Source organism: Cryptomeria japonica, chromosome 9 (assembly GCF_030272615.1).
Source record: "Cryptomeria japonica chromosome 9, Sugi_1.0, whole genome shotgun sequence".
NCBI classification, from domain to species: domain Eukaryota; kingdom Viridiplantae; phylum Streptophyta; class Pinopsida; order Cupressales; family Cupressaceae; genus Cryptomeria; species Cryptomeria japonica.
In genome coordinates this window covers 404,754,015-405,042,372 of record NC_081413.1, presented here as the reverse complement: position 1 = coordinate 405,042,372, position 288,358 = coordinate 404,754,015, and the positions used below count along the sequence as shown (strand labels likewise).

Sequence of the window (288,358 nt, the reverse complement as noted above, 5' to 3'; positions counted from 1 at the left end):
CTACTCCCCCTTTGCCAACAATGACAAAGTAATGCAATCACTCCATGTTTCCCCAAACTTTACCACAGTGATATTGCATAAAACAAAGTATATGTTCATGACAATAAAGAGTAAAACTTCTCAAAAAGAGATTTAAAGTTTTTCAAAAAATTGTTCATGTTTGAAGACCATGAATCAAGAAGTGAGGCAGCAATTTCACTCTCGGTCTTCATCTGGAAGGCTAATTCTTCCATTGCATCGATAGTTCTCATCTCCTATGTTATAGTAATAGCTTCCAAGTTCCAGAAGCACTTCTGAAGAACCTGCAATTTTGGTAATAGAAGCAATTGGAGCTCCTACAGATCTTGAGTCCGCTTGCAGATCTCTGATTCAATCTTTACAAACTGACGTTGGTGAGTGTGAACAGTCTGTCCTTACACTATGAATGAATCATATGGCAATTTTAAGTTATCGATATACTTCTTTAACTCCAATTGGAGTTGACTCTTCTGTTGCAGAGCATCTTCACAAAATAGGTGAGGTTGGAAGATTTTACTCAAGAGTAGGTTGCCTTCACCCATAGCTAAACTTATATCTTCCTTCTTCTTAAGTAGTTTTTCTCTGTCTACATCCATTTTCTTTACTAATGAATCTTTTAGATATTTTTCATGCTTCTTCTCATTAGAAACCTCAGCAACATCTTCTAAAGATTGCACTTGATCATTTACCACTATGCAAAGAAGTTTTAACTTGGCCAATGAGGAATCGGTACTAGGAAGGTTAGTACCGGGAATTACATTGGAAAGAGTGTCAACAACAAATTGAATGACATCCTATTCTTTCTTTTTCCTCAGTTCTTCCAATCTGACCTGTGCTAGTTAAATGCTCCTCAGTAGCTCACTTTCATCAACCGATTGAGTAAGATAGGCAAGAGTCAAATCAATGGGACCGGTGGGATTAACCTGCTTGGCTTGATCTCTAGTTTCCTTAGGAGTCTATCCTCCTTCCTTTGCCTTGATCTCCTCTTGTCTTTTCTTCTCCTCTTCTTCTTTTTCCTGGGCTACCTTGGCGGCCTTCTCTTTTTCCTCTTCCACTGTCTTCTTCTCTTCTTTTTTCTTCCACTCTTCTTCCCTCTTTTTCTCTTCCTTTTTCTTCTCATCTTCCTTTATCTTCTTCTCATCTTCTTTCTTCTTCTCCTCTTCCTCCTTCTTTTCTGCTTCCTTCTCTACTCTCTCTTTCTCTTGTCTTGCTTTCTCTGCTCGCTCTTTCTCTTGTTTTTCTTTCTCCACTTTCTCTTTTACCAGTTTCTCTTTCTCCTATTTCTCTTTTTCTAGTTTCTCTTTTTCACGTTTCTCTTTTTCTGCTTTCTCATCCATTTATTTCTCCACTCTCTCCTTTTCAGCTTTCTCTTTCTCTTGAGTGGTGTCCTCAACATCTAGTGCATCAACATCAATGGGTTCATTTTGATCTACTATTCTTTCACCCAGACTGTCAAAGATTTCATCCGATTTGGCTGTGGATAGGTCAGGCTCTTGCTCATCTAGTTGATTAGCTTCAGATACTTTCTGCATTTTGACAGTTGCTTCCTCCTGCAGATGAGTGTCTTTTTCCACTTCAGAGGTTTTGCCACTAAGTAGTTGAAGTCTTATTTTTTGCATGAAAAAGATGCATTTGTACCGATTAAGAATCTCAAACAATTCTGAATTAGAGGCACCAAGAAAATATTGGGAAAATATTTCTTCTTTTCTATGACAATGCGCCATTTATTATCCAAATAATTATACAAAGAATTAAGAACAACATGTTTAATATCAATCGGAGACGGATCATTATCACACAAATATTTAATGACCTCTAGCTCTACTTCTTCCTTTTCACTATTGCTAAGGTCATCAGAATAATCTTTTAGATCATCAAGTACTTTCCTTTTAACATTCTTCATAATTCTTTGAAAGTGTGTCATAGGCTGGTAAGAAGCAACATGTATATTTATCGATGCAGAGGTTGCTGGTACATTACCGATGGACTTTGTCTTCTTGCTTGATTGCCTTGTCTTCTTCATTTCTACCTTTGGTTCAGTGTCTTTTGAATCTGGTAAATTATTCCTATTTTTTATCTTCCTTTCAAATACCTTAGCCGGAATAGCCTCTGGTTTCTTTTTGGCTGATGACCTCTTGGTCACTCTAGGACTTGCAGCAGTTGTAACCGGTGTTGATGCCGATGACACTGCTTTACTCTTTTTCTGCTTAGGTACTTCAATAGATTTGATCCTCTTGGAGTAAGTACCGGTCCTCTTCTTCTTTGGATCTAGTGGTGAAGCAAGTAGGGTAGAGGCATACCCTGTGAGTATATCATTTACCACTTCATAGCCCATAGGCTCAACTTCATCTTCTCTGGGCTCAACTGCTTCCATTATGCAGTGATCCACTTTTATTGTGAAACAAATATCCTCTTCATACTTTTTAATTAGATCTCCTGATATTCTTATTCTCTGGTTCATCTTTAGTCTGAACTCATCAAAATACCTGTTTAGAGTCTCCAGATATGCAGTTCCCACTACTTGCAGACTCTCCTTTATTTGTCTAGAAATCGGTAGGTTACTCGACCATTGAACATCACCAAATCCTAGAAAATATCCATGAAAATAGAAAAACAAACCAACAAGCAGTTGACCAAACTTAACCTCAGAGTTTTGTCCACTTTGATGGACTTCAGGTTCTCCATGAGTTGTTTTTGCATGCAGGTACATAAGTCACATTCTGTATTCTCCTTGATCATCCTATAAGTGGCATGCACCACAGTTGTAGGAACAAAATTTATTCTGCTAGCATAGAATATTCTATACCTGATTACCATGCACGCATATTTCACCAAGTCATCTTTTATGGTGTTTACTATCATTTCTTGTTGGTCGCTCACAGAACCGATGAGCTCTATCACTTTGGTTTTGGTGATCTTGCGAAGAACGAGGACTTCTCCAACATTATAGAAATCGGTCACAATATAAATTTCCTCTAGTGTAATATCATGGGTTCTCTCAAGGTACATCTTATCACCATGAACCCTACTTATAATAATCCTAATGTGTTCTTCTATAAATTCCTTGAGAAAATATACTGCATTGTGAATTTTCTTCTTCTCGATTATGTTATACGCAGGTTTAATCTTCTTATCATTTCCATAGAACAAACTCAGTTGGGAGTGACTCACTAGAGACCCTAGATCTTCTAGTTTGCAATCAATATATCCTGAAACATCCCCTTCAACAATGACTCTGACGGGAATTTGAGATAGGGCATTGTACTTCACCTTCCTCCTAAGAAACTTAGATGATTCCTCAGGTTTGGTAGAACTAGAAGGGATTTCAGATCTAGAAGCCATATCAAGATAATTCCAAATGATGAGAGTGATTTGATAAAAAATACCTTATTATTCCAAACTAGGGTTCACCGATTTTGAACTAAGTTACACCGATGTCGAACACAACACACTTTTCCAAAAGCTTGTTTTACCACTCTGACCTCCACTCTGAATGACTGCAAAATCTTATGCAAGATATCTTCCTGAATTCTTTCGAATGCAAGATGAGTTGCTCTTGTTGCTCTGCTCAAGCTAGAAAAATTATTCTTTGAAAATAGGTAAGTAAAAATGATGATGAAAGTCACTTTTAAATATGCTCCTACCTACCATAATAAATGCATCATCGTTAGGGCACAAACCCTAAATTTTCCTTTTACCACTTCATTTCTTCTGTCGATCGACAGGTAATCAATACCAATAAAGGCACTTTACCAATATACTCTAGGGGTTTGAGATCGAAGCTCAGTGTGTCAGTTCAGGGATCTCCACACTAGGTGCGAATACTGGTACATCTTGTGGCTTCTCTTCAGATTTCTTTTTCCAAGTTTTATCCATATCTGCCTAAATAGTTTCAACATCAATCTTCCCTTTTGGGTTGACTGGTATGTCTCCCAATGAATTCTTTCTCAGTTTGCATGCTCTAGTAGTGTGTCCCAGTTTGTTTCAATGATAGCATACCATACCAGGTGTTCTCCATGGTCCGGTGTTCACATTTACATTCTTCCTTCTGCATGTTGCAGCAGTGTGACCGCTACCACGACAAATCAAATAGGTTTCTCTCCAATTGTTTGCTGCTCCATAACCATTTGACTAGTGGTCATAGGTTCTATACTGGTTTGGGTTCCAGTTCATAGGAGGTTTCAGGACAACTCATTTAGCTCTTGGTGCATAACTTCCAGAGTTGTTCATAACCGACCTTCACTCAAAATCTCTACACCCAAACTTTTTGCATGCATAATAGTGACAATTAAATCTACTAGTTCTAGCCACCTTTTTTTGTATGTAAGGAAAATTATTGTAAGCCTTGCTCCTACATACATTGGCAGTATGTCCTTCCTTATGACATTTGAAGCATACAAGTTTAAACTTTGGCTTACCTTTGCTCTTGTTGTTATTATTAGGTGTCGATTGCTCCTTTGGTGCATCACTCTTGGTTCCAGAGGTTTCACCTTCCTCATATGCAGAGAAACCATGTCCAGTGGTATCCTTTGACGGCTTCACTGATTCCACCTTTTGTTCCAATTTAGCAGCACTCTGGTTGAACTTTGCAAGTATCTCCTTTGATTCAACAAGTTCCTTGGAAAGAGCATCATTAGTTTTCATCAAGGTTTCATTTTGAGAGATAGCAGCATTGAGGTCTACTTGTATTTCTTCTTTCTCTTCATTACCCTCTTGCAGATGAGCGGTGATGGTACCAATCTCTTGTTTCAACTTAGAGATCTCACGCTCATTATCCTTCACTAAATCTTCAGCCTTTTTTCTGTTTTCTAGCTCTTGACTCATCCTGATAGTCAATCCTTCCAACTCCCTCCTTAGGTTAGTTTTGGATTCATTTATTTTCTCCACTTCTTTGACTAGGGCCTCCATATCTGCTTCATCGGAAGAGTTGTTTTCAATAAATTCCATCAATTTCTCATAAAGTTCTCTTCTCCTGGCTAAAGAGGCTTTATACTTGATTTTGAGTTCATCATAGGCTTTCTCAAACTCAGTCAGACGGTGAGTGAGTTCCCTCATGTTGTATTCCCCCATATCTCCTTCCAAGTGGTTAGACTTATAGAAAGGTTGTCTCTAATACCAATTGATGAATACTAAGAGGGGGGGTGAATTAGTATGCCTAAGAACTTAACCAAACTCTTAAACAATTTTCTAGCAGACCGATGTAGTATTTTAAACAACAAACTAGTTAAAAACTAAATAAGCCAAATAGAAAAATAGAGAATTCACCCACAGAAGCACAATCACCATAACACAAGATATTTTGATGTGGAAACCCAAATGGAAAAAACCACGGTGAGTAAAACTCACAAGTCAACTATCTGCAGAATAGTAACCAGACCAGTTAAGGTCGGACCGGTTAAGGCCTTACAATATTCTTCGCCAGAACAGATCCTATTAGGAATCCAGATCTCTGTTAGGAGATAAGTCCTGTTAAAGACTACCCTATTAAAGGATTTCAGATCCACGACTATGAACCACCTTGTTAGAGGATTTACAATAAGCTTGGTTGGGCCTACCCGATTAAGGGTTTTAGACTTGTCGAAGAGATTAGTAATCAACAAGTGAATGATCTAGAAGATAGCACCAAATACTTGATCAGATCCTTGATAGTTCTTCGTTAATGCATTACAACATTACTTCAGTCTTTTATCCTTTGCACTCACAAGCTCTACGGTGAGATGCCTATTTCACACAAACCTAATCTGCGCTACAATACTCGCACACATCAATCCTCCAAAACCCTAGACATGATGTCCTCATATAGGAATCAGATTTCATGTTGGTTCAATAAGATTAGACTACAATTTCCTACGTACAGTGCATCTAGACATATTTGGTAACACGACACAGAAACACCGCTAAAGTGTCAATGGATGATAACTCATCACACTTTACAATTATACCGGTTTTGTATAGTATATCGATTACTGGTTTAACAAATAAGACTGGAAAACTGGAACATGATATTTTGATCAAAAGATTAACTTCCACTAGGGGTCTTCATTCTGCTTGAGGTCTTCATACTGCTACGATTGGTAAGCTTCTTCTTCAAAACACCGATAGTCTTCAACAAATAAAGACTATACATACAATGGCATATAATACTGATGTGAATAAAACAGCACATATTACCGGTGGAGAATAACTCATACATAAAATAAGTGTGTGTCCATCAATGATAATCACAACTTAGACATTATCAAAATACCAACAAGGACTAGGTGTGGCTAGTTAATGAATAATTGTTAAGAAACATTTATTCATCCTCATTAAACATATTTAGGTATAAGTATATTAGACCTAGTGTAAAAATTTACAACCTTGAAAATTGATTTAACGCAAAGTAAAGAACTTAATTATTTAATTTAGTAATCAATTAGAACCCTTCTCAAATTTGGTTAGAAACATGGTTCCACATAATTGGGAACTATGGAGGCCTTTTTCACAAGCCTAGAGTACCAATCCACTTCACTCATGGTAGGTGATGAGTTAGGACTCTAAACATGGATGTAGGCCTACACAAATAGAACCCACATAGAAAATGGTATACACTTTTATCATCATTCTATTGAAATGTATTGAAGTCTACACTTAACATATATTAAACTTTCAAGAAAATGCACTGATGTTTGGCCTTTATTATGAGTATTTTGGATTGGGATTATATTATGTATACACAATGTGCAACATTTAAATATATGATCTTGAAACTAGGTCTTATGGCCTCTCACGTAGACTATATTTTCTTGGAAAACTAGTTATGGAGTTCACACACCTCTTGATCAAAATATTTTGGAAGACACATTACTAAGTGATAATAATACTCATAACAAGATTACTACATTTTAACCTACCTCGATCTCTATCAAAATGTCAATATACAAAATAAGTAATTAACATTAAAAAGCATTAGGAAATCAATTTTCAAGTCTACACACATATCTACCAATTATAAGTAAATATACCTTGTTGGGACCTTACTATTGTAGGTGCAAGTTGGGGTACTTAAGATTAGGTTTCTTATTTCAACAAGATTAGAATTCATGTTGCATCTTGGAATTGTTTTTCACATAACTCGATATGTTATATCTTTCCTTTGGCCAATTAGTGCTACCTTGTAGTGATAGACTTATTGTGGCCTACCTTTATGCATAACAAAAAGCTAAAACATTGGGATGCAAAAAATGTCTTTGTGATGGCTCTCGCTCCTACTTCAATAATTTTGAAATAGATTTGTGTTGCAACGACTCTTGTCCTTGACCCTATTACTATTAAGTCTTTTCTTGTACCAGTGAGCTCTAGATCAGGGTCCTTTCTTCCTATGCTTGTGGACTCTAGATGGGGGTCCTTTCCTCTTGTACCTATGGGTTATAGGGCTTTTGTGCCCTTTTGTGGTGTCATGGGGTCTACCTCATCACCTGTGGCATCTTTGGAAGGTTTGGTGGCTGTTGGTGGTGCTTCCACACCAACTCATTTTGCTACTTGTGGGGAGGTTATTCCCTTTATCCATTCTCCTATTATTGGTTGACCTCCTATGGCTAGTGTTGAGGGTGTTGGGTTCTTCCTTTCAAGGCCTTTTTCTACTACCAGTGGATGGAGCTTTGCTTGTGTCTCCAAGTCTATTATTGTCCTTCCTCCCAAGGTGAAATATTGTCCTCTTGCTTATGCCAAGACCTCCTTGGTTGTGGTTGGTGGCCAATATGTGGTGGAAAATGTTGATTTCTACCAACGCTGCAAGTTGGTGTGTAGATTTGTTGGCTTTTGTCTTTCTCTCCTTGATCTTCATCTCTAGTTGTTGGAGTCTTGGAATCACTTATTTGTTGGCAACATTGAGTTCTTCCCTTGAGCTAAGGGTTTTCATTTTTTCTTTTGTTTCTTCTGATGATCGCAACTTGGTGCTAAGAAAATTGTGAGCTTGGGGAGTGAACACTCTCTTGGTCAAACTTTGGACAACTTCATTTCACCCTCTTATTAAACCACTCAATGTGCATCTAGTGTTGCTTGGTCTTCCTAAAAATTCCACTTTATTTTTGGGAGAATTCTTGTTATGAGTCCATTGGCTATTCTATTGACCTCTTCTTCAAGGTTGATGATAACACTTCCTTCATGGGTCATTCTACATTTGTACACATTTTGATCAATATTGGGATCTCCATGCCTCTTCTTGGAGATGTAGTTCTCATGGTTATGGATAGATCATGGACTCAGTCACTGGATTATGAAGGCCTCCCCTTTTGATGTTAGTAATGCTTCTCACTCAGTCACTTGGCCACAATTTTTTCTCTCTCACATCATAAAGGAGTTGCTACTTAGTGGAAGGATGCTAATGGTGATCACTTGAGTGTCCAGGATTTTGATTCTTCTTCTAATTACTCTTCCTAGGATGTTGATGTGCCTCATACTAGTGGTGTGACCTCCTCATCCCCTTCAATCCCTATTGGGGAACCTACCACCTAATGCATGCTTCCTTCTCTACCTATTGACCCTATTCAACCCCAGATTTTTGTGGAGGATGCTTCTCCTCGTCCACCTTCTGCTTCATGTGTTAGCAGATTATTTGTGGGGTTTTTCCTCATGCTTCCCCTTGTTTCAGTGTTCCTAATGATGCTATTTCTTGGAATATTGTTATTTAATGAAGTAAAAGGTCCTTCCTCCCCAAAATTTTCCCTGAATTGTGGACTTGAGTCCCACGCACTCATGATGTGGTATGTTTGTTGCATGTGTATGGTTTGTTCATAGCCTAGTTTGTGTTGCAAGTGGTCTTTTAATGACCCGTGTAAAGCTGTAAGTGGCATGTTTTTGGCCTAAGTTTCATTTCCTTTTGGTCTTTTCTTGTAAAAGGGATGACACCCTAGTTTGTTGATTTCATTAATCAAAATAAAAAAGCTAATCTATATGTTATAACAATCTAAGATAGGACGACTTTGCATATATAACTAAATTGTGCTCAATTTTGATCAACTTGATCTTTTGTGTTATAATCATAATTGATACATTATGAACCACTCATATGTCATTTTATCCTATTGTTACATTGTTAGATTGCTTGTGAAAATGATTTATCTTGAAAAGTGATGAAAGCTCACAAATATTTTATAATCAAGTACCCGATATTTTTCATTCAAAAGTTATACCTACTAGTACATTTGGGGTTGAATTCTAATGGTAATTCATCAGATTTTCGACTGCATTTCATCGGACAACTGACCAAAAGCGTCATCAAAAACTTGTTGTCAGATGTTCCAACATTACTCGAGGTCATTGAAATTCTGACGGACACCAGGACACCTCCGACGGTGAATGTGACCACCATTCTGATGAGCCAATGTCGTCGGGCATATAACACACCCGTCAGATGTGTTACTCTTTCCCGTTGAAATTCCAATGGTATTCTACCATCCATCCAATGAGCCAATGTTGTCAAGCATTTAGCACGCCCATCGGACATGTTAGTCTTTACCGTCGGAATTCTGACGACGTTCAAATTATTTTTTTTAAAAAACAATGATGTTGATTTATAGAGATTGGGGTATCTTAACTCAACATCCTTGAGCAGTGAACTCATGAATGTGATTGGATGCTCATCCTTTCCTTCCATTCTCTATGTAAGAATGGCAGCACAAGTGTGTTTTGATGCAAATGTGTATAAGTAAAAGGGCCTCATATGGTTTGGATTTATGAGGACGAGAGCATTGACAATTGCCTATTTAATCTCTTCAAATTCTCTCTTGGTTGGTGGAGTCTATTCCATCTTCGCATGTTTCTTCAACATTTTGTTTAGTGGCCATATTATCTCAATAAAACTTGTAATTAACTTCCTGACGAAGTTGATCTTCCCAAAGAATAACTTCAATTCTTTCTTGCTAGTAGGCATGGTGATCTTGGATTAGCCTCTATCCTATCAGGATCAATATATATACCTTTCTCTAATATTACATGTCCGAACAATTTTCCATCTATAACCCCAAACATGCACTTCTTTGGGTTAGTTTTTAGAACAAATAAGATAAACTCCAATTCAGGGACATTAGACTTCTCATGCCTATAAAATCACCTATTCCATCTCTTTTATTTCTCATCTCTTACGCCTTTTCATTTATATAATTACTATTTGGGATGTTTCCCTTATAATATGCACCTAATACTAATGGACTTAAGTCAGCCTTGGGATTTGTATTCCATTTGTGGCACCTTGTGATGGCTTTTGCTTCCTCAACATTGTTATTTTGTCTTTTGGTATATTTTTTGCCAACATCACCCCCTTTCAAAATTGTGTCTTATCCACAAGACATGCAAAAAGACTTAATTTGTATACAAAATGTTCATTTAGATCTCTTTGAGTTAAATAGTACTATTATTTCATTGGCCTTTTTCTTGTTGGACTTGAGGTAGAAGCTGTTTGGCTTTTGGTATAGTGGATTTCATTTGTATTTTTTGTTCCATGCTTTGTGTATCACAAAGCATGCTATGCAAGCCTCAAACTCACTAAAATAGTCCATATGAGAAGAAGACCTACAAATATGGTATTTTTCAAGTCAATAGGTGATCAATAATAAAAAGTACACATTTTCTCACTATTTTGCACTTTGGCAACAAATTCCTTGCTTCGTCAATTAAATGTGTGCTTCAATTTGCCTCACATGCCTTCTTACAACACTTTGGTATCCATATGTCAAATAAAAAGCAAATAGGTAGCTAACATAGACAAGCAACCAGCTTAAGTTGACACCCAACCAATTTAGTTACACAGACAAGCATGTTCACTCAGATAGACAGGTAGCTGAAACACATAGACAAGCAGCTGAAGTAGACATCCAAACAGCTTAACCAAATATCTAGGCAACTCAACCAAGTTGGTAAGTAGCTCAAGTAATTAAATCACACAACTAGGTAGCTCAATTTAACAATTGATGAAAATCTAATGAATAATCAACAACGTGACAAGAACACATACGACCTTAGTCATAGATAGATAATATGCCATCTCATCCTCCATAAAAGAATGAGGCTCTCCATTATTTGATGTAAGTGCCCATGCTTATGAAGTCAATTTGTCCAAGTAATAGTTCCTCTACCCTTTCATGATAAGGACACTAACCTCTATTGAGTTTAGAGGCGTAAGGAGTATGTGGTAGAGTTTTTCATCCTTACAGGTAAACCTTATCATTGAAGATGTTGATTGTTTTTTTGTTGCTTCAACTAGAACTAGAGTAATATGCGAGATGTGATTAATGTGAGCTTATATAGGAAGGAAAAGGATGTCTATGTGACAAATGTTGTTGACTAAGATGAAAGGATAAAGTCTTCAAATTTCCCATAAATCATACGATTATTATTTTTTATATGTGATTAGAAAAAGGTCAACATACTTGTGATTAATACCATAAATAACAAGACTACTAATTCAGATACAAATATATGGGAAAACCAACTAATTTTTCACTAAATCACAAGTTGGATGTTTCCAAGAAATCCTTAAAGTAAAAGGAAACTTTAAAGTAGAGGAAATGCCAAAGGGATGAGGTGGTACACTCCTTGCACATTTAATATCACCCATCTTATTGTTGGTTTGATGAGGATGCTCTTGTTATATTTGAATGGCATGATAGAATGTGGTAGATATTTAAAGGAAGAATAGAATGATAGTGTGATTGGTGTATGAAGCCAATCATCAATAAGTTCTCGATAGATGATATCTCGCTCCTTTAATGTGTGGGGGTCTATTGGAGCTTTTTTATGCTAGAGGAACTTATGGAGCAATTTGGTGTACATAGATCCACATCATGTTCTTGATAAGGGAGATGATGGTGACCTTGGATGATATCTACAACATATTGAGAATATCCATATGGGGTCATATCATTACAATTAAGAAGTAGAGATCACTAATCATTGTATAGGAGGGGCAACAATATGCTCTCCATTGAGTGATAGAAAGTGGTACTATGGTCATATTTATGTGAGATGGCTTGACTAGGGGTCAATTCTCATGCCTTTGGTGAGACACATCATGATTGTGGCCATATCCATGTGAGTAGTAATGGATGGAATATGCACACACCTACATGGGGGCCTCATTCATTCCATCCTAGCTATGGAGGAGAGCTAGAGATTTTGAGTGGGGATGGGGCATGTTTATCCACTTGCATGTTGATCTTGGTTGCTTCATGTATCACAAAGACCATAGCCTAATGACTTGTACACTACTTAAAATGTGGATCTTTGAGCATATTATACGCACAAGAATTATTGGTTTTCTAGGCCACATCTCATTGGGTATGCCCTGACCTCACACTATCCATTATACCAGAGACTGGAGATTCAACATTTTACTTTTTTAGATAAAATTTGATAGGCTACATAGCACACAAATTATATGGAGGCCTTATATATAGATGTGATCATGGCCAAATGTTTTGAGATAACTTGCTAGGTTAAGAATAGATTAATTATTTTTTGATAGATATGATTACATTATGATGCCCTTCTTCTATGAGCAAGTGATGAGGTAGTTTGGGAAAGTGTAACAATTTCATATATCTATACCTACCTACACGTGCTCATAACATATAATTATGAGGGTAGGTAACTCACCTCATCCTAATGTCTCTAAAATCACATTTAATGACTTAGAAAACAAGGGAGATGACACTTTCTCAATTTCGGATGCAAATGATGTAGGGGTGACTCTAAGCTACATCACATGGTGTTATACTACTAGATATTTTTTCATGGATTATCCTAGATGAGATCCTAGTGCATAGGGGTTCAGTGAGGAGTAGAGCATCAACAACAAGGAGAATCTAGTAGAGGAGAGGCCTAGATTATAACCTAGATTAATAACACTATCTATATTGGCAAACATGCTAAGCTAGATGGAGAGGGGGGGGGTCAAGTGGTGCAACCATTATGAGATCCTCTACTCTATCATCTATGACTACCATTGTAGCTCTTTTGAGGCCACCTTTTACTCAAGATCCCAAACTCTTAGATCAAGGAACTATGTGATATACCATTTATGATGTTTTTGTTTATATACATGGTATGTTTTGAATATAATTTCTTTCATGCATTGTTCTTGTGATACATGATAATATACTGATACAAATATTTATTTACATTTTGTAATAAGGACATGAGACTGACTCAGGTTTATCAATTGACTCGTTGCTAAGATGGTCACCATTATATAGTTGAAGAGAGTAGTGCAACTTGAATATACATCACAACAAACTATTGGTCCACACCTAGATATTTTGGAGCCCATCTCACATATTTGAGTGACATATGAGGATTGTAGGGTGTGATAAAGTCAAAGGACTATAAATCTATCTACACTCATTTATAAAAAAGATCAAAGAGTATCAAATGTGTAGGCAATGACTACATACAAATATCATCTCATGGTGAAAGTTATTGCACTCAAGGGAGAGTGAGCCCAAGTCATGATGAGAGTAGAGATTGTTGAGATGACACATGAAATTCTATAGAGCCAGTTTGATTAGATGTGTGGATATTTTTAGAGATCATAGATTTCTATCCCCACTTACCTTGATCTTCCTAAAGTATAGGAGTTGATAGATCATGTTGCAACTTTTAGAGAGTAGGAGCTAGGCCTTAAAGAAAATATCAGAGAGTTGAGGGGTGATCTTAGAGGCCCATGAAGGGAATCATAGAGTGCATCTAGTGCATACTATTGATGTATATCCTCCATTAGAAAATTCCCAGTGCTAACATATGTAACAACAGTATTGGAGGGGTTAGCAAGCTACACACATTGATGTAGATTTTTGTACATGATATTATATTTATAGAAACTGAATTTTAATACACTGGTGTTGATTTTTGTATATATGAGACATTGTGTATATATATGATATTGATGCATTTGATCTACATGTAGGGATGTTTTATGGATTGTTATATAATTTTTTATTTTATTTTTTTAATAAAAGGGAAGAACCACTAAATTTTATTAATATTTATAATTTTTACAACCTGGTTCAAAGAGCACCAGTAGGAAAGAACCAGACAAAGAAAACCTCTGGTCTTGCTCATAAATAGTATAGCCAGATAAGAACAAGGATCAAAAGAGAAATATCCAACCAACCCTAGAAGGATTCCACAAAAACCATATGGGCCAAAAAAAAACCCATCCCCCCAGAGTATATGAATACAAAAACTCTCTGAGTGAGAGAATAAAACATCAAGAATGTAGAAACCAAGAACTGGCACTTTCCAACGGAGGAGAGAGAGGGTGGATAATGTCATCATTATGCACTGCTAGAGCCACAATCTAAAGAGGCATAACTATAGTTGGAGAAGACATAACCGCATTCAATGAATCCAGGAGAAAGTGTGTGAGGCCCTACCCCGAGCCGTCATAGCATTTCAGTTATATTCATGTTGGACCTACTATTGATACTATATTTTGAGGCATTATGGACATAGATTTTTATATGATCCAGTGTTTGGATAACATTGATATGATTATGTCATTTACTTTGATTTGCAGTACTTTGTTTTGATGCTAGAAATTATGGATGCATGCTCTATAAATGATTTAATTCCATGATGATTATGATGATGCCATTTAGTAGATTATTTTATGTGGATGTTATTAGATAATTGGAAACTTGATTATTATAATTGAAATTGTATGCAATGTCTGAATTGTATTCTTTTCATATGATAATATTATATGTGATTTTTGGAAATTACTAATGTGCAAAGTGAGACGTGCAGGAAAAGTATTCTATGTGACCATGGAAACTATTCGGAGAATCAAGCCTAGACCTATGTGCATTTGTGAAGCCAAGGGTTGTCTATTTGGAGAGACAACACCTCGTTTGTAAATGTGTTTTAATTTGTAAATGTTTATGCTTGGATGTGTGTTTAATTTAAAAAATTATTTAATTTATGAATTCCAAAAAGGGACATTGTCATGTGCATTTTAGTGATGTGTAATTCTTTTTGTGGTGTCACTTGACACGTGTTGAAAAGTGAGTTGGAAATGACATGTCCCTTGGAAGGAATTGGTTTTACCAATGCATTTTTTCAATTATCCTAGTATGGTCCCAAGAAAGTCTTGGATAGGGAGCCATTAGAAAGGTCAACTCAGGGTTGACCCGTAGGTAAACTTTGGGTGAGTTTCTAGAGGGTTAAACTAACTCCTAGGGTCAAGTTAGGGGCATTTTTAGTGTTCCATATGATGTACCTATGGATGAAGGTCAAATTTAGCCACATGTCCACTCCCTAGGGACTGTTTAGTCACCCCAAAAGTTGAGTTTTTCAAGTTGGCCGAATTTCAACTTTTGAGGAGCCTACCTAGGTTAGACAACCCTCCTCATGAGTGGCATTTCTCTTCCCCATTCCATTTACCTTTTTGAGGTGCCTTGGCTAGAGATTTTGTAAGGTGTTGGGAAGACCAACCTATGAACATCCTTCACCCTTCCCAAGAGGATTGGAAAGAGTGAGGAGTGTCTTCTTAGGAAATAGTTTGGGAGGGAGAAGTTTGATCACCCACTCTCCATTTTTGAAGACTTAGATTCTTGAGTAGTTTTTGTAAGTTTTTGGAAGATTTTTGGCTAAGTTTTGAGGGGAAAAGATAGTGGATTTTGGCAACTCTTCTACAAGATTCATCATCCTTTTAGCAGATTTAAGGTTGGTTGTTTTTCTAGCTCATGTATGTTGTTGTATTTTTGAATAGATTGCTTGTTATAGTTGTTTTCATTGTTGATATATTAGTGTGTTAGGAAGATGTTGAGTTCTTCCCTTTGTGTTCTTTCCTTTTGTTACTATGATTTTTGAGTTTTGTTTTGGGAGTTTTCAAGGCCAAACTCACCCTTGGAAGGGTAGAGTGTCCTTGGGGTGAAGTGTTGTTTGATAGCCTATGAGTGTAGAGGCTCTCTTTGGAAGAGAGTGATTTACAAGGGGTTATGGGACCCTTGCTGCATAGTGTTTTGTTTATGCAATGGGGGTCATAAGCGGAGTTTGTTGGCTTGTATGCCTTGGGGGACATAAGGAATTGTTGGGACAAGTTTGGAACTTGTGGTTACTCTTCTTGGAAGCCTAGCAAAGGAAATATGTTATTCTACTTGTAGATTTCTCCTCTAGATATTTGGTCCACCTTCACCCCACAAATTATAGTCACTAAGTGACTTTGTTCATCCTTGGGTTGGGAGTGTTGTGTTGTGTTTTTTGCTTGCTTATGTGTTTATGCTTGAGTGTAACCCATTTATCCTTGGTTATCCTAGCTCGGGGGTGGCTTCTTCTAAGCCTAGGTTGGGAGGTGAGCCTCCATGGTCACAACCTACAAGCTTTTGTTGTAGGTTTGCTTGGAAAAAGATTGGATGGAAAGCTATGGTTGATCTTGTTATTGTTAATTTGTATTTAGATGCAGATAAAGAAAGTAAATGTATTTGGTAAGCCCTCATTTGGTAGAAATGAGAGGCTTGACTTTGTAATCTCCCTATTTTTCGTGAAAGGGATCGTGATGTAATAAACATATTATTTGTTAGTTTCATTTCAAGAAATAAAATAAAAGAAGGATTGGAGTTATTTCATTATATCTATTTATTGCTTAAGAAAGATGGGAATAAATTTGCATCCTATTTTTATTAAATGAGTAAATTTGAATGCATGTTGAAAAGGGAAAAGGAAAAAACTAGATGTTCTTCATTTTTTTCTTTTGTATGTTATTCTACAAGAAAAAGAAATTAAATTATCTAAATGCTAGTAGTACAGTTTTTATTAAAAGAGAAGAAATAGTTATTTTGTCTATAATTAAACACAAAACAAATAAATAGACATTTTAGAGTTAATATTAATCTTCTTTTCATCTTGCTGCTATTGATAATAGAAAAAAATTAGATAAAATAGTTGCAGCTGTTAATAATTTCTATTACTATCATAAAATTCCTAATCTAAAAATACATGTATACTAGAAATTAAATAAATCTAGACATCGATATTTTAATTAAAAAAAGAGAGGTTAACTATATGATATTGATTGGAAAACAAATTTACTTCTATTTTGTTATTTAAAATCAGCTTGTTAAAGCTATTGAAATATAGATTAAATCATAGAAATATATTTATATATATATTCACATAATATAAAGTTTATGCCTAAAGCCTAAACTGTTGTATTCTTTAAAAAATACACACACACACACACACACACACACACACACACACACACACATATATATATAAAATTTTGGTTCATACCAAAGTTATGTTTGCCCTCACAATTAAAATATATACACATATATATAAACATTTTAAATGTTTTTTTGAAACTAAAAAAAAAATATTTAATTTAAAAAAAGTTTATTGGCAGCCTACCCTAGAGCCGAGCTCCTTGTGGGTGTGCCCACAAGGCGGCTCGGGCCCCTCTGTGGGCTGCGACCCACAAGGGCAGCCTCGGTCGCCGCCTCCACCTATACGTGGTCCTTTCAGCCTCCTTCATGAACCCTTCAGCCTCTCATGCAAGCAACCTTGATTCGACCCCCGTCATCTGCGCACACAAAAAAAAAAGAGATGAACAAGCAACCCTAACCCAATTTCAAGTTAGGGTTAGCTTGAAAATAAAGAAATGAAAAAGAATAGGGTTAAGGTATAAAGAAGAACAAATCAACCCTAGATAGGGTTTGTAATAAAATAATAATAAAATAAAATGAGGGGAAATTGTTTTTAAAATTTGAAAAAGAATTCCCTCCCATTTGTCTATAGCCAATATGTAGAATTAATTAACCCCTAATATTGGCTAGGGTAAAATTGGTTCTTAATATAGACTTTAGTTAGGAAAATGTGTGTAAGTATACACACACACAGACAAATATGTGTGTGTGTGTGTGTGTGACGTGTGTGTGTGTGTGTGTGTGTGTGTGTGTGTGTGTTCATATATTTAATTAATTATGTTATTTGGGATAAAAATCTTTTGGGTTCTTTTTATTAATGGAATTTATTAAGAGTATAAATGTAAAAATTTAACCTATGAGGTCATTGTTGGTCAATTATATAATAGTTGGAATTTAAATATCTAAGGGGATTTAAAATTTGACTATAATATAAATGAATTTGATTAACCGAATATTATAATTGATTTGGTTATCTTTATTAGTTAAATTTAAAAGTGTATTCGTGTACGTTCAATTATCTAATTTTAATATGAGATAACATTATTTTATTTAGCCCTCGAGTATTTAAATAGTATTGAGAAAATTAATATCTCTTGATTTATTATTGCAAAAATTTTAATAGGGGAAATTAATTAATTAAGTTAAATTAATTAATTAAGTTGTGATGACCCTTTTTAAGGAATAATTAGTCTACTCTAAATTTGGTCGCTATAATGATGGAGTTGATTAAACCAACTTTAGGAAACCAATCTATTTAATCTTGAGTTAACCTTTAGTTAAGACAAAAATTATTTATCCCATTTTAAATGTAGATTATTTAATGTATTTATGTTGTTTAAAAAAAAAATGTTTTGTTTTTGCCCAAACGTTTGGGCATGACAAAGTGAATACCTGAAAACACATTAGCAACCACTGCCAAGATATCTGGTGATACATGATCTAAAAAAGCTACAAGAGCAAACATAGTATCATCATAAAGATTAGAGATCAAGCCTCCTCTTATAACTAAAAGAAGTTCATTGTGCCAACCAGAAGATAGTAATTGAGAACGAGATAGGAAACCACCATAAGGAAAAACACCAAACTCAAAATGATAGAGAGACAAAACATTATCCATATTAGCAACAGAATAAATAAAGGGATGAATGTATGCATCCAATAGCACCCTAACCATAGAAGAATCCAAGAGCATGTCCATACAGATAGTAATAAAGCGAGATGCAACCTCGGCAAGAAAACTATCTACATTTTCCACCAACCATCATCTGCCCACCACTTTGCGAAAAGCTAGAGAGAAATCCAGAGAAAAAATTTTAAATAGGCGACCAATCTTTTCATTATCAAAACCATGAGAGTCTTGAAAATCACATTGCTTAACAGGCAGCAAGACTCTATAACCAGTAGCCTCCATCAAAAAAAGAAATAATGTGATGCAAGAAAACGAGTAGACTTATACAAAAACCAAAGGCCATCATAAATAAATATGCACATCCTCCAAAGGATGAGAAATATATCAAAAGAAAGATCAACACAAGCTAGTCCACGGTAAATCGTGCCAACAAACTACCGCAGACCGCCACCTCATAAATAATAATGAAAACATCCTCAAGAAAAGCATGACCATTACTCATATGAAATACCTTATGATAAATCAATATTTTCACATGAAGAAAATCTCCAAAGCCTTGTGAAAAAGAAACATATCCAAACTGCCACCTCAAAGAATATAATAAATCAATCATAATTATGCCTATGAGCAAGCCGCCATTGCAAATGAAGATATCTATGTATTCATCAACTTCAATCAGACAGTACAAAACTCAAAACAAAATAGTAAACAAGTTTAAACCAACGTGCGAGCTGCACTGCAAAAGCAGATGAAATCATTTTATGGACACCCAAAAATAAATATGTCATGAGAGCAAAACAACAGAAACAAAGTACCAATGGAGCATGATTACAAGATACCCCCCAAACCAAAAAACCACAACCCCTAAACTAGGCCACGACCAAGAAGGCCTCATACACCACCACACTAAACTGCATACCTGTTTATAATCACAAACAAGATACAAGGTCGAAGCTAAGCAAAAAGGTTGTATACAAATAATTAATATTTTACAGGATGAGGGGGTAAACAATTGACATCAACATCAACCAAAGACTGAATATCTTCATCTAAGGCTTTATTTGCCAAGAAATCCGCAACCCTGTTGGCTTCCCTGTAGCAATGAGCTATAGAGAAGGAATTAAAAAATTTGAATTGTGCAAGTATTTTATCCAACCAATATTTAAGATGCCAAGAATTTGAGGAACGATTTGTGATCATATAAAAAACAACTAGAGAGTCACCTTCTATAATGACATCCGAAAAGTGCAATGAAAGGAGTAAATCAAGCCCAATTGATAGAGCATGTAACTTAGCCACATTATTGGTCCCATTAGGAATACAGTGACGTTGTGCTTTAATAATTTGAGGCCTATTATCAGAAACCACAACACCAATGGAAGACTTTCCAGGATTACCACGAGATGCTTCGTCAAAATTCAATTTATACTTGGAAGAAGGGGGAGGCAACCAAACTACCTCTTTCCTATTAATTAAAGGAGACCTTGTTTTAGAAATAGCCCCAAGAATGGGGAGTGTCTGCAAAGCCGGCCAATAGTGTTGTTACATATGTTAGCGGTGGAAAATGTTCAATTAAATTCATAAAGATTTAATCAAACAAACTTGGATAAATTTTTCAAGAAAATAAAATAATGATCTAATTGACTAATAGATAGAAAATAAATTAATTGTGAAAATGGAACTAATTAATTATGACTATGCAAAATGATGACTAAAGAAAATGAACATGACATAAAACAACTTGAAGACAATGTTGACGTTAAATGTGATAAATGATATAACTTCTATAAAGCTTCTAAATTGATTAAAAATTTACCAAAATTATTTTAATGAATTAAAACTAATCAACATAGCATAAATTAACGAGCGATTTTAAAAAACAAAGAAAGCTACTAAGATAATTCAAGGCACTAAAATGTGTCGAGAATGGAAACAACAAGAATTGAAAGGATTGAGATTTTTTCATATTTTAGCATAGTAAAGTTGCTACATCCTCTAATGATACCATAGTTACTCTAATTTGTGTCAGTGAGATCTTCGTAGTGATCTAGTTCTTCAGTTTCAATTCTAGAAAGATAGATAGGATCTTGATTGTTTTTCCTTTCTTTTATCATAAGGTTCAAATCAAATTCTTGAAAGAGTGGCAACCATTTGCATATTCTTCTTTGTGTTTCTAGTTTATTTAAGCAATAATTCAATGGTTCACGTTGAGTATAAAATGTAAATGTAGAGAGTAAATAGTATTTAAATTTTGGTAGTGTATACACCAATACTAAGGCCTCTTTTTTTATTGTATAATTGTTATCCATTTGTGAGAGTTTCTTGTGTGTAATGGCTATGGGGCGGTATTTGTTTCCTCTAGGTTGTGCTAGAATTGCCCATATCTCTATTTTGGATCCATCTACATGGACATGGAAGGGATATGTCTAGTTTGGGAAGATAAAGATTTGGGGGGTTGGCGATATCATTTTGGGGGCTCCAATGTTAGATTTGTGAGCATTTTCATTTGACACCATTCCTACTAGAGGGGCGATTTTGTCTAAATTCATGTTTGATGCCATTGTTGGGTGATTTTGTGGCACCATTGAGGGGGCTATATTTCTAGTTTAGATTTGAAGTATCATTTCCAACACCCTAGACACAACATTAACTTGTTCTCAGTCCATATTTTCTAGTTGAACTTCATTCCCAGACACTAGAATTGTGTTCTTAGACCTAACAAAAGAGAAATCAAACTTGAGAATTTGTTTGGCCTTCAAAACTAGAGAAATCTTCAAGGCAGATAATAAGGTTCATATAATTTGATCATTGTCTTTCACAATCCCAAATAATTAATAAGAGTACTATTGTATACAAGAAATCATTAACAAGAAAAGATAAAATGGTGCCATGAGAAGATTTTGATAATGAAAAAAGAAATATTCTCAAACCTCCACAATGAAAAATTTAATCATGAGTCTTTTACCAATGAAGAGAAATCCCACACAAAAACTAAGCCCCTTCACAAGGAATGATTAGGACATATTGATAGGAACGCTTCACATAAACAGTGCCCAAAGAGAAGACTTGATGATAGCAATAGTGATAGCATAATCCATTCTCCATTTTGAGTACAATGATATAAATATACACAGTGAGAAACATCGAACATAGTAAGTCATAGGAAGATAAAGGTTCATAGTCCTAGGTCTAGACATGTTTGACTAGAGGCAGATTTGAAATTTTTTGCCAGTATTAGAGTAGAGGTTACAAGAATTTAAAGGCATAAAAAACTCAAAATGAAATAGTATTATTGCAACATCAAATGCAAATCTTCAAGGCTTCAAATATAGTGACAAGATCAAAGAAATAAGAGTTTGTTATCGACCATCAAAAGACTAGTGATCGACCATCAAAAGATTAGTGATCGACCATCAAAAGACTATTTTGTGGCTCTAGTACCAAGGAATTTTCTAGTAAAACAATCTTGACAGTGGTTCCTACTATGAAAGTATGGTTTCTTTTAACAACACCAAGCTTGGTGATTGGTGTACAAGCAAAGGTAGGTCAGTGGCTTTTACCAGCAATGATTGATAGCATATAGGACATCATCAAGAATTAGATTCAATAGGTAGAAATCGAGAATAACTATTATATACAAGAAAGAAACTTATCAGCAAGAGCTAGATTCAATAGGTAGCAATCATAAATGGTCATCAACAACACAATGATGTTTATCATTGTAGAGAATCATTATAAGGATCATTTATAGAGCTAGAGAGAAACAATCACATTGGATGGAAATGAAATGAACCATTAAACACAAGAAATAACTAATTAACACCATTTGTAGACAAACATAAGACAGTGATTGAGGTTATTTCAACATAAGAGAAACATAGTTTGCTAAAAGGTATTTAGAATAGTAATGAGGTGCCAAAGCTATTTGGAACAATCAATTGAAAGTAGTCCCTCATTGGTATCATTGAATATTATATTCAAAAGGACTATTAAGGTCATGTGAGTATAGAGAACAAATCAAATACAATTCCATAAAATGTAGTGGCAGAGAAAATGATAAGGAAAATTTAAAAATGCTAAAGAAAATGTCAACTAATAAAAAAACTTACAAGGATGAGGCATATTCACAACTTTTTTACTCGCGCCATGGCCGATATCAGCACTAGAAGAAACTCATAGTGTTAGTGTACATACAAGGCAATATGGGAGTTCATTATACCCAGCAACTTGTAGTGTTGTTGTTCGTATTAGCTCTGTTGGACCCTGCAATTAAGATTCAATATACATTTTTCAATAAGATTAACTATGCAACATAATGAAATATTGAAAATTGTGTTATCTTATTGAGCTTCACTTTGTTTCGAGAATAGTTTAATATTATCTACTTAACAGGGCCAACCACATGAAGGTGGAAGCTCATTTGGCCCCTCCCCCCCCCCTAACATCACTCTAAATTCCTCGTTAACATCTAACATTCATTGAATATTTTTACCATTAATAAAATATAACATTCATTCATTAATATCACATAATGTTCATTAACACATAACATTGAAGAACATTCATTAACACACAACATTCATCAATATTCATTAACACGTATCATTCACAACCATTCATTAGCACATAATTACATTCATTAACACATAAAAATAAATCATTATCAAATAAGGTAGATTACAATCATTTCTTTTTTATTTTTTCTTTGAAACTATGTAAAGAATAAGTGGAGCATTGTTTTCTTCATCATTTCCCCCCTCTTCAGTTATTCTTCCCTTTGCTCGTGATCTCGATGTATGCCTAGTCCTATACTAAGGATGAGGACACTGAAGCGAAGGGGGGTCCTCTACAATAACAAAGAAATGGGTTAAAGTCAAAACATTTTTTATTATTGTTACAAGTATTTCAATAATTTAAAGAACATAACCATGGTGCTCTTTACTTGATGGGGCCACATTATCTTCCACATCATTTTGTCCAGCCTCAACCTCAACATTCTAAACACCCTCTAGATCCTCTAGAGTTGAAATACTAAAGGTTACATTAATGTTGAACACCAATTACAATTAAATTTATTTAAAGGAATAACAATGGTCCTCTTTACTTTATTGGGGAGCATCACATTCCTGATGTTGTGTACCCGAATCATGCTCCACTTGGTCACCACTGACTACATGCTCTAAAATGTTAACAAAAAAGGTTACATTAATTACTACACTAATTACAAATAAACTTCTTAATTATATTAATAATTACATAAATAAATTTGAATAACAAATGAATACCCCCACTACTGGGATGCACATCCCGACCTTCATGTGCAGGTTGTGTTTCACGATTAGTAGGCTGCATTTCAATGTCATGTGCATTGGTATCATTGCTTGCTTATTTAAAACATATATAGTCACTTTATGTTGGAACTCAACATTAATTAGATTATTGGTAAAGTATTCAATTTGAAACAATTTTCATTTAGCTTATTTACCTATGTGATGGATGCACCAGAATCTTGTGTTTGCCCACTCAATTCTCATAGCTATTCAACCACGGCTATATAGCCTTGCTGGTAGGCAATTCTCTTGTCATCTTTTGTGGGCACTCTATTGAATTCAAAGCCCTGCATTTTTGCTTGGTGTAGTGAATTTTGCTTGCATTGTTTGATAAAAAAAAAATTGTTTGCAATTTATAAATGTTTTGAGCGATATTTCATTTACTGATACTTACAATTCATGCAGCAAGTTTCATATAACCACCAGAGCCGAGTTTGTGTTGCCTATTCTTTTCTTGTCTTGCCTTGGTTGCCTTTGACCTGTCACTCAATCTATGAAAAGTTTGCAATATGTTAGATTATATAAATATAAAGAGTAATTCATATATAATTACATTCTTAATAGTATCCCATACCTTCTTTTGGCATCTGGTGGTGTATTTCCTTTTTTCCTTTCAATTCTCTCCTTGGCATCCAAAATCAAGTCCTTCCAATCCCTCTCTGGAATCATGGGGGGACGCTCGTACTTGACTTTCTTCTCTAAATGTGTCATGTATTGGTCCCTCACATACTTTAGATATGTGCCAACTTTTTCAAGAAGCTTGGTTTTGTCGAATGTGTCATTTCCAAACAACTCAACCATACGGTTTGTCAGTTCATCTTTTAACCTTTTTTCTTGGTCATTCCACCTTTTAAAGAAAAAACAAACCTGTTAGATTCATAAATGAACTGAAGATACCTTTATTATAGTTCAAGAAATCGATCAAAGGAAAACTATACAAGCAATGATATGAAATCAAAATAGTGCATTAGGGTTAGTTCACATATGATGTTCCACCTTTTACGTATGGTGGGCCCAAATATCTGCAATGCAATGTCATTAAGATTTTTATAAAAAAATATCATTTCTTACAAAAATATTCATGGGGTCATTAGTCCAAAATGAGTGATCGGTAAATAAATTACAATTAGACTATATATAATAATAATTTTAAAGTACATGGAACCTTTTGTATCTTTAAGGGAATCAATTCTTCGTCGCTCACCACCAATGTGGCCTGCAACGTTCTCGTACTAGCAATATGGGAAGATCTAGGAAATGATGGTATGTTATCAGCAGTAGTCACCTTTGGTGCATCTTCATGTGCATCTCCTACTGCAGAAAATGAATCCACTATGAAATGCCCCCAAGAAAGAACGCTTCAAGGGAAATAAACACATAACAAAAGATAGAGCAAAAGAGGGATCTACCAACAGTGGACGGGCCAACATGATGTGCAATAGAGGATGTCTACATGTTGCGTGTTGTTGACATTGCAGTCGGAAATGCAGGTGGGGATAACCTCTGATGAGGCGGCATTTGTACAGGAACATTTACAACACCTGAAGAACAATACATTAAATATATAAAACATTGAATATATGAAAACCGCAAGAATTGAAAAACAAGGATGAACCTTTATTATGAACATTGACAAGATCAAGTATGATGTGTTTTGGGTACTCAAAGTGATAAGCCAAGCAAGTTTCAATCTACTTGTTCGATCATGACAGTCACAATGAATGGTAGTTTGGGTTCCTTATTTTGCAGTTTTGTGATTTGGGTTCCTTATTGTATGAGTATGTGCAGATTATGAGTACTTGGGCAGTTGGAGTAGACATTAATGAGATGAGGATAGTGAAAGAACACTCTTGGAGGACAGAGGTAAGTATATGTTAAGGTATGATGGTTGAAATAATTGGTATTTTCACAATGTTAAGGCAAACATGGAGTTGCTTGAAAATGTAACTTATCTTGATGGAAGTTGACATTATGAAGAAGGTTGTAGATTCTTAATAGATTTTGCATGTGTGAACATGTAAAAGAAGACTAAATTTGTGTCTTAGACTATCAAAACAGTGGAAGGAAGAGTTTGTTGAATTTGTGAGTGACCATCACAAAAAGGACAGCAGACTGAAACCTTTTCATTTTGTAGGATCAACTTGATTATTAGGAATGGTGTTATATTTGAATGTTATGGGAATGTTTGGGTGAGTTTATGTCTTTTCCAAGAATAGTTGAAGGGTTATAAAATAGTGAATGGATCAATGAAGTAAGACTATCCCATTGGTGTTTTTTTATTTTTGTGAACAGTGTGAAGAAAACAGAGGGTCAAGATGTTTCTTAGGGTGGTTGGGAGGGTTGAGAATTGTGTTTTATTTTCATGGGAAAGAAGTCCATTTCTGTGTCCTTGGGAACCACTAGTTTGGTACATGAAAAATGAACATTGGGAGATGCATCTTTAAACCATTAGTGGTCCTAATTAGAATTAGTACCGTATCGAAGTCAAATTGTGAGAGTTGGAGTGATTCAAAGAGTGAAAGTCCTCAAGATGGATTTTGGAAAGATGAGTATGCCAGTAGAATCACAGTAGGATAGTTACATTAGGGGCAGATAGTGATCTCATTGTTACTGTTGTCTTGGCACATAGTGGAGTCAAATGTCAGAGAAAGTGCAAGTGGCAATTTCTTTTGAGTCAAATAAATAGCCAAGGTCCTATGATTAAGGGGTTGATCCAAGTCAAGGATCTAGAAAAAGTATGTGCGGGAGGTTTGTTGAGAACAAGTGAATGGATGTGTAAGGGGGTTTGTTGCCCTAAGGTATGAATGATCAGTCATGAAGAGCATCAACTAGATCCCTCTATATCAACTACATAATAAATATATGAGCAATAACACTAACATTAAAAAAGAAAGATCACAAGTCCAAAGAAGGAGTAGTTTTAATGTATAGAAAGTCATCATCACCTGAACTACCTGCAATACCTGATCATGGCCACCAAGTTGATGAGGATGCATAAATTTCTATAAAAATAACACGTACACATTTTAGTTAATGACATAAAAGTGTATAAAATATAAACCATTATTGAACTTTTGTTATAATTAAAGCTAAATCATTACTACTTACTTGCAAGTTTTCTATTGTCCGCATCAATTTTTGCACCCTCTCTTGTATCTCATCTGTTTGAGGCTCCACGGATGCCAAAGAAACAATCTCTCCACTAAATTTTCTAATAGAATTTTTTATCAATTCTATAGGGTTTGTGGAATTTGCGATGCCATCATCACTTAATCTTGTTTAGTCCACATCCCTAGAGAGGTGCTCAAGTACTGCAACTCCCTTTCCCTTTCCCTGAACATCCATCTATGACAAGAATATCATTAACACTATCAAAATTACTCCAAAACACTCAAGAAAAGAACATAATAATGTTACAGTTTGCTTCTATCTAATTTGTACAATTACAATGAGGTTTACTCGCTTGGTAGAAGTGTGGTGACCTACATCCCTGTATGTTCTATGTGATGGATCCATGTCGCCCTATGACAAAGAAAAAATATAAAAATGTTAGTGAAGTGAAACCAATAGACTTAGCAAAAAATCTTAATAATAAAATGGTATATTGGAGTCATTAATTGGAGGTTGGTTAACTAAAATGGTATATAGTACGTACCACCCCCATGATAGTACCTTTGTTTGTATCTATACGATTCAAATTGTAATCGATTAGCAGCTCTTCCCCTGCACTTATTGATTTTATCACACATACGAATACATTATTTCCCTCGTGTGCGTCAAATATGCAATTGGGTTGCTTATTAGTTGACCCAGGTCGCGTACTATTTATAAAACCTGCAATATTCCTTGTTGTTTTTGGCATTCCATCAATGTATATAGCCACTTGTTTACTTTGATCATTATCTTTCTGTTGTATATAATTTGCTGACAGTGCATACCTACGCATACTTTTTTATATCGAACAATCTGCATCCAATCTTTGTAATTGCAACAAGGTTTGACAAACTCCATCAATTCAATAACTTTGTTGTAACAAACCTTTATGTCATCCATGGAAAATAGGCCCAAACCATGTAACGACGATGGTGCTATGCGATATATCCTATCGTTAACACAAAAAATAGTGTTTATTGGAGGAATTTCCTTGGGTACTCATTGTTTCTGTAGATGTGTGTACCTCAAGGGCACCTCTATGTTGCCTTTGGTCTCATCATCATAAGAACATGACCCCCCTTGAGGAACAAAAAATTCCATGCGTTTATTGAATTTTCTTCTAATCTTTTGACCTCTAGTTGATCTCCCTATTGTATACCTACTACATGTCTCACTTTCATTTTCTATTCCTGCATTTCCCTCACTCGAGGAAGACACATCTGACAAATACCTATTTTGTGGTACCTTCACTCCATCAAATGAGAGAGTTAGTTGGTAATGTGAGAGATATTTTGCAAATGAGGGTAATGTTGATGAATAAGTTGGCCCTAACGTTGATGTTGAGATTAAAATTTGAATAAGTCCAATTGGGGCCTCAAGTGTTGATAATTGTATTAGATTTGTTGCTAATGTCGAGGTTTAAAAAACTGAGGAAGTTTGTTTTCTAAGTAATTTTTAAAAAATACACTGTTTCTATAGGGTATATTGACTTATACCTGTCGATCCATGAGACTGTGCAGGATCCTCGTCAAAGGGGTTTAGGTTCTTGCAAATGTAATTCAATTATCTTATGCTAGCTAAAAATTACATGATACGTATACTAAAAATTACATAGTACACAACATGAAATTTTTAGACAAGAAGAGTATTCAAAAAAAATGATGTCATCATAATCATTGTAAATTTTTTAATTCTTTACCTTTACTTTATGTAGACTATGCAGGATCCTCAGCTAAAGGGTTGACGATGTCTATAGTCAATTACCTATTTCCACCAAGGGTGACAACATTACACAAATATATACATGAAATCAAAACCATCAATTGAGCATCATAAGCATTACATTTGTAAGTTGATAAACAATAAATACATATGTATCATAAGTATCATAAGCATCACATATGTATCATCATATATGTAATTGAGCATCATAAGCATCACATATGTGTCATCATAAACATGTAATCCATCACATATGTATCATAAATCACCATCCATCACACAAGTAATAAATAATCCACATTCTATAAATAAACACAAAGTTAAAAAAATATCACATGTATCATCATAAACATGTAATCCATCACATATGTATTTTAAATCAACATCCATCACATAGCTAATAAATAGTCCAAATTCCATAAATAAACACAAAATTTAAAACATGTCACATAAATAGTCACTCTCCCTATCTCCATCTCCTTGGGGTGGCATGGTTCTACTATTAGGACCTGCTAGAGGTGGAACATGAATTAAAAACATTAGAAGGTGCATCATGAATTAATTATGTGCTGGCATTAGAATTCAAAACATAATGAATTAATTATGTAACCATATAAGTCAAATAAATTTCTATCAAGAAATCAATATTAAATAGATAATACTAATCGCATACCTCATACATTTCATTCATGTCATTGATCATCTTCATCATCATCATCATCATCATCATCATCACCACCACCACCACCACCACCACCACCACTACCACCATCATCGTCTTCGTCATCATCATCACCACCATCACCATCACCATCACCATCACCATCATCAGCAGCTTCCTCTTCTTCATCATCATCAAGTAACTATCGATCGTGATCATCGTCTACATCATCTTCTACTTCTTCAGTATCTTCTTCTTCCATCACATTATACTTTATCGGCCTTCTTCTTGAATCATGTCTAACAACAAATGACCAACCCGGTTTATGTGGAACCTCTAAGTAAAATACCTGCTCACATTGGATTGGAAGAACATAGTGCTAATCCCCAACTAGCTCAAACGACCTTGTATTAACCATTGTAAATCCATTATCATGTTCAATAACAGTTCTATCAGGATCATTTTTATTCAGTCGTAGCCTGTACCATTTGACAATGAACAAAACTAATTTGAAAAAATTAAAGTCACACTCAAGTATATCATCCAAAATGCCATAGTATCAATTTTGAGACTCTTGAGGATGTATGTCGTTTCTTGATAAAATATTTGTCACCTCAAAGACTACAGTTATCCCACAATCAAAAATTTTCTTTGTGTCATTCAACTTTTTGATGTGAAATTTATGACCATTGCAGCACATAGCGTTGTGGTGTTTGACCTGCGTCAAACATGTAAAAATTATTGCATCGTGAGTTGATAAACATATGGGTGATTAATAAATTTATATTTTCCTGTTTATCTCTTAAACCATATGCTAAACCAATTTCCCTTTACATAACATTGGAATCTCCATTACGATCAGATTCTTTAACCAATGAAGCCACACCTTCCCATGTTAATATGTGATCAGAATGTTAACAATGTTTAATCCATACCGTCATCCAATCAAGATTGTTTGCAATATACAAATATAGTGCATCCCACTCTCGACCAACTGTACAAAAAATAAACAAATGACTTACAACCGATTTATTTTAAAGATTAAGAATTAATTAACTACAATAACATCTTATAATTACCTCTCACTTTCCTCAATCCATCTTTCCCCATCAATTACTCCCCTTTGAATTTGTTAATGGGGTTAGGATCCCAAATGCGATCCAAGTTGATCTTTGTTGCAATCTTAGGAAGATATTCAGAAATGTACACCATAGTCTGGTATACCATATATCCCTCCACCATATAACCCTCAGGATGTGCTCTTTGTCAAACCAAAGCCTTCAAAAATTTCAAGTTCCTCTCAACCATCCACATTGACCTAGTGTGTATAGGTCCACACAATTCAATCTCCTCAACTTGGTGTATGAGGTAGTGTTCTTGTGCATTGAAAAAGGGTGAAGGTGGACACTTTTGCATTTCACACATTAGATGAGGAAGTTTTCTCTTCCAATATTTTATATGTTCTTTATGGATTTATTTACATGACAACCACCTACAAGATATTCAAAACGCAAAAATATATATTACATAATAAGTAAAATAAATCGCAAAGATAATACCTATACAACGAATTGAACAAATATCACTACTTACCTCATTTATTTTCCAAGATCATATATGACTTTCTTGCCATTATTGTCAAAGTGGTCTTGGAGAGATAGATGTAGAATGTACTGCAACAATTATAAAACTATCTTTTCATTTTTTTCAAATATAATACAATGAAAAGTACATGCGCAATATACAAATATATAGTAAATACACAAGAACATGAATTACCTTAATTAAGGTACGCCAATCATGCATTTTCATCCTTGGCCCAAATTCACTTTTTTTTTATATGAGATTGTTTATGTTCGCAGCAAATCCTGTGGGAAATCGAATTTTTGGTATGACTTCTTTTATAGCATTGCTTTGTTGGTCCGTTAATAACCAAGGAAGGTCACTTATATTAATCTAGTCTCCATGGCTATTTGATTGAATGACATTTTTCATTGCATGATTGGATTTCTGAATGTCACACCTTCCATCCAATATTTTTCATAATGTCACTATTATATTCTTTCCAATATGCATAGTATCAAACAAATGCACAATTTGTAAATGCTCGTAGTAGGGCAACCTACTAAATTGTTAGGGATAAATTTTTAGTCCCTTAGGAAGGTGGTCATTAATGCCTTGACGACCTTCACAATCATCAATCACATCATCAGTAAATAAAACATGATAGAAAAGATGGTTTATGTCATAAATCATTAGATGGAATGGCATTACCTTGACGATTAATTCTATTATATTCCAACTTCCATAGGTGAGGTGTCATTCTTTGTGCTTTGATGTATTATCTTCTTTCCCATTGAAAATATGTTTATCGGTATTTCGATACTTATGATTTTTGTGGAGAAAGTGCCTATACTCATCAAACACCTTCTTTCCTAAACTTTTTGAATGACGAGATTTCATCTTTGGACCACAAACTGGACATGCAAATTTTCCCTTTGTTTGAAGACCTACAAGATAATGTATAATTGGATTAAATATGTTAATTTTTTTAATTATAATTATCATGCGCAACTTGAACACTATAACATAACACAAAAATGTGCTAGCCCTAGGGCATCGTGTATTGTCCATACAAGCATCGCATGGAATTGAAATTGTCTTTGTCCTATTGGTCTAGAGACTTCATACATAGTGACACCATTCCATAACTCCAACAACTCGTCGATAAGAGGCTCAATATATACATTCATACCTTTAACTTGGTACTTACCTAATCGAATGAACGAAAACATTACATAATTATTATGACCATTTTACTGCAATATTTATAATTAAATGTAGACAACTATTAAATGATAAAATGCCTGGAAAAATCATTGCCAACATTATGTACTCCCTCTTTATTGACATCCATGGAGGAATTTTATTGTTGATAACAAAAATAGGTCACACCATGTAAACAAATCTCAGCTCTCCAAATGGATTGACATCGTCCGCTGCCAATGAAATCCTGAGATTACGAGGTTCTTCTTTAAAGTGTGACCACTTTTCCTCTATGTCTATAAATGTTGAACCATCTATAGACATTGGAATAATGTCATCTCGACTTCTATTGCATGCATGGTAATCCATAAATTGTGCCAAGCTAGTGCACTTGAAGAATCGTTGGATACGTGGAATAATGAGAATATAACGAAGAACCTTGCGAGGCACCTTTTTTGTTATTTGATCTGTTTGATATCTACTGATATGTCATTCAAGGTAATCAGTTTGAAATTCATGTTGTTTGTGATATATAATATGATCATTGGGACAAGCATCTATTGTTTGATACTCCATTCCAATATCTTTCATAATGGCAGATAATTCTCAGTATGAGCGAGGTAGAATATTTGATGGTGGTAACAAAAACTCACCTATCAATCTACAACAAAAAAATATAATTTGTTAATATAAATAATATTAATGGTACACGATTCACCATTTAGTAACTATAATGACATATATGACATACCTTAACATACATGAGATTGTTATGTTGGATAAACCATTCATAACCTTCAAGTTCACCAACAATAATACAATGGAGAGAAGAGTTGTATGGGAGCCTTTGTAAAGGGCCTCATATGCCTTCTCAAGTAGAGGTAAATCATGAACAACATCAAGGTCATCTTGATCATCATGATCAGCTACGCCAGTACTAAATGTGTCATGGATCAATGTATTTGTACCATCATCTTCAATTGTGTTTTGTGGCTCATGATCATCATCTTCCATGAGATCATTATCTCCAGGTTCGATATTCACACCTCCATGTTCCTCCACTTTGAAAACCATATTCTCTGAGTTATGTTGATCCATATCATATGCTCTGGGGTGCTTGACCTATATAAAAATAATCAACATAAATAACCATGATCATGATCTCATCATCAAGTGATTTCTTATGTATATAAATTGTTAAAACGATATAATGAAAAACTTACTAATGGATGATAATCATGTCCCCCTTCAATGTGACCATGCAGCCTAAAATGTTTCTTAGTTGTTTTGATTAGAAGTCTTCTAGTCTTTAACCCCTTACAACTTTTGTAGGGACAATAAAATTTTCCATCACTTTTTCTTTTCAAGTTAGACCACAATCAGGAAATTGTCTCCTTATTTTGTTGTTCGCTAATATTATCTGACATGGTCTTTCTTCATAGGCAAAAAAATTGGGCTATAGAACTAGTTATATAGAAGTTGAAATGTTAGTTATGAAATGACGTTTCAGTATAATATACCAAATTAAATTACTTGAACATAGAAATAATGCAAATTGAACGAAAACCATTTAACTCTTCTTTTTCATCTCAAAACATATCTAATGGCTTTGTGGTGATTTAGAGCAGGTGATATGATAATGGCTTTGTGGTATGCAATCCTTATATCATATCTTAAGTTGACTAATGTCTAATTGGGGTAATCCATGAGTGTATTATGTGAATTCAATATCAATTTTGTGAAGTCATCGAGAGTATGGTGATAGTCATCCTTATAGGATCCTCTCAATACTGTTCAAATTAGTGACAAGTATGAAAATATTCGCAGTCACACCTTGGGTGCAAGTGAATGATATTACATATACTTCTGGGATGAACACCATTGAGAGTCATAGACCCAAGTTAGTCTAAAAGGAAAGTAACTATCCATTCCCATGCTCATGCATACTTACATGACTAATTTTTCCCTTGTGTATCCTAAATATTGGAGAGACCTTATTTGACTTGCCTAATCAATGTGGTTGCTCTCCTAATATGAAATATTAAGTTCTACCCTTGCTTCTACATCAAACTTCTCACATCATGTTTCTTCACCAAAACACACTATTCCTAATCTTCCTCAACACTCTCAATGGAGGGCATGTATAATGGTTTCAACATACAAAGTCAATGATCATACATCCATTCTTCTAGAAACCCTTGGATACATTACTTGGCTTCTAGGCTTGGGAAAACTAATATGAATTGAGCGAACACCATGAGGATAGGGTCAAGTATCATGGAAATTGATCATAATTTATGAAGACAAGGCTCACACCTAAGTGTTGACTCTCAACAATGCCACACTTCCAAAATTGTCAATCTCAAGACTTCTCCTATTGGGTCAACACTCATTGATGGCCACAAGGCCAAATCAATGTATCTAGGCTTGAAACTCCTTACTCTAGTCTTGGAGGACCCTACACAAGGTCTATTAACACTCACTTGGTATTACAATAGAAATAGCCTTCCTCTAAAACTTTGTTTGTAACACACACATCATTTGTAATCATTGTTATGATGGATGGTCTATTAGGACAGTAAATAAAAGGCTTATTCTTTTTCCACCCTTTGAAACTACAACAAGGTATTTGAATTGGCAAGGTCCCCACACATCACTTCAACACCAAACATTAGGCAATTCAACCTTTTTCCTTCTCAATGTATTTTTTTTTGTCTTTCACTGGTTTTCTCAGTTTGATACATAGGGATATCAGATCTTTCATGGCATCATCACACACGCAAACTTCCCCAGTAAGTCTAAGATATCAAATACATTTCACCTAGCACTATCTGGTACAGATTCTTGTGTCCTATCCATATAGGATGTTTGCACACCGCACTATCATCCTTGACTCATGTGTATGATGCATAGGTAGGGGCATGTATAATGGTTTCAACATACAAAGTCAATGATCATACACTCCATTCTTCTAGACACCCTTCGATACATTACTTGGCTTATAGGCTTGGGAAAAATAATATGAATTGAGCTGACACCATGAGGATAGGGTCAAGTATCATGGCAACTTATCATAATTTGTGAAGACAGGGTTCACACCTAAGTGTTAGCTCTCAACAATGCCACACTTCCAAAATTGTCAGTCTCAAGACTTTCCCTATTGGGTCAACACTCATTTATGGCCACAAGGCCAAATCAATGTATCTAGGCTTCAAACTCCTTAATCCTTGTAGGACCCTACACAAGGTCTATGAATTTTACTAGTTTAAAACAAAATTTATTGGATGAGGATCTATATTATCATTTCTGAAATAGTGTTATGCATATTCACAAAAAGAAAGGCAAGTGGAAAGAGTCACATCCCAAAGTCCAAACAAGATAATAGCTCAAAACAAAAAACAATTATAACAAGACAAATAAGAGGAGGAGGTTAGCCCTAGTCATTTGTTTTACCTCATACATTAGCAAGGTCCAAAGTATCCATTAGAGGCTCCCAACCATATTACCATTGTCATCTTTTTAATCTATAGCAACAACATGAACAAGAGAAAATACAAGATCCAATTGAGAAAAATCTCTAAAGTTTATCGACAAGCATAAGTTGTGGCATAGGTAAGGAATCAGTACTAAATTCTATATTATTAAATGTAAATATCAATCAAAATGCTACAAGTCTTACCCAAAAAAATTTTTCTATAACTAAACACCATATTTCCTAGTTCTTTACAGAAAAAATTAAATAGTAATAATAGAATCAAATCATGCAAAACTAGGTCAAATTGCTGAAATTAAATCTTGTACTATTGTATTTGAAAATCAAGCAATGTGCTAAGAGAACATAAGAAAATTCCTCTTGACCTCATGTTCCACAAAAACAAACACCTTATAAGTCGTCAAAATAAATAATAGCATCCATCAAAAAATATTACAACCTACTTCCTCTCCATCCACAATCAACACCTTATAAGCGAGTCTATACATATCACCGACAAACATTTAGGCTAAAAATAATCTGAATTGATTGGTCTTCAAGAAAGACCAGTGCATTATTTTTAAAAGAAAGGTAAAGAAAAGGGGTATTAATGGGCAATGATTAGACCAAATGATTAGTGAAGGGATGCACAAGAGGGGTGATTGTGGAGTAGTGAACTAAGAGGAGGTGGTGCGGCTTTGTGGTTTGTGGAAGCAGCCCAAGAGGAATAAAGTTGGAGTTGTTAGCACATTTTTTGCAAAATATTTCATGCTATTTGTTTGATGTTTTATATGTACATTTTCATCATAAGAGCATTTATTGTTGGATTAAATATTCAGGAAGTATGTTGCAATATCAGAAGGATCCTACTGTGACCTATTTTCAAAATTGAACAAGTATCGCTGGGGCATGATAAGGGTTGGCACTGAATAGGGACTACATGAGAAATTTTCATCATGATAGTATTGGGATCCTTATAAAGACATTCTTTGGGCCTATGTGATAGACTCTGTCATTTATTAGCACATATGAAGTTTCCATGGAAGGTTGGAAGTGTAAACAATATATGAAGATGAGCTTCATTAGCATGATTATCAAATTTGAGCTATCGGCATAAGTTACCCCAACAAGACCGAGTAGCCGAAACAATAAAAGAACCTATCAGCGTGACTTAGACCGACCATTTCGAAGAAGAACCAAAAGGAAGTTCAAAAGGAAGGTTTCATCGGCATAACATTCACTATCGGGGGTATGAGAAAAGTGTTGTTTTGATAGCCAATGAGGTTATCGGTCTAACTTACAATGATGAATGAGAATGCGAAGTAGAGGTTGACAATGTCATCGGGTCATCGGAAAGTGTCATCTCACACTACCCCAATACCCGATGGGTTAGGTGGCAAAGGCGGTGTCATCGACATGACTTACTACGATGAGGCGATACCAAAAGGAGGAAGATACTCAGTCATCAGGGTAACTTAAATTATCGGTGAGAGGCGTTTTAGGATATGCTTATACCCGATGAGGAAGACAAGTCAGGCATGAAGAAAGATACTTGATCGAGATGAGTTACATCAATCGAAGAAATAGTCATCAAGATATCATCGCCTCATCAGGAGGAGACATCTTTGTTACACCGATACCCAATGAGAAAGTGGAGGTAGGTACAAACAAGGAGATCTCATCAGGGAAACATATGTCAATACACTGGAGGAATAAAAGATACATAAGTGCAAAGGCGATGACATCAGGTCATCAGAGAAACATAAAGTGAGTTGTTTTGATGCCCGATAAGGTGACCCGATGTAACAAATGAGATGCAGACTATGAAGGAGGACTCATCAGATAACTTAAACCATTGAAGGAGCGTATTTGGAGTTATGCCGATACCCGATAGGAAGAATGCCACATAGGAATAGAAGGAGGGTATATCGGAATGGCCTACGCTGATGTGATATAAAGCTAAAGGTAAAGCCTAGCTAGAAGGCAGAGCCATCAGGGAAGTTATAACCATCAGGATGATAACAAATGAGCTATGTCGATACCCGACAGAGTGATCGGTGAGACCTATGTCGATCAAAAGGATAGGTGGTGCCAAATGATTGAATTATCAGAAGGAGATATGATGACTAGCCATTGCAAAATTTGATCTCAACGAATTCGCCTCCCATTATTAAATACAGCCAACGAATAGCTTTGTCCTTACACAAGGAGAATCACAACACCATTTCAATTGAGTAAATGCTTCTGGTGTATTAAATCTTTATATAGAAGCTGGTATAAGGAATTTGCATAGCAGACTTAAGCAAACAGAGAGATTGAAGAAGAATTAAACTACAAAAAAATTGAATTTCAAAAGGCTTGAAGGACTCAAATATGGAGGGTTCTAGTTCCAAGAGCAAGAGGAATGTCATTGAGGTCTCTGAGAGCACCTCAAAGAAGTCTAAAGGTGGAGAAGGTGCACAAAAATGAAAGTTAAACCATGATATGATTGACCAAATGAGCTCACCAGGAGCCAAATCCTGGAGATCTAAGACTAATTTTCCTATCTGTGACTAGCTAGAAGTTGATTTCAAAGAAACTGGTGATGTCTGGACCAGGGTTAGAGGTCACGAGTTATTCTTGTATCATTATTCATGAAGAAGAAAGCCGACCCCAATCTCAAACCTGTGGACAACTGGATTGGGTAAACTGGTGGTTCCTAAAGTCTTTGTGAATATTAAATTGATGAAAACATTTCCTAGGGCTTATAATTCCACAAAAAGATGTATTCAATTGCCAAATGGCGATGCATTCATCTGTATCTCAGTAGCCACCATTCAGGAGGTTTTTGATTTTGGATTTGTATCTGATGTGCCTTTGTCTTTTGAGAAATTGGAGGAAGAGTATACAAAGCTGGATACTGTATACAATGGGTGGAATTTGGCCATACATAAGGCTGAGAAAGGAAAGTTAACAGATGAAGACATGCCCCCATTTGATATCAACATTTCCATGTAGTATCTGCAATATAAATATATGGCAAGCAGTCAAGTGGGAGGAGTTGAGGTTCCAAATGTAGCTCGGATAGGACCACTAGTTCTTGCTACTGACACATAAATGCATGAGTCGAGACAGTTCGATTATGCTAAATACATTATTGAGAAGATGCATGAAGCTTTCTTAAGCCTTAATAATAACCCTGACAAATATTTTAAGTTTTATTCTTTGTTGATGCATATTATTTTTTTTTATGGATGACACAGGGGGTTGTGGCCTGACGAATTGAAGCTAAATGTTCATGGCAATGAAGGACAGGATTAGCCAGTACAACTATGGGTATCACTGTGGAATTCTCATTTCATGAGATCTCATTATGTCAAGTTTGAAGAGTTTTTTGTGCAACCATTGTACAAAGTTTTTGGGGTTACTTTTGATGGATCATTTTTAGAAGAAATCAAAAGATTTATTAGACCCCATGAACATGGGGATACCAGGGTTGATCATAATTGGGGTGACTGGTATGTATGTTGGGACTTCACATATGTTAGAGTGTTTGGATTCGAAGGTGCGCCTTATGTGCTACCAAATCTCGTGCCTGACAGAATTGCCTACCTGGAGATTGTGAGACAAATGAGTGTCTCTAAGGCACAACATTTTGGGGGTGTACACAAGCAAGTTTTTCTGCCCAGGACTCTACATTATGGTGACTTCACTATTATATCCACAAAGGCATATGAAGTCATTGACAAGAGGTTGATAGAAGATTATAACCTCTATGAGCACACAAGCTGAAAGAATTATGACCCTGAGGGCTACATCCACCAGAGCAGAAAAGAGCAAAATTTGGGTGACTATTTTCATGAACATGTTGAAGCCTTGGACATCTTCAGAAACAAGGAATCTGAGGATGCTGTGTAGATCTTTCAGGATTTGACCCAAAGACTGGAAGAAAAGTAACAAAGATTGCAAGAAATGGAAGAAGTAGAAGAAGAAGTTGAGAGTGAATCGGGTAAGAATGAGGTTGTTTTGAGATTCAGAATGCCTGAAAGGGAGGAGGAACCTGAAGCACAAGACCAAATTGTGGCTAGGATGAATGTCAATGTTGATGTTAGGTTAGAAGAGCACACTTCTTTTGTGTGTGATGATGAATTCATCAAATTGAAGGAATTTAAGTCTTTCTTGTATCATTTCAAAGGAAAGAGGCTAAGAGAAGCAATGCCTGATGTAACACTATAAAATGAGGCAAAGATGCTTAGAAAACTGAAGGTTGATATCGATTCAGAGTTAGAAGGCATGAATCCTCAAAGGGGAAGGTAGCTTCTAATAGAGGCAAGAATAATTCTTTTCCCGGGCTGGGACCTTAGTGCGTCCTTCATTTTTGATAGCCTAGTACATTCAAATAAAAAGGATTTCAAGTTAGATATCTTAGGTTTAAATGAAATTTTTATTGGATCAAGATATGATCCAGATGATGAGGCCATGCTTTTATGGGCTCTTTATCCTCCAAATAACAGGTCGAAGATCACAGATGTAGACAAAGCTTTTGGACACATGATGAAGTTAAAGGTCGGTGAAGTGGATCCTATGGTCATGATGGATATGGGAGATGATATTTTAAAATTAAATAAAGCACAGATGAAGATGTTGATAAAAGAAGTAGGAAAATACAAATCATTATATGAGGAACTCTTAAGAAGAAGGGACCAGCCTATACCCTAGATAGCGGATGAGTCAAACTAAAAAAGAAGTGCGAAGAATTGCACAAGGAAAATAAGAAGTTGAAGGAGAGAATGCAGAATATAAGGGAAGATACAACATGTGTCTTACTGTCTATAAGATTTGAGAATTTGCAGAAAATACTGGAGGAATTCTGGATTGTTTACCAAAGAAACATGGATAACACAGTTTTGCACAAGAGGATCTTTGATAGGTGAAACATGTTACTACAGGATTAGATGTTGAGTGACAAAATGATCAATAAGGACAAAAAATTGATTAACACTCATGAAAAATTCACAACAGAGCTAAAAATTGAATATGAGGAGTGTCGGGGATTGTTAATCATGGATTCCCAAGTGTGGTAGATGATACAGGGGTTATAAAGGATAAAGACCAGTGGATTGCCGAATGTAGATCTTTACTCAGTTCATCCATTAGTGTTGTACATGCAGATACTTTGGATATGAATGATACAGGGGAACAAGTTGAGAGTTTTGTTACAGCGGAGATAGCAGTTAGAGACATCATCTTCAACACCTGCAAATATAAAGATGAAGGATATCTTTGACATATCCAAAAGTGTGGTCAAAGGCTGGATGGGAATAATTGTTTGTGTAATTGTAATATGTTTTAGTTATAGCAATTAGAGGGGGTAGTTAGGTTTTTGTTAGTCTTAGTTTGTACAAATGAAAGGGTGTGTCCTTTCATTTATGTCTTTTGAGTTACGTATATATAGGGAATCATTTTGTATTCTAATTGGGGAATAACGTAAGAAGAGTTGCTACTTTTCAGATTGTCTATTGGAACCAGTGGTGTTATGTAAAACAGGTTTGTAGAAATTTAAATCCATTTTGTGCAAGCAAGTGTACCATGAAGTATCTGTGAGTTTGTAGTTTGTGTATACCCATTATTCCAAAAATCAATATACAAGATTTATTGTTTTTATCTTCAGATCATTTCATGTTATATGATATTGATGAGTTAAAATCCTTTAGATAAATCTGAATAAGGTTTGTTGTAGTGTTTTATCACCTGTTGTTGTAAAGATAATAGAATTGTTTTTGTTGTTCTTATAACATACATTGAAGTCATTGCAGTGATAGTCTTGCATATTTGTAATTTTTACGAACTGTCTCCAAAGTTGACCACAAATATTTGTCCATTAAGTAACATGTAAATTGTCCGATAAGGCACTGGTCTGTTATTAGTTTTTTGTGAGTAAATTTGGTGTGCACAAAGTCCTCACCAGAGAAAAATATTACTAGTTTCTACTAGCAAATGTTCTTTCATAATTACTCAAGGTTCCAATAGCATTATTTTATGAGTTTTGTTCATTATCAATTATACTCAAGTTTTCAGATTAAAGCAAGTTAAAAGCACATAATAAAGCATAGTTTCAAGAAACATCTTGCCATCCCTATAAATGACTACTTTGATAAATTTAAATTCACTATAAAGAAATCTCTTTGTGGTTTGGAGAATGAGGTATACCCACCTAGGTCTAGTGGAGCCTAAAGTGCAGAGGAATTTGGTCTTTGACTATTCATGTTCGTTGGCCAAGGCTAATTGAGAAATCAGTAGGAGTGTTGGCAAAGCTCTAGGATTTCCAATCTCTGGTTTTGGGAACCAATAGATTGGCCTCTGTTGGGGACTTGTCATAGGAAGTGTTCAGATTTTCTGATGGTTTTGTTTCAGACTCTGTTGGAGGAAGGAGCCCAGAAGATCAATAAAAGTATTATTCCTCTTAGGAGGTGGAAACTCTACATTTAACATATGAATAATAATTGGTATTTTGAGAAAGTAAGAGAAACCCCTCAGAATTTGTCAATAAGATTTATACAGGGAAGAAGGTATTTGCACAAGGGACAAGATAATCTTGTTCAGTTGAGTCCAAAGAGAAGAAACAAAGAAAAGAAATCAACACCAAATATGGCATTTGGGGGTTATAAGAAGTTTCCTCGTAGAGAGGATGGATCTTCATCTTGTGATAGATTTGAAAATATCGAGGAAAATCCTTTTTATAACTTAAATACAAAAGATAATAAAGGTGGCCATGATGAAACCTTGACTACTGAGCAACTAGAGGATAGGCAGTTGGATGAAATTATTCTTAGAATGGCTAACTTAAATGGAGATGAATTTAAAATGGAAAAGACTCTTAAAAGACAACCAGATTGGGTATTCCAGAAACTCGGATTAGAAAGAGATACCATTCAAAGCCCTAAGTCAAACAGGGTTGAAGAAGAGAAGGGAAGAGGTGAAGCAAATAGACTAACAAAAGCGAATAGACTAACAACCCCTAGGTATAGTCCCCCTCACATGAGAAACTTGGAACAACCATTTAGGGTCTATAATAATCCATTGTCTGATGTTTTGGGCAATAATTATGAAAAAGGGGATAAAGGGAAAAATATACCCTACCATGAAAATAAAAAAAAATATAATTATAGACAATGCAATAATCATAATGGTGAAAGAAGAACTAATAGTGGGGAAATTACTGGTAACTAGAATAGTGGAGATGGGACCAACAACATAAATAATAATAGAGGTAATTATGGTAATAATGGTAACAATGGAAACAATTGTAATAATGGAGGAAATGGAAATTATCAAACTAACAACTATGGTTGCAAACTGCCTATGGCCATTGAAAGGCATAAACAGTTAGATTTCAGTGGGATAGTTGGATATCCTAATCAGATTTCAAATGATTTAAGGTCAGCTATCCCTAAATTCACAGGAAACGGAACTAATCCTACATAACAACATGTAATAAATGTAAAAAATACCATTGAAGAGTTTGAAATCCCTTATGAAGATGTTTTTTATGAAACTATTTGTTCAACCTCTAACAAAGGATGCTGGAGAATGGTATAGGAATATTCCCGACATATGCATTGGTAGTTGGCAGGAGTTTGTGACAATATTCTTGGAAGAATTTGGAGAACATAATGATACTTCATTTGCATCTCATGAGTTCACTAGCATAAAGAAGATCAGAATGAATCAGTCTCCGAATTTAATAAGAGGTTTAATAAAGTACTTAATAGAATACCAAGAGATGTTAGACCTATTGATTCATTTTTTATTGATTTTTATTTGAGTGCATTTGATAGCAAGACTCACTATGAGATTCTATCTCACAAACCTACCACCTTGCAGCAAGCATTTAAGACAGCCACTACCATTCAAAATAACAAAAAAGCCGTTGGGAGAATTTGCAAGAGAGATGATCCAAAACTATATAATCCCAAAGCAACGAAAAAGGATGAGTTTAGTCAAATTATGAACATGCTGAAAGATATGAAGGGTAAGCAAAACCACAATGAGAAGTTGTCCCCATATAGATGACGTAAGCCAATGAATTACAATAGACGAAGATTGCATGACATGCAATATAATACAAACTAGAAAGATGGTAAACCAGTGAATACAAATTTAAGTAAAGAAACTCCTGATCCATTGAAGAAGGTAAACAATTTTGTGGAAGAATATCCATGGTGTGAAGTTTGCAATTTACCCCATGTTGCAGAACAATGTATGATTGCTCAGGGTTTTGCAGAAGAGAAGGACCATGAGAATGAATATGAGCCCACATTGAATGTACTTTTATCAAATCCATTTTGGGGTAGGGATGAGAAGTAATCTGAGGAGGAGCAATCATCAGATGTATAATGGAGAAGAGAGATCCAGCAGCATAGTGTACAACAATTTTTTATAGATGATGACGTGTACATGCCATCCCTGAGGAGATTGTTCCATAATGGAGAGCCAGTGCATTCCTTGAGAAACTTAACAGATGAAGAAAAGAAAGCCTATACTGTGGCAGCAGTAGCTCAGGCAAAGAGCAATTATCAGCTAAGGAACAAAATAGTGAACCCAGAGCAAGGTAAGCCATCCAGGATATTTGCAAAGGTTCCTAAAGCTAGTGGAAATGAAGATACCATCACTAACAAAGAAAAGGAAGGCGCAGTAGGAAAGGTCAAACAAACAGAACCTCTTAAATTTACAAAGCCAATTGAAAAGAGATAGATTATTAAGCCACTCTCAAATTATGGATCATTTATGTTCCAGGCTTTATCACAAGTGAAAATATCTGTGCCCTTGCTTGAAGCAATGAAATTTCCTGATGACAAACACGAAAAAATCAAGATTTTGTCTAACATTCGTGAAGTTAATAAAGAGGGGCATAAGCCAAAAGATGAAGATCCACCTGTTATCTATTTGGGAACTTATATCACTAAGAATTTTACCCAAGTTGATCCTTTTTATCTGAATTTGATGATTAACAATAAAATGGTTAAGAATTGTATGATAGATTCAGGTGTAGCCGTGAACATAATGCCAGAAGATGTCATAAAGAACTTGGGATGCATGTAGACACTTCCTATGGGAAATTATATGCTATGGATAATAGATCAGTCCCAGTTGTTGGAATCATGAAGGATGTGGAGTTTCGATTTCCAGCATGCCAAGATACGTCATATAAAACAGACATCACCGTTGTGCAAGTTTCACCAAATTATGGGATGTTGTTATCAAGGCAATGGTAAAATTTGGTGGGGGGACATATCCCACTAGATCTTTCATATGCGACCATCCCAGTAAAAGGGGCGAATGTAAGGATTGATAGAGAGCCAAGATCATTCTACCTGATAGAGGAAGTTGATCCGAACGAGACAACATATTTTCTCCAGACAAATATAGATAACTTTCAGGTAAGTATTTATAAAACCATTCAATGCAAAACTAATAAATCTGAAAATACTATTGAATCATGGGAGGATAAGATTTGGAAAATGTACTTTGATGGTGCTTGCAATAAGGAAGGAAATGGAGCTGGTGTGGTTTTTATTTCTCCTAATGGGAAATCATTCAAATATTCTTTTGTGTTAGCCTTTGAATGTACAAACAATGTTGTTGAATATGAAACACTCTTGTTGGGTCTTAGAATGGCAAGTAAATATGGCATCAAATTACTAATAGTTTATGGTGATTTAGAGTTAGTCATATCTCAAGTAAGGAAAAGGTTTGCCACTAAAAATGTAAGGCTTCAAAATTACAGAAATGAGGTGTGGGATTCAATTGAATTTTTTGATGCATTTTCTATAACATGGATTGAAAGATCTAACAATATTTTGGCTGATTTTATGGCTAACCTAGAAATTAAACATAATGATATTCCTTTTAATGACATCACCCAAGTTGAAATAAAAACTAGACCTGCAGTACTAGATAACATAAGAAATTGGCAGATATTTGATGATGGCAGGGATCTTCTAAAGTTCTTATTTTGTGATGATCAGTATGAAGGCCAACATATGTATTGGAATGCATATGTGGAAGAGGAGAGTGGTAAGGAATCTCTATTTGGAAAAAATATCCTGCAGCTTAAAACAAACAAGATTCCAAACAGTTGGTGGAACTAGAGAGGATGTTTGACAATAAGGATATGACAAATTTCAAGCCCAACACTGGAGGTTGTGAAGAACTGGAGAAAATAAACTTGGGAAGTGAAAACAATCGTAGAGAGGTTTACATTGGAAAGAAGCTTGCACCAGAAATTAGGACTGCATCGGTCAATCTGTTAAGAAAATACAGACATGTTTTGGCTTGGTCATATGATGACCTAAAGACATAGAGAGGATTTGTTCTAGCATGAAATCCCACTGAAATCAGATGCAAAACCATTTAGGAAAAAGCAAAGGCCTATAAATCCCACATTGGCTCCCAAAATGAAGGAAGAGTTGATGATGATGAGAAATGCAGGGATTATAGAGCCTATAAGGTATTCTACATGGGTGTCGAACTTGGTTCCTGTTAGAAATAAAAATGGTGATATCAAATTATGTGTGGGCTTTAGGAATTTGAATATATCATCTTTAAAAGATAATTATGCTCTGCCTAACATGGAAGCTTTGTTGCAAAAGGTAATAGGGAATGAATTACTTTCTATGATGGATGGGTTCTCTCGTTACAACAGAGTGAAGGTTAAGGAAGCAGATAAATACAAAACAACTTTCACTACACCATGGGGCACATATGTGTATATCAGGATGCCATTTGGACTTACCAATGTTGGGGGTACTTTTCAAAGGGCCATGGATGTAGCTTTTGAAGACCTCATTGATTACATTTTATTTGTATACCAGGATGATTTGACAGCATACTCCAAGAAAGCAGAGAACCACTGTAATGACCTAGAGAAGATTTTCATCAAAGCACTGGAGTATGGTATCTCTCTAAATCCAAAAAAGTGTCACTTTGGAGTCACTGAGGGTAAACTGTTGTGTCATATTGTATCAAAAGATGGAGTAAGGATTGACCTTGAGAGAATTGCAACTATTGACAAAATTCAGATTCCTAAAACAGTCAAAGCTATCCAATCGTTCTTTGGACAAATTAATTTTTTTAGGAGGTTTGTGTCAAATTTTTTTGAGATTGTAAAACCTATTGCAAAAATGTTGAAGAAGGGTGCAGAGATAAAATGGACTAATGAAGCAATTGAGTCCTTTGTAAACATTAAAAGGGCCATCAAGGAAGCACCTGTACTTAAATCTCTTGATTTCTCTAAACCTTTTCAAGTATTTTCTTTTGCTTCATTCCATACTATTGTTGCAGTTATGCTACAAAATAATGATGAAGGTCATGAACAACCAGTGGCATTTTTTAGCAAGACACTACAAGATTTTGAGTTAAATTATGATATAAATGAGAAACAAGCATATTCCCTAGTAAAAGCTTTAAAATATTTTAGACCATATTTAGTGGGAGCTAATGTCATTGCCTATGTTCCTAATGCAATAGTCAAGGATATTTTTAGGAAAACTGAAACTACTGGGAGAAGATGCAGACGGATCAATCAAATTCAGGAGTTCAACATTGATATCAATATTACTAAACTAGTAAGAGGTCAAGGATTAGCTAAAATAATGACAGAATCAAATTTGGAAGCAACATAGATAAATCAGGTAGAACTAGAGGAGGCTCAAATAAGCATTGAGATGTGTGTTTGGTACAAGAATATTGACTATTATTTGAAACACATGAAGTGTCCAGAGGATTTTGTGTAGGGGAAAAAGCGAGACTAGGCTAACATGTCCTAATCCTACCTTTTGACACACATTGTGGAATATGAAAGAGCCTAGAGGTATCACACAATTGGCTACTTCTTTTTGTGGAAGAGAGAGCCACGGGCTACCTATTAGGATTTCTATTCCTTTGTTGTAATTGAAAAGATAAAATGATGCAAGTTCAATTCCTAACCCCAAAGTGCAAGTATGAACTAATAATGAGATTGCAGAATTGAGATTACACAATGGAAAGCTGTAAACACAAGGACAAGATAAGAATACAGATGTGTACCCGGGGTTAAAATCTGAGTGGAAATGTTCGGGATGGGGGTGCGGGCACCACTGTCCTGATTCTGCCCCTGAAACTGCTCCTAAAACTGCTGTTTTACAACCTGGAAAACTATCAGCAATGCTAAAAATTGCTATCTGACAGAAGGACCAGGGCGCCCAGCGCCCCTATCCTAGGGACCAGGGTGCCTAGCGCCCCTGTCCTGGCAGGACCAGGGCACCCCATGCCCCTGTCCTGGTCTTTTGCTCTGAAATTTGGTGTGTTGTTCTGTCTCGGTCCGCTTCCATCGGATCTGCAACTTGCGGCGTCGTCCAAATCCCAAAACCTACACTTATATCTAAAAAGGTATGGTGGGCGGCTATATAGGATTTTGCCTTAGTCAAACTCCTGCTTTGGTGATTTCCACCTCCATGAATAGCCAAGTTGTATTGTAAAAGTAGTGTGTGTAGACCTTGTGTGTGTGCAAGATCCTAAAATGCAAGTAAGCAAACTAGAGCAACTTAGAAAGTAAACCCTAATTGCTTGTAAATGATAATGTAAATGCTCTAAATCAAGATCCAAAGTGATCTAAAGCATGAATACAAATGATATAATGAAGCTTATGCAAAGACATGAAAACAACATGAAATCATACCCAACCCCAAGGGAGGGGTACAAGCCAATCTTCAGTCAGTGATCCCTTATTGCTCTTCAATGCCTTCAAAGCCCTAAATGGATGAATGAAATTGATGAATGCTTGATGGATGGATGTTGAATGTTGTTGAACTCTTAAAGATCTTCTCTTTTTCTGCATAGAAGGTCCCTGAAACCAAAATTCGGATCCTTCCAAATGAAGAAAGAGAGCTCTTATATATGAAACCCTAGGTCTTAATTTCAACTTTTGGCCGACCTAGAGATTGAATCTCCTGCTAATTTATTGGGGTTAAGCTTTATTTTATGATTGGATTGCACTCCTAAAATTTTGGGAAAAATGTCCGGGACCGTGTGCACTCCGGGCGCCATGGTCCTGACAAATTTTCACCAAATTTTCAAGGCCGTCGGATATGATGATTTTAGATAGAATCCTGAAGTTACAGGTGATTTCGAGATGTTTTGACCCTCGAAATCAAGCCCCCAAGTTCAAAATAGGACCTAATTAGGGTTTTTGATTAAATGATGTATTAGAGGAATGAAAGGGACACACTTTAATGAAAGGGCCCAACTGGAAGATGATGAAATAGGACCTTAGACCTAATTAATTTGATTAATTAAGTGCTAAAGGGGAAATGCAATGCAAAATACAAAATGTGCCAAGGCGGGTGCTAAACTAGGTGTGAAATTGTACTGCTTTAGCAAGTGCGTACAATTTATGACGCTACATTTAGCCCCCACTTTAGCGGTCATATGAGTACTACGTGCATATGCAAGCTAAAGTACAGGAAAGTAAACATTATTTGAAAAAGGATATATCCATAAGTCTATCGAATGAAGCCCTCAGCGGTATCTACAGTATACAGTTAGGAACCGCACCCTACAAAACACACGTTAGATCACAAAATCACCTAATGCTTACTAAGGAAAGTGATGAAATTTGCGAGTAGCTATATGCCCCCCCTATTTCGGCTTGCTTATTAGGGAGGTGAAACAGGATAGCATGTTTACTTACGACAAATTGTGTGAGAGATTATTGATGAGAGATGTTCATTGAAGAGGCTTCATCAGAGCACATTTTGGAACATCCAAGGAGTAAGGGAACAGAAATACGATTCCTACGCAACAAACGGTTCGGAAATCGCATCTCCCAAACCCAAGTTATGATGAAATGAGTGATAGAGGAAAATTAGGGTTTTGAAACCAAAATAAAAATATATACCTTGAAAGTGACTATTGCATTTGTCACTTTGTTGATTTCTGAGTATTGTTTATTGTAACGGAGCCCACATAGCCATCATCATGCCTTCACGATGACCGGAGCATCCCATGAGGATGGAGATCATGCGATAGGCCGTGATCGGCAATGAGCCACTGGACGAGGTGAGTTGACTGAACTTTGACTTTGACTTTCTGCATTTATGTTGACTTTGAGTTTCTGTGATCGAATGCGGGCCCTAGAATCAGACCCTAGGTCCCACCCATGGCGCCATGGTCCTATCAGGGCACCATGGTCCCTGAAGGGCGCCATGGTCCCTATGGGGCGCCATGGTCCCTAAAGGGCACCATAGTCCTCTCAAGGTGCCATGGTCCCTGAAGGACGCCATGGTCCTCTCAGGGTGCCATGGTCCCTGAAGGGCTTGGCAAGGGGTGTCAGGGTTAGCTTTTGATGTTCGACAGTTTTCATTTTTCGTATAGATGATTTTGATGATTGAGTACTGATTATACTGATGTTTTTGTATCGCAGGGTCTCCCATACATGAGAGAGCACACTGCGGGGCAGATTCTTCGCAGTCTGCGAGATCAGATTCCTCGACTGACTCAGGCAGAGAGGGATACATTATCGATAGTAGGTTTGTGGTATGCGATCCTTATGCCGGCCATTCGATTCCATCCTGCGATGTTGATGGCACTTATGGAGCGATGGGATCCTGACGCATGTACATTCCATCTCCCAGTAGGAGAGATGACGGTTACACTTGAGGATGTGTACCGCATACTTTGCCTACCTATCAAAGGAGCTACCATGACATACGCGATTGATCGGTCAGTGGAGGACCATCAGAGGGAGCAGATATACTGCATAGGGAGAGTCATGCCAAGTGAGACGAAAGGTCGCATCATGGTCAGTTGGCTCTTACATCCTATAGGAGAGGTGCCCTTTGTGAGACGTCTTATGATTGCCATCATTGCACTAGCCGTCTGCCCCAATGGGTGAGGTACGCACATGCATGGGGGTCTCACATGGTGCATCAGGGCTATGGAGAGACATAGGAGAGTATATGCCTGGGGTCGGAGTATACTTGCACATCTCTATCATGACCTCGAGGAGTATGTGTTTGGACAGGGTTGTAGCTTGATGACATGCACACTTCTTCAGGTTTGGATATTTGAGCACTTCACATGCACTAGGCCTGTCGGCTATCCGATGAGTGCGGCTAGCGAGTGGCCTAGGGTGTTTGCCTATCCACTTACCGGCGAGTGGAGATTTGGGGATCTACTATATTGGAAAGTGACATTCGATAGATTGACAACTGAGGTGACAGTATGGAGACCATATCTGCAGATGCACAGATGGGATGGAATGGAGAGGCAGCTAGCATGCTTATAGAGGAATCGCCTACTGAGAGGACGATACTCACATATCATAGTCCCATTCTACTTTGACCGAGTATGGAGGCAGTTTGGGCTAGAGTAGTGTGTTCCAGCTGATGTACCTATCTATACTCGACACTCACGAGTCCTTCCCAGACCCAGAGCAGTAGCGAGACCTACGACAGATGATATCGAGATTACAGATATAGAGGGGTCCGATCAGGATGTGGTCACTGATTACGCCGCAGATCCCGGAGCATAGCGCAGGTATCTTTCATGGTTTGTGAGGACATACCCAGGGCCTATCTTTCCACCAGATTACCCGATAGGCCATCCAGGTCCATGGAGACATGGAGACCGAGATGAGGATCAGGGATCCAGATCGGAGGAGCCAAAGGAGGGAGAAGGTCATGAGGAGGCAAGAGATCCTGATCCACCCATAGGAGATCAGCCTAGTGCCGAGGAGGAGGAGGAAGGAGAGGCGGATGACATAGATAGAGATGATGATGAGGAGAACGAGGATGTGGGTGAGGATGCAGATGAGGACAAGGACGATGAGGAGGAGGAGGATAGAGATGATGAGGAGGAGTCAGACGCAGCTCCCCACCATTTAGGAGATGATACCATAGCCTTGGATCCTCCTCTTATTCCCCAAAAGGGGGAACACGAGGCGATACGGAGACCTGTACCCATCGTGCACAGATCATTTGAGTGTGGGGAGCCTAGTAGTTCCCAGTCACAAATGCTACCATATCACGATCCCTGCTAGCGCGAGGGAGATCCAGGTATAGTAGGTTTATATTGATTGATTAATGTTTTGATGATATAGAATGGTACTAATACAAAATCTGTTCTACTGCTACAGCTAATGTGCAGGAGTGGCGTTCCTTGATCTAGCAAGCAGTGACAGATATTTCCATGATGGCATAGATCCCTAGTTCCTCACAGGTTGCTTATAGGCCTCAGGGGAACGGGGGTCGGCATGAGGACTTGTTTTCCCCATTTCGAGTATAGGTGGAAATATGGAGAGAGAGAGAGAGAGAGAGTTCTATCAGAGGACCTTCAGCGGGCACAGCGTGACCTAGCAGCAGCTCAGGCCGAGGCTACTTCGTATCACGCGATCCTTATGGATAGGGATCGTAGGAGTTCCTCTCGGAGTCATTCATGGTCTATATCACGCTATACACCTATGGGTCCACCTTCACGGCCGGATCAGGAGGGAGCGTCTAGTCGTCACTCTCCAGCCACTAGCCCTAGGGATAGGAGATGATCTCATGATGTAGGATAGGTCACATTTTGGATGTATAGTGACCTACTTTTGTATATGAAAACATGATCCACATATATATATATACATGCTTCTCTTTGTCTCAAACGTGTTAACAATGTATATTTTGATTAAAGTTAATACATTTGGTAGATGTACATGTATGTTCTGAATTTAATTTCCATGTGATTGATTTTTCAATGCTCCATGATTAAATTGATACATGTGTGACTTAATTAAAATAAAATATTTAATCAAGTACTGCATTGATGATAGAGAAGAAATATGTGTTAAGCCTAAGAATCATATAACTAATGTGATTTAATTTGAACTTAAACACAACATGATACAATTCTACTTAACACATAAAGACATTGTATAATATGTCAACATAATGGAAATGTAAATCTTTTGCAATTTACATAAATGAATTCAAGACAAACTATAGAGTAAAGAAACATGCTTGTCAAGAACAAAGCAATATAGATTAAACAAAATATCACTTAATTCTATTTGCTCTAACAAAGATATGCTAACATATTATCCAATTTTGAAGAAGTGAAAAGAAGATAGATGAAATGAAAGATAAGGAATGAGGAATTAAGCATAGTATCTACGCAAGTGCATAGCATTTATAGGTTCTTTAAGAGGCGTACCGTCTACATCCGCTATTTTGTAAGCACCTGATCCATAATCTTCAATAACAATATACGGTCTAAGCCAATTAGGACTAAATTTTCCCTTTTTTTCAGGTAAGGCATTCACATTGCGCTGATTCTCATAGAGAACTAAGTCACCTACTGAGAAGGAACATTGAATAACCTTATCATTATAGCTTCGTTGTAGAGTTTTGTGATACGCTTGAATATGCTCAAGAGCATTTATACGCTGTTCATCAAGCATCTCAAGTTGTTGAAGTCTTTGTTCTCTATAAGAGTCATCATCTACTATACCTTTCAGAGAAACTCTAAGTGATGGAATCTCTAGCTCTAAAGGCATAATAGCATCAGCACCATAAACAAGATTATAAGGGGTAGTTCCTGTAGCAATTCATACGCTCGTTCGGTAGGCCCAAAGAGCATAGATTAGCTAAGTACTCCAATCCCTACCATGCTTATTCACAGTTTTGCGAAGAATTTGTTCAATTATCTTATTGGATGATTCGGCTTGACCATTTGATTGAGGATAGTATGGTGTAGAAAATCGATGTTTGAGATGATATTTCTCGAGGAATTTCTTCACGTCCTTGTTCTTAAATGATGTCCCATTATCTGAGATTATAGTGGAAGGTATCCCGAATCGAGAAATAATGTTTTCTAGAAGAAACCGACAAATCACTTCAGCAGTAGTAGAGCGAAGGGGAACAGCTTCTACCCACTTTGTAAAGTAATCTGTTGCAGTTATAATGAAAGTATGTCCTTGAGATGGAGGAGAGATTTTACCGATGAGATCCAACCCCCATGCAAAAAAAGGCCAAGAAGCTACATGAGAACGAAGTTCTTGGGCAGGAGCATGAATCAGATTATTGTGTTGTTGGCATTGATGACATTTCTTAACAAATGAAAAAGAATCCTTCTGCATAGTTTGCCAATAATATCCCATACGAAGTAACCTTTGAACCAAGGATTTGCCTCCAAAATGCCCCCCACAGGCACCTGAATGTGCCTCCTCAAGAGCAATAGGGATTTCCGATTTGTTAAGACAGCGAAGGAGAAGACCGTTATAACCCCTTCGGTAAAGAACATTAGAAAGAATGATATATCTAGCGGACAGCTTGCGAATTCTAGCCCTAGTGTTCCTATTGGCGGAATCAAGAAAGGTACCATCGGTCAAGTATCTTACGATATGCGAATACCATTCATCTGAGTCTATAAAGTCACAACATGTCACCAAGCTAGAATCATCTACAATAGCTGGAGAAATAAGGTTGTGAATAACAAATTTAAGATCAACCACAGGGTCCTCTAAAGATACAAGAGAAGCCACACATGCCATTGCGTCCGTATGTCGATTATCTTTTCGAGGAACAGGTTCCATGGTATAAGAATCAAATTTTTGTAACAAAGAGATAGCAAGGTCTTTATATTGTGATAATTTGTCTTGTTTTGCTTGATACAGTCCTGTTACTTGTCTTATAATCAATTGAGAATCTCCATAAATATGTATGTGCTTTACATTCAAAGCCAAGGCTGCCTTTATTCCTGCTATAAGAGCCTCATACTTAGCAATGTTATTGGTACATAGGAAATTGAGACGATAAGATAAGGGAATGGATTTCTTTGTAGGAGAAATTAGAACAACACCTGCCCCCGATCCCATACGACACTTAGAGCCATCAAAGTACAACTCCCAAGTTTCATCTTTCTCTGTACAAAGAATGAAGTTGTCAGGAAAAGACTCAGGGTTAGGGAAGGAGAAAGGTGAAGGGGCCTCGACTAAGTGATCGGTCAACGCTTGCCCTTTAATTGCTCTTTGTGAAACAAATTTAAGGTCAAATTTTGTTAACATCATAACCCACTTAGCTAGGCATCCTGATAAATCAGTTTTAGAGAAAAGATGCTTCAAAGGATCAAACTTTACCATGATGTGGACTTCTGAATTTAAAAGATAATGTCTCAATTTCTGAGTTGCAAACACCAAGGCCAAGCATTGTCTTTCTATCGCAGAATATCGGGTTTCATAATCGAGTAAGGTACGACTTATATAATAAACCGGACACTCCTTACCATCTTTATCATGTTGTGCCAATAATGTTGCGAGAGCATGAGGGGAAGCAGTTGTATAAAGAAGAAAGGTCTTAGAAGGTTTGGCGGGTTGAAGGATAGGAGGATTAGCCAAATATACTTTTAAATCTTCAAATGCTTGCTGACAATCTTCGTTCCATTGAAAAGTGATATTCTTTTTGAGAAGTTAAGTCAAAGGAAAAGTACGATCCGCAAGTTGAGATACGAACCTACGAATGGCTTGAATCTTTCCTTGTAAGCTTTTGAGTTGAGACACATTTCTAGGAGGTGACATGTTGACAATAGCATCTATTTTTTTAGTGTCCACCTCAATCCCATGATGCGAAACTATGAATCCTAATAGTTTTCCACTATCCACACCAAAAACACATTTTCGGGGATTCGAGCGGATGTTATATTTACGAATTCTTTCAAAGATTTGACGAAGGATCTTAATATGATCTATACGAAGAATGGATTTGGCTAAAATATCATCCACATAATCTTCTAAAATCTTATGCATGTAATCATGAAAGATAAGGGTCATCGCTCGTTGATAAGTTGCGCCGGCATTTTTAAGTCCAAAAGGCATCATCACCCAACAAAACGTACCCCAAGGAGTGGTGAAAACAGTTTTGAATTGATCTTGAGGATTAATGAAAATTTGATTGTATCCTAAAAAACCATCCATGAAGGATAACAAAGCATGTCCTGCTGTAGAATCAACTATCATGTCAATGTTTGGGAGAGGGAAATCATCTTTTAAAGAAGCCTTATTTAAATCCCGAAAGTCGGTACACATTCTTATTTTATTATCTGATTTAGCCACAGTGACAATATTTGAAATCCACGGGGAATAATCAATAGGGCGGATAAATCCAGCCTCCAATAATTTTTCAATCTCAGCCTTAACAAGCAAAGCTACCTTAGGATTCATTTTCCGAATCTTTTGTTTCACAGGCTTAGCATCGGGAACTAAGACAATATTATGAGTAACAATCTTAGGATCTATACCAGGCATGTCAGAATATGTCCAAGCAAAGATCTCAGGGAATTCATGCAATAAATCTGCATATTGTTTTTGTTCTTTTTCATCCAAACATTTTCCAATTTTAATAACTTTTTCTTCATTGCAAGGATCCATCTTAACATCAATGGTGTCACTTATGAGAAGATTACTTTGTTGAGGAGTATCCTTTAACTGAGGGAATTCTTCCACAATCTCATCATTATCAATCTCTTTTCCAAAATAGGCTTCAGCGTTCAAACAATAAGGAAGTCCCCTATTGTGATGATAACGAGGAAGAGTATCATATGCTCCTAAAAACTCAGCTAAAGCATCATCAGTAGGAAAGACATCCAAAGCATAGGCACATGAAGGATCCCCATCAATATACTCAGGGTGTCTCATTGGTAGAGATGTAGAAATAACATTAACACTAATACATGGTCTTTTAGAAGCTTTAGTGCGCTTGCAGGGATTATAACCAAGTCCAAAGGTCTCATCATAAAGATTATTCCCTACAGGAACCTTTATCCCTTGTTTGTGAGCGCCACAACCATTTCCATTATACCCATACTTAGCTAAAATATGAAAACCATGACCATAACGATTAGCCATTTCAGAAAGGGAAGGGGGTTTTTCATAAGACAAAGAATCAAATTCCTCAGAGTTAGAGGTGTGAGGAGAAGAAGTTTGAGAAGCGGCCACAAAATTATTGTTCATAGGTTCAGGTAAGATTGATTGATTTTTAGTTTCTTCCTTCTTTTCAACTTTAAGCGCTCTAGGAGGAACCCTATACTCACCTACAAAGGTGGGATTAAAATCAAGAGATCCCAAATCATCTTATGCGAGAACTGCTTCAGGATCAAAAGCCTTTTCATGTGTAGATTCAAGTTTAGAAGAATCTTCTTCAGGAACTTCAGGCTCATCCAAAGAATTTTGATCATCAGAGAGTGAGGATTCATCCATAGGTATCTTGTTTAAAGAGTCATCACTAGAAGAGGAAGGCTTAGAAGAACTCCCTTTGGAAGTAGATGTTTGCAAGCAAGCTTGAAAATTAGTATCACCTATCAAGGTATATGTCTTATTGTTATAAATAAATTTAACTTGTCTATGCAATGTCGAGGGGACAGCTTGCATACTGTGAATCCAAGGTCTCCCTAATAACAAGTTGTATGTTAGATTTCCTGACATAACATGGATAGGAGTAGGCAAAGTAACCGGCCCCACTGTGAGGGGTAAGGTGATAATACCTAATGAAGATATAGCCACATTATTAAAGCCTCGAATGGGACGAGAGTCAGGCTCAATAAGGGATGTATCCACATTCATCTTATGCAATAGATTAATGCTACACACATTAAGGCTAGAACCATTATCTACCAATGTTCGTCTTATAGCAGTGTCATTTATGATAACCACAATCATCAAGGGATCATATTGATGTTGAATTTCACTAGTAGGCAACTCATCTTGAGTAAACACAATTTGAGCTTTAGGATTTATCACAGAGTTAACCAAAGACATTATATTACTAGATGTATTAGGTGGAGGAACATTCAAATCTTTCAAGGCATCTTGTAACATTCCATGATGAGCGGAAGAAGTTTGGATCAAATCCCAAAGGGATATCTTAGCAGGGGTAGCCTTAAGTTGTTCTATGAGATCATATTCCTTGCCAAGAACTTGTGAAATACATGGAGCTTGCGGAAGAATTGGTTGAGGATTAGGAAGAGAAACTGGAGTAACAGGAGGAGGATTAGGTTGCCTATTATTTCTAGTATGATAAGTATGGGCAACCGCATGATAACTCTCTCTAGTTAATTGTTGGGCATAACTATAAGGACTCATAGGTTTTCTTCCTTGGACAGTGATGATAGGTTTATTCGGAGTAAGAAAGGAATCATGACCACACCCTCCTTGGACAGTAAGGAGAGGTGACTTAGGAACTTGAAAGGTGGGAGAAGGATAAGCACCTTGGACTTCAAAGAGAGGCTTATTATGCTCTTTTAGGTTTATCATGTTAACTAATTTAGAAGTTTTGTTTTTGTTTAAAGGTTTCGATAAAGCCACAAAGTCATCAAGAGCATCATCCAACAAAGCATGATCATATCTATTAAAAGGTTTACCTTTTGATTCAAAAGGAGACATCTCTTCATAGAGGGGATTATTGAAAACAACCATGTTACTAGATTTAGTGGAAGAGTTGATAGGAATGTATCCTTGAGAGGAATCATTCGACTTATCTTTCTCATCACAGCGAAATGGCATAGTAACAATGTTTGAGTTTTTGGTAAAATGAAGGTTTGGTATCTTTAGGGTTCAAAAACTCATCTAAGGCTTCATCTAATTCATCTTGGCTATACTCATAATCAACATAATTGCATACATCATCATAAATATGAACATCTTGCAAATAAAAATCCGACATTTTGAAATAAAAGTTGCAACACACAATATAAAGAAACAAAGAAACACACTCTTTCTCTCTTTTTTTTTTCGTTTTTTTTTTTTTTTTTTTCTTTGAAAAATGAAACTTAAATGAAACACACTAAATCTAGATCTAGATCTAACAAATGCAATGCAAGAGAAAGCAATAATAAGATTTCACGTCGGGTTCACCAAAATGTGTAGGGGAAAAAGCGAGACTAGGCTAACATGTCCTAATCCTACCTTTTGACACACATTGTGGAATACGAAAGAGCCTAGAGGTATCACACAATTGGCTACTTCTTTTTGTGGAAGAGAGAGCCACGGGCTACCTATTAGGATTTCTATTCCTTTGTTGTAATTGAAAAGATAAAATGATGCAAGTTCAATTCCTAACCCCAAAGTGCAAGTATGAACTAATAACGAGATTGCAGAATTGAGATTACACAATGGAAAGTTGTAAACACAAGGACAAGATAAGAATGCAGATGTGTACCCGGGGTTAAAATCTGAGTGGAAATGTTCGAGACGGGGGTGCGGGCGCCACTGTCCTGATTCTGCCCCTGAAATTGCTCTTGAAACTGTTGTTTTACAACCTGGAAAACTGTCAGCAATGCTGAAAATTGCTGTCTGACAGAAGGAGCAGGGCGCCCAGCGCCCCTGTCCCAGGGACTAGGGCACCTAGCGCCCCTGTCCTGGCAGGACCAGGGCGCCCCACGCCCCTGTCTTGGTCTTTTGCTCTGAAATTTGGTGTGTTGTTCTGTCTCGGTCCGCTTCCGTCGGATCTGCAACTTGCGGCATCGTCCAAATCCCGAAACCTGCACTTATATCTAAAAAGGTATGGTGGGCGGCTATATAGGGTTTTGCCTTAGTCAAACCCCCGCTTTGGTGATTTCCACCTCCACGAATAGCCAAGTTGTATTGTAAAAGTAGTGTGTGCAGACCTTGTGTGTGTGCAAGATCCTAAAATGCAAATAAGCAAACTAGAGCAACCTAGAAAGTAAACCCTAATTGCTTGTAAATGATAATGTAAATGCTCTAAATCAAGATCCAAAGTGATCTAAAGCATGAATACAAATGATATAATGAAGCTTATGCAAAGACATGAAAACAACATGAAATCATACCCAACCCCAAGGGAGGGGTACAAGCCAATCTTCAGTCGGTGATCCCTTATTGCTCTTCAATGCCTTCAAAGCCCTAAATGGATGAATGAAATTGATGAATGTTTGATGGATGGATGTTGAATGTTGTTGAAGTCTTAAAGATCTGCTCTTTCGCTGCATAGAAGGTCCCTGAAACCAAAATTCGGATCCTTTCAAATGAAGAAAGAGAGCTCTTATATATGAAACCCTAGGTCTTAATTTCAACTTTTGGCCGACCTAGAGATTGAATCTCCCACCAATTTCTTGGGGTTAAGCTTTATTTTATGATTGGATTGCGCTCCTAAAATTTTGGGAAAAATGTCCGGGACCGTGTGCACTCCGGGCGCCATGGTCCCGACAACTTTTCACCAAATTTTCAGGGCCGTCGGATATGATGATTTTAGATAGAATCCCGAAGTTAAAAGTGATTTCGAAATGTTTTGACCCCCGAAATCAAGCCCCCAAGTTCAAAATAGGACCTAATTAGGGTTTTTGATTAAATGATGTATTAGAGGAATGAAAGGGACACACTTTAATGAAAGGGCCCAACTGGAAGATGATGAAATAGGACCTTAGAGCTAATTAATTTGATTAATTAAGTGCTAAAGGGGAAATGCAATGCAAAATGCAAAATGCGCCAAGGCGGGTGCTAAACTAGGTGTGAAATTGTACTGCTTTAGCAAGTGCATACAATTTACGACACTACAAATTTAAATGATAGTCTGAAAAGAACACTTAAGCTTTAGGCATCTAAGTATGTATTGCTTAAAGGTGATTTATATTGTAAAAACAGGGATGGTGTCATCCTATTTTGTTTGGATGTTTATCAAGCACAATCTGTTTTAAAGGATTGCATGAAGGTGTATGCGGGGGTCATTTTTCAGCAAAAACTATTGCCCATAAAATACTCAATGATGGTTACTATTGACCACAAGTCTTTAAGGACTGTCATTCTTATATTAGAAAATGTGAGGCAAATATGATGGAGCTCTTCCACTTAGAGCCATGCAAACTGGAGAACCTTTTCAGATGTGAGGTGTTGATTTTATCAGAGAAATTGCAAATAGATCCAGTGGAGGACACAAATGGATTTTGGTAGCCATTGATTACTTTACCAAATGGGTGGAGGCAATTCCTACAAGGCAGGCTACAAGTAAGGTGGTAACAAATTTTCTTTTGGAAAATATATTGACAAGGTTTGGGGTACCCCACAAAATTGTTGTAGATAATGGGATGTGTTTTAGATACAAAGAATTTGCTCATTTTTATAAAAGTTATGGAATCACTTTGTCATATTCATCACCTTATCATCCCCAGGAAAATGGACAAGCAAAATCTAGTAACAAAAACTTATTAAAGATCATTAAGAGGATGTTAGGTGACAACAAAAGGGCATGGGATTCAAAGTTGAATTTGGCAGTATAGGTAGACAAAGTAACAATCAAGAAGTCCACAGGGTTTGCTCCTTATCAGCTTGTTTATGGTAAAGAAGCAAGGTTTCCTTTGAACAACATCCTCCCAGTGTATAAATTTATCTCAGAGGAATATTCAGAAGATGTTGATTTCATGGAAGACAGGTTGGTATAGTTGGTTGAATTGGATGAGTACATAAGAGAGGCTCGGGAACAAAATATACAGAAGTAGAAGATGGTAAAAGCATTACATGACAAGAAGGCTTCTAATAGGACTTTTGAAGAAGGGGAGTGGGTGCTCGAATGGAATGCAAAAGAAAAAGACAAGGGGAAGCATGGAAAATTCGAAGCACTTTGGCTAGGACCATACATCATTAGGAATAAAGGAGGAGAAAATTCATATTTTTTGCAGAAAACTGAGGGTGAAATTCAGGAATTTCCAGTACATGCTCAATATATCAAGCATTTTTTCTCTTAGGGAGCAGGGAGTATTCTTGTACTATAGTAATGTAGTTTTCCTTTGTTGTTTATTTCTATTTTCTTTTCGTCTGCTCTCCAGAGATAGCTGAGATCTTTCTATGTCCCTAAAAGGAACATACATCCCCACAAAGAGCCACTGTTACCACATATTTTTTCCAAATATTATGTGCTATTTGTTTGATGTTTTATATGTATATTTTCATCATAAGAGCATTTATTGTTGGATTGAATATGCAGGAAGTATGTTGTAGTATCAGAAGGATCCTACTATGACCTATTTTCAAAATTGAACAAGTACTGCTGGGGCATGCTCATGGTTGGCACTCAATAGGGACTACATGAGGAAGTTTCATCATGACAGTATTGGGATCCTTATAAAGACATTCTTTGGGCCTATGTGATAGAATCTGTCGTTTATTAGCACATATGAAGTTTCCATGGAAGGTTGGAAGTGTAAACAATATATGAAGAGGAGCTTAATTAGCATGATTATCAAATTTGAGCTGTCGGCGTAAGTTACCCCGACAAGACTGACTAGACAAAACAATGAAAGAACCTACCAGCATGACTTAGACCGACCATTATGAAGGAGAACCAAAAGGAAGTTCAAAAGGAGGGTTTCATCGGCATAACATTCACTATCAAGGACATGAGAAAACTATTGTGCCGATAGCCGATGAGGTTATTGGTATACCTTGCATTGATGAACGAGAATGCAAAGTAGAGGTCGGCAATGTCATTGGGTCATCGGAAAGTGTCATCTCAAGCTACCCCGATACCCGATGGGTTAGGTGGCAAAGGCGGTGTCATCGCCATGACTTACTACGATGAGGCGATACCAAAAGGAGGAAGATACTCAGTCATAGGGGTAACTTAAATTATCGGTGAGAGGTGTTTTAAGTTATGTCGATACCCAATGAGGAAGACAAGCCAGGCACGGAGAAAGAGACTTGATCGGGATGAGTTACACCGATCGAAGACATAGTCATCGGGATATCATCACCTCATTGGGAGGAGACATCTTTTGTTACACTGATACCCGATGAGAAAGCGGAGGTAGGCGCGAACAAGGAGATCTCATCGGGGAAATGCATGCCAATAGACCGGAGGAATAAAAGATACATAAGTGCAAAGGCGATGATATCGGGTCATCGGAGAAACACAAAGTGAGTTGTTCTAATGCCCGATAAGGTAACCCGATGTAACAAATGAGATGCAGACTATGAAGGAGGACTCATAGGAATAACTTAAACCATCGAAGGAGCGTATTTGGAGTTATGTCGATACACGATGCGCAGAATGCCATGGAGGAATAGAAGGAGGGTATATCGGAATGACCTACACCGATGTGATATAAAGGTAAAGGTAAAGCCTAGCCAGAAGGTCGAGCCTTCGAGGAAGTTATAACCATCGAGATGATAACAAATGAGCTACGCCGATACCCAACGGAGTGATTGGTGAGACCTATGCCATTCAAAAGGACGGGTGGTGCCAAATGATTGAATTATCGGGAGGAGTTATGATGACTAGCTGTTGCAAAATCTGATCTCAACGAATCTACCCGCCATTATTAAATACAGGCAACAGATAGCTCTATGCTTACACGAGGCAAATCATAGCACCATTTCAACTGAGTAAATGTTCCTCGTGTATTAAATCTTTATACAGAAGCTGGTATAAGGAATTTGCATAGCAGACTTAAGCAAATGGAGAGATTGAAGCAGAATTAAACTGCAAAAAAATTGAATTTCAAAAGGCTTGAAGGACTCAAATATGGAGGGTTCTAGTTCCAAGGGCAAGAGGAAGGTCACTGAGGTCTTTGAGAGCGCCTCGAAGAAGTCTAAAGGTGGCGAAGGTGCACAAAAATGAAAATTAAAAAAAGATATGATTGACCAAATGAGCTCACCGGGAGCCAAATCCTGCAGATCTAAGACTAATTTGCCTATCTGTGACCAGCTAGAAGATGATTTCAAGAAAATTGGTGATGTCTAGACCAGGGTTAGAGGTCACGAGTTGTTCTTGTATCATTATTCACGAAGAAACAAGTCGCGACCCCAATCTCAAACCCGTGGACAACTGGATTAGGTAAACTTGTGGTTCCTAACATCTTTGTGAATATTAAATTGATGAAAACATTGGCTAGGGCTTATAATGCCACAAAGAGATGTATTCAATTGCCAAATGGTGATGCATTCATCTATATCTCAGTAGCCACCATTCAAGAGGTTTTCGATCTTGGATTTGAATCCGACTTGCCTCTATCTTTTGGGAAACTAGAGGAAGAGTATACAAAGATGGATACTGTATACAATGGGTGGAATTTGGCAATACATAAGGTTGAGAAAGGAAAGTTAAAAGATGAAGACGGGCCCCTGTTTGATATCAATATTTTCAGGCAGTATCTGCAATATACATATATGGCATGCCGTCAAGTGGGAGGAGTCGAGGTTCCAGATGTAGCTCGGATAGGACCACTGGTTCTTGTTGCTGACATAGAAATGCATGAGTCGAGACAGTTCGATTATACTAATTACATTGTTGAGAAGATGCATGAGGGTTTCTTAAGCCTTAATAATAACCCTGACAAATCTTTTAAGTTTTATTCATTGTTGATGCATATTATTTTGTTTTATGGATGTCACAGGGGGTTGTGGCCTGAGGAATTGAAGCTAAATGTTCATGGCAAGGATGGACAGGAGTAGCTAGTACAACTATGTGTATCACTATTGGATTCTTAGTTTATGAGATCTCATTATGTCAAGTTTGAAGAGTTTTTTGTGCAACCATTGTACAAAGTTTTGGGGGTTACTTTTGATGGATCATTTTTAGAAGAAATCAAAAGATTTCTTAGACCCCATGAACGTGGGGATACTAGGGTTGATCATAATTGGGGTGACTAGTATGTATGCCAGAACTTCACATTTCTTTGAGTGTTTGGATTCGAAGGTGCACCTTATGTGCTACCAAAGCCCGTGCCTGACAGAATTGCCTACCTGGAGATTGTGAGACAAATGAGTGTCTCTTATGCAGAGCATTTTGGGGGTGCACACAAGCAAGTTTTTCTGCCCAGGACTCTACATTTTGGTGACTTCACTATTATATCCACAAAAGCATATGAAGTCATTGACAGGGGGTTGATAGAATATTATAACCTCTATGAGCACACAAGCTGAAAGAATTATGACCCTGAGGGCTACATCCACCAGAGCAGAAAAGGGCAAAATCTGGGTGACTATTTTCATGAACATGTTGAAGCCTTGGACATCTTTAGAGACAAGGAATCTGAGGAGGCTATGCAAATCTTTCAGGATTTGAACCAAAGACTGGAAGAAAAGAAACAAAGATTGCAAGAAATGGAAGAAGAAGAAGAAGAAGAAGAAGAAGAAGAAGCTGAGAGTGAATCGGGTGAGAATGAGGTTGTTTCGAGATTTAGAATGCCTGAAAGGGAGGAGGAACCAGATGCACAAGACCAAATTATGGCTAGGATGAATTTCGATGTTGATGTTAGGTTAGAAGAGCACACTTCTTTTGTGTGTGATGATGAATTCATCAATCGAAGGAATTTAAGTCTTTCTTGTATTATTCCAAAGGAAAGAGGCTAAGAGAAACAATGCCTGATGTAACACCATAAAATGAGGTAGAGATGCTGAGAAATTTGAAGGTTGATATCGATTTACAGTTAGAAGGCATGACTCCTCAAAGGGGAAGGCAACTTGTAATAGAGGCAGGAATAATTATTTTCTCGGGCTGGGACCTTAGTGCGTCCTTCATTTTTGATAGCCTATTACATTCAGATAAAAAAGATTTCAAGTTAGATATCCAAGGTGTAAATGACATTTTTATTGGATCAAGATATGATCCAGAGGATGAGGCCATGCTTTTATGGGCCCTTTATCGTCCAAATAAGAAGCTGAAGATCATAGATGTGGACAAATATTTTGGACACATGATGAAGTTAAAGGTCGGTGAAGTGGATCCCATGGTCACGGCAGATATGGGAGTTGATATTTCAAAATTAAATAAAGCACAGATGAAGATGTTGATAAAAGAAACAGGAAAATACAAATCATTATATGAGGAGCTCTTAAGAAGAAGGGGCCAGCCTGTACCCCAGATAGCGGATGAGTCAAAACTAAGAAAGAAGTGCAAAGAATTGCACAAGGAAAATAAGAAATTGAAGGAGAGAATGCAGAATATAAGGGCAGATACAGCATGTGTCTCGCTGTTTAAAAGATTTGAGAATCTGCAGAAAGTACTGGAGGAATTATCGATTGTTTACCAGAGAAACATGGATAACATAGTGTCGCACCAGAGGATCTTTGATAGGTTAAACATGTTACTGCAGGATCAAACATTGAGTGACAAAAGTATCAATAAGGTCAAAAAACTCATTGACACTCATGAAAAATTCACAACAGAGTTGAAAATTGAATATGAGGAATGTCAAGGGATTGTTAATCATGGATTCCCAAGTATGGTAGATGATACATGGGTTATAAAGGATAAAGACTAGTGGATTACCAAATGCAGATCTTTACTCAGTTCAACCCTTACCGTTGCACGTGTAGATACTTTGGATATGAATGAAACAGGGGAACAGGGTGAGATTTTTGTTATAGCGGAGGTAGTAGTTAGAGACATCATCTTCAACGCCTGCAAATATAAAGATGAAGGATATCTTCGACATATCCAAAAGTGTGGTCAAAGGCTGGATGGGAATAATTAGTTGTGTTATTGTAATGTGTTTTAGTTATAGCAATTAGGGGGGTAGTTAGGTTTTTGTTAGTCTTAGTTTGTACAAATGAAAGGGTGTGTCCTTTCATTTATGTCTTTTGAGTTACGTATATAGGGAATCATTTTGTGTTCTAACGGGGGAATAACGTAAGAAGAGTTGTTATTTTCCAAATTGTCTGTTGGAACCAGTGGTGTTATGTAAAACAGGTCTGTAGAAATAAAAATCCATTTTGTGCAAGCAAGTGTACCATGAAGTATCTTTGAGTCTGTAGTTTGTGTATACCCATTATTCCAAAAATTAATATACAAGATTTGTTGTTTTTATCTTTAGATCGTTTCATGTTATATGATGTTGATGAGTTAAAATCCTTTGGATAAATCTGAATAAGGTTTGTTGCGGTGTTTTATCACCTATTGTTGTAAAGATAGCAGAATTGTTTTTGTTGTTCTTATAACATACATTGAAGTCATTGCAGTGATAGTCTTGCATATTTGTAAGTTTTACAAACTGTCTCCAAAGTTGGCCACAAATATTTGTCCATTAGGTAACATGTAAATTGTCAGATAAGGCACTAGTTTTCTATTAGTTTTCTGTGAGTAGATTTGGTGTGCACAAAGTTCTCACTAGAGAAAAATATTACTAGTTTCTACTAGCAATTGTTCTTTCATAATTACTCAAGGTTCCAACCGCATTGTTTTATGAGTTTTATTCATTATCAATTATACTCAAGTTTTCAGATTAAAGCAAGTTAAAAGCACATAATAAAGCATAGTTGCAGGAAACATCTTGCCATCCCTGTAAACGGCTACTTTGATAAATTTAAATTCACTATAAAGAAATCTCTTTGTGCTTTAGAGATTGAGGTATACCCACCTAGGTCTAGTGGAGCCTAAAGTGTAGAGGAATTTGGTCTTTGACCATTCATGTTCATTGGCCAAGGCTGATTGAGAAATCAGTAGGAGAGTTGGCAAAGCTCTGGGATTTCCAATCTGTAGTTTTGGGAACCAACAGGAGGATCGACCAAGAAGGATAAGCGACGAAAGAGGTAGATTATGAAGAAATACATAAATTAGTGTGTGGAGGTTGTGCAGAGGGAAGAAGATAACACCATCAAGGTGGGTTGGTATTGTACCAAAAGAGAACCAAATGTTGGGATCCTTAGCCAGGGGAGCAAAGTGAAAGCATGCGTAGAATGTAGACTTTGTAAAGATTTGTATAGAATACAAAGAAACATTATGTTGTAAGGTAGACCAATGAAAAGGCTGAAGTTATAATTGCATGACTGCAAAGTTATTGAGAATAGAATTTTGTTTCTTTGCAGAGAATGATCTAGTATTTATTGTTGATACTACTATATACTCTAGCTAATGATAGCCTCTATCTTGCTAGTATAGATAGTAGCAGCCCTTTTCAATTTGCTAGAGCTTCTAGAATAGATACCATTCCTCTATCGAGGATCCCAACCTCCCCCGAGAGAGGGTAGCATAAAGAACCCCTTTGTTAATAATGCATTGCAACCACTATGATCATGACTTCCCATTTTGTGTAGTATACGTAAGAAATTGCCTTCATAGCATAAAGAACCCTTTGTTAATAATGTTGCTAACATTTAAGATCCTACCATCAAACTTTGCTCTAGTAAGCTTTTCGACCTTCATATTCTTCATGCCTTTATTAGGAGGTGGGATCCTTCTCCCATCAACCCAATGATCTCTTGACTATATTTCTTTGTGATCTTCTATGGTTTGTCTAGGTATAGGAATTTATCATGTAGGCGGCTTAAAAACGAGCAGAATCACTCATGTTCTTGGGTGAAGTCCAAGAAATACTTTTTGATATCAAGCTTCTTCTCTACAACCCTTGCATATTCTGGTATATACTCATTATTTATTGAAAGCCCCCGTTTATCAATTTGTTGATGGATGATATTTTGTATGTAAATGGATTGTCATTTGTACCGATCACCCCAATGCAAAATCTTCCAATTGGATTGGCCAATGGTGTCTAGGTATTAATGAACATGGCAATTCATTAAAAGGGGGGCGGTTCAATCCGAATAGTTCCAACGAGCTTCAAGAGCTCTCCTCGAAGTGGCTCAAAGCTATTGTGGTTGATTTCCTCCAATGGTGCATGTATATATCTCTCAATATTTTTGTGTAGATCATGTCTCCTGAGACCTTCGACAAAGATTCAACTAGGTTTGTTTGTAGGGCTTTACTAGGAAATTTGGAAAATATAAGTTGTGGTTTGGTGGAGGCATCTATTAAGGTGGTTCTATCAAAGGAAGCCATGGCAGGTGGATGTAGCTAGATTGAGCAAATTGGGCACCAGGGTTTGTATATTCAAGATAGAAAGCTTAAGGCATAAGAAGATTTAATTTGGTAGAAGGCTTGTGAGATAAAGGAGAGTAATTGAAGTGTGTATACTATATAAATGTTGTTGGCGATCATATATGTGCAACAGGTCCAAAATTACATATGCAAAATTCATATGCAAAAATGAATTCAATAATGTGCAACCCCAAAATGAAAATTCATATGCAAAATTCATATGAAGTAGAGCCTAACCTTTTAGGAGATCGCCCACAAGGTTGCCAAAGGTCAACACCAAGCTTGCGCGGGATTGCTTTGGGTTAAAATGAATTGCAGTGTTTTTTGTTTTTTTATGTAATGCTCTTGTTCGTCGGACTCTCGACGAACGTGGGCACTTTTTTTCAAAACAAATCAAATTTAATTACTAATGCCTTCTCCGTCGAAACCAAATGTGAAATTATCATCAAAATTCCAACAAATTCGGGCATTTTTTCAAAAAAAAATCAAATTTGGTCACAATATACCTTCTCCGTCGGAATTTTGGAGTTTGTTGATTTCATTAATCAAAATCAAAAAGGTAATCTATATGTTATAACAATCTAAGATAGGATGACTTTGCATATATAACTAAATTGTGCTCGATTTTGATCAACTTGATCTTCTGTGTTATAATCATAATTGATACATTATGAACCACTCATATGCCATTTTCTCCTATTGTTACATTGTTAGATTGCTTGTGAAATTGATTTATCTTGAAAAGTGATGAAAGCTCACAAATATTTTATAATCAAGTACTAGATATTTTACATTCAAAAGTTATACCTATATATGCTTCAAATGGTAGCAACAAGATAACATTATTGACTTATGATCACATTTTCACACCATAATGTTTGGACATATACATATAAAAAATCAACTGATTTTTATGACTACAAGAAAGAGAGAGTGTACGTTGCACAACATGTTATGTTTTGCACTTCATTAAAGAAGAGATATTTGGAATCTTCAAGCAATGCCACCAAATATGTTTTCTTTGATGTTTTACTCTTCGTATTTGAATTGGCACACTTGTCCTAGTTACTTGTCATTTAGGACAGCCATAGCCTTTACTAATCATTTTCCCCTTTCTATGTGGCAATAATTTTGGTAGACAAGGAAGCCCTGAGCAAAAGAAAACAAAATCAGTAAAGTCAAAGCTATTTTCATGGATTAAAATGTGATGGATATTTAAGATGATTTAAGTACAAATTTAACTTTTATTGATATATGATATTAGATTAACTCCTGAATAATGGTAGGTTAGCCATTGAAAATAATACAAATAAAATATGATACATGATTAATAAAATGTATTCAATAATTTTGATAAAAGTAAAAGATGATAAAATTAACTAAGAAGATTTAGAGTGCAATCAAGATAATATTATTATATTAATTATTTAAAATAACGTTGTCAGTATTTGATACAATCACATGTCATTTTGAAATAATATTATAGAAATAAATGTTTAGAATATAAACCATTAAATAATGGTAAAATAGAAATATTATATACCTATCTCAATATTAATTATAATGTAAGATCAAGTTTGGGACTAACTATGACCAGTTGGTGAAAAAGGCGGAGGACCTTCTGAAGACTATAACTGTGTAGTGTCTTCCTAGTTTCTTTGTTGTTTCTATCTTTTGTTGTCTTTTTGGAATGTTGGCTTTTCTGTCAGTCGTTTTGTACGCGATTTATATGCTCTAGATTTTTTTATGTCTTATCTTAATTTCATATGTTAAAGGTTTTGGGTCCTAAAAACCTGTTTTTCTTAATTAATCAGAACAAAGAGGTAAAGCTCTAATCACAAAAAATTAATTAAAATTGCTTTAAAAATAAGTAACAAAAATAAAAATAATTATGACTAGAATGCCATGGAAAGAAAAGAGATTCTTGACACACTTTATTTTTCAGTTACTAGCAAATAATTATGTTCGAAGCTATCAACCTGGTACGTTGCATGTTCATTGGAAGAATAACCCTTGATTCACTTTTATAATTGATAACGGATCTAGCCCTTTAAAATTATGTTGATAACCTTTGGTGACTATTAGCTTAGATGAGCACAAAACATCAACAAGAACATTTATAGTGAATGGTATTAATGAAGATTATAGTGCACTCCAAAGAAATGTAGCCATAGCAAAAAAATTTAAGGGAAAAAAATTAACTAAAAAATACATAAAATGATATGCAATTCAAATTTGAGTTTTCAATTAAAAAAACTTTAGATAAACTATCTTGGACCATCATGAATCACTTACAATAATAGGTGTGATTGAATGAAATAATTGAATGGGTATACAAGGGGTGAAATAATGATAGCGTACACATGAGCTTCATGAAGGAACATAAAGCAAGAGTCACAAGAAATATATGAGGCATATAAACATTATTATAAAACTAATACTAGGCATCAAGCATCTACTAAATCAAAATGAGCCAAGTCCTTAAGGATTGGTAGTTGTAGTAAATTGTATAATTATGGAAAAATCATGGAGTGAAAAAACTTGACGAACTACAAGAATATTGTATGTAGACTAATCTAGACTTTCTACATAATGCACCTAAATTTGGCATAATTTAAAAGTGAAAATTTTAATTAGCATTTGGAAATATAAACATTAAGTTCTTTTTTAAGGATTCTTTGTTGATGTACATTTCTTGTTTTGTACTAAATCCATAATGTCATCTAATGTTCTTTTGTATATTCAAGTACAAACCAATAAAATTTTCCTTGAGGTAGCCCACTTATAGGTATTGATTGATCATTAAAGTAGCATGACATATACAATCGCTTAAGTTTGACCAACCTTCACCTCAGTAGGGCTAGTCCTTGTCTAAAGAGTATTGATGATGATATAGTTACAATGCTTGCCATTAAAGGCATGGTTCCCATGTTTACCCTGCATCTTAATGTACGACTCATGGATGGTCTCAACAAACTCATACACCTTCTATCTCCTCACAACCTCATGATAGTCTCAATGAATTTGTTTGTTAGATTGGCAATTGCTCTTCTAAGGAATGATATTCCTCTAGATGAAAATAAAGATAATGATGATTTTCCATTATGGGTTGCAAGTTAATTCATGATGGCTAGGACCTCTCAAACGGTTAGGGAAAGCCCAAAGATTATGATCTAGCATGACTACCTAGTTTTATAGCTCTTACAACTTGTTTATTTATCAACATGTTTATGTTTAGTGTTGTGGTTAAAGATCGTACCTTATTTATACTTTTGGGTGTGATTTCAATCCACCCATCTTTTTTTTTAGTATGGTGTACAATATTTCTTTATTAAAAAGTGTAATAGATGCTTATTCATCAATAAAAAAAAATGTGCATGTTCATGTAAGGAGAACAAATATTGGCATTAACAACAAGAAATGACTTAATTTGATAGATGGTATCAAGGTTAATAACCAATTAAGTCCCTTTGCACATATCAATTGCTATAATATCTTGTCATGGTAGGTACTAATCAATTAATTAATTCTAGGGTTAATTAACCTATATTTGCTCACTCTTCCATAGGTGTACAACTTACTACTTGAGGTAGAACCTTGGTGGTTAGACTTAGGTGTGGCTAGTTAATGAATAAATGTTAGGAGGCACCTATTTACCTAGTTTTGAGTTGTTGATATGCTAGACCTAGTGTAATACTCTACAACTTTCAAAACTGTTTTAACACAAAGTAAATAACTTAATTATTGAATTTAGTAATTAATTATAAATTTTTCAATACTTGGTTAGAAACATGGTTCCACACAATTGGGAACTATGGAGGCCTTCTTCACAAGCCTAGAGTACCAATACAATTCAATCATTGTAGCTAATAAATTAATTTAATTGATCTTCTTGAGGACACTATACATGGATGTAGGTCTACACAAACAGAACCCATGTAGAGGTCATTAGCATACCTTGTTGGGATCCTATTGTTGTAAGTGCAACTTAGGGTGCATAGAGTTAAGTTTATTATCTCAAAAAGATTATAAGTCATCTTGCACCTTGAAATTTGTTGTGTTACATAACCCAATATGATATAGGTATATGTTACCTCTAGATCTACATACAATCACTCCTACCTTGGAGTGGTACACTCATTGTGGCCTACCTTTATGCATAACAAAAAACTAGTCTATATGTTATAACAATCCAAGGTAAGATGACTTGACATATATAACCAAGTAGTACTTGATTTAATCATTTTGATCTTCTACGTTATAATAATAAGAAATATATTATGAACCCAAGCATATATCATATTCTTCTCTTGTTACATTACTTAGAAAATTTAATTTATCTTAAAAAATGAAAAAACCTCACAAATATTTTGTAATCTAGAATAATAAAAAAAACTTACATTCAAATTTATACCTAAATAGTCTTCAATTAATAGCAACAAATTAACAATATTGACTTATTATCACATTTTTCACACCACAATGGTGTGAATATGTATATTAGAATTCAACTAAATTTTATGACTCGAAGAAAGTGTGTGAGTGTAGGACAATGTGTTATGTTTTGCACTTCCTTTAAGAAGAGATATTTGGAATCTTCAAGCAACGCCACCAAATGCGTTTTCTTTGATGTTTTACTCTTCGTATTTGAATTGGCACACTTGCCCTAGTTACTTGTCGTTTAGGATAGCCATAACCTTTACTAACTGTTTTCCCCTTTCTGCGTTGCAATAATTTTGGTAGACAAGGAAGCCCTGGGCAAAAGGAAAAAAATAAGTGAAGTCAAAGCTAATTTCATGGATTCAAATGTGATGGATATTTAAAAAGATTTAAGTCCAAAATTAGCTTTTATTGATTTATTAGATTACATTAACTCTTGAATAATGGTAGGTTAGACATTGAAAATAAGACAAGTAAAAGATGATACATGGTTAATAAAATGTATTTAACAATTTTGATAAAAGTATAAGGGGATTAAATTAATAAGAGGATTTAACGTGCAATCAAGATAATGTTATTATGTATATTTTTTTAAAATAACATTGTCTTTGATATAATTACATAAGTCATTTTGAAATAAGGATTTTGATATAAATGTTAAAATTTAAATCATAAATAATAGCAAAATAGAAAGGTTATAACCTATCTCAATATAAATTATAACATAAGATCAAGTTTCACAAAGAGATAAAACTCTAATTACAAAAAATAAATTAAAATTGTTTGTAAATAACTAACATAAACAAAAATAAGTATGACTAGAATGCCATTGGAAAAAAAAAGAAGAAATTTTTGACACGTTTTACTTTTCAATTACTGGTAAATAATTTTGTGAGGAGCTATTGACCCATTACATTACATGTTCAAGGGGAGGAATTGCCATTGATTCATTTTTGTAATTGATAAATGATTTAGCCCTTTTGAAATTATGTTGATAACCTTGCATGATGATAAAGATTAAATAAGCACAAAAACATCAATGAGAACATTTCTAGTGAATGTTATTAATGAAGGTTACAATGCACTCCAAAGAAATGTGGCCATAGCATTTTTTAGTAGGGGAAAACATTCAACAAAATTATATAAAATATGTTATGCAATTCAAATTTGAGTTTTTTTATTAAGAAAGTATATATCAACTATTTTGAACTATCATGGACACCTTCCAATAATAGGTGTGATTGAATGCAAGAATTGAATTGATATATAAGGGGTAAAATAATGGTAGCTTAAACAATAGATTTATGAACGAACGTGAAGCAAGAGTCACAAGGAATATATAAGAGGAAAAAACATTATTATAAAACTAATATTAAGTATCAAGCATCTAACAAATCAAAATGAGCCAAGTCCTTAAGGTTGATAGTTAAAGTAAATTGTATAATTATGAAAAAATCATGGAATGAAAAAAAACTAGTAAACTACAAGAATATCATATGTAGAGTCACCATCTAAAAATCTAAATACAAAAGTCCTCCATGATTCATAGACACAAATAATTATCTCAAACCAAGAAAAGCAACATATTTTAGATCACAACTTAGTCAACACTTAAACACACTAAACCATAAGAAAATCAATTCAATGAAAAATATTGATTGATAGTGTTAAAAAAGGTGTCTCATCCTTGGTCCTAATGTAACTAATATAGAAAAGTGCATTTTTTGGGCTCTAGAACATAAAAACTCAATTTCTAGGCTACAAAAGCCATTTTTAACCAAATAAATATTTAAAGTTTTTTGGCATCAATTCCTTGATGCCTAGTACATAGATTACTTTGCAATTTAAAAAGAAAGGGCCCCCACCTCATTGACCAAAATTAATGGAATTTGGAAGTTGGGTCTCCCACATTGAAAATGTAAAAGCATTTATAACATAAAAGAGTTATAGGAGGGAGATACACTTGTTGATCAAGTTATGATGCATGTTATGTCATGTCATATTTCCATTCCAAATAATTTAGTTAGTTGCAGATATCATAATGACTTAAGTCTTAAGGTTGAAGGTAGGTAATTTAGTTAGTTACATCTATAAGGGATTGATTAAATAGGTTAAGTGAGTCATCATTAATTGTTGTTGACAAATAAATTGCGATATACTTCTTGTATACTTATCCCAAAGTGATAATGTGTTGGTAAACAGATTTGTCTTTCGTACTTTATTTAATTTGGATACCCTTAAGACCAAGAAATGAAAGACAAATTTCACCAGACAGTTGGAAAATCATTATATTGATTAACCTCTGAATTAAGGTACTGCTCCCTCTAGCAAATATTCAATCAACTTCAAATTACATACAACCAATATTATACTTTTCACTAGAAAGCATAGAAAAGGTTATTGCATTCACAAGTCAACACCAAATGAATGCAAGCATTGATTTATATATAACTTTTTGTATAAAGCCGACAGACTTCACATGTACACTAAAAGAAAATGAAAAGGTTATAAGGTGAATCCCGTTGGTAATCTTCTGTGCACATGAAAGCTTTAACAGATCTTCACTTGAAATAGACCCACACAAAAATCAAATTTCAAGCGTCAAATACACAGATTTGAAGTCAAAGATAACTATTATACGACTTTCATTCATAGATGATTATCAACTTTCCATACACAGTCTTTCAACAAAAATTCAAGAAGTAGTTTTTCAAAAACTTAGTGAACCCGTTTAAAGTCATTACAAAACATATAAATAGGTCGCCAGACCAATAGTTTTTTCTTAACCATAAGTAAGATTAACTCGTAAGAGTTAATAGAAAACTACCCTAACTGCATAGCCAAAATTAAAAACAACTAGACTCGCTGGCAAACAACTGCCAGTAGTGCTAGTCATGTCGTTGATTTGGTCTCGGTCAGATTGCCTGGATTGGTGTTTTGGACAGACACCATCACTGCCTTCGCCGCACTCCACTCTCGATGCACCTTCGAAAATTCCTAAATTACAGTTACATGCGGCAGGCTGATGTGTATTACTCTTTGCTTCCAGAGCTCTTTCTTTCTCTTCACCATATGCACTTTGTCCCTGTGTGAGTCCAGGTGATCTAGACAAACTGTGAGCATTGATTCCACTTTGGAAATCCTTGTAAAATCCTCCACAGCCAAGGATTTCTCCACTTTGATTTGTTTAATGTGGCTGCTAAACTGATTAATCATTTCTGTAGTATCTTCCAGAGTTTGGCTATCTTCTTTAAGCAATTGGACATCCACACAACGCAAATCCTTCTGCATGGTCGTCCTCAAGGTTGTTAATTCACCACATAGACTAGCTGATTCACTATGGCCCTGTTCAATGATCTGGTTGCGCCACTCAATGCTTTCTTTGCAAATAAACATTACGTCTTCATTTAACCCTGGCACTTGCCTTTCGGCAAGAAAATTCATCAGGCCATAGCGTTGAATATCGCGCATTTGCTTCGAAATCACTGCCCATTTAGTCTTCTCTTTCTGCCACGAGATTAAGTCGGCATCCAATTCTTTGGTGACTTCATTAGCATCCTTGAAAATCTGAACCAAATCTGAAATGTAATTGGTCCCTTGATGCACAATTGAGGTGAGCCATTCAGAGAAAATCTTTGCGATCATTTTGATTCGTTGAACCTCATCAAAGAATTTCTGATTACCTAGTGATTTTGAACTAAATGGCACTGAGCTTTGAGACAACGATAATGGGCTGTTTTTTCAGAGCATGAATATAATGAGCCATTTGCATTAAATTCTGCTTCAATTCAGCCTTGTCTCTTTCGTCCTTCCAAGTACGAGAGATAATTCGTTTGGTTGAAGTCTCCAAATGCTTCACATCTACGGTTCTAGTTCTGACCCCCAAATCAACTCGTTCAATGGCATAATCTGCTTCTGAAGCAGTAACGACATCTTTATCAGGTGCAGGTTTGGCAATTTCTGCAGTCCAATGCTTTGTGCTTTCGTCAAAACCAATCATGGCCTCCATTTTTACCCTTTTGGGATTCGTGGATTTTCCCAGACATTTACTCACAACATCCTCCATTGATACTGAAATAGGAACCACGTTTCTTTTCCTCGTAATTGAGTCACTTAACCACTTAGGTGCTAGAGTCAGTTCCTTAGATGGCATGTGGGGAGATCCTTCTAAAGGTGGCAGTGTGACATTGTCTACATGAGGTCGGATATCAAGCATCCCTGAGTCCTGAAAGTGGCATTTGCGCCAGTTGAAACCTTGTCTGTATCAGAAACAGGGGATGTCATATCGCATAGTACTTCCTCTGCGTCCAAATCATGAATGAGATGGGAAGCCGGCAGTTGAAAAACTCTTCTTGGACCTAGACCTGGTAACCCGACCACCAATAGAAAATTCAGCCTCGGTGTCAAGTTTCTCTTCTTTAATCTTTGCCTGCCTTTTTCCTGCAACAGAAATAGGGATGTTAGTTAAAATAGAAGTTTTGCTTGCGATCTTCCTCTTCCCACTTTTGTTTCTTGAGTTGGTTGCCCTCGTCAGATGAAATCGGCAACTCCTAAGCCAATTTTATGTCTTGCGAATTACGTTGAAAGTGCGTGTCTGAATGCTATCTTCCATCTTTTTACTCCAATCCACCTCTGGGAGAGGTTCATTACGTACCCGCTTCATAAAATCTAAATCCAGTACATCTTCATTATCAATGGTGACACCTGAAGTATCCATTGGCAATTTCATGTCATGAATATGTTTCAAGGTTAACCTGGACCAACTCCTTTTCCTTACTTCAAATTCATCCAGGCAACCCTCCCAATAATCCTCCAACTGGGACACATGTTGGTAAGGCACCATCTTCTTCACATATTGAGCGATAAACCCTTTACTATCAAAGTTATCCCTTTTCACAAAGGTTTTCAAATGAAATCTCTTAAATTCTAGCTCAAGATTCAGTGCATCAGAGACAGACCTACAACTGTAATGGCCTAAATCAATGGGAAAAATTCCACTTGTGTCGGAATCCTTGCCATAATCCTTTGCGACATAGGCCAGTTCCCTGGAAACTTCAATCAAAATGCAGGAGTCTAAAACATACTTGGGTAGCCTAAACGGTTCACCTTTAAAACCTCCAACCCTTAGGTAAGTGAAGTGACTAAACTGTGTAAAGAAACTGCCATAGATGTTAACTAGTTCAACGGCCTCTGCAGACATCCTCCTATGCCAGTTACCTTGTAATTCAAAGGTCAACCTCCCAGCAAAAATATCATTCCAGCGGAGATAATCATCAACATGTCCTTTTAAAGTCAAATTGGGGTGATACTCATAAATTTTTATGCCTTGAACCCATTTTGCATGAGGCAATCCAGACCATTCCCTCACACAAGCAAGCATATATAACAGGTATGAAGACATATACAAGTTTGGCATCCCCGAGTAATTACTCAAACCCTCGTGTAACCTTTCCGCGATAACAGTTCCCCAGTCAATGAGCCGATTTTTGTCTAGAGTGACCTGGATGAAGAAATACATCCAATCCTCCCAATAGAAGGAATGTAAATTACCCTTTACTCTGCTCAACAATACTACCAAATATCGGATTGCAAGAGTTAAATTCTCACGGGTTAGGGGTCTCGGTAGCCTTGAGCCTCCTTTTTGGAACTTCAAAAGCCAATTTCGTGCAATGACAATTCTGTAATACTGCTTTTTCTCAGAGAAAATTCCATAAGATTTTCCAATTGTCGAATCTTCATAGGGTTCCCGATGTGGGATACCCATGGCAGTCATTACTGTTTGTCTATCAATGGATAACAAAACCTCACCATTGTTTTTCCTTATGCATCTATTACCTTTGTCATAGTGATTCATACATTCTAAAACCAATTCAGGGCAAGGAGAAGTTGTGGGAAATGTGGCTGCTTCCAATAATCCGCTCTGTGCAATATCTCTCATCATAGGATCAGTTGCAGGGTTCCGTACTCTTTCTAGGAAATCATCTAAATCCAGTTGGACTAATGTTGTATCACCCAGCTCTAGTAAAGAACCTACAAGGGAAGATGAGTTCACTAATTTGGGCAAAGTAGGCCTCATGTTTTGCTCGTGATTTCCTCCAATTTACCCAGACAAAAGAGAAAAGGGAAACAGAAACAAACAGCTAACAAAATATCCAGAGCTTTCCTAAAACAAACCGCAACAATTTAGAAAGTTGTCAAACATACCTTCCTCTGTCATTTGCAAGCCGCTATCGCAGTCTATTTCTCCCGCTCCAAAAACTTCTTCGTAAAACTTATCCAAAGAAAATGATAATCTTGACATGACAACTACTCAATTTTAAAGCTGAGAAAATCTTACCAATGATTACCATGAACTGTCCCCATTACTCTTCGTTCGTGTGACCTTACTCTGAAATGATTGCGCTCGAACATGCCTTAAATGCTAAGTCACTTCATATCTGACACTACAGATCCTTACACCATACTTGCTATAAATGTCAGATTTCAAATCATTAAAGAAATAATATCCCTCTCCTCTGCCGTCGTTTGTCATATCTTAAAATCCACGCCGCCACCTCATGCCAATTCACATGATCTCCAAGAAGCTTAGACATCGAACTCTGAACCTTGCGAAACAATCACGACACAAATCATAAACATGACAAATCTTGAACTTTGAACCTTGAACCAAAAAGGTTCAAGTTCAAGGTTCAAGGAATGTAAAATGCCGACAAGGACTATTGAAGACTTAAAACCGCGCGAGAGGAAAAAATTTTAAAACAACGCCCGTTGAACCTTGAACCTTGAACCAAAAAGGTTCAAGTTCAACGCAGTGAAACTTAAACAATATAACAATGACCGGATTTACATGAGGAATTTTAAACAAATGACTTGACCAACGGATCCGACGAGGCATTATTCTAGCAAGGAAACATATAGAATGGAAATTTTATATGTGCTGCCAACATAATGTACTCATCACCATTGGTGCCCAATTAATGAAAATATTGAATCTCTTCTACTTCTTTGTCTAATTCTGCTTTCACAATAGCATTATTCCTTTCTTTTACATAGGTCAAGCTCTTTTACTTATAAAAGATACCAATAAATTATTAATGTAGCATTTGCAAAACTAATATGCATGGCTTATAAGATTGTTGAATGTTTTATGAGCTTATGGCCCCAAAAAAGGCCAAATGTATATAAATGTTGGAATAGTGCAAAGAAGTTAATCATTAGCATAAATTAAAATGGGCAAGTGGTGTTAATCAAAGTAATTAAAGGAATGTTAATGAGATGACATAGAGTTGATAGTGAGGGGATTGAAGGTGGAAATATGATAAGGTTAGTTTCTCTCTCTATTGTAAGAATGTGCATAAAGCACGTGTGCCTAGATTTAACTAGAAAAACAAAGGAACAACATGTTGGAAGTACACCTATGTCAAGCAAAGAGGACACAAACATATGGCACTGAAATTCTAATTAGCAACTCGGAAGACATACAAATAATGTTAACTAGTGACTATGGCAAGGATGGCGAGTGATAGAAGCAAGAAATGCTAACAAATACAACTTATAAGTTGTGGGAGCTAAGAGGATATTTAATAGTTACTCACAAGAGGGAAGTTAAAAAACACTAAACATAAACTAACAAAGAATAATTAGCAATGATTAAGAGGATACATGAGTTGATGCATAAGGTTGGTTTAATGCAAAAATTAAAAGGGTGCTTGAAAGCTTGAAAACTTGGAAAAGTCATAACTTATATAAAACCAACAAAGAGCCATAGAAACTAGTGATAATAACTAGAGACTAACTTTTTGAGATGTTGCTCAACGTTGTCACTGCCACTACCCCAACGACCCTCCCTCATTTGTTTTCAAACCCGAATGCCACCTACTCAGCGACTCTGCTCACATCTAGCCTGCATTTTGTCGTAGATCCTTTGCATGCCCCTTATGCACCTTTGGGTGCTTCTCTTGCCTCGCAGGCTATGGGTTCTCTTGACCCTTGGGCTGTGGGTGGGTCTGCTACTCATGATGGTGGTTCGTCCAGGGCAGGGGTCCCCCCTCCCGAGCCTTTTTCTATTGTTGGTGGACGGAGCTTTGCTCGTCTTGCCAGATCTACTGTTATTGATCCTCCCAAGGGGAAGTCTCATCCTCTTCCTTGTGCTAAGACCTCTCCTATTGTGGTTTGTGGCCAAGATGTGGTAGAAAATGTTGGTTTCTACTAACGTTGTGCGTTGGTGTGTAGATTTGTTGGGTTCCAGTCTTCCCTCCTTGATCTACATCATTGGGTGAGTGATTCCTGGAAGCATTTTCTTGCTGGTAGCATTGAGCTTTACCCTTGTGCTAAGGGTTTTTTTATTGCTTCCTCTGATGATCGTGACTTGGTGCTGAGCAAGTTGTGGGAATGGGGAGTTAAATCTCTCTCGGTCAAACCCTGGATAGATTCTTTTAACCCTCTTACTAAACCACTCAATGTGCGTCCAGTGTGGGTTCATCTTCCTAATCTTTCTCTTCATTTTTGGGAGCATTCTTGTTATGAGACCATTGGCAACTCTATCAGATGCTTCTTGAAGGTGGATGATACCACATGCTTCATGGGCCATTCCACTTTTTCTCGCATTCTAATCGACATTGACATCTCTATTCCCCTCTTTGGGGATGTGGTTCTTATGGTTGGGGATAGGCCATGGACTCAATCGCTTGATTATGAGGGTCACCCCTTTCGCTGTCATAGATGCTTCTCAACTAGTCACTTAGCTATTGATTATTCTCTCTTGGGCCGTAAAGGTACTACGACTTGGTGGAACGATGCTAATGAAGATCATTTGACTGTCAATGCTCCCAATTCTGATGACTCATCACATGTCGATGATGACTCCTCCTAGGATGAGGTTGTGCCTCTTATTGTTGTTGTGGCATCTGTTGCCCCCTGGATCCTACTCCTACTAATGTGTCCTCCTCTAGCCTTTATTTTTTTACTCTTGTTTCTCTTGTTCTATAGCAACAATCTGCTCTTGGTGATCTATAGCGATAGTCTACTCCAGGTCTTGTTCTACAACAACAGTTTGCTCCAATTGTTGTTAGCCATTCTAAGGTGATTTCCCCACTTGATCCAACTTGTAATGATGCTCCTAATTATAGTATTGTTTTAAATGTTGTTTGTTGTAAGTGAAAAGGTAAGTCTTCCCACCCCCCACCCCCAAACTCTTATGATCAAGTTGTGGGTAATTCTTCCCACTCCTAAGTTGGGATCCTAGCTTTCTAATTTTGTGTTGTCATTGGTTTGTTAGGCCTTTTAACATCGGTCTTTTGACTTGTTGTTAACGGTTTGTTCAACTTGAGCTTGTATAGGGTCAACACCCTTGTTTTGTTGCCTTTTCTTTTATGCCGCCTACGGACAATTTGTATACAGGATCAACACCCTTGTTTTGTTGCTTTTAATAACAAAAAACAATGAGCCACAAATATTTTGACCAAGGAATGTAGATAGAAAGTTGATCATAAATGTTCATCAATGGTGCAAATATTTTCAACAAGCTAATTAACACTAATGTAGAGATAAAGATGTTAAGAAGGCATGCATAGAAGGTGAGGAGAAGTCAACAACTTCATTTGTCTCCACATCTCTATTTTGAGGAAATCACAGTGGTGTTCCCAACATCTAACTTGGAGGGCATTGAAACAAGCATGGTAAGAGTAAAATTCTTCACATGTTTTGAAGTGGTTGAACCTATAAAGATTGATGACTATCCTATTCTATAAGGAAACCTATGTTGTTATACAAATGATTCATTTATGTGATCCAAACATAGATACATGGCATTTGACAATGTGAAGTAGAAAATGAAAGTTCCACTAGATCCAAAGGATGAATATAAGTTATTGATTGTTGTGACCAAAAGTAAGAATTTTCATGTTGAGGCTGAAATGATGATAATGGTACTATTGTGTCTTGCATGCATGCCTATTTTTTCTTAGCAAAATGAAGAACCCCTTTTATTTTGTTTTCCTTTTTTTCTTGCCTTTTTGGTTTGTGTTGAGGGTCTAGTATTGGCTTTTCCCTTCCCTTATGCTTTATTTTAACTATTTTGTGTCTTGTCAAACTTTCAAAGTTTTTCATCCCAACATGATAGTAAAGGAATCTTTGAAAACATAACATTGCTTATATATCAAAGTTGTCAGGGGTTTTATGCATCACCTAATTAGACTTTTGAAGTTGGTCATCTTGGCATGACTATAAGGGAACATCTAAAACCCCAACAATTGGCGTGGGATCTGATGTCATCCCAACCCCCTCAGCTCTACATTAGTGGCATTTTTTCTCATACATGCATTTTAGGTTTTGTTTCCTTTTGTTTGCCGTATTATCACTTTGCATTCATGTGTTTTGGCATTGTTGGCGGTGCATGAGCATCCATGAGTGTAGAGTCTTGCATCACCCCAAAATATTGTTAATTTAATTTTTACTTAAGATTAGGTGAATAAATTTTAATGCAAGTTACTATAGGTCTCCACATACCTTGAAAATTATCCAAGGGGACATAGGAAGTTGAAATAATTTAATATTTGTAGCCTATAGCTAAAGGAAAATGTAATTTTCATGAGTGGACACAGTTTTCTCATTTACAAGGCAAAATAGGGAAAATACCCATCTTGGCATCCACATTTGGAGGTGAAGAGTCATGATAAGGTGGAGTGGAATGGGTACCTTTCTAAATGCCCATTTTGAGAATTTTTTAAAAGGATAATTCCTTAGGCACCCATTTGGGAAAGTTCTAGGGACATCTATGGGCTATGTGTTGCATTTCTTGATTGCCATGTATTTCTCTCCAAGGGAGGGCATGGGACACAAGAATGCAATAAAAGGGAGGTGTGGGCTAGTACTTAGGAATTCAGAGTTGAATCCTTCACTATAAAGCTTAAGAAACAAGGCTTGTAGCTCCAACTTGCAGATTTGTAAAGCCAATTTGACAAATATTTTGTAATCTTGGATATTGTATTTCCATTTTCATGTAAAGTAATAAAAAAGCAATTATTTTCTCCTTACATTTTTGGTGTCGTTGTTGTGTTATTGGGTAGAGTAGCCCTTCATCACTTGGCTCTAGGGACTTGCCTAGTTTCATGCTTCTTAACGAACAACTTGATTATAACTTGGTGAGAAAATTCTAGTGCTAGAGGGTGTTTTACTATGTGTATGTTTGTTATTTCTTGTCTCAAGGTGTTCATCACACGTTCGGATTTATTGTCCCTTGTATTGTTAACTATCTATGGGTTTTTCTTTCCAAGTGCATTAATGGAATTATTTGAATCTTGTGTGTCTTTATTTGTTCATTGGTTTGTTAGCCTATTTGTAGGTTCTGAATTTTTTCAAATACATTTTGGTTTGATTGTTTCGATCCTTAATCGTTTTCCTTTTCATTTGTTTGTCTTTTCATTAATTTTCTCATTTGTACATATACTTTAGTTTTCCTCCTTTAGTAGATCCAATTTTTGGATTTATTGGAATTTGATGTTGTTTTTATGCTCTACTAAGCCCTTTGTTAGCTTTGGATTTGTAGACCTTGTCTTGCCATCCTAGATTTCAAGATTAGTTCTTCAAGATCTTCGATGCCCAACTTCTATACTTGGAATTTAGTTAATCTTTTAGAACCAGGGTTTGAGCCACTCCTATGATTGAGTGCTTTTAAGTAAGATTTATAATGTAGCCCCAATCCCTGATCTCTAACATTTTACCTAATACATCCTCATAGAGTTAATAATGCATAGATGTATTTTAGTATGAGTTAGGTGATATCTAGATGACTTCTGATCTTTGACCATTTTACACTATGTTATCTTTGCAAGATCATTAGTTCAGGTATATCCTTGTTAGTTTTCCTTTTGGTAAGAGTTGAGTGTTATCATTGACCTTCGATCCTCAAAATTTTTATTATCTTAGAAAATTGCAAGTTCAAGCATACCTATATTTTCTTTCTTTTGGGCATGAGTTGACTATTATCCCCAATCCTCAACTTTTGATGTTTTACCTCATACATCGTTTTATAGTTGGAGATGCAAGTGTTCCCCTATTTATTTACTTTTGGGCATAGGTTATAAAATATCCCCAACCACACGTTGATGTTTTTGAGTGCTTTACCTTCTCAAGTACATGAGTCCATCTTCCATTAATATGTTATCCTTTTTGTAAATTGGAACAAAATATGTATCTAATAGACTATACCAAGTTATGCTATCAACACATCAAGATGTTGAGATCGTCGATATTTTAGGTATAAATCATGCCTTGTTCCCAAAACCTGATTCACCAACTATTTTGCACTAAGAACTTTTCACTTGGATAGTGGTACAATTTGTATAGCCTCGATTCAATTATTAAACCTTATCTATTTATCGTGTTATCTTAATCAAATCCTTTTGAATGTATAAATTGCACATATGATTATTGGATTTACAAATTAATTGTTTATACTAATAAGAAAGCTATAATTGATTATTATTGACTCATCTAATGCCTTTTGTATGCACTTGGTAGAACACGTAGAAAGAGAACCACCATAAAGAGAGATAAAGAGAGATGAGGTGCAATTATAAAAGGTATCATCCAACTTCAAAGATATTCAACCCTTAGAATGACATTGGGGACACTAAACTTGGTCATGTAAATGTTTAGGAGTTGCTATATAATGGGTACATGCAGAACAAGATAGAACTTTTGAGGCCAAATCCAAGCTAGTTTAAGTTATATAATTTCCGATTTCTATCTAATCTCCTAAGGTATTCTTGGCATGTGCTCAAATATAATGTTCTTCACACAATTTCAATCTTTTTCATTAGATTTTTATGCTTATTTTCCATTTGCAAATAATTAGCACATAATTGCAAGTTTAACAGTAAATGAAATAACCAGAAATAAGACTAGCAATATGCTTCAGAATTGGGGACTTCATTATATTCAATCACTAATAAATGCCATAATATCATCAAAATTTTGCAGAGAACAAATATTAACTTGCACCAACAATCAACCTGCACAACAGGAGGGGATGTTTACACAGTCGATATATATATCGATAAAGATTAATGTCTTCATTCGAAGTCGCAGGGTTCAATCTCCACCACACAAGAAGTACTTTGATACAAATGAAGATTCCACAGACAATATTGCTTCCTTCGATGAAATTGATACATCAACAATCTCCCAGGCTCACGCTAAAACCCAGACAAGCGACCAAGATACCAAAAAAGGGTGAAAGGAAAAGTCACGCTGATGATGTAGTTTTCTTTCCTTAGCCAGAGAACCCACGATGACCCAACCAACAACCACAACCTGTAAATAGGAAGAGACGACTCCAAATTGCAGAGGTTGTGCCGAACTGTAGAGTTAAACATAGCTCCCTCAAATATTAAGTGCAACGACAATGAAACATTAGAATTCATCATTTCTCAAATCTATTGAATTCTTGTAATGGCTCTCAATGGCTCTCCCGCCCACCCTTGTTCAAAATTCTCTGCAGGTTCTGCACCTACTACATTGGTCACTGGTTGTGGCTCCCTCACGACTGCTTCTGACCTGGAAGGGAGCCCCCATCCCCCCTTGTGGTTACCGATTCGGTCCCCCTCGACCTCTTTTTGGTTTGGGGGGTTCTGCAGATGACAAGTTGCCTATTGATGCCGCCGCTCAAAAGGGTGCGATGTTTGGTGCTAGGGACACTTTGGCCCACCAAAACCTTCTTGCTGGTAAACGCATCTTCGCTTGGGTTGCTAGATCTATTGCCCAACCCTTCAAGGGTATTTGTTCTCTTCCCTATGCTAAGTCCTCCCCTGTGGTGGTCTGTAGGCACGATGTTCTAGACAATATCAAGTTCTACCAGCGCTATTCCTTGGTGTGCAGATTTTCCAGGTTTTGGCCTTCACTACCGGACCTCCATCATTGGGTCAGTGACTCCTGGAAGCCTTTGGTTGCTCATAATATTGAGCTCTTTCCTTGTGCTAAAGGCTTTGTTTATGGCTTCATTTTCTTCTTCGAATGATAAGGATTTGGTTTTGGGTAAGTTGTGGGTTTGGGGAGCTCACTCCATCTCTCTTAAGCCTTGGACAACTTCCTTTAACCCCCTTACTAAACTGTTGAATGTGTGTCATGTCTGGGTTCATCTTCCAAACCTTCCACTCCATTTTTGGGAAGAATCTTGTTATGAGGCTATTGGTAATTCTATTGGTCGTTTCTTAAAGGTGGATGAGGCCACTACTTCTATGGGCCAATCCACTTTTGCTTGTATTATGGTTAACATTGACATCTCTTCTCCTCTTCCAGGAGATGTGGTTCTCATGGTTGGGGACAAGCCTTGGACACAACTGCTAGACTTCAAGGGCCTCCCATTTCGCTGCAGGAAACGCTTCTCTATGGGTCATCTTGCCTCATACTGTTCTATCTCATGTCATAGAGAAGCTTTTACATGGTGGACGGATGCTACTTCTGACCACTTGACTATCTTTGTGTCAAATTTGGACTTTATGGATTCCTCTCATGATGTAGAGGTGCCTCCTGATGTTGTCGATGCTACGGATAGGGCAGTTGAAGTTACTGCCCTTGTTTTACAACCCTGATCTACTATGTTAACTCTTGCTCCTGATGTTGTTTCGCTGCAGCAGCCTGTTGTTGTTCTACAGAAACCATTTGTTGCCCTACAACAACACACTACTAGCAATACTGATTGTAACCCCACGGGGTCCCTTCCAATTGATCCTTCTCTTGATGTTGTCTGGACGGTTGTTCGCCATAGGTGGAAGGGGAAGTCTTCCCCCCTAACCCAGTCCCCTCCTATTCAAGGCATGGGTACCTCTGCCCCTCCTTGAGTAGGGTATTGGGTCTAGGTTTGAAAGGTTGTTTTCTTTACCTATCATTTTGTTTGTGACAACATTTGTGTTGTTGTGGAAGTGTCGTTCTGGCTAGTCTTTGTATAGAGGGTTAGCACCCTTGTTTTGCTGCTTTAATATCAAAAATATTAGACTTATCAGCATATTATTCCTGATATATATGTTCAAGTTGAACGAACCTCAATCTAGCCACCAATAATATTATGCATGAAACATTATAGTAAATATCTTCGTCCTTTGCTTCTCATGACAAAACATCAAATTAAGATTTGAATGCCAAACTTTAGATAAATTAGGGACCTTTGATATAATAATGCCCTCACAACAATATTCATTTCACTATCTATCAACACATCAATGCCTTTGGGTTATTGTCTCCATGGCAATATGAGAGCTATTGATTTTATAATATTTGTCAATCGGTGCTAGCTCTTGCCCAAACCCACACCATATAAAATGTGACTATTATTTATTTTTATCGGCCCATATAATGTTCACAAAACTTCACCCAATCATGATTCAATTAAAACAAGTGCCATGTAGTGGTAAGTACTTGCCCTTTAGATTTGTAATAGTAATTGAGTATGCTTTTTTGCAAACAATTAGCAAATATAAGAGATTAATAATTTTGTAACCATAACTTTAATTAAACCCTAACCCTAATTAAGTTGTAATCTTTATTGAACCCTATTGTAATACTAATTGAATGTTAATTATAAATTTAATTGAATCCTAAATTTAACGCATAATAATTTCTAACCTAAATTGAACACTAATGTTAACCCTATATTAACCCTATTTTAACTCTAATCAAAGTCTTGTCTCTAATTCCAATCATAACTCTAATCATAATTCAATTGTATTCCTAACCTCTTTGAATCCTAACCATAATTTAACCCTAACCCTAAATCACAAGTTTTGCCTATAAGTCTAATTGATCCTTAACTCTAACTCCAATTTAACTTTATACCTAACCCTTAATCCTTACCCTAACCATATTTGAACTATAACCAAAATTTAACCCTAACTCAAAAAATTCTTTTAGAAAATTTAATTAAACACTAATTGAATCATAGTCCTAACCCTAATTGAACCCTACTCCTAATTAAACTCTAACACTAAGCTAATTGAACATAAATCTAACCCTAATTGAACTATAATCCTAACCCTAACTATAATTAAACCTTGAGATATAATTATAATAAAATTATGTGGTAATCTTTGTATTTTTTAAGTTAGTTCATTAATCTTAACAATATTATCTGTAAATATGTGCAATCTTAATTGAATATTAGAGAATACATTTTTTATTATTCAATAATGAAATATCAATAATGCTAGAGAATATATTTTTTATTATTAAATTAATATTAGTCCTTCACTCACTTGTCGTGGTAGTTACCTTGTAATGGTAACTACCAAGATTTTCACAATTAATTAATCAATTAATTAGTACCAAAATATTTTCACCTAGTTTCAATAATAAAGGCAAAATTCAATTGTCGTGGTAATTACCTTGTAACATATATCAAATCAAAAAAAGTGGATTTATATGACCAAAATTTTCATTATTCATCCAAGTAATCATAATCAAAACATCTCCACAATATTATTACTGTATTTTAATTATTATATTGTTTTTTATTAAAAAAGCACCGTTAACTAGGGCATTGACCCTTAACAAAAAGCAACATCAAGAGAGATGATGTTGGAAGAGAACCACAACCCAAAGGCGGAAAGGAACAAATACAGGAACCTAACCAACCAGGGAACAAACCCCACTCAATGGGGGATGGGCCACCCAAACCCCCACGAGGGGGGGTATGGGGCAGGGGAGAAAATTTCCCCTTGCGCTTGCGAGCAACCACTGACCAGGCAATGCTAAGATCCATCGGAAGGGCCCCCGCAAGGTCAACAACATAGGTGACAATAGAAGGCAGGAGGAGGGTCGTAGGGGGCTGCAAAACATCAACATCAGCAGGTTGTGACAGAACAGCAATAGCAGAAGCAAATCCAGCAGCAGGGGAGGGATGTAGGACAGGAGAAGCGGAAGTGGGGGCCTCCGGAGACGAGGCCACAAAAACATTAGTAGGAGCAACAGGAGTCGTGGGGGGCACGACATCATCCTCATGGGAGGAGCGAGCAGACGCGGAATACGTAGCATTTACTGTTAAGTGGAGAGTAGTAGCATTCTTCCACCACGTAGAAACCCCTTTGTGTTGTGGAGAAGAGCAACCCAAAGCAAGATGGCCAGTAGAGAAGCATCTTCTGCAGCGAAAGGGGAGGCCTTCAAAATCCAGCAGTTATGACCAAGGCCTTGTTGGTGCCCAAAACCACATATTGAAAAGCCCAAAGACTTGCCAAATCCTCAAGCAGTCCAATCAGCCTTGGCCAACGAACAAGGATAGTCAAAGACTAAATCCCTCTGCACTTTAGGCTCCAATAAACCTAGGCGGGTGTACCTCACACTCTCAAGCACAAAAGAGATTATTTAAAGTGGATTTAAGCCTTTTAGCAAATTACAAACTGACAAATTGTTGTCTACAATTATGCTTTATTATGTACTTTAACTGAATGCTTTGAAAAGAAATGATTGTGAATGTATATTGAAAATGAGATTGCTTTCAGAACCTAAAAGACATATGCATAGATTAGTTCATATAGGATTTGGGAAGAATGTTTTTCTGTCAAGGACCTTGAATGCATATAGATCAAAACCTTAAAAAATCAATAACAGACCAGTGCCTCTATCTAGGGATATATATGACACTTTGTGGATAGAATATCTTATCAACTCAAGAGACAATTTCTCATCAACTATGAAGGTTTAGTATGTGTTACACAAACAATAAGAACTCAATCTTTCACCTAATGCAACAACATGTGATTCACATCATAGCAAATCTATAAACAGATTTATCAACAGGACAAAGATAACTCATCAACACAAAAGTGTACACAATATTTGGAAAAAGAGACAGTGAACCTTGTATATTAATCTTCAGGAAATAATTGCATACATAAGCTGCACTTGTAAATACTTCATTACAGATTGCTTGCACAAAATGATACTTCTTCTTCCTATAGACTTCTCTAATACAAAATGATATTCAATCCTTACAGCATTATGTTTTTCTTATGACTCTCTCCCCCATATCTACATTTTTTAATTACTTATATATGTGGTTGAAAGGGCACCATACCCCTTTTGGGGTGAAAAGTCACCATTTTACATTAAAATTAAAAAAAACCCTTCGAAATTAATATGCAAACTAGTTAGTCAATAACCTTGCTTTAAGCTATCTTTCGAGTTTTTGTTTGGTTGGCTGCCTTAAACTTCAGATATGAATCTGAAATTTTTTGTGGTGGTAGGAAACATCCACTTCTAAAATGGGTCTTCATCAGATTTGATATTTGCATACATTTTCATTCCAAGTCAACATCTTCTTTCATGCAGGTCGAAATAACAGGTTTTTCAACCTTCTTACGGTCTTCTATATGGTCTATAGCCAAAAACACATTGTACAGATCTAATATTTTTACTGGAGCTTGGAAACTTGATTTTTTGAAATAGGTATTTCTTATATTTTCATGTTTCATTCATTTTAATTCTTTGTTCATATCATCTTTTCTACAGATTAAAAACACTAGTCTTTTATGGGGTCCATTGGAATTAATTTATTCATATCCTCCTCTACTCTAGTTGTTCAAATCATTAATCATCCACTATGTGTCATTTCCATGAAGTGACCACCATTTTTAATAGTAGGGTACTTGAAATTATTTCGAAATTTGAAGCCCCAACAAGCTTGTCCCCCACCATAAGAACCACATCACCTGGAAGAGGAGCAGAGATGTCAATATCAACAAAAATGCAGGCAAAGGTAGTGTGTTCCATTGAGGACATAGCATCATCAACCTTCAAGAAAAGGCCAATAGAGTTACCGATCGCCTCATAGCAAAAGTGCTCCCAGAAATGAAGAGGGAGATTGATGAGCCGAACCCAAACTGGACGCACATTAAGTGGTTCAGTGAGAGGGTTGAAAGAGGTTGTCCAAGGCTTGATGGAGAGGGAGTGCACTCCCCAAGCCCAAAGCTTGCTCAAAATCAAATCCCTATCAGCGGAAGAAGTGAAGGAAGCAACAAAAAATCCTTTAGCACAAGGAAAAAGCTTGATATTGAGAGCAACCAAAGGCCACTAGGAGTCACTTACCCAGCGGTGAAGGTCCGGTAGGGAAGGCCAGAGCCCAGAGAATCTGCACATCAAAGCACAACGCTGGTAAAACCCAATGTTGTCCACAACATCCTGTCCGAAAACCACCACAAGTGAGGATTTCGCACAAGGGAGAGGACAGATCCCATTAGAGGGTTGGGCGGAAGATCTAGCCACACGAGCAAAGCTATGCTTACTAACAGGTTTGGGCAAACGAACAGCGGCATCAACGGCAGGTGCAAAGGTCGTTTCCCCAAAAGCCAGGGAGTCGACAACAACACGATCTACAATCGAGGAACTGAGGGGTGGATGCAGCACCGAGTGCATCAACAACCGCTTAAGGGGTCATCAACCAAACAACAGTAGCATGGATCATAGGAGCCGAGGACCCCGCGCAAGGAAGGAGGGGGAAAGCAGAGCCCCAGACATCCGCAGCAGAACTAGGGGCATTCAATAATCCAATCTAATTCTTCCACTGGAAAGATTCACCCTGCCTCCAACATCTTGTGGGGGGTTCTATATTGCTCAAGGCTCCCTCTTGTTTAACCTATTCCTTGTAATGGGGGTTCATCCTATATGGCCTTTTCTTAATAGGTCGAGTGCCAGGCTTTAGCTCGATCTTCATATAACAAATATCACTAAAAGAGGGAGGCGAGAGAGCCATGTTCGTCCTCGTTCTCTTTGTTGATCTTCTTTGAGTATTAATTGTTAATTTATTATAATTATAGTATAATATTATTGTATAAATTTTTATATATAATAAACTATATTATTGATAATATTATTTTCCACTTTTAATATTGAATATAACTAAAATAATATTATTAATTCACATTTATTTATTTTTTAATAAGTAAATAGTTGTAGAGGGTCAACACCCTTGTATTAATCAAAATAAGAGAATACAAGGTCTGATTCAGTGAGAGCGGTAGGGGGAAAGAACCAGGAAGAAAACCCCCTACCTTAGCTCTATTCCTTAAACAAAGAAAACCAACAATGGAGGTTGGATGAGTACAAGACATCAGATACCAACCTCTAGAAGTAGATAACAGAGGCTTTAAAACAAAAAAGACAATAACAAAATCAAAGAAACCAAAGAGAGAGGTGACAACCGGAGTCAAAGGCAGTCTTCAGAGACATCATCCACAGGAGCATGAGCCGAATCCAAGACAATAGGGCATTCAATGTCATAGTTCGAGTGAGCCGCCGATTTTGCCTTCTCTCTAGGGAGTCAGTAGTCGTTTGGGAACCACTCCTCGCCAAGCCCAAACCCCTAGTCATTACCATCCACCAAATCTCCATTCTCCAGAATCCCAAAATCATCAGCACTCGCTAGCTCCTCGTCACGAAGAAATTTTGCCCTCCATTCCGACATGAAGCCATTATGGATGCCAGCCGCTTTAAGCATAAATTCAATGTTCCTTGTAATGACAGGCCAGGTTGCTTGAAGAGCATCAAAGTCCAGGGAGTTCACAATCACAAGCTTCCTCACCTTCGCCCCGTTGCCCAAGGACATATAGTAATTTTGGGGAAGCGGAATTCTCAGGTTGGCATCAATATTGTCCAATGCACATCAATTTCCCCCAACAGGCGATGTTTAAACATCATTTGAGTTAACAGCTTTGCTCTCTGCTTGCTAGTTCCCATGTAAATCACCATTGCAAGGAAAAAGGTTGGGATATCGGCATTGGCTCTGTACCTATGATAAGCCATAAGGAATTACTTCCCCAATATCCTCTTAAGGTTGTGGAGAATAAGAGGGTGTCAAGAGAAGAGGACCTCCTGCAGATGTTTGTCTGTGATTTCGCCCAGGAAAGCCATCTGTCGACAAGTAGCTTCAAGGAGAATTGGGGTCTCCATAGCAAGTCACCGAGTAGAGAAAGCAAATGTTTGATGGAAAAATGAGGGCATTCCATTGTTAAATAACAAGACATCAAACCAAAGGATACGACACCCGGCAAGTAGTTCATACCAATTGAATACACACACGTGTGAAATGCTAGTGTCCAAACAACTTCTGAGCCAAAGCTCATCAACTTAATGTCGACTGACTTTATCCATCAGGTGATTATAAGCAAATCTTGAAAGGATCTAGTCGTAACTAGATATTAATTAAAAGAACACTTATATCCAATTGCCACGAGGCCCAAACCGGCACAGACCAATGATGACAACAATGTGTCACATGTCGGTGACAAGAAGAAACCTTAATAGGATAGCAAGTCAATCGGTCGATCTATCCACCGGAAACCACGACCATTAGGTCAAGAAAGAATAAAATGGCAACCGGAGAGGCAATACACCAGTTTGCACCACAACCGGTGGTTTAAAACGGAGAGAAACTCAACCGAAAGGAGAAAGGAGAGCGCAACCGGCAAGAGACTCAATCGGAAAGCACCCCCCTCAATGAGATAGTTGGGATACCATGTCAACCGGTGGAGGCAATACTACCAGTTAACACCGTCACCAACTGGCCCAACAGAGAACCATCATCTGGAAGGAGAAGATAATCGGTAGAGACCACTACCGACAAACTCAACCGAAAAGCATCATTACTTGGCAGGATAAGCAGGCCATAACACCGATGGAAGATCAGGGGGGGCCACCAACGGCTATCGCCAATTTAGAGAGTCTATCAGCCTCTCCATTACCTTCCCTATAGATGTGGCTAATCTGAAATTCATCAAAGGTGGCTAACAGCACCAGAATCGGTTGAGGCCACTGGTTAAGGTACCAACTAGGGATGTTGTTACAACGGATCGCATTAACCACATTTAATGAATCTCCATCTAGATGAATTCTCTGTACCCCAATCTCCTTCCCTAACTAAAGACCTCTTAAAGACGCTCTGAATTCAGCTTCATTGTTAGTAGCAACTCCAATCTTTTCAGAGATTTCTTTTATACAGATACCATCGGAATCCCTCAAAATACAACCAATACCACTTTGACCCGGATTTCCTGCAGAAGCACCATCAAAGTTTACCTTGCTCCACCCAGACTCTAGTGCATCCCATTTCACACCCACCCTTGGATTGACCTGATCCACCGGGGTTCCCATGCCAAAAAGCGGTGGAATGAGTAGATTTGGAAGAGCCAGCTTAACCTTCCAATCCCAGTCCGTATACAAATTTTTCTTTAATGATTTGGATTGAGCAGCCTCATTCAGGAGCTCAGTATGGTGGTTCTCAAATTTCCCACATAGAGACATTAAGCTCATCTCTTTACCCTGGAAGATTCTACGATTCCTTTCTTTCCAAATTTCCCAAATCAGAAGCGATGGTAAGATATAAAGCAAATCAGCAAAAATAGCATTTCCTATCAGTTTAGGCCATTGCAAAAACCACTTATCCAGCCCTAATGGGAAGGGGCCGAAGATTCTCAATTTTCCCATGAAATGCCACCAACAATGGCTAGAAAATTTGCAGTGGAGTAGTAGATGATCCGCAGTCTCTTCATGCTCTTGACATAAAATGCATCTACTGGATCCATTGATACCCATTGAATAGAGCCTTCGTTTAGTTAGGATCTTTTTTTGACAAGCCAACCAGGCAAAGGAGCCTATTTGGGAAGGAGATGTTGTTGCCAAAAAAGATTAACAGGCCAATCTTTTTGTCTATAGTCGCTTCTTTCAATTTGTAACCAAAACATACTTTGTATTTACCATCAGAGGAACCGCACCACCTAATAATGTCCTTTTCAGGGGAAGGGAAAATAATCCTTTTGCTGAGAATGTCGGCAAACAAGTCTTTCTGATGATGATCCAAGTCCAAGGGATCCAAGGAGTTCCATTTCCACTTAGCAATACCATTTTCTTGGATAGGATAACCATAATCACAGATATTGTGCCCCTAGAGGCGACAAGTTTCTACCATAATAGGTTGCAGTGAAGGATTGAGACATAAGGCATCTTCACCAGCCCAAGAGTCAATCCAAAAGGAGGCATCCCTACCATTCCTAACATCCTAGGTAACCTGATCACTTATGATTTCCCTGCTATCCACATTAAAATTCCAGATGGCCGAACCTCTGGGGGGGTTGTTTATAGTGAGAATCTTTTTTGGCTCTAGGGAGTCCAGATATTTCTGTTTTAGAAGCCTTGCCCATTTTTGTTTACCACCACTGCAAATTTCTCAAACCAATTTTGCACTCATAGCTAAATTCATAATCGAGATTTGTCAAATGCCAGCACCCCCTGCCTTTTTTGGTTGGCAGATCTTTTTCCAAGCTACCAAAGGAAATTTCCCTTTGTCATCCAAACCATTCCAAAGGAAATTTCTCATTATAGAGATGAATTCATCTTCAATTGCCATCGGTAATCTCAAGCAAGCCATGGAAAAAACTGGTAGTGTAGAAAGGACCGATTTGATCATAGTGAGTTTCCCAGCAGAGGATAACCACTTGCCTTTCCAAATTGCAAGCTTGGATTTGCACTTATCAATAAGATGCTTCCAATAGTAAGTTCTGTTACTACCAATGAAGAGGGGGGTTCCAAGAAATTTCCCTGAAAAGTTTGCAACTCTGAGATTAAGAAACCTTGATAAGACACCTTGCAAGTTAATCGGAGTGTTGACAAAAAACACTTCAGATTTGTGGCAATTGATTTTCTACCCGGAAGCCATACAGTAAGCATCAAGGCATGATTTAATTGTTCTTGCCTCCCTCCTACAAGCCAAACCAAACAGAATGGTATCATCGGCGAACTGCAAGTGAGTCATTTTTTCAACCCCTGTTGCCACATTGACTCCAAACTAACGATCATTTTGTTGAAGAGCTCTTATTGATCGACCTAACGCTTCAACCATTATGATAAACAAGAATCGTGATATTGGATCACCTTGTTGTATTCCTCTTGTCGAGGAAAAGAAGCCATGAGATGAGCCATTAAGCAGAACGGAGAATTTGGGGGAAGATAGACAACTCGTGACCCATGCGATCCATTCCTTGCAAAAACCAAATTTATTTAGTACATCAAATAAGAAACCCCTGCCCACGATATCATAAGCTTTCAGAATATCCAGGTTTAAAATCATGCAGGAATCCTTGGTTTTCCTGGCCGTATGAAGCGTTTCATGGGCAATGATAATGCCTTCCACAATGGATCTTCCTGGGGCAAAACCACTTTGTTCATCTGATATGATGTGTTTAAGGAGGGTTTTCAATCTGTTGGCTATGATCTTTGTTACAATCTTATAGACCGTGTTGCATAAAGCAATGGGCCTAAAATCACTCATCTGTTGAGGGTTTTGCTTTTTCGAGATTAAAGTAAAAAAGGTATGATTAATAGCACCTAACATAGTCATTTTCTTTCTTGATTCTTCTACTACAAGATGTAGATCTCGAGCGATGATATCCCAAAAATGTTGGAAGAAAGCAGCAGGGAAGCCATCAGGGCCAGGAGTCTTATCAGGTTTCAGTTCGAAGGTAATTTTCCTTACTTCATCAATTGAAATAGGAACAAAGAGAGTTGTATTTTGACTATCAGATATTATGGATAGGATTGAGTTAAGAATTTTGGCTCTTGCTTCATGATCGATTTGGTGACCACCATTCAATAAAGAATCAAAGAATCTTACAGCTTCTTGCGCAATGTCCTCATAGTTCCTGACAGTGTTTCCATTCGGTCTCATAATCTCCAATATTTTGTTTCTATTCCGGATGGCAATGGCCGACCGGTGGAAGAATTTGGTGTTTTTGTCACCTTCCTTTAGCGATAACTCCCTTGATTTTTGACACCAATGGATTTCCTCACACCGAAGGATTTCATTTAGATAAGATTTGAGAGTATTTTCTTTGTTAAATAAGTCCTCATTCATTCCTGAAGTAATAACAGAATTGGTTATTTCTTCCAACTCAGCCTTAATTCTTAATTTCTCCATATGAATATTCTTGAAATGGCTCCTATTCCATTCTTTGATCTTAACCTTAATATACTTGAGCTTCTTATTGAGTATGAATAATCTCAAATGGTTCCCTAGAACCGGTTCATTCCACCAAACAGATATAAGATCATATAGCTCAGGCACTCTGAACCACATTTTCTCAAACTGGAATGGAGTGCCTCCCTCCGCTTGCCCCATGGTGACCTCCAAATAGATCGGGTAGTGACATGATCCAATAAGCGGGAGAATCGATGACTCTAATGCTAGATTTTGTCCTAGCTAATCACCAGAAACAAGAAACCGGTATAGCCGTTCAGCAATATTAGTAAAACCCGATCTCCTGTTCGTCCATGTGAAAACTCCATTTTTAGGAACAGTGTCTAGTAGGTGATTCTTCTCAACAAATTCCAAAAAGTCCTTCTGGGTCATACCAGTCCTCTGAATACCCCCACTTTTCTCAATGCTGGAAAGGATCGCATTGAAGTCCCCGGCTACCATAAAATTGATACTGTTAAGTTTGATGGTTAAGAGATCCCAGAGAGCACATTTATCACCAGCTGAAGATGGTCTGTACACATTAAAAAGATTGAAATTCTCATTCCGTCCAAGGATAGTTACTAGGCAATGTTGCCAATACTTATCTTCCCCAACAAGAGAGATCCTAACATTCATGGGATTCCAAATGAATTCCAAGCCACCAGAGGCTCCATCCGACTGCCTAAACAGACCATTCCATTGTTTCCAAACTCTCATTTTTGCATCAATCTCATCCTTACTCCATTTAGTTTCTTGTAGTAGCCAAATATCTCCTTTGGTGTCATCTATCTGGCGCTTAATCAAGCGCCATTTGTCAGGGGCATTGATGCCCCTCACATTCCAAGATAAGAGTTTCATTGCTCCTGGGGAAGGGCATTTCCCTTCCCTAAATTAAGTTTGGTTTGACCACTAGCAGCACCAGCCATTGCTAGCACAATTTTTTTTATTTGCGCCCATGCACACCTTTTGGCTTAAAATTTGGTTTGTCAATAGTTGAATCCGACCCAAAACCTTTTGTAGTATCCTCCAATTTAAGATCAGAGTCAGGTTCAAAGTCTTCATCCCCCTCCGAGGAGGAAGACTCAATTTCACCATCTTCCAATTCAATACCTAGCGAGGAGCAAATCTTACCTCCCATCTCCCCCAGAGTACTAGCCTCCATACCCTGAGTGTGAATTTTGCAATCTTCAATTACCAGTTGATTCCTAGGCACAAGAGGAGAGGGTGGTAGCGAATCCGCTAATTTGGATTCAATATCTGCCTATAAGGTTTTAGTCTTTTCCAAAAGCATGAGAAGATCTTGTTGGCTCTTGCTTTGACCAGAGGAGGGAGGAGCTATGTTCAAAAGAGTTGCCTCAGTCAATGGAATACTCTCATTATCATGAGTTTCGTTGCAAAAATTTTCCCCGGTATCAAAGGAGATAGGAGGTTCCGATTGCAGATTTTCTTCAATAGGAAATTGCATACAGGAATAACTTCTCTGAATCGTAGCCGAAACATCACAACCTATGCTGGTGTGATCCAAGGAGAAGCATTTAGGACAAATATGCAACTGATCTTTTGCATCAATCTTTTGGTTCCAGATCTTCCCAGCACCAATAATTTTGACTTCATCGAGGATCTTGGTGATTTGATTTGTGCTAATGCAAATTCTGAGGAAGCTTCCCCATAAATTATCCTCCAAAATGTCATCAACCAATACAAATGTGCCAAGGTTTTTTCATATATCCTTAATGACATCAATGTGCCAGTAATCCGAGGGACAGTTGTAGAATCCTATCCATACCTTGTTGTCCGGTAATACATGAGTTCGGGGATTGAAATTGGGCTGCCAATCAATGACGTGAACTTCAATGCCATCCAAGATACATGGACCTTTGTTTTTAGCTTGCCATTTCTCCTCATTGCTCATAAATTCAATCATAAAGAAATCATTTGGGAGAATATTGATGTTAATATCCTTTCCCCATTGTGCTCTACACCAGGATTCAAAGTTGTCCTTAACCCGTTTTCCACCACCCCACTTGATGAAAAGGCAAAACTCAAGCAAACTCGACTTAGTAGAATTAATTTTATTTTCATCCAAAAAGATGGTAGGTCTTGAAGTTTTTTTTACCAGTTTAGGATGACGAGGTCGATGAGGGAGGAAGGTCCGTCTTCGGAAGTCAGGGTTTCTCTCTCGGTCCGACCAAGGGTTCTGATTTTAAGGATGGGAGTTGGATCTCCAAAACCTGGCATGGTCCGCCCTTGAGTTATCTTGCCCGAAGCGCCCATTCCGCATTTGGAAGTTACCATGAGCTTTCGGAGGGACCAGATTAAGTTCAGAGTGAGGATTGTCTCTCTCAATTGTCACGTCGGGGATGCTAGATTCAGGCGATGGATGTCAGTTACAGGGGGCCTCAGAAGCAAGATGCTTGGCTTTGCGAAACCAACCTTTGTTATTCCAAATGAAACCATTTTCCTTCCATTTATGCGGGTCAATAGGGCACTGGTTGCCACTTGAATACGGATTTCCATAGTTCATCCACAATCTGGAATATCTATTACCCTGGAACATGTCTACTTTCCCAGAATTAACCGGTTTCTGAGCAGATTGCAATCTACCTGTTTCGATGGGAAAGGCAATATCCGCTTCATCGCTCCATGATCCAACCTTCGCGACCTAAGCGCCAGACCTTCGCACATCGGTAACGCTGCTCCTGTCGCCACTATCGATCCTGCTGCCTTCCAATGCCGCCATTTCGCCGTCAAAAAATTTGAGGTAAATAATGGTTTGAACCCATTAATTCATATTTTTTTTATTATATATGTTTATTTATTTATATAAAGCTTTAAAAGATACAAAATCTAAATAATTTGAAAATAAATTTAAACATTTTAAATATTATTTTAATGTACCTAAAAATTTTCCCAAAAAATCCATTTATTGAATTGTATTCCTAACCTCTTTGAATCCTAACCATAATTTAACCCTAACCCAAAATCAAAAGTTATGCCTAGAAGCCTAATTGATCCTTAACCCTAACTCCAATTTAACTTTATACCTAACCCTTACCCTAGTTAAACCCTTATGCTAGCTATGTTTGAACTATAATCACAATTTAACCCTAACTCAAAAATTTATCTGATAACTTTAATTAACACTAATTGAGTCATAGTCCTAACCCTAATTGAACGCTACTCCTAATTAAACTCTAACACTAAGCTAATTGAACATAAATCTAACCCTAACTGAACTATAATCCTAACCCTAATTGTAATTATAATTGAGCTATAATTATAATGAATGTACATTTGGTAATCTTTTTTATTTTTTAAGTTAGTTCATTCAATCTTAACAATGTTTGTAAATATGTGTAATTATAGTTGAGTATTGGAGAATACATTTTTTATTATTCAATAATGGAATATCAATAATGCTACAAAATATATTTTTTATTATTCAATTAATATTAGTCCTTCACTCACTTGTCATGGTAGTTACCTTATAACTATAACTACCAAAATTTTCACAATTAATTAGTAACAAAATATTTTCATCTAGTTTCAAAAATAAAGGCAAAATTTATTTGACATGGTAGTTACCTTGTAACATATATCAAATCAGAAAAAAGTTTAGATTTATAGGACCAAAATTTTAATTATTAAACGAAACATCTCCACAATATTATTATTATTGTATTTTAATTATTATATTGTTAATTTATTATAATTATAGTACAATATTATTGTATAATTTTTTATATATAATATACTATATTATTGATAATATTATTTTATTATCTAGTTTGTATATTATTAAGTTGCATTAAGATAACTAAAACAATATTATTAATTCATATTTTTTTATATTATATATCTGTTTATTTATTTATATAAAGCTTTAAAATGTGTAGATTCTAAATAATTTGAAAGGAAAATTTAAACATTCTAAATACTATTATGTACCAAAAAAATTGCCTACAAAAATTCATTTAGATAGTGGATCCGTGAAATCCAGTAATAAGATGCAAATTATTTGAGCCAATTTAGATTGGAGAAAAACAATTTCTATAATTTAGAAACTTATAGATCATGCATCTTAAGTATTGAAAAATTTAAAAAAAAACATCAAAAGAAAAAATTCATAGTTCTGAATGGTGGAAAAACAATTGAATAATAACGAGTTAATAGAAATTGATAGCAACTGATTGCAATAGTACTAGCCTAATGACGAGTACTAATAATCGCCAATATTGGAAAGAGCGGCAATGATAATAATATTCACAAATTAAATAACTATATCCAATATCTCCTTATTAAGCTCGATAAAGATTTCCCATATTCACTAAATTAATAGCAAATATATTATATTCCACATTTATATTGGATTTCTTAAAATCAACGACACTATAATAATATAGTCATAAGTTCCTGAAAGCCCCGATATTCACATATGTGGTTTTCTATTGAGACGACTTATTTAATATGAGAGCAAATATTACTCAAACCACACTGAACATAGATACCAACATAAATTCTCCACAAAGCAAATACTGCATTCTGAATATAACAAAAAAACATATACACACAACTTAATTTCCGAAATGATCATGAACCTTACAAATTTGTCTTCAAAGGAAGACTTCACAAATTTGGCTCAATGTAGACTTCGTCGTGAATCGACCCCCAAGAAGAAGAACTAGGGTTTCACCCAACCCTTTTGTCAATTTGTTGAAGGTTTGCATCCTCAGAGATTCAGCTAATGCAAAGCATCAGAAAAATTGATCAAATCAAATTCCATAAGCATCGGAACATCCAAACCCTCACCAAAACCTCCTTTTATCATAACTTGATGAGCCTTCTAGAATTTTCCATTTTCCACTTGAAGAATCTTCTAGAATGGGTGGTGCAGCCATGATCCGGTGAGTCCTCAAAGAGAACAGACCAGATCATGCAGCAAGAGTAACACAACAGAAGCAACAATAAAACATTGAAAGGTCACATAATCAAATCATATTATTGTCTTAGAACCTTTGGTAATCAACCGGTTATCATCATACATTCATCATAGAACATTCGGTAATCAACTGGTTACATGCAGGCTAACATGTCAGATTTCAATCCATCCGGATCTCTAATCATGAATCTAGAATCTCATACTGATCGCCTGCCCTACAAATGATCACATAATACCATATATATACCCTCCAGAACATATCTGGATCGGCCACAAAAGATTACATTTACCAAGACAAGAAAATGAAACCTGTAAATAGGTCAGCCCAGAGAATGAAAGGAAATTCTCCAGAAAAGAACCACCAAGAAGTGTGGATCAACATGGAGGTCAGCCAAGCACTTAGGAACATCTAGCAAGACCCAAAATACATCCACATGCCAAGAAACCGCTCTAGAAAAGAAGAAATCTCCAATCGATAAGCCCAAAACTTCTCCAGAACCCAGAAACAGTCAAATCGAAAGCAATATATGGTCGGAAAAGAATCCAAATGAGCTGAGAATCTGGAATTAAGCACAAGAACCAGCCTGGAAATCAAAAATATGATCTGCAACGAAAATAAAGCAACTACCAGAACATACCGACGAGAACACACAAAATTCCACACTGAACTAAACAAGAACTAAACAAAAGGAAATATGTTTGGTTGATGCAAGATTGCTCATAGACCGGGGATGCTCCTACATCAGACACCCCAGGTAGAAAGAGATGTTCCATGAGAGGCAACTCATGAACATCGAAAAGGATTCGGGATATAGATCCCATGCTAATTTATGATCCAAACATCTTCCTTATCTGCAAACCTCTTCCTTAAGTCCTCCGGAACCTCAACCGGATTCTCTAACTCCTGACTCTCTTTATTTCTCTTCCCTTGCTTCAGACCTGCACACTGTCTCTTCTTACTGCTCTCTTTTTGTTGTAACTCTGACTTATTTCTGCCACAAGATCTCATCCACTTCACTATCACAACCTTACTGCCATGCGGTTTCATCTGTCTAGCGGACTTATCTATCAAATCCTTCTGCAAATTCATGCCACTTTCGGTATAACCTCTGCAACCGGTTTCTCAGTACTGCAACTTCTCTCAAGACTCAGATTCTTCACCTCCTTCTCTTTCTCCTTCAAAGAAGCCAATGTGAACTTTTGCGCGTCCTTCTCAATAGTGATCAGGTTTCTTCTACAGTCATAGATAGATCCTCTATCAAATTGCTAAGGTCTTCCCAACAAGACATGACAAGCACTCATAGATACAACATCACACAAGACTTCATCCCTAAAAGGTCCAATATTAAAGCTCACCAAACACTACTCCTTTATTTCTAACTTTTGATCATCTTGTAACCAACTTACCTTGTAAGGACAAGGGTGCTTGAGCCTCTTCAATCCAAGCTTCACTACCAACTCCTCAGATACCAAATTGTCAGTACTTCCACTATCCACAATAACCTTGCAACACTTACCACCTAATTTGCACACAGTTCAGAAAAGACTCCTTCTCTGAATAGGTCGGGTATCTTCATTGTTCTGCTCCATCATGACTCTTCTAAACATAAGGGATTCTCCTTGCTCTGGTGCACATTCAGTTCCGGTAACTCCAGCTTCTTGATCTTCATTTGCCACACAACTTCTTGACATTCCCTCATTACATTCATAAAATCTATGTTTGGTTTCTCCACACTTGAAACATCTGCCCAGAAATTCTCTGCTGCTACTGTCACTCCCTTTCCTCTGTGTTTTTTTTATATGGTTCTTTATTCCACTTAGGTTTTGATTCTTCTTCAACATTCTGCTTCTTTGTACTCATCTGCCCCTTGAATCTCTCCTTTCCTCTAGGGTTATTTTGATGTCTTCTTCTCACCTTCTCCTCGGCCTTCAAACAATTCTGGTAAGCTTCCTCAACTATGGAAATCTTCAACATACTCATTTCATCCTGAATGTTAAATGCAAGTCCATTTATGTACCTTGCCACCTTTTCTCTATCCATCTCTCTATGTCCAGATTTGATCATTACTTTGTAGAACTCCTCGGTATACTCTTTCATAGTCATTTTTCTCTGCTTCAAGTTATGCAACTTCTTGAACAACTCCAACTCATAGTCTCCTAGAATGAACTTAGCCTTCAACCTCGCTCCCATCTGTCTCCACCGGGTGATCTTCATTTCACCATTCTCCACTCTATCTCTTTGCAACTCTTTCCACCATAAGGCAGCATGCCCTTTCAATTTAGTTTGTGCCAAACTTACCCTTCGCGAATCCTTAATATCCTCAAATTCAAAGTAGTCCTCCAACTCTCCGATCCAATCAATCAAATCCTTTGGATTGAGCGTCTCGGAAAAGTTTGAAATTTTATGTATTTTACTTGCTTTTGCCACTGTTCTCAGAAATCTTTCTTCTCTTCCGTCTTCCGGTACTTCAACCTCTTCTGCCTCAAGCTCTTCTCCAGCTTCTTCATATTCATCCTCAGACTCTGGATTCCTCCGCAAATGGTGCAGGAGCACCTATAACTTAGGCTTATAGTCTTTTCACAATTTTGGCTTGTACTGACCTTAGCCAAGTCACGTTCCTAATAAGGACTCTAGGAAAGTCCAAAGAGTGAGTGTGATGTTTGTTTTGAGTCAAGTGTAGGCCTACTTGAGTTAGTTTTCTTCCTAGGTTTGCATTTTGTGCATAGGTAGTAGTTTGAGTAGGAAATTGACCTTCTTGATGGTCAAAAATGGCATAACTTGGTGTGAGCATTAGAGAGGTTTAGAATACTCTTAGGAATGCTTAAAACGTCATGAGTAATGACTTGAAATAGGTTGCATAGGTTGGAAAAGCAAAAAGTGAAAAGTTGTAAAAGTTGTCATGACAACTTTTGAAAGTTGCCATGACAACTTTTGTCCTAAAAGTGATTAGCGATGGAGTTAGGGATAGCACAATGCCCTAGAATGCCTCCACACGTGGGGAAGACAATAAAAACCTCCTCTTGCACGGTTACCAAGGTTGGAAGTTTGTTTTTGTATGATCAACAATCTGAAACTACTTATTTTCCGACAGTTATCATTGTTTTTTGGCTTATTTTGCTTACAATGTGAATACAAATGGATTGAATCCATTGATCCAGTTATGGATTGAGTTTCTTTGGTGTGTTTCAGAGTCATTTGTTTCATTTCAAGCTTTGTAGTTAGTGTGTGTTGGTGTTTTCATAGTTTTATTTTCAATCAGCCAGTTTTGGCTTGTATATAGCAATTTCTTGTAAAATGGTTGCCCCATAAAATCCCTATGTGCTACCATCACGGCCTGTTGGGACATGGAAGGCAACCACTTGTACAGTGTACATATGCAGGGAGAAGTTCTGGAAGTGGTGTTTGATATGGCTACCACCTTGTTCTAGGCGAGTCCAGGAGCAACCCGACTAGAGAAGACAAGGTGAAATTTGAGTGCTTAGTGCAGAGGTGAACAAAAAACCACAACCAAATCATTTGGAGAGGTCCATGAAGTCCATAGAGAGTTGTCATTGCAAGGAGAAGCCTTGAAAAGACTTTTAGATGCCCATTTCACTAATTTGATCAGTTACTGCTGGTTAGGAGGCCTAGAAATCCTTCAAAACCCTCATTTTTGGGTTAGGGCATTGTACAGAGAGTTGGGAAACCAAAACCACCAAAATCACTTGGGGATAGGTGAGTGTTTGAAAAAAAACCAACCTTGTTGCAGGGTCTTTTGGACCGTTTTCTTCTAAACCCTAGAAAACCGGATTTTGGAGACCTAATAGGGGCTCATTCCTTGTAGCCCTTTTCTAGGTAAAATGGTGAAATCGGTAGGAAGAATTATGGATGCAAACCACAAATGGACCCAAATGGAATCCATTTCATGTTAAAAGCCAACTCCACATCTCTGCAACAACTCACAACAGTATGGGGGTGAATTGACAAGTTGAAGTCAAGACAGCAAGAAAGAGCATATGGGAAACACTTTGAATTGGTAGGGTTCCTAGTTAAACACTTGTTGCAAACACCTTGAGATTGGCAAGAAGCAAGCCCTAGAAGAGATTGAGAAGGACTTGAAGGTCTTGGAACATAGTTAGACCTGGAGAGGTTGGTGGAATTGAGCAACACCAACTAGGTGAAGTGTGAGCAAGCTAGGTGAACCCCATCAAATTGGTATTAGAGCCTATAAGATTTGGGCTAGGTGAGTAGATGTCCTCAATGGAATCTGTAGGAGACAACAGCATGGTGACCAATGCAGAGTTGGCAAAGAAAGTGGATGATCAGGAGGAAGAAAATAGACTCCTGAAGGAGAAATTGATTGAATTGGAAAGTAATCTTGGTGAAGTTGAAACCCAGGAAGATGAAGTGTTGGTAAAGGTTGAAGGAGCATAAGGGAAGGGTAAAGAGGTGTCAAAGATTGACAAAGTACCTGAACCTGATCCTGCCTTAGAACAAGAACCTTTCCTAAAGACATTGAAAGCCTGAAGTGGTAAATCACTACAAGGATTGTCATTGTTTACTGGTGAGATGGAAGCAGAAGTGGTTCTAGAATGGATAGAAGGCATGGAGAACCATTTTGAGTGTGAAGGCATAACTGAAGCCCAAAGAGTTAAAGTGGTTAAGTCTAGGATGAGAGGAGCTGCTCTCACATGGTGGAAATTTGTGCAAGATGAGAGAAATAAAATGGGCAAAGCACCCATCTCTTCTTGGAAAGTGATGTTAGTCAAAATCAAAGAAGTTTATCTCCCTGATGACTATGAAGTGCAGATTCATAGGAAAAGACAAAACCTAAGACAAAAAGACCTTGATGTGAGTGGTTATACGGAGGAGTTCCATAAACTTAGTCTTAGATCTCATGCGGTGGAAGAAGAAAGTCTCAAAGTTGCTAGGTGCCTAAATGGACTACGGTGGAACATCCAAGAGGAACTCAGTCTAATGAGCCCAAAGACAGTTCATCAAAGCTATCAACTTACCCTTAAAGTGGAAGAAAAACTAAAAAGAAAACATGATTCAAGTAGTAATAGGGGCAGAGGTAGAGGGAAAGAAAATAGAGGCCATAGGGGAGGCTTTGGAGGAAGGAGTTCAGAGCAAAGAACACAAGGTGAGTCTAAACTCACTGAGCAGCAAGAAAGTGGCACTGGTAAAGGAGGATTCAATAGAGGAAGGGGGTCAAACAGTGGTTTTAGAGGAAGGTCTAGTGGACAAGGTAGAGGTTCCTCATATTTTGCAACAATGAAGTGTTACCATTGCAACCAACTTGGTCATCCAGCATATAGGTGTCCAGAGAAGGGATCATCATCACAGAGTAGTGAAAGGAGAGTGAACTATCTTCAAGAGGAGACTTCAAGCAGCAAGACTTCAGAGGTTGCCTTAGAATCAAAGGTAGGTGATAACTTGATGATAAGGAGAACTTTGATAAAAGACCCTGTCAGAGAAGAGCCTAGCCAAAGGAGGTCATTGTTTAGGATCAAATGCAAAATAATGGACAAAGTTTGCAAAGTGATCATTGATTCAGGGTCAACAGACAACATTGTGTCAGAAGAGGCAGTGAGTAAGCTTAAGTTACAAAGGATACCTCACAACAACCCATATAGAGTCACTTGGTTGAACAAAGGCCAACATGTCCTAATCAATGAGCAAGCATGGGTGGATTTTACCATTGGGAGGTATAAGGACAAAGTGTTATGCGATGTCCTACACATGGATGCATGCCATCTTCTATTAGGAAGACCATGGCAATTTGATAGACAAGATATTCATGATGGAGCCAAGAATGCATACTCATTCAAGAAAGCTGGAGTCACATTTAAGATTCAATCTATCCATAAGGTGAAAATAGGGCAGCAGGTCCTAATGTTCTTTTGGTGAGTGAAAAACAATTCTTGAAGACACTTGAGGAAGGTGAAGGTATAGGATTTGCATTAGTAATGAAGCTTAAAGAGGAAGAAAAGAAAGAGCAGCCAGATTTGCCAATAGAGATTCAAGACCTATTGAAGAAGTTCAAGGGAATAGTGAGTGATGGACAGCCAGCCACCTTACCTCCTAAAAGAACCATAAGCCATCAAATAGACTTTATTCCCAGAGCATCCTTACCTAACAAAGTAGCTTACAAAATGACTCCCCAACAAAATGTTGAGATTGCCAAGCAAATCCAAGAGCTTTTAGACCAAGGCCTAATTAGGAAAAGCATTAGCCCTTGTGTTGTACCTATCGTTTTAGCCCCAAAGAAAGGTGGTACTTGGAGATTGTGTACTAGCTCTAGAGCTATAAATAGGATCACTATCAAATATAGGTTTCCAATTCCTAAAATAGAGGACCTAATGGATTGTTTAGGGGAAGCCAAATACTTTACCAAGATTGACCTTAAAAATGGATACCACCAAATTAGGATTAAGGAGGGTGATGAATGGAAAATTGCATTCAAGACAACAGAGGGTCAATTTGATAGACAAGATATTCATGATGGAGCCAAGAATGCATACTCATTCAAGAAAGCTGGAGTCACATTTAAGATTCAATCTATCCATGAGGAAGGTGAAAATAGGGCAGCAGGTCCTAATGTTCTTTTGGTGAGTGAGAAACAGTTCTTGAAGACACTTGAGGAAGGTGAAGGTATAGGATTTGCATTAGTAATGAAGCCTAAAGAGGAAGAAAAGAAAGAGCAGCCAGATTTGCCAATAGAGATTCAAGACCTATTGAAGAAGTTCAAGGGAATAGTGAGTGATGGACAGCCAGCCACCTTACCTCCTAAAAGAACCATAAGCCATCAAATAGACTTTATTCCCAGAGCATCCTTACCTAACAAAGTAGCTTACAAAATGACTCCCCAACAAAATGTTGAGATTGCCAAGCAAATCCAAGAGCTTTTAGACCAAGGCCTAATTAGGAAAAGCATTAGCCCTTGTGTTGTACCTATCGTTTTAGCCCCAAAGAAAGGTGGTACTTGGAGATTGTGTACTAGCTCTAGAGCTATAAATAGGATCACTATCAAATATAGGTTTCCAATTCCTAAAATAGAGGACCTAATGGATTGTTTAGGGGAAGCCAAATACTTTACCAAGATTGACCTTAAAAGTGGATACCACCAAATTAGGATTAAGGAGGGTGATGAATGGAAAATTGCATTCAAGACAACAAAGGGTCTTTATGAATGGCTTGTAATGTCATTTGGCTTATCCAATGCTCCAAGCACCTTCATGAGACTCATGAATGAGGTGATGAAGGACTTCATAGGTAAATTTGTGGTGGTATATCTAGATGATATTCTCATTTTCAATAAGGATAGGGCAGATCATATTAATCATTTGCAAAATGTGTTACAAAGATTGTATGAAGAGAAGCTAACCATGAACTTGGACAAGTGTGAATTTGTTAAACAGGAGTTGGTTTACCTTGGGTTTTTGTTGTCTCAAGGAAACCTGAAGATGGATCCCAACAAGGTTGAAGCCATAGTAAATTGGCCTACTCCTAAGTCAGCAACAGATGTAAGAAGCTTCGATGGACTAGCTCATTACTACAGGAAGTTCATTAGGCAATTCAGTGCTATCTGTGCACCAATGTTGGACACAATTAGAGGTGGAATGAAGGCAAAGTTTCAGTGGAATGAACAAGCACATAGAGGTTTTGAAACCTTGAAGGAGAAGATAGCTACTCAACCAGTGTTGGTGTTGCCTAGTTTTGAGAAACTCTTCACAGTGGAATGTGATGCAGGCAATGTTGCAGTAGGTGATGTCCTAAGCCAACAAGAGAGACTAGTAGCTTTCCATAGTGAGAAGCTAAGTGATGCGAAGAGGAAATACTCTTCTTATGACTTGGAATTATATGCTTTAGTGCAGGCTTTGAGGAAGAGGAGACACTATCTCCTTCCTAAGGAATTTGTAGTCTATACGAACAATCAAGCTCTAAGCTTTCTAAACTCACAAGACAAACTCAGTCATAAACACATGAAATGGGTGGAGTACATGCAAGCCTACACATTCACAATCAAGCACAAAAAAGACAGTTAAACCGGGTTGTTGATGCATTGAGCAGAAGACTCTTGACAAACCAAGAAATACAGTTAAGGAGCATAGGTGTTGACAGTTTTAGAGACCTATACACGGATGATGAAGACTTCTCAAATGCCTACAAGGTGTGTAAAGAGTATCAAAATCATTTCCATAGTGAGTATTCAGATTTTACTTTGCAAGATGGACTATTGTTTAGAGGTAGACAACTTTGTGTGCCTAGAGGGTCAATAAGAGAAAATCTCATACAAGAGAAGCATAATGGCAGCCTTAGTGGTCATTTTGGAGTCAATAAGACTCAAGAGTTGGTTCAGAGGTATTATTATTGGCCTAGGATGAATCAAGATGTGAAAAAGTATGTGGAGACATGTATTGTTTACCAAAAGGCCAAGGGCACTTCTTCAAATGCCGATTTATACCAACCTCTTCCCATACCAAATAGACCTTGGGAGTGCATTAGTATGGACTTTGTAGTAGGTTTACAAAGGACAAAGAAGGGATTTGACAGCATTTATGTCATTGTGGACAGATTTAGTTAGATGGCCCACTTTGTGCCTTGCAAGACTACTCATGATGCATGCCAAATAGCTCATTTGTTCTTCAAGGAAGTGATAAGGATACATGGTTTACCCATGAGCATTGTTTCAGATAGGGACTCAAAGTTCATGAGTCATTTTTGGAAAACACTTTGGCAAAAGCTTGGCACCAACCTATCTTTTGGATCAGCCTACCATCCACAAACAGATGGGCAGACCGAAGTGGTAAATAGGAGCATAGGGAACTTATTGAGGTGCCTTACCAAAGAGTATGGTCAGACATGGGATCAAGTGCTATCACAAGCTGAATATGCTTACAATGACACAATAAATAGGACCACCGGCAAGAGCCCTTTTGAAGTGGTCTATGGTGTTCACCCAAGGGGTATATTGGAGCTAAGAGACTTAGGTAATGCAGCAACAAGAAGTGGATATGCAAAAGACTTTGCTCAGTCAATGAAGGAGGTACATGAATCAGTCAAGCAAGCATTGATAAAGAACACAATTAAGATCAAGCAAAAAGTTGATGAGAGAAGGAAAAACTTGCAATTCCAAGTAGGAGATCTTGTCATGGTGCACCTAAACAAAGCAAGGCTACAGCAAGGAGTACCTAACAAGTTTCAAATGAGAAGGTTGGGTCCATGTGCCATTCTAGCTAAGTATGGAGAAAATGCATACAAGGTGGACCTACCTAATGACATAGGATTGTCACCGGTTTTCAACATAGTAGACTTAGTTGCCTACAAAGGACCAATTCAAGGTTCAGATTGCAGTCACTCAGAGGTATCAGATGATGCAAACAACCTTCAATTACTAGCAAAACCAAATCCAAAGGTTGAAAAGGTATTGAGTTCAAGGATCGCTAAGAAGACAAGGCATCAAATCTATTGGGAGCACCTAATCAGGTGGCAGGGTATGGATGATGTTGAAGCTACATGGGTGCTTGAAACAGAGTTTAAGAAGTTAGGCATTGATCAAAATCTGATTCCCAAAGAGGTGACTTAGTTTTCTTTTGTTTGGGAGAATGGTGCAGGAGCACCTAGGACTTAGGCTTATAGTCTTTTCACAATTTTGGCTTGTAGTGACCTTAGCCAAGTTAGGTTCCTAATAAGGACTCCAGGAGGGTCCAAAGAGTGAGTGTGATGTTTTTTTTGAGTCAAGTGTAGGAGTAGTTGAGTTAGTTTTCTTCCTAGGTTTGCATTTTGTGCATAGGTAGTAGTTTGAGTAGGAAATTGACCTTCTTGATGGTCAAAAGTGGGACAACTTGGTGTGAGCATTAGAGAGGTTTAGAATAGTCTTAGGAATGCTTAAAAAGTCATGAGTAATGACTTGAAATAGGTTGCATAGGTTGGAAAAGCAAAAAGTGAAAAGTTGTAAAAGTTGTCATGACAACTTTTATCCTAAAAGTGATTAGCGATGGACTTAGGGATAGCACAACGCCCTAGAATGCCTCCACATGTGGGGAAGACTATAAAAACCTCCTCTTGCACAGTTACCAAGGTTGGAAGTTTGTTTTTGTATCATCAACAATCTAAAACTACTCATTTTCGGACTATTTTCACTGTTTTTTGGCTTATTTTGCTTACAATGTAAATACAAATGGATTGAATCCATTGATCCAGTTATGGATTGAGTTTCTTTAGTGTGTTTCAAAGTCATTTGTTTCATTTCAAGCTTTGTAGTTAGTGTGTGTTGGTGTTTTCATAGTTTTATTTTCAATCAGCCAGTTTTGGCTTGTATATAGCAATTTCTTGTAAAATGGTTGCCCCATAAAATCCCTCTGTGCTACCATCACAGCCTATTGGGAAATGGAAGGCAACCACTTGTACAGTGTAAATATGCAGGGAGAAGTTCTGAACGTGGTGTTTGATATGGCTACCACCTTGTTCTAGGCGAGTCCAGGAGCAACCCGGCTAGAGAAGAGAGGGTGAAATTTGAGTGCTTAGTGCAGAGGTGAACACAAAACCACAAACAAATCATTTAGAGAGGTCCATGAAGTTCATATAGAGTTGCCATTGCAAGGAGAAGTCTTGAAAAGACTTTTAGATGCCCATTTCACTAATTTGATCAGTCACTGCCGGTTAGGAGGCCTAGAAACCCTTCAAAACCCTCATTTTTGGGTTAGAGAATTGTATGGAGAGTTGGGAAACCAAAACCACCAAAATCACTTGGGGATAGGTGAGTGTTTGAAGAAAAAACCAACCTTGTTGCAGGGTCTTTTGGACCGTTTTCTTCTAAACCCTAGAAAACCGGATTTTGGAGACCTAATAGGGGCTCATTCCTTGTAGCCCTTTTCTAGGCAAAATGGTGAAATCGGTAGGAAGAATTATGGATGCAAACCACAAATGGACCCAAATGGAATTCATTTCATGTTAAAAGCCACCTCCACACCTCTGCAACAACTCACAACAGTATGGGGGTGAATTGACAAGTTGAAGTCAAGACAACAAGAAAGAGCATATGGGAAACACTTTGAATTGGTAGGGTTCCTAGTTAAACACTTGTTGCAAACACCTTGAGATTGGCAAGAAGCAAGCCCTAGAAGAGATTGAGAAGGACTTGAAGGTCTTGGAGCATAGTTAGACTTGGAGAGGTTGATGGAATTGAACAACACCAACTAGGTGAAGTGTGAGCAAGCTAGGTGAACCCCATCAGCAAACCAACCAATGCATTCTGGATCTCGTTCCTCATCTCATTCTTGAAATCCTCCATCATCTGCTCTACCCTCCAGGGGTTCATCCTTCTAGGTGGCATCTCCTCCTGTACTCTGGTGAACTGCCTCAACTTGGCGATCTGACTACCGATTTCAATTGCCTCACACTCGACGATCTATTGAACACACTCACAGCTTGCCTCCACTCGGCAATCTGTTCACCCAAAGGAATGCCTTAAGGTTCGCAACTAGCTCTTCCACCAACCGATTCATAACCTGCTCTGATACCACTTGGTGCAACCATGATCCAGCGAGTCCTCAAAGAGAACAAACCAGATCATGCAGCAAGAGTAACACAACGGAAGCAACAATAAAACATTGAAAGGTCACAGAATCAGGTCATATTATTGTCTTATAACCTCTAGTAATCAACCGGTTATCATCATACATTCATCATAGAACATCTGGTGATCAACCGGTTACATGCAAGCTAACATGCCAGATTTCAAACCATACAAAACTCCCAGTCTCATCTGAATCTCTAATCATGAATCTAGAATCTCATACTGATCACCTTCCCTATAAATGATCACATAATACCATATATATACCCTCTGGAACATATCTGGGTCGGCCACAAAAGATTACACTTACCAAGACAAGAAAATGAAACGTGTAAATAGGTCGGCCCCAAGAATGAAAGGAAATTCTCCGGAAAAGAACCACCAAGAAGTGTGGATCAACAGGAAGGCCGACCAAGGACTTAGGAACATCTAGCAAGACGCAAAATAGATCCACATGCCAAGAAACCGCTCCGGAAAAGAAGAAATCTCTTGCCGGTAAGCCCAAAACTGCTTCAAAACCCAGAAATAGTCAAATTGGAACAAATATCTTGCTGGAAAAGAATCCAAATGAACTAAGAATCTGGAATTAAGCACAAGAACCGGCTTGGAAACCAAAACTATGATCTGCAACGAAAAGCAAGCAACTACCGGAACATACCAGCAGGAACACACAAAACTGCACACTAAACTGAACAAGAACTAAACAAAAGGAAATATTTTTGGTTGATGCAAGATTTCTCATAGACCGGGGATTCTCCTCCATCACTGGGTTGGAGAACTTTATTAAATACAGTGGCATTTAATATTATTTCATTTTACTTTTTAATCAAATTAATTTATAATGTCATCCTTTTAATTAATATATATATTTGTACAACAAACTAAAAATTAATTTAATTAATTGTCACTTTAAAAATTGGGGACATTACAACAAAGGTATAATCAAAAGCAAAGAAAGGTGGTTGGACCTATAGACCAAAGTATACTAGATATCAACACAAAAATGATTGAGAGGGTTGTTAGGACTACCCACCTACACCCAATATGATAAAATTAGCATGGGGGCATTACAATATCATGCAGGCAAGATCACGTCTATTACCAACTTCATCAATGATCATTTTCTTCAACAAGGAAGAAAATCAGCAACAATGATAGCAAAATTCCTACACAAAATTGAATTCAAGGAAGATGCTAAGGATGTCATCACCCTTCTAAGTAGAGTCATTGGCTTGATCGATGTCAAGGATTTTCATCCTTGAATGTGCTTCTACATCTTCTCCATTATAGATTCAAAGAGGATTGAGTGGGTTAGCCTCATTAGTGACACATTAAATGAGTAGTTGATAGATTTGTTGGAATTAACCAAATTCCATGATTTTTATTAGTTAGTATATTCATTGACCTTCCAAGCTAGTTTTTTAGGATTGAGACAAGTAAGCACATAGAAACTAGGAGAAACCAAGGCGTATGGCTATTATCCCCAACTAGAGATGCAAGAAAGTTGGAGGCACTACAATAGGGTAAATGAGGCATTTGTGTATGTAATCATCCAATGCCAAGAAATTTTTTATGCAAAGAGGTTGCCTTTGGAGGTAACATGAGAGATGCCTAAATTGGGGTACTAGTTCATCCATTTCAAGACCTTTTCTTATATCAAGGTTGGTGGCTTCCACAAAGAACCATGCAAATTACCGAGGTACCCCAATGATAAGATCATTTATTAGACATATGTAGACAAGTACCAGAGAACAAGAATTTAGTTGCAAATAAGCTAAAAGGTAGGGATTGCATTCCCCATCAAGGTGGGGTGTATTTTAGTTCTAACATATAGCATGCTAAGGTAGCTAAGAAAGAAATGGAAAATCTAACAATGGACTTACATGAAATAAGGGATGGAGGCACTACAATAGGGTAAATGAGGCATTTGTGTATGTAATCATCCAGTGCCAAGAAAATTTTTATGCAAAGAGGTTGCCTTTGGAGGTAACATGAGAGATGCCTAAATTGGGGTACTAGTTCATCCATTTCAAGACCTTTTCTTATATCAAGGTTGGTGGCTTCCACAAAGAACCATGCAAATTACCGAGGTACCCCAATGATAAGATCATTTTATTAGACATATGTAGACAAGTACCAGAGACAAGAATTTAGTTGCAAATAAGCTAAAAGGTAGGGATTGCATTTCCCATCAAGGTGGGGTGTATTTTACTTCTAACATATAGCATGCTAAGGTACCTAAGAAAGAAATGGAAAATCTAACAATGGACTTATATGAAATAAGGGATGGAGGCACTACAATAGGGTAAATGAGGCATTTGTGTATGTAATCATCCAGTGCCAAGAAAATTTTTATGCAAAGAGATTGCCTTTGGAGGTAACATGAGAGATGCCTAAATTGGGGTACTAGTTCATCCATTTCAAGACCTTTTCTTATATCAAGGTTGGTGGCTTCCACAAAGAACCATGCAAATTACCGAGGTACCCCAATGATAAGATCATTTTATTAGACATATGTAGACAAGTACCAGAGAACAAGAATTTAGTTGCAAATAAGCTAAAAGGTAGGGATTGCATTCCCCATCAAGGTGGGGTGTATTTTAGTTCTAAAATATAGCATGCTAAGGTAGCTAAGAAAGAAATGGAAAATCTAACAATGGACTTATATGAAATAAGGGATCAATTTGATCTCATTAGCAAGATTGGGCCATTAATTGGCTCCTTTATTCATGTGTCAACATTCAAAAACTTGTGGGTAGACTAACTAGATGAACATGAACTTAGAATAGGGATTATTTCCCCCTGACAATCCCTCTAATAAAAAGTTGCAACATTGAGAAGATCCTCAAGAGCATGCACAAGGATGGAAAGGTTGCAAGAACTTTCTAGAATAGGGATAAAATATTCAACCAACCCATGAATGAAATCAACTAGTCTATTCCAAAATATGCCTAAATTGAGGCTAGAGAAAAGGTGGTTCTTAACAAGGCAAAACAATGGTTGAGGCAACAATACTCAATAGATGATTCACATCCACAATAGAAGAAGCCTCCAAAATCCCCAATTGAAACAATCGAACAAGAGAATTCTTCAACTAAAACAAAGTGGAAGACCAAGAGAAAGAGAGAAAAGACTCTTTTCTTGTAAACAATCTTGGAGTGAGAGGAAGAAGAGGTTGAAGAAACAAAAACACTATAAATGAGGAGGAAAAGAGCATCTACAACTAAGGAGGCAACTCAAGACCATCACCCCCTTCAGTTTGATCCTTAGCTCCTTCACCTCATCATCATTTTGCTCCTCCGTATACTCCAACCTCTTCTTCCACATAGGCTAATATTTCATAACTAGCAAGTGCAAACAACAAGTGCCAACAAGTACCTACTACAACACAAGAGGAAGATGTAGTTCCTAACATTATATCATCTTTCGGGGACAGGCCCCAATCTCATGCCCTAGTTTAGATTTTGACCTCACTTCCTTCTTTTAGTGTCCACCTCAACACAATTTCCCCCTCCACCTCCAAGATCACCTCACTCTACTCCTCATCCATAGCCAAGTCACCCTAAAGTGCACGTAGAAGAAACATTGACAATGAGTATTTTAGGGTTGCCAACATGTTTAATCTCTACCATTGAGAAGGGGCAAAGAACATAGAAGCCAATCATAGAAGACTTGTCAAAAGTATTGAAAATGTTCAAGGCTCAACCAAAGACTAAGAAAGCGCACAAATTGTCTACTATCTCAATAGATGCTCAACATGTAGAAGCTCTAGTGGTAGACAAAGAAGAAGCCAACATGCAGCTAGGAAACTATCAATTGGTCATCAAACACCAAAGGGGGGAGAAGCAATCTCCCTAAACAACAATGTCTATCATCCTAGGTCACATGAGCAAAGGAAATGACAAAGGAAGAGATCAAGGGCAAAGTTGGTGAACTACCATCCTATATTTAATACATCATGGGTCTTGTGGACACAAATGCAGTACTGCCTACCTTCTCAACTACACTGGACAAGGGCAAGCAAATGAGAGATCATGAGTAGTGGATGCTACTTTGGGTTGAAGGAATTCCTTGGAGTCCTTACAAAGTAGATTGATTTATGAGGACATCTAGAGATATCATAAGGTGAATAGTGAACCCAATGCAATGGTTGAATTTGAACAAACTCTTGATGAATAGCTCATTACACTACATGACAATCCACCGATTGTATAAAAAACTTCCATGGTACCACTTGTAGACCTAGAGAGTAAGCAAATTATTCTCAGTGGTAAAATAGAACTACTCTTAGAATGGCTTAAAGCCACCAAGTGATTGATGAAAAATTTAGAAGAGTGTAAGAAGAAATTTACTATAGTTTGTTGATAGAATTTTAAAAAAATTATGGAAGGTTTATTGAATTTCATCAAATATTTCAAAGTCCAAGACTTGATATCCAAGTACAATGTTAGGCATTTATTTTTATTTTAAATTTTCAGGTGTTAGGCATTTATTTTTATTTTAAATTTTCAGGAGTATAACCCTCTTTAATTTTTTTCTTTTACAAACTATTAGAGTAGGATTAAATTAGGAATAATTCCATTTCAAAACTTATACAATGTCTACTATAAAGTAGATTTAATATATTCCGTGCATGAATTATCAAGTTTTGATCTTTTACCAGTACAAGCCACTTGAAGAAATAGGTCACATTATCCCCTTAGTTGCTCCAACACTGTCATGGCTTGGTAGACATGATCACGAAGGTGATTGATTTATGGATCAAATGTGCCTTCAAAAGAACTTGAGTTATCCTCTTTTCAATTATGTTGAGTGTGTCAAATCGACCATCAAAAGGTACCTACACCAATAGTAGGACAATGAAGCGCTCAAGTTATATGAAGGAAACAAATAGTATTTCAAGGGAAGTAAGTAAAAAATAAGGCAATGTACAATCATTTGGTTCAAAAAAATAGTAGCATTGACCAAGAATGTTCTTTGAATTGGTGAAGAGTGGAATGACAAGTTGACATGGTATGGCGACACCAAAAAAGTGGCAAAAATTGTCAACAATTTCAAAGAGGGTTTTCAAAAGATGGGTAGAGGAATGTGGTGAATCATGTCTTTAAAACCAATATCTACATGATGGTATACAAAACATAAAGAAATTTTACAAGATGTTTAATAAAATGAGGAACTTTTAAGATGTTTTGATATATTGATAAAAAAATGATAGATGAGGTAAATGAAAGGACATGATATCTCACATTTAGAGTTGTGAGGAGAAATGGTCTAGTAGCAACTAGGATATAGAATTAAAGAAGATTAAAGATCTCTAATAAAAATTCATTTTTTTAAGATGAGGATAGTGAAATACATGTCTTTAATGGAGGTATGCAAGATAGTCTTCGATAATGCCTTCAAAAAAGAAAAGAAATTACAATGAGTAAATATGATAGTTTAGACGAAATATGTGCTTACTAAATAAGGAAGTGAATGTTTTGAAGCAGCAATGGGCATGAAGAAACAAAAATGGAAAGTGTTGGGATCCTAAAATTGTTGCTTTACTTCCTCGAACTAAATCTCGCTCACAATGCCAAGGTTGTCATCTAGTGAGTGGAAAGAGTTTCATCAAGAAATCAATAGAGGGTTGATGACCAACTCAATGAGAGTGGGTTCTCTCTCTTACACTTCAATCTCAGTTTAAACTCGAGAGGGTATTCCCAGAGGCTTTTATAAAATACAATGAAAGAAAAATATTGAACCATTGATCTAAGCATAACAATGCATCATGTGATAGTTTTAAAAATAAAACATGCTTATGTATCCAACATCAAAATGCATAAATTCACATGTAATCATTGAATTATCATTACATTAGTATAATTCTATTAAAAGGATGCCACATTTTCAAATAGGATTGCATTCATAGTACCAAACATGCCAAGGAGAATTTCTAAAATATTAAAAAAAACTCTAAACCTATGCCTATGATTCTAGAGAGATTACATTTGCAACATAGTCTACCATAGTACCTTCAGATATCCTGTGACTTTTACATCCCTTTTGCAACTAACATTCAATAGTTGAAACCCTTAAACACTCTCACACTTTTGTTGTTCTTAGAATAATCATGCATTCAAATGAGTCAAAGAACACAAAATATACCTCAAGATTGAAAGCCTAATGCATAGCACTATAGCACCCACAAAATTCATGGTTGTGAATGAAACTTGTAAAAAATAAGCATTCCAAATTGATGGACACTTGCATTTACTTCTAGTATGTGGGCAGGAATCCAAAACATTGCTACCACATTCATGGCAAATAGGTGAAGAGTGAACACAACACTGCTCTAGCTAGTGCCAAAAAATTATTTGAAATGCCACCCTCCAAACAACATAGGCCTTCACATCATTTTGTCAACATAGGAGTTGACCAAAGTCATGAGGTAATAGCATTGAAGTTTTCATACCCTAATGAAATAAGGGTACACACTTTATACACTTGAGTAAGCATAATGATCTAGCAACTCCCAACAACAGTATGCCACACACACCCCGCAAGCTATTGGATCATCAAGGAGTCGCATACATGCATAGCAAGAGAGTTAAGGACACAAGAAGAACCACCCCTGAAACTGCAAGCAAAGAACAAAATAACTTTTTTTCTTGGGCTATCAGGTCATCAAGGAATTGGGTTCGTCCATACTTTCCTACCAATATCGCGGGAGTATATAAATCACTGAAACCTCAAAAAAAGCTTTATAGCCAAGTCTTGTTGAACCATCAAGTTTGACCATACTTGTTCATCAATGTTGAAAGACACCAAAAGTTCCTTTATCTTTACAATAATCAAAAAGCTTGCACCAAAATCAAAGAGAAACCAAGTGCATTTAGACTAACATTAAGAGAAACTCCATTGAGCACATGGAAATTATTAGGATATCAAACCAATGAGGAAATGGATGTAAACCAACAACAAGGACCAAAGTAAGAGTGTCCTCAAAAACTTAAAAACATAGCATGAGGTGTTCAGATTCTTCAAAATAATGATAAGAAAACACTTTGGAAAATTCAATTGTTGAACTTCAAGGATTGACAATACCAAAGAATGGTATTCGGGAATGCAAAACTTTGAAACTCTATCAAGGCAACACAAAGGCAAAATTTAACCTTCAAACTTCGAGGGTCAAGATGCTTAAAAGAGGTATGAGTGAAAGAGAAACCCCAAAACTCGAAAGTCCAACAAACATAAAACTTAGCAACTTTACAAAGGCATCAAGGAAGAGTTTCAAGAGCAATAGGAAAGGCACACAAGGATGAGAAACCTAAAAGCTTTGAAATCCCAAAAATTGCAACACCCAAAAATTTAGCATTTCTAACTTGGGTACATGACTAACATACGAAAAGGGAGAAAAATACAACATTTAGAGCCATTAAATTTAACAAAGATGGCTCGCTAAGAATTTATCATATTGGTTATGAACAATGGGTCAAAATATTAAAGACACATAAAATGGAAGAGACTCAAACAAAAAGGACAATGTAGATTGGAGTCCCAACAAAGGCTCTAGTTGGGGATGTGTGTTTCTTGCAAGCACAATAAAATCTAAAATCTCTTGGTAGACCAAACTTTTGAAAACAAAACACCATATTGAACTACAAGGGATAAGACTACTCAAAAAGATCAAGCAAAAATTTGAAAGATACAACATTGCACTCACCAGTCAAAATTTAAAGTTCATTAGTCAAGCAAAGTAACGCTTGAGATGTTGACCATGCACTGGAAACTCAAATAACTTCCATCCAAATCCATGAGATGGTACATGCGAAGTTTATGCCTCACAACTATTTCATAAGGCTTGGGCCACAAAAGATCAAATTTTCCATTCGTTCCCTTGTCCTTTGACTTGGTTTTCCACAAAAGGAATATATCACCAACCTAAAACTCTCTTGGTGATGTCTTTTTATCATGCAAATGCTTCATGATATGCTTGCTTTTCACATCTCTATATTGTGTTGTTCTTCATTAATCATCCAATTTAGTCAATGCCACGACCCTCAAGGATATTGCATCACACTAATTGTCATCCATATTCCACAACAACTGATACACTAGAAGCTCTAAGTTGATAGGCATCCTAGCTTCTACCCCATAAACCAGCTCACATGAGCTACATCTAGAACAATGCTTAAATGCGACTCTATTAACCCAAAGAGCATATAATTGAGCTTGGCATTTGATCTCTTTTTATTTTGGTCTAATGTCCTTTAAATGATCTTCATCAAGCTCTTAATACTTGACTCGACATGTCCATTACTCTATGGGTGGTTAGTGGATGAATGCTCTAAATTTATACCAAACATAGATCACATATTTTGCATGCCCAGAGACCTCAAACACTTAGCATTGTCTAAAACAATCATGGTAAGTACTCAAAATATTTTTATTATTTTATTGGTCAAGAAGTCTACTACCACCTTTGATGTTGCATTGCAGGTGCCTCAACCCACTTGGTGAAGTAGTTTGTGACCACAAAGATCCACTTGTATCCATTACTAGATTTATCATGTATCTCTCCAATAAGATCAATTAAAAAAAAATTATTTTTCCCAAATTACAATTAACACAACACTTGTTAAGGTTAGGAAATGAAAACCACATGCTGCTAAAAGTAACCCTTCCACTTTTTGATCACTGAGAGCCCAATCTGGGAGGGTGAGAGCATACAGTGTTGAGGGGATCGTTAGATGCCAATAACTGCAAAAGATTACAATACTCAGGCGGCAAACCAACCCCTCCACTTATACAGTGGGATATTGAGAACAATGCAATCACTTGGTGGTAAACCAGCCAAGGACAAGCCAAAGGACTCAAGAATGCAATCACTCAACCGCTTGCACAGCGGGAGGACTAGAAATGAAAATTAATATTAACTCCATCGTTTATTCAGCGGGAGGACAACATTACAATCAACTCAACTGCTTATGTAGCGGGAGGATAGTATTACAAACTCAAGATAGGCGGCTAAGCCAGCCTCTTCCACTTGTGCAGTGGGAACCAAATAAAAAATCTGAAAAGATAGTTGTTAATACTACTAGCCAGCTTTACAATTCATTACAGAGATCTCTGAATTTATGAAATATAGCTAATCTAAAGTAGGTGGCTAAGCCAACCTCTTCCACTTGTACAGTGGGACAGTAGAAAGCCAAAATGTTGCTGTTAGTACTACTAAATATAGAATTTGATAACCAAGTGCTGATTAAGAGATGACAGCTGCAACAAGACCTCCAAACATCATCTAACAACCCAATCTACCCACACACTCAAAATCACACCCAAAATCCAACTTTCAAAAATCTGATATATATGACAGCAAGCTGGAAATGCATAACCAGCAACACTAATCCACACCAAAATGCTCCTAACTCACTCAAAACCCACTCAAATCACCCAACAACACACCCAAACCGACCATACGCATTAAACAACCAAGTACGAACTAGAAAACAGCAACAATATGAACCCAAACACTCAGCATGCATCCCTATGCACCTCCCTAACAAGTACGTTTAGGTTGGAAAGTACAATTTGCATTTAAAATTTGAAAAACTCAACACTAGGGGCTGAAAATTTACAAATCTCATTGTTGGATGCATAGAAATCATTAGAGCCAGAGCCAATACCCAAAATCAACAGGAGCCCGCACAAAAAACTAGGAGTGAAAATATGCTTTAGCCATGATGCCAACCAACAACCAAGAAGCACACAAAACAGAAAACCAACTGATGCAAACCATTCTTAATATGCTCTATCTATTCCTCTGAGTGAGAAATAGTCTCTCCACAACTAGGTGCTATATCTCAAGCACGAAATTGACATAGGCTAGAAAGCTCGCAACTTCGAAGCACAAATCTGGCACCATTCCGACAACACTTCATTATACAAATTTTCATGGATGGATCCCAAATGAAGGCCAAGGCACTTATTTATAACCTTCTCCCCAAATCGAACTTCTTCTCCTTCCAATATGGAATTAAACAATGGCATTCAAATTTCCTTTAATTTACATTTCATTTCAATACCTCACCAAACCGCCCAAGTCACATCCACCCTTAATCGCCACTTTGATAAATATAATGCTTATAAAATAATATTGATGAAATTGCACTTTGGCGTCTCAATATGAAGGTGGAATATTTCGCCAAATAGACTTGGGATAAAAATAATATTTCCCTTCTCTAAGTCGTCCAAGATCATAGCAGAGTCACCTTATTAAAATTGTCAATAATGTGTAAAGTGAGCGCTCAACAATGACTTATAGATAATAATATAACTTAGGCAATCTTACTTAGAAAATCGTCCAACTTGCCTTTAAGTTAAAATTTAATTAAAAACACCATCACGACCCCTTGAAGTCACAATGCAAATTACGCCTAGGCCATGGGGAATAATAAAGTATTAAAAAATACTTTTTTCTTCCAAAAACAGAATACTGCCAAAATGAGCTAAGGCCAAGGTACTGAACTGCATTGCAGAAAATAGTCATCTGAGTTCGAACACAGGACCCTGCAAAAAAATAACACTGTCAGACATAGCCACTGAGCTAAGCTGCAGAACCTCTGCTAAAATTAGCACTGCTAAAAATAGTACTTACTATAAATAGCATACTGCTAAAAATAGTGTGTCAAAAGTCATTTTCATCACATTCTAAGCAGCAATCATGACTTACTAAAAATAGTAAGTTCGGAAATCATCTCCGAAGAATTTGCATGTCAAACCATGCTAGAGGTCTCAAAAAACCCAGAAAAACCTTATAAAGCAAACAATCGTCAGCCTATCGCAATTTACTAAAAATAGTAAATTCAGAAATCTTCTCTGACTGGAATGCATGTTATACCATCCTGAAGCTCACGAAAAACTCAGAAAGAATCTAGAGAGCAAACTGTAGAACTCCTGCAAAAACCTCTCCGTAAACCTTCCTGAAGACAGAAACCCTAATTTAGTCTCTAGTTAGCCTACGGTTTTCCAAAATAGGCTAAGACTCCATCCATCAGTCTAGAACTGAGAAGGGGACATTACAAAGTGCAAAGGAAAAGCAAGACATGTGGGTCACATAAGCATGAATACTATTCATTTAAAAGCAATGAAACCATAACCACATAAACTAGCTAGACTAACATTGGCCTAATGATTTTTCATTTAATGATTTGTTGAGACAAGCTATGCTAGATTAGTGTCTATTTATGGCTAACAGAGTCAAGTTGATAGAAGGAGATGCAATGAAAGGAAAATGTTGAACTCTTGATCTAAGCATAATAATGCATCGCATGAGCAAGACCTTTTTTCCAATCTTCTTTATATAAATTTTTGAAGGAAAAATAATATAATATTATGTTCTTTTATTTTATCATTCTCGTCATTTTAAACACTCACTTTCAGGACTTTGAGCCTAGCAACACTTTTTAAACTCACTTATAACAACATTTTTTAATAATTAAATATAAATTATTATTTTTAAATATAACATAAAGTTGTTTTCAACAATTTAAATTTAATTATTAATTATTTCTCTCTTTACCACCTAGGTAGACTACAAGAAAATTTGAAGAAATTGGGTCTTCATGAACTTTACGCTAGAGAAGGGGACATAACAGCTACTAAGAGACAAAATGTGCAAGAAAACCAAAAGCCATAATAAGAGAGAAATCCAAGAAATTGCTGACGATTTTTGAAAATGTCTATGGTTACTGCATCATCTTTAGAGACTAAAGTCGTCAATTAAAACTGAAATTCTGAAAAAAAAAAAAATACAGTTTGCATAACAATGCAAATTCTTATTTCTCTGCATCATCTCTTGCCTCCCTTAATTCTTCAAAATAGTTTTTTCTGGAATAAAATTAAATGATGTTTTGTCAAAGATTGGGCTTCATCACCATTTTTTGTTTTAAGGTAAATAAGCTCCAAATTAATCTTGCCTTGAATTGCATTTATATTTGTGTAACCTTTGCTACTACAGTTTTAAATGGATTATTCTGTGTGAATGGTCTCTTCTATTCATGAAGAGAGATTGTTTCTCTTGCACCATTACTGTTTCTGAGCTGGTATTTTAATCTTTACTAATCTGAATATACATGACACTAACTCAATGTCCAAATGAAAGTGCCATAAAGAAGATAGCATGTTGATCAATTGGACATCACAATAAAAATTCCAAGAAGGATTGTTTCTGGAAAAATCTGTGCCTTTAAATGTAGTGATTGAAGCTACTGAATTTTTTATTTTTTTGGAGCCTCAATATTCGTCCCACAGAAAAATGAGGCAAACGCCAAAGCTTTTTATCATGATAACAAGAAGAGTACCTATGATCAATGTGTGTATCACATTGTGCTGTAATATGAAGATGCTTTTATCATAAAAACAAGAAGAGCACTTGTAGTCAATGTGCAGAAACAGATTGAAGGACAAACCTGGTGTTTTCAATTTCTTTTTATCTTTCTCCACATGGACTTTTGCTTGGTTCAGTGCCTGCCAAATACATTAAGTATACTGAGATTGCACCAAATTCACATTCAATATTTGCAAAATAAAGAATTGGCAGTCACCTGAATCAAATTATCCACACGCCGCCTCATTAGCATGTGCATAAATCCTTTCGAACGCTGCAGATGAGAACATTTATTATTTATAACGATTTATTGTTATCACAATTGTCAGGCATACCATATTGCTCCAATTCAAATATGTTAAGTAACGACCGGTAAAATTGTGTGCACTTAGACTACTTTAATGCACAATAGGCTTCACAGTCCAATGATGTGTGGTAATTTAAGAGTTACTTGGAAAAAGCAGAAATTTACAAAAGTATAGTAAAGGAATGCTTGAAGAAGTGCTTTTTTAAAAGAAACAGATGCAGAGGGAACATGTTATTTGGATATGCACTCTATAGTAAATCCTAGCAGATTCTGTACCCCTAGTGAACTTTGTTTTGATTGGGATATTATTTGGCCACCAGACTGATTTTCAAACTACAGGGTTCTTTGTAAACCTAGGAAATTCAGTTGTAAAAACCAAAAAAGAAGAAATGCTTCTTTTAAAAACCTATAGAAACAAAGTTGGAAAACTCGGACTAGCCGCGTACTCGGCAGCCCAAAGATTCGACTCAGACTCAGACTTGCCAAAAACTCGGGAAACGACTCGGCAAGGACTCGGCAGAAAAGAAAACTGTAGTTTTACAAAAAACCAAAAATAAATTAATGCATTTAGAGAACATAAGAGCCATAATTGAAACATTACACATGTCATGTGATCTCCAAACACTGAGCCATAATTGAAACATTACACATGTCATATGATCTCCAAACACTCAATATTTGAAATTTCATCATTCATACTCATAGTTTAAAACTTTAAAATGTATAAGAACAGCATAAGTTTATAAATGTTTATACTGAGCAAAAAAAGTTTATAAATGTTTACAAAATTACATATACTGATATGTCCAAATGTGAAAAACAACAAACTACAAACCTATTTTGAGCAATGGCAAATGTCAAAAGTGAGGAAAAGTTAAAAAAAAATCAAGTTTTATCCTTGACTGGGCGTTCTCAGCTAGCTTCAAGAGTCCTTCATTAGGACTCACGAGTCCTGACGCTAGACTTGGGAGTCTTTGGCTCAGACTCTCCCAGACTTGGCTCCATAGAAACGGGACTCGGACTTGGCGCGGACTCGGCAAGGGTGGCTCGACTCAGGACTCAAATCGGCCAAGACTCGGCAAAGTGAAAAACCCAAGAAATTTAGCGATTTATAAGGATTTAAAACTTGTTTCATGCACCCTTTATTAAACAAACCTTAAATACACAATAACATCATCAAATAGAAGTTAATTTGATCACATACACAAGTATACATCGATCACATTAGTATAAACGCAAATTGTAGCTGAAGGAAATAGCAACCAATAACCATAGATATATAAATAGTGTCAAATGTAAAAATATTACAAAACTCATGGAATATGAAATCCATGACATCAAAATTCAAATGTTCCAGTTCCACACATATATCAAAAGTAAAACAACTACAAGTCTATGGCTCAGAGGAGCCTGGGTCCTTCCTACAAAGGCGTCTAATCCATGACTCGCCATGACTTGGCCAAAACTCGCCATGACTCGCCGAGGGTCACTCGGCCCGTGACTCGCCGATTTTTGGCGAGTCACGGAACTCTGCTTGGCTCACAAGTCCGTGGCAAGTCAACTCGGCCCGCCAACGAACTCGCGAGTCTTGGCGAGTCCAAGGCGAGTCCTCAAACTATGGCAACAAACATGAATATCATAATCAAATAACTTTCATTCTTCATATAAAAGACTAAAACAAGTAAGTTCAACAATAATGATTTATAGTATCTACCTGATTTTCAACGTACAATATGTAATGTTCCCTTCCACTGAGTAGAGAAAGTGTCTTTTTTAGCCTATTTAATTCCCATAGGCTAATTTTAGGCTTTATTAGGGAATGATTTAATTAATTAAATAAACTTGTCCAATAAAGTAAATTTTTGGATGACTTAATTTGAATTAATTTAAAAAGATGAGTTAAGTGATTTAAAAGATAAATATTCTAAAGTCACTTTATAAAGTGCTTTAATGAATTATTTTATGGTAGGAATTTAAAAATAGTACCTTAAGGAAGGGTATTTGGGAAATTAAAAAAGGTGAATTGAAAGCTCATTTGCATATGCTGGATTTTTTTATTTTCTTGTGGAGACATTAAGCTTTTAGTGAGAGCAGACCTGTTGTGACGTTTTCACACATCGCCCCATTGCAAATGGGGACCCTTGCTTTTTTTGCTTTTTTTAGGGTTTGTTCTTTAGTTTTTTTTTAGGGTTTTTGTTAGTTAGCCTTTGCATTTTTGAGTGCTGTCGGGGAGATCAATAGGATAGCAAGTCCTGCTTGAGTGAGGTCCTGATCCTGAAATTTGGCTAAGTTTGGAATGTCCTGATCCTGAAATTTGACTAAGTCTGGAAACTGAAAAAACCTCCAAAAACTAGATTTTGCAATATAACTCCTGGAGGTCTGAAACCACTCTCAAACATCCTGAAAGTATATATGGAATATAACTTACACTTATACTTAAATGTTATATTCCATTAAAATTTATCCTGATAGAGAGTTCGAAAAGTCAAATTTCGCTCCTGTCCTTCACTGAGGATCCAGAGCGAATTTCGCTCCTGTCCCTCCCAGGAGGACCAAGGCGAAGCGCTCCTGTCCCTCACCAAGGGACCAGAGCGAAAATACTTATTTGAGCCATTCCTGACCTTGTTTGGACGAATTGAGACATCAAAGGCATGGTGAAGGATGAAATGAGCATGATAGAGCATCCAGACTTGATCAAAAACGATGAAATGATAAAGTTTTTGCCTAGAAGGTCAAATTCGCTCCTGTCCCTCACTGAAGGACCAGAGCGAAATTCTTCATAAGGTACGATCTGGGCAAAGATCAAGCAAGTTTTATGTTTGAAGGCAAGAAAGGAGATGAATTGAACCCATTGAAGACAAATTGAAGATTATCAAACGTCAACAAGGGACCCAAATGCCCAAGTTCGCTCTTGTCCCTCAGGTAGGGACCAGAGCGATTTTTGTCTTAGACAAATTTCTTGCCAAGTTACAATGAATTCCAAGGCATGGATGAATGAAAGGGAACATTACGAGACCGTTGAAGATAAATTTGGAAGTTGGCGAAGTGTGATGGAGACTACAAGTACAAATTCGCTCCTGTCCCTCTCCAAGGGACCAGGGCGATATCTTAGTTATGTTGCCTTTTCCTCAAATTCAAACAACTCCAAGTCAAGGTGAGAGGTGGCAAGGGCATTTCGAAGCGTCTCAATCAAGCACAAAGTTACAAGGATCGCCAAAATGAAGGATTTGCACTTAAAAACCTAGGTTCGCTCCTGTCCCTCTCCAAGGGACCAGAGCGAAATCCTCATGAGGCTCTAAATTTTGAAAGTTTATCAAACATCAAGTATCCAAGGGGATCAAAGGGACTTCATTCTACGCGATGAAAGTGATGGCAAGTTGATGGAAGCAAGGACAAGCTCAAAAACTTGAAGTTCGCTCCTGTCCCTCAGGAAGGGACCAGAGCGATATTGATCATATTGGCCAATTCATGCAAAAATCACGTTAAGTCAATGTTTTGCAAGGTCATACAGGGTCTAAGGTGTCTTTTGAAGATGATATACAAGGGTTTTGAACGTCAAAAGGTTATTATTTGAGCTAAAGAGATTATATCGCTCCTGTCCTTTGGACAAGGACCAAAGCGATTTTCATCAAAACACTCATGTCCCGTCAAAACCAAGACAAGGCAAGGATAGGCAAGGTCAAGGACGTCCTTTGGAAGGCAATGAACGAAGAACGAAGATCAAAAGTTTGCAAATTTGAGCCAGGACACTAGGATTGCTCCTGTCCCTCAGGAAGGGACCAGGGCGATAATAGTCATGAGATGCATTCATTCGTACAAACAAGTCAATTAAGCTCAAAGATCCTAGCAAAAATGTCTAATTCAACGTGGAAATAAATACTTTGGACGTCGAAATTGCAAGAATCAAGACCCAGTTGATGGATCGCTCCTGTCCCTCTCCAAGGGACCAGGGCGATGAGGTACGTATCTTTCCATCTTCAAAATATTTTGGCGCTCAAACACATTTTTGAATTTATTTAAATGCTAGAAAATTCGATGAGATTGAAAATTTAATTAAAAATAGCATTTAAATATTGCATTTAAATATTAATTAATTTTTGCCTTGTAAAAAAAATCGAAGTTTATTAATTAAAAACGATGGCAAATTAATTAATTATTATAGAGCGCTTGGTATTTTATTGTTTTATGAGGGTCAGCCTTTCTTATTTATTAAAAAATCGTTTATAATTGCTTTATTTTTACAAAAGTCGGCCTAAATAATGATGAGAGGTAAGCACTTATAAAGGAGGGTGGTGAAGATCATTATTTTCACATTGTTATTTTATCATCTCAAGTGTGATTTAAGGAAGACAAAGAGGTGCGAATTATATTCAAAAGGGGTGCGAACTTGAAAATTCTATTGGTGCGAACTTGTCAAAGGCTTGAAGATCACGTCAAAAACTTGAAAGGTGGCGAAATTGCTATTTTGAAGGGAGATCACGTTGAAGACCATCTTATTTCAAATTTTGCCTAGGCGAATTCCTTTATTTTTAGAGTTAAGCTCTCCAGTAAGGTATGGCAAGATCTCTTGTTTTAATTTCGAATTTTGATCATCATTGCCTTAATTTTGAATTTTGAAAATTTGTTTTCCCTTAGCTCAGTCGTTTTTAGGAAATGATTAATAAAGGACTTATCATTAAGTTTCCTAAAATTTGCTCTCTAATTTATATTATGTATTGCAAAATCATGTTACTAATTTTGAAATGTTGTGTAGGCATCAAATGGAGATCTCATCAAGGAAAATCAAGTCGGATCAAGGACGGTCTCCTCAAGGACGATCAAGCCAGGACAGGGGCGACCTCTTTCAATCCAGCGTTTCAAGGCGAGGTACATCATCATCCTGCACATCAAGGACACACGGAGTTAGAACAAGGGCTCGTTGAAGAAGTAAATAGTTCCAGATGAATTAATTAAAGCAAGCTTCTCAACAACATCAAGTTGAATATCTACCAAGTTACAAGTGTCAAATGAGGTGGTGTCCTAGTCATCATTTCTCCAATCAGTGAGGTCCACCTCAGCATGTCCAGATTCAATGTACTTAACTCATGGAAGGTGGCACAAACTCCGATGTACCTACCCCGGCTATCCATTGGTCGATTTTTCTAGAAGGGACATGTGTCCAAGCAATACAATTTTGTCATTGGTCAAGCATTAAATGTTATGTAATGGTTGTAACAAACCCTAATTAGGGTTTTCATTGTTGAATCTTGGCCATTGATCTCGAATTGATCTAAGCCATCAAATTGTATTGTGGGCACTATATAAGCCCAGGCATTTCATTTGTAAAGGCTAATTAGAAATAATTAGCAATAAGTTAGAGATAGCATGTAAATAGTTGGAAGAGTTAGAATATAGTTGATAGAATAGTAATTAGAGTAGAATAGGAGGACAAGGCAAGAAATTGTTGCCATTGATTGTAAACAAACTCCATTTTCATTGAAGTAATGGTGAAGTGTGTCGTTTCTTGCAATTTGCATGGTTTCTTGTTGAGTCTTCAATCTTAGATGGTAGATGATTAGATGAATGGAGGAAATGTGATTGATTGATGATGGAATTCGTATATCCATACTACTAGCAGTTTGTTGATTGCAGACTTGCCTTGTGTAGTCAACTGGAATCGTTCAGCTTAAGCTCAATTTCAATTTGTCGCTTCTTCATTGATATGCATCAACTTGATGGTGTCTATGCCTGCGGTGATGATTTGAACATCATAAAGCTTCCCTTAGAAGATCGCACTAGCCTTGTGTAGATGTTCCATTGATGTCAAAACAAGACCTAGTTAGAGTTTCATCAAAAAATCAATCATTGCTCCTACATTCTTAGTATTAGGATTAGATCCTCCCTTCGCACTCATCTTTTTTCATTTTGTTTCAAATCTAAGCTAGTAAGAGCCTGTGTTCCAGCAAAGTAGATCGGAAGTTCAATCATCAAATGTAAGTCCCCTTGTGATTCCAGCAAATCACATCATACCACTGGAGCTTATCCACACGTAGAGACCCTACATACAGGAACCTTGAAGTCATCCCGATTGATCCTTTTCGCGACATCTTCAGCATTCGGAGGCTTTATTCAAGAGAGGATAAGATGCCTTTAGGTATTTTATTCTGTGTATGATGGTGTACAAAATACACGTCAACAAGACCCTAGGATAAAAACCCTAAAGGAATTGGTTCAGGTGGTGAGACATCTACCCTAGCGAATTTGCAAGTGGAATCACAAAGGTTTCACGCAAGAGCTAAAAGATTGAAAATTGGATAATTTTTCGAAGGTTTGCAGGCAAACGAAAAATTATTGATTTTCTGATATTTTGATTAAAGTTTATCATTTTGCTTGCATCTCAGAAATCATCCAATGTGAATGCCAAGAAATGGTTAGGGACACCATGATATGAAAAATGACTACTAGGCGTGAGCTTTATGGTTGGGCGTGGGGCTGGTTCTTGCTGGATGCCATGTACACACTGCTAGGCATGGATGTTTAAGACAGATTCAAAACGATTTAACTCTCCCTTGTTGGGTGACTTACTCTTCACAATCAAGGTGCCATACTAATCAAGGAGATTGTGGGATTGAATGACCTCTTTGGTTGGCCGTAAGGTGGTCTTTTGCTGTGCAAGTGATTGCCTTGTTGCTGGGCATGGAAATCTTATATTGCTGGAAATTACCTTCTTCATTGTTGTGAAAGTTTCATTCAGTGGTGAGGTGGCTCAGATTGCTAGGAGTTTGTAGGCAGTACGTGAGGATTGTGGGTTTCCATAAGTCAGGTGCAGACCATCTTGAGTCTATTGCTCCACAAAAAGGTGAAAAGTTGGGCTTGGGTACAGTTTCCAGCCTTAATTCAAAGGGTGATTCCTGCTGTTATTAAGGTCAGATTATTGTATTTGTTTAACTCTGTAAATCTGCTTTTCAATACAGTAAACTGACATATAAATTCTTGATATACTCTAATGGAAACTTTTGCTATATTGCTTCATTACATTACTAGATAACAAGTTTTATGATTGTTCATGCAATGCAAACCCATTTGACCAAGCATCATAAAATGCAATGTCCCCTTTTTGCTCGTTCTTGTTTTTGATGGTTTAGCCTAATATTTGGCTAAAATAGATGGTTAGAGAGTCCTGGTGGGCAGTTGGCAGAGTGTTCTCTTCTCTGGAACTTAGTCTGGTTTAGAATTGGCCTTCGTTAGACTCAGTTTCACACACTATTTATAGTAAGTGGTTGATTGAGATGGACCCTTACTATTTTTAGTAAGGCAGATGGATGCGTAGCGGATGCAGTGGTCGACTCCTTGGTTCAGACGGAATTGGGAAATAATGAGTATTTATGGAGTAATGTTATTTTAATTATTAATAAAGTAATACTTTATTACTTTATTAATAATTAATCATTAAAGGGATATTATAAAGTTAAAAAGTCACTTTATATTCAATGGGGCCATGACCCACCATTTAAGTGACTTAAAGTGCAATTAATGGATTATTTTTTGGAGGCCAAAATATTAAAGTATTTCATCAAGTTAATGTGCACACAAGTTATATTATTTTAAATGATATCAAAGTGCATTTATTATTCATGAATATGAGAGCCCAAGTTTGAAGACTTATTATAAAGTTCTATGAAAAACCTAAAAGTGGATTTCAAAAGAGGATTAAATCATTAAAGGCACTTAAGAGTAGAGATGATATAAAAGGTTTCAAAAAGCAAATCAAACTGAATATTGATGATCATTTGTCTTTGCTTTTGGGATTTGTAAGAGACCAAGGGTTTCTTCAGATTTTCAATCTTTTCCATACTTTGGAGAACGTTCACTCTCCATTGTCAGCATACTGAGGTTGTGAATATCAGCTGAAGATTACTTTAAGGGTTGGCTACATCCAATAGTCATAATTGAGCTGTATTGGTGAAAGATTTCAAAAGTTTACAAGGGTTTTAAGTGCAGATCAGAATTATTGAAGATAAATATCATTGAATAAATTTATTGCTGGTTGTGCCTACTCTCTTTGGCACATGGGAAATATATTGTGCAGATCGGAGGTGAAAGTCTTCAAGAAATCTCAAGGGTTTGTGAGCAGTCTTCAAAATATTAAAGAAGCATCCACTGAAGGCTATCTTTTGTGCTGTTATACTGCTGCAAACTTTATACTTCATTCTGGAATCCATTTCAGAGGGTTTCAAGGCATATCTTATCTGCGAGTTCATAATTTGTAACCTCCAAAGTTTTTGGGTATTGTTGTTTTAGATAATAGGGGATATTTTATGAACTGGGTTGTCAATATTTTGTGAAAATACTAAGTATCTAAGCTGATATAAAAAATATGGAATTTTCAGCTGTGTATTCCCTATGTAATGTTCGGTTTTAAGTTAAAAATTATTATTGCAATATCTTCTATTTTGTTGCATTATATTGTTGTATCAAGTGTTAGAATATTTAATCTTTACTTAGCTTAGGTTTATTTTTATTTAGTTTAGGATATTCCTTTGGAATTCCTACATGTAATTTGTCCTCTAGTACATGTGTGAGGACAAGTCATTTCTTTTATTTTCCTTTATTAAGGAATATTAGATTTCCTCCATAAGAGGATGTGGACACATGGCACACACATTTTATGAATGGTGGCATTCATAGATTTGGGAGTTACTTTGTAACTCCTCTCCTCATCTCTATTTAAGAGATGCCTCCTCTCTCATTTCTTCTTAATGACAATATATTGTAAAGAGCTTCTTGCTCTCTCTCTCTCTCTCTCATTTTTAGGCATTGCCTCATTCATAATATCACAAGGGGTTTTTCTTTGCTTTTCCCCTTTCAAAAGTTCTTGTGCCTCCTTCTTCACATTTGGGTGATGCTCTAAGGTCTTTGCTTTTCTCATGGTAACAATTACTTCATCATAAACTTTCTTGGATTAATTTTCCTTTCCTTGCTCTTTTATTTCCTTTCATGGTATCAGAGCAGGTTTCTAATCCTTGTTTTAAGTTAACATTGATGAAGGTTACCATTCTGTGGAGTTCACCTTATTGGAGGCATTCTTGAGAGGAGAAGAAGTTCTTTTCTAATATTTTCTATTGTGCAGGTTTTAGTTTCAGATTTCAAATTTTAACTTTTTTTCAAACTTGTTAACAAGTTTGCCTGCAGGTTTAATCTTCTATTCTAGTTTTTTTATTAAAAAAGGGCTTTGGAAGGCTTGCCGCCAAAGTTCTTTCTTTATAGTTTAAATTTAATTATTTTTAAAGTTTTGGAAGGCTTGTCGCCAAAACTCCGGTGCTAACTTCTTTTCCTGCATACTTTAGATTTCATATTCATTTGTTTTGGAAGGCTTGCCGCCAAAACAGTTTCATCATAAAGTTGTTTCTTTGATTCATATTGCAGGTTCTCATTTTGTTTACTTGCAAGCTTTTTTGATTAAAAAAAAAAAAGGGAAATTTAAGCTTCCTTGCAGGATTTTGTTATCAAATTTTCTCATTTTCTAACCTCATTCACAGAATACTAACTCTTTTTTAATATCTATTGATCTATTTCAATCTTTGTTTGTGCTTATTTCAGCCTGGTTTACTTTACATAATAAATCTTACATTTTTTGTGTATCTAGAAACCATTTCGTTTTCAGTAGCTCTTGAGTGCGTCTATAAGTCCTGTCTGCAATTCTGGGTAAGCTTGGCTTGCATTCTTGTGTGGGTTAAGTTTGGGTTAAATTTCTGTCCCCGGTTCACGTTCTTTGTCACCAGTCTTATTTTCATTAGTTTCTTCCCCATTTATCAAAACATCCCAATCATTGTCTCCCTCATAGGCCATATCACCAAATTTTCGTTTCTTAACCTGCCTTGAAGCTTGCTGTGAATCCAATTGTTTGTTGCCTTTGTCCGTATCTGATACTTTAACTGGAGCATCTTTCTGCAAACCTTTGAGATTTTTGCCCCACAACCACAAGATTGAATTTCTGCAATCCAGGTATTCTTGTAGCCCTCCCCTGCGCTTCAAGACTTCTTTGAATCTTATCTTTTCTGCTGGGCCAGCTTGACGCATTTTTAAATCCAGCAGCAACAGCTGTTTCCTCACCTTGGGCGTCGTCAACTTTTGGCCCATCTTGGGCTTCCTTTCGGCCGCCCCTTGCTGGTTTTCGAGCCGGCTTTTGGCACTTTGTGCCCTTTGCATTTCGTGCCTCCTGCACGCCTTGCGATCCTCGCTCCCCACAGTCCCCGTTCGGGTGTGATCCTCGCTGCACGCCGTGGGTTTTCTGCTCACCACGTGGCTCTTCTTCCGCCCCCCGCAGGTTGTGGTCGCCTTGCCTTGGACGCCCTCCACACTCGACGTTAGGTCTTTGGCCCCTTCGGACGCCGCCACCTGCTTCTGCAGGTCGCCGCCTCCTGCGGCTTCTCTTTGAGATCCGCCTCCCGTGCCTGGTTCTCTCTCAGACCGTACCCTAACTTCTTTCCTGCGTTTTTTAGAGCCTTTGAAGAGCGTTTGTATTCTTTGCACCTCTGTCATAACAGTTTTCTTTGCACCTCTGTCATAACGTCTCTGCACTGTAAGTTAGTTGGGGTAGGATTTCTCAGGGCACTATAAATTCCCTGCAAGAAATCATTTGTTTAAACGACTCTGTTTTCTTTGTTTTTAAACTGCTTTCTCTCTTATACGTTTCTATAGGTTGATTTAACTCATTTGTAGTCTAAGTTTATAACGTCTTTTTTTACCAATAATATTCATATTCTTTATCGGTTTCCTTGCAGATATTTTGATAACTTATTCCTGCTCTATATAACAGTTTATGCCGGTTTCATGCAAGCTTTATAACTTTACTCATTCAAATTTGACTAAAACGTCAAGTTTAGCCTTTTAATTTATAAAGTTTTAAAACGTTTCTTTATAAAGTTTAAAATAAAGTTTTAATATATATAAAAATATATAAAAGTTTATATTTTGTTTACGTGTTAATATATATATTTTTTTATAAAAAGTTTTTAATATAAAATTGCTTTATTATTAATATTTAAAGTTTTTAATATAAAGTTTTTTTAGGATTTGAAAATAATATTTTTTGTTAAATAGTTTTTTTTTTATTGTTATTTTAAAAAAAAGAAAAGTTATTATTGAATTTTAATCAAGGAGGTTAAATTTTTTTTTATTTTTTATCCAAGAGGGCATTTTTTTTTTTTTCAATATTAAGCATAATTTGTTCATTATTTTGCTATCATGTCTACATTAATTCCAGAAATTAAATTAAATAGTTCCAATTATCACTCTTGGAAAACATATATCTCGTTTATTTTTCGTTTCAAACACCTTTTGGATGTTGCGACTGATAAAACTTTTGAACCCGCTACATCTGCTCCTCAAGCCGACCTAGATAGATGGAAGGCTCAAAATGAGGAAGCACTTGGTTTAATTGGTATTTCAATGGTTCCTGATTTGTATGTTTTAATTGGAAATTGTACAAAAGCGCATGAAGCTTGGGAAATTTTGAAAACTACTTATGATAGCTCAAATGAATCCCGAAAAATTCAACTTCAAGATCAACTTGAAGATCTAAGGTATACGAATTTTAAAACTATGGATGAATTCTTATTAAAGTTTGATTCTGTTAATAGTCAATTAACTGGTTTAGGAGTTACTCTAGCTGATTTACGTTTAATTCATCTTATTCTTAAAAAATGTCTTCCTCGCCAATTTCAACAATTTATTACGAATATTCATGCTCAACTTGCTATTCCTAGCTTAGCTACTCAATTAACATATGATATTTTTCGTAATTTATTGCGTCAAGAGGAAGCTAAATTAATTCAATTTGGTACTCTTAAAAGTAGTGAACATGCTTTTATGTCTAAAAATCAAAATCATAATAATAACTTTAGATCCAATAATAATAAACATAATCATAATCATAATAATAATCATAATAATAATCACAAATCTTCTAATTATCAATCTCATTCTAAATCCTACCATAATAATTCTCATAATAATAATCATAATAATATGTACAATAATCAAAGGAATAATTCTCAAACAAGACCCCATTGCACATATTGTGGGAAAGATGGACATATTACTAATAATTGTTTTAAGAAACAAAATGGTAAAAAGCCCATGAATCAAAATAATCAAAATAATCAACATAAACCTCATTATAAGAAAGGTAATAATAATGGTAATTCATCTCGTCATGCATTTACATGTACTTATAATGTTTCTCAACCACTTGAGTGGATTATTGATTCTGGTGCATCTCAACATGTTACTTCTCATAAAGAATGTTTTGAATCTTTGCATCCCGATACTTCTAATATTCCTGTTCAATTAGCTAATAATCATAGTTGTAAAGTTGAAGCTATTGGTGATGTGAATGTTCCTAATGGGAAATTACATGATGTTCTTTATGTTCCTGAATTAAAATCAAATTTGATTTCAGTTCCTAAACTTTGTCAAGATTATAAGATTAATTTTTATAGGGGCATATGTTATATCATTGATCCAAACACTAATCATGTTATTGCTACTGCTAAAATGGATAGTGATAACTTATTCAAGTTCTATGAATTTGCTCCTCCAAAGTATTCTTTGCTTACTACTGTTGATTTTACTATATGGCATGAAAGACTTGGCCATCTCAATTCTGATTATATTTCATTGATGCAAAAAGCAAATATGGTTGATGGATTGCCTAGTATTGTTCCTTCTCAAATTGTTTGCAATGGTTGCATGAGTGGTAAGATGCATAGGGAACCCTTTCCTCATGGTCAATCTTGGAGGGCATACACTAAATTGCATCTAGTTCATAGTGATCTCTTGGGTCCCATGGAGAATCCCTCCATCCAAGGTTCAAGGTATGCACTTACCTTTGTTGATGATTTTTCAAGGAGAACATGGATATATTTCCTTCATAGTAAGGATCAAGTGCTTGATGTGTTTATTGAATTTCATATGTTTGTAGAAAGGCAATCTGGTTCTAAAATTAAGATTCTTCGTACTGACAATGGAAGAGAATATGTCAATAATGCATTTAATGCTTATTTGAAATCTTTTGGAATTAAACATGAGCTTACCGTTCCTTATACACCACAACAAAATGGTGTGGCAGAACGGAAGCATAGGACAATTGTTGAAATGGCTAGATGTTTATTGCATGCTAAAAATATGGATTACAAGTTTTGGGCTGAAGCTATGGCTTGTGCAACATATTTAATTAATAGAACACCTACCAAAGCCTTAAAGGATAAAACTCCTGAAGAAGCTTGGTCTGGTAGAAAGCCTAATTTGCAGAATTTAAGAATTTTTGGTTCCATAGCTTATGTTCACAAACCTAAGGAGAAAAGGAAAAAATTAGATGCTAAATCTTCTCCTTTTATTTTTGTTGGTTATGATGAAAATACTAAAGGTTATAGAGTTTACAATCCTATTACTAACAAGGTAAAAGTTGCAAGAGATGTTTGTATTGCAGAAAAAGGCATTCATGATTGTTCTAAAGTGGAGGATGATGAACTTGGTCAAACCAAAGTTGTGCTTGTGGAGGACCAACCTCCTTCTCTTAACCCTACTCCTAATGCATCTCTTTCTATTCCTTCTAGTGATAGTGATGATGATAATAATAACTCTACTCCTCATGACTCTTCTTCTAGTGATGAATCCATTACTTCTAAAAGAAGACCTAAATGGTTTAAATCTTTAATTCAAGATAGTGATGAATACTTAGCTAGAATGGATAAACTTCAAGCTAGAAGAGTTAATTATTGTAATTATGCTTTAATGACTACTATTATGAATTCTAATGATCCTAAAACATTTGATCAAGCTAAAAATCAACCACATTGGCAAAAAGCAATGAAGGAAGAATATGATACTCTAATTTCTAACAAAACTTGGGATTTAGTTCCCTTGCCTCATGGTAAAAATCTTGTTTCTTGCAAGTGGCTTTATAAAACTAAATTGAATGCTAATAATCAAGTTAGTAAATTTAAAGCTAGATTAGTTGCTAGAGGTTTTTCTCAAATTGAAGGCTTAGATTATACTGAAACTTTTGCTCCTGTTGCTAAAATGCCTACAATTAAACTTGTGCTTGCATTAGCTTCTAGAATGAATTGGCCTATTCACCAAATGGATGTTAAAAGTGCTTTTCTTAATGGTGATTTACATGAGGAAATTTATATGTCTCAACCTCCTGGTTTTATTAAAGAAGGTAATGCACACTTAGTTTGTAAATTAAAGAAATCAATTTATGGATTAAAGCAATCTCCTAGGGAGTGGTATGCAAAGATTAATGAATTCTTTCTTTCTCAAGGCTTTATTAGAAGTAAAAATGATCCTAACTTGTATATTAAACATAGTGAAGATGATATTATAATTATTATCTTGTATGTAGATGATTTGATTCTTACTTCAAGTTCCAATACCTTGATTTCTGATATTAAGTTTCAACTTAATCAAGAATTTCAAATGACTGATTTAGGTCTTTTACATTATTTCTTAGGAATGCAAATTTGGCAAACCTCTAAAGGAATTTTCTTATCTCAAAGTAAATATGCTCGAGATCTCATAGATAAGTTTAAAATGAATGATGCTCATCATGTTTCAATTCCTATTGAATTAGGCACTAAGTTAATGCTTGATATGCAAACTCCTCTTGTTGATGCTACTTTGTATAGACAATTAGTTGGAAGTTTAAATTATTTAACTCTTACTAGGCCAGATATTGCTTATAGTGTTGGTTTGGTTTCAAGATTCATGTCTAAACCTCAACAAACACACTTTAAGTTGCTAAAAGAATTTTAAGATATATTAAAGGAACAATTAATGTAGGTTTGTTTTATGATGCAAATTCTGATTTTACTTTAAAAGGTTTTACTGATTCCGATCTAGGTGGAGATCCCAATGATGGGAAATCTACTTGTGGTTATTGTTTTTTTGTTGGTTCAGGAGCAATTTCTTGGAATAGTAAAAAGCAACAATCTACCTCTCTTGGATCCACTGAAGCTGAGTACAAAGGATGCACTAATGCTTCCAAAGAAGTCTTGTGGCTTAGAAGACTACTTGAAGATTTGGGTCTACCTCAACATGAACCAACTCCATTGTATTGTGACAACCAAAGTGCCATTGCCTTGGCTAAAAATCCAGTTTTCCATGCAAGGACAAAACACATTGCTCTCCAACACCACTTTATTAGAGAACAAATTGAAGACAAGCAAGTTTCACTCCTCTATTGCAAGGGGGAAGACCAAGTTGCAGATATTTTGACCAAGCCACTTTGTAAAGAAAAATTTCAATTTCATTGTAAAAATCTTGGATTACAACCCATTGAAGGGTTTGATGTAAGCTCCCCAAGTAAAGCTTAAGGGGGGGTGTTAGAATATTTAATCTTTACTTAGCTTAGGTTTATTTTTATTTAGTTTAGGATATTCCTTTGGAATTCCTACATGTAATTTGTCCTCTAGTACATGTGTGAGGACAAGTCATTTCTTTTATTTTCCTTTATTAAGGAATATTAGATTTCCTCCATAAGAGGATGTGGACACATGGCACACACATTTTATGAATGGTGGCATTCATAGATTTGGGAGTTACTTTGTAACTCCTCTCCTCATCTCTATTTAAGAGATGCCTCCTCTCTCATTTCTTCTTAATGACAATATATTGTAAAGAGCTTCTTGCTCTCTCTCTCTCTCTCTCTCTCATTTTTAGGCATTGCCTCATTCATAATATCACAAGGGGTTTTTCTTTGTTTTTCCCCTTTCAAAAGTTCTTGTGCCTCCTTCTTCACATTTGGGTGATGCTCTAAGGTCTTTGCTTTTCTCATGGTAACAATTACTTCATCATAAACTTTCTTGGATTAATTTTCCTTTCCTTGCTCTTTTATTTCCTTTCATCAAGCATTGCAAATATATCAAAAAAATTGCAAAAAACTTTCAAAACTCAAACTTAGAAAATTATATCAGCAAGGGCAAGAAATCAGAAAATACAATTTTAGTGCAAAAATTCAGTTAGGGGGAACAGGGGTTCTTACATAAAACATTGCGCTCAGAAAACTTTATAACAAGTATGCATAAAAACTGTTTGACAGAATGCCGATGAAATAAAACTGAGAAAAGTGGCAAAATTTTGGCATAGAAAATTGGGTCAGAACACTACACAATAACGAGCACAACATGCAAAACAGAAAAAAATTATTAGAAATAATTAATCTTGAGCACGTTCTTTAAATTTTTGACAAAGTTTGGACTACTGAAATAGATTCACACTTCATGGTTTCAGATATCACTACAAGCAATCAAATGACAATAACTGATTACAACCAAAAATGATTTGGATCTCAAGCTAGAATTTTTATTTCAAGAGCTATGACATTGCAACAGTTAAAAAAAAACATATATGCTTCATGGCTTCTGCCTACCTTTATATGGTAATTCAGGTATGCATGAAAGCTTGATAAGGTCCAGACTGTCCTGTCAAGCTTATCACCTTCAACATGATGACGAAATATCACTACACATGTTCAACAAATCACATATACATGTTAATATGCATGGGTTGTTCTAATCATAGATCCTCAAAAAGACTGCAATGCCTGAAAAAGTGTTGAACTTCAGACCCTTGATTGCTGAACCATTCAGCACATCAATAAAGACAGACTCTTTGAACAAATGAAAAATGATATGCAATTTTGTGTCATTAAAAACTTAAAAAAAATTTGAGGAAAACACTTAGAAAATACCAAAAGACAAAAACCCTGCATTGGCACTGGATGTATAGGCAGGTGCTCCTTTCATCTCTTGAGGTGGTTTTTGAGACCAAATACAAGATGGTGCTTTTTTCAATCCTGAACAGCGCCTTGCCTCCACAAAATCCTGCATATACAATTATCTTAAAATGAACTTTCCATGATATTAAAATTAAGAACCCAAGCTAACCTAGAATGCTTGTGTACCTGAAGAAAGGAAATTGCAAGGACTGCATCACTGCTATCCTTAAAATGCACTGGAAGGACCACCATCATCTTTTCCATCTGCCAAATATCCATGCCATTGCATTTACCACCACCCACTATTGTTTTAGAAACAGCATATTTTATGATAAGATCAACATACTCACAAATGTTTTTGTTCCCCAAATTTGACAAAAAGGGACCAGAAGTTATTCTTTCCTTATGGCATTCCCGACAGGTTTAATTTGTTTCACATTAATGACTCCTCCTAATATTTAAATATTTATTTATAAAGCAACTCATAACTTGACAAAAGCTCAATAACCACCAAGCTCAAACACAGATTTATGACCTTTACTGCTTCGGTCACTCCAGAATAATGAATGTTCCAACCTTTGGATCTGTTCATTAATGATAATTTAATGTGATTCTAAGCATATGCCAAAGAACTTATTTTTTCTTATTATCAGCCTAAAGAGCAAGATTTTGTAAGTTGTTATTGCAATTAAATATGAATTTTCAATGAATTAAGACCTACCAATAACTACCATGCTCAAACACAGATGTATGACTTTTACTGCTTCAATCACTCCAGAACAATGAATGTTCCGACCTTTGGATATGTTCATTAATGACATTCTAAAGTGATTCTGAGCATATGCCAAAGAACTTATTTTTGCTAATTATCAACCTAAAGAACACGATTTTAAATGATGATATTGCAATTAAATATGAATTTTCAATAAATTAAGACCCTTAAATGTCCAAGAAGTGAAGCCAATAAACATAAACACTTTGCATGCTGCACAATTACCAAGGGAATAAGAAAGAAAGACTCCTTGGGATGTTGCACCAGCGTTATAACTTGGCCAGCATCAGGATAAACTATTCTGGATGTAAGATTTTTCAGTATCTCCCTCATGCATGCACCTAAAACCACTGCTCGCAAAGATGCAATCTTTTTCATCAGTTGCAATCGGCAATCTGTATGAGGGCCAAGAAAAATGGGTCAGGATAAATATCTATATAATAATATAATAGTTGATGGATAAGCAAGATAAAAGGTATCCTTTCAAGAGCTTTCTTGCATCATAAACTTATATTCCAGTTCAATATGATCCCATAATATCACCTATGAAAGCATTGGTATTGCTTGACAAGTTAACTTTGAATGTATTCTTATGGCTGTGATATTATTGTGAAAAGAAAGACATGCCTACATTAAGTGTAAAAAGAATATCCTCTGTGCTCTGAGCATGTACATTAGGATGGTCACAATTTAAGTTCAATATTCTATTTTGAACAGAGTATTTGCAGATATTAATAAATTAAATTCTTTATAAATTTATTATCTCAAATTTTAAGTAAAATTCAAGGCTATCATCCAACTAGAGACAATGATCCCTGGTTGCACTGAAAACTCATAATAAATGAAAATTATATAAGGATTATTGCCGAAAAGGTAGGCCAAACTTTAATTAGCAACTGGCAGATTTGGGGGACAATAATCAATTGAGACGTGGGGCTGTAATTTAACACTGCAAACATGCAAATATGAGCTTCGAAATTTTGTGCATTGCCATGCCAAATTGGCAAATAAAAATCATCAAACTCCACTTTCCTGCCAAAAAGAACAATTGGTGGTGCCTTAAAAAGGAATTCCTTTCAAAAGTGTCCTAAATCAATGATATGTAACATAAGCTATGGATGCTCAATGAGAGAACATTAATTTCCACTTTCATGCAGCCATTCCCTGACCTTAAAAGACAGAGAATTAAGACCCATGAGAGTCGGAAACCAATAGATGTGTGCAAATAATGTTGACACGCAAAGGATACTTCTTAGCAGCATTCTCCACTTAGAAAGAGAAGTGTCTTGTGTTTAAAGGAGGGCATTGGTTCATGAAGAAAACATGTTTTCTTACGAAACATTGGTTCTTGTCTTTCAATCTGATGGATGATTACCAAGTACAATTTCTATTTTGGCTAGAATGCCATCACTCCTAAGTAAATACTGGTAGGAATCTTCCTTATAGAAATATTGAACTCCAATAGGTGAATAAATTGCAGGATCAGAAGTTACAAAATACCTAGGAGTCTTGAATTGTGCAAGAATCTGTATCAAACTTAATTTTGAAAAACCACTCCAAATTGTCTGGATCAACATGCAAAGCATTGAATGAAAGTGACCCTGGACTATCAAAATATCTCTTTTATATGCCAGGTCTATCAAAAAAAGGTCATCTGGTTAAGGGTGTTACTGACAGAAGGAAATCCAGAATAGATCCAACCTCATTCACGGACATGAGCAAAAGGAACTAGGAACAACCATCACCCATGCATAACGAAGTTCAGAAAACAAATTTTCAGTATAATACAACCTTTAAGAACAAATTTCATAAATCTTACAAAAAAAAATGAAAATAGGCCACTGAAACAGAAAAGAAAATCTAGTCAGTGAATCCTTTTGCAGCCTAAAAGATCAGGTTGACGAGGAGAAGAATGATGATTGTAGCATCCAAGAAAACAATCCTATCGAGAAAAGCTTCCACCAAAATAACTACTATAAGATTAAGCAGAAAGCTCAAGAACCGATGTCAATTGTCACAACACAAGCAAAAAGGACATTCACACAAGCACATTTATCATAGATCTCATCCCAACCAACTCAAGCATTTGGGACTCCCGAAATAGCCCTGAAAAGGTATTCTTTCTATAAAAACCATTGAATTGGAAGATGTTACATATCTAGGGGTAGTTACAAGGCTAATACAAATATGGACCAAAGATCAAACAAACTAAGAAGCCTCCTAGGTAAAGTACTCAAATAACTCCACAATCCCTTTGCTTTGGGTATTGTTATGGAATGTTAAGGGGCATAGGCACCCCAAAAAATGTTTTTACACCAAAAGGAAGTTCAAGAAAGAAAATGTTGATGTGGTCCTTCTACAAGAAACAAAGAGAATGGGATCAAGAAATTATCTAAAGTTTGCTGAGAACTGGGTCAAAAAACAAAACATCTTTTTTCTGAGAACAAGAACACTAATCCAAGTATGGTCTTTCTTCTTATCAATTCTTCCCATGGGAATCAATCACTTTTATTTTTATTAACTAAAAATAAACTTCTGCATGGTAAATATCTATGTTTCCTAATACAGGAACAACTGCATCAACCTTCTACCACAGCTACAAACATCTTCTTACTCCTCCCTCCCTCTTCTAACAGGGATTTCAACATTGTCAAATCTACTAACTAAAAGAAAAGAGGAACAAGCTCTAATCATTGATGAGCACAGACTCTAATGAAACTGTAACAGTCCTCCTTTATGGTAGATTGTTAATGACTTCATTCTCGGTGTAACAGAAGAAAAGGAAGAAGCTATGTAACAGAAAAATTGAAAGAATTCTTCTTAAGGGACTGGATTTCTTCTTCCAATAATTTAGTGGTTAACAAGAGTAACAACACACTAAGATCACTGGCCGATATCAAGAAGCATACAAAGTAAGACTTTTATGAGACAAAAATCCAGTTTAGATTTGAAAGAGATTAAGCCAGGCTGATCTAGACAAGCAAGTTAACAAGTGGTGGACATGAGCAATTTGCATCGTTACCATGACAATTATAAGTTTAAACTAAAACTTATAACTTTGAAAACTCATCAACAAGAAGGAAGTGAGAATGAATTTTCAGCAATTACTACAATCTCCACTAAGATTGCAGCAGTTCAAAAACATCTAGGAGGAGACTTCTCTCATCAATACCTTAATTTTGAAGCAATCCATCATACAACAGTTGGCTACTCTGCACATTGAAGAGGACAACTTGGAGACAGAGACCATGAGAGCTGTGCATAAAACATGATGACTAAAATATAACTTTTTTAAATCAAATATGTTCTGAATAAATAGCACATCAACTCTAATAAAAAAGTCAAAGAAAGATGGGACTGTTATGAAAAATCCTCTCAGATGGTAGCATCTGCTACTCGTTCATTCTAGGACGTTCTTACTAGAACACACAAAAAATGATGCCAGAACACTGAACAATAGTTCTACAACAACTTCAAAAATCTTCAAAACGTGTGACGATGAGAGCATTCTCAGACCTGTTATGGAAAAAAAATTCAAATAAATTGTCTTTTCATTCCAATCTGATAAAGCTCCTGGGCTTGATAAAATTTCCAGCCTTCTTTTATTAACACTCATGGAAGATGATCAAGAATGAGCTTATGGTGGTTGTTTTTAGCAAGAATAAACAAATGTTACAACAATTAAATGTTACAAAACTGGTCAAAGTTACAAATGGATAAAAATAGAATTAGACCAATTACCCTGTGCAATATGGTTTCCTAATTTTTCTCAAAATTGATAGCTTCAAGGGTTTTCTTAGGGAAGCGAATCTCTAACACTCAATTAACTTCTGTTCCAAAAAGAAAAATCACAAACATTATGACAGTTCAATAAATTTTGCATTCTTCAATATTCAGAGAATGCCAGGGATCATGATCAAATGAGAAAACAAAATTATCTTGCGAGACTTGAGAGGAAATTTGGGATCCATGTGCTCTAGCAGAATATTCCTCAGTAGATAACAGCATAAGTAGAGCCATTGATTTAACATTTGGAAGCATTTTGGAAGTTTCAAGGGGTTATTCAAGCTCCATCTGAAAGAAGCTCCTTTTCAGGCATAAGAATGCTGTATCAATCTGCGGTTCTGTTTAATCACAAAATAGCTTGACCATTGGACCAATCTAGATCAATAGCCTCTCGGGTGCTTAGAGAATACTTCTAGCTTTGGGGTCCTTTTTATAATGAAAGAATATTTTCATCATTGGGTTAAGCTTTTCCTTTAAATTAATGGTCAAGATGTTCCACTACAATCCTATTATGACAGGTCAGAAGTGCTAAAATTCTTTTGAGGGCTTTCAGACAAGCTATCGTGTACAGGGATTTAAGGGCTTCAAAGGATTTATACACTGTTAGATCAAATCTTTGATCAAATGGGAAAGGAAGGATTTCAAGCCTTTACAAGATTTGATATACCTTGGAAAAAGTGTACTCAATTGGGAGCTTTCAGATTGATTTTAATCTAATGATGTTTCAGAAATTTCAAGCTATTGTAAAGCTTTGGAATCCTTTTTATAGCAAATGGGCGGTATGTGGACCACATATATGAGCAATAGTAAAAGAGATTGAGACATAACAAACCTTTTGTAGGCTTTTGTGTTGACTACTTTGTGCATGCCTTTTAAGGCTCAAAAAGTCTTTGTGATCATGATCTCAAAAGCTGCTTGAGAAGTACTAATCAAGCTAGATAATTGACTCGTTACTGGCACACTAGATTTACTTCTGAGAAATTAGCAAGATAATGAATTCATTGAATATAAGGCTTCTCCTTGCATGTCTACCAACAAAGAGAAAAGACTAGTTTAAGAGTTGATTCCCAAATAAGGAAGTATGTCAAGAGGGGTACACCATTGAAGAGAGCAGTTGAATATTAACTTCAGTTCTGAACAGATTTCCCTCTCCCCAACAATGGTTAGCCTACACATGGGAAGCTCGAGTACAGTCCTTTTAAGCTCAAGTGGTTTTGCTTCCCTATTATAACAGTCTTAAAAAGATTTCGGGTGAAAAGGGGAAAAAAGTACAATCAATGAAAAATAAAAGGAGAGTGCATCAAAATAGTGTGTAATTATTCTCAAAGGAAGAAGATATGCATAAAATAGCTGTAAATCAAAACATCCAGTTTCAAAACAGACACGGTAAATTACTTATGATAAAAGTAAGAAATTCATTTAATACACCATGTTGAGGACAAAATAAAAGCCACAAAATCTTTTATTAAATACTTCTAAAAATACACAATAGCATAGCATTCCAAATATCAAAAGTTTGTTGAATACGAAATCTATGATGATCATTCTCATTATCAATGTTTGAGATTTGCATTCAAAAATACTTTTGCTGGAATAAAAGACACACAACGCCAAAACAGTAAAGCTAAATATTTTTAATATGTTTTTTTTTTAATGCCCTTACCTTTTCATTCACAAAGCAATGTTCTCATTCTTTTTTTAAAGATAAATATCCTTTTTAGCTTTTCCTTTTCTCACATGAATACCTGCCCTTTCTTGCTTTAGCCCAATTTAAATATATGAGGCCCATGCGTCCCTTTAATGTGAGGATTAGCTTTGGCTTACATTTTATGTTCCTTGTTTTATCCAGAGGCAGCACTTCTCAATGTTTGCATAAGAAAGAATAAACTAACTATTACAATAGAATAAAGACAAAAGCTTAAATTAGTGAGCATAAATTACATTATAATAGCATAAAGGCAAAATATTCAACTAGAGCCATTACGTTTACATAGTCCATGACAATTGATACAACACAATTTTTTCAGAAACTTTCTAATCAAATTACTTAACTTTCAATTTTAACAAAAATTTATGAAAAATAAGCCAATAAGAACGTAGCGCAATGCTAAAGTCATAACATTCTTGTGGCTTCCACCAAGGTTCAAACCCCCACTAGGCTGCTGAGCTCACAAGCCATGTGCCTCTGCTAGGATAACTTTCTCACAGGATGTGTGTCTTCGCTAAGCTATTATGCTCACAAACCATGGGCCTTCATTGAGCCATTGGGCTTGCAAGCTTCAGAAAAGGTGATAATGCCTTGGGGACTAAGGTCCTGTTGATGGGTGTTTTATGACCACACCAACATTGAATAAAGTTTCCTACGGTCACTCTATCCTCTCTTGAGCAAAGACCCCTCGTATGCTAGGATTGCAAAGATCATAGAGGTGACTCCAAGGTTCCTACTGTGAACTTGCGACTTTATGTTGGATATGAGCTCGTTTGGCTTGATGTTTTGTTGGTAATCCAAGGGGAACTTACATCCAATGAAGAAGACTTTGAACAATTTGTATTTCAAGGAAATTTTGCAAATGATTTGGCAATGATAAGTGTTTTTTGGAACTTTTCTCAATGAAATATGCGGAAAGTAAATAGGAAAGGGCTTCAAGAGATTCTAATCTAAATCTAAAGAACTCAAAAGACAACAAAGGCTCGGGTGAAATCAACCATGCTTTGTTTCGCCAACTTCAAACAACTACGCAAAGAGAGGTGCAATCTTCAAAGGCTGTGCATAAGATTTTAATATCACCAATGAATACCATCAAGACGAACAATATTCATGTGATAATAAAAGTTAGACATACACATTCAAGAGGCTCGGTCCAACCATGCACTGCAAGTAGAAATCATCTACTTACAATAGGTATGAGAAAATGATTTCACCATGAAACAATGCTATCTATCTCATTCATCTAATTACTTGAAAGCAAATCTAATCTATTTGAGGAAGAGAAACCATGCGACTTCAAAATAACTCAAGTAATCACCAAAATCAATGAATCACTCTTATTATCTTAACAACTTATAACAACAATTTCTTACAAATTCTCCCTTTCACAAATGAAAGGGTGAACCCCTTTTATAGGCCCCAAAATGAAAATGGACGGCCTAAATTACATTAAGATCAACGGCTAAGGTTTGCCCATGCAAAACCCGAATCAGGGTTTGACCAGGAATGATCATATGTGGCGCCAAGTAGAGGACATGGTAATAAATAAGGAATCATGCCTGTTCTGCATTAAATGATCCATCACTCCTAAATAAGGCATCAACCTTGCATTAAATGACCCATCACTCCATCAAAGCACCCACTATGCATTAAATGACCCATCACTCCATTATACATTTAATAGATTCTCATCCAAAATAGGACGACCATTATCTCTCTCTCTGACGGCAAAAGCGAGGAACCTAGTCATGATGGCCTCGAGCTCTCCTACAGAGGCACTCGATGCGGTCTCCAACTTATATTCCAACATAGCAATATCCTTTTCACACTTGGAGAAAAGATTCTCCCATCTTGGCACAATCTTCTGGGTCTTGCACATTATGCTTGAGAACAAGGAAACATTCTCCAGATGTCCTACTGAGAAGGATTCCACGGAGAAGAATTCAAGTAGTTTGTCCTTCAGGTTGTCCACTTAGTCATTTTGCAAACAATGCCTTGACAATATTGATGATTTCTTCTTGAACTTTCTTGACCGCTATCCTCAATAGAGCTGACTCCATATTTGATCTTTCGAAGAATTCCTTCCCAATACTTACTACATAGAGACACCAAGCGAAGTCATGTGCTTCATTTTCTTTGATGACTTCCCCATCTATTAATGTCTGCCTATGGGTATCTGTAATGTCCCCTTCTCAGTTCTAGACTGATGGATGGAGTCTTAGCCTATTTTGGAAACCCTGTAAGCTAACCAAAGATTGATTTAGGGTTCCTATCTTCAGGAAGGTTTTTCAAAGAGGTGTTTGCAGGAGTTCTACATTTTGCTCTCTAGATTCTTTCTGGGTTTTTCGTGAGCTTCAAGATGGTATAACATGCATTCCAATCAGAAAAGATTTCTGAATTTACTATTTTTAGTAAATTGCGACAGGATGACAGTTGTTTGCTTTATAGGGTTTTTTGAGAGCTCTAGCGTGGTTTGACATGCAAATTCTTCAAAGATGATTTCTGGACTTACTATTTTTAGTAAGTCATGATGGTTGCTCAAAATGTGATGAAAATGACTTTTGACACACTTACTATTTTTAGCAGTAGGCTATTTATAGTACGTACTATTTTTAGCAATGCTATTGTTGGCAGGGGTTCTACAACTCAACTTAGTGGCTATGTCCAATAGTGTTATTTTTGGCAAGATCCTATGTTCAAACTCACATGACTATTTTCTACAATGCAGTTCAGTGCCTTGGCCTCAGCTCATTTAGGCTATATTAAGGTTTTGGAAGCAAAAGTATTTTTTAATACTTTATTATTCCCCATGGCCTAGGCGTAATTTGTGTTGTGACTTCAAGGGGTCGCCATGGTGTTTTTGATTAAATTATAACTTAAGGCAAGTTGCACGATTTTCTAAGATTGCCTAAGTTATATTATTATTTATAAGTCATTGTTGAGCACTCACTTTACACATTATTGGCAATTTTAATAAGGTGACTCTACTATGATCTTGGACGACATAAAGAAAGGAAATATTATTTTTATCCTAAGTCTATTTGGCGAAATATTCCACCTTCATATTAAGACACCAAAGTACAATTTCATCAATATTATTTTATGAGTCTTATATTTATCAAAAATGGCGATTTATGGTGAATGTGAGTTGGGCGAACTTGTGTAAAGGAAATAAAATAAAATGCAACGCCTAATGAAGGTGAAATGTAATGGCATTTGGTTTGGACGCATTTGGAGAGCATTTGAATTTGAATTTGGCTTGGTAAAAGCTATAAATAAGAACTTTGGTCTCTCATTTTGGTATCCATGAAGAAAATATAACGAAGTGCTGTCGAAATTCACATTGAGCTTCGAGGAAAGCATACCTCCTAGCGTTTGCTAGATTTCTTGCTTGAGAAATAGCAACTAATCGAGCTTGAGACCTCTCTTCATTCAGGAGAGCGGATTGAAGGACAAAGATGCAGATTTGTGTGTCATTTTCAGAAGCGTGGAGTGTTTTCTGACTTTTTTCATGTTGCTGGTTCGTGTGTGCTGAAGGAGTTTTTTGTTTGTGGCTCCCTGTCTGCTGAACGTGTGGTTCTCGGTATTGGCTCCATCTACTCCTACACCTTGGGCGATGAAGTTCACCAATTTGTAGCCTCTCAAACACTAATTTGAATTTTCGGTGGCAAGTCGAACTTTCCAGCTGGGCTATACCTTTCCAGGCTGCCTCGGGTTGCATGCAGATTGTTTGTGGTGTTCACGGTGTAGGTTTGAGGTTCTATTTGTGTTGCCTATGTTATATCTCTCATTTGCTTTTGATTTTGTGCGATTTGGAGTTGATTTGGAGAAGTTATGAGCAATTTGGGGTGTCCGTAGCTTGCTGGTCTGTGTGTTTTTTGATGCATGTTAGAGATTTTCAGAATTGCAAGGTTATGTATAAGGAGAGTTTTTGGGTGTGAGTAGTTTATGTCGGTTGGGGAGTGATTTCCTACTGTTGCTACAGTTGTAGAACTTGTTATCAGCACTTGATTCTTCATTTTGTATGTTTTGTAATGCTAGTAGTAGTACTAACAACAATTCCTTTGATCTCTCCTAGTCCCACTGCATAAGTGGAAGAGGCTGGCTTTGCCGCCTAGTTTGGACAGTAAATTTAGTACTTATAATCCATGTTTGCATTGTAAAGCTGATTAGTAGTACTTATAGCTATGTTTTGGATTATTGTTCTTTGGCCCACTGCATAAGTGGAAGAGACTGGCTTACCACTTTCTTATCTATTGTAACACTGTCCTCTCGCTAAATAAGTGGTTGAGTTGATTGTAATGTTGTCTTCCCGCTGAATAAGCGATGGAGTTGATAGTAAATTTCATTTCTAGTCCTCTTGCTGCATAAGCGGTAGAGTGATTGTTCTTCAGTTTCTTGTATCATCCTTGGTTGGTTTACCGCCAAGTGATCTTCAATATTCTCCATATCCCACTGAAAAGTGGAAGGGGCTGGCTTGCCGCCCAAATATTGTAAGCAAATTTCAGTTTGCATCTAACGATCTGATATGTACTGTATGCTCTCACCATCCCAGATTGGGCTCTCGGTGATCAAAAGGTCTTAGGGTTACTTTCCGCAAGATTTGAGATTTTATTTTTAACCCTAACGGGTGTTTGTATTTTTTGCAATTGAAAAAGAATTAAGGGGAATATTACAGTATCCATTAGTGCCTCAAGACATCGAATAGTCAAGTCTTGATAGATGTGCATATCCTCCCATGAATTGTCTACGCTTTCCAATCTGCCAAGGATAGCCGAGATCCTCCAATAGAACTGAGCCAAATCTTCCATGAATTTGCAAGCTGTACTGAAGACGTTCTCTACACATTCCTCATAACATTGAGCAATTTTCCTTATTTCTTCAAGTCCATCCACTGATTCCTTTGGAAGAGAAGAGGGAGACAAAAGTCTAATCTTCCTCTCTGAATGGACACATTAAGCATCATACTGTTGATGTGTGTTTTATGCACATAACATTTCAGAATAAAATACCAAGGTAATTTACCCTCTCTTGAACAAAATCACCTCACATGCTAAGAATGAGATCAACTAAAATGATTCCAAGGTTTCTACATGTCAAGTCTTGACGGTGGGTAACTCAATGGTCGATGTGAATTGTTGTGTTCACTTGGGGACTTACGCAAATGTTTGGATTATCATGAAGATGCGGAGTAGGTGTGCTGACAACTTAGGATTTATCAATATGGCTCTGGATTTACTTCTTACTAAAAAAGGGGGAAAAGGAATAGGGTTCAGGAAATCTATTCTAAGCCTCGGAATGTAAGAAATGATGAACAGATCTAGTGGAATCAAACTAGGCGAAGTCTCCCAATCAGGTATTGACACAAGCTTAGTGCAATTGTCTAAGGTATAAGATTTTCAGGCTATCACCATCAAACGTTGACACCATCCAAGTTGATGCTTGTCAAAGGACGTGTAGTAGTTGAAGTTAAGCTTACTTAAATTTCCAGTTGACCACACAAGGCGCACTTACCAGCGGCAAGAGGCTAGTGGTATGGATTAAGGATTCCACACAAATGAATTCAACAAATCTTTCACTCAATCTAACATACATGAAAATAAATTTTAATCTAACTTGGAGGAATTGAGAACCATGAATACAAATACAACACTTGAAGAGCAAAATCACCAACAATTGAACAATGATTATGATTCAAATAGTTGCAGCATATACCAACAATTCTACAAAAACTCTCCCTTACAAATGAGAGACAAGGAGGCATATATAGTCTCTTACAAAATGGATGGCCAAGATTGATCCAAGATCAACGGCTGAGATCATGCCAACAAAACCCTAGAATTGCCCTAATTAGGGTTTACATCAAAAATGGCACCACCTACATATGGCCCAATGAAAAGATACCTAGTCATCAAATAGAGAATCTTCTAGAAGATTCCTCCCTGCATCTCTCTCTCTCTCCTAGCATACTCCAAGAATCTAGCCAATACTGAATCTAACTCCTCCATGGAAATGCTAGGCAAGGTATCTCGCTGTAAATCAATCACGTCTAGTGAATCCGAGCAAGCATCCAAAGTGTTCTCCCATTCCGGCATGAGCTTCTGCAAATTATGAACATGAATCAAGAGACCAAGTCATCTATCTGACTCTTCTTCAAAGAGTCCAACTGGCAAAAATACATAAATTTCATCTTGTCTCTTAATTCGGCTAAGTGTAAACCACTAGCATCACTAACATCAACACCCAATAATTCCTCAATCGAGGCAAGGATCTTCATCTAAATGTCCTAAATCAATCCTTCCATCTCCATACAACTCGACTGGGCATTCTCATAAATTGATTTCTTCACGGCTAATGAACAATACCAGCCATGGAAATCGTATCTGACTCCATTGTGCACAATGTTCTCGCTGACCAAGGTGGAATTAGGAATCTTCTTCAAAGTCTCGAGGCGTGGAATAGTCTTCTCTTGAATAGGCCAGAATTCTTCCCAAACTCCCTCCAAATACTGGATTCTAAATGCAAGCCCTATTGTCCTATCATATGCATGGACAATTGAGTGAGGAAATCAGTTGCCTGCTTTCTTGTATTCTCAATCCACTTTTCCACCTCCGAGAGTGTACCTCTCGCTACCTCATAGTGTGAATGCATTCTATGGTCAACTGCAATAGGGGAAATAAGGGTGGGATTTTCAAGCCTTATCCTTGCAATATACTAAGTCTGATATTCTCTTCTATGTACCTTTCTTTCTCCACAATCTCTTTGTCTAACCTTGCATCAATTGCCTTGAGGTTTTCACCAACCTCCTGAAATTCTTGCTTTTCGGATGTACAACCAAGGGCAACTGAAGTGATCTGGAAATCCATAGGAGTAGCAATGTCCGCTATCACGCCTGCAATAGGAACAACAATTTGTGCAATCCGCATTCCTGTCTCATCTCTAGCTATGTGCGACAAAATCTCCGCTCTCTTGGGTTCTTTCTCCTCAGCACTCCTAGCTAGGTAGTCATCAATGTCGTCAATAGGCTGTACCTCTATCATTTTCTTACTTTTCTCCATACTTCTCATCAGCCATTCAAGAATAGCGGCCATCTCCATACCATTGTCGAGACACATTTCTTGATCAAGTCCTCTCAATGACGAGATAAAATCATGATCATCATCATCAGGATTATTCCTGGTCCAATCGTATACCTCATTTCCCAAACTAATTTCCAAAAGGACAGTAAGGGATCCCGACTGATCATCATTCTCATTTGGAGGTGTAGATGTCGCTGTGGCATGTAACTCCTAAGTATTCCCTGGTGGTATCACTGTGTTGGAACATTGTTGGGTCTCCTTGTTCTGTTTTGTTACTTCAATCACTTCGATTGATGAGACACTGAGAGGGGGTGAAAGAATGGTAGGTGGAGGAATGATAGTCTTTTGTTTCTTCTTCACCTCCTCAATCTTCTTCCCTCTGGCCTTGACTTCTCCTAGCGTGTTCTTCCTTCTCTTGGGAGATTGACTCTCTTCGTCTGCATGAATCCTGACATCACTGACAGTCCTCTGATCATCCTCAGAAGTAGACTCTTCTGGCTTCGTCCTTTCATAAGTGAAGGGAACACCCATATCAATTAATTTATTCATCTGTATATCTACCCATGCACGGGAGAAACTCAAGACCTCTCTCATCAATACATTTAGGTCAATCTCTTCTGACTCTGACCAATTAGGCAATAGGATTGCCTTCTTCATTTCACTCTCATACTGTGGGTGCGTATGATCTCTGTTATCTAACACTTGATCAGGAATGAGGAAAAGTCCACACTTCTTCATGAAATCCACTAACATTTTGGACCACATTCTTCTCTTCATTGCTTGCTTGTCCATCAGGTTGGCTCAATAATCTTCTATGTCAACTTTGTGAATGAACTTCTCTCCCCTAATCCTTCCAACTTTCTTGTCTGGATCAAATCTTTCTCTTTTCTTATATGTAGCAAATCGATAGAATGCAAGCTCCTCACTCGCAATGCTGGCAGCTATGGCAGACTGACAAACCTCTGACGTCTTCCCAACTGAAATAGGGAATGGCATGCCTGTCCTATGCTTCTCTCTTTGAATAACATCGAACTCTAGAAGCTATCTCACCACTTCCAACAAGATCATTCTGTTGCTTGGATACCTAGGAAGTCTGTAGGGTTCGGATTGAAACCCATGAATCCTAAGGTACGTGAAAGTGGGAAACTGAATATACCACGATCCATATTTCTCTATTAACTCTATTGCCTCCTTGGACAATCTTCTGTGGATTTCGCCTTGCAGCATCCGTGTGATGTACATAGTGAATACATCATTCACTCTCTTATAGTCTTCAATTCTATACATGCTCAGTTGTGGGTAGCATTCATGACTCCTAAATTGTCCTTGCCCATTCTCGACTTCACCTTTGCATATCAATCCTCTGTATGAAACAAACCATGCAAGCAGGTACACCAGGTAAGAAGTCATGGTGAATGACTTGGACCGCTCTACATTCCTCAGCTGAAAGTCCAAATTGTCACTTATAATCTTAGACCAATTTACTAATGTTCCTCTAAGACAATCCTGGATGAAATAGAACATCCATCCATCGAATATTGCTCCTTGCAGCATCCCCATCACTCTATTGAGTAGGAATATTAAGTCGCTATACTCCTCTTTGAAGTCTATGCACATGAGTGTCTTGGGAGCCTTGGAATGATGAGACCTAGGCTCAATCACCCACTCTTTGTTTATCAAATTCTTGCATACACCCATCTTCTTCATGTATCTTTTTTGTATATTCATCCTTGGTCACATCCTTCATGTCTGTTCCGCGTGGAATTCCGAACACCTCAGAAATAGCATCCTCAGCAAGGTAGGCAATGACAACGCCCTTAGGAGTTTTGATCATTTGCATGAGTGGATCATAATATCGTGCACACTCCAAGATAAGCTCACTGCACTGTATGGACTGTGGAAATCCAGCAGCATGAAAAATACCACTCTTCGTAATGTTTGCATATGCTGGGGAAGGAACCTGATTTCCGACTCCGAACATCCGCTGTCGCATCTGGTCCAAGTCTAGGAAATGCATGTTTGTATCTGTGATCTCCTTCCATCTGGATGAAATCTTGGGCTCTGGATAGAATCTATTCTCCGACATCTTCAGTAGTTCTTTCCTTTCCTTAAATCCGGACTTCGACATCGTACCTGTACGAAGATTGAAGTTAGACTTAGGAAAATAAATAATGCTCTTGATAATATTCTTGACTTTCTAAAAATTTTAGCTAATTAGAGCATAAAGTCAAGAGAATAATCCATACTCTTGGTAGATCTTGACAATTAAGATTCAAAGTATGACAACGCTAGGGCATGGAAACCCTCTATAAAATTCATTAATACCTCCTTATGCTTAGAAAATATGCAAACTAAAATGCAAAGGAGTATACCGAATCAACGATGACTAAGGAAAGGTGTGAAAGGTTGTGTTTTCACACAAAGTATGTCTGAAGACACCTTCCGCAGTCAACAATGGAGGTCAACAAATCTAAAGACAACCTGAAAATCAAACTTTTAAAACATGTTGTAATCCTTCAAAAATATGCATAAACTTGATAAAAATCAGTTTTGATGATGAAAACAATCATATCCAGGAATGTAAGTGTGGCTGGTAAAAAAATTAATTTTTGAGGACAAGTCTGAAAATCAATTACTTCAGACTTACCAACACCTTGCAAAGTAGTTAAAAATCCCTGAAAATGATAGAAAATAACTAAGGAATCAGCTCCAAGCAAAATCGCCAAAGTGGTTAGGTGGCTGAAAATGAAGATTTATGAGAACAGTTGCCTACCATTGAGTTTTCAGACCTGCAACAGCGATAAAATGGTCTGAAAAATGCACTAAAACTCCACAAAACACCTCCAAATGCAAATCGCCTAAGTTGGAATTGGCTGGGCAATGAAAATTAAAGTCTGAAAATTTAGTGTACAGCCAATAATGGAGGTCCAAACCTGAAGACAACCTCAGATCTGAAACAAATCAGCGAGATGGGAATGATGGCAGCCACCAAGTGTGAAGGAAATCACCCCAAACAATGGCACAAAACACCTCCAAATGCAAATTGAAATTCCCAGCTATGGCGCCATTTTAAAATTCTGAAAATGTCTTCAATGGCAGCAACAATGGAGGTCTGGAACAGCAAGCAGCAATGGAGGAAAAAATGTCGCCAAACTCCCAAGCACTAAAAATCGCCACCTTTCACCAAAAATCGCCAAACTTGGAAAAATCGCCAAATCTGAAAATGGTCTTCAATGGCAGCAAGGGAATGGAACAGCAAACTGGAAAAATGGAGGAAAGAATCCTCAACCCAACACTTCACTTCAGCACTTTGCAAAAATTTGCCAATGAGGGAGAAAAATCGCCCTTCATGGAGACACCTGGCAGATTTAAACAATAAAATATTGTTGTTGACTCCTCTCTTATACTTGTTTTTGCCTCACTTTCACCACACAAGCAATGTGGGATAAAACACTTGCTTATATACTTGTTTGGTAAAAAACCAACTTGCTTCTAGAAGGTTAAAATATTAAATGCTTATTGCAAGTTATTTAATTTTTTGCTTTTTTTATTTTAAATAATCATTAATCATCATTTAAAAACAATTAAATGGGGCTCACTTATTAAATATTTCAATTTTAAATCAAAATTGAGCCTCCAGGGGAAAATCGACTTTAGTTGGGATTAAGAAATCCCTTTAAAAATCATCTAAAATGTCACAATATTCCCCACAAGGGAAAATCGATCTCAGCTTGGATAAAAATCCATACAAAAAATCATCAAAATGCACACAAAACACTCCAGGGGAAAATCGATGGCAGGCTGGACAAGGAATCCACACTCCAAATTCACTTTATTCGCAAAAAACACTCCCTAGTGGAAAATCGACCTCGGACTTGATGAAAATCCAGACTTAAAACTCATCAAAATGCTCTCAATGGAAAACCGACTTGGGTATGGACTGAGAGTCTGCACAAAAATCCGCATTAACTTGTCATAAAACATCCTGGTGGAAAATCGATCCAGGCATGGAATCATCCTCAATGTTTTCCGCACTATAGTCCGCACTCCGGTTCGCACTCCTGGTGGAAAATCGATGGCAGTCTGAAAAAATCCTGACACTTAGCCAAATTTTAGCACTTCCAGGGGAAAATCGACCCAGGCATGGATAAACAGTGGTGGAAAATCATAGCCAGTATGGATTTCAGGGGAAACCCATGTGTAGTGTGGATTTTGAGTGGGGGAAAAGGGTGGGTAGTCTGGACTCTAGAATATGAGGGGAAAAGCACCTCTAGCATGGATTTTGACCTTCTAACCCTTGGAATATGGATTTCCCTTTGGAATTTGGCATTTTAACCACTCAAAATCGCTTAGAAACTTCAAAATTTGATTGGACTTATGCAAATTTTCCAAAAAATTGAGCGAAATGCTAGGAAATTATTGGGATAAAATGCAAAATCAACTTAAATAATACCTTAGGAGCGAGAAAACAACTCCAAAAGGTCTGGGAATACCTTGGCACTTTAAAATTATTGATGCGCGTGTTCAAAAACACGTTAACGCTCAAAAGGTCAACACTTAGACAAAATTTAGGATCATTAAAATATCAACGTTTGCAACTTGATCCTATAACCTCAAAAACCCTAGACGGCACTAGGCATGATCAAAACTCTGGGACTCGGGCATGGGAAACACAAAATTGCCCACCAAACAGCCAAAACCCTAACCTAACAACGCAAAAAGCCAGAAAAGAGGGGGTCCCTGTTAGCAATGAGGCGATGTGTGAAAAGGTCACAACACATACATACTAACATAAAGCTTTGTTCTCACTCTTCAACAACCTGTTTTTCTCTTCCACTTTCTTCATCCGCTCCTTCAGTGCTAGGGAAGATTAATTAAATTTTTCTATCACTTGTGTCGTGGTAGCACACCCCAGGTCAATCATCTGGAGTGATCTCGTTTTTCTCCTTGTCAATCCTAGGCAGAGCCACATGCAAAGTCCTGGATCCTGAATCATCTCTCATAACATTAGAGAATTTCTTCGCCACCTTCATCTCTACTAGCTTGTTTATCTGGTTCAGAAATTCTCCAATCTTAAGTGTAGGATCAATTTCTTCCTCTATCTCTTTCCTCATTCTTTCTTCCAACCAATCTAGAGTTGCTGCCTGCTGATCTTGTATCTCAAGTTGTTCCTATTCTTGTTTTACTTCCTCAAAGGGTCCTAAGTCTCCCATTGTTGTCTCTCTGAAACAATCCTAAACATGTTTTTCTATATCCAGAGGAAGTTCGTATTCCTCATTTCTTTTATGAATAGGTCTTCGAGAAGCACTGATACTGAGTATATCCCGCACCTGTGAAATGTCTTGGACTTCTTCCTGGAACTAACTTCTTGCTACTTCTTCTATGAAGATACCAACTTCACGTACGCTCAAGGAGCTGTCAGGTGATTGCATTTCTTCTACCCTTTGTCTCTTCTGTTGTGGTTCCTCCCTTGGAACCTCTTGCCTTTTCCTCGTTTGTGAATTCCGAAGAACACTTTTCTCCTTTCCACATTCTATCGTTTCAAAATTGCTTCTTCTCTGGCCTGAGCTCTTTATGACCCTTCAGTGGCTTCATCTTGGGATTCCAAGCCTCCCATCAAACTGTAAGACAAGGAGGAGTTCTTTGCCTCCAATATATCGATATGATGTTCAACTCAGTACCTCATGAATTTCATAATTGGTCAGCTTAAGATATCCATATCATCAATTTTTGCTTCTGACCAGTTAGGAGCTTGGATTGACTTATCTTTTTATTTTTCATAATCCGTGTGAACAGTGTTCCCATCTTCTTCTATCTGATCTAGCACTTGGATGATTTCACATATTCTTATCAACTTAAGAGGCAATATAGAAAACATTCTCTTCCTCATCTCGTAATCATCCTTTGCATTAGCCCAATAATCTTCCAACTGCATTCAATGCTTGTGACTCATGCCAGCCACAATTCTTATCTTATCATATGGATCGAAATCCAATCTTGCGGTGTGAGGTGTGAGGTGGTAGAATAGCAATTCATCCGTTTACTTCTTCGTTGCTGCCAATGATGGGCACAATTCATCATAATCTCCAATGACAATCGGAAGTTCAATCCCACGCTTCTTCGTTTTTTGAATCTTGTCATAAGCAATTAGCTGTCTTGTTACTTTCAACACCACCATTTTATCTGTTATATATCTTGGGAGCCTATTGGGCTGGGCAGAAAATCCTTGGACCCAAATGTAACTAAATATTGGAAACTGAATGTACCAAGCCCCATACTTCTTTACAAACTTCCTCTCTTCTTGTGACAACCTTGTGTGAACACCTTGTAAAGATCTGGCAATGTGCATGGTGAAGGTGTCACTTGCTTTCTTGAAAGTAGTAGTGTTGTACAGGTGCAATTGCAGCAATTGCAGAAAGCATTCGTAGAACTTCAACTGTCCTAGACCTCATCCCATGTGACCTTTGCTTGATAATCTGTTGAACTTGCCTATTCTAGCCAACATGAAGACAATATATGAGCTCATGTAAAAGGACTAGGATTGCTTCAAATTCCTCAACTGTTTGTCCAAGTTGTTGCTAATTATTCTCGCCCAATCCACCATCTTTATGGCATCCATCACTTCCTCAATGAAGTAGAACATCCAAGACTCGAAGATGTATGCCTATGCACATCCCATTATCCAGCTCATCATCAGCACAAGATCACCGTACTCTTGTTTGAAGTCCATGCTGATGAGCTACTTGGGCATCTTTGAATGGTGAGGCTTTGGCTTTTGCACCAACTTTTTGTTGCCATTTCCAGCACATCTTTCTATGCCGGAATCATAAATAAAAGTCGCTCTTTCCTTGGTCTTGAACGTCATGGATTGGAAAGCGAGGATTCCGAAAGCTTGACCAATTGCCTCGGCAGTGAGATTTGCCAAGAGTCTGCCATCAGGTGCCATAATTGCTCTTCTCTCAACGTCATAATGTTTTGCACATTCAATGATCAACTCTTGGCACTGGATGGCAGGAGGGAAACCAGCAGCTGCTACAATTCCGCTTCTAACTATCTTCTTGGCAGTAGCTAATGAAGGATGTTCGTCTTGACCAAATATTCTCTTTCTAAATTCTTCCAACTTGAATGTTCCCTAGTTGGTGTTGCTGATTTCTCTCCACATTGAAATAATCTTTGACTCGGGGACGAATCCTCTTTGTTCGTTCTCGATCTGTGTCTTCCTGGAAGTGTTCACCACCTTGCTTGACTCTACCAAACCTGCAAAATAGAATAATTAACATTAAATTCATGCAAAGGATATCTTAGAAAAAATCCGTTAATGGAGGAATTCCATGCGGCATATTCCTGACTTGGAATAAAAAGCCTCTGAAGGAAAAGGAATTTCTGGATGATGAAAAACCACAACCAAACTGCTCTTCAGTTTTTGCTCTTGCTTGAATTCTCAAAAATCCAATGTGAAGAATGAAGTCTTAAACCTTGTTTAAATAAGTTCACCCATAAAGTTGCTATGTTGGCATTGAGACAAATTTGGCAACTGCATTAATTCATCCAATCACACTTCATGTTTCCATAATTAGGGGGAGATGACTTGTCGTTCTGATGGACCCCGCTCGTCCTACTTGACTTCGGAAATAGGAACTTCCATAATGTCTTGAGTTATGCTTCATTAATGCAGAATATTCCATTTTGCATGTTACCAACTTGCCTTCACAAGATTCTTTCTATCCCAGGTGCATATGAAATATCATGAAGGATTTTCTCTTGAGTGTTGGCACCAACTCCATGGTGGAAGACTTCTTCTTGCTAGGGCGCATATAAGGTGTCCTGAGAGTTTTTTCCATGCCTTAGCAAAATTTCATGTTTATTTATTTTCTTCTCGGAAGTGGGCGCACATGGATGCTAGGGAAGGAATTTTCCTCACTTGATGAAATTTCATGAAATCTATACCCTGAGAGTGCTTGGGTGCATTCTAACCTGAAGGAGGAATTTCTTTGACACTTCACCATTTTTCCACTTTCCAAGAATTGTCGTGCTTAGGGTCTAAAAGAGGAAATTTTCAACACAACCGTTTTTTCATTTTCCAAGACTGTCTACATGCATAGGTGCATTTTGGCCTTAGAGAAGGAATTTTGCACACAAGGAATAATCCTCTTCCACTATAAATCTGCACTCTAGGAACCTGCGTGGGCACATTTGGGGGTTCAGGGAGGAATTTTGTCCTCAAGGAAAAATACTCCCTACCTTGGGACTTGTGCCCAAGGCAAGGGTCTCGACGCAGATGAGGGGGTAAGGAGGAATTTTGAAGACTAAGAAAAATCCTCTTCTCCTAGTGAAATGCGCCCAAGGTAGCTAAATGAGTGCTTCTGGAGGCAGGAGAAGGAATTTCACATTTTTGAAATAATCCTCTTGTCCTTGGGAAATGCACCCAAGATTGATTTCTTCATACCTTGTTCATTTCTAGAAGGATTTCCAGACAGAGACAAAATTTGATCACCTGCCTGCTTATCTTCTTTTCCAGATTCAGAACTGGATATTTAGGAACATTCTGCATTCAGTGCTTTGTCAGTTGCTAGAGATAGACTTGCCGAAAATAGACTTACTAAAAATAGTAAGTTCTTCCAAACACCAAATTAAGGCAAATCAGGACACAGTGAGACTTACTAAAAATAGACACTGCTAAAAATAGTTTGTTTAAATGCAAAATTAGGCCAATCCGGGCCACTGTGAAACTTACTAAAAATAGTAGAAAGAATTCGCTCAAATTTCACTGGTAGCTTCCTTGAAGAATTCTCTTTCCAATGCTTTGCTCAAATTTCATTGTGCCCTAGGCTACTGACTTTATTTCTAAGTTTAAAACCCTAAAATATACAATACATGCTTCCCGACTTAGCCAAATTTCACCAAAACACTTGCAGACATAGCCAAAATTCACCAAAACACTTAGGGACTTGAGGAGATTGAAGAAATTGCTACCAGACTACCCAAAAGACCACAACCAAAAGACCAAGTGGACACAAATGTAGGGGGTCCCCATTTGGAATGGGGTGATGTGTGATTAGGTCACAATATCTGGCGACTCCACGAGAAAAGTGTTGAAAACACTTCAAGGCTAGAACCCAAGATTTAAACACTTTCATCTGAGATTGTTTAAGTGTGTACATATGCATTAACTCCATCTCACAAGACCATCAAGACTCCTAGAATCGACCATGGCAAGCTAAAAGTATCTTTACTTCAAAAGCATCCTGGACATTGCCTCGCTATTAGTCAGGCATCCATAGCCTCGACGAGGTTGTTGCTGAAATTACCACGAATATTGCTCCACTACTAGCCAGGCATCCACAGCCCTGGTGGAGTTATCCACGTGTTCCCAAAGCCAATGTCTTTAATATTTCTTTTCATTTTTTCATCTTTCCCTTCTTTTGATATTGCATTTTTTGTTTCTGTCAATTCCATATTTGGCTCGTAAGCAGTGAAGCTTACTATGGGTTTGGGAATTGCAGTGGCGCTAAAGAAAGACCTAAGATTTTCACTGGCCATAACTTCTCCCATGAAATCTAAATGACTCGAAGTAGTTGATTAGGTGTGTGAAGTATAGTAATCTTAGGTTGTTGCTGATAGTTATTGAAGATTTCCAGTTTTCAATTGCTTATTTGTGGTGTGGAACTTTCAGAAAATAGAATTAAATATTGGTGTGAATAGTTTTCAAATATGGTGTTCAATTTTATTGTTGGTGTTGAGTTATGTATGTTTCCAGGTTGAAGGAAGCTTATATTGTTATTATTTTCCAGGGCAAATCAAATCACTACCAAATCGTTAACCTTTTGGGCCATACCATTTGATATTCGCAACTGATAGTACCATTTTTAATGCTCCAGGATGGTCATACTCTTCCTAATGTGGGATACACAGCTTATGTGGGCAGATTTTGTCTGTACAAAATTACAAATGCAAATATTGGTTGAATCTCAGTCCAAGAAGGTTGCTGGATCTTTTAGACTATTGTACCTTGGCAGCTATACCATTTTCAGTTTGTAATTTAATGCTGGACAAACTTCCTTACCTGAGTTATATTATATGGTACTATGGGCATGAAACAGCTGTTGTATTTGAAGAGACTTAAAGTGTTTATGCACTTTGGAGGTGGCTGCACATCCCAGAAGTTTGCTTCAGTATATATTCCGCTATATTTTGCATTTCAGCATCATATCACTTCTGATTTTGAAATGCTGCAGTCAGTTTCAACATATTTCAGAATATTCCAGTTCGAAGATAGGCTGATTATATTAATCCTTCAAAAAGAAATAGATTGTGAATCAGTTGTAAGTTTAAAAAGGAAAATCTAATATTCCCAGCTATAGTATGAATATATTGTTGATGTAATTTTTGTGCAGACATCCCCCACAAATAAGATACATAGATTGTAAATCTGGAGGGCATTACTGCCATATTTCTTGCATTTGAACTTGTAATGGATTCTTTAAGGCTTACTGCCAGATCACTCATTTAAAATTTGCATATCACTATCCATCAATTTGGCATTGATTTAGGCCACTTCTAAGGCTGGGGTCCCATGGAGGGGGGCTTCCTAAAAAATAGAACGGGTGTTGCAGAGAATTTTTAGGAATTTTTTAAAGCGGGTGGTCCCATGAAATTTATAGTGCAATTGTGCTTAAAAATTTAAGCTCCTAAATTGAAGGAAGCTGGTGGTCCCATGAACAGTGTAATTCAGCTTAAAAATATAAAAAATATAAACATAAATTCTGATTTCCCTCTAAATTTTTTGTTAGCAAGATTGATTAAATTTTTTTGGGTGGGAAACAAATTATAATTGACAAGCATAAATTATCCCTAAGTTGTAGGGGCTAATTCTAGCCCCACCCATTTTCACCCACTCAAAAATAAAATCTAAGAAGTAGGAGCTTCTAGGGGAAGATTCCAAATGATCCTATAGCCAAAAAAAAAATTCCATGGGACCACTTTTTCCATAAAAATAGAGCCCAAGCGCCCCCCCATGGGACCCCAGCATAAGTCACCACAAATCGGTGAATTTATAAAAACCGTATGAAATTCATTGAATTTTGCATTAAATTCGCAAAGATTTTTTCCCGCCAATAGTTGACCAGTCGATAATTTCCATCGGTAGGTATGAGGGTTGTCGGCGAAGTCTTTTTTGAGCTGCAGGCTGACGCAATGCCACCAATAGGGTTTGTGATGGCCAAGTCGGAGAAGGCCAATGCCACTTTGTTTAAATTTTTTTCTGCGCTGTCCTATTTATTCTACGAAGCTTTTCTAAAAAATATACAAACATCAATCATATTAATTTTACCGCTGCTTTCCCAAAAATAATCTATCCTTAATATATACCTTGCATTAATTGTTTAATGTATTATATTAACAAATATTTTGCTATACTTTTCTAATATTAATATTTAATATATATTAAAAATTAAATTTTTTAAATATTAGATTTAGATATTTATTATTAATATATAAAATTTAACAAATTTAAATTAAATTAAATTAAATAAATCTAATATTATTTATTTTAATAATTTTGTAGATATATTAATTATAGTTTCTAATAAAATCAAAAATTTATATAAAGCGAATTTAATAACGAATTTTTTTTCGAATTTTTTCTCCATTTTATTGTTGGCAAATTCAAATTCGAACTTGAATGCAGTGACTTAGGGCCACTTGATATCTGCCAATTTGGCATTGATTAGACCTATTGTAATCTACCCATTTGGCATTGATCAAATCTGCTTGTTATCTATCAATTTGGCATTTATAATATCTTTTTGTAATCTGCCAATGGCATTGATCATATTTTTGTACTTATCTTTGATTTTAGACTAAATGGCTTACAACCAGTGAGTTTGAAATTGATTGCTTATTGTCCACAGCCCAATTTTCCACATGCTCTCGCCTTGCCCACATCGGGATCATGGCAATCAAAAAGAATTTGGGTTGTATTGATTTTTTTTAATTTGGGTGAAAATCAGCCAGGACATTTTACATAGAAGAAGGTTACCAATTGATGAATTCAAAAACCCTGTATCAAAGATTAAACATTTGTTCATCTGCACACCCAAGAACAAAAACCCTCTCAATTTTCTTTTCAAATTGAAGGAAAAAATCCTTTTGTCCTTTCATGGGATTACACTCAGGGATTGCAGATGTGCTAAAAGTTTATGGTTCATTTCTGGTTATAGTTGGTGATTGAAGTTTTCTGAGAATTTGAGAAATTTTATATGTGATACCAATTTAAATAGTTCTTTAATATTATATTTGTGGATACTCAGTATTTAATCATTTTATATTATTGTTGGCCAAACTTTGGCTAGCCGTGTCATTTCTATTTCCCTACTATATTATTATTTTTCTAAATTTAATACAAGATGAGGAGTTGTTTTATATTAAATGAGTTTATACTAAAGGGATTGTGGAGCCGTACTTAGTACAAAAGTCCCTTGTTTGTTTATGGTTTCTGAAAAAGTTTCATAATATTTTTGGCCGCCATACTTCGTCAAGTGAGGGCATATCTCCTTAAGGCTAAGCTTTGGTGAAGTAGTTTATGATATATTTCTTGTTGCTTTCATACTTAACTTGTTAGTTCATATCTTTGTTTAGAAGCAACAATAAACTAATATGGAGGGAGGGGGTCATATTTAGAGATATATTTCTGCAAATAATATTTAGTATTTTTTATCATTGAAATAATACTTTTCTGTTACATTGTAATTCTCTGTGCGGTTTAATGCCAGAAATATTAAAATAATTGTTAATGATTTAAATATTGTGAGTACAGATGGCAATGCCACCACAACATTAAAATTCAATTTCATTTCTGGCATTATTATTTGTAATGATAATCTGTGCGATTCTATGCCAAATTCGGTGTTTATAACTATTTTGGAAGGCATGCTGCCAGCAACATCTTAATTCACTTTATGTTTCAAATAAAATTCATCTGAAAGGCTTGTTGCCATTGAACTTATCTTTACTTCCAGATTTTGTAACAGTTGCAATATTGAGTTGTGTGGTTTGCTGTCAACAAGCATTTAAATCTAAAATCAATCTAACCCCTTCCACCATATTCTCTCACCTCGCACACATCGGGATCTAGGTGATCATAGGGTGATTAGGGTACATGCTTGATCATTATGAAAATCAAAAATAAAAAAAATATTGTCAAAGACATTACACTTGACCACTTGAAAAACACCCCTGAGGTGCCCTCCACAAAGGATATGACCACTTTCACCAACACATTAGAAAAATTTACCTTTCAACCCCTTTAGGCAAACTTCAAGAAAATTTACCTTTCAACCCCTTTAGGCAAACTTCAGGAAAATCTACCTTTCAACCCCTTTAGGCAAACTTCAGGAAAATCTACCTTTCGACCATTTAGGCACCTTTTTGGAGTGTATTTGCCATGGATAGCTCTTCGGATGTGTGCTCTTCTAGTTTTCATGTCACTCTAACGATACATAGTGTTGAGCACTATGTTGTCATTGATGTCAAAGGAGTTCAGTTGATGTCAAAGGAGCTCACTATGGAGTCAAATCAGCATGTAATTGTATAGCCACAACTATCACAATTATTTCAGTCATGCCATTCCGGAAGGACAATAGAAAGCTATAAGGGTAACTCATCTGGATAATGTTAACAATATCATCATATATATATATATATATTCCAGTCGTTGAAGGTGATCTAGAAGAGTCTATGGTATGTTACTAAGGTCTATTCCTAAGACAATGTGTTTACACTAGCAACTTGTTCTGTTTTGCATTCTACCACAATTGAGAGTTATGACTTGTGGATTGGAAGGAAAGTAAAGCTATATTTGAAGTTTCACATTCCAGAGTTTCAATGGCTGATCTTTAGCAGACAGAAAGTTAGAAATGACAAAGTGTTCACTGTGCTTTTGGCCGACTAGGCTGGTGTTCCGGATTGATGCACCCGAGGATTGTAACGTGCACCAGCTAGAGATAGCGTGTGGATGACTGTTTTGACCAGATAAGTCTACATTGGGTAACACATAGCGTGTCCCTTCTTCTAGAGTCACGTGTTGTAATATCCCCACAATTTTTTCACATTTTTTTCCACAATTACATTCAACACAACACTTGTTATGGTTAGGAAATGAAAACCAAATGCTGCTGAAAGTAACTCTGTCCACCTTTTGATCACCGAGAGCCCAATCTGGGAGGGTGAGAGCATACAGTGTTGAGGGGATCGTTAGAAGCTTGAAAGCTAAAATTGATTACAAATTTGGGCGGCAAGCCAACCCCTTCCACTTTCTAGCGGGAATAGAAAACTAGAACGCTTAGCGGTAAACCAGCCAAGGAGAACAAGAACAAAACCAAGCACGAATCACTCAACCGCAATATTTCAACGGGAGGACTGAACACTTACAACAAAGCTCAACTCAACCGCTTATGTAGCGAGAGGACCATTACAAACACAATATCACTCGACCGCTTATTCAACGAGAGGACAGAATTACAAAGATCAAATGTAGGCAACAAGCCAGCCTCTTCCACTTTTCAGCAGGGTATGCTTTACAGTCTAGAAATGATTGATATTACTACTATTCAACCTTACAAATAAGAGATGCAATGCATAGGAAAGAGAGATTAGGCTGTCCAATACTACTGAATATCACCAAACTTATCACAATTAACAAACTCAAACCCAACCACAAAGAAATAACATGCTAAACTCGAAATACAATCTGCTGTCGCATAACACGCAGAAAACAGCCACTACCAAACTCACTATTATGCTCATAACTCACCCAAAACAACTCGGAATGACATGAAAACAGAAGCAAATGAAAACTACAACTGAGGCGATGCAACAAGAACTCCAAACCTGCACCGCAAACACCACAAACAGCCAGCACGCAACCCAAGGCAGCCCAGGAATGGTACGGCTAGCAGCAAAAATACGATTTGCAACCAAAAATCAGCAAGCAAACCAAAAGAAATGCCAAGGTAGAAGAATGATCGCCCTCCAGATACGCTTCCAACGAGGTATTACCCAGAATAATCGATTTCACAAGTAGGGAGATACGATCGAATCTTCGCTTCAGCCACACCAAAAACCACTAACACTGAAATCCACACCACACTGAAAATCTCGCCCTTCTAAGGTAGAAATCGCCCTAATAACAGCTTCCACACAAATCAATGCCCACACAAATCAAACCACACACATTCAAAAGATCCAAGCACAGCTAGGAGTGATGTCTCACACTCAAAGTCTGTCAAAAACCCTAGGAGGTATTCACCCTCGAAGATTGTCTCGAGTCAATCTGACAGCATAATGATGTAAAATGTTCTGAGATACCAAAATGAAGCCCCACGCCCTGTATTTATAGAACAAATCTCCCCCAAATTCACTTCAAATTCATTTCCAAATGAAATGAAATTCCATCACATGAATGGGCGCTAAAAATCACTTAATAATTTTTTAAATAAAACATATGTCCATTCCCAAGGTAGGCGTCCAACTCTAGTGAAGGCAAAAATGTAAAATACATTTATCTTTTAATTCAACCCCCTTATTTATCCATAGTGGTGTCGAAATTATTCAATCCATAAGCTTAAGTCCCGCTAAATATTTCCAAAATGTGATGCATTGTATTTTCGCGTCCAACAAGAGGGTGAAATAATTCGCCCAAGTAGACTTAGGATAAAATTATTATTTTCTCCTTTTTGCTAAGTCGTCCATCCATAAAATAATCAAATATTAAAACCTTATGCCTAAGGTATTAATATATTAAAAATACCTTCTCAAATACAAATTATTGCCAAATCGAGCCGGGGACTGAAATGCTAGAAATTACCAAAACTGAACTAAGTTGGAGCTCTGAATTGAACTGCTAAAAATAGTCATCTGAGTGAACACAGGATCTTGCCAAAATACTGCCAGAAATAGCCACTAAGTTGAGTTGCATAACCACCTTGCCAAAAATAGTACTTATATAAATAGCATACTACTAAAAATAGTAAGTGTTTCCAAAGTGATTTTTACCACATTCTGAGCAGCTGCCAAACTTACTAAAAATAGTAAGTCCCGAAAAGGTCCTCAGATTGGTTTGCATGTTATACCATCACAAAGCTCACAAAAAACCCAAATAACTGAACTGCTTCTACCTCCACTTACTAAAAATAGTAAGTAAATCAAACACCAGAACTTGCTATGCATGTACCCTCATTGCAAAGCTTTCTGAAAACCCAGAAGGAATCCAGAACCCAAACTAACAAATTCCAACATGCAAGCCTTCGAAAATGCAGAAACGTCCTCCCGGAGGTAGGAAACTCTAATTTTTGCTTCCGACTAGCCCACGTGTCTCCGAAATAGGCTAACAATCCCCAAAACAAACTAGATTGGAAAAGGGGACATTACACGTGTGGGCTTTTGGACCGAGCTTATTACACATTTGATGTAAGGTTTATTGTTGTGGCCGACTTGCAAATGCAATAATCTTGTTCTAGGCCAACATAAGGATGTAATTGTAAATGTAATTCATATATACACTTGATCTAAGTTCATTCCTAGGGTATGCATTAATGTAATATCCATAAGAAGGTATTGATGTGCAAGTATGTGGGTGATGCTATCCGAGGAGCATCTCAATCATTGTGTGCGGTTTTATCAAAAGATCATATGCACTACGTGAGAGTGTTTTGAAGTTGTTCAGATCAAAAGCATGCTGAATATTCAGTCTTGAAGGTCCGCAATTCATATCTCTTGTACTTTTGTGGGATTGGTGTCTCACATGTTGAGTTGGTGCTAAAATCTTGGAGTAGGGGATTGGTGTCTCCTGTAGGTTGGTGCCTGCAAATGTAATTGGGGATTGGTGTCTCCAATAGGTTGGTGCCTACTTCATATTGTAAATTTCTTATTATATTCCTACTTTTGTGAGGCTAGATTTGGGCAATAGATCTAAGCAGCTAGTTTCCATGTAAATCTGGTATTCTTTGTGTGGATGTGTGTTGATTAATTGTTTCATCATTAAAGAAAATTAGTAAATGCTGCTTTGATGATTTGGGGTTCATGTTTGGAGAAGTTGTTAATGACAATTAATGTTTAATCAAATTAAAATTGGCATATACTAATTCACCCCCCCCCACCCCCCTCTCAGTATATTTTGTTCCCTTCACATAGTCACTTATTAATGACTTGGACAGAATTTTGACTTAGACAAAGACATCATTCGGATCACAACTTCCCTCAAACTAATATACAATTAGACAATTCTAGGCTTTGAACCATGACTTCATTATACATGGCTTGACAGACAAACAATACAACCCTTAGAAACAACAAATCTGCTCAAAATATAAAAGCATCAAAGTTGAGAAGGGTATTACCATGACAGTCAACTTTTGCATGTGACACATTAGCAAATGTATTCAACAAAACTCATGAAAATGGCTTCAAAACAATGAGTTTCATAGGGATGCAACAAAAAGAACGAATAAAGAATTGTCAAAATGATGGACCTGGGCCAAAGTGACACTAAAGAATTAATGAAGGGTAATTGAGTAGGATAACAAGGCCTGGGAGAACTAATGAACCTAAATGCACACAACTATGATTCAACAACACTGGGTTTAGTCCTCAACCAAAATCATAGGACATTAAAGTAGCCTTGACAAAAAATGTTGAATTAATTGTCATTGATGTCGAAGGACCAATCAGTGACCATGCCAAATGAAGAATGAAGGGTTTGATGTGTGCCAAATTTATGGTACCTTTATCGCAATTCTATTGGCAAGGAAAAATTAATGACCACCTACACAGGCCAACCCATGTCCAAGCGCCAATGAGGAAGGATTAAAAAATGGGAAATAAATTAAATATCATGGCAAAAATATTTTGGGCAACCCCCTTGCAGCCGCCCACATTTAAGGGCATTTAAACTAATTTTTAATAATTTATTGGTGCCCTCTCCAAAAGGTACAACCTCTTAGGGAAAAGCGCCCATCCATGGGCAAGGAAGTTTTAAATATTAAAAATAAATAATATCTAGCTGCTGGCCGACCTCTTTGGAAGGACATGACCATTGGATGGAGAGGCATAATATGGTGTATAAATAGAAGCCTTTTGGTGGACAAAAAGATATACCATTCAAGCATATTTTCAGATGTATGAAGGGCAGAGTTAAGAGAATACTGCAGCAGACCTTTATTATTTGTGTGAGCAGATTTATGAGATTAAATTAGACTTGTGTTTGTGAAGATTCTATGGTGAAATTATGCAAGATTTGTAAGTGTATGTTGTGAAGATATGGAGTAGATATAGTGCAGATTTTTTGTGAAGATATATTTCAGATTTAAGAGCAATTATTGAAGATCATATTGCAGACCTGAGTGGAGATGTATTGCACATTTGAGATCAAAGTTTTAAGGAAGATTTTGTTGAATTTGTGAGCAGCTGTTGAAGGTGATCTAGAGCAGATCCAAAAATATTATTATTATATTGCATTTCAAAGGTTGGTGCCTTCTATTTTTGCGAGAAAGGGAGGTTGGTGCCTGTCATTCAAAGAGATTGGTGTCTCTTGCTGAGTTGGTGCTCAATGGAGGGGCTTGGTGTCTCTTGTGGGCCGGTGCCTATGAAGGTGTAAAAAGATACAAATATAAGCAATATTTTGCCGTGGTTTCTCCTGCGAGGGTTTCCACGTAAATCATGTGTGCATCTTGTGTTCTCTATTGTTAGATCTTACTTTTGATTATTTCTCTATGATTGCTAAAGTTTTAATAAGTGAGAAATTGTATTATATTGATTCACCCCCACTCTTAGTGTAAGTTGTGTTTCTTGAATAAAAGTATAATTATCCTTTTTTTCTATATACAACCTGCACATCAAGAGGAACATAAATTATTAAGCTAAAGGACCAACAAACTTGGAGTCACTTATTGTAATTTCCCCATCTTTGACCTAGAAAGTAACAAGCAATGTACAGTTGTGTGATCAAGGGTGGCAGCCTTGATAACAAAATTTTGAGTAGTTAAGAGTAGAAAGTAATAAAGTGTACATAATACTTCTGAGTGCTCCATTTCTTCTACAATCAATGTCTGTGGGACCCTCTTGTATACTTGTTCTAACGCAGTCTGGCACAAAGCACAGGATAGTTCTGAATGGACAGCATTATGTATCCTACACCAGTTGGGGAGGAGTAGATCTCGGACGGATGCCAAGTTACCAAGTTGCATACTTTGTCGTACGTTCTTGTGGACAAATTTCCTAAAATTCTCAAACATTCCATCATCTTCTTGGTCGGATCCTTGATCACTTTCCACAACAATTTCTGTAGATTCCATCACTTCTTGTTGACCATCCTTGTCTTGCAGGTTTTGTATCATCAAGACCTCTTCCACTTTAGGTTTGTAGGTCCCTAAATCCGATTCTAAGAACAGGACTTCATTATCTTCCCCATACTCAGTTATCATAAGTCTCAATCTTGGAGTGCTGTCGATTTTGATTTGGTTTGGGACTCCTCTCCAAGGTAACCACATATGTGCGAAATCTGTTGACACATACCCATTCAACTTTCGTGACCAATCTCTACTCAGAAGCATCCCATATGAGTCAAGGATATCTACAACCGATATGTCTATAAAATTTTGAACCCTTGGGTCTGCAGCCAATTGCATGTGGATATTGTTCAATTCTCCCATGACTGGAACTTCTGTCTTGTCTAATTGAGTGACTTTTCTTCTGGTAGGAGCGGGAGTTATACCTAGTCTCTGACAGACAGCCAGGGGCATCACATTACTAGAAGCTCCTGAATCATAGAGGCAATTGTGTAGTAATTTCCCAAAAATTCTGACAGACAGCAGGAACGGGGTCGGTTCATCTTTTCCTTGGGAAAGGACCGAGGAATCCCCATTATTTTCTTGATGCTTTACTTCATTGGTCCTCGGATTGTTATCCTTCTCTGAGTGGTCGGTCTTGTTTGGAGATTTTCCTTTCTTGACCACATCTTTCTTAATGGCAACTCCCTTCTCTGGAAGAATTTGACTAGTGGTGAGGCTTTCTTTGATGGCGGGTTGAGTTTTCTTAGCCTTGCCTCTTTTGAGTAATACCTTGCCTTCTAACATATCTTCCTTTTTGGCTGGGAAGGCTATGGTCTGGACCATACATTCGTCTTGTTCAGATTGCTCTTCGTTATCAGCTTCCTCTTGAATTATATTGACGGTAGCTTGAGCTTTGTTGGCCGCTTCTTTGGACAGATTCTGAACTTACTGTGTTTGACTCATTTAGACTATTAGTCACTGCATTTTTAATCTCTGAGACCTTCAGTAGCTCGTAGAGCGGTAGGCTAACTTTGACCTTCTTGAGTTCTTCCAACACCAACATGGCTAATCTCTTCATTTCATCACCCATGGGAGGTGCAACATTCTTTTGCCTATATTCTTGTGTATGCTGTGGATACTCTGGATTATTACTAGCCTGTGGATCTGGAGGAGTAGAGAAATTGTTTGGAGGAATCGATGTAGTCAGGGGTTCTTGATTTCTCTCATTTCTATGATAGACTCTTGGATTCACACCCCCTGAGGATTGGTGAAATACCTCTTTTATCCCCTCAACTAGGACGCTATTATTCAAAGGCGGGAAATAATACTCCGAGTCTTCAACAGGTTCATTTGCTGATGCAGGTGGAAATTGGGAACCCGGAGGTACCATTGGTCCATTAGCTGATTTTGGTGGAAATCTCCTATTTTGAGTTTGGTTACTTTCTCCCTCTGGTGAATGTTTATAGCTCTCCACAATCATGGCTTGATCATACCGCGTAGTTGGGACCATTTCATATCCTGTCGTGGGCGGATTGTCAGATGGATCGTTGCTGCACATCTCCTGCTGGAATATGTCAGCTGCAATCTTGAATTCAGGACACTGCAACTCAGAATGCTGGTTCGTATTGTGGAGTCTACACCAGCTGGACAAGGCCGCCTCTGCCAGAAACACTTTACTAGTAGGATGATTTTCTTGATTCCGTTAACTTGATGGGTTGTCTAACGGCGTCACCACGTTTCCATTATTAGGAGCAGTATTCCATGGTCTCCTTTGAAAGCCTTGGTTGTTATTTCCTTGATAATTGTTCCTGAAACCTTGATTATTATTTCCTTGGAAATTTTGATTGTTTGTATGTTGGTCGTGGTTGACCCTTTGCATGCTTTGAAGTTGATTATTCTGATTCCTTAGATGAGTTACTTCGGTTGACAGTTTCTTGACTTGTTCAATCAACTCTTTCATTTCATCCTTTTCTTCCTGTGTTCTCGAGGAGTTTGTTGCATTTTGCAAGTACACAGGTTGTGCTGGTGGGGCTTGTGAGAGTGCAACTCCAGGATGAAGCACCAACTGGTTTGCCGGCTGTACGCTAGGATATGTTGCTTGTGGAATAGGATTCATAATTGGAGTGTGGTTGGTTAATGCCATACTAATTGCTTGTATTTGATTTGGTGCTGCAGCAGGTCCCATATGTAGTAGCGGCCCAGTAATATTCTGTCCCGTGTGCTTACTGACCTCAATAGCCTTTGCATATGCTGCGTTTAGATCATTCGGGATAGGATGTGTCCTCACGAACATGGCGGTAAGATGATCTAGGGCTCCATAATAGATTTCCCTTGGGTCAGCAATGAGGTAGGGATGTCGTAACATCGTGTATGCGCGGTGGAATCTATTGTTGAAAGACGTGATTGGCTCATGTCCTCTCCTTCGGATTTCAACAAATTGTCTATACAGCTCGGTTGGCGTGGTTGGTATACCAAACTTTGCAATAAATGCATCCTTCATTGCGTCCCAGGTCCTGATTGACCCTGTAGGTAAGTGAATGAACCAGAAGTATGCCTCCTCTCCCAATGAGTAGGGAAAAAGCCTACATGCTACATCTCCATATTCGACTCGCTTGTTACGAAGATCTTCGAACATCTTGATATGATCCTCTACTGTACGATTGAAATCACTGACATTGAACTTGGGACAAAAATTCTCTGGATTCTTTGGCATGTCGTGATAGATCGCAAATTCCAATGGCGATGGGTTGTTGATCATCCAAGTAGCGCCGTTAAGCACATGAGCAGGAGGAGGAGGAGCAGGAGCATTGTGAGCCATCGTGCTTCCCAAAGTTTGAAAGCTTGTCAAGAGACTTGATGAACTAGCCTAGCTTGTTGGTTGGGAAATCGCTTGGATACTTGCTTGAATTGCCGCTTGTACTTGTTCTTGAAGAGATGGAGCTTGTGATGACTTAGAAGCGTCTTCTAATCTTGGCTCAAATTCCTTTGGAGTATCTTCTCTTTTGACTTGCTTCGATCTTGAAGTGAACTGAAGTTCATCCAGATTTTTGGTGCCTGGTGTCGATCTCAATATTCTTTGATGTTTCTCGAGCGAGAAAGAACCAATACGATCCAGCGTGAAGATCTGTCTTGCGGAGATTACTGTAGGTTCCTTTGATTGCGAAGCTCTCTAGCGGCGGCTCTTTGGTGTTCTTCAGCTCTATCTTCTTCTTGCTCCAAGATGATTCTTACTCTGTTATACTCAGCTTCGTTTCTCTTTACGTTCCACGCTAGGTGATTCAATCCAAAAACAATATCTTCTTAAATGTTGCCTATCTCCAAATTAGGTTGCACTACCTCATTCAATCCTTCATGTGGCAACACCATCATGATTTATGACCATGTTAAAGAACATTTTTTGGACAGTTTCTGTTCCTCTTGATGATCCAACTTTTGTGTGGTTCAAGTATGCAGCCCTCCTTCTAGCATCAATTATGTTGACGTGTATTTTGTACACTATCAAACACAGAATAAAATACCCAAGGGTACCTTATCCTCTCTTGAGTAAAGTCTCTGAATGCTGGAGATATTGCAAAAAAGGATCAATCAGGGTGACTTCAAGGTTCTTCGCTGTAGGATCTCTACGTGTGGATAAGCACCAGTGGTCGTTGTGAATGTTGTTTCTTCAAGGGGTCTTACGCACTTTAAAAGTTGGTCCGTGTTACTCTTACTTGACTGCAGGAACAAGAATTTCCTAACACTAACAAATTCTCAAAAAAGATCAAAAGATAGGGTTTTCAAGAGATAAATTCTAATCTAATCCTAAGAATGACTCAATGTAGGCTAGACTTGGTAAGATTCTACCAATTTCAGTATTGCCAAGGAATTACAACTCTACTGGAATTGATGCGATCTTCTAAGGTGATTAATGATTTTCAAATCATCAAGAATTATAGATACTATCATAAAGATACATATCAATAGTTCAATAATGACTGAAGGTTCAAGCAATCTAAATATCTCCAGTTGACCACGCAAGGCGTCCTTACAATCAGTAAGAAGCTAGTGGTTTGGAACGTGAATCTCACCAAAGATCAAGCACAACACTTAGTCCTTCAAACTTAAATACTACTTCGACTGAGAATGATTCAAGAAAGTAAACAACCATGAAGATAGCCACAAGAATTGCAATAAAACACCATAACTTCAATATTTTATTGATCTCAAAGCCAAAATAGACAACAATTGTTCGAAATTCTTTCTTCACTACTCAATCTTGCTACAAATAACTTTCTTCTCTCCAAAGCTCTAACTATTATCTATCTCCTTAATATCTAATCTCTAATGACAAAATGAAAATGAGTGAGGGTATATATAGCATCCTCAATTACAATGAACGGCCCAGATCAAAAGAAGATCAATGGCTGAGATTCTGACACCTAAACCCTAATTAGGGTTTGTTACAAAAAGTTCCCCTTTTAGATAAACATTATTAAATGCATAGCCAAATATTTAATTGGCACAAAAATCGAGAAAACATAGACCAATGATATTTAAGATGCCACATCATTCTATAACAACCATTCTTCTAGAACCTTGTTCCCTTTCCAATGCTCTTTCTTAGCATATGCAACGAATCTGGACACAATTCCTTCAATCTCAGCAATAGGAATCTCGAGAAGATTCCTCATTCGCTCCTCCAAGTGGATAACCTGATCAAAGGCAGTGAGAAGAGCCGTTTCCCATCCAGGTTCGAGTTCTTTGATCTTCTCAATCAGGAGCATAGTAGTGAACATTAGATCCCGTTGCTCATCTGTGATGACATTCTCATCTTTGCAAAAGATGACCTTGACTCTCTCTTCCAACTCTTGGAGGTCCACATCCGTCTCAACTTCGATCCTCCTGCCAAGAATGGTACACAACACTTCAAACACCTTATCCTGAATTGGATGGATGACACCTTCAACTTGATCGCATTTGGTGCTGACGTCCTCAAAAAGAACCTCCTTCATCTGAAGTAGAGTTGACCACTGAAGTAGGTTATGAGCTCCTCCATCCATTATCTTTTCTTGTGCTAGGATCTTCCTTGGTGTTTGCCTGATTACTTGCAGAACAGGAATGATAACATCTCTAGTGTGAGCGAAAGCGGCTACAGTTATCATTAGGTTGTGGACGATCTCAAGGACCTGGATAGCTCGGTGGATTGTCTTCATCATTCTTGTTGTAAATTCAACGGCTACTGTGTGGGATTTGTCAATCCAAGAGCTCATAAGCTGAACCAAGCTCTTGACTCTTTCTACCTCGCCAACTGATTCAAAAGGAAGTGCTTGCACAGGAGATACTATCGGATCCTGATGCCCCAAGGGTTGATTGAGATGACTAAAGTAGCCTCTCCAAGCACCGACTTCTCTTTCAAGCTTTCTATTCTTTTCCATTTCTTCTTTAAGTTTGTCCTTTAAGTGCTTCAAATGAATCGGTTGCCTCATCCAGTGCTTGTTCAGTAGTGAGGGGACCAAGCTCAAATGTTTCTACATCATACTCATCTGCAAGGATTTCACCTTCATACTTGTCCACTACTAGCGTAGCTATCTGCAATTTCCTGGATCCTGTCTCATCTGTGATCACCTTGGACATCTTGGTGGCCTTTTTCCTCTCCGTTACCTCTTGAGAATTTCCTATAAGACTCTCTAAGTCAATCACATCCTCTTCATCCTCAATCACAATCACCTTTGTCAGTCTCTCTTTTAACCAATCCGGAATGGCGGATCTTGTCTCTCTAACTTGTATTTCTTTAGGTAACGGTTCATCTTCTCGGGGAGGAGATGTCGCCTCATCATCATTTTCCTGATCCTCCTATAGCTCATCAATTTGTAGAGGTTGACTTGATGAATGCTGAGGTGTTTGTCCCTTCTCTAGTTTATCATTCTGTACCATGGATTCCATAGATTCATCAATCTCAGGTACCATCTTCTCTTGACCTTCCGCTTGACTTGCCTTCTTTCCATGTTGAGAAGATGTGCCTGATGGGCGATCTCGATTGGCCTCTTGCTTCTTCTTGGAGGGTTCTCTTTTCTCAGGTCTTTCTTTCCTCTTTGCGCCTCTGGGATGAGAATTGTCTTCACTTGCGCTCGCTCCTCCTTCTTCTAGCCTTTCCTCCAAAGTAAAAGTCATTGGTATGTTCTGCTCTCTTAACTTCTGATGTTGTACATCCACCCATCTGCGAGTACATGACAAAACTGGAGCCATCAAAGCTCTCAAGTCTGAAATCTCAGGCTCGCTCCAATCTATCTTCACTCTCTTTTCTTCCTTGTCATAGGATGACTGGAGATGTCTACCACTATCCTGAGCTTGATCGGCTACTCTGTAAACTTTGCATTTCCTGATGAAATCTAAAGGTAATCTGGAATGCATCTTTCTTTTCACTTCTAAATCACTCGAGAGATCCATCCAAAAGTCCTCTACCTGAAACTCGTGTTTGTACTTCTTGCCAACTGTCTCCTCCATATAACCATGAGGATCGAAATTCTCCCTCGAGGCAAAGAACGTGAATGAATATAAAGCCAGTTCCTTCTCTGCATCTTCCGAGGCTTGAGTATTAGGACATACCTCAACTGAATTCCCCAATATGATGGGCACAGGAACTCCATTTCCATGCTTGTGTCTGAATGCCTTTGCATAAGCTGCCAGCTGTCTGGTCACCTCAAGTAGCACTATCCTGTCTGTCGGATACCTCGGCAACATGTAGGGAGGTGAAGGACACCCATGAATTCTGATATATGTAAACTTTTGAAACTGGATGAACCATGCACCATACTTCTTCACCAGTTCTTGTGCATCCAGAGATAGTCGATTATGAATCCCACCTTGCAATATCCTAGTGATGTTCATTGTGAAGGTATCATTGACTAACTTGTAGTCACCTCTAGGAGGATGATGCAAATGAACATAAGAGTCACAAACACTCACTTCTCCGGGTCCTCTTCCGATCACTCCTCTGTGAGGTAGCCCTGCATATTCGAAACTCCTGATCAGGGCATTTATGACATATGAGCTCATGTGGAATGATTTAGTAGGTCTTAGTCTTCTCAATTGCACATCCAAACAATGGCTAATAATTCTAGCCCAATGAAGCGTTCCTTTTCCTTGGACTATCACTTGGATGAAGAAGAACATCCACTTTTCGAAGTAGAAGGCTTGAGGAGCCCCTGTAACTCGATTGAGCAAAGTTATCAAATCTCTGTACTCATCCTGGAAGTCGATCCTATGTGGTGTGTTGGGAATCTTGCTCAGGCGAGGACGACTTTTGAGCAACCAATTCTTATTGATGAGATTCAAGCAAGTGTCGGGATCATCTTCATACATTGACCTAGCTCCTTCTAGGCTTTTGTAAATCATATCTTTATGCTCTGGAAGATGAAGAGCTTCACTTATAGCCTCCTCTGAAAGATAAGCCAAAGTGTTTCCTTCCTTGGATACAATCGATCTCGATTGTGAGTCATAATGGCGGGCACACTCAATCATCAGTTCATGACACTGGACTAATGGAGGAAAACCGACCGCCTTGATGATGCCACTTTCAATTATTCTCTTTGCAACAGGTGATGGCTTGCCAATGTAGGGGATCTCTCGAAACTTCTTCATACTGAAGTTTCCCAAGTTGGTATCTCCGATATTGCTCCATTTGGACACGATCCTGGTCTCCAATTCTTCGTTCTTCTGATCTTCCTTCATGAGAGCCGGGCGACTAGTAGATGCTCCTGCCTTTGGAGTCGCCATCCTGACACTTGCATAACATTTCACAATTAGTAATATATCTTGAAGTGTAGAAATATAGAGTAGATCTTGAAGTGTAGAAATATAGAGTAGAAAGGAAGATTTAAGATTTTAATTAGGAAACTTCATGATAAATCTTGAGTTATCATTTCCTAATTAACTATGCCAAACTTAGAATTTTCAAAACAAAAGTTCAAAATTCGAATCTTCAACAATGGTGTCAAGATGATTTCGCCATACCTCCTCTTGAGTATTAAACTCTAAGAAATGATGCAAAAATAGGTGAATTTCGCTAGGTAAAATGTAGATCAAAATTCTCCCTTGAATAAAATGCGCCTCCCTTAGCCTTCAAAAGAATCAATTCCACTCCCTTCTAGCCTTCAACACTTGAAAGAAAATCGCTCCAAACAAACCAGATTTCGCACCTTCAATTAGTCTTCCAAATTCGCACTTGAAGCAATGATTGAATGATTTGAATGATGAAAAAGAAACACCTCCAATATATAGAGCGCTCACCCCTTTGCTCCCTCTAGGCCGACTTGGCAAAAAGAGGTTTAAAAAAATAAATAAAATTCCAAAAAGGAGGGGCCGACTTGGTAAAATAAATAAAAATAAGACCTTAAGCGCTCCATATTTAATTTTAATTTAATAAAAATGAATTTTAAATGCCTTCACAATAAAAGTTCAATTTTTTAAGGCTTAAAATTAATTTATTAAATGCCAAAATGCCTTTTATTAAATGCCAATTTAATTTTAATCTTTTCAAATGCCTCAAATTTAGTAATTTTGGCAATCATTTTAAGGAATATCAACGCTCAATAAGGTAAAAATGAAGGATATCACCAACTTCGCCCAAGACCTTCAGTGAAGGTCAGGAGCGATTTTTCAATCTAGTCCTTGCATACCTCCTTTTTTCGTCCAAAACTTCATCTAGGCATTTAAATGGCATTTTTAACTGCAGTCTTGAGTTTGATTTCATTTGATCTCTAGGAGGAAAGTGCCATTAGGACTTTTTCGCCTGCGATTTTTCACTTTTGCTCTTAATCCTTTATCTTTTAATTGTCAATTCTCCTTGTGGGGTAAGCAATGATCTCCTTCACTCGTTCTATGCATGCTTGGTTCGTTTTTGTAATGCAAAATAGGGGCTTCAAAGATTTTCGCTCTGGGCCTCCAGTGAAGGTCAGGAGCGACTTTTGCAATTTAGGCTAGGATCATCAAGTTTTGGAGGTAAATCTTTGTTCATCACGTTTTGGAGGACCTTTCTACCTTAGCACAACCTTGCCTTAGCGCGATCTTGAAGGGAAGTTGTTGGTTTTGCAAATTTCGCCCTGGGCCTTTAGTGAGTCTCAGGGGCGATTTTGAGTCTTTTGCACAAATTCTTGATCATTCCAACTTCAAATTACTCTTAAGGCGTAGAACATCATACTTCACTCCCTACTGAGTCTTGAGAACAAAAATATCATCTCGAAATGCAAGGAAAATGGGCATACTTGGAAATTTCGCCCTGGATCCTCAGAGAGGGTCAGGAGCGATTTTCCCTATTGTCATCAAAATTTGCACTCCTAGCATCTCAATTCCACTTTAAGGCATTTCAAACACCGTTTCTACTTTGTGCCTAGGCTTAGCTTTGCTCAGTTTTGGAGAAAAAGTTGGATATTAGGTTTTTCGCCCTGGGCCCTCAGAGAGGGTTAGGAGCGATTTTGCAAATTCAAGTTTATCCATCTTTTGTTAGCCCTCCAAATTATCTTCAACGGTCAAAACACACCCTTCCTCACTCATTCAAGCAAGATTTTGCCTTAATTTTTCAAAGAAAGGAGAGAAACTTAGAAATTCACCCTGGACCTTCAGAGAGGGTCAGGAGCGACTTTTCAAAGAAATTCGCCCTGGACCTTCAGAGAGGGTCAGGAGCGACTTTTCAAACCTGGCTCGATTGCCTCCTTGTTGATCGTCCAAATTATATTCAATGGGTAAAACACACTTGCTTTCATCTATTCCAATCATAAAAATCACTTTGACCTAGCAAGAAATGTGCCTTTTGAAAATTTCGCTCTGGACCTTCATAGAGGGGCAGGAGTGAATTTTGCCCCTTAGACCAAAATGCTTCAGTTTTCACCATGAAATGTCCTTGCTAGGGAAGATTTCATCTTGTTTCACGCTATGAATAAAAGTTCATGTCCAAGAAAGGTCTAAAAATGTGCATATAAAGAATTTCGCTCTGGACCTTCAGAGAGGGTCAGGAGCGAATTTACTCCCCTTGGGCAGAACTCCTTCAATTCATCATCTTCGATCAAGTCTGGACACTTTATCACGCTCATTTCATCCTCCACCCTGCCTTTGATATCTCAATTTGACCAAACAAGGTCAGGAATGACTCCAATAAGTTTTTTCGCCCTGGACCTCCAGAGAGGGTCAGGAGTGATTTTGATGATTCCAACAAGATCCTTCATCATTTCAAGTTAAAACTCCTTCAGGTGGATGGAGAAAGTCATTCATTTTCCATTTATGCCCAACACTTGGTCCTTTTTCACTACCAGATGAGGGAAATCAAAATTTCGCCCTGGGCCCTCAACAAGGGTCAGGAGCGATTTTTCCCTTAGCCTTCAAAATTCATCATTCTGCATGCCTTCAAATCTTCAAAAGCACCAAGTCACGTCCAATCATCCCTCCTGGAGACCCTGCACAAAACAAATTAGAAAAGTCAGTGACAAATATGCCTTAAATAACATTTTCGCCCTGGACCCTTAGCAAGGGTCAGGAGCGATTTCACCCTTTCTGGCTAAATTTTGCAAAATTTAAGTCTCCAATCACTTCACAAAGCAGAGTTAGGTCATTCTCAAGGCCAGGAACCAGTTAGCAAGCCTTATCAAAACAAGAATTTGTGTTTTAGGATGAAGTTCGCCCTGGACCCTCAGGAAGGGTTAGAAGCGACTTCTCTATTTCAGGCATCATTTTGCTTTCAAAAAATTCATCAAAACTTCCCCAGGCAAGAACACACCAAAATCCTCTTAAAACATCTTCACACTTAGCCAAAATTGTGAAGGAAATCCAGTCTACAAGGATTTTCGCCCTGGGCCCCCAGAGAAGGTCAGGAGCGAAATTGGTATTATCAGGTTCTTGATCTATTTCTTCACTTATTCAACTTAGCCCACTAGACTCACTTTCTTCACTGACTGTGTTTAACTAACTTAGACCAGGAAACAACTGGACCTTACCGTAAAGACCTTCAATCTAGACTTAACCTGAGACCAATTTGACTTCCCTGACAGGCTTACCTTATTTCAACAATCTCAATTCCTCAAGAAGACACTTTTAACCATTTTCCAAAATTTGACTAGACTTAGCTTGAATAACGCAAAAAGGGACCCTTAAGGTTTAGCCCTAGCCCAGACAAACCACTTACTCACTCAAAACCCTAAAAGCAGAGAGAAGAACAAGCAAAACAAAAGCAAAAAAGAGGGGGTCCCCATTCTAATGGGGCGATGTGTGAAATGGTCACAACAAATAGCAATCTATACATCACTAAGAAGAAGTCGAGGATGATGGGAACATTAATATCGATTTACTTAATAATCGATTTGACACTCTCAGCACCATACATAATCAAGCAACTTGATCGAGAGGAAGATCAACATTAAGTTGTTGACAGAAAAAGATAAACTGATGTCATTATGAGAAGATACGATACTAATCCATTATCAACGATTAATAATAATGAATGGGTGCAATCTGAATATGAAGTGATTGCTTAATGAAAGGATACAATTATCATTAGACAAGATCGGTTAACAATACTAGCTTCATTAATAACTCAAGAGGTGCAATTAGTGTTTGTTATGAAGAGTACTGAGTATGAAAAGGTTTGGGATATGTCCTTCCCAATGTGACTTATTAATCTGCCAACAAGATATAAATGGGCATTCATAATCATTCATTAGGGGATCGTGGAGTTTTGTATTTTCTTTATTTAATCCAGTTCGGATTCTCTCTAAGAGAAAACTGCAATTAAGGCATACCAAGGTTGCATAAGGAGCAAGAGCAGAAATCAGGAAAGGCACCCACACTTGCGTGCTTCAATTGTCACATCATGAACAGCAGTCCATCAATTCGTTGCAAGCAATTATCTTTACATCAGAAACAGCAACTTTCAGATCTGCATATCTTATTGATTATATCAGACATAGCAGCAGAGACAACAAAGATCATTGCACAATTTTATCGACATATTTGGAAGAGCAATTGAATCTAGTTGCAGATTGGAAGACCATAAGCAGCATATCTCACAACAACAGATCAGAAACAGCACCCTATCTAATCAAAATCCCTTATCAATATTGGTAAAAGAGAAAGTTTATAAACATCTTATGAACTTAGCATTTACATATTGCATCAATGAGAAGGAGCGAGTGATATTGAAAGTGTCAATATATCTGTATAATTGTATTTGAGCTATTGATTATATAATTCATATTCTTAATCTGATATTATAATCTATAGATAGTACAAGGATTTGAAGTAATTTTTCTGATATTCCAAGTTATCTTATAAGGGACATTACAAGTGGCATAAGAGCATTATAATTTTGGGGTTATATTGCATTGTTCCTAAAATGGGACATAACACTTACACTAATTTTTGATATAGATTATGCTGTCCACAATCTCAAAGTGTCCATGACTAAACCAAAAGCCACTTTATCACAACTAGATGATTCCCAAGCATCAATTTCATGGAATTTTTTCTCTGACATTTTGTTTGGTGCTCTAGATACCCTACATTGCTACAAACATTAGCAAACAAACTATTCATAAGTTTAAATAAAACAACCTCCAAATATGTACCAAATATCATTAATCACTAATAATAAGAAGTTGACTCTCAAAACAAAACTTGCCATGCAGGCTTGTTGAAAGACTATTCTAAGGATAGGTAGGAGACTTGCTAAACCTTTGTCCAAAGGAAATTTGGCCAAGTCAATAGCTAATGTGAGTTGAAAGCCTTCTTCTGGAGGATCAATGATTTCTATCGAAGAACCATATGCTCCTTTGACAGCTTCTATTGCACCAAAAGGAAGCCCACCAGAACAAATACTTTCTTGAGGCCAAGATGGAAGTGAAATTGATAACTCAACATATTGAGGATCTGCAATTGACGACTGTGCAAGAACGATGTCATTTCAAAATAAACTCCAGTCCATTAGAAATCACTAAAACTAACATTTTTTGTTTGAAGAATTCCATCATAAAAACAAAGTGATATGATATAATTAAAGGAAAGATAAGCGTTCAATTGCCACATTTAGATATCAAAATAGATTTCCATGCCCACAAAGAAGCTAAAATTACTCATACGTAGATTTCCATAAGGCGAACAATATAGGATATAATATGATGGCTAAAACTAAACTATTATTGAAAGTCAATATGGATTTTTGTACAAACTTGGACAAAAGCCATGAAAGATACACCCATGTCTGGTGGGTGTATTCTAGCTACAAACAAGAAATCAGTGTGTGAAAAGAAACTAAATACAAACTGAAAATAATTATCTATCAAACACAATCTAGCTAACAAGCCCAGTATCCTCTCCTTGCACCAAACGCTGGTTGGCCAAGTGGCAAACATCTGGCACGGGAAGAGGATTGACCAACCCTTACATCAATATTGAGATAGAACCTTTTCACCTTAATTGATATCAGAAATCATAAAACTACAAAGCATTCTCTGAGGTGATTGCTGAATGACTCAAAACTCCATAGGCTTTATATACTTTCTCTTCACAACTACTTGGCGATTACTCCCATACCTAACTTATCCCACCAAATCATTATTTAGTTAATTGGTTCCTAAATTAATAATATCTTGTAATTAAGAAGCCTCATAGACAAAAATTAAACCCCTTTTTTGAATTCTAACAAAGTCTCAAAGATGAGGACATCGCAAAGAAGTCTCAATTCAACTACATACGTATATGGACACCACTCTATGAATGCACAACTTAAGTCAAGAATGATATAATGTGATGCATCAAGTGGACAACTAAGTACTTCATGCAGGCATTAATTGCCCCTCTTGTATAGCATCCAGTACTGTACTTCAGAAGGGAACTACTGCACAGGAGAGAACTAACACAGGTGCAAATCAGATCTGTGCAGGTAGATATGTCTTCTCATATGAATGCAGATTACACTCTAATTGTTGTCAAGGTACAACTTAATTTCACTTTTTCCTTTGAAATATTGACAAAAATTAGGATTCATGTCTATAAATGATTGGAATCTAATAAACAATTTTTTCTCGCAAATAAGCTGATTAACATGAAATGTAGCTACTGAAGACATCAAAGAAGCAACAGAAAAAGAGAATATTCTGTTATCCAAGTCACCATGATGGTGTCAAAATTATTCTCATACCCCAACTTTAATTTGTTGACCCCTTAGGAAGAAATCAAAGATTCAGCTTTCCAGCCTGTTTTCATCATCATCATCATGGACCAAAGATCAAAACTGACATCACAAATGGCAAACACTTCATCAAAAAGTTCCATTTCAAAGGTGCCATAACGTCACATGAAAAACTGAGACCAATGGCTGATCATCTCAACTATCTCTAAAAACAAATGACTTCCAAATTTTTTATTCTTCATCACCACTCTCAACATATTATCTATTTATCACACAGGCATAAACAAACTGAAGATATAATGTTTTAGCAAGAACTACACTATTGCGCTCAGAAAATATCATTTTTTGAGAACTTGTCAAGAAATATTTTTCAGTTGTTTTCAGTAAAAAACAGCTAAAAAATAGAACCAACTGTACAAAACTGAATTCCATTATTCACCCATCTCCCTTCATGATCTTATATTCCAATTTTTTAACTTGTCCATTCTACCACCAATCAAGATCAACATTTTTGTCTCAAAGAAGAACTAGACAACTTAAGGCAGAGAAAAATTTATTCCTCCAATCTGCTAATTCAAAAAGAAATGCGATGGCCAAACATACAGAAGTTTGCCACTTATTTTCCAGTATTTATTTTGTTTTAGTGAAAATTCCGTCATGCACCAATGCATGGGATGTTGGTGATGAGCTGAAATAATAGCTCTTTTTGTGTTCATATCTGTTATGTTTTTCATGGTTTAAGTTGTGTAATCAGACAATGTTGAGGATATAGGATGTGTTAGAGGTTTTTGATCCTATGCATGATGAACATTAATCAAACCCACTGAACTTTGTATTGTTTTGGCTACATATATATTCCTGTAGCTATGCGAATTACTATGATAATTTTATATGTCAATGAATGAATGTTATGGTTAACAAAAAATGGATATGTATGTGTTTGTGTGCTTTAACTCATGATGCAAGGATACTTAGGTAGCTGCTGAAGCGGTCAAACCATGCCAAAAAGGAGGATCGTGCCATTCAAGTCGTTAAAACTAGAGTCAAGGCAGTTGTAATCATTAAAGCAATGAGCGAGGCGATAACCGAGCGAAGAATAGCGAAACAGTTCAAGATTCATCTATGGCTGTCTATAGTAAGCGGCAATCTAGCGGAAACCGTTGTGCTATATTCTTGGTTATGAATGATGAATGTTCCACAATCTTTGTGGTTGACTCTTTCTTTGATGTAATAAAACTTCCGCCTATTCTCTTGGGCGTGGTTTAGGTAGTTAATAGTTTGTTATAGTTTTCTTATAAATAAAGATCCGGACCTCTTCGTGGGGGTTAGACAAAGTTTTCAGAGTTAGACAGTATTCTCTCTGCTTTCATAGTATGTAACAACTTTTAGAATGATAAATAAAGTGATGGTGTTTTGAACATATAAGACTATTTGAGTTATAGTGTTCTAGCATTTGACTGTTCCTACAGCCACTGGAACCAAAACCTGTGACTGTTCCTGCAGCCAAAGGTGAACACAGTAGTTCCTATTTGTCAACTTAGAGCATCGGTAGTAGTTAGTTGCTTGAATTACCTTTCAGCATTAAGATTTCCTATAGCGTTTTAGTCATTACATTTCTGTGTTAATTTCAGTAATTTCCTTTGCTACAGTAGAATAGAATGGCTTTTATGGGAACTTAGTGCACAAACTGTGCTGGCCCTTTCAAGTAATACGTCCCTAGATTGACATGTAAATGATACCTCCACCATAGAAATGATAGCTATTCAGGATAGATGTCCAATCCCTGAGTTCAGGTTTTAAGCCGAGTTATTGTTCTAATTGGGAAGGTAGACATTTTTGGTGTCGTTGTCGGGGATGGTGCCAAACTAAGAACTTGTCACAGCCATGAGCTTTTAGTTTTTAGTGATTTAGTGTTTTGGTAGTTTTAGATAAGTTGTCAAATAATTTTTCTAAATCTGCATGCATAGAAGAAGAAGAGATCCCCGTGGTAGATTTCTTCCTAATCACCCCGATAATAGAGGACTCAACCCTTATGAAGCACCAAATGTAAATCCTTTTGCTGCACTTTATCAAGCCCCAGATAATTTGGACTATCCTGCATTTGAACTTCCAGAAAATGGCCTTCATTTTCTTTTTGGACCACCTGAAGAGGATCATTACCCTTTAGTTGTTTATCAAGCACCAATGGCAGGAGGTGAAGGTGGAGCTAATCCACCAGAAGGTGAAGGTAATCCCCCACCTCCAAGAGGTGGCAATCCACCTGTTAACCCAACATTTGAATTTCCCATTTCTGATATGCATGATAATGCTAACCTCAAGAACATTCCAGCTTCTTCTCTGCCTAAGTTCTATGGGCTAGTTACAGAAGACCCTGACACTTTTTTGTTCGAATTTGATGTCCTCTATAGGAGCTATAATTATACTATAGATGCCCATAGACTTAAAATATTCCCAGCCACTTTGAAAGAATCTACCCTGAGATGGTTTATGAGCTTAGGGAGTAACTCAATAGACACATGGGAGGAGATGAAACAATTGTTTCTTGAGAAATGTAAGGATTAGGGGAATTGACCGCCATGGAGATGATATCTTCAGGATGACACAGAAGGAGGATGAGAGTCTAGAAGAATATCTTGAGAGATTTCTATTTTGTGTCAAGAAGTCTAAGCACAGTACTCTAAATGAAGAATCTCTCAAGTTGATATTTCTTAGGGGTATCAGTGATGAATGCACGAATGCTCTAGACCTTATGGGAGGAGGAGATATAACTCAATCATCATGGAATGAAATCAGCCAAATTTGTCAAAAGTATTCTAGGGCCACTACCAAGAAGAATAGGCGTTATAAGCCTGGAATGTCTTCATCAGCAGCAAGCAGTGGAGTTTCCCGAATGGAATTAAGCCATCTTATGAAGGATTTTAAGGAAGATATTATAGACAATATGGCCACTCAATTGGACACACTTCAAGCCAAGAAGAAGCATGAAGAAGTTGAAGCAATGCTTGCAGAATTATGTTCTCACTATAGGCAAAGGAAGAAGGATTGCAGATGTAAGTTAGTTGCCAATCTTGATAATCACCATGTTCCTGAGTTTAAGCTAGCACATGGAGATAATGAACAACTCTTCTATGTTGCTCAACGAAGGCCATGGGCCCCAAGACAAGGTATGCCTCCTGATCCATTATCTTTTGCTGGTTCTTATGGGAATTCTTATGCACAAAATAATCAGTGGCAACCTCCATATGCTCAAAACTTTGGAAAATTTTCACCTCAGTCTTGTTATAACTCCCAAAGTTCGTGGTCAAATTATCCCAATGGCAACAACCACAGGGAAATTGGTCTCAACCTCAAGGGTCATGGCAGTCTCCACATGGAAATTGGCAACCAACTTCTCAATGGAGAGGGGGTCAGCAATGGTCAAATCAACCTTCTACTTATTTCCAGCCACCACAACAACCTTCTATAATGCCACCCCCTGCTCCTAATGCCAGTCCACCTAAAGCTACTCAGTTGCCATCTCAGCCATACCAAATCCAAATAGTAAACCCTAGCCACAGTGTTGTGTGTTGCACACACTCCCTGTTGCCGACAGGGTCCCCCTTGTTTCTTTTCCAGTTTTCGTCTCACTTGGTGTAGGATTTTTGGATTTTTATCCGCCATTTTGAGGTGCAGCAGGTAGTAGTGAAGCAATGATCCTGTAGGAGAGTGAGCCCGCCCGGTTGGTTAAGTCTTGAGGAGTTCATAAGAGGTCAGGGATGATCCCGTCCATGATGAGAGGATTGAATCAACTCGTGCAGGAGATGGGGCATCCGTAAGTTTTAAGTCGCAAGGCCAGGGGGTCAATTTGCAGAGAGTCTCGCAATTTGAAATGTTCAAGATTTCTTCCAAGGGAGACTAGTTTTAGCATAAGCCTGAAAATCGACTAAGTGGGCGAGAATGTCAGTTATCCATGGGTTTGCAAAATGGCCTTTTAGGCCGAATTTGGCATTAAGCTTTGAAGCATTTTCATTTCGTCCTCCCAGCCCGAAAATGGGCAAAAGGAGAAATCACGCAAGTCATGATTGAAAGGTGTTAAACTCAACTCTTCAAAATCGCCTCCTAGCCCAAAATTGCAAATAAAGTAAGGCATTAACTTAAAAAACTTTTCAAAAATGCCTTCCAACCCGAAAACGCAAATACATAGAAAAGCGTTTAACTAAAACTTTTCAAAAGGCCTCTTTAGGCCGAATTTCGAAATAAGGCGAAAAGCGTTTAAGTTTAAGACATTTTCAAAAGACATTATCAGCCCGAAATTTGGGCCTCACGCAATTTTTTTAGAAGGGCGTTATTCACAAAAACTTTTCAAAAAACCCTTTTACCCCGAAAATGATGTAAAGCGTAAAACAAAAGGAAAACTTTTCATAAAGCCGTTCTCAGCCAAAAATGAAAATCGCGTGAGAGGTAAGGCGTTTTTTTTGTAAAGTTTGCAAAAGCGGCTTTTAGCCCGAAAATCGAAAGAAGAAGGTGAATCGTTAACTTTAAAACTTTGCAGAATGCCTCCTTCAGCCGAAAATCGCGAAATAAAGGAGAGGCGTTATTTTCTTTAACTTTTCAAAAAGCCTTTTTAGGCCAAATTTTGAAAATCGCTTTTCAAAATGGCGTTTTAAACTAAAATAGCAGAAGAAGTAAGACGTTTAACTCATCAAGTTTGTATTTCAATGGTTCCAGCCCGAAAATCGGCAGGAAGTGGAAATTGCGAGTCATAGGAGGGCGTTATAACACTTTTTTCAAAAAACACTCTCTCAGCCGAAAAAAAGATCATCGCGATTTTTCTTAATAGGGTGTTGTTGGCTTCAAACTTGGCAAGAGCCTCTCTCCAGCCGAAAATCACGTGATAGAGTTTTATCTCAAACTTTTCAAAATACCTCTCTTGGCTGAAAACGCGAGTTAGAGAGAATGGAAAGGCGGCGTTGATCTTTCAAGTTTGCAAAACCCCCTGTTGTCCAAAGTTGCACCAAAAGGGAAAAATTATAAAGGCATTACACTTTGCAAAATTGCCGAAGTCTCCGAGATTTCAGGAATCACACATTGCGGAAGGTCGTTTTTGGCCAAAGATCATTCTACGTTGGGCAATCCACTAGGTAAAATTCGATTCTATCCTTTAAGTCTTTAATTTGTGAAAAATTGGTCATGATGCTTAAACAGGGGATAGAGAGTGGATGAGAGAGTGGAGTTTGTAGGTTTTGATTTTACAAAGCATTAAACATAGCCTGCAGCAACAACCAGCTAGGGAAATTAACCGTTGAAATGAAATTTCAGACTTAGAGAAATTTTGAAAATTTAAAACTGAACTTAGGCAAAACTCTTTTCCAAGTGCGAAAATTGGAAATCATTAAAACATCTGAGCCCTGAGCTGCAAAATTGAGCATTTGCCCGTACCATTGTAATTGGTCGGAAGTGGCGCTTTTTGGAACCCGCTCCAAGTAGCAAATTTTAAAACAAAACCAGCTTAATTTCCTCTTTCAAGTAGTGTTTCATTTCCAATTAATTAAACTCTTTCTTATTAAAACATCATGCTTTTTTCGAATTCGGTGTTCCCATTGATCATCGGTTTTATGCGCTAACATCGTCCTCTATTTTGGCTAACCTGTTCGCTTCCTTTATCTCATCTCGTGATCCGTGTCCAGTTGTGCAGGATATCAGGTTTCCAAGTCTGACATTCCCTACAGAGGCGAGAAAATGAAGTACCAATACCAAAGGGGAGGAGTTAGGGAGTCGAAGGTCCAGAGCATATGGGAGAACATAGGTGACACTAATTTGGGCCACATAGACATTCAGGATTTCAGGAACAAGGTATACTCTCCTAACGCCTATGGCAAGCCCAGGCGGATGGTGGAGAGTGGTATTGCTCAAGCAGCAGGTTTCCCTCCGACCGTGCAAAATTATGAACTAGTGGTTGAGGCTGCCAAACATTATCAGCCAGAAACCAGATTAGTGGTCCTAGAGGGGATGGTGCTAGCTGATTTCACACCTAAGGCCATTGGGGAGGCATTTGATATCCCATTTCCCAATAATCTTGTTGCTACAACTATTGATGAGGCGCAGGTTGCTTATGACATGAATCCTACTAAATGCAAGACGTTGATAAACGAAGAATGGTACAAGGAAAGAAGGCCCCCAAGCATTAGGATCAATAAAAAGACCCCCACAAGTGACTTTTATAATGAGTATGGTGATATGGTCACCTTACTCATGCGGGTTATGGGGCTCCCTCAATCTATTTTTTTTGAGGAATGGATGTTCTACTTTACTGAACAGGTCTTTGTTGGGAAGTCTAAGTTCGACTGGGCTCAGATCATCAGCGATAATATCCATACACAGTTGGGTGAGCTTGAAGAAAAGAAGTACTTCACCATGACTTCCTACCTGATTTACATGTTTGCCCGACACCAGCCACTAACAGGGTTAATCAAGAAAGGTGAGATCGGGAATGGACCGAATCAAGTAAAGGTGTATGAATGCTACCCTCAACTGCATTATTATGACATAACTCAACGAGAAAAGAATAACATTGCTTATGCAATTGGTCAGTATGAGCGTGTCAATGATGCCTTTACAATGCGCCTAGTCAGGTTGATGCAAGGAGGATTGCACATAAGGCTTTCAAAGAAGGCTACCATTTTGATACAGAAATATGGTGCATGGTTTATCTAATTCCCTAGGTTCACTTACATCAGGATAGCAGGCTTTGAGGGAGCACCATTCCGACTTCCACGCTATCCAACAGACAAAATTGTCCTTATGGAAGTTGCAAGATAGACACGCCCAACAGGCAGCCTACTCAGAGATAAGTAGCAGTCTGGATTCACCTTCCCCATGATCTTGGGTGCCCTCGATGTGCATTTCAAAAATTCAGTGCAAGCTGAGGAGTCGTTTGCTGAATTAGCGTCCTATGGCCTACAGGAACATTTTCCTAGGGAGTGCTTCGATCATGATAAATTGGCAAAGAGGGCCTATGGCAGGCGCTACAGGGCGAAGGCATCAATTGAGGATTATTGGAGCAACTGTTCCGATGACTATGAGGTCCGACGGCATGAGTATTCTAGGCTAAGTGTCTAGCAAATGCAGCTTTATGAGTACCGTCAGGCCCCAGATCAAGTGACTGATTATGGTAATTGCTTGCAAGTCCGAGAATTTGAGGCAGTTAAATACCTCTTGCCAGGCATTGATTGGACTCAGGATCCAATCACTGATTTTGAGGCAGTCATGGAAGCTCTAGGAAGGTATACCGATCACTGGTTATCCCAGCAAATCGAGAAACTGACCCATGAGGGGATTCAATTTACATACAATCTGATGGGCAGTCTCGATTCCCGGTCTTCAGAGGATGAAGGAACCTCAAACACACCAAAGGAAGAGGTTGGGAAACCTGGAAAAAAGAGGAAGAAAGCAAGAGCCAATAGAGGGACTCGGACATCAAAAAGAACCAGAAGAGAAAAGATCCCTATCAGGAGGCCGGAAGTTAGTTCGTCATCCAAAAACCCCAGTTCGAAGGATGATGTAGTTGAACTTGACTATATACCTGCTCTGCCTTCACAGAGTGGAGTTGATGCATTCGAGGCAAATAATCCTCAGGCACAAGGTGAGCCAGATACAGAGGTAGGGGTCGTTGGCTCTGATGAACCTAGAAATCAAGTCGAGGAGGGAGAAATTGCACCGAATCAAGAGGCTGGTAAGCATGAACTCACACAGGGAAGTCGGCATGAATTGCAATTGAATAGCGCCGGCAAAGTTGACACCACCGTTGAGGGAGAACAAAAGGGGGATGAGACCCAGGAGCCCGACAAAATTGAAGAGCAACCATCACAAGAGGATACCCAGCAGTTGTTTAGTGAGGTAGGGGAGAACTCAGACATGAGTAAGGGATTGGATACAGTATCCATTCCTTCTATGACCGATCAATTGCAGATAGGCAATGAGCCAGTTGAAGCTTCCAAGGAACAGAGTGGGAATTTGGCAATAACATCTGGACAAACCATCCCTCAAGACTGGTTAATTGCTCGTGCACAGTGGAAAGCAACTGTCAAGCCACCTATCAACCTGGAGGATATCTTCTCTCGCATGGGAGAGATAAAGTCCAAAGGTAAGAAAAAGCCCAAGACCTACTCCAGGATAACTAAGGATGAGCAGAGGAACCGCACCATTCATATCGCTACCCTGCTTACAAATAAGCCAACGGATCAGATTGCATTGGTCAATTATAGTATTACGACCATCCCAATAGGGCGAACCACCAAAGAGAAGGAAAGGGAAGAGTTCAAGGATTCCGTGAAGAATATGCTCAGACAACTTGACGAAATGACTGCTGAGAGAGACATGTACCGAGTTCATGCTGAGCAAGTTGAGGGGTACATTGATCACCTGCTGAAACCATTGCAACATGCCCCTGAATCTCATGTTCCCCCATTGGCATTGGCACAAAGGACTACAACCGAGTTTGAAGGAGTATGTGATATCGCCAAGGCCGTCAGGGAATGGATTCGGGACATTAAGGAAAAGGGAGAGCGGATCATTGAAGATGTAAAGGAAATGGCCCACCACAGAGAGACCATTCACGTCAAATTATTTGAAGTAAAGAGGGAGTGTTTCAAGGTCCATGAGGTGGTTGGTACAATTCTTCCCCTCATAAGGGCTCTTTTCTGGACCCACACGCAGATTCCCACATTGTCTGCTATCCTGGATCCCTATGACATCAGCACTTTCAAGGAGTGGTACTGGACTGCCAACATGAAGAATGATACAAAAGATACCATTAATAAAGAGCAGGAGTGTGAGAAAATTTTGAAAAACATGAGGGATCTTGGTGGAAAGATCCTCAGATCAATGGTCCTGGACTGGAAAAATAGTTTGTCCGATAATCAAGTGCAACCAAGCTAGGAGGATAAGTTGAGAATTGATAAGGTTGCATACTCCATAGAGGACCTAGAATTTGCCAGTGGGTTGCATACGGACATATTAAGTTTTGAGGCTCATCGGTCCGACTGGAAGGATGGGTTGAAGCATGTAGATCGCCACTTGGAAGGTATGCAATATAAAATATGCCATCCTCCTATGCCTCCAAGCATGGTGTTGTTCCAACTATGCATTAGATTTCAGGAATATGTTCAGCAAAGCGTACAGCAGGTCGGGACATCTTGAAGGAGTATTTGCACAACGAGGATGAATTTTTGGAAAAAGGGTCCACAACAAGAAAGGAGAAAGTGCTTTCCTAAAATATAAGTTTCTTTTTAAATATTAAAAAGTACTTTTCAGACATAAAGTTCATTCCTAACTACCAAAACAGTTGTAAATCTTGAGCTCCGTGCATGTCAACTTTTCGGAGCAGCTTTTTGGGTAGTTATTTGTCAATTTGGATTCTGGATTCCTTTTGAGTTTTCAGAAAGCTTCGCAGTGAGGGTACATGCATAGCAAGTTATGGAGTTTGACCAACTTACTATTTTTAGTAACTAGAGGTAGAAGCAGTTGAGTTATCTAGGTTTTTCTGGGTTTTCTGAGAGCTCTGCGATGGTACAAGATGCAAACCAATCTGAGGACCTTTTCGGGAGAATATTTTTAGTAAGTTTGGCAGCTACTCAGCATGTGGTAAAAATCACTTTGGAAACACTTACTATTTTTAGCAATATGCTATTTAAAGTAAGTACTATTTTTGGCAGGGATTCTGCAACTCATCTCAGTGGCTATTTCCAACAGTATTATTTTGGCAGGATCATGTATTCACTCAGATGACTATTTTTAGCAGTTCAATTCAGAGCTCTAACTCAGTTCAATTTTGGTAATTTCCAACACTTCAGTCTCCGGCTCAATTTGGCAAAATCAATATTTGAGAAGGAATTTTTAATATATTAATACCTTAGGCATTAGGTATTAATATTTGATTATTTTATGGATGGACAACTTAGGAGGGGATAAAATATTAATTTTATCCTAGGCCTATTTGGGCGAAATTTGCATATGACTTCAAGGAGGTCGACATGGTGTTAATAATTAAATTATAGCTCAAGGCGCCCACTTTACACTTTATTTTATGACACTTATATTTATTAAAAAGGGCGATTTTGGGTGAATGTGAGTTGGGCGAACTTGTGCAAGGAAATGAAATGAAATGCAATGCCAAATGTGGATGAAATGGAATGGCATTTGGTTTGGGCGCATTTCGAGAGCATTTGAATTTGAATTTGGCTGGCAAAAAGTTATAAATACAAGCCTGTTGACGTGTATTTTATACACCATCATACACAGAATAAAATACCAATAGGCATCTTATCCTCTCTTGAGAAAAAGCCTCTAACTGCTGAAGATTCGCATAAAGGATCAGTTAGGAAGACTCCAAGGTTCTGGTTAGTAGGGTCTCTACGTGTGGACAAGCTTCCAGCGGTATGATGTGATTTGCTGTATCCTTCAAGGAGTCTTACGCTTCCGAAAGTTCAAGATTTTACTAAACTAAAGAAACTTTCAAAAAATAACAAAAGAGTAAGGTTTTCAAGGGGTATAATCTAGTCTAACCCTAAGAATGACTTCGTGTAGACAAGACTTGGCAAGATTCAACCAACTTCAATTTTGCCATAAGATAACAACTCAATTGAAATTGGTGCGATCTTCTAAGGTAATAAAATGATTTTCAATGCATCAAAGATCAAAGACACTACCACGAAGGTACATATCCAAAATACAATAATGATTGAAGCTTAAGGGATTCAAGGTATTCTCCAGTCGACCACGCAAGGCGTTCCTACAATCAGCAAGAAGCTAGTGGTTTGGATTACGAATCCTACCAAAGGTCAAGTCTCACACTATGTCCTTCAAATTAACACACTACTTTGATTGAGCATGATTCAAGTAGATTAAACAACCATGAAGATAACCAAGAAAGTTGCAACAAAACACCATAACTTCAATATTTCATTGATTTCCAAGTCATCATATACAACAATTGCTTGAATTCCTTTCCTCAAAACTCAATCTTGCTACAAAATAAAATTGCTTCTAGCTCTAATCTCTCTAATACAACAAACTCTTTGATATCTAACTATTACAAATGAAATGAAAAATGAGGGTATAAATAGCATCCTCAAGTACACAGAATAAAATACCAATAGGCATCTTATCCTCTCTTGAGAAAAAGCCTCTAACTGCTGAAGATTCGCATAAAGGATCAGTTAGGAAGACTCCAAGGTTCTGGTTAGTAGGGTCTCTACGTGTGGACAAGCTTCCAGCGGTATGATGTGATTTGCTGTATCCTTCAAGGGGTCTTACGCTTCCGAAAGTTCAAGATTTTACTAAACTAAAGAAACTTTCAAAAAATAACAAAAGAGTAAGGTTTTCAAGGGGTATAATCTAGTCTAACCCTAAGAATGACTTCGTGTAGACATGACTTGGCAAGATTCAACCAACTTCAATTTTGCCATAAGATAACAACTCAATTGAAATTGATGCGATCTTCTAAGGTAACAAGATGATATTCAATACATCAAAGATCAAAGATACTACCACGAAGGTACATATCTAAGGTACAATAATGATTGAAGATTAAGGGATTCAAGGTATTCTCCAGTCGACCACGCAAGGCGTTCCTACAATCAGCAAGAAGCTAGTGGTTTGGATTACGAATCCTACCAAAGATCAAGTCTTACACTATGTCCTTCAAATTAACACACTACTTTGATTGAGTATGATTCAAGTGAATTGAACAACCATGAAGATAACCAAGAAAGTTGCAACAAAACACCATAACTTCAATATTTCATTGATTTCCAAGTCATCATATACAACAATTGCTTGAATTCCTTTCCTCAAAACTCAATCTTGCTACAAAATAAAATTGCTTCTAGCTCTAATCTCTCTAATACAACATACTCTTTGATATCTAACTATTCCAAATGAAATGAAAAATGAGGGTATAAATAGCATCCTCGAGTACAATGAAAGGTCCAGATTGAAAGTAGATCAACGGTCAAGATCATGACACCTAAACCCTAATTAAGGTTTGTTACAAATGGCCTCCTTTTTACTGAACAATATTAAATGCATAGCCAAATATTAAATTTGGCACAAAAACCTAGGAGACATAAACCAATGACAAATAAGATGCCATGTCATCTATAACAACCTCTCATCTAGAATCTTATTCCCTTTCCAATTCTCTTTTTTAGCATATGCAATGAATCTTGATACGATTCCTTCGATCTCTGCAATTGGAATCTCGGGAAGATTCTTCATACTTTCTTCCAAATGGATGACTTGATCGAATGCATCTAGAAGAGTTGCGTCCCATGTAGATTCAAGTTCCTTTGTTCTTTCAATCAGGAGCATGGTGGCAAACATCTGATCATATTGCTCATCTATAACATTAGCGTCCTTGCAAAAGATGACCTTGATTCTATCCTCTAATTCTTGCATATCCACATCTGTCTCGACCTCGATCCTTTTGCCAAGAATGGTACGAAGTACCTCAAATACTCTGTCCTGGATCGGATTGATCACCTCCTCAACTTGGCTACATCTAGTACTGATGTCCTAAAAGAAAACACTCTTCATATGGAGTAAGGTTGACCACTGAAGCAAACTGTGAGGTCCTCCATCCATGATCTTTTCTTGCGCTAAGACCTTCCTTGATGTGTGTCTAATTACTTTCAAGACAGGAATGATAACATCTTTGGTATGAGCAAATGCGGCTACTGTTATCATCAAATTGTGGATTATCTCAAGAACCTGGATAGCTTGATGAATAATCTTCATCATCCTTGTTACAAATTCTATGGCCACTGTATGAGATTTATCCATCCAAGTACTTGTACGCTGGACCATATTCCTGAATCTTTCTGCCTCATTGATTGATTGAAGTGGAAGTGCCTGCACTGGTGATCTAGCTGGATCCTGACGTCCCAAAGGTTCATTGATGTGACTAAAATATGTCCTCCATGCACCGACCTCTCTCTCAAGCTTTCTATTCTTCTCCATTTCTTCTCTAAGCTTGTCTTTTAATGCTTCAAATGAGTCGGTAGCATCATCCAATGTCTGCTCTGCTGTGGATGGTCCTAGCTCAAATGTCTGTATATCATATTCTTCTGCTAGGATCTCACCTTCATATTTGTCTACTGCCGGTGTAGCTATCTGCAATTTCCTGGATCCAGTCTCATCTCGAATCATCTTGGACATCTTGGTAGCCTTCCTCTTTTCTGTTACTTCGTGTGAACGTCCAACAAGGCTTCTAAATCAATTGCATTGTCCTCGTCCTCCACTACGATCACCTTGGTTAATCTTTCCTTCAACCAATCTGGGATAGCTGATCTTGTCTCTTGAACTTGTATTTCTTTATGTACTATTTCTTCTTGTCTGGGAGGAGATGTTATTTCATTGTCTTCTTTATCTTCATCTAACTCATAATCTTGGAGAGATCCATCTGGTGACCCTTGCTGTGCCTGTCCTTCTTCCTGCCTGTCATTCTGTACCATCGACTCCATGGATTCTTCCACTTGAAGTGTCCTTTTCTCCTGTTGAGAAGATGTGCCGGATGAACGATCTCGGTTGGCCTCTTGTTTCTTCTTGGAAGATTCTCTCTTTCCAGGTCTCTCTTTCCTCTTCGAACCTCTTGGATGGAGATTGCCCTCACTGGCACATCGAAGGTTACCTTCACCTGAATTTCTAGGATTAGGATTGCCTTCACTCACACTAGCTCCACCTTCGGCTAGTTTCTCTTCCAAAGTGAAAGTCATAGCTATACCTTGCTCTCTCAACTTCTGATGTTGTACGTCAACCCATCTGCGAGTACAAGACAAGACTGGAGCCATTAAAGCATCTAAATCCACGACCTCGGGCTCATTCCAATCTAACCTTATTGTTTTACTTTCTCGATCATAGGATGACTGGATATGTCTGCCACTGTCCTGTGTTTGGTCGGCCACTCTGTAAATCCTGCATTTCCTGATGAAATCCAAAGGCAATCTAGAATGCATTTTTCGTTTCACTTCAAGATCATCTAAGAGATTCATCATAAAATCTTCAATTTGGTACTCATGCTTAAACTTCCTACCGACTGTCTCCTCTAAATGTCCATGTGGATCAAAGCTTTCTCTCAAAGCAAAAGATGAAAAAGAATACAAGGCTAACTCCTCTGCGTCATCCATAGCTAATGCATTAGGACATACCTCAACTGAATTGCCCAAAATGATAGGTACTGGAACTCCATTCTGATGTCTATGTCTGAATGCCTTCGCATATGCTGCCAACTGTCTTGTTACTTCAAGTAATACAATTCTGTCTGTCGGATATCTTGGCAACATGTATGGAGGTAAAGGACATCCATGTACTCTAATATAAGTGAACTTGGGAAACTGAATAAACCAAGCACCGTACCTTTTGATTAAATCCTGTGCATCTTGAGATAATCTGTTGTGAATCCCACCTTGCAACGTCCTTGTGATGTTCATCGTGAAGGTATCATTGACTAGCTTGTAGTTGCTTCCTGGCGGATGATGCAAGTAGGCATAGGAATCACAAGCTCTGACCTCGCCGGGTCCTCTTCCAATCACTCCTCTGTGAGGTAGTCCTGCGTACTCAAAACTCCTAATCAAGGCATAGATGACGTATGAACTCATGTGGAAGGACTTAGTAGCCTTGAGTCTCCTCAACTGTACGTCCAAGCAATGGCTAATCATCCTAGCCCAATGTATCGTACCTTTCCCTTGAACAATCACCTGGATGAAGTAGAACATCCACTTCTCAAAATAGAAGGCGTGAGGGGCTCCTGTAACTCGGTTGAGCATTGTAATCAAATCTCTGTACTCCTCCTGGAAATCAATCCTGTGTGGTGTGTTCAGGATCTTGCTTAGACGGGGACGGCTTTTAAGTAACCAGTTCTTATTGATAATGCTTAAACAAGCATCTGGATCATCTTCGTACATTGACCTGGCTCCTTCTATGCTCTTGTATATCATGTCCCTGTGTTCTGGAAGATGGAAAGCTTCACTTATAGCTTCCTCTGAAAGGTACACCAAAGTGTTTCCCTCATTGGACACGATCGTTCTGGACTGTGGATCATAGTGACGAGCACACTCAATCATCAACTCATGGCACTGAACAGCTGGAGGAAAGCCGGCCGCCTTAATGATGCCACTCTCGATTATTCTCCGGGCGACAGGTGATGGCTTGCCAATGTAAGGGACCTCTCGAAACTTCTTCGTGCTAAAGTTGCCTAAGTTAGTATCTCCAATGTTGCTCCACTTGGACACGATCTTAGTCTCCACTTCTTCGGTCTTCTGATCTTCTTTCATGAGAGTTGAACGACTGGTGGATGCTCCCGCCTTTGGGGTTGCCATACCTACACAACATTTCATAATGAGAAACTAGATCTTGCAATATGTAATCATAGATTAGAGAATATTTTAGGAAACTTCATGATAAGTCTTAGAGTTATCATTTCCTAAAAAACGATCGAGCTAGGAATTCAAAATTCAAAATTCAAAATTTAAGCTATGACGATCTAAAACTTAAAACAATAAAACCAAATCGCCATACCTCACGAGAGATCTAACTCTAGAATGCAAATGAATAAAAATCGCCTAGGCAAAATTGACGTTTCAACGTGATCTTCAAATAAATGTCCTTATCAATATCGCCACCTTTGATATGTTCTTTGACGTAGTCTTCCAATGCTTGACAAGTTTGCACAATGAAAATAAGGTTCGCACCCCCTTTTACAATGCTTGCGCCTTCCTTTGAATATAAACTCGCACCTCCTAACTTGAAATGAAATTCGCACTTGAACACAATTTCGCACTTCTTTGCTTTGTATATTCCAAATCGCATTTCTCCTTTGTCTTCCTCAAATCGCATGTAAGAGATGAAAATGATAATGTGAAAATGACGATTCTCACCTCCCTTTTATAGCGCTCACCTCATATTCTCCTTGAGGCCGACTTGGTAATTAAATAAGGCAATTTAAACGATTTTTAAATAAATACAAGGGCCGACCTCCATAAAACAAATAAATACCAAGCGCTATATTTAATTTTTTATTAAAATAATTAATTAATTATTTGCCAACGTTTTTTAATTTAACAATTTCGATTTTTACAAGGCAAAAACAATTAATTAATACCAAGCGCAAATATTAAATGCCACTTTAATTGGATTTTCAAACTTATCGAATTTTCTAGCATTTAAATAATTTCAAAAATGTGTTTGAGCGCCAAAATTTGAAAATGCAATATACAAACCTCATCGCCCTGGTCCCTGACTGAGGGACAGGAGCGATCCATCATCTTGGTCTTGATTCTTGCAATTTCGACGTCCAAAGTCTCCATCTCCACGTTGGATTTGGCATTTTCGCTGGGGATCTTCGAGCTTGAGTGTCTTGCTTGTGTGAACAAATGCCTTTAGCTATGATATCGCCCTGGTCCCTTGGAGAGGGACAGGAGCGACCTCCATTGTTTCTCCTTGATCTTGCATCCTTGATCTCAAATTTCCATCATGAGGCGAATAATAACCTTGTTTCTCTATTCCATGCTTGTTTCACTTGACTTCTACAAGGCGTTTAGATGTTTGGAAGGATCATCGCCCTTGTCCCTTGGAGAGGGACAGGAGCGATCCATGTGTTTTCTCCATTTCAAGCTTAAATTGGTAACATCTTAACGTTCACCTCCTTTATATCGCCTTCCAAATGATGTTTTAAACTTTGTGCAACTTTGCTTTGATGTGATTTTCAAAGGATAAAGAGTGCTCTAACCAACATCGCCCTGGTCCCTTGGAGAGGGACAGGAGCGATCCCTGTGTCCTGGCTCAAATTTGCAAACTTTTGATCTTTGTTCTTCGTTCATTACCTTCCAAATGGTGTTCTTGTCCTTGCCTATCCTTGCCTTGTCTAGGTTTTGACGGAACATGAGTGTTTTAATAAAAATCGCCTTGGTCCTTGTCCAAAGGACAGGAGCGATATAGGCTCTTTGGCTCAATTGATAACATTTTGACGTTAAAACCTTTGTATATCATCATCGAAAGACACCTTTGACCTTGTATGATCTTGCATAAACCTGACTTAACGTGGTTTTTGAAGGAATTATCAACTATAATCAATATCGCTCTAGTCCCTTGGAGAGGGACAGGAGCGAACTTCAACATTTTGAGCTTGTCCTTGTTTTGACCAACTTGCAATCACTTTCATCGTGTAAAATAAAGTCCCTCGATCCCTCTTAGCCGCTTGGTACTTGGCAAACTTTTGAAATCTAGGCATTTATAGGAATTTCGCTCTGGTCCCTTCCTGAGGGACAGGAGCGAACTAGGGGCCTTGGTGTAAATCCTCCAATGTTGACGACTTTGGATGCTTCGTGCTTGATTGAGACGCTTTAAAACATCTTCACCCCCTTGTACTTTGTCTTGGAATGCCTTGAACTTGGAGGAAAAGGCATCATAATCATTATGTCGCCCTGGTCCCTTGGAGAGGGACAGGAGCGATATTGCTCTTGTAGGCCTCGTTTCACTTCATCACCTTCAAAAACTATCTTCACTTGTCTTGTTATACCTCCTTTCATCTACCCATGCCTTGAGATTCTTTCAAACTTGGCAAGAAAAACATCTAAGACAAAAATCGCTCTGGTCCCTGCCTGAGGGACAGGAGCGAACTTAGGCATTTAGGTCCCTTGTTGACGTTTCATAATCTTCAATTTATCTTCAACGGGTTCAACTCATATCCTTCCTTGCCTTCTCACGTAAAACTTGCTTGATCTTCGCCCAGTGCATGCCCTATGAAGGATTTCGCTCTAGTCCCTGGGAGAGGGACGGGAGCTACAATAGACTTCGCCCTGGTCCCTGACTGAGGGACAAGAGCGATTTTTGCATTTTGGGTCATTCTTCTTCACGACGGCACTTCAAGTTATATTCATTTGATAAAACACATCTCCTTGGACCTCTTCAAATCATCAAGTCGTTAAAATCCTGCAAGGACAAAGCAATATTTGATTTTAAGCTCCGGTCCTTCACTGAGGGACAAGAGCGATTTTCTTCCCTGAGGCATTCCCGTGTTCGTGAAATTCTTCAATTTATATTCAACGGAAAGATCACGCCTTCTTTCATCACTTTTAATTCGAAATTCATCTTGACTCTGCAGGGACAGTAAGATTTTCGAAAACGAGCTCCGGTCCTTCACTAAGGGACAGGAGCGATTTTGCTCCTACAGGCCAAAATATCATGATTTCACACATTTAACCACTTCACAAGGCAAAAACAAATCATTCCCAATGCCCGGGATCAAAAATCAAAAAAGTCAAAATTTGGTCAAAATTACTCAATTGGACAAAAATTCACATTTCATCTTCAACACTTAGACAAATTTAAGCTCTGCACTCAAACATTCCAATTGAAAATAGACCATTCTGGCGAATTCATTTTATTCAAAATTTGCATCCTACGAAAGGAGGCTCAAAAGCTCTCAAAACTGACTAGATTCTGGCCTGAAAAGACGGCGATTAAAACCCTAAGGCTTGACCCTAAATCCAGACAATTGACTGACTAACAAAACCCTAAAAAACGAAGCGAAAGGCGAGCGAAAAACGAGAAAAAAGAGGGGGTCCCCATTTGGCAAATGGGGCGATGTGTGAAATGGTCACAACATCTGGCGACACCACTGAGAAATGTTGAAAAACATTTGGGAATCAATCTTTCTAGAAGAAAACTCAGAAAATCTCCCTCAACAAAACCAGGAGTTAAGAAACACTTACAAGAAGAGACCATCATATTGAGACAAAGTATCAAGTCCACAGTTACCCATGTGTGTGCAAATGCGTTAATTCCCCTCAACAAGACAATCATGATCTTCAGGCTCCCCTGTGATAAGCTACGTAGTTCGTCTAAACTCCAAAAGCATCCTGGATAGAGCCTCGCTGCCAGTCAGACGTCTATAGTCCCGACGAGGTTATCGCCGCAAGCTCACGAACATTGCTCCATTGCCAGCCAGGCGTTTATAGCCCCGATGGAGTTACTCGTAAATTCCCTTTAGCCAATTTAATATTTCTTTTAGCTCATCTTTTCTTTTGATGATCTCATTTTTTCATCTTTTCTTTTGATATTGCTTTTCAGTTCCGTCAATTCTTTTGGCTTGTGAGTAGTGAAACTCACTAGGGTCTGAGGATTGCAGTGGCGCTGAAGTTAGACTTTAGATTTTTCACTGATCACAGCTTCGCCTGGAAACCATAATGACTCGGAGATTATAAGTGTGTAAAGATATAATAACTGGAGGACAAAAATACGTGAGTTCAATAAGCTAATCTACTTCAATGCAAATACGTCCTGACTCAAAGCTTTATTAAAAGAAACTCCCTTTGTAATTCCAAAAGACCTCATGATTTTCCAAATGCAACCAACAACCTAGCGGGAAGTCAGAGCATTACATAACAAAATCACCCAACATCAAATGGATACCCCTCAGGACAAAACAACTAACCTAAGACAAAACACCTAAGCTAAGAAAACGAAAACAAAACAAAAGGCAACCCAAAGCGAAAAGAAAAAACAAACGAACGGAAAACAACGAAAGCAAACTAAACTAGCTATGTACAAGGGAAGGCCTTGGGCATCTTAGGACTGGAAATAATGTTTGAGATACCTCCCATTGACAGGCAACGGGATGTCTTCTCCAGTTAAAGTCTGCAACCTAAATGCATTTTCTCCCAATATCTCTGAAATTTGATAAGGGCCTTTCCAAAGCTTATCAAACTTATCATGTTCTCCTCGTTTCTCATGTGGTTTGTCCCAATACAGGACAAGATCTGAAATTCGGAATGCCTTGACTCTTGCTTGTCGATCAAACCATCTTTTCACCACTCCTTGGTGTTTTGGAAAGTTTTCTAACGCTTGATCTCTCTTTTCTTCCAGGTTCATTAATTGTGTCAATCGGGCTTGTACTGCATCAGTGTCTTCCATGTACTCCTGAATAAATTTCAAAGTCGGGATCCTGAGTTGCATGGGGAAGACTGGATCTTGACCATAAACCAGAAAATAAGGTGAAATGCCTAATGCGTTCTTGGTCCTGATTCTGTCTGCCCATAAGGCGAACCTTAACTGGGTGTGCCATTCTCTCGGACTTCTTTCTAGCAATTTCTTGATAACGCTGAGTAAATTCTTGTTGGTTGACTCAGCTAACCCATTACCCTGAGGATAATAATTTGATGAGAACTTGAGGGTTATTCCATATTCAAAAGCCCAATTTGAGAATCTCAATGAGGTGAATGCCGATCCATTGTCGCAAACCAACGCATAGGGACATCCAAACCTTGTGATTATATTTTCCTCCAGAAATTTGATTACAACTTCAGTAGAGCAAACTTTAAGTGCTTGTGCCTCTGACCATCTGGTACAATAATCTGTAGCTGTAATGATGTACTTGTGTTGTGCCGAAGATGCGGGGTTAATAACACCAATAAAATCCATCCCCCATTTGGCAAATGGTCTAGCTTCAATCACTGGATTCAGTGGCATGGCAGGATTCCTTTCTCTAAAAGCTGCGACTTGGCATGTGTGGCAAGTCCTGATATGATTGAATGTATCTTTGAAAAGTGTAGGCCAGTAATATCCTGCTCTCAGGATCTGATGAGCTGTAGCAAGGTTGGCTCCATGTCCGGTCCCAAACTTGGAATGGAAATGTTCAATTATCTGTTTTGCTTCATCTTTGCCAACACACCTCAGATATACTCCTTCGTGATTTCTGCGATATAGAACAGATCCTTGAAGCATGTAATGTTGACACTTTAACCTTAGTGCTCTCTTCTGCGTAGGTGTCATGCGAGCAAGGCATCTGTGATTAAGTAAGTATGTCACAATATCTTTGTACCATTCATCAGGGGTGACATCCTCTAGCTCATAAACTTGCTGGACTAATCCTGGTCCGTCAATTGCCAATGTCTGCGCCAAAGCTTGTCCTCGAACAAGTTTCATGGGCTGTATTTCAATATCAAATTCTTGGATAATGGCGACCCACTTACCTCTTCTTTCTCCTAGTTCGTTTTGCATGAGAAGAGTCTTGACTGCCGCATCAGGTACTATTGCATAAATCTTGGCCCTCAGGAGATAATGTCTAAATTTCTTAACTGCCTTTACTAATGCGTATGCTTGCTTTTCAATGTTAGGATATCTGAGTTCTGCATCTTTCAGTGGGGTACTCATGAATGCAATTGGGTTCTCATCCCTTTCTTCACTTCTCTGGGTGAGAATGGCGGCACAAGTGTAATCGGAAGCGAAGGAATATAGATAGAAAGGCTTGAGATAATCAGGACTGATCAATACTGGTGCCTCTGTGATGGCCATCTTTATTTCCTCAAACGCCCTTTTGGCTTGTGGAGTCCATTCAATCTTTGCGTCTTTCTTTAACATTTCATTCAAAGGTCTGACAATCTCGGCAAATCCGGTGATGAATTTTCTAACGAAGTTAATCTTGCCGAAAAATGACTTGAGTTCCTTCTTGCTTGCTGGCAAATTGATAGTGGATATGGCCTTCACTCTTTCAGGATCGATGGATATTCCTTTTTCTGAAATGACATGTCCTAAAAGCTTTCCTTCTGTGACTCCAAATATGCATTTCTTTGGATTGAGAGAGACACCGTATCTTCTGCACCTTTGGAAGACTCTTCTCAAGTCGTCCACATGATCTTCTCTTTGCCTAGAGAAAACTGTGATGTCATCCATATATATAACAATGCATTTACCTATTAAGTCTCTGAAAGCGATATCCATAGCTCTCTGGAATGTGGCCCCGGCATTTATAAGTCCAAAAGGCATTCTCTTGTATGCAAATGTTCCCCATTTGGTGGTGAAAGCAGTCTTTAGTCGATCTTCAGGTTCGACTAGAACTTGGTTATATCCTGAATATCCATCTAGAAAGGACATCATCTGTGATCCATTGACAACTTGCAACACCTCATCTAATGATGGTAGCGGATAATTATCTTTCTCTGATGCTCGGTTGAGATTTCTGAAATCAACACACAATCTGATCTCTTCATTTTTCTTTCTAACAGGTACCAGGTTGGCGACCCACATCGAGTGTCTTACTGGGAAGATGATCTTGGCTGTGAGTAACTTCTTCACTTCTTGGTATATTAGGGGTTCCAATAAAGGATTAACCGGTCTTTGTCTCTGCCTGAATGGCTTGCTTCCTGGCTTCAACGGGATCGTGTGAGTGATAATTGCAGTGTCATAAGTCTTGAGATCTTCATAGCTCCATGCAATAACATCTGGGAAATCTCTCATGTTTTTCAGGATTCCATTTCTTTCAGTCACTATGCAGGATTTTCCAATGAAGACATTCTTAGCTTGTATATCATTACCTAAATTGATCGTGTCGCACATGTTTCCTTCCGTGCTATGATTTTTCATTTCTTTCAATTTGTCAGGATCAAAAATTCTTTTCAATTCTACCATTCCTCTTGGAATAGTGTTTGTCTTTAAATTCAGGACGCCTTCGGCATCGAATTCTGCTTCTCCCACCTCATCTTCATCAATGATTTGTGTTAAGAAGACGTCCGTGTTGGTTAAGAAGTCTAAGATGTGCCTGTCATCTTCAAAAATTTGGAAATTGGTAATGTTGTCTGGGACTGAAGGAACTGATATTAACTCGACTGTGAACTTCTTCAATCCTTCCATTGCTAATGGTATCAAAGAACTAGCGGCCTGTGCAAGTGAATTCGCCACTTGATTCTGATGTCTATAAATAGAATTGATATTGAAAGCTTCAAAACTCTCAATAAGATCCCAGACTCGATTTCTGTATTTGGTCAATCTTTTGTCATGGCAAACATACTGCTTCTTGATTTGCCTTACAGCAATTTCTGAGTCTCCATATACTTGCAGTATTTTCGCCCCCTTTTGGATGGCTAATAATAATCCATGAATCAAGGATTCATATTCAGCTACATTGTTGGTGCAAGGAAATTGTAATCTGTGAGCGGCGAGGTAGGTTTCTCCCGTTGGGCTAATCAATTCATAACCAGCTCCAGATCCTTGTTTGGATTTAGATCCATCGAACCTTAATGTCCAAATTTGATTTTCTTGATTTTCTGTCTCTGGACTTTTCTGACTTTCAAATGATGTATCGGATAAGACTTCGTCTTCCATAGAACTCTCGGTCTCTGTAGAGCTTTCATTCTCTGAATCTTGAATTTCTTCCAGAATTAGTGTCTGCGGGGCCCTTTTATATACTTGCTCCAATGCGGTCTGGCATAAAGCACAAGATAATTCTGAGTGGACGGCATTGTGAATTCTACACCAATTTGGAAGAAGCAAATCTCGGACGGACGCCAAATTGCCAAGTTGCACACTTTGCTGGATGTTTCTATGTACGAACCTCCTGAAATTTTCAAACATCCCTTCATCCTCTTGATCGGATCCTTGATCACTTTCAATAACAATCTCTGTAGACTCTATCACCTCTTGCTGGGTATCTTCATTTTGTACGTTTTGTACCATCAAGACTTCCTCTACTTTAGGCTTGTATGTCCCTAGGTCGGACTCCAAAAACAGGACTTCATTGTCTTCCCCATATTCAGTTATCATCAACCTCAACCTTGGAGTGCTATCGATCTTGATCTGGTTCGGGACTCCTCTCCATGGTAGCCACATATGTGCGAAATCAGTCGATACATATCCATTCAATTTTCGCGACCAATCTCGACTTAGGAGCATCCCATATGAATCTGGAATATCTACCACTGATATATCTATGAAGTTTTGGACTCTTGGGACCGGTCGCAGCACCACTTTCTTGGTTATCTTCATGGTTGTTCAATTCACTTGAATCATACTCAATCAAAGTAGTGTGTTAATTTGAAGGACATAGTGTAAGACTTGATCTTTGGTAGGATTCATAATCCAAACCACTAGCTTCTTGCTGATTGTAGGAACGCCTTGCATGGTCGACTGGAGAATACCTTGAATCCCTTAATCTTCAATCATTATTGTACCTTAGATATGTACCTTCGTGGTAGTATCTTTTATCTTTGATGCATTGAAAATCATTTTATTACCTTAGAAGATCGCACCAATTTCAATTGAGTTGTTATCTTATGGCAAAATTGAAGTTGGTTGAATCTTGCCAAGTCTTGTCTACACGAAGTCATTCTTAGGGTTAGACTAGATTATACCCCTTGAAAACCTTACTCTTTTGTTATTTTTTGAAAGTTTCTTTAGTTTAGTAAAATCTTGAACTTTCAGAAGCGTAAGACCCCTTGAAGGATACAGCAAATCACATCATACCGCTGGAAGCTTGTCCACACATAGAGACCCTACTAACCAGAACCTTGGAGTCTTCCTAACTGATCCTTTATGCGAATCTTCAGCAGTTAGAGGCTTTTTCTCAAGAGAGGATAAGATGCCTATTGGTATTTTATTCTGCGTATGATGGTGTATAAAATACACGTCAACAAGGCCTTGGGCTCTCATTTGACATCCATGAATATTTGTAACAAAGTGTTGCCAAATTGGTGCCAGAGTTGAGCTTCGAAGTTGAGAGATTCCTAGCAACCATCAATTTTGTACTTGAAAGACAATGCCTAGCTGATTATTTGTGACTATCTTTCATCTAGAGAGATAGATTGTGCTGATCGAAGTGATTGGGATATTTTTAGTTTTTGGTGCGTTGGGTGTGTTTCCAGTTTGCTGGTTTTTGGAGTGGTTGTAGGTGATTTTCAGTCATATCTTCTTGCTCGAGTGTCTATTTGTTCTAGGTATTTTCTCATTCATTTCCTATGTCATGAGCGATTCATCTTGTAAGTTTTCGTTGGTTTCCTTGGAGTATTGAATTTTATTATGCAAGTCAAAGTTTTCTGCTGTAAACGCTTTATGCTGGGAGTGCTTTGGGTTGTGTGCCATGGGTTTGGGCATTGTTAGTTGATGTCTTTCATTTCCATCCTTATCGACATCATTGTATCTCTCATTTGCATTTGTTTGGAGGTGATTCTGACGAGTGTGGAAAGAGTTATGAGTAAATTAGTGAGTTCTTAGCTTGCTGGTCTGTGTATTTTCAGCATATTGGGAGTATATCAGATTTAAAGATTTTCCATTTTGGAGTGTCTTCTTGTGTGGAGTTGGTTATTGGGTGTGTGGGTTCTTTTATGCGGAGAGAAAGTGACCTTGGTAATTGTTTGCAGTTGTTGGTTCTTCATTCTTATCTTCTATGATTCATATTGCAATGCTGGTAGTAGTACTAACAGCAATTTCTTTGATCTCTCCTAGTCCCACTGCATAAGTGGAAGAGGCTGACCTTGCCGCCTAGTTTGGACAGTGATTCTAGTAACTTTGTAATCCATGTTTGCATTATAAAGCTGATCAGTAGTACTAACAGCTATATACTTGGATTGTTGTTCTTTGGCCCACTACATAAGTGGAAGAGGCTGGCTTGCCGCCTTCTTATCTATTGTAACTCTGTCCTCCCACTAATAAGCAATTGAGTTGATTGTAATCTCATTTTCAGTCCTCCTGCTGAATAAGCGGTGGAGTTGATTGCTATTTCATTTCTAGTCCTCCCACTACATAAGCGGTAGACTAATTGTTTTTCAGTTTCTTGCATCATCCTTGGTTGGTTTACCGCAAAGTGATTTTTAATATTCTCCATATCCCACTGAAAAGTGGAAGGGGTTGGCTTGCCGCCCAAGCATTGTATTATTTCCAGTTATTTGAAGCGAACAATCCCCTCAACACCATATGCTCTCACCTTCCCATATTGGGCACTTGGTGATCTAAAAGTGGAAGGGTTACAATTTCAGCATTATTGTATCTTGATTTCCTAACCTTAACGGGTTCTTGTTGTGATTGTAACTGGAAATATATTGAAAAAAAATTGTGGGGATATTACACCTCCATCCAGCCTGATTAATTTTACCTTAATTTTTTAGTGAAAAATGTTTTCCATCGGGATTTTTTGCATTTTTTACTTCATTTTTCATTATTTTGAGTCCTCAAGAGTGGAAAATCAACTCCTATAGGAACTTTTGGCTTAACTTCACAAAATCTACATCAATTTGCAACATTTTTCATCGTTCTTGCTCAAATTCTAAGGCAAAGTGGAAACTTGATTTCTATGAGGACAAACCGACTCATAAGACAACTTAACACTTAGGGCGACCTTCTTGCAATTTCACAACTTTACATCCTTGACAACATCACTTACTTCATGACAATGTTTGCATCCTTTGACAACTTTATCCAATTAACACCCTCTCATAAGCAAAGGCTAAAACTAGGAAACTATTGCCAAGCAAAGACAACCTACGCAAACACCTACCTAAAAAGCGAAAAAGTGGGGGTCCCCATTTGCAATGGGGCGATGTGTGAAAACGTCACCACAAGCAATAAGCCTAAAATGTTGTAAACATTGTTATTCATATTGTGAGTTAGATTATGGTCGTGGTTTTTCCCTATTTGGATTTTCCACGTAAATCTGGTGTTCTAGTGTTCACGCGTTGATGGTTGATGATTAATGTGTTAATGCTAAGTAAGTTAATGTTGTTTATTAATAATTGATTTTGAAAGTTTTGGACTGATTCAACCACCCCCCCCCCCCCACCTCTCAATCTTGTCGGGCGTTCAACATACCAAAGATCAGACTTTCTACTTTTAGAAAAAGTTGTTTTTCGCTTTTTTATTTTTTATTTTTTGTTTCTCCATTGTGTCTCAATTTGACAAAAGAAGCATGAAAATCAAAACTTTCTATTTTTATAAAGTTATCTTTTGCTTTTTCTACTTTTTTTGGCAAAAGGCAATAGATGGCAGAGGTACAAGGTCATCAAAGAAATTTCAAGCTTCATCATGTGAAACAGAAATCAAAAAGATAAAAAGTCATAAGAAATGGAATTTTTATCAAAGTGTTAGAAAATGATAAATGGAATAAAAGTAAAGAAGTTAGGACTTAATCATTCAAAAATTTCTCCTACTTGGCATTAAGTTATAATGGTCCCACTTTTTGGTGTGAAGTGGAGAAAGTTCCACCAAACACTAGCTTTGCAGTTTTCATTTCTTAACATTAAGTTATAAAAGTTCCATTTTTGGCATCAAGTTGAAAAGTTCCACCGAGTGCCAACTTTGCCGATTCTCATTTCTTGGCATCAAGTGGAGAAAATTCCACCTTTCAGCAACTTTGACAATTTTCAAACCTTGGCATTAATAAACCAAAACTTTGACCAAAAAGCAAATGGGTGCCTCAACTTAATCAAGTACCAAAATAGCATGTTTTCCTTCCCAAAGCAAATTGAGAAACAAAGAAAAAGTAGTGCCCAAGTCAATATATTGGTCCAAATGAAAGATAGGCATTAAAGAAACAAAAATAAAGGAGAAAAAGCAATGATCTGAGACATCCGTTCAAAGTGATGTCCAAGATGAAACATATCAATTTTTGTTATTTTTTTTAGGAGATGGGGATTAGTTAAAGCAAATTAAAGACAAAATCACAAGATCAAAGCCCATGATTCAAAAGGATGCCCAGGATGAGCATCCAAGATAAGAGGTAGAAATGGAAAGAAAGTAATATTTTTCAAAGATAGGATGTTTCCACAATCCATAATAGTGAATCTGAATGCTTCTGGTTTAAACAGTGTGCATTTTTGTTATCAACATTTCAGATCACACTATATGATCCATGGATGAAGAGAGCAAAAGAGGATGAAGATTGAATTGTCCTCTTCATCCTAAAGATGGATCGTGTAGTGTAATAGAAAATGTTGATGACAAAAGTACATACACAATTGAAACCAAAAGTGTTCAAATTCAAGTAATATTTTATAGTATTTTCAGAGGATGGTGACAAACTTGCTTTCAAAGCAATTATTTTATTATTTTTGAAGCTTCAAGAAACTGCAATCTAAAAACTATATATATGTGTCATTTACACATACATTGTGATCAGAGTTGATGCCAAACTTATGCTGCAGACATTGCCATTCAAGTTCGAAGTTAAGAGTAAATTTTTTGAGTGTTTGTGTGCAATGAATGAGAAATTGAAACTTGCTTGTGCTAAGAATATTTCCATTCAAAGTTAGAAAATTCCATGCTGAAATCATTCAGATATGTCAATTAATAAGGAAGATCTATGTTAGTTTTGTGTAACCATGGTTTTCATGATTACCACGCAGCTTTGAATGTAACAATTAATCATCTTTATCTTTCTTCTTCAGATCATTGCTATTCTTTGTGTTATGTTCTCTTTTCCAAATAAAATTGTTGATATGATTCCAAAGGATCTTTGTTTTAATCCTTGGATACTATTCTTGTTTATGTTTTAGCTATCATAAATTGATAAAATTCATCCGTGAGATGGGAGTTCTCCAAAGTCTCAAACTCTAACCTCTAACATCAAAATAGATTATGCAAAACCCCAAAGAACAAATTGTACAGTGTTGATATTAGCAGGCTTGTTTTTGTTTTAGATTATAGAGTAGGTTAAATCAAGGAGCTTCCCCTACAAATTTGAAGACACAGTTTCCTCATGCACTGTTCTGTTTTCTGTTGTCACAAATGCGATAAATTTAAACACCAACACAGAGTAGATAGTTTCTGATGATTTTGATTTGCATCAATCTCACACATTGTTTATTTTATATGAACAGCAGTCTTCAGTATTTTGACTGATTATTAATTGTAGTAATTTAAAATATGATGATTTCCCGTTTTCATTTCCATTTTAGGCCTAGCATGTGGCTGATTAGTCACGCGTCTTAAGGTACTCACACATTGTTTATTGTATATGAATAGCAGTCTTCAGTATTTTGACTGATTATTAATTGTATTAATTTAAAATATGAGGGTTTCCCGTTTTCATTTCCATTTTAGGCCTAGCATGTGGCTGATTTTTTCATGTGTCTTAAGGTAAGTGTAAAAATAATTTTTCATCTGCTTTTGGAGGGTAATAAAGCTTATTTTCTAGCATCGATGGATCAAGTTTCTTTGTGGATCTGTTTTTCCTCTTATTTGTATATTACTTTTCCAGAAGGTTATTACATAGATTTCTCTCTCCTTTGTTAAGACTAGAAGTTTCCAGCAAAGTATGGTTGATGTTTATTGCCATTTTGGGATGTGTATGACAGCTGATTTAGCTCGCAGAATCGATAGAGGCAACAGACATTCATATAGGATGTATTTGCAGAGGACAACTTTTACGTGGAATGTGATATTTTCAATATTGGATCGTAGTCAATGACATACACATTTCTTTCTTAAGAAATAAGTTAACTGTCTTTGAAAATTTAGTTCTAGCAAGTTCTTGCAATTTGTGAAACAAGCAGAAGCTCTTTGGCCAAATTGAATTATGATAAGGTGAACTAATTCTTAAACCCATGAACTACTGCAATATACGATGGTAAAACAAAACTGTATCCATTTTCAAATGAACGCCAAAAACATTGCTTTTGGCAAATACCAAACATAAATTCAAACAAAAGTTCCATAAGGTGCAGGTAGTAGAAAGGTATCAGAATAGTTCTTCGAATGGTTTTGAATTTCATGCATTCAATAAATAAAAAACAGCGCCAAGATCAGTGTGTTGTAGCTTAATTAATTTGCTTATGTATTTAATCTGATGCTATTGAACCATATAACCTAGTTTAAATCAAATCTAATATCGACTCGATGAAACTTCCAGGGTCATATAACAGTAACTTCCAGGGTAGATCAAGATGCACAATATGCTTACACCAAGGCTAGAATAAAAGAAAACAATATTTTAAAGTTGTATACATAATTGTCTGATAAAACATAAAAGAAATTATATACCTGAATATGATACCTAACGTCGCCAAACTCCATCAGATGGCAATCAACTTCTACAGCGCTCTCTAAACTGTAAAGTAATAACATTAGTTTTAAGCAGTAATCTAATTATTCGAGCCTTCAGTTTAGATCATATATAAACGACATTTTTTTCCATTATAGTTCCTAATTCCACTGATAACTTTTACAATTCATTAAGTTCTCTACAATACATACACATTTCTAATGCGAATGTAATGCCAAATGTAAATTTAGGACTATCACATACTTCTGCTCTAAGGTTCAACGCCACCTCACATTACAATTAAACGAAGACTACCCAACTGCTATATCATCTGTTTACATATAAGGTGAACCTTTCTTCAGTTGGCCAGCTTCTCTTAGATGATTTTTCCAAAGTTTAGCAATGCTTAAGAAGTTGACGCATTCCCAGCATTGGCTCTTCCCTATCCATAAAAAGTTTTGTCATTCATACCAATGCAACTACTCTGGGAGTAAGAAGAAAAGGTGACCTATCTTCAGTCAAGAATTATTAAGGTATAATTCATGCAGTAGAACGCTTAAAATATTATCTTGAAAATAATAAATTTGATTTAGTGGCAAACCATAGAAGGCTAATTTCCTCTATGCATCTTTGAGAAGGGGCAATTAATTGACTTCACTATTGGAGAAGCCCTTTTTTGTTGCATCTTAGCAGAGCAGAAATTGGTTTTTAGTTTTTCAGATGCTAGAAGACATTCCCTCCTTAACACTTGAATATGGAAATTGGGTTTTCTCTATTTGCCTTTTAAATTCGGTTGGAAGATACTAAATAAAATTGATTTCAGAGGAAAAGCTCATTGGACGACCTCCATGACCATATCTAAATAGCATTGCTAACACTGCCAGTGCATCTCGTAAGTTGCATTTCAAACAGATTTTATAATAAAATACATCAATTTGTGAAAAACGAAAACGTGGGAAAAGAGACTCACTCTTGTAGTCTTTCCCTTTCCCTCTGCATCAAAATATTGAGAATTCTGATCGAGGGAGTCTCCATAATACCCATCCTTCCCTTTCCCTTTCCCATTTTTCTCCAAACCAGCAGAACGCAATATGAGTACACCTCTTGCTGGGATTTAAAAAGGTCATTGTTATCATTTGATTTTTGTGTGCAGGGAAAGCAAGCGCAGGTCGGTGGAGGTGATGATGAGAGTTGGTAACACTAGGCATTCCAGTATCATCGCCTGCATTGCTTTGCGAACAGGTTAATAAGCAACAACGACTTTTATACTATATTCCATTCAATTTTGTAACCAGGATACCGGCTGTTCGAAAAACTTAATCCTCAAATTTCCCATCAGCAACTGGCAAAGTTGAAATTATCATCAATCTGTCATTTGTAAGTTCGAAGTTCACTTAGAGAATCTGTAATTTGTAAGTTCACTTACAAGTATTGTGAATAAAGCACCCTCGTCTCCATTTTCAAGATTAATTTGGTGGGGGTAGGACAAAAAGAATAGAAAGGATGGATGGTTACATAGATGCAATAAAAAAGTTTTAAGTATAGAATTATTGGAATGGAAAATCAAAATGATTTTATATGAGTTATTTGTAATATTTGTGATATTTTAATTATTTCAAACCTATAAAAGCATTCAATTACAAGAGTCTCAAAAATAAAATACAAATGGTTTCTTATTAGAAATATCAATTTTGATCTAAATAGAGAAGTTAGAAAATAAAGAGCATGGAGTCACATTGGTGGTCAAAGAGAAAAATAGAGGAAAAGGTAAGTAGAAGAAAGAGTACATGCATAAAAACAAAATACTAAGTGGATAAGTAAATAGGATGTTAGTGTCGTGCTCTGTGAAGTGTACCTGTACTTACAACCACAATGCACTCAATAAATCATTACAAGCAATAGTTAGTAAATTGAAACAATGAAAGACAAAACCATAGCTAATCGACTTATTGCCTCCTAGTAAATGGGAGTATGAAAAATGCTTTCAAATCTGATTATGCATATTTCAGTGACTTAACTACACTTAGATGGAGGATTTGAATGATGAAGATGCATGATCTAGCAAGAATAGCATGATTAAGCTATATGAATTCATGATTATGATAAGAAATAAGCTAGAATGAAGATGCAATTAAGCTAAAATTGAGCATGATAACATTGCTAAGAATGATAAACTAGAAGCTAGATGCCTATAGTAACAATGCTTGAATGCAAATAAGATGAATCAAATGATATGCAAAAATCATATGAATTTGGGACCATTTGTGCTCCAAAATGAGGTTTATTTATAGGATTTTCAAGGCTAGGGGTGAGGTGGCAAGAATCAACGGTCAAGATTGATTTGAAGATGTCAATGGTTAAATTCGAGGAGGATGGCAAAGGAGTTGGTTTAAAGGGAACATCTGTCATATCTATGGTGACAAGTGTCAAGAGGATTCTAGAAGGAATTAGATGAAAGGGAACACTTAGTGATAAGTGTCACAAGGTTCTAGAAGACGTTGGATGAAAGGGAACATGTGGTAGGTAGAATGGGTTAAGTTTAGGAATGATAGAAGTTAGGAGAATTTGAATTTAGAAATTCAAATAATAGGAAAAGGCTAATTAATTTCAACAACTCATGAATTTGATTTGTTTTAATTAATTAGGGATTTAAAAGAAATGATTTGATGGGGGAAATTAATTAATTAAAGGAGATGAAATGAATTTATTAAATAAATCCTTAGATTTATTAATAAGTAGATGAAAAAGGGAAATTTAATCAAATTGTTTATGAATTCAATTAAATTGGGAAGGAGGATTAATTAAATAATTGCTCATTTAATTAATTATCTTCAGACCATTTTTAGGTGTATACATTTTGCCCCTCTTTGAAGCGAGATGTGATGACATGTTGATTCAAAGAATAATCTCATTTTGATAGTAATATTGATTTGATAGGATGCCCCAGCTCTTGATTGCTAAATTCTGGTATGATGATGCCCTCTCGGGAGATCAATTGAGATAATTGATCTTTGGAGTTTTGCAAAATTGATATCCCAATAGATTTGATTTAATTTCTGCAACTGTGGTTGATGAAAATGTGAGTTCTTCGATTAGCTTGATTGCTTAGATTGGTAAAATTGAAAAATCTTGATTGATTAGATTGATAAGATCGAGATTCAGTTTGGTTTCAGGAAGGATTCATCCTGTATTGATGATCAAAGCGTCTGGTTTCAGGAAGGATTCATCCTGTGTAAGACATGATCAGAATGTCTGGTTTCAGGAAGGATACATCATGTATAAGACATGAATCAGAATCAGATCGTTTGGTTTTAGGAAGGATACATCTTGTATAAGACATGATTAGGATCGATTAGGTTTGATTGATTGATTTGATTTGATTAGATTGATTAGATAAAGAACTAACAGTTTGTTGATATCAAGTTGCAGAAAGATTTGGATATGCTAATTGTTAATTCTGTTGAGGGAGACAGCATAAGATTTTCGCTGGGTCGATAATATTATGAGAGAGATGAGTCATTAGTTTGATTGTGTATACACTTGTGATGATACTTTGATGATTTCTGCGATAGATTTAACCTTGGATAAAAGGAGTTGTTATGATCCCATGCAAGCTAAAATGCAAATGAAAATGCAATGGAATGCAAAGCTATGACCAGACTAGTCAATGGATTACTTTTTTGTCATCATTGAGCTTTTAAAATGTGGGAAGTGAGTGCAAACATCAATGGTATAATTAAACCATGATGACCTGAGCACTTCTTTCCTGGATTTTGATATAGCAAGTTAACACAAGCATTGAGGTATAATTGAACCGCGATGACCTGAGTGTTGTTTGCGTAAAACAGGCAGTATTAATCATTTCAATACACAAATCGGAAATGTCTTCAATGATATTCTGATGATCATGTCCCGAGACAAATTTGCACATATTAATGATTAATTTTCAGACAGCAGACAAGAAAAAATATCATGTTTCTTCCTTGTTCCTCTAGTCAAAGACATCCTGGAGTCACTCAGAAATCATGATAGCGAAAATCAATATAGAAAATTTGAACAATCGTGTTAAAATTATTATCCAAAAAAGATATTATCCACTTAAAAGTGTGCGATGTGCTTAGGTTGGCTTCGTGATAGCTTGATAGTTGATAGTTTGATCTCGTGTTCAATGTTGGATGTGTCTCAGTTTTCACTTTGATAAGAGTTGTCTAACTGTTTGTTCTACTTGTTTGATTAAGCTCAAAATGATCAAGAGTTTTGCCCCTAGCTAGTGTAGGATTTTTCCCCAAGCCTAGAAACAAAGTCGTTATGATATATCCAATGATCCAAACCATGGCAAGAAGCCACCTGAGATGTCTGCATATGTACAAAGGCTTTATGATGGTCAGTGCTGATGGAAAATGAATGAATGCAAGCGGGAAGAATGCATGAATTAATAGATGGAAGAGCTAGCTAACAGATAGCGCCTGTTTGCCAGGTTTTCACCATCTGTTTTTATTGCACTTTTTCTGATATTTGATTTTTTTGCTTTTTCACTGTTTTTGTTTTTTGTTTTTTTTTCACTGTTTTTATTTATTTTTATTTTTTTTCACTGTTTTTTATTTTTCTGATTTTTCAGACATAGAATTTCTTCAGGTGCATGCTATTGATAGGTTCCTCGAGCTGATCTATGTCTTGTGTTGATAGCTGATATGCTCCTAACCCAAATATTGTTGTGACCACAAATGGACCTAACCAGTTTGGTTCAAACTTTCCTTTCTTTTCTAGATCTGCCTGGTTGCGTGGATTTTCCTTTAGCACTAGTTCTCCAACTTGAAAGACTCATGGTTTAACCTTATGATTATAGCTCCGACACATTCTTTGTTGATATACCTTTAGATGATCAAAGGCATTTTGTCTTCGTTTATGGATCAGTTCTAACTCTTGCAGTCTAGATACTCTTTGTTCTTCATCTGGGATGAGACCTTTTAGTGATACATGTAGAGAGGGTATCTCTACTTTGATTGGCAGTATGGATTCTGATCCATATACAAGAGAGAAAGGTGTGGCACCTGTCGGTGTGTGGATACTGGTGCAGTAAGCCCATAGAGCAGGGTTTGGTTGAATATGCCAATCTTTCCCAATATCATTCATTGTCTTTTTTAGGATTTTCAGAATATTTTTGTTAGATGCTTTTGCCTGCCCATTTCCCTGTGGATAATATGGTGTGGATAATCTGTGCTGGATTTTGAACTTCTCACATAGCTCTTGTACGTCTTGATTCTTGAATGGTTGCCCATTATTAGTGATAATGGTCATTGGTATTCCATAGCGACAGATGATATAATTCAAGATAAATGCAGCAATTTGTTTTCTTGTGATGTTGATGAGAGGTACCACCTCAATCCATTTTGTAAAATATTCAGTAGCTACCAGGATGAATTTGTGTCCATTAGATGAAGAAGAATTTATCTTTCCCACTAGATCAAGACCCCATTGGCAGAAAGGCCAAGATGTTGCTAAAGCATGAAGTTCTTGTGCTGGTGCATGGATCAAATTCCCATGGATTTGACATTGTTTGCATGTTCTTGCTATTTTAAAAGAATCTCGTTCCATAGTCGGCCAATAATAGCCCAAGCGTATGAGTTTTTTCGAAAGGGTAAGACCACTTGAATGAGTGCCACAAATGTCATTATGGACTTCATGTAAGGCCTTCTCAGATTCTTCTTGTTCGAGACATCATAAGAGAGTACCATCTAGGCATCGTTTAAATAGGGTATCCACAACAAGAGTAAAATGGGAGGATGATGAATAATGATGAACTGTAAGTACCAAACCGGTACTAAGAGGGGGGGTGAATCAGTATAGACAAAAACTTTCCCTCAACCAGTTTGACTGCAAAGACTACGCTTAACTGGTAAACCTTAACACTGGCCTAAATCTGGGCACTACTGGTTACACACAGTGAGAGTATGAATAGCATAAATCGGTAAACACTCAGATCTCTACACAATCTAATATCTCATTTCTACTTCACCCTTAAGCATAAACAGGTAATATATCATCATAAATATAATGACTGCTAGTTCAACATGCTTTGACACTTAACAGAAAATATTAAAGCATCACCCATGACACACAGATTTTTCACGTGGAAACCCAACTAGGAAAAACCACGGTGGGGATGAATACCCACAAGTTGTTCTTTGAACTCTTTTGAAGTCCGCTCTATTAGGAGCCTAGTCTAGTTAAAGACTTACAATAGGTTCTGCTAGGAACCGATCCTGGTAGGGATCACCCGGTTAAGGGATGGCTAAATACCCGACTAAAGGTTAGAACCCTGTTAGAGGTTACCTCGCAAGAGGATTTGAAGAACTCGTTGAATTGAGTCACCCTGTTAAAGGATTTACACAAAAACTTGTTAAAGCTACCCAGTTAAGGGATTTTCCAATTGCTAAAATGGTTAGAAGTCAACAAGTAATACACTGATCTGATAACAGCACTCAATGCCAAGGCAGATCCACTTTAGCTCCTCCTCTTCTGCAATCACACTCTGCAAGTATCAACACACTTCTCCGGTCTGGCAAGAATCAAGTATCTCTTCACTTGGATACACACATAACATTTGCCAACAACTTCAAAATGAAAAATATCATCGACCTTATAGGAAATAGATAGGTCGGTAGCATAAACCCTAAACCCTAAACATTTATATTTAACAATTCAATTGGTTCAATCCTGATCATTAATCACACTGCATTGAATACAACAGTCTTGAACAGATCTCAAGACGTTCTCCAATGTTCATTCTTTGCCGCTTCAGAAAGCTGATAACCCATCACGCGCTCTCCACCATTTACAAGGACTTCGCACATTCCCGAGGTAGATAGGATTTGTTTCCATGCAAGATCCTCAAGGAAATCCATCACGTGCACAAGGCTGACATGGCAACACTATCTGGTCTTCATTACAATGCTAACTCATCACAAGATGTCATCGGTTGAATCACACAAGCTTGGAATGCATCAATGGGAAACCCTGAAGCTGAGACTACCAGCCGGTAGTCATGCCAGATGAAACCCCGATACAAAACTTCCATATACCGGTTCTCATTCCAACATACCGGTTCACCTTGAACAAACATACCGCTTCACTTTTTCACATATACTGGTTTACATCATCATACCGGTTCTCACATATACCGGTTCACGATATCATACTAGTTCTCTTGCCAGTTTGCTTACTACAACATACTGGTTCATACTTCAGCATATTGACATCAATGACAACATACAATATCATGTCACCATGATCTGCACATATGCCAACAATCTCCCTCTTTGGCATTGATGATAATATACAAAGATATCTATCTGCTTCGCATCTTCTTCTCCCCAATACTGCAGATATCTTCTTCGCTTCACATCTTCTCCCCCTTTGACAACAATGCCAAAGTGGAGGCACAAACAACAATGTTCCACTATGTTGCTCCCCCTAAGGAGTAGTATTATTCAACACACCAATCCTGAAAAAGATTTATCAATTGCAATACCTGACTGATGTGGAGCACACACCTTTAGTTCACCTCTTGAAGGGGAAGCACCCCTAATTCACCTCTTAAATAGGTATATGTAGCCTTCGGTAGAGGCTTGGTGAATATGTCTGCTAATTGCTCCTTACTGGAAACATGTTCCAGTACAACCTCTTTGTTCTTAACCTTCTCCCTCAAGAAATGATACTTGAACTCGAAGTGCTTGGTTCTAACATGCAAAACTGGATTCTTGGAAATGTTAATTGCACTTGTGTTGTCATAAAATATACTTACCAGTTTAGATACAAGAACTTTGAAGCCACTTAATACATGCTTCATCCAGATTGTTTGGGTGCAGTTCATAAATGCTGCTACATATTCCACTTATGTTGTAGATTGAGAGATACAACTCTACTTCTTACTCATCCATGAGACCAGTCTACCACCAAGAAAGAATGCACCATCGATTGTGCTTTTCCGATCGTCCACATTGTCAGCCCAATCAGTATTTGTAAACACTTTCAGGTTGAAATCATTACTGTATGGATACCATAATCCATAGTCAATAGTTCCCTTCAGATATCTAAGAATCCGCTTGACTGCTACCAAGTGGGATTCTCTTGGACTTTTTTGGAACCGTGCAGTAACGCCTACTGCATGTGCAATGTTCGGTCTGCTATGTACTACATAGTGCAACTTACCAATCATTGATTGGTATTCCTTCTCATTCACCAACATTGAGTCATCCTCCTTTGATAGTTTACAACCAATCACCATCGATGTACCAACCAGTTTGTTGTCTTCCATGCCAAAGGTCTTCAACACCTCTTTGACATACTTGGACTGAGTGATAAAGATTCCATCTTTCATTTGTTGAATCTGTAGTCCAATAAAGAACTTAATCTCCCCTATGAGTGACATCTCAAATTCCTTCTTCATCTCATCTGCAAAATCATGACTCATCTTGTCATCTCCACCAAAAATTATGTCATCATGAAATACCTCATAGATTAGGATCTGATCTCCTTCCGACTTCAAATAGATATTGCTATCTTCACTTGTTCTCTCAAATCCAATCTTCACAAGATGGGAGTGTAAGCATTCATACCATGCTCTAGGTGTCTGCTTCAATCCATACAAGGCTTTATTAGCCTACACACCATGTCATTGTCTTTTGATAGGGCAAACCCATCTGGTTGCTCTATATACACCTCCTCTTCAAGTATTCTATTTAGGAATGCAGATTTTACATCCATTTGATATACTTTGAATCCCTTGAAAGCTGCATATGCAAGAAGCATACAAGCTCCTTCCAATCTAGCTACTGGAGCAAAGGTTTCTCCATAGTCTTCTCCTTCTTCTTGAGCATATCCTTTACACACGAGTCTGGCTTTGTTTCTTACCACTGTGCCATCTTCATTCATCTTATTTTTGAAAACCCATTTGGTGCCTATGACATTTTTATGCTCAAGTCTGGGTACCAAAGACCATGTACCATTCTTTTCTATTTGGTCAAGTTCCTCTTCCATTGCATTGATCCAGTCTCCATCTTTATGTGTCTCTTTAAATGTTTTAGGCTCAAATTCAGAGATCATGCAAGAATTTTCTCTGACCTTTCTTCTTGTAAGAATTCCTACATCTGTGTCTCCTATGATCTGCTTTGGATCATGATTCAGCTTTACATACCTAGGAATGATCTTAGTTGTTTTTTCTTGCTTTTCTTCTTCATCCTCATCTTCATCGGCATCAACATATACCGGTGTAGGAGCATTGTTACGGGTGCTAGGCTATTTTGCAACCGGTTCCCAGAAGGTTACTACCGATTCATCTCCTACTTGCTCGCTGTCGGTTTCCTCAGGTTTCTCAGAGGTTTCATCAACTCTAACATTGATGCTTTCAACAATTCTCTGAGTCCCATTGTTGAAACATTTAAGAGCTTTACTCTTAGTGGAATATCCTAAGAATATTCCTTCATCACATTTTGCATCAAACTTGCTCTGATGTTCACTCCTCTTGATATAACATTTGCTACCAAACACTCTAAAGTAGCTTACCACTGGTGTCTTACCGGTCCAATACTCATAAGGAGTTTTATGCTTACCTTTCTTGATGAGTACCCAATTCATTGTGTAGACTGCAGTGCTCATTGCTTCTCTCCAGAAAGTGTGAGCAACCTTCCCTTGGATAACATAGTTCTGGCTGCTTCAACTATAGTTTGGTTGTTTCTCTCTGCTAGGCCATTTTGCTATGGAGTCCGGGGGGTAAACAGTTGCCTCTTGATGTCTTTCTCTTCACAGTACTTGTTGAATTCACCGAAAGTGAATTCTCCTCCTTGATCAGTTCTTAGGCACTTAATCCTCTTACCACTTTCTTTTTCAACCAGTGCTCTGAAGGCTTTGAATTTTCCAAAAGCTTCAGACTTGTCTTTCAAGAATGCGACCCACATCATTCTTGAGCAATCATCAGTAAGAATCATAAAATACCTATCTCCCTGCACACTCCTAGTTTTCATTGGACCACACAAATCGGTATGCACAAGATCAAGCAAATTGTCTGCAGTGAAAGATTTACCTTTGAAGGTTGAGGAAGACATTTTCCCTAGTTGACACTCTCTGCACAAAGGATTCTCCGGTTTTCTTAGCACAGACAATCCTCTAACTACCTTGATCTTATTGGCCTTCACAGTATTATCAAAGTTTACATGGCAGAGTTTCCTATGCCATATCCAGCTATCATCAAACTTAGCCATTAGACATGTACTGATATTTGCATTCAGCTAAAATAAGTTACCTCCGGTCTGCATACTGATGGCCATCAGTTCACCACTCTTTCCTTTTATTTTGCACACTCCATCTTTGAATTCCAGAGTGAGTCCATTGTCATTCAGCTGGGCAACACTCAAAAGGTTGTGTTTGAGACCTTCTACCCAATACACATTATCAACAATGCTTTTTCCATTCAGAGAGATGGACCCTCAGCCTTTTACCATACATGGTGCATCATTACCAAATCGGACCACACCACCATCATACTCTTCCATAGACAGAAACTTACTCCGGTCACCAGTCATGTGGTGAGAACAACCACTGTCACTAATCCACTCATTGGAATTATCAAAGCGGGAGACAAGAGCCTTCTTGTCTAACACATCTTCCTTAACTGCTACAAACACAATGTCTTCACTTTCTTCATCTTCTGATTCCTCATCAGTGACACCTTCATCAACTGCTACAAAACAATTTCTCCTATTTCCTCCTTTGAACTTCTTCAACTTCTCCGGTTTGTCCTTATTATCACCATTAGGACAATTTACAACAATGTGTCATATCGTATTGCAAGAAAAACATTTCAAAGGGAGCTTACCTCTGTATTTACTAGTTCCCTTAGGAAGTCTCTTGGCAAGAAGAGCTTAAAATTCCATTAGGATCTCCTCATCATCCATTTCTCTGCTTTGTCTTGGTTCACAACTGGTACTTGCTTCTTTTCCCTTTCTAGATGGTGCAGCAGATGCTCTAAAGGCTGATTCAGTCTTCTGAATACTGCCATCATAATTATTTAGCTCATATGTGGTCAAATTTGTAATGATGGAGTCTAGGGATACCTTTGTCTTGTCCATAGACCTCAACTCCTGAATAGCAGCAACCCTTATTGCATAGACCGGTAATAAGGATCTCAAGACTTTGCTAACAACAGTGGAATCATCTATTTTACCTCCCGCACTCTTGATGTCTCCAACAACAGTTTTGATTCATATTCCATATTGTTGAATGGTCTGTCCTTCAACCATCCGCATGTCTTCAAACTTTCCCCTAAGGCTCTCTTCATTAGCTTATTTCACATGCTCATCACCGCCATAGATATTCTCCAGAGCATCCCATACTTCTTTGGGATTATCTTTTTCCTGAACATCAATAAACTCAATGTCAAATAGACTATTTATTGGGGCTTCCATGACTTACCCATTCTCTTGAATCTCTTTTTTTGGTCATTAGTGAGAGTACCGATAGGAACAACATAAGAATTCTCAACATAGCTCCAGTATTGAGCACCCATGCTTCTGATGTAGATCTTCATTCTATCCTTCCATATCTTAAATTTATCTATGTTGAACTTTGGACCTTCCCTCTTCATCATTAGAGTAGGATCTTTTCCCCAAGCGGTTAAGCTTACAACACAGAGGACCTGGAAGATGCTCTGATACCAATTGATAAATAATGATGAACTGTAAGTACCAAACCGGTACTGAGAGGGGGGGGGTGAATCAGTACAGACAAAAACTTTCCCTCAACTAGTTTGACTGCAAAGACTATGCTTAACTAGTAAACCTTAACACCGATCTAAATTCGGGCACTACCGGTTACACACAATGAGAGTATGAATAGCATAAACAAGTAAACACTTAGATCTCTACACAATCTAATATCTCATTTCTACGTGACCCTTAAGCATAAACAGGTAATATATCATCAGAAATATAATGACTGTTGGTTCAACATGCTTTGCCACTTAACAGAAAATATTAAAGCATCATCCATGACACACAAATTTTTCACGTGGAAACCCAACTGGGAAAAACCACAGTGGGGATGAATACCCACAAGTTGTTCTTGGAACTCTTTTGAAGTCTTCTCTGTTAGGAGCCTATTCCGATTAAAGACTTTTACAATAGGTTCTTCTAGGAACCGATCCTGTTAGGGATCACTCAATTAAGGGATGGATAAATACCCGGTTAAAGGTTAGAACCCTGTTAGAGGTTACATCGCAAGAGGATTGAAGAACTTGTTGAATTGAGTCACCCTGTTAAAGGATTTAAACAAAATCCTGTTAAAGCTGCCTGATTAAGGGATTTTCCAACTGCTGAAATGGTTAGAAGTCAACAGGTAATACATTGATCAAATAACAACACTCAATGCCAAGGCAGATCCACTTCATCTCCTCCTCTTCTGCAATCACACTCTGCAAGTATCAACACACTTCTCCGATCTAAGAAGAATCAAGTATCTCTTCACTTGGATACACACATAACATTTGCCAACAACTTCAAAATGAAAAACACCATCGACCTTATAGGAAACAGATAGGTTGGTAGCATAAACCCTAAACCCTAAACATTTAGGTTTAACAATTCAATCGATTCAATCCTGACTATTAATCACACTACATTGAATACAGCAGTCTTGAACAGATCTCAAGACGTTCTCCAACGTTCATTCTTTGCCGCTTCAGGAAGCTGATAATCCATCATGCACTCTCCACCATTTACAGGGACTTCGCACATTCCTGAGGTAGATAGGATCAGTTTCCATGCAAGATCCTCAAGGAAATCCTTCGCACGCATAAGGCTGATGTGTCAACACTATCTGGTCTTCATTAAAATGCTAACTCATCACAAGATGTCATCGGTTGAATCGCACAAGCTTGGAATGCATCAACCGGAAACCCTAAGCTGAGACTACCAACTGGTAGTCATGCCAAATGAAACCCCGATACAAAACTTCCATATACCGGTTCTCATTCCAACATACTGGTTCACCTTGAGAAAACATTCCACTTCACTTTTTCACATATACCGGTTTACATCATCATACCGGTTCTCACATATACTGGTTCACGATATCATACTAGTTCTCTTGCCAGTTTGCTTACTACAACATATCGGTTCATACTTCGGCATATTGACATCAATGACAACATACAATATCATCATGTCACCATGCTCTACACATATGCCAATAGAGGATTGGCAAATAAAGTTTCTCTTTTGGTTCTTCGATAAGTCGGGAGGTAAGATATTATCTTTCAGGTATGTGTAAGTTTGGCCATAGCGAGAGGAATTATGTCCAATAAGTTGACAAATGGTTTGAGAATCTGGACAATTAAAGGCGGGATGAAAAAACTCTTCAACCAGGAATTCATAATGTTGTTGATTTTCCCGTGTCTACAATAGAGAAGCAAGTGTAGCCATGACGTCTACTGCTTTGTTATCATTTCTTGGAATCTATTCAAAAGTTATTTCTACAAAGTACTTCTTGAAATCATCAACTATCTTTTTGTAAGGCATGAGTTTGTCATCTTTTATTTGATAGTCATCATTGATTTGATTAATGACGAGCTGAGAGTCTCCAAAGACCTGAAGTTGTGTTATATTCCATTCTACAACCATTTTGATACTTGTTACTAATGCTTCATACTCTGCTATATTGTTTGTGCACGGAAAGCTTAATTTGTATGCTTTTGGGATTGTATGCCCTTGTGGTGTGATGAATAGAATTCCTACTCCTGATCCCTGTTGTGTATATGAACCATCAAAGTATAGTTGCCATACTTTTTTTGTAACTGTTAAGATATCAACATCAGGAAATTCAATCTGTAGAGGATGGTCATCTTGAAGTGGTGTTTCTGCTAGTTGATCTGCGATAGCGTCCCTTGATAGCTTTTTGTCAACATATTTGATATCAAACTCGCTTAGAATCATGATCCATTTTGCTAGTCATCTTGTCAATGTGGCTTTGCGAAGCAAATACTTCAGAGGATCGATTTTAGCTATCAACTTGATAGAGTGAGATAGTAGATAGTGTCGTAGTTTTTGCGAAGCAAAAATTACTGCCAATCATGCTTTTTCTATTGATGAATAGTTAACCTCATATCCCACTAGTGTTCTGCTGATGTAGTAGATGGCTCGTTCTTTTCCTTCCTTGTCCTCTTGTGCGAGCAAAACTCCCAATGATGCTTCAGTAGTTGATACATAGAGTAATAATGGTTTTCCTAGAATTGGTGACATTAGAACCAGTGGTTGCATGAGATATGGCTTGATCTTGTTGAATGCTTCTTCACATTGATGGTCCCATTTAAAATTAACATGTTTGTACAATAGGTGAGTAAATGGTTGACATTTATCTGCTAGTTGAGCCACAAATCTTCTGATTGACTGGAGTCTTCCTTGTAATGATCTTAGTTGACTAATATTCTTGGGAGATGCCATTTCCATGATTGCTTTTACCTTAGTTGGATCTACTTTGATTCCTCTTGCTGAAACAATGTATCCCAATAGCTTTCTTGAAGTGACACCAAAGGCACATTTCTTAGGATTTAGCCTTAGCTTGTATTGCTCTAACCTATCAAAGATATTCTCTAGTATCTCTATATGTTCTTCTATGTTGTAGGATTTAGCTAATATGTCATCCAATTAGTCTTCCATGAATGTATGCATCATGTCATGAAATATAGTTGTCATAGCTCTTTGATATGTAGCACCTGCGTTCTTTAATCCAAAAGGCATGACGTTCTAGCAGAAAGTACCCCATGGGCATGTGAAAGCTATCTTTTCTTGATCTTCGGGTGCTATTTTGATCTGATTGTATCTAGAGAAACCATCCATTAGAGAAAACATGGAGTGTCCAGTAGTTAGATCTACAATGATGTCAATGTTAGGCAAAGGAAAGTCATCCTTTGGACATGCGTTATTAAGATCTCTGAAGTTTGTGCATATTCTGATTCTTTTATCTGGTTTTGAAATAGAAACAATGTTGGATACCCATTGAGGATATGCTTTAGGTTTGATGAATCCGACATCTAGTAATTTCTTTAGTTCTGCCATGACTAGAAGACCAATATCAGGATGCATTTTCCTTAACTTCTGTTTGACTGGTTTGGCTCCTGGGCTAACATTCAAGTGATGCATAATAAGCTCAGGATCTAACCTTGGCATGTCTGCATAGGACCAAGCAAAATTGATTTGCCTTCATTTGAATAATTCCACATATTGTTGCATTTCTTCTTCTGATAAAGATGTTGCTGGATGAAGAATCTTTGGTTGGTCTATTGTGCCAATGTTAACTGGCTCTGTTGGTTCGATCAAAATGGATGACCTTTCTTGATAGTGCTCAGGTAAAGTGTCAAATCTCCCATCTTCTGGCGCCTCAAGGAGGTTTTCACCATTAGATGTGTCCTTTCTTTTTACTTTTTCCTGGTCTAATGTTGCCAATAAATGGTTTTCAGCATTAGACCTGATATTGTTTTCTTTATTTTCATTTTTGCGACTAGGAGATTTGGCACCCACTTGACTGGAAGATACGTTGCTAACATTCTTGCTGAGAGTTGTTACAGGTTTGATTGCATTAAGATATACAAATATGGCATGGTCATTTGAAAAGGTATCAATGGTAGTATGTCCTTCATTTTCCCAATCAATAAGCTCAGGATGGATTAGAGGTAAGGGATCTTCAGATTGGTATGTTTCAAGGGTTCTGTTGGGTCTCAAATCAACAGATTGGATAGGTTCTAAGGAAATGCCAACTCCTATGATCAAACCCTCCAATTGACTTGGCTAACATGTAGAGTGAACCTGTTTGGTTGATAACTCTCTCACTTTAGGCTCTGCAGGACCTAGGCGGGTATACCTATTCACTGAATGTCTCCAATTACCAATGCTTTTTATAGCAGATTTATTATCCTAATCTGATATATCCTGATCTTGAAATGGCATGAGTTCCTTGAATGGAGATATAGCAGATGAGTTCAAGATTGTTGTTTGTAATAACTGTTTGCTTTATGTTTCTTAATTACTTCTATTGCTTATTAAAATAATCAATTATGAATGAAATGATGAGTGCAACTTGTAATTTAGCCAGTGCCTTCTTCGCTGTTTGGGTTACAGAGTCATTACACTTTTCTTTAGGACTTATGGTGCGAACCTGTGAGACAGTTTTTTAATTCATCCCTTTATGAACCTGTCAGTTATTATTTCTTTTGGAACCAAATGAATGCTTATATCATATGCTGATTGAGTGAATTTAACCCTACCCTTAAGGGACCAGTCAATTAAGCTTTGCAAGGAACAATCACAATCCGCAAGCAAAACTTTTGTTGCAACATTATAATATAAAACATAGATCTGATCTTAAGAACATGAATAACCTTATCTTATCAGACAATATCACAGACGATTGCCAAAAGAAAATGAAATGATCCACAACACATATGCAGAGAAATAGTTGATCAAAATTTGTATTTCATTATAGTTTGTATACAGAAGACTTACAGGCTGTCATCTATCGCTATCTTCATCTTATCTGATCACTATCCCCTTACATTACAAAAATCATTCTCATATATATATGAGGATGAAGGCCTTTCATGAAGAGACACGACCTTTCAAAATATTAATCATTAATTTGAGTATTTCTAAACTTTAAGCAAAAAGAGATTTAGGAGTCCCAAATGATGAATGTAATCATCGTCTTTGAAGGTTTTGATTCGAGGAGTCTGTTTCTTCAATTCATCTCCCAGCGACAGATACTTGAATATTATCTGGTTGACAGTAGGGGCCATATCCTTACTTCGATCTATCTCTGACAAGGCCCAATCCTTGACGTTGGTGAGCTCTTTTCGCAAATCCTCCAGGGATATCACTTCTCCTTCTTTGTAAACGGAGGGCATTCCAACAGGTTTCTCATCATCCAATTCCTTTAGGTCTCTCCTCAGCGTATCCTCAAGTTTGACATGATTCTCCATATATGCAGTCCCCTCAGCTTTTTCCTCTGGCGTCAAGGCATCGACATTATTCAGTACTTCATGCAATCGTGCTTCTAACCTCTCATGCTCTGTTAACGCTTTTATCATTCCATTATATACTTTCCAATATGGTTCAACCTGCAAGAGCATGGTGTTAAACCGATGTCCTATGATGTCATTGACCAGTTTGTCCATCCTTTGTTGGATACCTTCTGCGTGTTTATTGGCCTTCTCTGCTTGGTACTTCCAGTACAGAGCATCAGAGACATCGTCCAAGCTACGTCCCGCGGGGTATGAGGTGTATTCGCTGATAGGAGTCCCTATCTCTAGTTGCAATACTTTTGCCTGCAACTTTTGATTCTCCTCTTTAGATTTTTCATATAACCCCTTATATGTGACGTTCTCTCTGACCAAAAACTCTGTCTAGTCTAGGTTCAATCTGGCAACATCCAAGTTGAGTTTTGCAGTGACCCTAGGGTCAGTTTTTCCAACCTGATGAACCATGAGGTGCCCAAAGGTTTCTTCAATGTCTACAATGATAGGCCTCTTCCCCTTTGGATATAATGCCCATTGTAGGAGAGCCTTTTTGTCTGGATCATATCCAGAGCCTAAGAATAATTTGTCTATCTCCTGAGGCAACACCTGTTGATTCAAGTCTTGTTTCTTCAGGAAGCCATCAAATAAAAGTGCTGAGTTTATATATCAACCAGAGAAGATGATTACACCGGCCTCTTTTAGTAGTTTCCTCCCTTTCTCAGGTGTCATATCTTTCATGAGGACATCAATCTCATCTTGCAATCTCTTCATTTGTTCCTCCTCTGGTCTTCCAGCCATGCTTCGTTTTACATGAGCTCCTTTGTATTGGTACAAAAATGAGAGGAACTCCCTAGAAGAAGCGAATCCATCATCAGCAACGAAATCTTCATGCTCAGTCATTCTTATATCAACAACATCCTTGATGTTAATTTCACCAGTGTCCATATTCATCTCTGCTTCGAAACCAGGAGGATAATCTTCTCTAGGAGAATCAGCTGGGATACTACTGGCGGTCGATTTTGGTGACATGTGGGCTAGGGGCTGACTATCCTTCTCAGTATTGATGAAATGAAGGAATTGCGAAGGCACTCTATGCATGATTTCTGCTTCATGTTGAAGCAGCCTTTTAGCCACTTCCAGAGGATCTTGGAGATTTCCAATTAGGTCTCCATCTATCATTCCCCTTGCCCTTTTCCATTTGTAAGCCTCCCAAACTAGCTCACTCTTTTCTCTCAAAGCTTTGGCCTCTTCTCTTTCAAGATTCTTAATCAGGTCATCTGGCATTTTGGCCACATGTATTCCAGCTTTGAGTTTCTGTGAGGCTCTGGCAGCTCTTATATATCCTTCAGGATCGAAGTTCTCTCTAGGCTCACCCAGAGTCATGCCATAGTAGTCCAACTTATTCTGCAATAAATGATAACTTTTTGAACTTTTAACAATGAAATCAGAAAAAACCAATAAACCTGGAACAATGGATTGTTTACCGGAATCTGTAAGGTGTTTAGCACTGACAATAGACAATTGTCTTATAATCTCCAGGCTAGCCACCCTGTTTGGCACTGTAATTGGGAGCATGTGGGGTTTTCCTTCATATCCAAATACCCTGATTTCTGTGTGATTGTTATGGCAATACCAATCACCCCAATTATGATCAATCTGTGACTCTGGAGAGAAGTCCTTTGGTCTGAGGGATCTCTTGATTTCAGGGGACAAAGTGTAATCCCTGTGTTGCCCAAAAGCTGCACTAAGAGGTTTCACAAAATATTCTTGAAAGTGCCAGTACTGGTTGTTCATGAACCTCTGGTCCCATGCAGATACCCATAACTGAACTGGCTTCTTCAAACCATTTTTATCATAGGATCGAATGCAGAAATCATCTGACCATAAATTAATCTCTTGTCCACAATAAAGAATGATATGCATTAACAAGGAATACAATGAAAAATGAACATTCACAAGGTCCCCTTTCAATTTTTCCAACCCATGATTTAAGGCATCTGCAACATAAGTGGCAAAATCAAATGACCTAGGGTCTTTTGACCGTAAGTCAGCACACAGAACCATAACCCCAATATCCATGAGTGGATGAGCCTCTAGGCCTAGTACTTGGGCTGCAGCATAATATGTATATTTGAAATATGGATGGAAGTGGTTGACATCAAACGACACCTTGTCATCTTTGCTGAATGGAACAAATGACCCACCCACTTTTGGCCTGTGAATAGGTAGTCTCCAAGTTCTGTAGATATTTTCCAAACTAAAGAATTCTTGTGAAAGTTTCTTCATATCGATACTCTCCTCTACTTCCCAGTCCAAATCAAAAACCATATCAATAGTCTGTTTGTTAATCACTACTAATGTATTCCCTCTGTAATCACATATGGTTTTGGTTCTTGGATTGTAGCAATCTACCAGAGCTTTCATCAATTCTACATCTACAAACACATTTGGGACTACCAATTTGCCTAAGTTCTTCTTCCATAGATTACTTATGGGTTCAGGAGCATCCCTTCTTTTGTAGCTAAACAAAAACAACTCATGTCCTCTGATTTCAGTCCAAATGTCTCCTAGATTTTCGAATCTATCCTCTAATCCTTCTTCTTCACTTTTGATCTTTTTGGACCTTACACTAGATGAGGGACACTGGTCTAACAAATCCTGAGTCAGAGCTCTCCCTTCTTTCTTTTGTCTCTTGGGTTTCTCTTCAGGGTTCAGCTCTTTTCCTTTCCTACTCTTTTTAGAAGAAGAAGACGAAGGCTCCATGATTTAAGCAAACACGAGAGACAACACTTACTTGGAGGAATGCTCGGCTCTTCTAGTTATCATTCGCAAGTTTTCGCAGGTTCTTCGCAATTTTCAGTCCTTTAGCATCGATCTGGTTCTTATGAAAATTCAATCAGTTCAACTGTAATCGTATGGGCAACTTGTGCACAGTTAATGTTCTGTGTCTACAACGGCTACTCAAGTGTTTAAACTTAATTGCAGATGTGACATTCTTCAATTGGGTCTTTAACTCTTTCACGGGAAGTACAGTTCACTCAAAGTGATCATATTTCAAGTTATCGATGAAACCCTTGTCTTCGACCGAGTGTTTAAATCTTTCATCGAAAGCCCATTTTCTTCGATACTATTGTTTCGGTGAATAGCCCATGTCGAGAAGCCACTTTCAAGACTCATCGAAACCATTCTTTCATCGATAGACCTCCTTTTCGATAAGTCACTCGCAAGTTTCATCGAAATCATTCTTTCGATGAGTTTCTTTCTTCAGTGAGGGCCCATGTATGTTCATCGACATTCCTTTTTCATCGATATCCTCCTTTATCGATGAAACACCTTTGCTTTTGTTTGACATTATGTCATCGATGAAAACTTGCGTTTCGATGAATGCTTTATGAGTTTCTTCGGTAATGATATTCCTTCGAAATTACTTTTGTCTTTCTGCCTTTCGATGAAACTTAGAGTATCGATGAGTGATTTTCTACATTCATCGAAAGTGACTTTTTGCCGAAATACTTTTGTTCGGTGCTTTACATGCCTCATTTCGATGGAAATACTCTTTCGATGAAACCCTTTTTGTAGTGCTTGATACAATTTGCTGGCCGAAAACATCTTTCAGTCTTCACGCCTATGGGAATATACATTTTTTATATATTTTTTTATTTTCAAATATAGTGTTCAACAGGTTCCAAGGGTCATGATGGATGTATCAAAGTTTCCAATATGTGTGTTGATGTCTAGAACGGTACTCTCATTAGAATGATCTTGCATAAGAAGTTCCTGATCATCCTTAGTTAAGTCCAAGTTAGCCGAATGTGATTCTAATTCAAGTGAACTAGTTCCTGACATTTGTCCTGCATACGTGTGAACTGTATAGACTTCTACATCTCCTTCAAAGCATTTTTATTCAACTGATTCTTCAGAGTGATATGAATCTCGTTCCCATTCATTAGAATCTGTATCACTTGCAGCTTGTAGTCTACAAATTTGGTCATATAACATGTCTTCTTCTTTTCTGGCTATACTTTTCCTTCTTTCATATTCAACCTCTTCAGGATTGAGATTGAGTTTTGTCAACTTTTCTATGAGTTCTCCTAAATTTATATTAGCTTCTTTCTTGTTTTGATTGAGATTTAATGATGCTTGAGAGATGTTTTTAGTTTGTTTCTCTTGTTGATTGAATCTTGCTTCTTTTGTCGTTTTGTGTTTGCTTGTGGTTGTTGCTTAGCTAATTTTTCTTCCTTTTCAATTGCCAATTGTTCTTGTCTGTTTTCATATTCCTCTTGTTGTTGACTAAAAGATGTGTCTTCCGGTAGAGTGACTTGTCCATATCCCAAACCTATTTTGTCTGTAGTCTGCTGAGTATGAGGCTGAATAGGTTCTAAGATACCTTCTTTTCTTTTTCCTATAGGGCCTATTCTAGTGTGTCCCATCCTTCGAAGAATGTTGAATCCTTTTCCATATTTTTCTGTAGGTATTCTGACATTGTTGCCCTTTTGTTGAACTTCTTCATCTTTGTATAGCCATTGTAATAAATCTTTGTCTTTTGTCTCCTCTGATAAGGTTCCAACACTAATGAATGCTCCATCAAACATTGGAAGATGTTTCATAGTTGGTTGTTGTTTAGAGTTTGATGGTTTTCCCAAGGATTTAGGAGAAAGTGTTAATTGTGATATTGAGTATTCTCCGTTCCCTCAGTCTCTTAGCTGCGTTTGTTTTTCCATACTTGATAAAATAGAGGCGAATGATTTTTCCTTGGATTGTGTGTTCGAAGATGTTGCTTCCCTGTTATGAGGAACAATTACTTCCTAAGCCATTTTTAGATTGCTACAATATTGGAATGGATTTGCATCTGCAAATATTGTGATTTCTTGTCCTTCGTAGGGAAATTTGACACATTGATGATAGGTTGATGGGACAACTTGCAAGTCATGTATCCATGGTCTCCCTAGGAGCACATTATATGATAGGTCCAAGTCTAAAACTTGGCATGCTGTGTCTTTTTGTAGAGGTCCCACTCTGATTGGTAGTATCACAATTCCCTTGGAGGAATGTTCTTCTTCATCATAGGCTTTTATAGTGATCCTTTTTCGAACATCAACTGCATCTTCTGAATAGCCTAGAGCATGGACAAGATTCATAGAGCAAATGTTCAAGCCAGCTCCCCCATCTATTAGGACATGTTTAACAAGAGTTCTATGAATGAGGACTTCAATTTGCAAGAGAGTGCTATGGGGATGTTGCAAGGAATCAAGGATTGGATATGAAGGAGATGAGCTTTGAATAGGATCCTCTGAAATAGGTTTGATGGTAATCCTGGATATCGCTTGGGGAACTTCAGCTTTGGATGCATTATTTGGCAAGGATGCTATGGAAGGTTCTTGCAAAATTTTAGGAGGTGTAGGAATAGATGCCTTTGGAGAGTCAATTTGCTTATGGATGGATGAATCATTATTAGACATGGGTGCACAAATTTGATCTTCTTTAGCCAAATCCTTTAGCGATCTCTTTAAGAGGTGCATAAAAGAGCCACCTTTCTTTTGAGATGTATTTAAATCCTTGTGAGGTTTTAACATAGTTGGATTTTGATTTTGAACTTGTTTGATTGCTTTGATATGTTGGCTTGTTACTTGTATTTTGCTTTGGTATTCCATGTTGATGTGATCTTCAGCTATTTCAAATGTTTCTGTTTCCATTTTAGGGGTTTGATTGTCTAAAAGTTATTTTGGGTAAGTGATCAACTGTCAAGGTAGATTCGATAGAGTGACATGACACTAAAAGATGGTTCAAGTGTTTAAAAGTTTGCAAGTTTTTCGATCTTCAGTTTTGGAGTGCAATGATGGTGATTTGATAAGAACCAAGTCCAGTAGGAACGATATATCCTACGATGTGGGACAAGATTATTTTGACCAAACATTTCAGTTTCGTGATAAAGGATGATTGATTCTGATGAGAAACTATGTTTGAGTGATCAGTTTATCAAAGAGGGTGATAATGCACTTTGAGATGTTTATATCTTGAACTTGTTGGGGGTGAGAACTTGAAAATCTTGGGGTGTATATTTTCTAAAGTCTGATTTTGACGGATGATAACTTGACCAAGTGCACCAAGTAGACAATCTAAGCACGGATTGACAGATAATGGGTGTTTATGCTTACTGCAAATTGATCAGGCAGAAATGATAAATCTGAAACAAGCATGTAGGACACAGCTCTCGACTAACAGATGCAGAGTTTCATATGACATAAGATTTAGCTTAGGATGACACAAGATATAAGTTTGTACAACAAAGAAAAGTTTTCATGTAAAAAGAAGAGGCTCGTACGACACACTTTTCTGAACCATACGACAAAACAACTATCTCATACGACACAAGATATTAGATAGTACGAAAAATAATTTTATGCAAGTTAACTCATTTGATAGAGATTATGACTCGTGCTACAGAGAATTAAAGCTCGTACAATAGGTTTCAGAGAATGATAAAAAGTATTTGTTTTGCTGATTTTGATCTTTGAATTCTAATGATGTTTTGCTGATGTTTTCCAGTTTTTAGGTGTCTGATTTTCTCATTTAAGGATGAATACACAACAAACACATGATGTGATAAATGACTCCCAATCAAGCTAAACCCTAAGGAAGTTGGCTGAGAATGAAAACCTTTGCTTCTTGACTTAGGTACACACCCAATGGCTAATCAGAATACGACCGCTGAGTCTCATGCAATGGATTCTCAACGCCATATTATTCGACTCCAAACACTAATGGGGGCACAATATGGCAAGTGTCTTGGGAGAGTTACTATCTCTCTTGCACAAATATTATCACCCTTTCAGAGGTGAATCGGGTAGCTTCTATTTTAACCGGCACTAGTAAGGGATCCATTCGGCGCATCGGGGTATAAACTCAAAGAGGTCTCCCAGCCTTGAAAACCAAGGTTTGATATACCCAAAGGTATGGAGGAGAGCTATTACCGAGCACTGTCGTTGCTTTGATTTTCATCAAAAACACATTTATTTTATAGTGGGTTAGATTACTTGGCGTTAGCCATTCCCACTTATGTTGTTCCCCTCTCACCAGCCTTAAGGGCTAAGAGTTAAAAACTCCTCGGGAGGGCAGGCTTACTAAAGAGATGCACTAATGAAAGCAAAAGATGACTCTAACTTTCTAATCACCTAAGAAAGGTGAGAGCATACTCGCCTATCATCAAAGACACATAAGACATAGTTATTCATTTCCTTAAGCCCAAATTGAAGTGTGCCTAAAAATCTTAAAGAATACACAAAGTTTTTGTTGAATCCTTAGGCAACCTACAAAATAGATCCATTAGTAGTCATGATTATGTTTTGAATTTGTCTTTGATAAGCGTCCTACAAAAAAGAGTTAAGCTACAAAAATCTCATAAACAGAACAGGGTTAGCATTAGAAAATCTTGGATTTAAAATCAGAAAAACCCTAAAATGCAGTTTGTTAAAAATCACAGAGCCAGAGACTCATACGAAACAAATTTCCAGTTAGTAAGACAAAACTTTAGATTTCGTACAGTATCCAAAATAGTCTCATACGACACAAGATCAACCTAGTACGAGTAAAGAATTTGCAAGAAATAGACTCGTACGACACATTTAAACCTTGTACGAATAAAGAATTTGCAACATAAAAGCTCGTACGACATAGAATTATAAAAGTACGAGTCAGGATGAGGTGTCGTCCTAGGCTGAAAGGAAGTTCGTACGATCTGAAAAGGCAACTCGTACGAATATCTGAACCAGAGTCGGACATAGATGAAGTTTGCTGAAGATTAAGAGGCCAAAAGTGATGATTCCAACCCCACGATGGGCGCCAAAATGTCATGATCTGTGAAGTGTACCTATACCTGCAACCAAAATGCACTCAATAAATCATTACAAGCAATGGTTAGTAAATTGAAACAATGAAAGACAAAACCTTAGCTAATCGACTTATTGCCTCCTAGTAAATGCGAGTATGAAAAATGCTCTCAGATCTGATTATGCATATTCCAATGACTTGACTACACTTAGATGGAGGATTTGAATGATGAAGATGCATGATCTAGGAAGAATAGCATGATTAAGCTATATGAATTCATGATTATGATAAGAAATAAGCTAGAATGAAGATGCAATTAAGCTAAAATTGAGCATGATAACATTGCTCAGAATGATAAACTAGAAGCTAGATGCCTATAGTAACAATGCTTGAATGCAATTGATATGCAAAAATCATATGAATTTGGGACCATTTGTGCTCCAAAATGAGGTTTATTTATAGGATTTTCAAGGCTAGGGGTGAGGTGGCAAAAATCAACGGTCAAGATTGATTTGAAGATATCAATGGTTAAATTGGAGGAGGATGGCAAAAGAGTTGGTTTAAAGGGAACATTTGTCATCTCTATGGTGACAAGTGTCAAGAGGATTCTAGAAGGAATTAGAGGAAAGGGAACACTTAGTAACAAGTGTCACGAGGTTCTAGAAGATGTTGGATGAAAGGGAACATGTGGTAGGTAGAATGGGTTAAGTTTAGGAATGGTAGAAGTTAGGAGAATTTGAATTTAGAAATTCAAATAATAGGAAAAGGCTAATTAATTTCAACAACTCATGAATTTGATTTGTTTTAATTACTTAGGGATTTAGAAGAAATGATTTGATGGGAGAATTTAAATAATTTGAATTAATTAATTAAAGGGGATGAAATGAACCTATTAAATAAATCCTTAGATTTATTAATAAGTAGATAAAAAGGGGAAATTTAATCAAATTGCTTATGAATTCAATTAGATTGGGAAGGAGGATTAATTAAATAATTGCTCATTTAATTAATTATCTTCAGACCATTTTTAGGTGTATACAGTTAGCATGCAATCAAATATATGTGAGAGAAAATGTCAAGGCAATTATGTGCACAAAGCACCTACTTGATAGATGGGAGCAAAACTACTAAGTGAAAAAGATAACACCATATCAAAGAATTTAATCTCATTTATGACCATGAAAAGAAAATAGATGGGGGCAAAAATAAAGTAGAATGATAAAATTGATAGCTCACATTGTCTTAGGTGCAAAGCTAAATGTGGAAAAAAATACCTAAAGAAGATTGGACAAACATAATAAGTTGTTATTGGACTTTGGAGTTAATAGAAATGTCATGACACTGCACCACAAAATGTGTTGGTAATATGGTTAGTAATCAATATTTCTATGAAGCCCACTGAAGAATTACTCATGTTGGTGTAAATGAGGTATAGTATTTAACCAATTCCGTCTTAGATCCTTTGCACATCTAGTTAGTTAAGTTTACTTAGGGCCTTTAATTTTTGTGTCTAAGTGTCATAATCATATCTTATGTCTTACCCTTGCATATATAAACAAGTCCCTTGTATGTTATTCATCTTATATGTATTGTACCATTATTGAGATATAGCAATTTGCATTACTTATTTCTTATGCAAAAATCTTTTTGGTGTTGCAAGTGTTTGTGTTCTTATGGGTCCTTCAATTATTTTAAAATGGTACTTGAGATTTAAATCTTTAGATTACTTCTCTTTCTTGGGGAGATTTTGTTGCAAATATGAGTTCTTGTTCTCATTGATGTCAAACGTGTTGATCTGGATGTGTAACTTGGTAGCATTCTTTCATTATTGTATTTGACTACAAATTCCAATGAATGTTTGATGACATTGACAAAATATTGTCGACTTACCGATGACACCTTAGCTTAAATTTCGTTGCTGGATTTTCATCGTTGTAACGACCAATTCTTATATGTCAAAACCATGCCTAGAATCGTCAATCAGTGCCAAGGAAAATGTTTGCAGTATTCATCACAAAATCGACCCAAGTTACGTTGCTTGTGCGACGTAATTATGTTGACCAACTTTGTGCATCTATCGACGAAAAAGACCAAAGAACGTTATAAAACGCTCGTTTGAAAACGTCGAAAAAACATCGAACCTGTCATCCATTTTCCAATGAGGTGGAGCAAACCTTTATTGTTATTACAATGAAAACAACGTCATGTGTACATCAACCTCATCGCAAATTTTTGTGGTTCGTTGGGATATGTTTGTCAAAATTTTGACGAAACCCTTCAGTTTAAAAAATATATATTCATTCAAACATTAGAGTGGTCCTCTTTACCTAATGGGACCACATCATGCTCCTGATCTTGTTTAGCCTAATCATGCTCAACATGTTGATCACGCTCTACACATGCTCTAAAGTTGAAACATGAAAGGTTACATTAAGGAATGGGTTGTCAACATAAAGCTACAGGAAAATATTAAAGGCATTTACATGAGCTGAAGGAAAAGATACAACAACTATTAATACATTAATGCACGATCATCAGGTACATATTGAAAAGGACAGACACCATAATGAGGGTCATCATGTACAACAAAGATATCATATTAGAAGGACAACTTCATGATGCAATGCTATAAAGCAAGATATAGAGTACAAAAGAGTTTCTTAAAGATAAGTACATTGCCACATGATGGAAGCTACATGAAACATCATTAATTTGCAGTAATAGGACAATGTAATGAAAGCAACAACAACTTAGTGCTCAACAATTAATCATACTTCCTTTTAAGAAGGAGATAAAGTATGAAAAAAATTGTTGACACAATGCCCTCAAGGTTCATAGTGTTGAACACAACAACATTTCCATACTAAGTAGAGAGTTAAAAGTATCAGATCATTTATATGCACATCAAGACAACATGAATAATGAACATTGATCACTAATACATCAGCAGAAAAAATACAACAGGTGCCTCTTAAGGATGTTAATACATTAACATAGATGATATAGGCTCGCATTCATTGGTTGTTCATGAGACAAGAAATGTTTTCAAATAGTGTTGAAATGTTGAAATACATACTATAAGTACAAGAATGGTATCTCCAGATAATAAAATGTACCTCTAAGTATTATGAATACTAATGGAAGATGTAGCTTGGTTGTTCATAGTGCCAATAGCTAGGGAAACTAAATGATAAGCCATATCTCTACATGTGATACAATAAATGAGGTAGTAATGATAATGATACATCTAATAAACAAAAAGAAGGAAGGTGTTCAAATATAATCAGAACAGGTAAAATCTCCAAGAGTTGCCATCAACAAAATTCAACATCAGGTTTGTCATGTCACATAAAGAAACATGAGCTACAGGATGTAATCAGTTCATTGCTACAAGGAAGTATCTAGCATATATTCAAAAGCAGAACAAAGGTACACAAAAAGTAACAAAGTTCAAAATAGCAGTGAACAAACTGTAACTATGTCTGGAAGGTATGATTAGTGATATATGTCTGAGGAATGTATAAAGGTATGATCAACAAGACATTGGTGCAACAAGCTAGTCACTGAGTACATCAACTACAAAGAGGAAAAAGGAGAAAATGGAATTGAAAAGCAATTAACTTAATCATTCTTGCTTCTATAGAAAAAGTCATTGTTTAAACAATGATATAAAGAGGAATGACAAAGATTCATTGGATGTTCTATGTATACATTAAATGCAAGAGAACATAGAAACATAGTCATGTTTGAAGTTACAAAAGTAAACATATTATCAAAAATATGGTTGTTAAAAATATCAGCTTTTAACATTCATTAACATATTATCAAAAATATGATTACAATAACTTTTTTTTGTTTCTTTTTTTGTAGCTAAATAAAGAAGAAGTGGAGTATCATTTTCTAAATCATCATTCCCCCCTTTAGTTGTTCTGTCCTCTGCTCATGATCTTAATGTATGCCTAGTCGTGTACTCACAACGTGGAGGCCACTACAAGGGGGGGTCTGTTGTAATAACAAAGAAATATTAAATTGATATGTTTTATTATTATTGTTACAAGTATTTCATTAATTAAAAAAACATTATAGTGGTGCTCTTTACCTGATGGGGCCACATCATGTTCCTAATCTTGTCTTATAGCCTCATGCTCAACATGTTGAACACCCTCCTCTGAAGTTGAAACATGAAAGGTTACATTAAGTAATACACCAATTACAATTAAATATATTTAAAAGAACATTATAGTGGTCCTCTTTACCTGATGGGGCCACATTATGTTCCTGATCTTGTCTAGCCTGATCATGCTCAACATGTTGATCATGCTCTACATGCTCTAAAGATGAAACAAGAAATGCTACATTAATTAATACACCAATTGCAATTAAATATATTTAAAAGAACATTAGAGTGGTCCTCTTTACCTGATGGGGTCACATCATGTTCCTGATCTTGTCTAGCCATGCTCAACATGTTGATCACGCTCTACATTCTCTAAAGTTGAAAAATGAAAGGTTACATTGATTAAAGATGTTTAATTATATTAATCCATACTGTGTTTTGTATAGCACATGAATACATCCAATATCGGGATGCACACCATGACATTCATCTATAGGTTGTGCTCCACCCTCACCAGTCTGCATTCCAATGTCATGTGCAGTATTATCATTGCTTGCCTATTTAAAACAAATAGGCACAAAATTTATTTATGGGGGAAATTAATATTGAATAGATTGCACAAGTATTCAATTTTAAATAAACTTTATTGAGTTTATTTACCTGTGTGTTGGATGCAATGGAAGCTTGTGTTTGCCCAGTCAAGAGTCTTAGGTGTTCAACCACGGCTCCATGGCCTTGTTGGAAGGCAATCTTCAGGTCCTCTTCACTCTTTTGAATTCAGAGCCCTGCATTTTTGCATAAGATCATGAATTTTGCTTCTATGTTGTGATAAAACCAAAATTGTTTGCAATTTATTATTTGGATGCAATATTTCATTTATTGATACTTATAATTCATGCAACTAATTTCATATAACCACCAGAGCCAAGTTTGTGTTGCTCGTGTTTTTCTAGTCTTGCCTCTGTTGCCTTCGATGTGTTGGGCAACCTATGAAAAGTTTGAATGTGTTGGATTATGTAAAAATAAAGAGTAATCAGTATATAATTACATTGTTGATAGTATCACATACCTTCCTTGGCTTGGTGGTGTCTTTCCTTTTTTCTTTTCAACCTTTTGCTTTCCACCCGACACTAGGTCCTTCCACTCCCTCTTCGGAATCATGGGGTGACACTCGTACTTTTTTTTCTTCTCTAAATGTGACCTATATTGGTGCCTCACATACTTTAGATAGGTACCATCTTTCTTAAGGACCTTGGTTCGGTTGAATGTGTTATTATCGAACAACACAACTAAACAGTTAATGAGCTCATCTTTTAAATCTTGATTTTGGGCATTCCACCGTGTACGTATGGTGGGCCCAAAGATCTCCAATGTAATATCATTTAGATGTTTATAAAATAAATCATTTTCTGCAAAAAGATCATGGGATCATTAGTCTAAAAAGAGTGATCAATAAGTAAATTTCAATTGGACTATATATAATAATAAATAAAATATTTTAAAGTACCAGGGACCTTCTCTATCTTTATGGGAATGAAATCCTCGGTTACCACAAATGTGATCGGTAATGTTCCCATACTAGTAATATGGGAAGATCCAGGAAATGTTGCTAAAACATCACCAGTACTAGTGGCCTCTGCATCCCCAGGTACATGTCCTGACACATATTTTGGCATGTGTTTGTTGCCAGAGGGTGCACTACTCGATGCCTGCATGCTATGTGTTGTTGATATTTCAATCGACAATATAGGCACGGATGATGGGGTTGGATGATGTGATGTATGTGCAGGAAGATCAAGATCAACACTTGTACCAACCCCTACTCCCCGAGTAGCACCCACAGTACCCTGATCATGACCAACAACATCATGAGGACACAAACAATCTTGTAAAAACAACACATATTTTAGTTCATGACAATAAAAGAGTATAAAATATAAAACCATGAATGAACGTATGTTATAATTAAAGATATCATGATAGCTTACTTGCAAGTTTCATGCTCTCTCAGTCAATATTTTAACCCTTTATCTTATCTCATCTGTTTGAGGCACTATGAATAACAACTCAAGGATTTCTTCATTGCATTTTTTTTGGGTCTTCCTTATCATATCTAGAGGGTTTGTAAGATATGCGATGTCATCATCGCATAATAGTGACTGCACCTCCCTATGGATTCTCTCCTCTACTGCTAGTGACTTTCCCCGATCATCCAACTGTGACAAGAATATTAAAAACATTATCAAAATTAACCCAATAAACTTACGAAAAAAACATAATAAGAAAATATTTTGCTTGTATCTAATTTGTACAATTACAATGAGGTAAACCTGTCGGGTAGAAGTGCCTGAAGATGCATCACGATCTGTGCTCCGAACTAGAGCCTTCCCCCTACGATCAATGTCCCGTTGTGACAAAAATTAAATATAAAAAAATATTACTGAAATGAAACCAATAGACTTACGAAAAAAAACATAATAATAAAATAGTATATTGGAGTCATTAATTGGAGGTTGGGTAAAATGGTATATAGTACATACCACCCCCATAGTTACTATGTTTGTATCTATGCAATTCAACTTGTAATCGATTAGCAACTTTTACCCTGGAGTTATTGATTGTATTGCACATACGTATACACGGTTTCCCTCGCACCCCTCAAATATGCAATTGGGTTGCTTATTTGTTGATCCAGGTCATGTAATGTTTATAAACCCTGCAATATTTCCTAATGCTTTTAGGCTTCCATCAATGTACATAACCACTCCATTATTTTGATCCTTATCTTTTAGCTATTTATAATTTGTTGACAGTGCATACCTATGCATACTTCGTGTATATTGAACAAGCTGCATCCAATCTTTGTAACTATAATAGGGTCTAACATACTCCATCAATTCAGTAACTTTGTCGTAATAGACCTTTATGTGGTCCATGCAAAATAGGCCCAAACCATGTAATGACGATGGTGCTATGTGATATATCCTCTCATTAACACAAAAATCAATGTTTATTGGAGGAAGTTCCTTGGGTACCCATTGTTTTCGTAGATGTTTGTAATTCAAGGGCACCTCAATGTCGCCTATTCTCTCATCATCATAAGAACATGACCCCCCTTCAGCAAGAAAAAATTCCATACTGTTATGAAATTTTCTTCTAATCTTTTGACCTCTAGTTGAACTCCCTCTTTTATACCTATGACATGTCTCGCTTTCCTCTTCTCTTCCTAAATTTCCCTCGCTCGAGGACAGATCTGACAAATACCTATTTGGTGGTACCTGCACTCCATTGAATGAGACAAGTAAAACAAATACTCAACACTTTCTCTTGTGACAAGAGAATATTCTTAGGGGGGGGTGCATGGTGAAGGAGAACCGATATCCCTTTGAGCCACCATGACCATTTTGGGTCAATCTTTGTAATAAGGTCCTGATGAGGTCATTTTGTTTCTTTTTGTGAGTAAATAAGGTCATTCCCTGTATTGGATCAAAGGTGTAAGGCCATTGTGCCATTTTTTGTCATCTCTAGGCCAAAAGTGATTAATTTGATGTAATTCATGGTTTTATGTCATATTTAGCATGTTTGAGGAGTCATAGGTCGATAGGAGATCATTTGGTTTAAAATTGCAAAAGTTGTCAAAATTGCTCAAAAGTCGCTATGAGCAACTTTGTAATTTTGGTGCAAAAAGTTGCATTTTATTTCTCAAATGACCAACTAATTTGAAATTTGATTAAAATAGTTGGTGAGGGTCTATAATAACTATATAAATCCTCTTTGGGTTGAGGATGGAGGTTTGTGTTTAATTTTGAAGGAAAAATCAATAAAGAGCACTGTTATTTCTGAGAATTTCACTATTTTCTCAACTTGCAGAGCCTTGTTCTTTTCTGTAGAGGAGTTTGGTGCCACAAATGACACATGGTTGGAAGAGGCTTTGAGTCTAATCTTGAATTAATCAAGTTTAAGAGAATTCCATACTATTTTGGAGAATTTATCGTGGTTTTTATGATTGCAGGTCCAAACCCTTGTTAGGGTATCCAGTGGACATTAAAAATTGCATAACTTTCAATCCCTCAGAGGAAAAAACCTAAAAATTGGTATATTGATCCTTCCAAATGTGTATTTAAATATTCTTGAGTTGGCAGGGCATTCTTTTGTAGTTTTGATCAGGTTTAATGATGTCCTAAGAGGTTGACAGGGTTTACCAGGCTGACTGTGAGCAGTAGCAGTGGGTTTTGTTGAAGTTTTGAGTTGATAGATGAAGTGTTTGGATGGTGAATGGTGTTTGGAAGGTTACAATTAAAAAAAGGCTTTGTTTTCTCCAAGGAAACCCCAAAGGTGTAAGTTGGTTTGTCTCTAATTGGTGCCCCAAACTACTGCTCAGTCTAATCCATTGTGTAGTAGTCATATGCACAATTGAATCTTGGTTTGTTTTGGAGTTTGATGTGTCTTGAACCATCATTGGAAGCACACCTAAGATGTTTATTGTGCTTGGGAACTCTAGAGGAAGGTCTGATAAGGTTGGATCATGTTGTGTTGTCTAAATGGTATTGTTATTGGTCCCATAGGTTTGTTAGCCTATCCCTTATTGTGAACATAATTGTTTGAGGGAAGTTAGTAATAAACAAAGTTTTTTATGTCGTTGGGTGTGTTAGACCCATAAGGATGTTGGATGAAGCTCTTTCACGGTGATGTGATCCCAAGGTATGGGGTTAGAGGATTAAAAACCAAGCTTGTCACTACTAGTCAAATGCATATGGAGGTAACAATAGTTGTAAATGTATCAATAAACCTTGTAAGGGTCTAACGATCAGAGATCACTTGGTAAGAATGGGAATGGTTTGTAGGGTCACCAACCTTGTGTTTTTAAGCCTTGTATTTTGGGAACATCTAGTGGAGTTATTGTCTTGTTTCTTGAAGGTTGATTGGGTTAGTTGGTGGAAGGTTTCTATTACTTTGTGTACCTGTCTATGACTTTTTTTGGACCACCTTTGATGGGAAATAGCCCCTCATGCAACCGTCATTTCAGTCTATTTCTAAATGGATAGACCCCTTGCCTTTAATAATTAAGCTCAACATGTTTCTACCCCTATGGTTTTTTGGGTCCCCCAAATAAAATAATAAAAGATGGGCCATACTCAAAAGAACCCCAAAATGTATCAGAGTTTCTTTCTTTCTTAAGAATCCAGTTAAAGAGGCTAATTGGGTCCCTCCCTATCCAACATTCCTTCACTAATTTCTAGACACCCACAACATCTTCGAACCATTTATACTCTTCTAGAACTTGAAAAAAAATTCCACTTTCATTATTGTTCTCTTTCAGGCTTTCCCTAGTGTTGGCATGTGTACTGTTATTTTGGAGGTTTGGTTGAGTCAGTGAAATATTCAGAAGTTTTTAATGGCTCCTTGTCTTTTTTTCATCTCTTGTACTTCTATACGTTCTCTTATGGACAAACACTAGGCATTTTTCATTGCATTCATGGACCATGTATTGTTTTCAGTCCCTTTGATCATTTGTGGACCTCAATATGTAAATTTATTTCATCAAAGTTTATAAATTTGAACCCTAGTGAACTTCATGTGTTGTTATGTGACAATAATTCTTTTCAATCTTATAGTAGAAAAAATATGCTAAGACAAATACAAAAACTGCAGTTCATCGGCCAAAAATGGCCACCCAATTGATTGAACATCTCAAAGCTTGGTTGTTCAAACTAACCAGACACCGGTACTAAATGTTAGGAACCGAGAAGGACAATTGAGAGGGGGGGTGAATTAGTTGTGAACCAGTTGTCAATAAATTATAACCCAAATGCAAAGTATTCTAATTTTAACTTAATGTCAGTAAACCAAACTTAAGTGCTGGTAAAACAGATTAACAGTTATAGCAGTACTGGTGAAACTTAATGCATGAAACAGAAAGAGAAACAACATCCACAACACATGACACATAGATTTTGACGTGGAAACCTAGTAAGGGGAAAAATCGCGGTGGGAAACCTTACCCAAAATCAGATGATACTACTATAGATAGTAAGTGTATACAAATGGGGCGTGCACATGCAAAAAGGCCAACCGCCTAGAGCTCACTGCTCAATCACAAAATAGGAGTCACACTGACTACAATTGGATGGTTAAATCCAATAACAATGTACTGCTCAAAATAGCATCTATAATGCTAGATTCAGTACCAGTTTAAGCTTTGAACATGAGTGTCAAACACCTTCATAACCTTTCCTTCAACCTTCAAATAATGTCTGTGTTATTCGCAAAAGGGTCTGCTTATTTGTGCTCTTCAATATTCACACACACTCATCCCATGTCCATTGATCTTCAATAAGATCTTACAATCATATATACAAAACCTAAGACCTATACATGAGGTCGGCTCACTAAAGATATTACAATTAAATCAATTACAAATAAGTATTGATGCGATACAACATGTTGGCTCAATACATTTACCACATTATCCAATCAATAAACCATTTCCAAAATGTGTCGTGCTGATCTGGAATAGATATCATGTACCGGTCCATAACCTAGACTTATCTGTCGGTAAAGGCAAATTTGTCAACCCGATTAGACCAATAAGAAAAACACCAAATCCAAACTTCCAATCCATGTCTTCAACATAACCAAATGATCTCCAGATGATACCAAGTTATCATCACTGTCGATGAACAATATATCCTGTTGGTGAACATATACCGGTGACTGTGCATAAGCCACTAACCATGCCGGTGAACACAATATGTCGGTCCAACAATAAACCAATATAACCATAGTGCCAAATCAACAATGTAGACCTCCAAGAAGATAAGCCTTGACATCAATGACAAAACCAATGCAACACATGACGAAGTCATCCATAATACCAACAATCTCCCCCTTTGGTATTGATGGCAACACTAGATGGAAAAACATCTAAGTGCCAAGAACAGAATGCCAAAAACCAATAAACCAATAATCTCCCAAAGGTAGATCAATACAAAGTTTGATACAGAACCAAAATCAAATTACATCTCTCCAAAGAGTATATCTCTCCCCCAAGGTATAATGTTTTTCCATAGATATCTCTCCCCCTTTGACATCAAATGCCAAAGTAGTTAAGAATTCAAAACATAACATTCAGCTAACTACCCCCCTTGAGAAGTAGCTCTCCTCTATCAAAGTCGGAAAAAGATTTTTCTGTTAGTCCCTGCCGGTTTGATGCCAATCTTCATCATTCAAGTCTCTACCGGTGGAGAAATTACCCCAAGTTTCTCTCTGAGATATTCAAATGTTTCCTTAGGCAAAGACTTTGTAAAGATATCTGCAATTTGCTCTTAAATGTTGTTCTAACTTGCTTTTCCATTTGACATTCCTTACATACCAAATTATGAGGTTTCACAATCTTAGGTAAATCCCTTACTGCCTTAGTTGAGCTGATCTTTACAATGCAATCAAACTTCACATGGCAGAGTCTTTTATGCCATAACCAACTTTCATCAATGTGTGCAATCAAACATGTCTTATCACTGGTATTCAAATGAAAGATATTACCTTTAGTCTGATTACCGGTTGCAATCTCCAATCCAGTTCTGTTTATGATTTTGCATTTTCCATTCTTGAATTGTAATTGAAATCCTTATTCCACTAACCGACCAACACTTAAAAGATTATGCTTTAAACCTTCTACATAATAAACATTGTCAGTATTATGCTTACCATCCAAAGATATAGTGCCTCTTCCTTTGATTAAACAAGCTTTATCATCTCCAAACCTTACTAGACCTCCATGAATTTCCTGAAATGATAAGAATTTGCTTTTATCATCAGTCATATGATGCGAGCATCCACTATCTATAATCCATTAATCCTTTTCTTCAATTTTTTCTGCCAATGCCTACTCTATCGGTTTGACAATAGGTGTTGGTTGATCTTCTTTTATTGCAACAAAAGGCCATCCGATATTTGCTGGATCTTCATCTGAATCATCTGTAACACCTTCATCGGCATAGTAACACGACTTATCTCTATTTTTCTTAAATCTATATCTTTGATATTTAGGGTTAGGTTTATATGATCTTTTTGCTTCCTCCCTTAATCTTGCATGTCTATCGGGACACCTAGAATCCATATGACCAACTCTATTACAATTAAAACATTTGAAAGGTGCTTTACCTTCATACTTACTTCGTGCTAGACCTTTAGGCATCTTCCTTGCAAATAGTGCTTCAAGCTCTTCAAGTTCTTTTGCATAAAGTGCTTTCCAATCATTTTTGTCAGATGATGATGATGATGCTGATGATGATGATTTGAAAGCTAAATCAGTCTTGACTGTAGTTACAGGACCAAATTCCTCAAGCTCAAATATTGAAAGTTTTCCAACCAAAGTATCTCTAGAAACTGATGTATTAGGCATTGTTCTCAACTCATTAATAGCAGTCACTTTCATTTTGTAAGTTGGTGGCAATTCTTTTAAAACTTTAGACACAATTTCATCTTCACTTAAGGATCCTCCACAACATTGTATTCCTAAAACAATTTCATTAACTCTTTCCATAAATGCAGAAATTCTTTCATCTTCTTCCATTTTTAAATTTTTATACTTGACCCTGTAACATTCCATTTTTGCAATTTTGACAGTGGTATCTCCTTCATTCAATGTTTCCAGTTTATCCCAAATAGCTTTAGCAGTAGATCGATCTGATAATCCCATGATTTTCTTATATGATAATGTGCTCAAAAGTGCTTTTCTTGCTTTGCAATCATTCTCCAAGTCCTTAGCCAAGGTTGGTGGATGAGGTTGATTCAGAGTAGGACCAACATAGCCATTATTAGTAACATCCCATATATCTCTTCCAATGCAGTTCAGATGTGTTTCCATTCTGATCTTCCATATGTCATAGTTAGTTCCATCAAGTTTCAGACTATCCTTCCTAAAATTATTTGTTGCCATAGGATCTCCTCAAGCTGTTAGGCTTCTGCAAAAAGAGGACTTAGCTTTGATACCAATTGTTAGGAACCGGGAAGGACAACTGAGAGGGGGGGGAGGGGGGGGTGAATCAGTTGTGAACCAGTTATCAATAAATTATAACCCAAATGAAAATTATTCCAATTTAAACTTAATGCTGGTAAACCAAACTTAAGTGTTGGTAAAACAAATTAACAGTTATAGCAGTACCGGTGAAACTTAATGCATGAAATAGAAAGAGAAACAACATCCACAACACATGATACATAGATTTTGACGTGGAAAACCGGTAAGGGGAAAAACCACGATGGGAAACCTTACCCACAATCAGATGATACTACTGTAGATAGTAAGTGTATGCAAATGGGGTGTGCACATGCAGAAAGGCCAACTGCCTAGAGTTCACTGCTCAATCACAAAATAGGAGTCACACTGACTACAATTGGATGGTTAAATCCAATAACAATGTACTGCTTAAAATAGCATCTGCAATGTTGGATTCAGTATCATTTTAAGCTCTGAACATGAGTGTCAAATACCTTCATAACCTTTCCTTCAACCTTCAAATAATGTATGTGTGATTTGCACAAGGATCTACTTATTTTCGCTCTTCAATATTCACACACACACATTCCATGTCCATTGATCTTCAATAAGATCTTACAATCATATATACAAAACCTAAGACCTATACATGAGGTCGGCTCACTAAAGATATTATAATTAAATCAATTACAAATAAGTCTTGATGCGATACAACATGTCGGCTCAATACATTTACCACATTATCCAATCAATAAACCATTTCCAAAATGTGTTGTGCTGATCTGGAATAGATATCATGTACCGGTCCATAACCTAGACTTATCTGTCGGTAAAGGCAAATTTGTCAACCAGATTAGACCAATAAGAAAAACACCAAATCCAAACTTCCAATCCATGTATTCAACATAACCAAATGATCTCCAGATGATACCAAGTTATCATTACTGCCGGTGAACAATATATCTTATTGATGAACATATACCGGTGACTGTGCATAAGCCACTAACCATGCCGGTGAACACAATATGTTGGTTCAATAATAAACCAATATAACCATAGTGCCAAATCAACAATGTAGACCTCCAAGAAGATAAGTGTTGACATCAATTAAAAAACCAATGCAACACATGACAAAGTCATCCATAATACCAACACTAAATGTGGGGGAAAAATCACTTACAATCATTGTCCCTCGGTCAATTTTCCCTTTCTGAGTATCCTCACCTCTCACTCTAGCTTTCCTCTTGCCAAATGGTTCCTAGTCTTCCTCCTCGACTCAATGGTCTTTCAACACTCATCCAGTGAAGTCTCACAACTCTTCACTCAGGGGCTGGATGTAGTGGGTCTCGATGCAACTCTCCAATTAGGGTCTTGGTGCAGTATGCTATGTTGTGCTCCTGCGCGCACACGACCAAAATTCAAAATATATAGTTTATATATATGTTATGTCAACATATATTTTATATACAAAATATATATGCTATGTCAACATATAGTTTATTTTATTTTCTACAAAATATAATTTTTGTATGGTTGCTTGCTGATCTTATCTAGTTGGTTTTCACTTTCTTTATATTTTTTGATGATTTATTTCCTATGACATGATTGAATATTATCTACGGTCCTAGTGATTGTTAAAAAGGCTTATAATATGTGATGTTCAATCATGATGGATGTCTAATTCTCAATGATTGAAATACTACTTGATTAAAGATTAAGCTATTTGATATTTTGTCATTTAAATATCATGGAAGAAATGCTTGCAATCAATGCCTTTTTAATGTATCCTACAAGGTTTCTTTTCCTAGTTTTTTTTTGTCCTATTTTTGTTATGACTTATTTTTTTACATTGGTCTATTACAATAATGGGGAGCATATCTAGTGAATTGATTCTTTCAGTCTCTTTGATTCTTATCCTTGTGCATAACGAATTTTCTTCTATCCTATGATTCATTGATTGTTGGTTTAAAAAACTCATTACAACTAACATGGATATGAATTATGATGTGGGTGTGAGACAGGATTGTTGAATATGAAGGAATGGTTTAGGAAAGTACTCCTTAATCCAAATGGGTCATTTTATTGTCATGGAATGTGTTAAGAGACTTTAAAAATATATTCAATCTAGTTAATATTGACACATCTAAAGCATGCCAAAGGCACTTTGGAGATATGCTATGACATAAAGAAGATTGTTAAGGTGATGTCAAGTCTTGATCCATGAGGGTAGGAAAACATAGATGCATTGGTACAAAAGGTTGCATTCAACTTGGAGGAAATGGATAATTACCTAAGGGGCTAATGTAAGATTGGACCAAGTTTATATTATGATACAAATAGCTTGGGAAAAGGGATGATGAAATGGTTAAGTATGGGAAATTGTAGAGATAGATATAACACCAAGGGAACAACACTAGAACTAATTTTAGCAGTATGGATTAATCCAAGACTCAAAATTCCACTAAGAGGCATCCCTTACCTCTTAATTAAATTCCATAGGTGGGTTTATCCTCCAATATATTACCATTGGTTAGCTTATCACGTGAACTTCCGCTATAAGTAGGATCACCATACACTTTCATAAGATGCATGTGTGGTTTCAAAAGTATTATATGCTCATGTGAATTTGAAAGAAAGGCATGTTTTGACTTTTCCAATAGGTGTCAGGGGTTAATTTGACTTGGTTTTAGCATTAGAGTGACAAACCTTGTGGTTTAGGTTCCATAAACAAAAAAAATCATTTTTTTAGTTTCCTATTATCATCTTTATATTCAATGAGATATTTAAAGATCATCTAAATATTCATTGCCAATGAAAATGCACAAAGTGATGTGTAATAGATCCAAGGTGAGGCTCAGAGAGCCTCGTCTTTTGAAACCGTTAACCAAAGAAATGCTAAGAACAATATATGAAAGAGACAAAAAATAAGGTAACTTGTATTACTAGGAAGGACGAGATGCCTTTATATAGCATGACCTCATGTTTGAGTCTCAAAACCCTCCCATATCCTCAACGCATGTGTCTAGGCTAACCATGTCAAGTTTCACTCCATACAAGCACAAATTGAAAAAATTTCAACATTGACCCCATTCACATGTCACTATGTGGGGTCAACATGAGGAAATGCTAATTTTTTTGGAATGAAATAACCAAAGATATGATCAAATAATATCTAATCACAAATAGTCATAGAGTAATTAGGATTTGATCATATGGAAATTTCTAGGAGAGCTACAATAGTTCTAACATTATGAATTAACAATATTAAAAAGTATATCATGAATTAATTATGTAATGGCATAAAAATTAAAAAAATCATGAATTAATTATGTAACCATATAAGTCAAATATAATTCTATCAAGAAATCAATAAAAAATAGATAATATAATCGAATAACTCATACATTTCAATGTCATTGATCTTCTTCTTCATACAACTCTTTGTCTATATCATTCAATCTAGATTCGACATTGTAAGGATTGGTCATATCATCATCATTGTCATTGATATCAGTTTTGATAATGACATCATCCATACAGGTATCATCTTCATGAACATTAACTCCTACATCATCACGATCTAGTTCCTCTTCTTCGACATCTTCGTCAGGGACATCATCAACTAACTATTGATCCTAATCATCATCTACATCATCTTCTAGTTCTTCAGTATCTTCTTCTGCCACCACATTATACTTTACCAGCCTTCCTCTTGGATCATGTCTAACAACAAATGACTAACTCGGTTTACCTAGAAACTCTGAGTAAAATACCTGCTCACATTGGCTTGGAAGAACATAGGGCTCATTTCTAGCTCGCTCAATCAACCTTGTATTAACCATGGTAAATCCATTATCATGTTTAATAAAAGCTCTCTCGGGATCATTTTCATTCAATTGTAGCCTATACCATGGGACGACGAACAAAACTAATTTGAAGGACTTAAAGTCACACTCAAGTATATCATCCAAAATCCCATAGTATCGATTTTTTGAGATTTCTGGATGTATGTCGCTTCTAGATGAAACATTAGTCACCTAAAAGACTGCAATTATCCCATAATCACAAGTTTTCTTTGTGTCATCCAACTTTTTGATTCGAAATTTACGACCATTGCACCACATAGCTTTATGGTGTTTCACCTGCAATATGTCAAACATGTAAAAATTATTGCATCATCAGTTGATAAACATATTTATTCTTGCCCAAATGTATGCAAAGAAAAAAAACTCAACATATATATACATCAATATAATTGAAGATAGTTAAATAACATGGGTGATTAATATATTTATACATACATGTTTATCTCTTAAACCATATGCTAAATCAATTTCCCTTAGTGTAATATTGGAATCTTCATTACAATGAGCTTATTTAACCAATGAAGCCACACCTCCCCATGTTTATGCGCGACCAGATTGTTGACATCATTCAATCCATACCGTCATCCAATCAAGATTGTTTGCGACGTACAAATGTAGTGCATCCCACTCTCGACCAACTGTATAAAAAAAAAAAAAATCACAAATGATGTATAATTAGTTAATTACCACAATATAAGACCTTAATTTATAATTGATGTACCTGAAAACCTAACAACCCACTACCAATGATCTTATTATCTTTCGTAAGAAACCTAACACATACCACCCTCATCATGCCTTGATCCCATATGAAAAATGTCCAAAAAGATATGAGAAAGTTAGTAAAATGCTCTTTGACAAATGATACATCATGTACTTATCGGGATAACCAACCCGATCTAATAAATCACACTTGTATGCTGATATCAAAATAACAATGCCAAATACAAAGTAAGAGCCTCTTATCGGGATAGCTGATGAAGGCAAAATAGCAATCCAACATAATAACGATGGATAAACTATCCTGATAGCATTGTATCAGAATAGCTCTGCCAAACAAGAGACCGAGAATATATATTGGAGTAACTATCTGTAAGGACCCACTTGTCCTAACCCTAGTTTAACCATCCCTTAACTCACAGTTACAATTTAAATTAATTTAACCATTAATGCACATGCAAAATTTATGATAACTAACATGCAAATAATAGATAAATGAACTGAACATCCATGCATCTCATGACCAACATGCGAAAATGAAATATGCATAAGTAAGTGCGCATGAAGATCAAATAACATGCAAAACCATAATCATTTACGATATCGAGTTAAGTGCGCACATGCGTAGAATAAATTGTGTGCATGAGTTATTACGAGCTAAATTAACATGCAAAAATGCATAATAAAATCAACTAACTGAAAATTAAATGCAAACATACATGCATGCCGGAAAGAAAACTAATCTAAGAAAAATAAATCATGCATGTTAGTGGGTTAGTATGTTAGTAATTTTTCTCTTCTTTCTTTTGCTAGTTATATTGCATGGCGACTTGCTGTCGCATTACATCATGTGACCTTGTAGTATTTTTACATAACTTTTTCATGTGACCATTCTGGTCTTTTACAATAAGATAAAATATACATCATATGTTAATTACATAAAATTTATTTTGAATCTTTGACTTTTGCAAACCGGATGACGGACATACGACCCAGGCATTTTATCGGTCCAACCAAATGAAGCATAAGCTTCCCGGTGCTCTTGATAAGCTCTCATCCCTCACGACAAAGTATCCTAGCAAGCCAGTACCAACTAGTAGTAAAGGAACCTGTACAATCATGTAGAACTAACAACCCATCCTGGTTGAACTAAGTACATGCATTATGGAAGGGAGAAAAATAAATAAATATGATGGCCTTCAGTACCCTATTGGGGAGGTGAAGAAAATCACCCTTCCCTGGTTAGCCCATAAACAAGCACCTTGTTCCATAAGCATCCCTCATAGACAAAAAAATAATTAACCCTCTATGGATTAATATTAGAAATAGTATTATATATATATATATACTTCTTATTTGTTTTAATTCCTTTCCTTATTAAAAATTTAACTTCTCAAGTCAATCTTCAATTAGAATTTTAGTAATATCAAGAATTTCCAAATAAAATATTCTCTATTTATTGTTATTTTATTCTCCTTTATCAATTCCCTATTTCATTTGTCTTTGAACCTCTAACTTAATGAATCCCAAAATTTAATCTTACCACCACGCCACTGTCAATTTTGAAAATCATATTTGAGGAAAATCAATAAGGCATACTGCTAAGATTCCACGACCATATATGAATTAAAATATCAGAGGAAAAAGAAGCAATTCGACTTACAGGGAGAAGAGATGAAAACATAGAGGATTTTGAGGCTGAGAGATGAACAGGGAAGGGAAGTGGGCGTGGCAGAGGAAGGGAGAACTTTCTATAAAATTTTCCAGCGCCCTTATACTGGTAGAAATTGGAAAAAATATAGCCTATCAAAACCTACAAATTTCTAATCATGTGCCAAGATTAGAGAGTAAACAAGTGAGGTATGGAAGAAGCGTTGCTCCAGGAAGAATCTAACTGGCAGGCTGAACAACAACAAGGCATCAAACAATAGAAGAAATTTGACAATCCTTTCCAATTAGTAAAATCAATAATGATTATAGATTTTCAGAAAGACAAACAAATATCTTGCAGAAAACAAAACAATTACCAAACAATTGATTTCCTGAAGAAGCTTGGTGGAAGAAAACAAGTCTTTCCCAAGTTCAACAACTCCTTCTAATTATCTTGCTGATTAAAATGAAGAGGCTCCGGAAAATTAGAATGATCAAATAAGAGGTATAACCTTATATTTATAAATATTGAGTTCCCTAATTTTAAAATTTAACTAATTGCATGATTTTATATTTTGGAGTTCTAAAAATAAAACCAAATTATAATTTCAAGTGCATGACTTAGTTATAAAAATTAACTAATATCAAGTTCTAAACATAAATTTTAATTAAATGACAAATTTGATTGCATGTTCTCAAGATTTAGTTTTCCAAAATCAACTAATTATGCATACCCTCGCATGACGTTTATATATAGTACATAACTTCCTTAAATTTATTATCTATTATTCACTCATGCATAAATCTTTACAATTTCTTAAAACTCATCAAAATATTACGCATGTCAAAATACCAATTTATTTTATTAATGCATGTTAATTTTGTAATTAAATTATATTTTATATTTAATGAATTGATTACTTTTAATTTATTTAATTTATCCTCCTAATGGATCCTTTTGTATTTAATTTATATTGCCACACATGTAATTTAAATAGTTGCAAATCAATTAATTATTTTATCCATTTAATTTAAATTCAATTCTTTAAATATCAACATTATGAAATTTTAAATTAAAATTGAAATTTACAAATCTTGTTTTGATTTTACTTTAAATAGATTATTTATTTACAATCAATCTCTCTAACTTAGTATTTAATTTAAAATTTTATAAATATTCTCTCTCAAATAATTAATTATTTTATTTTAATTAATCTCTTTATCTAATGATATTTTAATTATTCAATTAATTTCTAACATTAATTTATTTATTACATATATATTTAATTATCGAATTATATTGTAATTCTTCAATCAATTTATTTTAAATTCCCAAATTTTAATTTACTATTTGTTATCTAATTGGTGTTTTTGCACAGGGTTCCATCCCTGAGGTCACTACTGACAAGCTAGAAAACTCCTCCTCGGTCATATGTTCGCCTTCGACAGTTAACCTGCAACCACCTCATGCTTGGCAAAAGTCGTCAGTTCTCAATAATGAAAATATATTATTTTTATCATCATATTAAAATCTAATAATAACATTTAACATCATCATTAAATAATTAAAACAATATTAAGCATAGCATTAAATATCATTTAACATTATTAATAATCTAATCAAAGTCATCACATGCAAAAATAAAAGAAATCTCTAACTAGGTGATCTGAATCGGGTCGTGACACTATCGAAAGCAAAATGACAAGTTTCTACAATGCCGATAGACTAACCTATTCCGACATCTTCCTATCAGAATACAATATATTGATACAGACACCATCGGGTTCACATACAAGATCGGGACAAGTCTAAAAGGTTACCCAGATAGTGCAAATTATCTTGATAAAGAAGGATAAAAGAGAACTCATCGGTAAGATTTATGTACACACATTGGTATAACTGTTAAAATCAGAATAATAAATTAACAACGTTCTGACAATTGAAGTCGTTCTAATAGCAAGTGAACAAAATGATATCAGGAGGGTTATTCCGATCATGAATTCATAACTAAGAAACCGACATCGGGATAACCTATTGCGATGGAAGAAATTGAAGGCAAAGTCTTTATCGGTGTAACTATTGAAGTCAGACTAACCAATTATTTGTACTCTGACTGTGTAAGTCATTCCGATAGCGAATGAATAAAATGAAATCAAGAAAGCTATCCCGATCCCAAATTTTAACTAGGACATCAACATCGGGATAACTTATGGTGATCAATGAAATCAAAGGTGAATCATCATAGTAACTAAAGAAGTTATGAATGCAATTTTGAGAAATGTTGATGGTTAAAGTAATGTTGATAGGCATTATCCAAAAGGTCTTCGACACAGTTAACCCGAAGATGGGGATCAAATGAGTAATGACTCATCAACGTAACCTCTACCAAAGTGACATGAAGGAAATTAGTTATAACATACATCGTAATGGTACTATATTTATCTGCAACAATGACCATGTCAAAGTGGTGCTAGATTTAGAGGTATTGACAAAACTGACTATACCGATAGCACACATCGATAAAAGCAATTCAAATTTTGAAAAGACTACTATATTGATTAGCAGGTTGAGACATTTATTATGCATGAACGACATTCTCTGCAAATATATTCAGGTTGGTTTCATACCAGAGCACATTATTTTACAGATGCTAAGGGCAAAACTGGAGTGAGACAAAAAGGGTGACAAGAACAAGCAAGCCTACAAAACAAGTAAGTCTTCGAAACAATCCTTCTGCAATTTCATCAAAGAGTTAGTTGAATTATATATATAATGGAGAGTTCTAGCAATACTAGAAATAGACAGAAAGGAGAGACCAGTAAGAAAAAGGTTAAAAAACAAAAAACAGAAGACACCAGCATAGAAGTAAAGAAAACTAAAACAGAAGAGAGGAAATTGAATCAAGATTTACTTGATCAATTACTTGGGTCAACCCCTAAACCTAAGAAGTCCGCACAATGGAAACTAGAGGGTAATTACAACAATGTGGGGGATGTTTACACCACCATTAGAGGCTATGAACTTTTCATGTTCCATTACCACAGGTGAGACAACCCTGAACCAATCTACAACCCATGGAGGTTAAACTAAGGAAAACTTGTTGTTCCTAAAGTTTATGTCAATGTAGACCTACTGAAATTATTGGCACAACATTATGACCCCAAGAAGAGGGAAATTTGTAATATAGAGGGCGAGCCATGTTTCTATGTGTTGAGAGAATCAATCTTTGAGGTGTTCAACCTAACTAGGATCTATGGTTATCCTATTATTCTTGAGGACTTGGTAAAAGAATATCATAGACTAGACACCACTTACACAGGATGGAGGCTACCCCTTCATATGCTCAATCCTGAGGCACCACTAGAGGAAGAGGAAGGACTTGCATTCCATGTGAACCTATTTAAAACCTATCTAAGGTATACACACTATTCAGTTGGGCTGGTCCTTGGTCTCAATACTCTAGATTTCATATGGATAGAGTTTATGGTGATCGCAACAGATATTCAATGCCTTAATGCAAGAGAGTTTTATTTTGCCACATTTGTTGGTAGGCAGATTGATTTGAGCCTTCTTGCTATTAAGAATGATCCATCTAAAATTTATTTTCTAGACTATTCTTTGTTAATGCACATGATATTGTTCTATGGACAAGAGATAGGCATCTAGCTCGAGGAGATGAGAATTAGACAACTTGATGATAATAACCAACCTTTACTAGTCTAATTATGGACTTCAGTGTGGGATTGTAGATTTATCAAGTCAAATTAGATTCATTTTGAGGAGTATTTTGTTAAAAGCTTGTACAAATTCTATGATCACCCGTGCAATTATGCACTCACATATGAAGTTTGTTGGAATGTTTGGCATAACTGATACAGATGGAGAATGAAGACTGAACCAGTACAAGACTGTTTGAGATGACATTGTGATGAAGAGATTGAGATTGCATGATGGATGACTTTGATTAGTTATTTATGTTGTCATTAATGGAAACTTATGTTTATTCATGTCTACTAATGTTTACTTATGTTGTAGTGTGTAATCTAACTCTTTTGGTCTACCGAAGAGAGCTTACCAGTAAAGAATCAAGAAACTGAGAATTAGGACCTTAATCGGTAAACAAAGAAATATTCGGATTGTATCTAGCGATTGGTGATGATTGAGGCTTTGTGCTTTTGAATTTAAGTTTCTATCATTGTAACATGTATCTGACTGGAACCGCATCATGTTGTGACAACCAAAAGTTATGTTTATAATTTGTGTTGAGTTTTTGCCAGGGTTTAAGAAGGGTTTAAGGACCGATAAATAATTCTCTTGACCGGTAATGACTTTTGGTTTGGCGGTGATCTACATCAAGTTCACATGTTGATGATAACGCGACACAAATTGTGTGAAGTGTTTGAAAGATGTTTTGGTGCGTTTGAAGAGCGAATTTCTTGAGAATGTGCAAAGTGCTTAGCAAAACGAGCTAAGGGTTTGACTTTGTACCAAATTGACTTGCTATGATGATTTATGATCATTCAATGGATTATATTAATCTGTAAGTGATTTTAATGATCCATATGATGATCTATAATGAGTTGTAAAGATATGTGATAATCTATGTAGTAAGTCTTAGGGTTTTGATGCCAACCTAGTTGTAAAGGTTATTTATGTCGGTAAGGTTGATGTTTTGAAGTGTCGGTGATTTTGAGAAGTGTGTGAAGCTGAACTAGGGTGTGAGAAGATCTATCAGAGTGATGCAGATAGAACTTAATTGGATTTGATCAAGCAAGCTGTTGAGTGCTATACACAGATCATTCACTGTTGCTCTCTAACAATTACAACAGCTAAAATCACTTAACCAGGTAGGTCCTAACATGCCTCACATTGTAAAATCCCATAACAGGGTGACTCAATATCTGAGTTCTAAATCCTCTTGCGATGTTGATCCTAGTAGATCAAAGCTCCTAACAGGGTTGAGGTAAATCCCTTAACCGGATGACTCGTAACATGGTCTTCTCCTAACAGGGCATCATTGTAAGCTTTTAATCGGGCTTGGATCCTAATAGGGCGCATTCCTAAAGAGTGCAAAATATTTGTGGGTACCAATTCCAACCATGGTTTTTCCCTATTTGGGTTTCCACATGAAAATCATGGTGTTCATATGGTGAATGTTTGATGTGATGGTATGATTTACTTTTAGTTTATACATGATTAATGAACACATAATGTGCAACATTGATATATTAGTTTAGCAGATGTTTACCAATAGATACCGGTACTGGTAAATGACTCTAATGTTGGTCTATGTTTGACTTGGTGAAAGTTTTATGAGTCTAAGTTTCTGATTTTAAATTATTGTTAATATTGATTCACCCCCTCTCTCAGTATTAATCGGATCCTCTAAAATTAACAATTGGTATCAGAGCATTGGTCCTCTATGTGCAGAAAGCCTAACAACTTGAGGGAAAGAATCTGTGAAAGATGATGGAGGGTCCCAAGTTTACCAAGGAAAACTACCAGATATGGAGTGATCAGATGAAGATCTACATTAAAGGAATGGGTTCACAATATTGAAATCATGTGATAACAAAGTATGTTGCTCCTACTATCAGTCCCCTGACACCGAATGAACTTAAAGAACAACAAGAAAACATTCAAGCCCTTGAAGCTATTGTAAGTACTTTGTCTGACTTTGAGTATATTGATGTTCATGGATTAGAGATTGCAAATGAAGTATGGGAGAAGTTAAATCTAATTTATGGAGGAGATGAACATGTACAAAGGGCAAAGGAAGAGAGCTTGAGAGGAAAATTTGATGATATAAAAATGATTGATGGTGAGAACATAGCTCAATATGGTCAAAGGATTAAGGAAATTGTAGGTGGTATATGTTGGCAATTGACACTCATTTGATTGGTTTCAATATGTTGTCATTGATGGCAACATATTCTGGCTTTCATATTTTGGTTTGGTTGTTTACCAACAGACACTTCACTGGCACCGACACCGGCACCAACATGTATCTTTACCAGTAGGAGAAATTATTTGGGTACCGACATTGCAGGATGGCATGACTTCACTAGGTTACAGATATTGGAGGACGACATCATTTTGGGAGATTTGAATATTGGCAATTGATTTTGATATTTTTGTATATATGTAATTGAGCCGACATGTATATTCACTTTGTAATTATCTATGCAAGCCGACATAAAGAATGAAGGATTGTAAGGGTATATAGGTCAGTTGATTAGATCATTTTTTATATAGGAGAATGTAATATGAGTGACAAAGAGATATTTGTAATGTGAGGAATGTTGATTATATAAGAGGTTATTCTGGTAAGGTTTTAGGGTAGCAGAATTGGAACAGACAAAGCTTGAACCAGAACTCTCTCAGAGTAACTGTAGTTAGTGAGACTCTTTTGTGATGAGCAATGTGCTCTAGGCTGTAAGCCTTCTTGCAAGTGTAGGCTGCCATATTTTGTAATATCTTTTCATTTGGTCAGTGGATTGATATTATGGGTCACAAATCCCATCATGGTTTTTCCTCTTTGAGGTTTTCCATGTATAATTATTTGTGTTATGGTATTCATTTGTGTGATTGGCTTATTGATTGCTTTACTTCTTTCATTCTTATATGTACCGGTTTACCAGTTTGTGAATGCATGTTTTAATAAGGTTAAAATTGATCATTTCGGTAGAACACTGATTCACCCCCCCCTCTCAGTGTTCTTGGATTCCAACAATTGGTATCAGAGCCTTGTGCCTCGGAGGAAGTTTAACTGCTTGAGGAAGATCTAGAATCCATGGATATGAGTTTAGAGAAGCAACTTGAGGTAGCACTTGAAGATTATGATGTTGAAAGGATGAAGAACTTGAAGTTACAAGATGAATTGAATTCTACTCAGGAATTCATTCTTATCCTACAAGAGAGGTTGTCATATGTTCAAGCTAGGAGGAAGGAACTTCTGCAAAATCAGGATAATGATGAGAAGGATACCCTTAATGAAAGATATCAGAAGTTGAGTCAGGAGAACATGGTCATGAGGAATGAAATGTAAGCCCTAACTATGAGGATGTCAAAAGAGATTGAAGACTGGAAGATGAATGAAGAAAATCTTGGGAGATCCCTGAAAGATAGATCTGAAGAATGCATCCGATTGGTTCATGAAAATGATATGTTGAGAATTGATTTGGTACAATCCCAAAGTAATGAACAAGAACTTGAGAGATAAATGATAATTCTGAGAGATGATCTGATTACTGCAAGTGAGTACAAGGACAAATTCAAGGCTAGTTTAGTACAACTTTATGAGTTATTAAAAAGTCAAAGACAAAATGGAGATTCCAGTGGACTTGGATTTGAACAAGGTCAGAGTTTCGGTACTGCTAATGAAGATCAAAACTAGAAGGCACCTGTAAGGAAGCTTAATGCTTACAAATTTAATGGTAGATTCCTTGTTTGTAATAAATTTGGTCTCATGGCTAGGCAATGTAGAAATAGAGCGAATCAGGACTATAATTCTGCTCTCGATCAATGTTCTAAATGCAATAAGTATGGTCATAAGACAAAAGATTGTAGAATGAATATTAAATGTTATGCATGTAGAAAATTTGGACATATGGCTAATCAGTACAGATCAAGCAATTATACTGGTTTTAGCAAAGCAATTCAAAAGAATAATGTTACATGTTATGCATGCAACAAACTTGGACACATAGCTAAGTTCTGTAGAAGCAGAAATCCACCGGTTAACAATGATGGACCAAATGATAAAGGAAAAGAGAAGGTAAATGAAATTTGGCAAGATCATATCAAGAAATGGGTCAAGAAGTTAGATGATCAATCAACAGATGGAAATGCTCTGGTTACTCAACCGACAGAGGAGGTTGCTCCTGCACCAGTAGGAAGCTCATCCGGTAACTGAGGTAGATACCTTAGGGGTAGGCAAAATTCATGACAATACTGCTTAAGCCCTAGGAAGAGGTTTTGGAAGATGTTCTAGACATTGGAAATGCTTATTTGACATGGAGATGTTCGACCAAGATCTGATATCTTTCACCGGAAGTCATTCATAACAATGAAAGATTAGGGTTTCTTGGAGGTTAAAAGGTTGAATCCACTTCATTTCTGATAACTTTGCATTCAGAGTGATTTAGAGAGACTTAGAGCGAGTCTAAGGTAATTCAGTGTGATCGATATCTTCTTGAGAAATTTTATGAGTGATCAAAAGAGTGCTTTAGGGTTTCACCGACAACTATTTCCCAGGTATTTATCTTTCATCATGGAAGCGTGATCATTCTCTACACCTACTTTTATTGCAAATCCTATTTTTGTTGAGGTAAGGATTGTCCTAGGCCAATTTTCAAACGATGTCCACATATTGCCACCTTGGATGATTCGATTGGCGCTTTTTCCCATGTCCAGAAGGAGTTGTATATGTGGAAGATGTCAGAGCATGCATTCACTGCCACATTGAGGATTTGGGAACCAATGATATTAAGAGCATGTATATGAGTGAGTTAATGGGAGATTTGGGAACCAATGATATTAAGAGCATGTATATGAGTGAGTTAATGGGAGATTCTAGAAAGATTGAGCCCAAGTACAAACACATTGAGGATCTAGGGTTTATAGGCATTCTGGATATTCCTGAATTTGAGGATGAGATTATCAGATATGTTTTGAGTAGAGTGCATGGAGAATTCATCTGGCTGGATAGACCTTATAAGATCTTGAAGGAGGCCATTAAGGCCATCACCAATTTTTCATAGATTGGTCAGCATCTGGAGAAGAAGATTTCTAATGATCAGGTTAACAAGCTCACCAATGCAACATTAGACCAACAATTGAGGAGGGTTAGCACCATCACAGACATAGACATCAAATTCAGAAGCATTATTATTGGATACAAGGTAACTCAATCAAACCGTCTGAACTCTGTTTCTAGCTCTTGCATTTATGCATCATGTAAGATCATGAGGGAAAATGAGAAGTTAGATCTTTGTGGATGGATGTTAGATGAATTGTTAATTAACCTAGGGAAGATCAAGGGAGAGAAGAAGGGAACATTTTGATATGGAAATCTTATTTTCTATTTGATGCTATTTTTCATTAATGAAACTCCCAGTTTTGGGAAGAGACAGTGAGCATTTGATATCTCGGTAGGAAGAAAACTGAAACAAACTATTGCTACACTAGGTAGTCAACGAGATGACAAGGTATGGGGTTACTTCAAGGCATTCTAGAAGGCTATGAATTCTAAAGAGAGGGTTCCAAAGCAAATTGTTGAGAAATACTCAACCGAGATATGCTTCATGGTTAAAAAGGATGAAACCTTGATGGAAGCAGTCAAACCTTAGAAGATATGGATTTAAGAGATGGGTTATGAAGTTGATGCACATATTTTGGATGCTTATGTAAAGATGTTAATTGATGCACCTATTGATTAAGCTAAGAAATCCTTTGGTACTGCAAAATAGAAAAAGCAAGAGGTTGAAACTGAGTTTAACTGGAAGAAGAGGGAGAAACAGTAGGGCAAGACAAGAAAATTTGTTGAACAGGTTTCCTAGGACATCAAGGCATTAATGGATGTTGTTTCAGAAAAAAAGGAAGGAAGAGGAAAGAGCCTAAAATATTTATTGAGCCTATTCCATCAGACTTTGGATCTGAAGATGACAGACCCTTAGCATTAAAGAGGGTATTGAGGAAGAAAGGTGAAGAGACTAAGGAAGAAGCTAGGAAGAAACCGATTATGAAGGTTACAATCAGGATACCAGTACAAAAGAGAGCTCCAAAGGAAATATCTCAAACACCTGCTCCACCCGGTACTGGAAGAAGAAAGAAGATGGATGACACAGATCTTGCACTTTTTACCAGTAATATAACTATTATTCCACCCAAAACTTGTGTAGAATTGGTTGATGAAACTACTAAGGATGGTATGTTGAAAAATGTACAATTTTATTATGAGCATTTAGATAATGATGAACAGAGAGAAGTTGAGGAAGCAATTTTATTATATTTGGATATATATAAGAAAGCTTTGTTGGAAATTTAAAATTAAATACCGGCACAGTTATATGACAATTTAGATGCTAGAAGATTATCAATTATGGAGGAGGACAAGTGGATAAATTTTCATTAGTTGCTAACTCCCTATTGATCCATTACTCTAGAGGAGTTGGATAGGACATTTGAGGTTGCAGATAGGAAAATATTTCACAGCAAGAACATGATAGTTAGTCTTATGTTAGATAGGTTTAATGAGATAGTCACTGAGACCCACAAGGCATGGGTTCAATTCTTTGCTAAAAACCCTGGTTTCTATACTTCACCGAAGGCTAAAACTGACACTACAGATATCCCGGTTGAAGGGAAAGGTAAAGGTATAATGGGTACCTCTTCTACAATTTTGAAGGATATTAAGATATTGGATATAGAGCCCCCGGTAGAATCTAATGTACAAGACACAAAGGTGATACCAATAAATGTTGAGATACCGATAGATTCAAAAAGTGTAAAGGCTACAAATGTTGAGGACATTAGTCGTCTAGATCAGAATGTACAGGTTGAGGTCATAGTTCATAAGGAGGAACCGGTAGTAATTGATACTGCACCAAGTGGTGAAGCCACCAGTGCAAAAGAGGAAGCTATAAAAGTTAATAAACCATCAGAGGAGGAGAAAGATGAATCCGACAGGGAACCGATAGTGAGTGCATCATTGTTGTCAATCGGCACCTGACATGTAGAATAGATGAGGTTAACTAAGATGAGTTCTACTAAGCTCATGATGATGGTTGCACATAAGATGATGAAGGAAGGATCTATGGAAAAAGGAGTTATTGATCAATCAATCCCAATCTTGCATAGACTTGTCCCGGAATGCAAATTTGTTAAAGGAGAAAGCCCATCCGACAAGCTTAAAATAATCACAATGTACATTTCTAAGGACTTTCAATCTTTACAACAAATATCAAACTAGCAGTCATTGAAGAGGTTCACATAGGCTAAGAGAGCAACATTTATTAGATGATTGAGTCAGAGAAGAAGGAGATTAATGATAAGTTGAAGTTGATTGATAATGCTTTGAGGCAATGTACTAATATTTATAGAGTACGTTGTAACACAGGTTTACTTACAATAGATTTAGATAAAAGGATTAAGGATACTCAGGAGAAGATTGTAGGTATAGTCAATTCTTTTGATGGTTCAAATTCTTTGACTACATCTATTGATGGTCAGATTTTGGTTTTGGAAGCTCAAGTTTCAACTCTTGAGAGGGATAGAGATAAAATTATAAGAAGAGCTAAAGGTCTTAGAGGATTGGTGAGTCCTCGGTTGGACTCATTGAGTGTACATAAGGAGTGTATTGATATGGCTGGTAAGACCACATTGACATAACTTAATGATAAAGAGTCATATGCCCATATGCTTAATGGACTTGTATCTATTTCCGACATACTCAAATCAGGTTGGGATACCTATCTAGAGCTTTTGGAGAAAGTCTATACGGAAATTTTCAAATATATTTAGCTTAGGTAAGGTGTTTTGGGACATTCTTTGTATAGTCTTTCATTCTTCGTCCCAGTTCTTGGTATTTTTTTTGGGCATATTGATGTCAAAGGGGGAGGTATAGGTGAAAAATATATTCTTGACATCGGTAGATATGGAGGTATGGAGTATTTTTTTCTGGTCATGATCACAGATGGATATTCAACTCAAGGGGAGCAGTCTCAGGATGAAACCGACAGATGGAAACCATTATCATTTTTCACATGGGTGTTGCCATCAATGCCAAAGGGGGAGATTGTTGGCAATTGACACTCATTTGATTGGTTTCAATATTTTGTCATTGATGACAACATGTTTTGGCTTTCATATTTTGGTTTGGTTGTTTACCGACAAACACTTCACCGACACCAACACCGACACCGACACATATCTTCACCGGTAGGAGAAATTCTTTGGGTACTGGCATTGTAGGCCGACATGACTTAATCATGTTACAAGCATTGGAGGACGACATCATTTTGGGAGATCCGACAATTGGCAATTGATTTTGATATTTATATATATATGTAATTAAGCCGACATGTATATTCACTTTGTAATTATCTATGTAAGCCGACATAAGGCATGAAGGATTGTAAGGGTATATAGGTCAGTTGATTAGATCATTTTTAATATAGGAGAATGTAATATGAGTGAGAAAGAGATATTTGGAATGCGAGGAATGTTGATTATGTAAGAGGTTATTCTGGTAAGGGTTTAGGGTAGCAGAATCAGAATAGAGAGAGCTTGAATGGGAACTCTATCAGGCATAGGAGATGCAATTTATGAGTTCAGTTTTATGTTTTCTTATTCAGAGTAACTATAGCTAGTGAGACTCTTTTGTGATGAGTAGTGTGCTCTAGGCTGTAAGCCTTCCTACAAGTGCAGGCCCCCATATTTTGTAATATCTTTTCATATGGCCAGTGGATTGAAATTGTGGGTCACAAATCCCACCATGGTTTTTCCTCTTTGAGGTTTTCCACGTATAATTCTTTGTGTTATGGTATTCATTTGTGTGATTGGCTTATTGATTGCTTTACTTATTTCATTCTTATATGTACCAGTTTACCGATTTGTGAATGAATGTTTTAATAAGGTTAAAATTGATCATTTTGGTAGAACACTGATTCACCCCCCTCTCAGTGTTCTTGGATTCCAATAGTATAAAGAGTGCTGAAGGTAAGATTGAATATGATACTATTGTTAGTAAAATGCTTAGAACTCTTTTACCATATTATTCTATCAGAGTTTCTACTATTAAAGAACTGAGATCCATTTCAAAAGATAAAGTCACTATTGATTCTCTAATTGGAAAGTTAACTGCATTTGAAGTAAACTATTTTGATAATAGTGTTTCTAAACCTTCCGAATCTTCTTTTAAGGCATCTGTAACCAGGTCATCTACAAGGAAAGGAAAAGATGTTTGTCATAATCATGACTACAGTTCTAGTCATGGTGGTAGCAGAGGCGATGGTGATGATGAAGATCATCTGATGGAACTTGAGGCATTACTGGCTAAAAGATTCCCTAGAGGAACATGTAAATATAAAGGTAAATTACCCTTAAAGTTTTTCTCTTGTAGTAAAAATGGACCCATTGCTGCTAACTACCCTAACACTGATAAGAAAGAGAAGTTTAGGAGATTCAAAGGAAAAGGCAAGAAACATTGTTATGTTGTAGTGGATGAAGGTGTGATTGATGATGAATCAGAACTAGATGACAACGAGGAGATAATATTTGTTGCTATGAAGGAGGATCTGACTTATGAGAAGGCTTTGGTGTCTCACATGGATAACAACGATGAATGGATAATAGATAGTGGTTGCTCACACCACATGACCGGTGAAAAAAGTAAGTTCTTATCCCTTGAAGAGTTTGATGGAGGTGTTGTAAGATTTGGTAATAACTCTCCCTGCATGGTTAAAGTTAAAGGATCAATTTAATTAAATGAGAATAATAATGTAGATGATGTCTTTTGGGTTGAAGGAGTAAAACATAACCTCTTGAGTGTTGGACAGCTTAACGATAAGGGATATCTACTTGAATTCAAAAGTGGAGTGTGCAAGATTCTTGGGAATAATGGAGAATTGATTGCTATTGGGAAGTAGACTAGAGGTAATCTATTTCATTTGAATACTAATGTAAATGATTGTTTGGTGGTGAAGATTGAAGACAACTGGTTGTGGCACAAGAGAATTTGTCATGTTAATTTTGACAATTTGATTAAAGTTAGTAAGTCAAGTATTGTGAGAGGTTTGCACCAGCTTGTGAAACCGAACAATGTGTTATGCAAGGATTATAAGATAGGTAAGATGACCTCTATATCTTGTAAGAGTACATCTTTCTCTTCAGAGAATATTCTTGATTTGGTTCATATTTATCTTTGTGGTCCTATGAGGATTAAGAGCTATTTTGGTGATAAGTATTTTATGATCTTTACTAATGATTATTCCAAAATGATGTGCATAACTTTTCTGAGAGAAAAGTCTGAGACATTCAATAAGTTTAAAGTATTTAAAGCTCTTGTTGAGAAAGACACCAAGAAGAATCTAAAATGTTTAAGATCTGACTGGGGTGGTGAATTTACTTCTGATGAATTTGTGAAGTTTTGTGATGAACATGGAATTAAGAGGTAGAGGTCAGCCCCTAGAACTCCACAACAGAATGGGATAACTGAGAGAATGAATAGAATAGTTGTTGAAGCTACTAGAAACATGATGATTCAAGTTGAAGTACCGAAGATGTTCTGGAGAGAAGCAGTCAACACTGTTGTTTATACTTTAAACTTGGTACTTGTCAAGAAAGGTAATAATAAAACACCTTATGAATTATGGCATGGAAAGACTCCTAGTGTAAGTTATTTCAAAAAAATTGGGAGTAAATGTTATATTAAAAGAGATGGTTACATTGAAAAGTTTGATGCTAAGTGTGATGAAGCCATTTTTCTTGGTTACTCTACAAAGAGTAAGGCATTTAAATGTTATAATAAGAGAACTAACAAAATCATTGAGAGTGATAATGTGAAGATAAATGAAATCTCTGAGAAATATGGAGAGACCAATAGATCTGAGCCTGAGAAAGATGAATAAAGACTTGTGTTTATAGAACCAGAAGTGCAGAAGATCGATGAGCAAAATGTTGCAGAAATAGGTGCTCAACCGGTAAATACAGAGAGCGATGAAGAAGATGAAGAACATGAAGCAGGAAGCACAACACTGAAACCGGTTATACCAAGGTATGTCAGGCTAAATCACTCAGAAGAACAAATAATTGGAGATAAAATGTTGGTGTGCAAACAAGGAGGAAAATTAGAGAAAACTCTTGTCTGATTTCTACTATTGAGCCGAAAAAAGTAAGAGAGGCATTAAAGGATGATGATTGGATTAATGCAATGAATGCGGAGTTGGATCAGATAGAGAATGTTGGCATTATGTGAACCAATATGAGGACATAATGACATTATGTGTTGTCATTGATGTCAATATGATGAAGAGAAGAGAATCGGTATAACACTGTGAACCAACATTTGTGCCAAAGTGGAGCGGTGTGTTTGTTCAAGGTGAACCGACATATGGTTATGGGAACCGACACATGGAAGTGTTGTATGATTACCGATTGGTAGTCTCAACTTCAGGGTTTCCAGTTGAAGTGCTTCAAGCCTGTGTGGCTCAACTGGTGACTGTGTGTGATGAGTTAGCATGATAACGAAGAATAGATCATGTTGCCACATAAGCCTTGTGTGCGTGAAGGATCTTGCATGAAGGAGATTGTTCCTATCTACCTCAGGAATGTATGAAGTCTGTAAATGGTGATAACATGTGATGGGTTATCAGCTGCTATGAAATCGGTGGAAAAAAAATGATGGAGAATGTCTTGAGATTGGATCAAGACTATTGCATTTAATGCAGTGTGCTCAATGGTCAGGATTGAACCATTTGAATTCCTTAACCTAACAGGTTTAGGGTTTAGGGTTTATGCTACCGACCTATCTGTTTTCCTATAAGGTCGATGTTGTGATTCTTTCTAGGATTGTTGGCAAAAGTTGTGTGTGTGTATCCAAGAGAAGAGATACATGATTCTTGCCAGACCAGAGGAGAGAAGTGATACCTACAGAGTGTAAGTGTAGAAGGTGAAGAGGAGCTTAAGTGGATCTACATTGGCCTTGAGTGTTGTTACCAGATTATTGTAATACCTGTTGATCTCTAACCACCTCAATAGTTGGAAAATCCCTTAACAAGGTAGCTTTAACTGGCTTGCTGTAAATCCTTTAACAGGGTAACTCAAAACCATTGAGTTCTTGAAATCCTCTAACAAGGTAACCTTTAACAGGGTTTAACCCTTAACCAGGTATTCTAGCCATCCCTTAACTAGGTGATCCCTAACAGGATCAGTTCCTAACAGAACCTATTTTATCAGTCTTTAACCGAACAAGGCTCCTAATAGAGCGGACTTCTAAAAAGTTCAAAAACAAGCTTGTGGGTATTCATCCCCACTGTGGTTTTTCCCAGTTGGGTTTCCACGTGAAAAATATGTGTGTCATGTGTGATGTCTTCTTCATGTGATGCTATGTTGTTTTCTGTCAAGTGGTGAATCATGTTGATCTAGTTGCTTATATGTATATCTTTGATGGTAGACTACCTGTTCATGCATTAGGGTGAAATCGAAATGGAGTGTTAGATTATATGAGAAGATAAGTGTCCACCGGTTTATGCTTGTCTCAGTTATTCTGGGTTTTGCTGGTTGTACTCTATTTTAGGACCGGTGTTACTGTTTGTCTATCAATGCACAATGTCTGTTGACAAACCAGTTTAAGAGTGTGTTTTTGTCTGTACTGATTCACCCCCCCCTCTTAGTACCGGTTTGGTACTATCCGTTCATCATTGAGTTATCAGAGAAAAACAAAACATGGACACTTGTTGCCAGACCGGAAGACAAGAATGTGATTGAAACTAAATGGGTCTTTAGAAACAAGTTAAACAAAGAAGGCAAGGTTGTGAGAAATAAAGCAAGATTGGTTTGCAAAGGCTATGCACAAGAAGAAGGAGAAGACTATGGTGAAACCTTTGCACCTGTGGTGAGATTAGAAGGAGTAAGAATGCTACTTGCTTATTCTGCATTTAAAGGATTTAAAGTCTATCAGATGGATGTTAAATCAACTTTTCTTAAATGGCATCCTTGAAGAAGAACTGTACATAGAACAACCAAATGGATTTTATTTGTCTGAAGACAAAGATATAGTTTGCAAATTAAATAAGGCACTGTATGGATTGAAGCAGGCACCGAGAGCATGGTTTGAAAGGTTGCATGCACACCTGATCAAGATAGGATTTCAGCGTACTAGTGAGGACAATAACATATATCTAAAGATTGATGGAGATAAAGTACTGATAGCTGAAGTATTTGTGGATGACATAATTTTTGGTGGTAATGATGACTTATGCATGGATTTTGCTGAGGAGATGAAAAAATAATTTTAGATGTCTCTTATTGGTGAAATTAAATTTTTCATTGGGTTGCAGGTCCAGCAATTGGATGGTGGAATTTTTATCTGTCAGAGTAAGTATGTTAAAAAGGTGTTGAAAAAGATTGGCGTGGAGGATTATAAACCAGTTCGTACTCCGATGGTGATAGGCTGCAAGTTGTCTAAACAAGATGATTCACCATCTGTTGATGAGAAGGAATACAAGGTCTATGATTGGTAAGTTGCATTATGTTGTTCATAGTAGACCTGATATTGCACATGTTGTTGGATTTGTTGCTAGATCTCAAAAGGATCCCAAGGAGACTCACTTGGTAGCAGTGAAAAGGATATTCTGGTACCCGAAAGGCACAGTAGATTATGGTTTATGGTATCCTTATAAAGGAAATTTTTCTTTGAATGTGTTTACCGATGTATTTTGGGCAGGTAATGTTGATGACCGGAAAAGCACTACTAGTGGAGCTTTTCTTCTTGGAGGCAGATTGGTTGCTTGGACAAGTAAGAAGCAAACTTGTGTTTCTCATTCAACAATAGCGATAGAGTATGTTGTGACATCAATGAATTGCACGCAGACAATTTGGATGAGACATGTGCTTGAAGGATTCAAGTTTGATATGTCTGAACCGATAATTATTTACTGTGATAATAATAATGCAATTAATATTTCAAAAATCCTATACTACATGCAAGAACAAAGCATATAGAATTGAAATATCATTTTATAAGGGAAAGAGTACAGGAAAAACAAGTCAGAATGGAGTATGTGACTAGCAAAGAGCAGCTAGCAGACATTTTCACTAAACCATTGCCAAAGACAACCTTTGAGTATCTCAGAGGTAAATTAGGGGCCAGACCCCTACTCAAAAATCACTAGGATGCACGAGATGCATCAATCTAGTGGGCTTAATGACTATTTTTCACTTTGTATTGATGAGATGCATGCTACTCCATAGGGGGAGCAACTTAGATGAGTTTTGTAGATATGTTGAAGACAAAAAAATGCAACAAATTTGATGATTTGTGATGCTTATGCTCCTTTGGAATTGTTGTCAAAGGGGGCGAATAAATATAATTAGTCATAAGAGAAGAAATATGATCAGGAGGAGAAGATATGTAATTGAAGACGTGTTATTGAAGATCATGTACAACAGAGAAGAGAAGAGTTGTAGAGAAGGTCCAAAATAGAGCGAAACAGTATGAGTTGAGTATGTTGATGTTTATTGTTTCCATCAATACCAAAGGGGGAGATTATTGGCATGTTTGGAATAACTGGTACAGATGGAGAATGATGACTGAACCGGTACAAGACTGTTTGAGATGACATTGTGATGCAGAGATTGAGATTGCATGATGGATGACTTTCATCAGTTATTTGTGTTGTCATTGATGGCAAATAATGTTTACTCATGTCTACTGATGTTTACTTATGTTGTAGTGTGTCATCTAACTCTTTTGGTCTACCGAAGAGAGTCTACTGATAAAGAATAAATAAATTGAGAATTAGGACCTTAACCGGTAAACAAGGAAATATTCTAATTGTATCTGGCGATTGGTGATGACTGAGGCTTTGTGGTTTTGAATGTAAGTTTCTATCTTTGTAACATGTATCTGACCGAAACTGCATCATGTTGTGACAACCAGAAGTTATATTTATAATTTTTGTTGAGTTTTTGCCAGGGTTTAAGGACCGGTAAAGAATTCTCTTGACCGGTAATGATTTTTGGTTTTGCGGTGATCTACATCAAGTTCACATATTGATTATAACGTGACACAAACCACGTGAAGTGTTTGAAAGATGTTTTGGTGCATTTGGAGAGCGAATTTCTTGGGAATGTGCAAAGTGCTTAGCAGAATGAGCTAAGGGTTTGACTTTGTACCACATAGACTTGCTGTGATGATTTATGATTATTCAATGACTGATATTAATTTTTAATTGATTGTAATGATCCATATGATTATCTGTAATGAGTTGTAAATATCTATGATGATCTATGTAGTAAGTGTTAGGGTTTTGATGTCGACCTAGTTGTAAAGGTTATTTATGTCGGTAAGGTTGATGTTTTGAAGTATCGGTGATTTTAAGAATTGTGTGAAGCCGAACCAGGGTGTGAGAAGATATGCTAGAGTAATGTAGAATTAGAACTTAATTGGATATGATCAATAAATTCATTGAGTGCTATAAACATATCGTTCACTGTTGTTCTCTAACAATTATAGTACCTAAAATCCCTTAACTAGGTAGGTCCTAACAGACCTCACATTGTAAAATCCCCTAACAAGGTGACTCAATAGTTGAGTTCTAAATCCTCTTGTGAGGTTGATCCTACCAGATCAAAGATCCTAACAAGGTTGAGGTAAACCCCTTAACCGGGTGACTCCTAACAAGGCATCATTGTAAGCTTTTAACCAGGCTTGGCTCCTAATAGGGCACATTCTGAAAGAGTGTAAAATATTTGTGGGTACCAACTCCCACCATGGTTTTTCTCTATTTGGGTTTCCACGTGAAAATCATGGTGTTCATATGGTGAATGTTTGATGTGATGGTATGCTTTACTTTCAATTTATGCATGGTTAATGAACACATAATGTGCAACATTGATATATTAGTTTAACAAATGTTTACCAACAAATAATGGTACTAGTAAATGACTCTACTGTTGGTCTATGTTTGATTTGGTGAAATTTTTATGAGTCTAAGTTTTTTATTTCAAATTATTGTTAATACTGATTCACCCCCCCTCTCAGTATTAACCAGATCCTCTAAGATTAACAAAGTGAAGTGATTCTTAAGGCTTGCAGATTTCAAAGGACTTGAAGAGGTCAGGCACAATTAGGGTGATTGGTATCATTTTTGAGATGTGACAATGGTTAGATTATATGGTTTTGAGGAGTCTCCACTACTACTACTTAAAAATGTGCCAAATAGGATAACTTATTTGGAAATCATTAGACAAATGGGAATTTCTAGCTACACACATTTGGGCTCACATAACAAGCAAGCTTTCATGCCAGGGACCGTGTGCATTGGTGAATTTACTATTAATGGAAAAGAAGGATTGGAGCTCACATGGGACAAACTATCCCATTACAACTTGAAGCCAGGTGTACTGAGAAAGGGGTTTGACCCCGAAGGAAACATTAATTCTGCAAGGAGAAAGAAAAAGCTTGGTGAGTATGTGCATATCCCATTTGTGAGGGATGATTTGATAAGGAACCTGGATGAGAAGGAGGTTGAAATGGCCATTGACAATCACAACAAGGAGATAGAACAAAAGATGATAGAGGCACAAAGAATTGAAATTTCATCATCAAGAAATGAAGAATCATCAAGTGATGATGAAATCTCCTTTGAGCAACTCTCTAAAATGATGATTGAAGAACACATGTCTATTGTTAGGGATCTAGAGGAAGAGGATCAAAGGCAGCGAGTCTGTAAAGATTTTATGTCAGATGATGACTTTGTGAAGTCTTTAGAACACAAATATGTTTTTATATAAGATAAAGGGTAAGGCTGTCAGGGGAAGTGCAGGGGAGGTGAATGCTGCCAATGAAAATCAACTATTGGTCACTTTGAAAGGTGAAGTTGAGCAAGAAATGAGTCAGATGACCCCTTGTTGGATATGGTTGGCCATTTCTTCTACTAGGATATGTTGTTGTCATTAATGTCAACACATTCTTGTGATTTATTCCGGCATGATTGTGAAGATCTTATGATCTGGTGTTTGTAGTGTTGTTTTGTTGATCATTGTTTTGCATAATTCGATATTTCCTTTGGTATATTCCGATGTGATCAGATCTTTTGTTAAGACTTTGGTATATTTCTTGGGATGGTCTTATGTATCTTCATTTCAAATGGTTTGTGATTTGGTGCTCCACAGGTTATCTTTCTTCATGTTGATTGCCGATTGGTTGTGTTCTTGAGCTTTCAGACGTTGACCAATGAAGATTTGATAAGTGGTGTTGATGCAACTATTCTTGATGATTCTAATGTGCTTGCTGGTGTTTCCTAGTTGTGTCCTATTTTTTTTGGCAATCCACATTGATCGTTGTGCAAGTTTCTGGTCATTTCTATAAACCGGTGATGTTCTTCATGTTATGCAGTTTTTCTGGTGGTGTAACGTGTTGCGGTTGATCTTGACGTGATTTTTGGTGGAGTTGAGTGTTTGGGAATTTGATTTAGATCCATTTTATGCTATGTAAATCATTATATTGGCCTAGTGGTTGGTCTTTGTATCAGGTGATATAATTTTGTAATTAAGTGTTGAGGGTTTAGCCAACATTGTTATCAAGGTTGATGACTTGTATATATAGGTGATATATTCATATAATTTGGGTGTTGATGTTATTTCTGTGTTATCAAAGAGAGGTTGATGTGTGAACAAGTGATTTATCCCTCAATGTTGAGTTTGAGGTGAGTTTGGTGTTGTAGGGAAGACATATGTGCTTAATCGGAACTGTAATATGGCATTCAGAGATGTTATTCTTTCAGTTCACTTCTTCCGAATTGTAGTCCAAATCTTATTGTAAGTCAGTGAGACTTCCTTGAGGGTTGTAGCCTTCCGGGCCATTATATTTGAGCAGTGAGCTCTAGGTAGCATGCCTGAATGCATTTGCATTCCCCATTGTAATATTTACACATACTATTGCAGAGTATCATCTTACTGTGGGTAGGTTCCCACCATGGTTTTTCTCTTAACCGGGATTTCCACGTCAAAATCTTGGTGTTGTGTATTGTGTTGTTAATTTTCTTATCTATTTTATTATTGCAGTTTATTAGATTTGTGTTTTGTGATTAAGTTTGGTATTCTAGTGAAGATTGATTATCCCCCCCCTCTTAGTCTTCCTTCTTGATTGCTGCTAACAATTGGTATCAGAGCTAGATCCTATGGTAGAAGCTTAATCGCTTGGGGAGATCTGGGATGGCAAGTCAAGGTGTTATCTTTAAGAAGGAAAGTCTGATATTTGATGGAAGTAACTATGCTATATGAAAGAACCAGATGGAAGTGCATTTGAAATGTCTTGGTGAATATTACTAGAGGCTTATAAAGAATACCTATATTTTTCCTCAGAATGAACCGTTTACCCTTGATGAGATCAAGGAATCTAAACACAATATTAGAGTGAAGGAAGCATTACTTAGTTCCCTGATTGATTCTGAGATGACAAATGTGATGGGACTTCAGACTTTTCATGAGGTCTGGGAGAAGCTTGAGGTTATGTATGAAAGTGATAAAAAAGTGAAAGTTGCTAAGTTGCAGAGTTTAAAAGGAATGTATGAGACATTGAAGATGGGAGATGATGAGAACATACACTCTTTCATGGCTAAGGTGAATGATGTTGTCTTAGGTATCAAATGCATCAGTGGAACCATTGAGAAAGATGAAATTGTTGCTAAGGTGCTGAGATCTTTGCCTCCTTCTTATAAACATAAGGTTGCTGCTATTGATGAGATCCAGAGTGTGACTATAGTAACAAAAGATATGCTAGTTGGAAAGATTGTTGCATTTGAGTTGAGTGAGTTTGGTGAATCGCATGGAAAGTCTAAGACTGCATTTAGAGAATCTGCATCTGTATCTGGTAAGCATAAATATGATCCTAATGAGAGAAGAATATCTAGATATGAGAGAGAGAGAGAAAAGAGATGGAAGAGAAAGAAAGAGAGCTAGATGAACTTGAAGCCTTGATTGCCTAGACATTGCCTAAAGGTGCTGATAAGTATGATGGAAAGTTGCCTTTGAAATGTTTCTCTTGTAGCTTCTAGATACCCGGAGAGAATGGATAAGTATGGCAAACATGATAAGTTTGTTAAGCATGATAGGAATGATAGATATGAAAAGCATGATAAGTATGTTAAGCATGATAGGAATGATAGATATGAAAAGCATGATAAGTATGATAAGCCTTACAAGCCTAACCGGAAGTTTAGAAATCAGAAGAACTATTATTATGTTGCGAATGAAGGTATTACAGATGTAGAATGAAAAGGAGATGAAGTTGCATTCCTTGCCATTAAGGAAGATGGACCTGTACTTATTGATTCCACTAGCTGTACTATCGAGGAGAAAGCTTTAGCTACTAAAGTTGAAGAAAAAGATGAATGGGTAATTGACAATGGTAGTTCACATCATATGACTAGTGATAAAAGAAAATTTGTGAGTATGGAAAGGTATGATGGTGGAATAGCTAGATTTGGAGATGACAAATCTTGTGTGATCCACTGGAGAGGTTCTATTTCTTTTGATGGTAAGCATAACATTGATGATGTCTTGTATGTTGAAGGTTTAAAACATAATATTTTGAGTGTTGGACATATGGTTGATAAAGGCTATGATCTACAATTCAAGGATGGTAAATGAAGGATCTTGAATGCCTCATGTATAGGGA

At 37.0% G+C, this 288,358-nt stretch overlaps 1 protein-coding gene across 4 annotated transcripts; it reads right to left on the bottom strand.

Annotated features, from left to right (window-relative positions):
• Positions 1 to 69,467: 69,467 nt before the first annotated feature.
• LOC131073263 (actin-related protein 2/3 complex subunit 2A) lies at positions 69,468 to 221,958 on the bottom strand. 4 transcript variants are annotated; one of them, XM_058009688.2, is made up of 10 exons: positions 221,684 to 221,957; positions 220,713 to 220,779; positions 189,482 to 189,689; positions 145,116 to 145,285; positions 144,305 to 144,382; positions 144,092 to 144,224; positions 143,771 to 143,862; positions 127,267 to 127,323; positions 127,132 to 127,189; positions 69,468 to 69,897 (listed from the first exon to the last, which is right to left on the bottom strand). In XM_058009688.2, exons 1-10 carry the CDS (start codon positions 221,776 to 221,778, stop codon positions 69,821 to 69,823), a joined length of 1,035 nt encoding a protein of 344 aa, XP_057865671.1. In that variant the 5' UTR covers positions 221,779 to 221,957; the 3' UTR covers positions 69,468 to 69,820. The 4 variants fall into 4 exon arrangements, with proteins under 4 accessions (XP_057865671.1, XP_057865656.1, XP_057865664.1 ...); XM_058009673.2 differs by lacking the exon at positions 69,468 to 69,897 and adding an exon at positions 73,104 to 73,502; XM_058009681.2 differs by lacking the exon at positions 69,468 to 69,897 and adding an exon at positions 125,044 to 125,230 and having other exon boundaries at positions 221,684 to 221,958.
• Positions 221,959 to 288,358: the final 66,400 nt, after the last annotated feature.

Excerpts from the sequence above, each read along its gene's own strand:
- LOC131073263 (XM_058009673.2), bottom strand. The coding sequence starts at position 221,778 with ATGGGAAAGGGAAAGGGAAGGATGGGTATTATGGAGACTCCCTCGATC. Across the intron at positions 145,286-189,481 it reads CAAATTTCCTTTGGACAAAG|ATTGCCGATTGCAACTGATG; the intron begins GTTTAGCAAGTC and ends GCCCTCATACAG. Across the intron at positions 144,225-144,304 it reads TTGCAATTTCCTTTCTTCAG|GATTTTGTGGAGGCAAGGCG; the intron begins GTACACAAGCAT and ends TTGTATATGCAG.